Genomic DNA, 280910 nt, shown 5'->3' with positions numbered 1-280910 from the left:
GCCTTTCTGAATGAAATCTGACCAATCTCAGCCTTCAGAAGGAAATCTGACCGATCTCACAGCCTTCAGAAGGAAATCTGACCAATCCCACAGTTTTCTGAATGAAATCTGACCCATTCCACAGCCTTCTGAAGGAAATCTGACCAATCTCACAGCCATCAGAAGGAAATTTGACTAATCTCTCAGCCTTCTGAAGGAATCTGACCAATCCCACAGCCTTTCTGAATGAAATCTGACCAATCCCACAGCCTCCTGAAGAAAATATGACCAATCCCACAGTTTTCAGAATGAAATCTGACCCATCCCACAGCCTTCTGTTGTTTATTCATTTAAATTTATCAGCCACAATTTCCAATTAAAATGGGAACATTTCAGGAAAAACAAGACTAGTTAGTCCTTAGTAACTAGCTACTTTCTATTTACTACCTAAAGTGTAGTTAGTGTGTAGTTTAGTTATTTTTTTTTTTCCTACCATGAGCAGCTTTCCAAATAACACTTAAGCCATCACACCAGTAATAGATGAAAAGCAACGGCATTATTCATTGAAAGCTGAGAGACGCTGACTTTGCTGGCGCTGTAGCACATGCTCATACTTGTGGGAGAGGGAGAAAAGAAAAAAAGAAAAAAGTTTGTGCCCCCTCCCCCTTTCTTTGTTGTGGTGCGAGGAATTTCACTGAGCCTTTGCCAAAGCGGCCGGCTCCGGTTTGAAGCCGTGCCATGGCGCTTCGGCTCTGCCGGCGACTTCAAACACGCTTATCCCTCCATCTCGAAACGAGTAGGAGGAAGAAAGATTTGTCCAAATTGGCCCGAAAGGCGGTTTGTCTTTCTCTGTAATGAGCCTATGTTGTGCCGCAAAAAAAAACAAAAAACAGGAGGTGTGAGGGCTCAGATATTTTTCCTCAGCTCTCTAGCAGCTCCCCTCTTTCCCCTTAAACACACACACACACACACACACACAAGCTGAAACACACCGGAGTCATATATCAGTGGATCAAAGGGGAGCGAGGGGAAGGGAGATAAGGGAGATGGCAGTAGATTTTAGACATGGCTCTTGAGAGAGAGAGAGAGAGAGAGAGAGGGAGAGAGAGGGAGGAAATACGACAAGAGAACTCCGTGACCTCCACTCCTACACACACACACACACTTTGCTGGAGGCTACACACTGCACCTGTGTGAGACAGAGAAGCCCACATTAATGAAGACAGGGTCACAACCTGGTGTTTGAGCTGAGACTGTAAAACTGACTAAATAGGGGGAAAAAAACAACAGAGACTTATTTAATATGTTGAGAAAAACAAGAACGGCCATTCATCTGCCGCTGACTTTGAACTGAAGGAAATGAGATCAGCACGTTCCAGCCAATCAGAATTGAGAATGGGTCATGGGGGGGTGTCGGCGAATGAGCCAACTGGGTTTATGGACATATGGAAAGGAAAAATAGTGGATATAGAGAAGTACACTCGAAGACGTCTGCGTCGAAATGATTACATAAAAATGAAATTTAGCGTTCTAAATAAGCGGAGTTTAAAGTCGGGAACAATTGTGGTGCAATTTAGTGTAGAAATTATTTAGAGTGTTCAGTATATTAGCTAACTTTTGATTCAGTGGTGGTGTAACAGCACACACACACACACACACACAGTCTGCTTTCACAAGAACAAGAGGACTGTTGCCTGGCAACCGCAGAGGCTCCTGGCTTTGAGAGGTACTTGTCCACAAACACACACACACACACACACACACACTTGCATATGTGCAGGTGTTCACTGGTAGCTGGAACAGGAAGATGAAAGCCAAACATCAACAGATGAAAGAGATCACCTTTGAGGTAAAAATCCAATAAGGCCGACTCAAAGCTCGTCTCTAAGCAGGTTAGCACTAAGTGAACTGTCTCTTACACACACACACACAAACTCTGGGTGCTATCCTGTGCAGGACACGGGATCGACAGCTCGACGTTACATGAATAAATGATGTCATGTGATGTAAATAAATGATGTCACAGCAGTAGGACCCAAAGAGCTGTTTAAAAGTCCTCATGAGTCCTCATATATACAACTGGAGATGGAATGAGGTGTGAGGAATAAAAACAAAAACAGGCATGCTGGTATCTATCTATCTATCTGTCTGTCTGTCTGTCTGTCTGTCTGTCTGTCTGTCTGTCTATCCATCCATCCATCCATCCATCCTTCCTACAAGAAACAAATCAATGAAGTAAAGCAAAGCGCCTAGAAACCCTCCTCTTATACCTCAGCACTTTGTAAACAATTCCAACATCTTTTTATTACTTCACCGAATACTTTGTACCATTTACAGATACACCGACCAGGCATAACATTATGACCACATGCCTAATTTTGAGTTGGTCCCCCTTTTGCTGCCAAAACAGCCCTGACCCGTCCTGCACTGTGTATTCTGACCCCTTTCTATCAGAACCAGCATTAACTTCTTCAGCATTTTAAGCAACAGCAGATAGATAGATAGATACTTTTTTCATCCCAAAGGGACATTTACAGCTTCCAGCAGTATCCACAAGTACAGGTAATAAATTAAATAACAAGGAATATAACAAAAAAATACTAAATACCCGAATTTAAGGGTACAAAAATATAACACAAATATAACAAAAACCTATAATAAAATAAATATAACAAAAATACTAAACACAGAGAGTTAAACAAATATAGCAAAAAATACTAAATACAGAGATTTAAGGAATATAAGATAAGTAATGTGCAAAAAAACAAGAGTTTAAAGGTACAGACATAGTGAGGCGACATGCAAAAACCCAGGATGTGCAAAAACTGCGTGTTTATGAGTAGCTCCTCTGTTGGATCAAACAACAAGCTTTCGCTCCCCACGTGCATCAATGAGCCTTGACCGCCCATGACCCTGTCTCCGGTTCACCACTGTTCCTTCATTGGACCACTTTTGATAGATACCGACCACTGCAGACTGGGAACACCCCACAAGAGCTGTAGTTTTGGAGATGCTCTGATCCAGTGGTCTAGCCATCACAATCTGGCCCTTCGTCAAACTCGCTCAAATGAGGAGGAGATCATCAGATGAGGAGATCATCAGTCTTATTCACTTCACCTGTTAATGTTATACCTGATCAGTGTATATTTATAACTCCGTTACAGAAAGTGGCACTGGAGACTCCTTCCAGGATTGTAAAGTAATAATAAATAAAAATTTCTTGAAAATTGACTAATGTAAATCAGACATTGTTTTTGAATTGATTGTGGTTAAACAGAAGCATTAAAAAAAAACTAATGAAACTAGCCTGGACAGAAATGATGGTACTCTCAATTTATTTTATTGAACAAACTTTTGAGGCAATCAGATCAATCAAGCGACTTCTGTAACTCTCAATGGTCAGTGCAGTACAGTGCTCTCTTCTTTCTTCCTGTCTCAAAAACCAAGCTACAAAGCTTCTAGGAGAATGTCGTTTGAGTTAAAACCCTTCTGACCAATCAGAATCAAGAATTCACACATTGGCGTAATACAAGCTTCAGCTCTCAAGTTGCTACTAGAAATAGTACGTAGTATAAATGACACAAATATCACACTTTGGAACAATTTCATCATTCTGATTGAAGATCTAATAATGTTAAGTCACAGATTATAAGACAACCCGGCGAATGTGATCCACTCCACTCCCAAGCGACATTAAGGGATCCAGGATCTGCCAATCACGCGTCGACCTGGGCCATTGTTCCATCTCATTGCCAGAGGCGGATTGAACTGTAGCTCCTCCCCCATGACCTAAAACCTCTCTCTCTCTCAGTGACCTCGTGACCCGGTGACCTCAGAAACCTCTTGTCAGTCTGTTCAGGAGATTTCCTGGCATGTGTACGAGAGAGAGATTATTGTGATTGACATCTCACAGTTGAATATAATCCTTATACTTCGGTAAAGATTAGATGGAGACACGCATGCTTTATTTTGTGTCTGTGGTTGATAACGATGCTCTGTTTAATTTTTGGCGTGCTAACGATGATAATTATGATGTAGTCAATACAGGTGGCATAGATGTAGTGTTCTAGCTTCTGGGAGGAAAAATAAATATTATGTGAGATGTGTGTGTGTGTGTGTGTGTGTGTGCCCTGTGATGGTTTGGTGCCTCGTCCAGGGTGCCCCCTGTGGCTTGCACCCTAAGTCTACTGGGATAGACTCCAGGTTCTCAGCAACCTTGTGCAGAATAAATGGTGCAGAAAACTGATGGATGGATGGATGGATATCATATTAAACCTTATTGAAAACTGAATTTAAGCTACACAAACTTCTGCACAGAGGACTGGACCAAGAGTCTCGGATGGAGAGAGAGGCTCAGCGCCGTTATCCTCACAAGGGAGTGCTTCAGCAAATATTATAAAGCTAGTTGAGGAAAACATTTTTTGGGGGCAAAAAAATGTAAATTAAACCACATGGTCCAGTAAACTTAAGCTCATCTCTCTCAGTGATTCATTTTATACATTCATTTCTGCTCGTTTTTACTGACTGAACACACACCCACACACCCACACACCCACACACACACACACACACACACACACCCACACACATACAGAGTCTGGGTTACTCCTTCAGCGCTACCACCTTAAATATTCATGTTTGGCCACAGCAAGGCCCAATAGGGGGATAATGAGGACCGCTGGGACACCTCCTGGATTCCCTGGAGTCTTTAATCTGTCCCTTTTCTCGTTCACACACACACACACACACACACACATTGGACAGTCAATAATAATGAACGTTAGGAGGACTGGGACCATGTGCACACACACACACACACACACACACACTAACACACACACACTAACACACCTTATCGACTTGAAGCAGGGTCAAAGTGCATTGCAGTCTGTAAGTAATTGGACAGAGACTCGTTTCTCGTTATTTTGATGCAACCCTAATTTAAGATTGTTAATATTTATATTTACTGACCCACATCCATTTTTATTACTTCGTCCATACATTTCACTGGAAAACATAAAACTACATAACTCTCCAGTTACTTACCGGACGCTCCGGAGTTTTTTCCGTGTTGGGGAAAAAAAAACGTGGGCGTAAACATGAAACGTAAAAACAACAAGTTCCACTAGTGTTCCAGTCTACACGCTGAATAGAAATGGACTTATAGGATATTTGCAATCAGTATAAACAAATGAATTGTTTTATCATCCGATATAAAACGAGTCTGTCGGCTTTCACTGTGTTTTTCCCCTCTGTTGGAGAACCTTACACAGAACGTTACTGCTTGAAGAGCAAATTTAAGCTGCTTTTTAGATGAACAAGCACTTGGAGCATCTCAGAGAGCAGAAATGGGTTTAATATCACCATTTACTTCCGAAGATACAAACTTTTGTGTGGAAAAAAAACGAACGGTGGAACTTTTCTATGAATATATTAACCCCCAAAACAGAAATACTTGAAAATGAAACAATACAAATTCTTATCTTGAGTAGTCTACTGACTACTCGTGTAGTCTTGAGTGTTTACTTTCATATGAGCTTCGTATTAACATCCACTGTGGAGTGAGACGTGACAAAAACATTCAATCATCAACATGGACACAACAAAAACAGGAAGAAACTCCAGGTTTTGGTCAGTGGGAAAAAGATGATGATCGTCATTAAATGATTCAAATATGAAAAGCTTTTTCAAACCATTTGGATTAAAGTCAGTGTTTCCTAAAGGTTTTCCGGTATACATGGACACACACACACCTTTTAGCAAATAACTACACCTCTGAAAAATTTCTCAAGAGCGCTTTTTGCCCTCTAACAGAAAAATAAACAAATACAAAATGAACTTTCCAGTAAAAGTAAGTTTGGAATTTAGTTTTTCTCCTACAGTAAAAATGTGACCTGTTCCTCATGGGCCCTTGGTTGCTGTTGTAGAAAGGACATTATTTAGTGTCCAGTGTCACCCAAATGAGGATGACGTTCCCTTCTGAGCCTGGTTCCTCTCAAGGTTCCTTCCTCATATCATCACAGGGAGTTTTTCCTCACCACCGTCGCCACAGGCTTGCTCATTAGGGATAAAATAGGTTTAAATTTAATAATTTTCTCTGTTTATCTTCTTTTGTAAAGCTGCTTTGAGACCATATCCATTGTAAAAGCCGCTAAACAAGTAAATTAAACTGACTTGAAATTATCGTCCATGGAACAACTCGAGACATCATTGTCGATGGCGTTGATCTGATATCAGATGCTGACACCCTGATACCCTGATACCGGATTGTGTAACCAATAGCAACTGAAATATTTTAAATATTTTTTTCGGGAACTTGGAAAATGTTTACATTAAAAAGAGACATGACGTTTTTTCTCGTGTTATGATTGACACGAGTTTTCGAGGTTTCAGGAACAAATCATTATCAGAAAAAATCTGAACATTTATGAGTGAGGACCAAATTTATGGCCACATTTGTCTGGTCCTCACATAGGATCGTTTGGTTAAACAAATCCTGCAGCTCATATTTTAATTTTATTTCATTTTGGCTACTGAGGTCAAGATTAGGGTTCGATCGAGGGGTAGCGTAGAATTAATTCGCTGCATTAATAATGGTGTTGATGGAAGGTCCTCACAAGGATAGTATACAAGGACTCTGTATGTGTGTGTGTGTGTGTGTGTTTCTCTCATTTTACTGTCAGTGAACGAAGGTCATCGATAAACAGAATGAACGAAGCGAGCGATGACACGGCTGAACACACACACACACACACGTTTAAATCTGGCCTGCTTGAGATTTACACACTCAGATTAAATATGGATTAAACTCATTTGCATATAAATCGCTTTGTGGAATATTCGCCAGGAGTAACGATGCAGCGTTGGGGAGGCGCAGGGGTGTTGTGATGACTCTACAGAAAAAAAACATAATCTACAGATGTCCATCGATCGGCGAGAAGGGGGGGGGTAAGTGTGCGAAAGTTTGCGCACCCTTCAGAGAAAATGATGGAGTTTTGTGTAACAGTTTGTGTCACACCAAGATATACAATAAATGAAAAGTGAAATTTTAAACAATTTGAATAACAGCAGACGGTGTGATATGTCTAGAAATCATTAAATTATACTTTATATATGTTGCTCCACAAATCTGTTTAATCCATAAGCACCAACAAACTGCCACCCCATCACCACCTGGAGTTATGAAACCAGCTCTTTTATTCCCACTACAGGATCTAAGATGTCTGATTAGCCAGGACAGGTGTACTTGATAAGGGTTCGACCCAAACCCACATCTTCGTCGCCCACATCGCAATCGGACCACGTCAGTCAGTCAGTCAGTCCTTTGTCATGGTGTGTTGTTTGGGCATGAGATTGACAGATCTGTCTTTTATCTCACCGACGATGTGTACATGTGCCTAAAAGTAGTGAGATAGTAGCGTGCTTGAAGGAAAGGGCTTTTATTTGAAAAAAAAGAGGAGGAGGAGGAAGAGGAGGAGGAGGAGGAGGTGTGTGTGATCAGTCTGGACATGTTGTCTCTTTCTTTGTCTCTCGCTCTCTTTGACAGCACACTCATTCAGTCTCTAAATCACTTCTTTTTTCCCCCTCCCTTCCTTTTTAAAGCAGCACAGGTGGGATAAAGACCTGCAGGGACCTGAGTCTCTTTTATGTCAGGCGACACCCCCGCTTTCCCCTCCACACACACACACACACACACACACAAATATACCATGACTGTCAGATAAGTCGAGGAACATTCTTGTCAGTAAATCATAATGGTTTTAGAAATCAATTATACACAGTAAAGCACCAACACTGGTCTTAAAATATAATAATATAATAGATATCATATAAGAAATAACACTTTATATGAAAATATCAAATCAACCAGATCAGGTTAGATCAGGTTTATCATAAAGTGTACCTCTGATATCACAACAATTCGCAAATTTATTAAAAGAGCCTCATCTATTTTTAGTCAACATCCTCGAACATCTGTACAGCAAGTTTGTTCCTGTTTCCGCTGAGTGGACGCTTTACCACCGTCACGTTAATTGTTTCTCTTGGTTCTCTTGCCCATGTTACAAAATGCTGAGAGACTCCTTCCATCCTCTTCTAGACATTCAACATATCAACAATCGCAATGTTTTCAATCTTCAATTTATCGATCTTTGATTATGAAGCTTGTCCATCATCCAAGTCCCTGTTTAAGGTTGTTACTATAGAAACGCTAACATTAGAGCAAGTGCACTAATGTAAAGTTATAGTTTGAATTACAGCACGGTCTGACCAATCTACGGTGGCTGAGAAGTGCAAAACAAAATAACAAATCCAAAAAACACAATAACAAATAATAATAATAATAATAATAATAATAATAATAATAATAATAATAATAATAAAAAACAATAACAAATCCGGAGAAAAAGCTAATCAGAAAACAAAATAAAAAATAAAAAAAACACAATAACAAATCCAAAAAACACAATAACAAATAATAATAATAATAATAATAATAATAATAATAATAATAATAATAATAATAATAATAATAATAATAAAAAACAATAACAAATCCGGAGAAAAAGCTAATCAGAAAACAAAAAAAAAAAAAAAAAACACAATAACAAATAATAATAATAATAATAATAATAATAAAAAACAATAACAAATCCGGATAAAAAGCTAATCAGAAAACAAAATAAAAAATAAAAAAAACACAATAACAAATCCGGATAAAAAGCTAATCAGAAAACAAAATAAAAAATAAAAAAAACACAATAACAAATCCAGAAAAAAAAATCAGAAAACAAAATAACAAATAAAAAAAAACACAATAACATATCCAGAAAAAAAAAATCAGAAAACAAAATAACAAATATAAAAAACCCCCACCATAACAAATCCAGAAAAAAAATCAGAAAACAAAATAAAAAATAATAAAAAAAACACAATAACAAATCCAGAAAAAAAATCAGAAAACAAAATAACAAATAAAAAAAACCCACAATAACAAATCTAGAAAAAAATCAGAAAACAAAATAACAAATAAAAAAAACACCATAACAAATCCAGAAAAAAAAATCAGAAAACAAAATAACAAATAAAAAAAAAACACAATAACAAATCCAGAAAAAAAAAATCAGAAAACAAAATAACAAATATAAAAAAACCCCACCATAACAAATCCAGAAAAAAAATCAGAAAACAAAATAAAAAGATAATTAAAAAAAACACAATAACAAATCCAGAAAAAAAATCAGAAAACAAAATAAAAAATAATAAAAAAACACAATAACAAATCCAGAAAAAAAAATCAGAAAACAAAATAAAAAATAATAAAAAAAAACACCATAACAAATCCAGAAAAAAAAAATCAGAAAACAAAATAAAAAATAATAAAAAAAACACAATAACAAATCCAGAAAAAAAAATCAGAAAACAAAATAACAAATAAAAAAACCACAATAACAAATCTAGAAAAAAAATCAGAAAACAAAATAACAAATAAAAAAAAACCCACAATAACAAATCCAGAAAAAAAAATCAGAAAACAAAATAACAAATAAAAAAAACCCCACAATACCAAATCCGGAAAAAAAGCAAATCAGAAAGATATACAAGAAGTAGGAAATTGTGTATCTAATTTTATTTCTTGTACATGTGTAGAGTTCTGCCTTCACTTTAGTGTAACTTGAAATCTTTTAAAGAAAACAACAAACATATATATTTATATTCATAAGAAAATGGAATTCATTCAGCTCTACTGTGAAGAAGGATGTTCACATGGCATGATGTTGGATATACTGATAGCGTATCATGGAGTAAAGATTAGTTTGCGATTTCTAAAAACACACCTGAAGAAGGCAGTTATTACAGGAAGACTAAACTATTCCAGATTAAAGCATGTAAGGAGCGCTATAAGAGCAGAGCTGTGTTCATACACACACCAATCCACTTTCTACTGCTGCAGATACTGCTGGACTTCCTGTAGATCCTGAGTGGCCGATGTCTTGTCCAATCAGAGGTCAGAATTCCATTCGCAAACTATACCTACCTTTTTGGGTTTGTCTAAATTGTTATTTTGTTTTTAGATTTGTTATTGATTTGATTCGATTTGAAAGATACTTTATTGATCCCGAAGGAAATTCCAGATATCCAGCAGCAATAGAGACAGTAACACAAAAACAGGTTGTAGATTGCACACTGTATATCTTACATATGGTCAATATACACAGGGTAATGTGATAACTGACCAGAAGTTACTAGTGCAATGCTAAGAACAAAAACTACAAGATAAATAAGAAACATAAAAATATTTTACATATATTGTGGTTTCTGATTTTTTTTATTTTGTTTTGCACTTCTTGGCCACTTTACAGATCAGAAAATAAGTACTAAGAACTAGAGAATAATGTACTTAGTACATTATGGTTTACTAGAGTCTATTAAGTCTATAAACTGGACACAAGTTTCCAAATACGCAGATCGCGTGCGGTCGCGCTTCAATCCAATTCCACCCAATTAGGGCTGCCCTCATTAATCACCCTTGAGGTTTCTGATGAAAGCCGCAAATAATGAGGAATACTGGGATCTCCTTTATTGTGAAGTCTAATGGTTTCGATTTAAACAGTGGCAACGTTATCATACAACGGAGTGTAAGTGGATTAGTAGGATGATTGTAATTGGCTGATTAGGGACCAATCAGTGACCTGGGATTTTTCAAACTATGAAAACCATGTTTTTATTGAGGAAAAAAAACATCTGATGTTTATTCCAATGAAAGGAAGAAGAGATAGTTAAGCGCTTGTAGATAGATAGATAGATAGATAGATAGATAGATAGATAGATAGATAGATAGATAGATAGATAGATAGATAGATAGATAGATAGATCTTTCTAATAGTAAACGTTCAGGGTCCAGGTGATTCAGGTACTGCTGAAAAGGATGGTCGCCAGATACATATGAATCAGGCTCTGCGTGCGAAGAGGAGAGTGATGTCATCATCGGATCCCTGAAGTCATCACGAATCCCAATAAACCACACAGTGCTGTGAATGAGATCACAGTTCAATTTTTTTCTGGATCTGGTGTGTGTGAGAGAACTTCAAGCTGACTTTCATTTTGCCAAGAAAGGCAAAGACGACAAAAAAAAAAAAAAAATCAATCCAAACTCGGAGCTGAGATCCCAATTTCAGCGTACAACTCAATCATGTAAAATCTAGCCCAGTTTTAACCGGTTGATAACAATATTTTTTGCCTCATTGTTCAATAGAGAAAGTGTGAAAAGTGTAAAAATGCAGCATTGATGCAAAAAGCAGCAAGAGATCCATATATTGATGCGGCATCTTCATAATAATCGGGTTGCATGTTGTGAATATTGTGCTGAAAGTATTTATGGTGTTATAGCACGTACAATTAAAAGCACCTCAAAAGCAAGTTTATCTTATTGGTTTGTTTATTTATTTATTTGGAATATAAAAATCTGTCCACATGCAATTACACTTATGCTAATGATATTGAATCTGAACTTCAACTCCGAACAAAATTGTGACTAGACTTGTGTGTGAAGATTTGGGCATGTAGTCGTCAAACCGATCGTTTATTATCTTTATATTATATTGTCTTAATGATTATTTATATTTACCACAGATTTGAGTGATGAAACCATGATTGACAGTTTTCCCAGATACCTGGTATCATATAATCATATGATTCCTCAGATAAGAGCAAATCCAATTCCAAACCCAAATGCTCTGTGGAAAATCTCCAGAGCCCATAATGTACTGCAATAGATTAGAGTTCTAATGGGGATACAATTACCCATAATGCATTGTACCGAGCAGCAGTGTCGACGCAAGGGAGTTTTCTATGCACTGCTGCCATCTGGTGACTGTTTAGCACACGAGAACATCTTGTACCATCTTTATTCATCATCATCATCATCATCATCATCATCCAAACGGAATTCATCTGAGAAATAGAGCTGTATATGGATCCAAGTGAATGGACAGATGTGTTAGATGCATTGTGCAGCTTCATACTGTAAGCATTTGGAACTCAGGTCAAAAAAAATTTAACCACTAAATAACTGCAGTAGAATGGCCTGATTTGGTCTATATCTAAAATACCCTTTCATTAAGGTTGAGTTTTGTCTGTTCTGGCAACCAAATCCAGATGTGTACAGCCATTGCTCAACAGCTGTATGTGGGTCAGGTGAATATTCTGGGCTACAAAGTCACTTATGTGCCATCTGGGTCTGGAGACACTCACTAAGCTACAACTGCAATTCTTCGTTGGAAACATTCTTTTGAGATTCTGGTCCATGCTGACATGATTACAGGATCTAATTCCTGCAGATTTTTTTTTTTTTCCAGATGCTGAGAATCTCCTTTTCTACCACATCCCATAGCTGCCATAGAAGTAGCTATTAGAAGTAAACTATGGTCATGATGAATGGTCAGCAATAGTATTTAGTCAGGCTGTGGTATTCCAGAGATGAGTGATTATGATTAACAGGCCAAAAGTGTGCCAAGAAAACATTCCCCACACCAAAACATCACCTCCACCAGCCTGGATAGCTGACACAAGGGCATGCTGGTACTGAATTCTCAGCAGAAGTCAGTTACAGTTACTACAGGCTGCGCTTTCTGTTACTGGCTGACAGAAGTGGGGCCATAAAAATAAAAGGAAAAGATGAAATAAAACAAATATCATTTTAGAAATGAAAACAATACGTCTGCTGCAGTATGACAGTCTAGAGTGACGTCGAGCGTGACGTCACGCCCGGTGCAGCTGTTGTGGATGATGCACCGTCCTTCATCGTAGAAAGGAGGAGAAAGGAATAAAGATAGAGAGGGAAAGAGGGATGGATGATAAGAAGGTGAAGCGTGGAGGACGGGACAAGACGAGAGTGTAAAGTGGTCTGGGAACGGAATACCGGAAATGTCGCCATCTCTTTGTCTCGGAATTGTTCAGTGAACTCCACGCGCTCAACATCAGCAACCTTCATCATCCGTGACCTGATCATCTGTCCATCAAGGACTGAGGACATTTTATCTGTTTTTTTTTTTTTATCTCGCACCATAAATACTGAATACTTAAATATAAAGACTTTGTTTCTAAAAAAAAAGGAAGCTATACATCACTGGGCGTCAGAGCTGCGCGTTGTCGTAAGTGACAAAAACGATCTAACCGGAAATGCAGATTTAATATATATTTGAATATATCTATTTTACATTTTTATAATCGCTTTTATTTACCGATTTGTGCTTTTGAATGTGCGCGTTTTCTCTCACGCAATCGGTTTGTTTACGCAAGGTGAGCCGCAGCATCCTCGCGACGACGTCATGACGTTCCAGACAAACCCCGACGTGATGACGTTGCACTCCGATCGGAAGTGAACGTTCTGATACAGGTGCATCTCAAAAAATGAGAATATCATGGATTATTTATTTTTTAAAGTTACTTCCGAAAATGAAAAGCATATATCTTCTAGATTTATTACATGGAAACTTATAATTTTGATAATTGTGGCCTACAGCTCAAAAACCTTGAAAAAATCTCAAAACATTAGAATATTTCATTTCCACTTTGAGCAAATCACTTTTTATGAAGTGGAAATATCAGGAATCTCCCAGTCAGGTTCAGTACACACTGCCACAATCATGGGGAAGACTGCTGACTTGACGGTTGTCCAGAAAACACTCATTGACCCCCCTCCATATGGATGTTAGGCCACAGAAGATCATTGCTGATTACAGAGTGCTGTAGAAGTTATTAATTATTAAATGGAAAGGGCAAAGTGTGGTAGGAAAAGGTGCACAAGCAACAGGGATGACCGTAGCCTTGAGAAGATGGTTCAGATTCAAGAACGTAGGTGAGCTTCACAAGGAGTGGACTGAGGCTGGGGTCAGTGCATGGAGAGCCACCACACACAGACATGTCCAGTCCTAGTGTCAAGCCAATCCTGAACCAGTGATGTCAGAAGCATCTTCCCTGGACTAAGGAGAAGAACTAGAGGGCCTTTATTATCGCCATATATACATTACAGCACAGGGGAATTCTTTTCTTCGCGTATCCCAGCTGAGGAAGTTGGGGTCAGAGCGCAGTGGCAGCTATGATACAGCGCCCCTGGAGCAGGGAGGCTCAATTGCCCAACAGTGGCGCTTGGTGGTGCTGAGGCTTGAACCCCGATTCGCTGATCAACAACCCAGAGCCTTAACCACTTTAGCCACCACTGCCCCAGAAGACCTGGAGCATTACTCAGTGATCAGAAATACTTTTTTTCAGATGGAAGTAAAATTTGCATTTCATTTCATTGGAAATCAAGGTCCCAGAGTCTGGAGAAAGAGAGGAGAGGGAACAGAATCCATAAATCCAGAATCCATCCAGAAGCCATATCATCTGCTGGCGTTGGTCCACTGTGTTTTATTAAGTCCAAAGTCAATGCAGACATCTACCAAGAGATTTTTGGAGTACTTCATGCTTTCATCTGCTGACAAGCTTTATGGAGATGCTGATTTCCTTTTCCAGCAGGACTTGACCCACAGCGAGTACCAAAACTACTTGGAACTGGTTTGCTGACCGTAGGTATTACTGTGCTTGACTAGCCGGCCAACTCACCTGACCTGGACCCTGTAGAGAATCTATGAAGTATTGTCAAGAGGAAGATGAGAGACACCAGACCCCGCAATACAGTTGAGATGAAAGTCACTATCAAAGCAATCTGGGCTTCTGTTACACCTCAGCAGGGCCACAGGCTGATGGGCTCCATGCCACGTCGCACTGATGCAGTAATTTGCGCAAAAGGAGGTCCTTTATCAATCAATATTTTAATCAATATTTTTAATTAATATTTTAAGATACTGGATTTTGGTGAGCCATAATTATCTAAATAAAAAAATAAGGCTTCAAATATTTCAGTTCATGCGTAATAAATCTAAAATACATGAAGGTTTGAATTAAATTGTTAAATAATCCTTGATATTCTAATTTTTTTAGAGGCACCTGTATTTGAGTATTTATTGTGATATGCATAATTTATTACACAAACCTTTTGAATAAGATTTCTAGTCACTATGGCAACTGGTTGGAGTTCATTCCAGTATTTAATACTACACCCACTCTACAGGTGGCATTAGCATGGCTAATCTGTTCAAACTAGTCAAATGAGGCTATTATGTTATTACATGTTTATAAGGATTGATATACCTAGGGATTTAAACATTTAATAACCTTGGTTTAGTACAGACAGAAAACCTGATGAGCTTGATAAAACAGTAGTATAAGGTTTTCCTGAAATGTTATTGTAAAGAGAAACATGCCAATGTTGCCAAATACACACTTTTCACGAAAACAAAAAACCCCTGCTAAAGTTGGCTTATGGTGGAGTGTTTCTCAGTCCTGCTGGCCCAAAGGACAAATTGACATTGGACCAAACCTGGCACACAATATTGTCCCAATTTCAGTGTTCTACTTCAGTATGATGTCAGTGTAACACCCTATTATTTTATAATGATGGTTTTTCATTGTTAAAACTCAGTGCATTGATGCTGCCATGATTGGCTAATGGTATGGTGCATATAACGTGGTTATAACTTGGTTAAATGGTAGGGTTAGCTTTAGATCAAATCCATTGAAGTGGCTAGACAGTTAGCACAAGTAAAATAACTCCTATTATGTTGCAAGGCTTTATACTTTAACTGTACAATCATTGCAATATCACAGGAGTCCACAGTTTATTACCACAAAGTTGCCACTAGACACCAGAATCCCACTGGACATCCACTAAACATCTCCGTTTCATCGTGTCTCCAATACACAATACCTTTCTTTTTGTTTTAAATCACAGGTGCTGTAGGAGATGACTTTGCCATTCTATTCAGCATGGTTGCCACCACTAACCGAGCAATTTGTTTATCAATGAACATTCAAATTCTTGCTTAACATCAAGTAAAATATCTCCCTGTGTCAGGAGGTCCGGTGTCCCATGGCAGACGTTTTTGGTCCTCGGTGAGAAGTTGCCAAGCTGGACGAGTTGGGCTCTGACCGCTCGAGAACAGGCTCTGATACTCCGCTCCCTCTTGGGGCCATCCAGGAGGAGCAATATGTAGGCGACGGAACCAATGAACCTGCACCTCTGCCAACGCACACTGCCTATCGGGACGCAGAGACCATCACCGGTCAGTGTCGTTTAACTTCCAAGTGCCTGAGTGCACATGCTTTTAATAAAACTTCGAATTTAGAGTCACTTTATGTCTAGGCATGTATTATATAACATCACTGCGGTTCCTGTAAAGTGCTTTTAACCATCAATAATAACACGGCATGTTAAGTCCGATCTGGCAGCACAATTGCATTGAGCTCAATCCAACAGAGCTCCTGTGCCATGTCAGCTATTTCAGCTTCGCTGTGTGAACTAGAGTAATGCATTTTAATCATTTGGAAGATGTTTTTATCCATATTGAGTTATGAAAGATCTACGACCTCAGAGACTGAGCCAGTGAGGATTATGAGGCATATGGTTTGAGAGCTGTGATTAAATTTTGTACATTCTCTCTCTCTCACACACACACACACACACACACACACAATATGGTGAAGCTTTAGGGAACAGCTTGGCCTAACAACTCGTACCATATCATCACCCTCTACAAAGGTGTGACAAAGGGGCTGTGTCTAAGGCTAAGCATCCTGCCTGGAAGATTCAGGCAAGCCAGGTGATTGAGCCTGGGGCATTCTGGGTAACAGACGCTCTGTCTGTGCGCGTTGCTGCCAGCAGTGTTGCGTGTCCTTTTACTGTTTGGGCTAGTTTGATCTTTTTGTGCCTTTTGTTTAGATGTTAGTATAGTTCTTTCATTTACCTTTCTGAATAGTAAAATTCTAAATCATGTTTCAGTTGATTTTTATTTGTTTCCACTGTACAAATTGTATTCATTTTAACATTAATGCTGTAGGCTTACATCATGTTTTACAACAAGAAATACTGATGAATATCTTATAAGCAGCTTGGTATACATGATGTATAAGGCTCTTCAATATATTTAAGAAATAGGTATGGTCTTAGAGATGGACAAAATTCCGTCAAATAAATGATGTACTGTATATTTGCAGCGCTGTTATTCCGGTGTAATTCACTGTGAATTCCGCTGTAATTCACTGGCCACTAGGTGGTGCTCAATGTCAGCTTTAAATAGCGCATTTACTTCAAGAAGGAATAGTTTGTTTGATATTCTGCATTTTTTTCTTACGTATCTGCGTGCAGATGTGTGTAACAGCACCGAGCTCCCTGAGGTGGAGATCATCAGCCTGTTGGAGGAGAAGCTCCCGGTGTACAAGCTAAGGGCTGACAGCGTGTACGGCTATGAGCACGACGACTGGATACACACTCCTCTCATCTCTCCGGACACACACATCGACCTGACCGCCGAGCAGATCGAGGAGACCCTCAAATACTTCTGTAAGTATTTTCTGTAACTTCTAGTTAGCTATCTTCTTCATGAAGATCGTGATGGCTTTGACGTTACACAGATGTTAGCATCCTTAGCATCTTTTCGAGCAAAGTTTACAAACCAAATTGCCTTTTTTTTAGGCAGAAATGAAGTGAGGGGCTTTTTCTTGCTGTAATAATGTAATGGTGTGAAGCCGAAAATGAGAGCATGTTGATATTTTTGGTGCGTAATCGGGGCAGAGGATGCGAAGTACAGATATAGTGAGACGGATAGAGGAAAGAGGACGGCCGAGGGTGCTATAAATAGGGAGAAAAGTTGTTCATGTCTAAGGCAGAGGAGTAATTATCACTCCTCTCTCTCCCTCTCTCTCTCTCTCTCTCTCTTGCCCACTTGCAGCATTACACGCATCACATGTGACTGTGTTGCCTGAGGAGCTTTAGCTAGCTTCTGTGTTGTGGAATAGAAACCGAGCATATATTTATTTCAACAGAGAGAGAGAGAGAGAGAGAGAGAGAGAGAGGAGTGTGGGAGGATGTACAGGAGCGTTAGGGATGAGTGCACAGAGCTGGAGAGCTTCAGCAAGGACTGCACCATTGGTAAAGTGTGTGTGTGTGTGTGTGTGTTGTGTGTGTGTACGTGTGTGTGTGTGTTGTGTGTTTGGCATGAAAAAGGCTCAGGGTTTCTTTCTCTACCGCGCTGCAGTGTCTCTTTCTTTCTTGTACTCTTTTCCATTTCCTTCCATCCTCTTGCTGTAGTCTCTCTCACTCTCACTCTCTCTCTCTCTCTCTCTCTCCATGTTGCTATACCATTCTCTTTCTCTTTTCCTTTCTGTCTTGCATATCATCTACTTCTTTTCATGTCATTACTCTCTCTTTCTCTCTCTCTCTCTCTCTCTGAATTTTAATGTTAGATATAACACACCAACATCTGAAGGGCAGGTATTTAATTAAACTTAAGTATACTTTTCTCACTTGTTATTATGCTAAAGTTTTTCAAAATTGGAAATAATATAATAATATATTCTAATATAAAAACTCTATAATATAAAAAGAATGTTTATTAACAGTCTAATATAAATAATGGCAAAGTAATATGAAGTTTTTCCCCCCAAAACATCACCTTTTGGGTTAAGTTTGTAAATCTAATTTATTTCAGTGAATTTCCTAAGGTTTTAGGCACATGTGAAGGAGGTGAAGTGTGTGTGTGTGCGTGTGCGTGTGTAACTTAAACAGCAGAATGATCTGAGTTGATGCGGTTGCCGGGTACTGTCGGCATGGCAGCGGTTGCCGGGGAGATCATGCTGCGACGTCGGCGTAGCAAGGATCACTTCAGGACACACAGGAAATAACTTGCATGTGCTCACAGCCAGGCGCAGATCTGATCATAACACTGGAAGTTCACCGTGACTGTCATTAACAACTGCTGTAGATTCATCTCATGGATCAGTCTGCTTTCTGTGATGGTCTGTCTGTGTTACCCATAGTGCTATGTGCTGAACGAGTGGGCCAGATGACTAAGACCTACAATGACATCGACGCTGTCACCAGACTTCTGGAGGAGGTGAGTTTCACAAATCTGATGCTTTTACATCGGGGCTTAATCAAGGGATAAGCCGTGAAATAAAAAAAATCCGAGCAGGACATGTTTGGATTAAATTAATATTAGTTTTATGTACTATTTATATACACATAACATAACATTATGAGCAGTGAGAGGTGAAGTGAATAAGACTGATTATCTCCTCATCATGGCACCTGTTAGTGGGTGGGATATATTAGGCAGCAAGTCAACATTTTGTCCTCAAAGTCGATGTGTTAGAAGCAGGAAAAATGGACAAGCGTAAGGATTTGAATGAGTTTGACGAAGGGCCAAATAGTGATAGATCAGAGCATCTCCAAAACTGCAGCTCTTGTGGGGTGTTCCCGGTCTGCAGAGGTCAGTATCTATCAAAAGTGGTCAAAGGAAGGAACAGTGGTGAACCGGCGACAGGGTCATGGACGGCCAAGGCTCTTTTATGAACATGGGGAGTGAAAGCTGGTCCGTGTGATCCGATCCAACAGACGAGCTACTGTTGCTCAAATTGCTGAAGATGTTAATGCTGGTTCTGATAGAAAGGGGTCAGAATACACAGTGCAGGACGGGTCAGCGCTGTTTTGGCAGCAAAAGTAGGAACCAACACAGGTGGTATTAGGCATAATGTTATGCCTGGTCGGTGTGTATTTCCGTAGAGAGAAGAAACAGCACAGATGCAGTGCTTCAAAATTGCTTTTAAAATTGAAGCTTAAAATGACACGAGTGAGTGTAACATCTGTCTGGATGTACAGAAAGAACGGGACCTGGAACTGGCCGCTAGGATTGGCCAGTCCCTGCTGAAGAAGAACCGGAGTTTATCCGAGCAGAACGAGTATCTAGAGGAACAAGTGGGGAACATCAGGGAGGAGGTGAGACTGGCTGAAGCTCATAGATTAATCGAAATGTAATACAATATATACAATATAATGTAATACTTCTTCATTCTGTGAAACATACTAAATATCTTTATAATAATATCTAATATCTAATATCTCTCTCTCTCTCTCTCTGTGTCTGTCTCTCTCTCTTTGTCACTCTCTCTCTCTGTCTCTCTCTCTCTCTCTCTCTCTGTCTCTCTCTCTCTGTCACTCTCTCTCTCTCTCTCTCTCTCTCTCTCTGTCTATATCTCTGTCTGTCCCTCTGTCTCTCTCTCTCTGTCTGTCTCTCTCTCTTTGTCACTCTCTCTCTCTGTCTATCTCTCTCTCTCTCTCTCTCTCTCTCTCTCTCTCTCTCTGTGTCTCTGTCTCTCTCTCTCTGTCACTCTCTCTCTCTCTCTCTCTCTCTGTCTATATCTCTGTCTATCTCTCTCTCTCTCTCTCTCTCTCTCTCTCTCTCTCTCTCTCTCTCTGTCTATATCTCTGTCTATCTCTCTCTCTCTCTCTCTCTCTCTCTCTCTCTCTCTCTCTCTCTCTCTCTCTCTCTCTCTCTCTCTCTGTCTATATCTCTGTCTATCTCTCTCTCTCTCTCTCTCTCTCTGTGTCTCTGTCTCTCTCTCTCTCTCTCTGTCTGTCTCTCTGTCTCTCTCTCTCTCTCTCTCTCTCTCTCTCTCACTCTTTGTCTCACTCTCTTTTTTTTCTACAGGTGGCCCAGCTCCATCATGAGCTCAATCTCAAAGATGAGCTTTTGCAGTTCTACACCAACGCAGCCGAGGAAAGTGAGGAGGACGCCACGTCTCCCGCGTTAGTCTGTTTAGAATAAATAAATACATATATGAGTAAATATATGTTCTCTTGTGTTCTAGTGAACATTCTCAGTGCTTAAGTACACACCTGCCTTACTTGTGTGCCATGGTAACAAGCTGTGTTGTGTGTATTGTGTTTGCGGGGTCAGAGGTCGGAATGGCGGGACGTCTCTGCCTTTTCAGGGCGGCCCCCACGTGGACGTGCTTCAGAGGAAACTCCGAGACCTGGAGGTGGAGAACCTGTCTCTTAGATCAGAGGTATGTGCAGTACCACAGTTGCGTCATCACAAATTATCTATCGGTGCTACACGATTATCTATGTCTTGTAAACAGTTTACGTGGAGCATCCTTGTGTAACTCGTTACTATAGAAACAACATTGTATTAATTCCCGTCAAGCGACTTGTACTGTCATAACGACTGCTAGAGAAAATTAATCAACACCTTCCGACCAATCGGAATCCAGGATTCAACATATATGATGTATTTTTAAATGTAACAGTACAACACACTTAAATGGGAAATGATTTGTGAGTGTGTGTGTGTGTGTGTGTGTGTGTGTTTCTCTGTTTAGGCGAGCCATTTGAAGTCTGAGACAGAGACGTTTGAGGAGAAAGAGCAGCAGTTGGTGAACGACTGTGTGAAGGAACTCAGTAAGTTGAATCCAAGGCACTTAACTCAATTTTCTAGGAACTCATTTCATGTTATGTAAAGACCTGTGGGTGGTTCATGATTCCACTAGCTGACAGATTTTTTTTAATTATTATTTATTTATATTTAATAAAAATGTCTGAGACAGAATTTTTCACTCAAGCCTAGATCACCCCTTTTAAATGCAAACCTGGAAAAAAAAAACAGGGATATAAAATGCGGACTGCAGGAAGACAAGAGCGTCTTTTCCTTTGCTGTTAAATGTAATGCAGTGTTCCTCTCCTTAGACTGTAGTTCAGATTGTTTTATATCTTGGTGTTAAATCCTCACTCCATGTGTGTAAATTAAATCTCCAGGACAATCCAGTCTTCAGATCTCCACCATAGCAGAAGAGCTGACCAGGAAGACGGAGGATGCGGCTCGCCAGCAGGAGGAAATCACCCACTTGCTCTCGCAGGTTGTCGACTTGCAGAAAAAGGCCAAAACGGTCAGCATTCGCCCTCGCACAGAAAGCACTCTGACTAAAGAGGAAAAACTACGTTCACTGACCTGTGTTTGTGTGTGTTGTGTGTTGACAGTATGCTCTGGAGAACGAGGAGCTCTCTCAGCATCTGGTGGCAGCTAAAGACGCTCAGAGGCAACTCACAGCCGAGGTACGGAAGATCTGTGATGTCACACAATCTTTGATTATTTTATTGTAGCTTTTAGATTTGTCATAAGTGATACAATCGTTTCCTAACACACAGCTTCAAGAACTGGGCGAAAAGTATTTGGAGTGTATTGAGATGCTGCATGAGGCTCAGGAAGAGCTGAAGTTCCTGCGGAACAGGAGCATTTCTGCTGGAACACCGCGGCGTTACCATCCTTTTGGACTGTTCCCTATGGTACACACACACTCACACACAGACACACACACCTCCAATACTCCTTAATATAACAATATCTTTAAATGTACATTCATTCACTCATTCATGTTCAGGAAAACACTTTATCCTGGTTTGTGTAACGGGGTCCGGCGACGCTCCCGGGAATCCTGGGAATACACTTTTTTTTATGAAATTACATAACTATAATTATATACATCTAGCGATTTGATTACTTCTCTCAGCCAATCAAATCAAACCAAATGATTATGATTGGCAAAGCCGTTGTGTACGTACATGTTTTATATCTTAGTGGAAACTAAAAGGATTTCTTCCCACAAGGATTGGAATATCTGACAGTTTTGATCGTGTCGTGACCGTATTCAGTTGTCCAAATAAGGAAGACTGAAAAAACAAGTTTTCCTTAAGGTTATTAAAGATGATAATAGGTGTTGAAATTATCCTTACACTTCGTGTTTGTGTTTGTCTGTGTGTGTGTGTGTCTGTGTGTTTCAGGACTCTCTGGCTGCTGAAATTGAGGGCACTATGAGGACGGAGTTGAGTCACGAGCACCCTGAACACGAGGAGCAAAAGTATGAAGCTTTTATTTTTCCATATTTTTTGTTAACCATGGGTTGGATTATAATATTACTTTTACCACCTTCATTTTTTTCTGTTCCGTTCACTTATTGGATCACATGTCGTCTTTAATTGAGAGATTCGGGAGCAGAATTTACCCAGAATGCATTGTGACCTTAACAAATATGGAGATGACTGCTCCAGCTGTTCATGACAGATGTTTGCTGGATTAGAACTTCACAATATGTGATGACATAGACCTAAAAAAGACTACATAAAGATCTTGCATTGTTGTTTAGAGGAGCTGGAACTCCCTTATGCTAGCTATTTATCAAACAACCTGATTAGCCTGCAAGTTACCAGGCTGATGACTGACCCTTACCGTTCCATGGCAATTATTTGGTCTGACATCACTTCCTGCTACACACACCTCCTCTTGTGTTGCAAGTGGCTTTGTCACATGCGAACAACTCTTTTGTTGCACTGATTGTTTGTGAATGTCTGTGTTTGCAGGGTGCGTCATAAGCGTGTGTTTGAGACGGTTAAAAACGTAAACCAGTCCGTCAGGCAGCGCTCGCCGGCTCCGTCTTCTGCTAATATCCCTGGGTCCAATCAGACACACTCGTCCCTAAGTTCCACCCTCTCTGACATCAACACTGACAACATGGCTGCCCTTGATAATCGTGAACAGAGCATGCTCCTGGAGGCAGAGTCGACAGATGCCAAGTGGGTGTGGCTTAAGTGTTAATTATAATGTGAACAAATATAAAAAAACAAACAGTAATGTTTGGTACCCAGATCCTCTTTAGGTTTGCACCATGAGACCTTCAATATGACTATCAATTAGCATCATAAGATAAACAATTCTGTGCTTTCAAGCAAATTGTAGGTAATAGAAATGCTGCATATTCTGTCTTTTCCTGTGTGCCTGTGGCAATTTTCCCCTCGGCGTCCAGTTCTGACAGCCCTGAAAAGCGTCCCAGCTCGGAAGACTTAAAGCTGGCGCTACGCCGACTCTCACTGCGCCGACAGAACTGCCTGAGCGAGCGTCGTTTCTTTGAGGAGGCACGTGAGAGGAGGCATCATGATGCTCCATTTCATGGCATTGTGTCTGGTGAAAGCATCATGTCGCTGGGCATGTGGCCGAGCCGGCCGTACCTCCCCGACAAACTGCAGATCGTCAAACCGTTGGAAGGTAAGAAACACCAGGCTTTGTGGAGAACCATTAACCAAACCAGGTCAAAAAATCAAAAGGTTTAAAATAAAAAATGTTAACTCAACATTCAAATGATATTTTTCTCCTTTCTTGCTCTCTCAGGTTCCGCAACCTTGCAGCACTGGCAGCAGTTAGCCCAGCCTAACCTAGGCGGGATTCTGGACGCCCGTCCTGGTGTCGTCCCCAAGGGTTTCCGTCCCCTGGAACTTGACCTAGAGGAGGTCTATCACTACAGCGACTTCGAGGAGGACGAGCCGGGAGAGCAGTACTTCCAGAACCTTCCCACCACCACCACTACAGGCAATCCTGGTCTTGGCCATGCCCCCTCGGCCTCTCCGTCACCCTGCCTTAGCACTGGCCACGCCTCTGCAGAGTTCTCAGGTGGGATCGCTGTAGCTTATGAACACATACAGTAGCATCTCAATAGCATACAATAGCATCTTTTTGGTATTTTATTCTAATGGTAAAGACATTCATGTGTGTCAGTAATAATACATAACTGTTAATTTCTGCATTATTTGTATTTATTGCTTTTATTGTTTTACAGTACACTACCCGGGTAAGTGCATGGCCCACACTAGTTCCACCTACACGTTCACTACCTGCAGGATCCTCCACCCATCGGATGAGATCACCAGAGTAACCCCCAGGTCAGACAGTCTGCTCTTTCACTTTTTAGTGTAAATAAATAAAACAGTTAGAACTCAAAACTTTTATAACATGCTGCCAGTACTCATATTCATATTTTCATTTTCCTCTCTGCAGTCTAAACCCTGCCCCCACCTCTTCATGTGCGATGTCGTCCAGCCTTCGCTCCACCCCCGCTGCCACGCCTTGCACTCCTCGCCGCTTAAGCCTCTCCCAGTCCCAGTCCTTCACCAACTTACGTGACTCTACGAAGACCTTCAGCACCTCATTGGGGTTGGTGCGCCTCCTACAGGAGCGCGGGATCTCTGCCGCTGTCTATCAGCCACGTAGCTGGGACAGAGCCACTGGGGGTGTCCATTTATCCACCTCCGTCCTCCCCCCTTCATCCCCTCCGGACTCTCAGAAACCTTCTACTCCACCAAACTCCCCTACCCGACACACTCCAAGCCCCCACACTATTGATCAGGACAACCCTGCAGACTTTTCATTCAAAAGCCCATCCTATGAGAACTTCCTAGCCTCTAAGCCGGCACGGTCCATTCTAAAAGAGGTGGCAGGGGGGGCCCAGGCGAAGGATTGTGAAAGCCAGACGGATGTCAGCGTGTATAACCTGAACCTTGTAGATAAGCTAAAGAGGCTGGGACTGGCCAGTCCAGGTGCCAGTGGGATCTCAGGGCCACGTCCTCTACTGGGCCCTCTAGGTGGCTTGAGGAGGACGGGCTCTCCATTTACACCACTAAACGAAGGGTTAAGGCGCAATCGGAGCTACCCAGCTGTGGTTGGAGCAAGCATGGCTATGAAGGGCCCTGGACCCCAAAAAGATGAGCTGATCCTAGGTCCCAAGCTTCCCAAGCAGACTAGTCTTAAATAGATGACGCATAAACACTCAAACTACTGTAACATATGAATTTAAGTTATGCCATCCAAAAAAAGCAAAATTCAGCCTATTTGCACTAGAGCTCTCTGAGTTGAAATAAGCATATATCCCTGTAAAACACAAAATAGAGCTTCAACACCTTTCCTCACTGACGTTTAGGTAAAAAATACTATAAAGAAAGAACCCTCAAGGATTAAACAAAAAAAAAATCCTTTGGTGTATATACAGCAATCTCACCAGTAATGAAGCAATTACACTTACACTATATGGGCAAACGAATGTGGACACCTGATCACCACACCCTTATACAGAATACTTGTTGAACATCTTCCAAAAGCATGGGCATTAACACGAAGCTCCACACGTATTTCTAGGCTTTCCACAAGAGCACTGATATCAGGCAAGAAGAAGCGGGGTTGATTTTACGGGGGCATTGAAATGTTGGAACAGGTTTGGACTTCTTAGTTTCACCGAAGGAAAATCTTAATGCTATGGCATTTATAGACAATTATATGCTTCCATATTTGTGGCAGCAGTTTGGGAAATGCCCATATATGACAGCTGTCCACAAACTTTTGTCCATGTAGTGTATCTAAGGGGTGAGCTATATAGCAATATTTGAAGAGATTTTCATGACATGCAGGGATGGATTAAAGACAAGGCCTGGTCACATATCCATTTAAACTGAATAATTAGACTGACTGGTTATTACACGAAGCCACACACAACACCCACCAACATCCGCAAGTTAAGACAACATGAGCCAATGAATGTAAAAGCCATGGATTCTGAAATAAATTTGGAAATGTTCTTGCTGTGTGGGTCTGAATTTCAAGGCAGTGAATAGTCACGTAGGTCATAACTGTTCGAATCTGGAGCTAGATAAATATCTAATAATGCTGCAATGATACCATAGAGACGCCACAATGATGTATCAGTGACTGCACAACAATAATGCAGTCAAATAATAATGATTTTACAGTGATATCATAACACAAGGAATTTGAAATTAATGGCTGTTTAGTGATTATAAAGAGTGTGCTTTTTCAGTCTGCATTTCCCACGTTGGCCAGTAGAGGGAAACATTTGAATGCATAAGAATACATCTTTGAATTCTAGGGAGCATGTGCAGGGGTCACTGTTGCCTCACAGCAAGAAGGTCCTGGGTTCGTAGCCCAGGTTTGAACAGGCAGGGGCCTTGTGTGGAGTTTGCATGTTCTCCCTGTGCCTGCGTGGGTTTACTCCGGGTACTCCGGTCTCCTCCCACAGTCCAAAAACATGTACATTCATTCATTGTCTATACCTGCTTATTCCTAATTAGGGTCACGGGGGTCTGCTGGAGCCTATCCCAGCGCACATAGGGCAAAAGGCAGGGGTACACCCTGGACAGGTTGCCAGTCCATTGCAGGGCCACATATAGACAGACAACCACACTCACACCTATAGGCAATTTAGAATTACCAATCAACCTGATGTACATGTTTTTGGACTGTGGGAGGAAACCCACGCAGGCATGGGGAGAACATGCAAACTCCACACAGAAAGGCCCCTGCCTGTTCGAACCCGGGACCTTCTTGCTGTGAGGCAACACCACTAAGCCACCGTGCTGCCCATTAGGTACATTAGGTTGACTGGTAATTCTAAATTGCCCATAGGTGTGAGTGTGTGTGGTTGTCTGTCTATATGTGGCCCTGTGATGGACTGGTGACCTGTCCAAGGTGTACCCCTGCCTTTTGCCCAATGTGTGCTGGGATAGACTCCAGCAGATCCCTGTGGGAATAATTAGGAATAAAGCGGGTATAGACGATGGATGGATGGATGCACAGGGGTGCACAAACTTTTTGTCACCATTGACTCGTTTAACTTATTATTAGGTTATTGAGGTTGCCAGGTTTGGATGAAAAATGTATTCAGGCTAGTAATCATCAAATCTAAAGATTAGCGTAAAAAAGCTTAGAAATGATCGTATAAAATAAAAAATAATCCTTAAAAAAGCCTTATAACAGGAAATAATTGATAAGTATGTCTATACTGAAAATAGTTTCGCTTCAAGCACGTTTTATTGTTACTGGCATTAACATTTTAAACATGTTAAATGGTTAAACATTTAAAGAATAGATGACAAAAAATGATAAAGTTAAAAGGTTTAATGATAAACAGTGGAAGAGAAACCATTTTGTGTTTTTTAAGTTTGAAAATGTTACTTAAATCATGTTAGTTATGCTAGTTATGCTAGGTAGAGGCTACAATATTGGTTGCAAGTTGGTCGCTATGGTGTTAAAATATAACTCCTGATATCTGTAAAGGATATCTTAAACAAATGAAATCTTACAGTTTGATGTCAACAGCTCTGAAGAAAATGGAAGATAACGGAAAAGGGTTATACTTCAGAGATTCCACAAGCTACATGATTCTGTATTTATTATTAGCATTTGCAGCGTTAGACGGAGATCCTAAATTATGTGCTCTTACTTTATTTCCAATCAAATACAAATAAAGTTCCAATAAAATTTGAAAAATCAGATAAAATCTTACAGGTTAAGCTGTCTTACAAAGTAAGCGAACAAACCCTCTGACCCTTATGTGAATTGTGAAAAAGTGAAAATTTTTGGTTATAAGACCCGTTCTTATACATGCACTCAGGTGCATGTTGACGAGTGTCCACAAGAGGGCGTGAGTGTATCGGATACCGAGTAACGCAAGTCTAGTTGATTTTTTAGTGTTGTAAAAGTCTGTGATTTTCTCCTGCTGTGGGAAATTCAATCACACCCAAATCAAAAGTTTTGTCCTGCTGCAAAATGCAGAAGTTCCAGGTTTCTTGTTTGACTTTCTGCATTTGGAGCCCATCCACCTCCGGGTTTGATGTATTTTGGTTTTGATATGCTTTTCTGTTCATCATTGTTGTAAGTAGTAGTTATTAAATTCACTTCCTGCCAGTTATCTGAGTGTACTTCCTGTCAACTCATGTGAGTCTACCAATTCTCCTCCCTCCCTCCTTCAAATCTGCTGCTCACTGGATGTTTTTTGCTTTTTTCCCAACATTCTGTTTAAACTCTTTCATGAAAGCAGTTTCTGAAATACGCAAATCCACCATAACAAACATGGCACAGTTAAAAATCCCCACACTGATGAACATTATCTGACACTTTTGACTAGTAAGTGTGTATACCGTACACTCCTGCACCGGGCTAGCTGATGTGAGCTTCTACTTTTGTGTATTATGACATGCTTTTCTGCTCACCATGGCAGAACAGAGTGGTTATATTTGTATTTAATGCAAGTGTTAGATGTACGTATCTTTGTGTAGTGATATTTGTTGTCATTAGTCGTTCAGCAGTTCAGCACTGGATGTATGTTTTGTGTGAGTTAATTCGGTGTCGGAAACTAAATCCACAAAAACATTGGCATAAACATTAATGAAACATTTTTAACCAGCACTTTAGAACGTTCCAGTTCTTTCAATCCACTTCAGGACATGATTCATGTCAAAACACGGCAGAATTCAGAAGCCAAATTCTTCATTACTTCTTCATTTTCTGGACAGAATCTCATATGCTGGCAAGCCATTTGCGTCATTGAGACGGATATTAAATACCAGAAGTAATTGCTTGTCGAGGCCATCATGTTTTCGGACAGGACTTTGTGTGTAGTGGCATGTACCTCATGAGACGTTGTCCTCCAATACTAGATTGATTTGTTCAACTAAACCCGAAGCCCAAAGGCGTAGTACGTATAGCAACAGTTTGTGGAGGTCTGATGTATCCAGTAAACTTGTTTTCAAGAGCAGAAAGTACCCAGAAGGCATTACAATGGGAAGCAATTTCCGTTTCACTGAACAAAATAATACAGTTACTAAGCAAGTGTAATATAATATTTGCTAGGTTGATTTGCTGTTTACTTAAATTTGCTTAAATTTTATACTACAACATTGTTAACCGCTTGCTTCTAATCAGTCAGAAGGTTGATTAAATTTCTATAACAACACAGTTTCATCTACAAGCAAATCACAGGTTTATTTTAATGCATCGGTTCTAATACATTATCTTTTCTACTGTCACAGAGACACATGTGACCAACTCTCATGACCAAAATTTAACCTTTCAGCCAAATAATTCCTAGATAATTAAGATAATTGAAATAATAAATCTTTCAGCAGATGTTTAGTATACTGCTGGCACCTCCCACTTGTCAGTCCACGGCCTCCAAATGCCAGAAACGATGACTCTTTGTCAACATAATGACTCTCTCAGACTGGGCTTCCCTCTCCAGTTGCTTTTGCTATTGACCCTCCAGGGCTTGAGGCTCCTGAATTAGTAATTAGGGCACAAGGTTTTCTAATCACCAGCATCCTGACTCGCCTGATCTCCTGGTGCTCCAACCGACACTCAAAAATGCAAACATCAGTAGACTAAATTCCAGACTCTTGATTTACCTGATTTACTTTCTCAGTTCACCAGTGCCTGAGGCTCCTGACTCGCCCGACTTGCAGGCACTTTTAGTCCATAATTTCCTCTGCGCTCAAGACTCCCGACTCAGCACTTTTTAAGCTCCAGATCTGCCAAGACCTGGCACTTTATTTGACCAAAACTTGAATATACTTGCTTGTTACCTTCTGACTCCTTTGCTCCATTCCTTGGTTGTGTTTTTACGTTATAATTTGATGGGCTTTGTTTACTGTTGTGACAAAAGAGTTTCTCTTCAAGATCAATGAAATTTTCCATCCATCCATCCATCCATCCATCCATCCAACCATACTCTCCATTCATCCATCAATTCACCAAGTTACCCTTTTATCTGTTTATCCATTTGTCCATTACAGATAGCTAGTTACCCCTCCATCCATCCATCCATTCATCCATCCATCCATTCATCGAATTCAGCAAGTTATCCTTTTATCTGTCTATCCATCTGTCCATTACAGATAGCTAGTTACCCATCCATCCATCTATCCATCCATCCAACTCATCCCATCCCATCCTATCTATCCATCCATCCATCCATCCATCCATTCATTCATCCATCCATCCATCCATCCATCCATCCATCCATCCATCCATCCCATCCCAGAAATCTAATGTGATAAATATAACCAAGAGCTTACATATTTAATAGATTATTTATCGGTTACTTCATGTCTAAACACAGCAAAACCATATTCTTCCTTTCCTGCTTGTCTGTTGAAAACCTTGGATGTTTTTCTTATGTTACAGAGCAAAAGTGCTGGAGTTCTAACAATTTCTCCCATGTCAGGACCTTCTGTTCTACACCTTGCTATTGTGGTTCTCATGGCAACTTGAGCCATGTATCTGTATTGCATGTTGAGACATTAACTGACTGATTCCTGCATTCCATTTGTGTCTATAATAAATGGAGAGTACGTGTTCACACCGCAAAGCCTGGATCTTAGATCAAGTTCATTACCAAGCCCTTTCCTTCTGAACTTTATTAAACTCTGTTAGTGTTTTGTGCTTGTAGACTTTTCCAAGCAAATCTCAACCTCACGATGGCACTACCTCACGTCTCTAACGAGTGCTTTTCTCTAATTCACACCTAGCGTGGCCAATCCACCTACTGGAATTGTTTTTTTCGGGAGGTGGGAGGAAACCGGAGAATCTGGAAGAAGCCCACGCAGATGCATGGAAAATATATCTGTCTTCAATGCAGACAGTAATCTAAGCTCAGGCTCGAACCCTAGAGCTCAGAGGCACCAGTTCCACCCACTGTAACACATACAGTATATGCTTATATGTATATTAGCTGGCATGAGCTGGCTAATGCATTTTAAACTTCATTGCTGTTACATGCTCAATTCTGATTGGTCAGTACTTCCAGCTGCAAGGTTTATTATACAGTATGTTAACATGCTTATTCGAATACATTACTGTTTCTGTGGTAACAACTCACATAGGGATTTATATGGATTCAAACCATGCTCCATACAGACTGCCTATGACTTCTAATGCCTACCTAGTGGACTTGAAAAAATGCCTTATAGTCTTTACATATTGTGTGGTCTAAAAGCCTCGGCACCCTACTGCTTCTATTTTGCGTTCTTTTCAGATTTAATACAATTGTCATTACAAATTATAGACTCCCTGGACTCCACAAAGTTGGGAAAAACCTTATGATCCATTTTAGATCAAAACCATTGGCATGTTGTTATGTTATGTTGATATGTGCTTCAATAGATGAGATTATAGAAATGAGAAGAGGAAAATCTGACCTTTTGTACAAAACAATTTTATTTGTATAGTGCTTTTAACAGATGACATTATCACAGCTGTCTTTTATATTCATACATTTCAAGAATATCACACCTAGAAATAGTGCCTTCAGACTCCTGAGTATTTCTCTTCTTTGTTTAAAGTATTTCAAACGTTCTAAACCTTCTGCTTATTTCAAATTTCCATGCAGTGTCATAATTTTAGACCTTGCTAAAGGAAATAAAGCCTTTTATACCTTAAACAATGGATATTTAGTAACATTTCCTGTCCTTAGATAATGCCTAATGTTTAAGTCCCTAATTAACAGGTATGAACCAGGTCCTAATAGTGTTCTTCCATGTCTGTCTTTTTTAATTCTTCTTTCAAAAATCCCACAGCTAAAACGCATTAAACCTGCTTTAACCAAATCCACTTTGAAGTGATATTATCTTACTAAGAACCACATTCCTATAAACGATTCACTACCTGTGGGCGATGCGCAATAGCAGGTAATTACGGTGCCAATCATACGTCAAGCTAACCTCGATCTAATAAGAAGGTCATTTGGTGCAATACATTGTCATGGTTTTGTATAACACATGGGCCGATCCGTTAACGGGGACAGTGATGAGATTAACATTTGTTCATATTGCATTACGGCTTTGTATGATCTTCCTTTTATTAAAGGTCGACAGGGGTTAGAGGTAATACAGTTCCATTTTTGTAAATACCTTCAATATTGCTTGAATAGAGCTGTGTGTGTGTGTGTGTGTGTGTAGTTGGGGGGTGGGGGTCAGCTATAGAAAAGAGCTGTGAATGTGACCCATGTGATTCATAGCTATAATAATTGCCCCAATAGCACAGAATCTCACTATTTCTTACTTTCCGAGATTGAACCCACTCCTTTGGGTAGTCATTTTCGCCAGTTGATCGGCTCAATGATATATTTTTCCCTCCACGCGCTCTATCTTTCTCTTCTCTTTCCATGGTGTACGTTTTTCAGCGTAACACATTGGGATAAGTCTGACACTTGTACAGGTTGTGATTTGTGTGAGCTCACTGCCGAGGTCAGATACACTGTGTTCTCTCTTTGAAGATGATTTAAGAGGCGCAGTGAAATTTAAGGGGTTGCATTGCAATCATCAGTAACGTTTGTACAATTTCAAGTGTTATGCTGCTGTTGTTGTTGAACCCGGTCGCTCATAGGGTGTTAGGTATTCTTTAATAACAGCAGCCGTGACAGTAGGATTGTTGCTTGTAATTCAACCTGTACAACATGTCAGACAGTCCATACAAAGTAGTTAAAAATATGACAAGTTTTTGATTTTCTGTGAGATTTTGCATTTGGAAGGAGTCTCCAGTGTCAGAGACAGTTAAAAACTAACAGTAACTTAAAGTTTCCAGACATGGAATGGTCATCAGTATTGCGTCTTTGTCATTTTTTTCTATCTTAATCAAGAGATTTGATAAGAAATTAAAGCCAAGTCCATATTTTTGTAAAGGTACTTTGTGGAAGGCTATTAAACACACTATGTGGTTAAAACTGAATTGAATTGTTAAGGAAATTTGTGTGCTATAGTATAACACAAATGATAACGTTTTTGTGTACGTTTTACTGATGTTTAATGGAACTATTAGCTATTAGTGCTTTTGGGGTTTCCTCCTGGTACTCTGGTTTCCTCCACCAGTACTAAGACATGTTCTGTAGGCTGACAGGCATCTAAATTGCACATAGTGTGTGCATGGGTGTGTGGTGTAATAATAAGTCATTTTCTGGTTGTGTAGTAAAAAAAAGTGTTGTCTTGAGTGTTGCATTTAATGCGGTGAACTTAATTTCCACTTCCATTATCCATTTTTAACCACGAAGCACTTATCGCCTCTAAGCACCGTTCCCCAGACCCTACTGCACACGCCTTTTTTGTGGTCACCTGCCCCCATTAGCACTAGCACATGTGGATAATGTAGTGTCATGAGCAATGATTTTGAAGGACAGAGCCTGCACGGTTTGAGGCCAAAGCCGAATCCTGACCCGGTTTATTGGAAACACATGAACAGCACTGTGTCACCCAGACCAGCTTTCATCTTCCCAGTCACTCACAAGACCACAAAAGCGAAAACAACACCAACAAAATACAACCCCTTAGACGTTTCTGAAAATATTTGGCATAAGTGTATATTGCATCATCAATTTACAAACATGTACATCAAATACATCATCGGCATCATTATAAGAAGAAGGGGAATAATAATAAATATATTCTTTATTTAGGAAAGTAAGGAATGAGGCGTGGTCCCTCATGAGGAGTAATCGTATTCCTCGGCACTCCGGCGACCGAAATCCATCCATCCCAGGTAGTCCCGGTCTTTTATCCGGTGGTTAGCGCTCAAAGCATTCGCCTTGTTCGAGTTCCGACGAACAGAACCTGAGAGAGAGAGAGACCAGAGTGAGAACAAAATGAAGTTTAAGTTAGCTGTAATTTCACTGAAGACATCATATAATTGAGATGTTGTCGTGCATATGTGGTAAAATAATCTGCATTAGACTTCAGATTTAAACTCAAAGTGGGCGTGGCCTAAACCAGAACCAGTTTTTTGTTTCATTCCATTGATATAAAAATATGCATAGGACTGTTTTTCCTAATCCTCTTCAACACAATACCAATAATCTGTATTTCAATGCTGTACTACTCTCTGTAACTCAAAGTGGGCATGGCCTAAATAGAAATGTACTGAAATGTGCTCAGGACTTTTCTCTTAATCCTGTTCACACAATTAGTGTTATTATTATTATTATTATTATTATTATTATTATTATTATTATTATTATTTAATAGAAAATTAATATAAAATATAAACATAAAATATTTAAATATTTTTTTTATATTAAATTAATGGAATAATTTAAACCACCGCATCCCAAGCAGTTACTAAGGATGAATGAATGAATGCTGTTAATGCATCATTCACAAAAAAAATTAATTCATTCATTTAAAAAAATCATTAGATTGTCCCTGCAAGTTTATGTCCTCATTAAAAATAAAAAACTTTGACTTGCACACCAATCTGTTCATTCCATATAATAATAAACTCGAAGTATGATTCTCTACTAGAACTTAACCGAAATTCTTGACGAAAATGTAAAAATACCCCAGATTTTGAAACCATTTTTGAATTACCGGATTTATTCCTTCATTAGTACGTGGTCAAGTAGTCAAGAAGTAGTCAAGAGCTTAATTGTACAAAAATTGTCTGTGAAATTCTTGAATAATTTGCTGGCGCAGTTTTCTCACGAATTAAACTAAACTAAACCTCTTCCCCAAAATGTAAGCAAATTTTATTAATAACCCTGAACAGGATAACGCTTTCAGGATCCCGATCTGGATAAACACCTCTAAATCATTTACTATTACATTATTTACATTATTTTTGAGATTTTGGTATTAAATCATCCAGATGTCAGTGTAGTTCCTCCTTCAATGATTTATGTTTAATTGGTAACTTCTTCAAGTTAATTTTTTGTTCTATATAAATATAAAAAGTATCAGTAGAGACAAATTTTCATCCACGGATTGTTGTGAAAACTTTTTCGCTCAACTCTATTAACAAGAGGTAGAGAAAAAGTCGTAAAACTTCGTGAGTCGTAAACGAGACTTTGCCAGACGGAGAGACAGACATGGAGAGAGCACGAAGCGTAGGCTTCCGTCTTTTTTCGGAATTGGTATGACAGATGCACATCTGCTCCAGATGTTCTCTCTCTGATTCATTTCACCCACGTCTAAGAGCTTCTTTTGCATCTCTGGCTTTGTTCCATGCTCGAATACGTCTCAGGGGGTACCGCAAACTTTCAAATTTGGAAGAAAAATGTGCATATATTTCCTTATTTTATCCTACATACTGAATATACAGTCTCCAGATATTCTGTACGTCAACATGAATATAAAACAAGTAACTAAACATCTTCTTTTTTTTTTTATTAAAGTCTTAAAAATCTATTCAAACAAACTTTATTTGTATATAAATGGATAATTTAGCTCCAGCTAGTAATTCCTATGAGTATAAAATGAGATAGATAGATAGATAGATAGATAAATAAATAAATAAATAAATAAATAAATAAATAAATAAATAAATAAATAAATAAACAAATGCTTATTAAAGAGTATAAAGGAATATTTATGAATGTCTCAGTATCAACTATTTCATAACACAAATGCTCACATTGCTCAAAATGGCGGAATCCAGCTGGGTTCACTGCTACTACTAATACACCGTAATTTTAGTTAAACCAAGCCTTTTCTAAGTAATATTACAACATATCTGAGAGAAATGTTGGTATTCCAGACACTTTTGACATGTTTTCAGTGTCACTGCACCTTTAGATTGCGCATAAACAAGACTTAAAAGCCCTCAGTCATTAGCTAGCTTCTGCTAGGTTTGTTCTCACAGGAATATTAGTGCAGTATGTTAAAGAATCATTTCTCCGTTTCACGTCATAGATTTCAAGCAGTTTTCTAAGACATAGGTAGAGGTTTTTTAACCTGTTTGTAAGTAAAAACAAGCAAACGTCTGACTGATCAGCCTTAATTGAAGCCTAATTAAACCAAACAGTTGAAAGAGGACTTATTTCACCTCACGCTTAATATCACCGCTGGTTGCGAGGATGGCGGCACCTGCAAAGCTTACCTCTCTCAGCTCTTTAATTGATTCTCACTCGTAGGTTCGGAGGGAAAAAAGAAAGTATTTGCCTGATCCGTGTGTCTTATAATAAACATGGAAATGTGAAATGTTGGTTCATCTGATGACAGATGTTTGAATACCGTAAAAGTAATTAGTTTGGGCTTCAAGCTTCACTAGCTAGAGCTAGTGGGTTAAAGTTAGCTTTAATGGAATTAAATAAAAGTTAGCATTAAATCTTGAGTTTTCCCGTTCGAGATGTATTTAATATTTTCTCAAATTAGAAGGAAGAGGAAATAGTACAGGAAGCTGCCTCATCTTTAATTAATTAATTCATATTTTTGGAAACAATCTGGTATAAAACTACAAATAAAATTGTTTGGGGTAAAATTGTCTAGTGATATAATCTATATAATAATTTTTTTCTATGCCATCAACTCCCCCTCCTCTCAAAAAAAAAAAAAAAAAAAAAAAAAAAAAAATATATATATATATATATATATATATATATATATATATATATAATTTTTTATAGAACCGTATCATATTTCTATAATTTTGAGCAAAATGTCCAGGATGATGGTGCAGACTACTTTTTCTACTTTTCAGTAGAAAGAGACAAAAACTTGGTTCGGTATTGTGGCATGGCGTGTGTGTGTGTGTGTGTTGCTGAAAATGCTTTTGGGTGTGATACTAATGCAACAGATGGGAGACTTTATACCACGTGCAACACACACATATCTAGTCCGTTTCAGTGCAAATTATAGATGTGTGTGAAATTCACACTTCCCACACTTGCACAGTAATTCACACAGACACACACAGAGACGTGTGTGTGTGTGTTGTTGGGCCTATTAGGAGATTAATGCTAACCAGTTTCTTTTAAATCTTGCCTAGCTGTTGTGTTCCAGCCCCCGCTTCACATCTAAGTGCATTGCACCCACATGCACATAACCGCTGCATGCTCTACTCATTGTAGTGCGACTCCTCATAACCTCAGCGCTAAGCAGCGTGAAGCCCTGGGCCACGCCGGGGCATGTGATGCAACTCAATGTTTACTGTTGTTGACCGTTGCGATGGCATTTCTGTGAAGCGCCATGGAGTTCGTGCTGAGCCGCGATTATGCTAGCACGCTCAAAAGAGAAGGAACAAAGAGAAGAACGCCCTGGGAGGATTCGCAATTAGACGGCACCGAAGCCGTAAGCTAATATCCCGCTCTCAGGCGCGCACCCAGCTGTTTCAGGCTCCTGTTCGGACCTGTTGGTGTTACCGTGTTTTCGGAAACAGCCGGAAGGCTTAACACGTGACGCTGGAATGTTGTAACAGCTTTCAATTACTCGGGAGTTCAGCAAACTATTAGTCGAGGTAATGAAAGGCTTCAGAATCCTCCGCTGACAAAAAACAAATAAAATGATTTAATAAAATTGATGTGGCATGTGATTAAACATCTAGTAATTTGCCAGGACACAGACAGATAACTGAGATCCATGCAGAGATAGACAGAGTGTCACTACGCTGGGCTGCATTTTAGTAACAAAAAAAACATAAGTGGATTTATTTTCACATTTTGTGTGTGTGTGTGTGTGTCTTAGTTTGTTTGTATGTGTTGTTATGAGTCTTTGTGTGTGTGTGTGTGTCGGTGTGATATCTTGTCTTAATGTGTGCATTAATGTGTTTATGCGTCTGTCTTTGTGTGTGTGAGTGCGATATCTTCTTTTAGTGTGTGTGTGTCTTTGTGTGTGTGTGTGATATTTTGTCTTAGTGTGTGTGTCTTTGTGTTTGTGTGTGTGTGAGTGTGATACCTGTGTTTGAATGTGTTTGTGTATGTGTGTGTTTGCATGTGTGTGTGTTTGTGTGTGTTAATCTGTGTGTGTGTATTAATGTGTTTGTTTGTGTGTGTGTGTCTTTTCTTAGTGTGCATGTCTTAGTGTGCATGTCTTAGTGTGTGATATCTTGTCTTAGTGTGTTTGTATGTGTTTGTGTGTCTTAGTGTGTTTTTATGTGTCTTTGCGTGTGTGTGTGTGACATCTTGTCTTACTGTGTGTGTCTTAGAGTATGTGTGTGTGTGTCTTTGTGTGTGAGTTTGATATCTTGATGTCTTAGTGTGTGTTGTGTGTGTCTTTGTGTGTGTGTACGCTTGTGTGTTGTGAGTGTCTTAGTGTGTTTTTCATGTGCTTGTGTGTGTTTGTGTGTGTGATATCTTGTATAAGTGTGTATGTATTTGTGAGTATGTGCATGTGTGTGTCTTTGTGTGTGTGTGTGTCTTTGTGTGTGTGTGATGTCTTAGTGTGTGTCTTTGTGTGTGAGTGTGTCTTTGTGTGTGAGTGTGATGTCTTAGTGTGTGTCTTTGTGTGTGTGTGTGTCTTTGTGTGTGTGTGATGTCTTAGTGTGTGTCTTTGTGTGTGAGTGTGTCTTTGTGTGTGAGTGTGATGTCTTAGTGTGTGTCTTTGTGTGTGTGTGTGTCTTTGTGTGTGTGTGATGTCTTAGTGTGTGTCTTTGTGTGTGAGTGTGTCTTTGTGTGAGTGTGATGTCTTAGTGTGTGTCTTTGTGTGTGAGTGTGTCTTTGTGTGTGTGTGATGTCTTAGTGTGTGTCTTTGTGTGTGAGTGTGTCTTTGTGTGTGTGTGATGTCTTAGTGTGTGTCTTTGTGTGTGTGTGTGTGTCTTTGTGTGTGTGTGATGTCTTAGTGTGTGTCTTTGTGTGTGAGTGTGTCTTTGTGTGTGAGTGTGATGTCTTAGTGTGTGTCTTTGTGTGTGTGTGTGTCTTAGTGTGTGTTGTGTGTGTCTGTGTGTGTGTCTTAGTGTGTCTTTGTGTGTGTCTTAGTGTGTGTTGTGTGTGTGTCTTTGTGTGTGTGTGATGTCTTAGTGTGTGTCTTTGTGTGTGTGTGTGTCTTAGTGTGTGTTGTGTGTGTCTGTGTGTGTGTGTCTTAGTGTGTGTTGTGTGTGTCTTAGTGTGTTTAAGTGATCTAGACAATACTGATTTCTCAATTTCTCATCTGATGCTACTCAACTTTATCACAAAGAGCAGCAACACTGTCTCTCTTCCTCGTCTTGCAGCTAAAACGCAGGTGTAAATGTGTGTGTGTGTGTGTGTGTGCATGTACGTGTGTGTGTGTGTGTGTGCTGCAGGTTGTTATGTATACTATAGCCAGTTCACAGTAAAAAAAATAAATGCAAACTCGTCATTCAGCATCTTTAGCAGTCATTAGGAGCTGGACATTTTTACTGTCCTGCGTTAAACTGAATTGTGGCGTTGCCCCGGGATACGCCTGGACTGGACTTTACAAATAAAATAAATGAACTGAGGAACTTTATCACACACAGTAAAGATAAAAAACACTGCACTAATTCTGCGTCTTTAAAGCTTCTTTATGAAAGCATTAAACCATCTTGTGCATTTATCGATTTATCGTCTCTCTCTTTCTCTCTCACCCCCCTGTTTCTTTCTCTTTCTCTCTCTTGCCTCTCTCTCTCTCTCTCTCTCTCACTCTCTCTCACTCTCTCTACTTTCTCTCTCTCTCTCTCACTCTCTCTCTCTCTCTCTCTCTCTCTCTCACTCTCTCTCCTTTCTCTCTCTCTCTCTCTCTCTCTCTCTCTCTCTCTCTGTCTGTCTCTCTGCTATACCTCTCTCTGTCTGTTTGTGTCTTTCTCTTGGATTCTTTGTGCCGTCTTCCACTCTTCCACTCACTCTCTCTCTCTCTCTCTCTCTCTCTCTCCCTCCCTCCCTCCCTCCCTCCCTCCCTCTCCCTCTCTCGCCCTCCCTCCCTCTCCTGTTCTTTTGATTAGATTCAAACCCTCTTTTTTCTGTAGACAACCAAATAAATGAAATTTGCAAATAATATGAGGAGAATAAAAAAGAAAGAAGAAGGTAAAAAAAATAGAACAATTTCAAACATATTATTAAAATTCAGATAAAATAAAGTATAAAAATTGTAGAAAAAAACAGGAAAAAAAGTAAAATAAGTATAAAAATGGAAATAAAATGGAAATAATAGCTGTTTCTCTCTCTGTCTCTGTGCTCTACCTCTCTTTGTCTCTTTCTGTTTTTCTCTTGGATTCTTTGTCCTCTTTTTCCATCTTCTCTCTCTCTCTCTCTCTCTCTCTCTCTCTCTCCCCACACTCTCAATCTCTGTCTCTCTGATCACTCTCTCTTCCCCTCATTCTGTCTTTATCTCTCTCTTTAAACAAATCTAATTACAGGCAGTAGTACCTACTTGTTAATGTGTGTGTGTGTGTGGTGTGTGTGTGTGTGTGTGTGCGTTTCTCACCTTTCCTGGAGATAAGTCTGGCCAGCAGCTCGTTGAGGTTGGCGCGGGGGTTGGCGTCGTGTCCTGCGTTCATGCTGGAGTCCATCTGCGAGGGCAGAGCGTCATTCTCATCCTGCGCTGGAGAGGAGCGGGTGCGAGCCGCAAAGGTGACCGAGAGGGCGGCCAGAAGCACGCACACACACACACCACAGTTCATCCTATGTGTATACGTGTGTGTATGCGTGTGTGTGTGTGTGTTTATGTGTATGTGTTGGGGCAGGTGGAATTAGGGAGACAAAGAAAACAGAACACTTGTAAGTACAAGTTCTGCATGTTTTCTCCTATTAGAGTATTCTAGTATTAAGTAATCTAGCAAAGTTGAAATTAGATAGATAGATAGATAGATAGATAGATAGATAGATAGATAGATAGATAGATAGATAGATAGATAGATAGATAGATAGATAGATAGATAGATAGATAGATAGATAGATGCATGAGAACAATTTATTGCATGATCAGTCAAAAAAGAAGAAACGTCTAAAATAAAACTAAATAAAGAATTTTATGAAATAAATCTTTTAAATAATTTAAAATAATCACATAATAAAAATATGTAAACTTATATAATATAAACTTAAATATAAAATATAAGGTATAATAATAATAATAATAATAATAATAATAATAATAAACATTTTTATAAAAAGTATTATAAGAAGTATTATTAGAAACACAACAGTGTAGTGTATACAACATCTGCAAAATAAAAAGTAAAAAAGAAAGTCATTGTAATGGAAAAAAAAAAAAAAAAATAAACCTATCCTCTATTTAATTTGCTTGCTCAGTGTCATTATATTGTTGAAGGATATTTGCGTAACATCAATTTCAGACAAATTTATGACTTTTAAGTAACAGTATGAATATGAAATATATGAAATAATATCAACCATATAGTATTTGTAGAATTATCCATAATACAGAGAGAGAGAGAGAGAGAGAGACAGAGAGAGAGAGAGAGAGACAGAGAGAGAGAGAAAGAGAGAGTGAGAGAGACGTGCAGACAGTTAAAGGGCTTTACCTTGTCTTGTTGAGGAGCGCGTGCTACTCGTATGAGAGTGAAAGCACTTGTTCTCATGAAGAAAAGCGGGACACATTTATAAAGCCTACCCAGCTGTGACGTAACCACACACACACACACACACACACACACACTCACAAAATCTGTGTTGCTGCCCTCCGTCTGTACGTCAGCACACGTAAATAACTGAGTGAATTTAAAAAAAAATTGTTTGACCCAGGAAAATGCCAAACTGTGTAATCACTGATATGCTTTACAAGCGCAGTATAACGGAGCAAGACGGCCAGCGCATGCGTTACGGTCACTGAGTAAATCAAACCACATTTAGATCTCCCTTAAGGACTAGTTCTTTCCAGAATTTCAGAATGTGCCTTACGTTCGCAGACGAAAAGGTGTTGTGAAGCGGGAGCAGATCGAAGAAGTTGAAATAAGTAAGTTACGGTGAAAAGTGGACAAAGAAACTGATCTTTTCTGTAACAGCAGCTCTGTCAGGTTGCTCTTTTACATATTCTTACTATTGCTGCATATATAATATATCATGGTTTCTATGGTAACGTCTTTCATAGGGTCTTGTAAATGGGTTAACAGCCCACGTGATGTTCTTTGTGATGTTTATTTAAAATTTACGGAAGGAGTCTCCAGTGTCAGTGCTAAGGTGACGCTGTAAAAAGTTTTGTATTTTGTTTACCTTATGAACTTCAAAAGATGGAAAAGAAACAGGGAACAGTGACGTTCATAGCTGTTAGCTGTTAATGTAAGTGATAACTAGTTCCGCAATATTATTACAATGTTTAATATATGAGTAAATACATTACTGCACAGTGAAATTCTTTCTTTGTATATCCCATACTTGGACCATGATACAGCACCCCTGGAGCAGGGTGGGTTAGGGGCCTTGCTCACAGGCCCAATGGTGGCAGTTTGGCAGTGCTGGGGATTGAACCCCAATCTTCTGGTCAATAACCCAGAGTCTTAACCACTTGAGCTGCCCAGTCTTTATTCGCATCTCTCTTTCAAGTAATTTTAAAATGGTCACCATTCGACAGCTGACGGTTGATTTCTTGTCCAATCGTGGAGCATCTTGCTTACTATGTCATCTCAAAGTGAATGTTTAGGTCTATAGAGTTCTTTAGAGCGCCATGGAATATCGTGGTCAAAAATGGAACTGTAACAAGTGCTAACAGGTTAATTTGGGGCAGGAATCACGCTGCCTCATGCATGGGGGAGCTAGTTTAAAAATTCTCCACAAGTGCCAGAATTTTGTTTTATAGCAAGTAACCAGAATTGAATCGTACAGATTGTTAGAGTATGTAGGATGTAAAGAACCATTTTTAGTTTACAATACTGTATTAAAAAGATTGCAATGATCCATTTCTGTATGAAATGGATATTTATTATTTAATACACAATTGCTTTTGATCTTGTTCTTTCTAAAGCTGACTCTATCAGGCGTCTTCATTATTATTATCCTTTAAAAATTCACGTCACATCGAACTTGTTCATTAGCCGGCACCAAATCCGTTAAGAAAATGCCTTTAAACGTACGTCCTTGGGGCAACCATTTGACAGGAAATGAGGACAAATTCCTCCTCCTGCTCCCCTAGCAACACTTCCTGTTTGGAAATAAAGGACCAACCAATCGATGGCTAATTTTCCTTTTGGGGATGCTTTTATATGTGTTTCCATTGGACTGAGTAATAAGGTCATTAGGCGTGACCATGACATTTACCTCAGTGCGATAAAGTCTAAAAGTTTGTTTGGATTACCAGCTGAAATTTTATTTTTACATTTATTAATTATTACTTTTTGTATTTATATTATCATTAGTACCACTTTACATGAAGGTATTTAACATTATTTATCATGAACTTTAGCATTAATAAACCATCTCTTACAGCAAATAACACTTTGTATTGTAAAATATAAATAAATAAATAAATAAATAAATAAATAAATAAATAAATAAATAAATAAATAAATAAATAAATAAATGATCAAAGTAATGTTTATGTTGTTGTTATGACGTTGTAATGTCTATATTATTAATTACTAGATTAAATGATATTAGTAAAGGTACCTTAAGTTATGACATTTTTAATTGATTTTGTGAAGAATAATGAAATCTTGCTTTAACAGAATTGCATTAGTTTTTCGTAATCAAGACTATTTGGAGTGGAAAGACATTTTTAGATCTTAAAGTGAAGATCTATCTGAATATCTAGTGTTGTAGTTCACACTCTATTACGTTCTCTAACACAGAAATATATGGAAGGAGTCTCCAGTTCCACGCTTCCACGAAACCGTCAGAGAAAATTATGTTCTTTTAAAGTTTTTTCCGACCTTAAGTCTAAAATATGTAGATGCAAAAGTTGCATTTTTGTCTGAACAAAACAGGAACTTGTTTCATGGTAACTCCAAATGGATAGAAAATAAATGATCTATAGTGTTTTATTCAATGAAAAAAAAATGTAATCATCGCTGCAGTATAAGAGGAATAAACTCTTCAGGATGTGTTGTTATAGGTAAATGATCAATTTCCAGTAACACGGCTTCACATAGAGCTGCCTCTCGCCACGCCCTTGCTGATTATATAATTATAAAAGCACAACTCATCATGTTTTATTGCTTATATAAGCATTAGTCAGCATTAGTTATTTAAACAAATGTCAATTAAAGCAACTTATTTTTATTTTTTAAAGATTTACTTATAGTTCATTGATGATACCTAACTACGAGAATAATGTTAGTTAAGGGAACCTTCAAGTGTTATTATTTCCAATGTATTAGAAAAAAACTGTTACTCATAATTCAGAAATTTGTGAAAAATAATATAATAATTATTATGATGTATATATTATACTGTCTATAAGTATTGATAGAGGAATCAGATGATTGGAAAGTTCCAGAAGTCATTTGAAAATGGAAAGAAATAGAAAATCCTCTCTCTTGCAGACTCTCTTGGTTATCAGGGGGTAGCATTTGCTTGGCCAGTGTGAGAACACTTGCGTGGGAGGTGCAGTGGGGCGTGAGAATTGATTGGCTGGCGCGTGGGAGGTGTTGGTGTGATTGCGCTCCTTTTTTTTTTCTCCAGGTACATGTTAGAACCTCCTGTTGCATGTTTTCGGCCTGCCTTACCAGGCCAAGTTCAGAAACCTTGCCTCTGAGTTGGCTCACGGGTCACAGCGCTGATGCTGGAATGTCACATACGCGTGATTGACGTCCTTGATCTTACAGAGCTAAGCCGGTTTACACAGCTGTGGCAGCTGGACAAGGTTTTTCTAAAGACTCGGGTTCTATTAAGCTGATTTGGTTCCATTGGACGCCGGAGTTGGTTTGAGAGCAATCTCGCCAATGTTTTACACCTGAAAAGACATGAAAAGCTGTGAATAATGAGTTATGGGTCGCTCAGCTTAGTGTCAGCTTAGTGAATCGTGATAAGATAGGAATGATAGCATGCACTACAATTTTCCCTTTGGCTGCTAATTTCCTTGCGTGCCTGCTTTTCCTGAGGTTACAAGCTTGAGCTGGAGAAATGTCTCATCTCGGTGGTGGATAGAAGCCACAGGTGCTGCTGTATAGTAAACATGAAGATCTAATAAGATTTAGGAGTAATAGAAGAACACATACATACACAGGCACAGAGGCAGAGATTGCTGGGTCTGAAGAGCTCAAAATCTGAGTTTCATTCCAGTTTAGATTCCTGTACTGTTGACTTCTCAGTTCTGATTGGTCTGAATGTATCAGTTCATTTTCCGCATGTTTATGCACACCTTACTGTTTCTATAGTGACAACTAATTTACATCGGCTTTCTCGACAGACGCTTCGGATAAACTAAAACGAAAGATAAAGGTTATCTAAAAAGGAAAACATACTGTTAAGTTTCATCTAATGTGGTGTTTGTTTAATGTTTAAGAAAGCAGTCTTACTTTGTAATACTTTCTTTAAATGTGACAAATAGAGACATGTCTGAGCCTTGTTTACATTTCTTCTTGAGCCCTGCCTGTTTATTTTCAAACTGTCTGTCTCCGTTTCGAAACACCTGCCATAGACGCTGGCGATGGACTCACCACGTGGCTGCTAGGACAGGAGATCTAGGAAGTAAAGGAGCTTGGAAGTAAAGTTTAAAGTTTTGGAAGTAAAAAGGAGTACTGCATATATAAACCTTTGCAGGTGAATGTCCGTGGGTCTTGAGATACAGTGTGTGGGAGTTTCTTTCCTCTTTTTGACTTTGTTGTGTAATGTGAACGTAGCCCAATACGAATAAATTATTCCATATCAACAGATATTGTGTTCCGAACAGATAGAAAAAGAGGATGGGTGCTTGCCAGAAAGTTTCAGATACAGTTCAGCAGAGCTGGGATCCCATGACACACACAGACACACACACACACACACAAAGTTACATGAGTGGGAGGTTTCTACATTCATGCGGGCGAGCAGTCAGATATGAAGCCCACGGGTGTGCACGAGCTTGCCAGGAAGATTTACTAAGCATTGAGTAGAGACTAGAGGTGTACATCAGCCCTGGGTGATTTTTAATTTCATCCTGGTGCAAGCAAACTGTCAGGATTCACATGACAGCTTCCATGAACATTCATTTACCTAAACTGTTTCTGCATGTACACCATTCATTCATTCATCCATCCTTAGGAACTGCCTGGTTAAGGTTTATAATCAGTTTGTTGCTTGTTTATGTTTCAGGGAAAATAAGTTGAAACCAATTCGGGGTGATGTAGCTGAGGCTGAGGAATTGTCAGAGGCAGAATGCATGCATAATGCCACCATTTCCTGATAGAATCAGATAATCGGTTGCCGGGAAAGTTCCACAAAGCATCCAGTTGAGACACTGTGAATGAGGTCGCTGACCACGCCCACTTCCTGGTTAAAGAAGAGAGAATGAAAAAGATACAGATAGCTGTGACATGAACAGGATGCACTCAGTATGATCATTTTCAGTGAAAACCTTTATTACAGACTGAAATATTATATATATATATATATATATATATATATATATATATATATATATATATATATAATATATAATATATATATATATATATATATATATATATATATATATATATATATATATATATATATTGCAAAAGAAACACCATGACATGCAAAAGCGACTCCTCTAATGCATTCGACCCATATATATTAATCAGCAGACATGACAACCTAAATTTATATCTTATACTATTAGTCATCGGTAACATTTAGATGCTTTTAACAAAGCCTGTCATTCTCAGTCACTATCTGTCTGTCTTTCTTGAAAATAAAACGGTCAGACAGGTTGAGTGGGTTCATGCTACGGACAATTACTGCATCTGAATCATTATGCACAGTAATTGTCTATATAGGTGAGGTGTAATTCTTCTGCGAGTGCATTACCTGCTGCTTACTGTCTCTCATTTGAAAAATGAGTTTTCTTCAGCTAGATGCAACGACTGAGACAAGTTTCGAAGGAGTGTCACAGGTCAAAGGTAACAGCCTGTACCTTCTCGGAAGAAAAGATGAAACGTGCCATTAACTGAAATCGTATTAAAAGTAATTGCGAGTGAACTCTGGCGAGATCATTCGCAAAGACGGAATGGAAGACTCGCTAAATTTTGCCTCACGCTAACGTTTAATGAACGGCTAACGCAAATCCCTGTCTGTGTAATTAGAGGTACGTGAACTTAGTGAATATGACGGTTAATTATCACATTTCAGCCCACGGAAGTCAAATAGCACCCACGATCCACTGAAACCCGAATCTCACTCACAGATAAAAAAGGGTCTATGTCTGAGCAGGCTGTTCGGCAAGTGATAAATTGTTCAGTCTAAAGAGAAGAAAAAGAAAATGAAAGAAGTAAACCACTGAGTGAAAATGACGAGGGACAATGCCAACCGTATTGCCTCAGGTGTTATACTGACAGGCCATACACCCTGACTTCGGTAAACAACGTAAATAATTCAGAGCGGTATTAATGTGTGTGACGCTGCTATACAAGGGAAATGAATCGCATCGCTCTCTTGTGTGTTTGTAAAACCGAGGTGACTCAAAGCAGGATTTCTTACTACCTGCATGAGTTGAAGCGTAAATGGCGTGTAACCGTACACTATATACACCAATTAGGGATGCAACCAAATACAAACAGATATGAATAGGATAGTTTTTTTTAAATAGAAAGGTTCATGAGGCTGTTTGAGCCTTGTGCATCATGACAGGGATCCTGGGGGAGGTAGCAAAACATCTCCTCAGCTTGAGGTGTATACTATAATAAGAAAAGGGATGCGAAGCTCAGATAAAAACAATGTGTTTAACACAATGCTTATACTTTCATGTTCATCCTTAGTAACTGCCTGGTCAGGGTCACCGTGGTTGCTGCTAGATTTGTCTACATTTTATTGGGAAATAGAACCAAATCAATTCGACAAAATCGCTAACAGTGTGAGTAAATACCAATAGGAGTTCAGGATATCCTGAATACTTCCTTTTATTTTTATCTGGTGTTACATTTAAAAAATGTTGCCCTGTAAGGCAAAGCTGGAATTTTCAGTAACCGAATGAATTGAAGCGGGAAAAAAGGTTTTCCTTTTGCACTGCAATAGCAATGCAATTATTGATGCAACATTTCTGCCAGTTCTTGATTACAGGGATGTGATTTATAGGCAGGTTTTAGTGACTGCCCTGAAGCCTCTTGATCCAGTTTGTTATCAATCTTCCTGTTGACCAAACTTCTCTGCAAGACTGTGGTCCTGTATTTATGAGGGTGTTTCAATGGACCAGGAGCTTAAATATGGTAGTGGTCAGGTGATATGGTCATGGTCAGGTACACCGTATTCTGCTCTACCATGACATTATTTTAATGATTTTACTATGCCTCATCTAATTCTGCTTATTTTATGGTTTTATGTCAATCGTTTCAAAACCCATTCCTTTCATTTCTGATTGTTTATAAGATTTTTTTTATCAAAGTGCCGTGAAAAATGCTAAATTCTAGTTTTAGTCTTTTATTTATTTTTTTGTAAATCATGGTAACGTGACAATCTGCATTTTTTTGAAAAGATTTTCTGAATCTGCATCCCATCTTGAAAAGAGAAATAAACGTAGGAAGGTGAGGGAATGACTCTTTATATCTGCAATACCATAAGTGCATAAGAACAGGAACTAATTGAAAATCATGTAAACAGTACAATGTTTAATGTCCTTTAGTTAATGATTTTAATAATGACATGAATCTAATACCCAATTATTTTCCTTTGAACTCTATTAATTATCCTCTTGCATCTCATTGGATACCTCACAGCATCATTCTTAAATCCTTTCAATGAAAATAATATTGAATCATGCTAACTGCCCCCTCACGCATCATCAGCGCGTCTACACGAGAGATCCTGATAATCTGAAGTTAACGACCGATCACGACTACACTCTTTTTTTATCCCTTGAGACGTACGAGTTCTGTATTTTCAAGACGGTTGCTCACTGCATGCCTCAAACCCGATGCTGCGCTCTTGTCTCCGATTGCATATTTTTGCGGTCCGAAGAGGACGCCAAAGCAAGGCAGGAAAAAAAAAAAGCTGGTGTAATTATCCCTGTACACGCCGGTGTAGGAGAGGCGGTGGCTCATTGTGCTGCATTTATGAGACGCTGGAGCCAACAGCACTTCACGCAAAATGAATCAGGCCTGGAGAGGCACCTGGGTAAATCTGAAAGAGGCACCTGTCTTCCCTGCACCCCCTCCTCTACCTCGTCCTCGTTTCCATTAGAGAAAATAGAGGGAATTATCTTAGCTGTTCCGCAGCGAAGCTGATCACAGAAAAAGCAGACCCTGGTCGTTAAAATAGAAAATACAGTGTAATTGACTGATCCTTGGCAGTTCCATCGAGTTTGGTGTATATTTACTGTATGTGTAGAATTTTATAGCAGCTGTTGAATGTTTGCAGCTTCTTTCACTGTTTCTCTCTGTCCTCTATGCAGGAATGAATAAATACATTAAAGCGTTAAAGGTGTAGAGTTATTCAGAATGTGGTTGTAAAGTAGGTGTTGCGCCACAGGGCAGAGAAAATCTGCTCTATCTGCCCTCTTCCATATACATGAGCTCATAGACACTATGAGCTAGACTCCAGGTCAAAAGGAGTCAAAAAATCTCATCATCAGGATTTGAACTGATGAAAATGGTTAAATGTCACTCAAAGAGTCACTATTTCAGGATGTACAGCACAGCATGAAAGCTCATGTCTGCTCTCTTTCAGTTGCCTTCATCTGGTCTGAAATATTCTCACCCTAATAAACTACTTAACCTGTGTTTCTTTACCATCTGCTTTGCTGTTTTGTCCAGCGAAAAGATTTTGGTGCATTTAAATATGTTAAATCCATGTTTTTTACTAACTGGAAAAGTTGTAGTTTGACAGATTTCTGGCACTGATTAAATGCAACTTTCTTGGAGTGCATAGATTAGTTTGCATTTGCTTTTCCGTTTCCCCAGTGATTGCATACTTGTTTCTTCTATCCTAATTAAAATGGTTATCCGAGGATCTCTGTTAAGGCCGAGGTCCTTGGAGGTACGTCAATCCATAATATCGATCGGAGCTGGAGGAAGACAAAAGACATGAGACAAGGTGCTTTGCATGGTGCCAGCAGCAGCAGGGTGTGTGTGTGTGTGTGTGTATGAAAGCACAGCTGTGTTATTGTAATTGCTGGAAAAACAGTCAGTGAAACTTTGATTGTGTGAAGTGCCTTCCTTACCTTTTCTTGGCACGGCTTTCTCGACATCAGTTAAATGGATGTTGTCCAAAAACACAATTACTCCATCACCCTGATAAATTAAACCATTTTTCGAACTGGCAGGTCTCACATCGTTGCATTTCTGTGACAAACTAAAAGACAAACCGTTGTTTAATTTCCTCAGTGATGAGGGTTTGAATTAAACCGTTTTCGATGCAGTAACGACGGCCCTTTATAAAGATTTCGGATTCCAAAAGAAAATGCAGAAATACTTTTCTAGAAAGAACGTCATCACGATTAATTCCATGGCAACAAACCCGGTGGAGGTACTAAGTAGAGATCTCAAGACTGATGAGCAAAAGATTCCTGTTAGCAAAGATAATTACCTCTTAGCTCGCTGATAATAGTTTGACTTTGTGTTAAGCAAAATTGTGAAGGTTTTTTTTTTTAATTGGGTTTAGGGAGGTATGGAGTCTGTATGGCAAAAAAAAAAAAAAAAATGCTGTAAAGCAAATATGCCATCGCTATTACAAGGCAGGAAATCCAACATGATGCTTCTGTACAGGCAAACTGTGTACAAATTAAATAATTCCCACTGGTTTTGTTTGTGAATAGATTTTGTTTAATCCACTCAGGTCACATTATAAAAATGCATTATTAACTAACGTATCAGTGCTACACGGTTCTGCTAACATTCATTCATAATTTTTTCTTGCTCGTCTTCAGTTATTGTATTTTGATGGTCCAGACTGGTCCGATGGAACAAGCCTGCTCTCGTTACCACTTTTCAACAAGGTTGAATAAGAGACGTGGACAAATAGTTGGCCTGCAGAGACAGTGGATGAATTGCCACTAGACCCTTTCAGCATCTTGGATATTCATCTGTAGAAGCTTCTCAAATAAAGGAGAGCTCAGTTCCCATAGCACCAGTTTTGTTCAACCTCAGGACACTGTAAATTCCTGGTTATGCCAAACGGTCTTGTCAATACACCCTTTCAAAGAAATGTACTGGGAAATTTTATAATTGACTACACTGATGATCACTTACTTTCTGTTTCTTCTATCTGTTAATAGAGATACAAAAAAGGATTATCTTAAAATACAGATTCTGAATGAATTGTATGATTCAAGAGTATTGTGTATAGTATTAGAAGGACAGGGAAGAGATTTCCTCTACACAGTTCTTCCTAGAAATGTAAAATGTGTCTAACTTCCAATTACATATGTAATGATTTTCTGTCTCTGTGGTGGAAAACGATAGCTGGATTATTGTTTTAGCACAAGGAGCTAGATGAACTTTCCTAATGAGTGAAAGAGAGAAGCAAAGGGAAATGTGATAGTTCATAATCTCTATTTGGTTGCTTTCGGCAGGTATGTTAAATTATTCATTTTGGCCTTTCCAGGTAGCCAATATTTCCTTCATACGCAAAGCACTTGTGTGTTTGTATAGCACACCGGGGTAAGCTTGTACCTGAGGTCATTTAAATGGTTTTCATGAGCACTATGGGCTTTACAAATGAATCTAGTAGGCATATTATGGCTGGTTGGCCAGACTTTCAAATCAATGATGTGCTATGACTGCAGTGAGCTCTCATAAGACTGGTTTGCTTCCTGGTTTGGCAACAAAGCGCATCTTAGCACTGGGTTAAGTCCAAATGAACTGGTTTTTGGCCTCACAGTTCGTAATCCATTAGCTGTGACTAGCGGGACATCTGTTCTGAATAACGTTAAGGATTTTCGTGTCTTAAAAAGCTTGAAACGGCACAAGAACTCTTTAAGTAATATGAAGAAATGGATCTGGTGACTTTTCTTTCTAATGTCAAGATATCATTTTTCTTAATCCTTCAAGTGAACAGCTATTAAAATTCTCATATTCTGGTATAACTACTTATAGAAGTTTGTCATGTCCATTAATATGACTTGGTGCCCGTTAAACTAAAAAGCCTTGAATATTTCAGGCTTCAGCGAGTCGTAAACTGTTCAGCTCCATTAGTCAGCGTTTTGAGAAGCTGCCAGTCACGGTGGCGACTCAACAGGACATTAAACTGTCAACAAACATGTTAATTACAAACAACAGACAGTGTAATGAGCCATTCGGACTCTTTAACACCTTTAGGGCCTGGTTTTTTTTCGTGTCCCGTCCTCTGTGCACTTGCGCCGAAAACGTATTAGTCAGCTAATTCGGAGAAAATGAATGTACAAAGACATAAAAATTGAACGCCAGAATGACTCAGGATCCAAAGTCACTCCTCAGTCCTCGGTGATTGTTATTTGGAACTGTTTTAATTTATTAATTTCTAATCTGATTCTTTATGATTACAAGCTGTTCATACTAAACTGGAAGGTCTAAAGAGATTATTGCCTTCATATCATGTCCTGCAGTATTTGTACTTAGCACCTGGTGTAGTAGCATTAGATCAGTTTAAATCTGAGAGTTAGTGAAACACTTACATGCAGCCTAAGAATTTATTCCAAGTAAAATAAAATGGGCTGGCATCACATCCAGGGTGTATTCTTGTCTCTTGTTCAGATTAGGGTCCAGATTAATCACCATACTGACCAGGATAGAGCCAAAAATGAATAATTGAAGAAACAAGAATAACAAGAATTACATAGTAATCTGGTAGTGTAATTATAAATAACTTCTCAATATTATAAAGGATGCTTAGTATGAGCAGATTGTGACTAAGAATATTTATGATTACAGCAGCAGTTTTTAAGGACAAGCCTCGAAGTGCATTTTATCCCCTGAAGAAAGGGTGAGCCGTCCATATGGGAGCATCCGATAAAAACCACTGATTAGGCATTGAGTTAACTTTGTCCTCAAGGTTGTTTTGTTAACACGAATCATAACAGCTAGCATCTGGCAACGCAGACACAACAGAAAAAAAACAAAAGACTCTGGCTTCAGACACAACTCGTAACAAATGACAAACACGCCCGTTCATTTCGGAGGAAAGTCTGGTAAATCTCCTGAGAAAAGTGAGGCCTTCGTGTGAGCGTTTACGAAGCTTCAAAGCAGATGCATCCATCAAGTGTATCAGGTTTCATTAACAACACTCTTAACACTAGTCTGTAATGCAGACTGACTGATTAAGTTCCTCTGCCCTGGGTTGACACTTAGAAACTCTAATAAGAGGCTTGAGATGCTCCGGAGAGAAAAGAAAGAAAGGTTTCCAGATGCTGTGGGCTAATATGCTAAGCTGTGTGGCAAGAGGTCACACACGCTAATTGGCGTGAAGGTTTTTACAAAGTACAGAGCGAGGGACTGTGTGATAACAGTTTTAGAAACACATTTTTAAAAGAAATTCTGTGTATGTGTGTGTATGAATATTTCATCCCTGGCATGTCTTTGCAGGAGCAGCAGATGGCCCGTCTCTTGCCTTGGTAATGTGCACTTGTACATTTAATTAAGCCGCATCTGGAGTGCCTGAAACTTTTTTTTTTTCCCCATCTCTCTCTGAAAAGTTCTCATTAATCGTCATTTCGGCTTGTGCCCTTTTCTCATCCACGGATTTTTCTTGCCTGGCGAACCAGCTCAGTAATTCTACAATCAGAAAAGCAAATACCATATTTGACTAATCGATAACGCGAAGCTGCCGGACCTTGCTGTGGGGTTATCGGAGTAAACGAGGGACGCTGCTCGAGTCTGACGCAGGGGAGGGAGATTTCCGTCTCGTTTACATCTGTTGCCGTTGAAAGATTGATCTGGGCTTTTATGATATCGCTTCTCGCCGTATAGGCTCGTTCGTATCAGCTAAAGTCAACATGCAGGCTGGGGGGCTGCTAGTAATTACACATCGCGCTGAGTGAATATTGCATTTGCACAGTCATTGCTAAGCACACATTTGAAGCGCAATAACAGGCATGCTGGATGTTTCATCCTGTTTACTACAGTTCTAGTGTGAGCTCAAGGAATTAAAAATATTTCCTGTGGACTTTCCAGAGCAATTCATAGGAAGAGCTTATCACCGCACGGCATATAAGTTTTTATGCTTCTACCACTGCGCTGTTCGATTCTTTATTCTGATTGGTCAGAAGGTGGTTTCTATAGTAATCACTCATTCACAGGGACGTGTATGAGTAGATGCTCCTCCATAGAATGTAAGTCAAATATGCAAATAAAAAAAAAAAAAAGGACTGCTGTTTAAGAGAAAATCATATAGTTATTGATATATTGAGACTTTTTGGAAAGAAGGAGACGTTAAAGGAAGGACTCTCCAGTGTCAGGTCTTTAAAATAGTAGGTTTTGTGCTACAGGAAAGTCTTTAGGACTCACTTAGTAGTTTCTATTGTGTGTTTTTGTGTTATTTATTTCAAGAGAGAGAGAGAGAGAAAAAAAAAAGATATAAACTGTACATCAGGCCACATCACACAACTCGCTGACTCTGATTCTTTTCCTGTAACAACCCCAAATGCTTTATTCCTCACTTATCATATTTTGTTTGTTTATTTATTTATTTATTTTTATTTTTTAATCTCATCGTGTTCTTTCATCATGTATAACCCGCTATATATTCACTCTTATCTCTGGAGATATCAATTAAAATGACATTTTCAATTGCTGGCAATGCAGCAGACTTTATTTATTTATTTATTTATTTATTTTTAATTCTGTATTCTAAAATACAATCAGATTTCCTCTCAACCGGGGAGCTTTCATGTTTAATAGCAACCGAACGCTTTCTCTTCGCTTTGTATCCGCAGGGAAATCATTTGATTCAATTCGAATTAATAAATAAATAAATGGCAGATGTATCCATCAACCTTTCACAAGCATGGCGGTAAATCCTGCTACGAGTAAAGAGAACGATATAAAAGTAAGCAGTAGAATTGATAGAAGATATATGGGTTGAAGCAATATTAAGCAGAAATATTTTGAATTATGTCTTTGAATTAGTATTTATTTAAATAATTATTCATTTATTGCCACTGAATGTATAAGATTACTATATAATTTATTTTTATTTCACATTTTTTTAAGCACTGATATGCAGTCAAGTGCTAAAAATAAACTGTCTACACAGATGTCTGGAAGATGTCATGCAGCTGATAGGGACGCAGGTAAACAGCGGCTTTATTCATAAGCTTGATTACAAAAACGTGATCCAAAAAAAAACAGGCAATAAACATATAACAACTAGACAACTAGAATAGGACCAGAAAACAAACTAGACAATGACATGGGCTGTACAGTGAGTCATTAGATACTGCGTGACTGTGACTGAGAGAATGAGTTCAGGTGTGTGAACATGAATTGGACAGTTTTGTTGTTTAATCTGCAGTGGTCATGTTTGTAGGTCACTTTTGATGAAAAAGCTGGATGATGGATGACGTTTCTCCTAGAAAAGGCTGTAGCACAGCAGTTACAGTATGTTCATACCTAAATAGGAATAACATTCATGTAAAGTATCAGTTAGGATTCAGGCCTCATCATAATTTGTTACTGGCTTCTGATCGGGGTTGTGTCTCCTTACTGGTGTTACTCGAACTTATTGCAGCTTTGGACACCACTGACCACACTATTCTACTTGATAGGCTAGAACATGTTGGTGTTAAAGGAACAGCCCTCTCCTGGCTCAGGTCTTATTTGACTGACCGTTATCAGTTTGTAGATCTAAATGGTGACTTCTCTATGCATACCAAGGTTATATTCGGTGTTCCACAAGGTTCTATCTTAGGCCCACTGCTTTTCTCCTTATATATGCTACCCTTTGGTGCAATTATTCGTAAACATGGTATTAGCTTTCACTCTTATGCCGATGACACACAACTATATGTTTCAGATGAGAGACACCAGCTTATTAAGATTGAAGAATGTTTAAAGGACATTAGACAGTGGATGCTTACTAACTTCCTTCTGCTTAACTCTGACAAGAGAGAGGTCATTTACTAGGACCACATGCAGCTAGAAGTAAGCTTTCCGATTTCAGAGTAACGGTGGATGGTCTTTCTGTTTCATCATGTCCAGCAGTAAAAGATCTTGGTGTGATTATTGACTCTGGTCTTTCGTTTGAAGCTCATGTAGATAATATCACTAGGGTAGCCTTCTTTCATCTCAGAAATATTGCTAAGATGATGTCACTTTATGATGCAGAAAAACAAGTTCATGCTTTTGTTACCTCTAGGTTGGATTATTGTAATGCCTTACTGTCTGGATGTTCCAGTAGGAGCATTAACAAGCTCCAGTTAGTCCAGAACGCAGCAGCTAGAGTCCTAACTAGAACCAGAAGATATGAACACATCACTCCTATCTTAGCCACACTGCACTGGCTTCCAGTCAAATTTCACATTGATTATGAAATACTATTACTGTCCTATAAAGCACTAAATGATCTCGTGCCGCAGTACCTGAGCGATATTTTGGTTATTTATGATCCGCCACGCCTACTCCCATCAAAGGGTGCAGGTTATTTGGTAGCATCTCAAGTAGCAAAGGCTACAGCAGGGGGCAGAGCTTTTTCTTTCAAAGCCCCAGAGTTATGGAACAGCCTTCCAATTAGTGTTGGGGATTTAGACACCATCTCAGTGTTTAAGTCTAGGCTGAAGACGCATTTGTTTAGTCAAGCTTTTAATGTATAGTTTTTCTTAGGTAAATGAGCAGATCTGGAAGGTTCATGAGCATGTGTTTGGTGATGAGTGTTTGGTGTACTGGGATGTTTCGATGCTGTTGCTCAAGTTGCTCAGGTTTGCTGACTGTGAAGTGGTTGGATGCTTTATGTCCCGGGGAGCCTTCATGTCTGTCACCTTCTGGCTCCCCCTTTTAGTTATGCTGTCATAGCTAGTCTTGCCAAAGTTCCTGCCTGCACTTTACACATAATCTACATTGTCACAAGCATTTACAAACATACTAAATATCTTTCTCTCTCTCTCTCTCTCTCGCTCTCTCTCTCTCTGTCTTTCTCTGTTGAGCTATACGTCCCAGTCCCGAGCTCCCAGTGCTCTGTGTTTCCAGTGTGACCACTGGCTCTACCCCTGGTTGGAGTCTTGTCGCTTGGTAGTGCTCACTGATGCTGTGGATGGATCTGTGTGGACAGTCCGTGACCAGGAGACAGCAGTGGACAGAGCCACTTGGACACACCATCACAGATATGCTGTTACATCTTACAGCTTGTGACAGCAAGGAATTTGTGTCTATTATGAACTCAGAAACTGCACTGACCTAATAGTTACTCATGACCCCTTGGTTGCTGGACATTATTTACTTACATTTGCATCAATTAGTCCAGTGTCACCCAAATGAGGATGGGTTCCCATCTGAGCCTGGTTCCTCTCAAGGTTTCTTCCTCATATCATCACAGGGAGTTTTTCTTTGCCCCCGCCACTGCAGGCTTGCTCATTAGGAATAAAATAGGGATAAAATAGTAACTTTAATTTAAGCTTCATAATTTTTGTTTTTCCTTCTCTGTTTCTATACTTTTGCGAAGCTGCTTTGAGACAATGTCCATTGTTGAAAGTGCTGTACAAATAAATTGAATTGAATTGAATTGAATGTTTCTGGCACTGAAAAGAATAAAAGATATTTACTGTTGATCAACCTACTTACTTGTTGGTATACACTATAAACTTTTACATTTACATTTCAAATGAGGACATTCCTCATTATATTTTTATTAGTTAGAATGTAGCATCTGGTTTAGTGTGAGGTTGCTGCAACTTGTGGACTAGAAATTCTCCCCATATGCTTTAGGTTTTTCAAGAGAAAGCATGAAATCACCAATATGCTCGTCTTCTGTTTAGGCTTTGTGTTTGATTTGAAAAAAGTTCTGACATGGAAACTGAATAATTCTACCCAGATAACAAACTCCATTTCCCAGCATGCACCAAGGCCTACAAACACAAAACACACAAACCCTGGACTTGCCCGCATCCGTCAGAACATGTTCTATTCGCCTGCTTGCACTCGCACACAATCAAACCTCTCACACCATTTGATACATACTCATACTGTACACTCAGCTTCAGTGTGGCTGAGAAATTGGAAAGCTGGATTGGATTCAATCACTGAACTGATTCAATTAACAAACAAACAAAGAAAATCCTAACAAATGATGCTTCCTTCAGAACCAGTGCCAGTCAGAAGTTATGATGATCATGATGATGATGATGATGACTCTCCTGAAGTCTACGCTCAAAATAATCCAGCTCCTCTATCTAATTCCTTTCCCTGGGACCATCATTTCTGTATCTCCTTCATCTACTACACTCTCAAAGGGTGGTCTAGCTTTCTAGTGCAAAGCAGAAGCTGGCCATATGTTTGGAGTCCTTGAAGTACTTTTTTTTTTTTTTTTTCACATCCACACCTCAAACCACATCCGCTTTAACCAAAATGCGTAATCCAAACTCATTATAAAACTGAAAGTTAAAAGACAGTAACTTCAAACAGACCCCAACTGCACATGCATGCTCACAAACACACACAACAACTGAGAAAACACATCTGAAACGGCTAGAGGAGAAAACAAACATCCGGTTTACAGTTACATAAGTGTCTGGAATAAGTGTTTACCCCCCTTTTAGTCATTTTTGCACACTACATTGTGTTATAACCAGAAATTGAAATGGATTCAGGTGAAATTGTCTAACATGAAAGTGCAAAAATATATTTATTGTAACACAAAGGTTAATTAAAAAGAATTTTTGATTGGATGGCGACCCTGGGTGAACAGGAGACTTTTCGAGTCTTGCTAGAGATTTTTAACCGGATTCAAACACATTTACTTTACCACTCCAGAGTAGCTTTAATGTTGGAACCTGAACCTTCGCCCAAGTCCCTACTGATGGGACTTGACCTCCATGCTTCACTGTGACAATGGTGTTCTCAGGGGGATGAGCATTTTTGGGGCTCTGCTAAACTTTGTGCCAACATGTTTAAGAATCCAGTGTGAGAATCCAAAAAAGAAAAATCCATTACAGTTGCAGGTTGTAGCAGTAAAAAATATGGAAGGATGAATACCTAGACAAGGCAGTGTATCTTTAGGATATAGTAAAATATTAGAGATGAATATTGGTCAATATATGGAAAGATATGCAAAAGGAATTACAAATCTCAGAGGATTTGGTATGTGCTGCTGAGAAACTGGTCAGAAATGAATATAGCAAAGGAAGCGTGAGGAAGAGGTTCGGTTTCTGATTAAAAAGAGGTGAAGCTAATTATCATGGGCAGATAGAAGGTCTTAAAACTGACAAGGAGCACTCACTGTTCAAGTGGAATAAATAAAAATAATAATTTCTGTGCATAAAATTGTTTTAAATATGTCACTAAGGCAAGGGTTTTGAAAAATATTGAATTATCCATTGCATTTTAAATGTAAATATCTGTCCATGGGTGTTTTATTCCACGTAATAAAAAATATTGCTGGTTAAAAATAAGAAATAAAAGGCAGCTTAGTTATTAACTGATTGATGATTTAATTTCATATGGGATTTTGATGGATGATTTATAAATCAGTGTGTTGCATAAGTCTTATTTTGACCAATGAAAATGTTTTTTGAAATATTCAAAAGTGTTGAAATATACATCATATACATGACATTATAAATAAATAACCACCTAGAAGACACAAAAGGCCTCACTTCACAAAAGCCAAAAAAACTTCAATGGCGTGTTATGGACCGGATGACGTTAGAGGTTTTGATTTGTGGCGGTTCAGTGAGACTCGAGGACTATCCCATGTCTCAGTGTCTTAAATTTGAGCCACTGTACATCCAAAGACAGCACCTTGGTTGTCACCCGTTCCTTAGGAAAGCAATGAATTATTCAGCTTTTTCATAAATTAGGCCTCATGTTTTTGTAGTTCCTATTTATTTATTTATAATTCCATGTATCTGACAAGTAGAGATGGCTTGTGTCTCCTAGGTTTTAATTAGGTTCCTCATTCAGAACTTCAGCAGTACCTCAAGGGAAGGAGGATTTCCATTTCAAATAAAGATACCATTATTTCCGGGCCACTCCTTTTCTTTCAGATAGGGTTATATGGGAAATTCGGATCTGTGTTATTGTTAATGATGGTGAAGGTCATCATTAACATGAAAAGCTTCGGAAATGTGGTTATTTCCACCTATAAAATGTAACGAGAGTGAAACAGTGAAATAATACCCCACGAAAATGGCTTGAGATTCTTGAGGAATCAGTTCGATGAGGATCTTACGTATGAGAAGACAAAATGCACACAATGTTGTGTAAACCTTTACATTTTTAATGTAATGCTTTGTAAATATTTGATGCAGCCGCCTCTAGGTTTTATCTGAGAAATTGTCGCTTCTAGTTAAGCCCAGAGGACCAAATGAATGCAAACACACTAAGCTTAGCTTTCACTAACCTTAAACTATCAAGTAAGATAAACATAAAAACATATTTAGATATAAATAGATATTTAGATATGCACTGTAAATACCAGTTACACTAAATTACATGCTAATATTTGTGTCTTGATGTACTGTATATAGATTGTAAGCATAAGTATTTATGTGATGCTACCACAACCATGCTTCTGTGGTGCAAAAGTGATGCATTTCTTTACAGTAGTCTTCCTAATTATTGTGCATTTTAAAAAAAAATGTTGTTCCACAAAGTAATAGCTGTCCTTTGGTTGCATTAATTGGACCACAAAATGTTTCCAGTGTGATTTTCGAGCTGTAGCGAATCACACCGCAGACACTAAATTAATCCTTAACTTTTTTTTTTCAGGAAACTTTGCTTACTTGAAAAATGCAATCTTCTGTAGACATAATTTGGCTCTGCGTATTAAGCAGCCCGAAATTTCTCAATAATTATATTTGCCAGCCATATTGCGCCGTCTTTTCTTCAACATTAAATTTAGAGCTTAATAAAACAAAAATCTCTGTAGGTCTCTAATGTCCAAAGGCTCATAGTATTTTATGAAGTCTGAAGACTCTGTCATCAAAGCCTGATAAAGAGATGTGTTTCATGGCACACAGGTTGTATCGAGACGGTCGTTTTCTCCGAGAAATCAAACACAGATACCTAAAGGCCGAAGTGGGAGCACAGTCAGTGGCACACAGGCAAAGATGAAAGAAAATGAATCAATTGCCACTTTCCTCCGAGACACAGCTTACCATCGGTGAGAGAAAGAGGTGATACATGAGAGCAGTCGAACATCTGATGAGAGCATGAACGCTTGTCTGAGGGCTTTGAATTATGAGAGTCCACCCCATTACCACCCCCCCTTCCTCCAAGTCGCCACGCATAACCGACGGGTGAAATCCACACTCACGCCTGCAATTATTTCTTCCCCAAGGATGTTTTTCATTGGACTTGAGCCGTGGGGTGCGATCAGCATAAACACTCGTGCTGTTGCTGCCAGAATCAGTTTCCTGCATAGTTAGACTCTGCGGCAGAAAGGTAGCAAAGGTTCTTTTTCTTACGACTTGGATATTCATCTCTCAAGCTGCAGAGACTGGTTTCTCGAATACCTGATGCAATTCCAGTGCAAATCATAGTTGAGCTTCTGACGGCCAAATATAAAGATAGAAATTTAATTTGTTCTTTGTGTCAAAAAGAACTCCAGTGAATATGAAGGTATAGAGCAATAGTGTGATAAGACCATCCAAATTATTTTACATTAATATGTTAATATTAAAATGTTTATGATGTTGCTTAGTTATTTGTTTGGTCCCGTCTTTCCTTTAGCAAGGTATTAATGTCGGTACCAACATGAAAGCTGAAGCTTTTGGTGTTCGACAGATGATGAGATGATTGAGCTGGACACTGGAAAAATAAAGCACCTTCTTTATCTAAGTGAAGGCTAAATTCCACTGATGCCATTAAGTGAAAATTGAAATCATGTAGATGACAAAAAAAAAAAAATCAGCTAGGAATTTACACATCAATATACACAATCAGAATAGACAAAAAAATATATACCCATGTGCAATATGTTCCTTGAAATGTGTTCTTTCTGTGCTAGTAAGGAAAACTAAACTATTTTAACAGTCCACCAAATATATAGTAGATCAGCACTGACGCCAAAAAGTAAACCCTGTGAACCGGCTGCATGTCAAAATCATCACGCACTTCTTTTAAAATGTGTTGAGGTGTTTATCTGTTCTGTATCGCAGAACAGATATAGTGTTTATGTGGTTTATGACACACTGTTAGCTATAAAAAAAAAAATAAAAAAAAAAGTAGCAGCCGTCCTGAAATCATACCACTTCCTCATTCGAGTCTCTTCCTCTTCAGTTTGCTGTCTATCATTTCATTTCAATTTTAATAACAATGGACATTATCACAAAGCAACTTCACCAAAAATATATCAAATCAGAATATAACCTAAAAATCTGAAATTTAGCCCTAAGGAGCAAGCCAGCGGCAGACAGTGTAAAGGAAAATATTCATGAGAAGAAATTTAGGGCTTGGAAAGTTATCCCTAATACAGGAAATAATATATATTCAGTTCTGAGCTATGTCAATAAACCATTTATATATAAATGATAATTTTAAGACAAATAATGGGTTTAATATGCTTTTTCGACAATGCAGTATAAGCTTCTATAATTTGCATTGTAGCTGCTGTACAAACCTAAAGGAGGATCATTTATACACCAGAATTAGCCATTTGGAGAGAAATTAAAGTCGAATTGTGTAAATTCTATTTTTATTTAAATGATAGATTTAAAAAGTGCAGAATATGTTGGATGAAACCCTGTTGATATGCTTGGACTACTCTGTAGGATCAAGGTAAGTAATTCCAACATATAATTCCATTTGTCTCAAATCAAAACAAACCCTGGTAATAAAATGATGCCAGTTTCAGCTCAGCTATATATGACTATATAATCAGTTTTTAGTGGTGGTCTCTTACATGAATAGAGACTCTTGTGTGTCTGTATATTCAAACATCTGCTCTCGATGTGATCATACAGACATCATTCCCGTTTGCTGTTCGAGTCACATCTGACTGTGAGCGCTGACCTGTTCAAGTCCAGCGCGAGCTGACCCGCTATAACACAGCACAAAAGAGACCCAATTTCTCGTCCAGTATTGTGCAGATTAATCCCCACTGTTGTGTACTGCTTGAATGACAAATGTCAGTGAGTCCTGCTTCTACATTATGGGTGTCTGAATGCATGCTACTTTTATGGATTCTAATTTCATGGTAAGACTGTTATCATGTGGGGTGGGCGGCATTTATTTTGCTGCCATGGTTGGGGTTTATTTATCTGCTTTACAGGAAGGGATACAGCAAAGTTTGCTGGAACAAACATTTCTATCCCGATGGGTGTGGTATTGGCATTGTTTCTATAGTAACACCTTCAGTCACAGGGACTTGTATGAAGCTCCTCATAAACAGACTTAATTGGACATGTGCAATCGTCAATATAGTGACGTTTTCTGAAATGTTTCCTGTTTTTTAATTATAAAAAATATTGTAATTGTTGATTTAAAAACATAAACATCAGGGTGGAAACACTTCAGGCTATATTACAGGACCCTCTTATTGATAGTTTTCCTAAAACAGCCCTCCCAGTCATGATGCGTTCCTTGAATAATTGGTACTAATATTGATAGATGAGCAGCACAGAAGTTTGTTTGCACAGAGCTGTCTGTTACATACAGGAACATGTCACAGTCGAAGACATTGTGAGATTATAGTGAATAAAACTATGTTGTTTTTAATTTGAAGATTTAATTTTTATTTTGAATTTTATTTTCTCTAATATGTCTTATATGATTCTTATGAGCCTTGTCTGATTGTTCCAGCAAATTATTTCATTGTTTTTTTGTATTTAAGTTCAAACTATGAGTCATATTTCTATCCATCAGCTATATTTACTAGAAATATTATCACGGGGTCCATGGAATTCTTTGGAGTTTCTAAAATGATTTTAAAAGTTTTGTTTTAGTGGTAGACATCACAACACAACAGTCTCCAAGAGATTATATTAATGTTTTTCCAAGTTATTGGCTGCCTGAACTGGACTATATATATTTAATTCAAAACACAGGAATGTTAAAACATGGATGCTATAGCGTAATATAATAATGATCACAAAAAGTGATTGGAAAGTTCAGCAATGAAAGGTTCTTTGGCCATTTAAATAACGAGCCTAGTATTTGAATAGTTTTGAATGTTTGGATTTTGCTCATGAAATGAATATGTACTGAAGGACTCTATAGAATCATATTATATACATTATCTTGGGCAAACAAGTTCACATTTCTGACATGAAGAAATAGTGACATCATGTGTTACAGAAAAGGAAAAGCAGTATTTCTTACAGGTCCTTATATATACTTAATTCTATTAATTTATGGACTATGTCAGACTTGGAAAAAAATATAGATATTTAATATGTTTCTAAAATACAACATGCATTTAAATATAAATATTATCATTATAATTACATAATAAATATTTCACTGCTCCACAGTGCTGGTTTGTTTATTAAGCCTTTAAACAAGCCATTAAATCGATACCACTCTTTTAACCAATGGCATCACGCGCCATTGCGCATGCGCAAACCTTCCAGACGCCTGATTTACGTCAGGCTTTGAATTCATTTCGGCGAAGGAAAAATGTCTAGCAAATCAATTATTCATCATTCGTGTGGTATAGGAACCTTTCATTTTCTTTACAAGCACAATATTTATTTATCTGAGCAAGTTAGTTTATAGATAACACGTCCCAACTTTATATAAATACAGTGAGACAGCAGGACTAGCTAGCTAAACTAGCATAAAATAGCAAAGCTGTATCGCACGACGCTTTAGCTATGTATATTAATGCTACAGTTTAGCCGAACGTCAGAAGTGTCTGAACACGCTTACTAAAAAGATGATATAGTTATCGAGTTTTTTTAAGGGTCGTAAAAAGCGCTTTTGTGTGATTAAAGTTAGCTTAGCAGGTTAAGTGACGGTTGTTAGTGCGCGAGCACTGTTGTTGTTCAATAAAGAGATGCAGCCATCGAAAGGAGTTCCTCGGGTAAAGTTAAACCGAAATGCGTTCAAGCTTGAGCAAGGCTTGGTGCCGAAAAGACGACGCCTTTCCAGGTCGCCGGAGTGCACCGATCCGGTTGCTGGCGTGCACGCGACACACGATTCAACGGAGTCTGCTGCACGTGCAGGATCTGCGCCACGTGCGGTCTCCCGCGCCACACCGGGACCGCAGGACGCGCATCAACAAGAACCGTCACGCATTAGAGCATACGGCCAAGGGACTCCGGCTTCCGACACGCTCAGGGACTGCAATAATAATAATAATCATCATCATAATACGCTGCGACGCAAACAAATCCGCTGCCATGTTCACCTGGCGCTGCGTTTTTGCGGCAGTGAGAAATCCGTGAAGCACGCCGAGGCCCAACCGAACGTGTCGTGCACCGTGTCTCGTTATGTGACCGGAGACGTGCGAGTCAAGACGTCAAACTCCAGCGGGGACGCGATCGAGCCGAACGCGGGATCTACGGGAAAGTCGGTATCGAACCAGGGTGCGAGTCGGTCTGGGGTTAAAACGGAAGAAATACGACTAGGGGCTCCTGTGAAGAAGGATGGACGAGCAGCTTGTCTTAGATCAAGTAAGAATTGATTGAACAGTTGTTTTTTTCCCCTTTGGGGGCGGGTTAATAGATTAATGGTGGGGGTTTTAATTAGTCTTTCAGTCTAAATAGTGTACTATAAATATACTTTGTTGCTGGAGTGGTACTATCAAGGGGACATGATGTCATGTGTCATGGTGTGTAATTAGATTTTAAAGTCAAGTTACATTGGTATATTGTTGGTACACTGTTTATGAATTTTTACTAAAGATAGTTGCCCAGTGAGAAGGAAAAGTCCACTTAGTGTTGATTATTTGGTTTAAGTATTCACAAATGCACACAGTTAATCGAACAAAGAAAGTAGTGTAGGCCTGAAAATGCAAAAGTAAAACTTGTTTGTTTAACAGCCTTAATTATTATCAGTTAGAAAAAAAAAGATAAACGTGTGCACAGAAACGTAAAAAAAACAATCACCTAAGAACAGATAACATGGATCCGGTGCTAAATAAATGAATAGGTAATTTATACAGTCAGTTAGATATTTTGTTTGTCGCATGTAGCTTTTATTTTCACTTTTTGTTCTGAATATCCAGAACATTTTTTTCTGATTCTTTCCACTGTAAAATGGTTTCTGTGGGGAAAACGGACCAAACAGACTAAACTCTGAATGTGAAAGTGCCCTTAGTAGAGGTAGTGGACTAGTTATGTGGCTTCAGTTATTTTTTGCGTGTATTTTAGGGTGTATGCTCCTTGACTGCCTCAATCCTGCTTGGTTTAGTACCTTTACTACTGAGAGTACATTAAAACAATTTTTTTTTTTAGTTTAAACTGCAAGTACACAAGCAATTTATTGCTCGCTAGTGTGAGTGCAGTCTGAGCCAGGTAGGTATGTTCTGCATAGATTCACCTGTTGTTTCACACAAACATCATGCACAAAAGGTTAGTTATAGTAGGATCTGTTTTATTTATACTGTACGATGTCGTGGAAGTCATCATCACCTGTGACTCATCACCTGTTTCCGCTCGAGTGTAACGAGTGAGTTTGCTACACTATATTGCCAACAGTATTCGCTCACCTGCCTTGACTCGCATATGAATTTAAGTGACATCCCATTCCTAATCCATAGGGTTCAATATAAGGTTGGTCCACCCTTTGCAGCTATAACAGCTTCAACTCTTCTGGGAAGGCTGTCCACAAGGTTTAGGAGTGTGTTTATGGGAATTTTTGACCATTCTTCCAGAAGTGCATTTGTGAGGTCACACACTGATGTTGGACGAGAAGGCCTGGCTCTCAGTCTCTGCTCTAATTCATCCCAAAGGTGTTCTATCGGGTTGAGGTCAAGACTCTGTGCAGGCCAGTCAAGTTCATCCACACCAGACTCTGACATCCATGTCTTTATGGACCTTGCTTTGTGCACTGGTGCACAGTCATGTTGGAAGAGGAAGGGGCCAGCTCCAAACTGTTCCCACAACAGGGAGCGTGGAATTGTCCAAAATGTCTTGGTATGCTGAAGCATTCAGAGTTCCTTTCACTGGAACTAAGGGGCCAAGCCCAGCTCCTGAAAAACAACCCCACACCATAATCCCCCCTCCACCAAACTTTACACTTGGCACAATGCAGTCAGACAAGTACCGTTCTCCTGGCAACCGTCAAACCCAGACTCGTCCATCAGATTGCCAGATGGAGAAGCGCGATTCGTCACTCCAGAGAACGCGTCTCCACTGCTCTAGAGTCCAGTGGCGGCGTGCTTTACACCACTGCATCCGACGCTTTGCATTGCACTTGGTGATGTATGGCTTGGATGCAGCTGCTCGGCCATGGAAACCCATTCCATGAAGCTCTCTGTGCACTGTTCTTGAGCTAATCTGAAGGCCACATGAAGTTTGGAGGTCTGTAGCGATTGACTCTGCAGAAAGTTGGTGACCTCTTCGCACTATGCGCCTCAGCATCCGCTGACCCCGCTCCGTCAGTTTACGTGGCCTACCACTTCGTGGCTGAGTTGCTGTCGTTCCCAAACACTTCCACGTTCTTATAATACAGCTGACAGTTGACTGTGGAATATTTAGGAGCGAGGAAATTTCACGACTGGATTTGTTGCACAGGTGGCATCCTATCACAGTTCCACGCTGGAATTCACTGAGCTCCTGAGAGCGACCCATTCTCTCACAAATGTTTGTAAAAACAGTCTGCATGCCTAGGTGCTTGATTTTATACATCTGTGGCCATGGAAGTGATTGGAACACCTGATTCTGATTATTTGGATGGGTGAGCGAATACTTTTGGCAATATAGTGGATCTACCGTGCCCTCAGGTTTTCTTCCCCCCCAAACACCCCTATCCAAAGCTGGCAGTATACATGAGATGAGGAAAGAGCTACAAAAAAAATTTTGTGTACATTTTGCAAAGGGTGCCCACTGACTCACAAAATCCAAGTGTTGGGAGTTTGCTATTGCCACAGACAAAAAGACATTGTTTTTTAATCCCACCTTTTGCCTGATTTCTTTTTAATATTAATTTAAAATGTTATGGTTCATTCCAATAGCTCCTATTTTAAAGTGACCATGACTGCCTTGGAATATATCTTGGGCAGCAAATTTTGTGTAAACTAAGAAATGATGATGCCCCACTTTCTTGCTATGACATATGTTCTCTTTTATTGGCAAATACTAATATCCCATAAGGCAGGGGTCCCCAACCACCGGTAATGGGCCGTGGATCATTTGGTACCGGGCCACAAAGAAACAACAAACTTATAATTTTATATATGCATAAAATTATACAGGTTTTACAAAATTGCCGACAAATGCCCGAAATCAAAGGAAAATCGGAGCTTGTGCACACGAGTGACAATCACGCAGTACGAATTATCATAGGTGCGAACTGAGCTATTGGGCAACGCGTCACCGACACCCGTGAAATATTTGGCATACTAAATATCTGGACTCAAAATCCTTCAGTGTGAAAGGAGTGCTGACTGAAAAATACATTGGCAGTGACCTACAGCCAATGAGAGAGCGAGATACAGGGCAGCGGACAGTTCAAGGAGGAGTTATAGACCACAATATCAGCAAGTTGGAGTACAATATTATAGTTTAATAGAGTTTAGAAGTTTTTATCAGAAAACGTCTTAAACCCAACAATTTATGTCCGTATCAAACTGGTCAAAAAGGTTGGGAAACCCTGCCATAAGGTACTTTAACACAACTCTAAATCACTGTTAAATTTCTAGAACAACCGTTGTGTTTTATATTCAGGGTTACTTTGAGTTTAGTGGATGATCTAGATTGTAAATGACGACTGACTGTGCATGAAATCTTTATCCATTCCCCGATGACTGTCTGTCTCTTATTTCAGATTTTAATAGGAAAGCTGGGCTGAGGAAACACTTTGGTTCAATCTCAAGACTTGGTTCAGGGAGACAAGTCAAACGATCTGTTAAAAACCCATGCTGTGCCTTGTGTGGTGATGTAAAATATACCCCTCCCGCGCCTAAAAACCTAGCTCTTGCATGTAAAGCTGGATCAAGGTACCCGAGCCAGCCAAGAAAGCTGGAACAGTCCGTGGTTCACCCTGTGGCACCGGCTAAGATGACTCCCAGGCTGGTTATCTGGTTCAGGAGGCACCTGAAGGTGAAACTCTGTGATGTAGCCCATGTGTTTGACGTGACCTCACGTGACTTTTCATGCATTTTGCCAGCAGTGCTGCTTCAAAAGAGGAAGCACAAAAAAGTAAAATGCTTCAGCAAAGAATTCAGGTCACTGATGCGCCTTGAGTCTAAAGGCAGTGGGAACTGTGGGAAGTGGATTGGCAACCAATCCTGGGAGGTGTGTACTCCAACCAATAGTTCTGCTTCTCTCTCATCAGGTAATCAAGATTTGGGATTTTCTGTTGGTGATCGCATTTTGGACGTAGCAGAAGATATTGAGAGGTGGTCTGAGTCTGTGGATAAGAAAGCTTTGAGGATGCCAGACTGTGAGAGAATTAGACTGTCCTCTACTGATAGGACTGCATGTGTACCCTTAAAACCTGGGGAGATTCAGCATTGTGTTGAGTCTACTGATTATGGGGCAGAAGGTTCAAGAGTGGCCTCTGAAGTTCAAGAGGTCGACACTGCCCCAGTACGCCGTGTGCCCTCTTTGTTTCTACGGCGTGTTCATGCTTGCAGCGATATTGCTTCTTCTCAACTCTTTCAACATGCGGATTTAGCTGACAAGTGTGTAGTTAGTGAGGCAGACACAAATGACAATTGTCTAGTGGAGAAGGGATTGAATGCAAGTCCAGAGGGGGTTGTTGACTTCCCTGAGAGTTTCTCCTGCCAGAGAACTACAGCTTGTATAGTGAGGCCCCGCTTGTCCTGTGCCCGCACTTACAGGTCTTGGCCCTTTCCCAGAAATGGACCACCTTGCGAAATGATGTCATTGTACCGTACTGGCCATCGATGGATTGTGAACACAGATGCTTCAGATGCTAACATGCAGATAGGTTTCAGAACAAGTTCTGAATGCAGAGTGGGGAAGAACATGAAAGAAAGCCTTATAGGTTTCGAGCCAAATGATGGGAGTGTTCAGGTTCAAAATAGCCAAGGGCAAGTACAATCCACAATGCAGAATGAGAAGGTGTTGGCCTCTCCAGCTCTTGAGGAGACTTCAGAAGATCAACCAGAAGGCCAAACAAATCCAGGAAAAGCTATGACATTAGTTAATGTGGATATTCGTTCCTCAGAAGTCATGAATAGTAACGAGCCAAAGCTGATTCCTGTTGCGTTGATCAGTACTGTGGACACTAAGTCTGCTGATCTTATTGATTTATCCATAAATAGAGGACAGAGTTCCATGTCAAGGAGGTGTCTTGAGGATAATGACAATGGTACAGAGGCTTCAACTTTCCATTTTCCAGATTCCCTTCCACACCTCCAACAAGGTGCTTTTCAAACTTTTTCGCAAATTGAGCATTCCAGAGAAGAACCAGAGACCCCCACAGTGATGGTACCTTCCAGTGTGGAACCAAAACACCCTTCCTCAGAGGAGCAGAAATGTGATACTGATTTTGAGAATAGATGTCCATGCAGCCTGAATATTTTGCACACCAAAACTAATAACCAAAGCACTTCTTCCACAACCTGCACTAGAGGCAGTACCCAGGACGCACTCTTTGAAACCTCGACAAACAGAGATTTCCTTTCCTCTAGTAATGAAGATTTCAGTAGCATGTCTCCTGCCAAAAGCCCAGAGGAAGATGTTGCAGAAGATGAGGTGTGCGAGACTGGCAAGGCTAACCAAAGTCCTTCACCTCTCCCTGCCCCAGAAGGCTCAGTGGTTACTGGTGGTGACTTGGATGTTATGCGAGCTTACGAAGACGATGCCATTGTGCTTGATGTAATTCAGGATGACCCAGATCTCTTTGGGACCGTTGTTATGAGTATGGCAGAACCACCAGCCTCTAAAGCTAATCCAGCTGCACTTCAGATGGGAAAGAACATGTGCATGCAGACTGACCAGACAAGCTTGGTCAGAAGACCGAAGAGGATAGCCTGGGGCTTAGAGACAAAAAGGTATGTTGGATTTGTGTGTGTTTGTGCATGTCTTGTATTTCGTAAACGTAATATTTAAACTTCAGTCTGTGTTTTGTCATCATATTTTGACATTTCAATTAGTTAAAGTTAGTGATCTACAATTACAGCTCAACAACACTTTAAGGGGGACGCATTAAAACTTGTACTTGGTCTGCAACAATATTTAGATAGGTGGTAAATGTCATAGTAGCATCCACATGAGTTCCAGACCACATAGTTTCCCAGCAGATCATTGCCCAAAGCTTCACATTGCTTTGTCTCCTTGCCTTCTTCCCATAGTGCATCCTCGTCCCATCTCTTCCACAGGTAAGTGGGGGAAAAAAAAATTATCATCGGGTCAGACTTCCTTTGCTGCATGGTCCAATTCTGATGCTCATATACTCATTGTAAGCATCATTGGCAGTGGATAGGGGCTCAGCATGGGCCACCTATGAAGGACAATTGGATGAACTGGTGACAGGTTACCCAAGGTTCCTCAATGCTTCTGGGGATCCAATCCTAACAAAGAGCTTCAGATTGCTGAAACAGTTCATACTGGCTATGACAGAAAGGTGTCAGAACAGATAGCATATCACAGCTTACTGTGTATGGGGGTCTACTGTGTATCCACTACTAAAAGTAGCTCAAATGGTTAAGGCAATGGGTTGTTGATCGAAGGGTTGAGGTTCAAGCACCAGTACCACGTACCTTCCACTGTTGGGACCTTAAGCATTTACATCTCTGGCATTTTGCAGATGCTCTTATCCAGAGCGACTTACAGCTGAGTAAGGGCCTTGCTCAGGGGCCCAGCAGTGGCAGCTTGGTGGACCTGGGATTTGAACTGACAACTTTCGCATCAGTAGTCCACCTTAACCACTAAGTTACTACATAAGACGAACTGACTCAGGCAGTGTAAATCCATGGAAAACGTTCTGCTGGGAAACCCTAGGTCCAGGCATTCATGTGGATGTTAAGGTCTCCTAATTCATGATGGATTTGTGACGGATACCACTGTATACCTTTACATCATAAAGTTTTGCATCATAAGTGTTTCTAAATAAAACAGTAGAATAAATTATCGTTTGATTATGTAAGTAACTTGATTAAATAGTTTTTTGAATATTTCATTAAATTGAATATTTTATATTTTCCAGGAGCAATTTCCAGACTGGTGGTGATGTCCATGTGCAGAGTAATGATGATTTTTTCAAAGGTCTGTGATTCTTAAGGGTTTCTCAGTTTGAGTGAACCAGTTGTGCACTACTCCAGTCTTGGACTGATGGAATCCAGCACACAGCACACCTTAGTGATTTCCCTCCAGGACTGGATTCGTGCATGCCTAGAATAGAAGCATTATGATTTACAAGAGCCAAATATAAAGATGTGTTTAACAGTAGACTGCAGTAGATAAAGCTTGTACTGGATTTTAGAAATTTGAGTGAGAAATGGATTGTGCGTCTTTCCACAATTACACAGGGGAGGTGAATGCATCTGCTAAGGGCTCCAAAAGTCAGCCTACGTTTGGTACAACGTGGCCCCCAGTTACCCCAGTAGTCCAACAAGAACAGGTCTGGTTGATTTGGGTGCTATTGTGCACCATTAACATTGTTCATCCAGTCTTTTGCTTGAGCACGTTACAAATGCTGGTAATGGTGTTTGTACTTATGTGCTTCCCTTTTAGATGGTTCCAGCTTGTAATAATAAACAAACCACTGATCTGTATGTCAATAGAGTGAATCCTGGATGGACAGGGCTGGAGGATGATGCAAACAACAATGGTGGGTCCTCTGAATGCTGTGAATAATCACATCCTGTAGACATGTACTCCTATAATACTTATTTAGAACCATACAAGACTTTGCTTGGCTTACATCATATGCTGTTTCTATATACATTTATACACTGGGAAACAATACCGAATATTTTTATTTTATTTCTTTTATTTATTTATTTACCTTAATAATACCTAGTCCAAACCTCCACAGATATGTAGATGCATAATGAAGTGTTTATCACGCTAAATACAATGCCTTATGTCACTATTTGCGCAGTTCATACTGCTGCAGGGAAAGATGTCAACATTGTGAGACCATTGCCAACTTCCGTGAGTAACCAGTCCACCAAAGAACAAAAAAATTATGCATCCTGTAATATTTGTGTAGGAATCTCTGAATCTGGTGCTCTTTCTGTTTACCAGTATTGCTGGTACTACTTCAGTGAACATCACACATGCTTAAGAAGTGTTTGCTGGTTCCTTCATGTACCCAGGGAAGACGATGAAAAGGTAAGTGTTTAAATGAAAGGGTTAATAACAGTATGAACATATAACTAATTGAGCTCTAAGATAAACTGCTTGTTTCTGGTGCAGTTTTGCATGGATATTGTGCAGAAGTTCTGTTGTGTTGGTACTCCTCCTTTGGTCCAGCGAGCAGGTAAAGAGATAAGCACTGTTAAAGCTATGTGCGCAATGTTTAGAGCTTCACACTCCCACACATGATTACATCTTGGTTTAACATAAGAGACCAATCCCAACCCCCTAATGAACAGATCATCAATCTTTCTCACTCTCTCTTTGTCTCCAGAGGAGATTTTTACTGCTTATTATAGGACAAATTCTCCTGGTGTGACTTTTAGTGAGAACATTGTGAACCAGTTGCTCTCATCTCTGCTCAGATTGGCACTGCTCAAGGACCTGGTGTCAGTCATCAACACACTCCTCACACAAAAGAGAATGGTGAGTATTGATGAGAGCTCTCCAAATTAACAATTAAGAATTTTATTTAATTGACACTTGTCTGGAATGTTATTTAACTGACAGTTGTTCAAATCATTGGCTTGTTTTGAAATGGCGGTATTATGTGCAGTGTCCATTCTTGTCCATTCCATAGTCTTGAAAATGTACTTGAACAGTATGAAAATGTTTGAAATTGGCTACTGATCATGTGTGTTTGTGTGTGTTCAGCCCCCTCCTGAGTTTGTGATAGCACTTTATGAACATGTTCGGGAAAGAGGAATCCTAAACTTTGTCCCTGAGCTCATACATCTCACGTCAAAGGTGATTTACACACGTGTTTCAAGTCATTTTACTGAAAATTTCAACAATTAAATATATAGGCGTACAATGAAGTGTCGCCTTTAACGTTTTAATGGTAAGGAGGTGCTTGTTTTTTTGCTCCCTTATACTTAGACATGTACAAACAATTTGAGCAGCATATTGATGGTCAATATGTCCACCACGAGGAACCATTTCAATGGTTCTTTTATATGTAATGGAAATTTTCAGATTTCACGATTGTGTATTCAGAGAAACATAATTGTACAGCAGTCAAACAGATTTAAAGGAGTGTGGATGATGATGCCATCAATGTCAGCTTGGACTAATAGGTTTAAGCCAAGAGTTGGCTGTAACCAATATAGCAACAAAGCTTTGCACAGAGCGGGAAAACAAATTAAGACAACAGAAATCAAATTCCAGCAGCCCTATTGGAAAAAGCCTGACGGCCTATGATCATCAGTGGAGATACTTGTGTACTGCTGGAGCTCCTGTTTGGATAAGCCAGCTTTTGGAGAAGTGGTGGGACAGAATATTGATGCTGTTCATGTGTCTATGTTTAGATTACAGAGGCGGGGTGTGTGTTCAGTGTTGAGCAGTGTGAGATGATGCAGCTTCATCTCGAGTATTTGCAAGTGTCCAGACGTCTAATGGACATTTTCTGTGCAGTAAAATGCAGGTGGGTCTTTTCCACATTACCACTTGTCGTAAATTAGAAACGTAGTCACAGATGAAATGTAAGTTTGAAGTATTATGTGCTAAAAATTTAAATGCTAAAAGTTCAGATGCATTCATTCTCCCATGCTTACACACCACCCTATGCAAACACCTGCTCTGTGTGTATGTAGGGCGCTGGCCACTAACCCACACACTGCTGAGCCGTCAGAGTTAGGCCAGGCTGTAGTCCGAGTGGAGGTGAGACACACAGTATACACATTTACTCTTGGCTCCTTGGTTTTTTTTTCTCCATATAGTTTGTTAATTAGTTAAAAATATAGTACCATGTCAGTTGTCAATTTTGGAAACAGTGCTCTCTTTATTAACCAAAATCAAATGTTCCCAGAATGGTATGAATTTGTTCACAACAGTAGGTAAACATTTTGTGTTTGCAGGATGATTATCTATCTGTCTGGTTGGTTGTCTTTTTCCAATTATGTTTTTTTTGTGTTGTTGATTATGTCCTTAGTTACTTGATATCGTATTTGCATTTCCTGTTCTCATCTTATCTGGTCTTATTAGAGGATTTAATACTATAAATGAGACTTAGAAATTGTGTTTTACTTTGGAATACATTGTTCTACATCTTGATGATGCATGCTTGAATAATTGAATTAAAACATGTAAATAGTGATTCGAGCTTTTTAATAAAAATGCTGTAAGAATGTGTTGTAATATTTATCAGTAAGAACAAACCATAGCATTTAAATAAACAGGAAATCCTGTTTTGTAGATAAGTTTTTTCCCCATTTTTCCACAGTCTGAAAACAAATGAAGCAAACATTTCATTTTGTTTTTCTCTAGCAGTGTGAGTGCATAAATATAAAGTTACATAGATGAATTCTGCTCTTAAGCTTCAACATTTGTGTGTGTGTAGCTTTGTAAGCAGCAAGAGGACTGGCCTGCTTTAGCACGCGTGTTCTGCTCTGTGTGTGGAGGTCGTCACAGTGCGGGAGAGCTGTCGAGGTTCTGCTGCTGCATCACCACGGCACTGCTGAAAGAGTCTAGAGACAAACTGACTCTGCCTTATGAACCATTTGCTGAGTCAGGTACACTGATCATGTGTTTAGGCTGCTGAAGTCTGGCTTGCTGCATGGCAGTTAAGCAGAGCTTGAACTAGTTTGAATGTGTAGAATTGCATAATCACTGTTGTTCATGTCACTTATCAGTGGTTTTAATGTTATAGCTGATCAATGGAAATGTTAGCTGCATGCACAGGTACTTAGTTTTACATATGGTTTCCCTACAAAGCTTTACGTTTTAGTCTGCAGTAGTACACTCTTATGTCAGTGTCTGGTTGTGTGGTCCTGTCTAGTTTGTCAGGAAGTGCCAGCAGATGAGATGATTAAAAGCTTTCTGGGACGAGTAGGAGTCTCACTGATGTTCAGCTATTACAGAACCCAAGACTGGACCAAGGTGCTTGCAGATTAGTTCTTAGGCTAATCTCTGCTTTTAAAAAGATTCTTATGAGTTGAATAGGTGAAATACAGTTCAAAAGAAAAGATCTGAATTTTTTTCTGGTTTGTTTTTAAAGGTTGCTTGCTTTTGTTTTGTCTGTGTAGGGTTTGAAGCTATTGTGCGTGATGTCTAGATTGCAGATGGAATTCACTATGCTCAAAGGACTCTTTAGTAGTGAAAATGGAGCATCTCGCTGTCAGCTTGTCACCATTGCAACAGAGTTCTTCCTTAATAGTGGTAGCATAGAAGGAGCGCTGAACATGCTCAAAGGTAACCACATGCATTCAGATCAGTACTGTGTACTGGCAGTAAAAACTGGCATTTCAGTTATATTTTCCCACTGTTTAATAATGCATCTATACACCTGACCCAAATATGCCACAGATTGCTGGTGACTGAATGTGTCTGGACCATCTGCTATTTACTGCTGCCACCTAGTGTTCACTATTTTCTGCTATGCATCCCTTTCAATTGCTATAACTGTAGTAATCTGTGCAACATTACGTGGGTGTAAAGGGTATATGGCAAAATCCATTTGTCAAGTTGAGCAATTTTCTAATATCTCTAATCAGGGGGGGACAAGGAATTAAATGTAAAGAAATCTTGGGGCACATGGGTCAAGCAGACAAGTTTGAAAAAAAATGAGACACATGCTCTTTTTTATTTGTTTTATGTGATTTGTAGCTAATGAATGGTTTGTGAGCTCAAGTGCATGGCCATGTGACCAGGCAGACATACAGAACCGCAGGAGAGTACTGACTCTGCTCGCTGAGAAGACATCATACAGAGACACACTGGAAGTCCTTACCAATTTGCCTGGGCTTAAACAGCCAGTGGGTGAGTCATAAGAAACTCATTTCATTCTTTTGGCACTGACCTACAGCATACAAAGATTTTGTGGCAGTAGTTTGGGGAAGGCCCACGTCTGTGTGTAATGGTCAGGTGTATGCTAGAATTTTAAAGTTACTTAAATGTCGTATTAAAATAACACATTTTTTTCGGTTATGGTGTGTACTTTCCAGGGAATTGTTACGTCACGTGTGGTTTACATTTAAATGTGTTGTATGCTTGCTGATTAGATGGTGTTCAGGCGAGTGAGTACAGTACCATGTTTAATGCACACCTTCAAAGGTGTGTGATAAATCATGTGTTGCCGGTTGGTGCAGACACACTAGAATTCATGCTGATTCAGGGAATCCTACCGGACACAACAGAACTTCAACAACTCATTCACAAACTAGGCAAACAGAACAGCTGGAGCCGTGCCAGGACTCTGTTCAGACGTGAGTCACATACTCTTCTCTGATATTCTTATTTCTTTTTGTTTTAAGTGTCATTGTACAGATCTGGCATTTAAAAATGAGCGCTTATTCCCGCGATTCTGCAAGTCGGCGCTTTGGTATTTAAATGCATGTGTTGTACTTCACAGAATTTCCACCAGATGGCACATGGTACAACTCTAGCCAGAGCACTTTATATATTTATATTTATATATATATATATATATATATATATATATATATATATATATATATATATATATATATATATATATATATACATACATATATATATATATATATATATATATATATATATATATATATATATATATATATACATACATATATATACATATATATACATACACACTTTAATACATATTCATTTAAAATGTAAATATTATTATATATGTATAAATTTACCTGAGTGTAAAGCTGCAAAATATTTTTGTGCTTTGTAAATACTTAATTGCGCTGGTGTTGTCCTGCCATCTGCGCATAACTTTTTTTGTTCAACTTTAAAGATGCCTGTGCAAAGATAAAAATTAAAATGGAAAACCTCTTGAGATTAAAGTCATTATAATGCAAAATTTAACTGGTAGTTATTCCAGAAAAAGTCAAACGAAATAAAATTGTGACAAAGTAGTAATATTTCGCGAATAAAGTTAACACTATGAGAATAAAGTAAAAATCACGAGATTCGTAGCAGTACGGGATTAAATTCGTAATATTTTGAGAATAATGTCATTATTTACATTAACATGTTTAGAGTGATGAATAATATGGTTTATTGATCTACCTAAATAAATGATATTTTAAAAATGTCAGAGACCGTCAAACATATTTTTTAATTTTTTAAAATCCACGAGAAAAGCTGATGGTGTGCCTGATCAAAAGATCAACTTTACAGTGAACCTATTTGTTTAAGGCTCAAATAAATTAAGAAATAAAAAAGGCATGATCACAGTAAGGATGCTCTGTAGCACCTTAGCATTTAAGGAATCAAGTCACCACAAAATTTACATGATGTCTACCCTCTGCCTGTCAGGTGCTCATTCTGCTGGTTATTACTCTGGGGTTGTATGTGACAAGGACAGCTTGGCTTTGCCCTGTAGTCTCACAGAGATTGAGATGACTCTGGCTTTTGAGATGTTTATTGCCTGCATCTGTACAAGCCTTCAAAATCTCAGTGACTCTTCGCGGCCACTGCTTATCACACTCAAACGGTAAGTTCTTAATGTGCAAGTTGTTCACATCTTACACGTTTCATGTTGCTGATTGCACCACTAAATGATTACTCTTGCTATTTTAGTTCGTACCTTCCGTGATATCCTATTTATTGGAATTTAAATTTAATCACATGTTCCCACAATAATTGAGGGACAATGAAGCACAAACTTGAGAGATGGAAGTTCCCTTTCGAAGAAACTCAATGCTGCGTCATGACTGATGCTATGGGAATGCTTCATTGAGAGCTCTGTGTGCACACTCCAATTTAAAGGCTCGGATAGGGCACTTGACGAAGGGAATATATGCCGCCAAGTCCGTATAAGGGCATCTACGTCAGATTACTCCAGCTTTGACATCAGAAAGTGCTCTGTATGTCTGTGTCCCTTTCGTAAGCTCTGATCCTGCTTGACTGTATTTTTAGGCCAAGCTTCTGCGTCTCATGGCTTAGATCATGGAGTTCACAGGTTGAGTTGGCAGAAGAAGAGACTGGTCCTTTCCTTTCTCATTTTCCTATTTTAATTTGGCCTGAAGAGGACGTTAGCATCGTTCGTTCAAAGCTTGACGACCACTTCCTCACTTCAGGCTGTGTCCCCCCCCAACGCAGGCAGCTGCCACCGCATGCGTCTTACCTTTCTTATGTGGAAAAGACCCCTGTTCCTGACCTTGGGTCCCACTCTAGGGGAGCATCATTGTCTCAAGACTCTTTCGACGAACAGCTCGCTTTAGGGCTGGGAAGCAGTCTTGGATGACTGCCCCGCCCAGGGTCTCTGGGAGGACCCTCATTTCTCATGGGACCTAAATTGCCTGGAGATGAGGGCTGTGTTTCTAGCATTGAAACACTTGACCCCACCTCAGGGGCTACCATGTGTTGGGACAGCACTACAGTAGTTTCCTATATCGGCCATCAAGGGCTGTCTGCGTTTGTGCCCTCTGTTCAGATTGGCACAGCAGATCCTGCTCTGGGCAGAGACCAGGTTTCCTTTGCTGAGAGCAATTTTCATCACAGGGCACATAAATCAGGATGCAGGCTTCCTGTCGGGGCAGGTGCTGAGCCACAGGTGGTGGAGAACTTCTGGATCTGAAGTGGATCTGTCCAAGGAGTTGATCCACTTTGTACTGTGGTATTGCCTTTCTCACCCAGCCCCTCTGGGCCTGGATGCTCTGGTACAGATGTGACCGACGCTACACCTGTACGTCTTTTCCACAGTAGCTCTGCTCCCAGAAGTCCTAGCCAGAGTGCATCACGATCCACCTTCTTATAGTGGCTCCTTGCTGGCCCGCTCGAGTTTGATTCGCGGACCTAGTCTCTGTGCTCCTTGGGAGATTTCTGTCAGGAAAGATCTTCTCTCTCAGCTGCAGGGGGCAATCCTATACCCCTGCCCCGAGATGTGGAAGCTCTGTGTCTGGCCCCTGAGGGGAACCAGTTTGTAGAGGCAGGCTTCTCATCTGAGGTAGTGGAGAAGCTGTTGAACGCTAGGGCTCTCTCTACTAGAAAGCGGTATCCTCTGAAGTGGAGGCTTTTTCACCTCTGGTGCGGTGAGTGCTGTCAGGACCCAGTTCACTGCCCGGTCAGTACAGTGCTGGAGTTTTTGCAGTCTCGGCTTTCTTGGGGCCTGTCCCGCTCTACTTTTAAAATTGTTCGTGGCCGACATTGCTGCAAACCACAAACTTGTCCTAGGGGTCTTCTTGGGTAAGCACCCTCTGGTCTCTCGTTTTCTGTGCTGTGCCAGGCAGCTGAGTCCATCCTTGGCCAGGGGTGTTTCCCCTCTATGAAATTTGGCTCCGGCAGGCTGGTCTTCTCTGTACACCTTTATCAGATTCTAAAACCTGGACCTGGACCCCACTCCTTCAGGGGTAATTCATTTTCTATTCCCGGTTTGCTCGTGCTCTCTCCCGGCTCCTGGGACAGATATCAATGGGCGTGTGGTGATGTGGGTATTGACCTTCCCATAGCATGAGTCATGATGCAGAGTTGAGTTCCCCCGAAAGGGAACTACACCAAGTTACGAATGTAACCCAGTTCCCTGAGAAGGGAATGAGACGCTGCGACGCTTGCCACACCCCAGGCATCCACTCGCTCTTCCTTCAGACAAGTAGAAGCTGGAGTAATGTGACATAGATGTCTTTTATATGGACTTATTGGAGCATATTCTCTTTGTCACGTGTCCTATCCGAGCCTTTAAATTGGCGTGTGTGCACACAGAGCTTCAGACACAATTTCCTCAGAGAAGCATTCCCATAGCGTCAGCCATGATGAGGCTTCTCGTTCACTTCTCAGAAAACTGGGTTACATATGTAACTTGGTGTAGTTTTACTGTATTTTCATAATTTTTTTTTTAAAAAGAGGTCTGATGTTTCATCTGTTTTCATAATTATAGGTATAACAACAAAGCCAAAAAACTGGCAAAAACTTCTAGCCGTGAAATGTATAAGTATAAACTTAAAAGGTACCCCTTGACTGCATTCTGTATAGGGTGAATGGTTGGATATTAAGTGCAGTTATCAGTGTAACCAGCAGATGGAGTGATTGATCTATGGTTTTGCTGTTACCTTGCGCATGAAAGATTCCAAAATGTCAGATTTTTTTTTCTTCCTATTTAACAGACAGAAATCTACTCAAGGCTTACAGCAAGGTCAAATGTCAGTACTGATGTTAATATATGTACAGTATTTCATGGAATTTTGGTGTGCAGTTTTCCATGTGTGAACTGTCCCACTGACATATTAAACACTTTGGCTAATACAATTAAAACAATGCAAAATGCATATAGCTCCTTTCTCTATGACCTCTAAGGCACCTTGGTAGTGTCTGAAAATGTATTCAAAGGTAAGGTGCAGAAGCAAGGAATTACTTGCAGGTTTTTTTTTTTATAGTGTTTGTGTGTTTTAGGTGCTCTGGCCATGAGGTGGCAGTGGAGAGTGTGTATTTGGCAGCTGGATGCCGCCTGCTTTCAGCAGCACTGATACCAAACCCAAAACTGAGCATTCATTACAACGCTGTCAGTCAGGAGCAGGAGCAGCTTTTTAATCTGGATCGTGGCTCTGCAGCTAAGTGGTTCTTGCACAACCGCAGCTGGGCTCAGGGGTTATGGGCAAACACACACACTCTCACGAAAGCAAAAACAGCCTTTTATTAATTGTGATGCTGATAGTATGAACATTTCAAGTCTCTGAAAGACCTTTTGAAGTAAATTGCCAGAATCTCGAGTGACATAGTATAGTTCTTACAGAATGTTGTTCTTAAGTTAAAAAACTAAGTTCTTAGATATAGGAAAAAGAAATTGGCTTGTTTAAATACAGACTAAGATTTTGTGCTCAGTAATAAAGGGCATCTTTGGATGTGTTCTTTCAGGGTGAGACGCTTTTTGGCTGCTTTTTTTTTTTTTTGGCAATGCAATGTCTCGTCAATGTTTGTAATAGAAAAACATTTAGCAAATGAGCCCCAACACCACACGGTTTATGCTACATAGGAATGTATCAGATTTTGGCACTTATTTTGCATCTGCTTGTAATCAGAATTAACATTATATTATAATCAACATATATTTGTTTATATATTTATTTTAAAAGAATTTTTACTTTTCTTTGTTTTGTGTGCAGTAGTTTGTTTTAGTAAGTCAGTAGGGAAATGCTCATTTTGAAAATGATGAAAGGGCTGTGCTTCATTTTTTCAAAGACTGCAGTTTCAGTTTATTCTGGATTTTGTATTTGTTCTAGATATTTAAAAAATAATTTGAATAATTCATTCTCGTGCACGTCAAAGACAAAGTCAGGACAATTTCAGCTAGTACCCAAGAACCTACAAAGCAGTGATTGATTGAGATAAATATGTAAATTTGTGTTTGTTTATTATTTATTTATTTATTTATTTTTATTTCAGTTTCCAGAACAGGGTTATTTAGACCGATACAGTAGATTCTAAGCAACAGTGATCAGTAATCTTACAACATTTTTGCTTAGACAGACATTGTGCCTGAAGAATAGCTAGTTTTATGACCAATTGTCTACTGTTCAGCTTGCATAACACCACAAGTTGTGTACTGGACATGATGGGGAACGTTCTACAGTTTGACCCTTGAAGCATGTTAAGTCATCCACTAGGTTCTTAGGCTTGAGGCCCTTAATCTTAAGTAGTGAAATTGAATTCTTTAACATGGTCATCCCACAACTGTCTGGTTTTCAGTGTATTTGCAAAGTATGTGTTAAAAATATAATTAAGCACAAAATTTCACGTCTGTAAGAGCTGGAAATTTGCCACGCACTGGTATTCGTCTCATACATACCGAGGATAATGGTGAAACAAGGGAAAAATAGTTTTAAAGTTATGCAGCTGCTTCTTGTGTGGGTTATTTTTTTTTTCTTTTTTTCAGTTTTCTAAAATCAACCGTTAAATAAAAAGCAAAAAGAAACACAATACGAAACGCTTTGTGCCATTAAAGTTCATTTAAAAAGTTTATTTGTTTTGTTTTCGTATTTGCATTTTTTGAATAAAGAAAGCACAAGGTGCTGGGGTTTAGAGAACAGATGCATCCTGTTCCTGTGAGAGTCATTATTCAGTAACCACGCTTTTAAAAAAAGTAAAGATGGTGTGAAATGGAACTCTTCATTTCTTATAATAACCTTACGAACTGATCTACTTGGTTACATATCACACTGTTATATTTAAATTAATAATTTAGACTTGATTCCCATAGTATTTTAATTTTCCTATTTTGTGTGTGAATGATCATATTTTGGCAAAAGGTTTGCATTTTTAGTTTGGATTTTGAGCAGACATGCTTGTTTGAATATAAATATTCTAAATTTGTATTGATTAAATATTTGCATTAATTTTTTAAAAAACATATCGATAATGTTAATATTCTGCTCAAACTGCAAAGCACACTGGACTTATTCTGAACATTTTCTGCATGGTCAACTTGTGGGTGAATTTTCAGCAGTTTAATATAATGACTAGCTTAACCATGATCACAGTGTATAAATAAAGTATAAATAATGTAGAGATGAAAGATAAAGATAATTTTCATATAGGTACTTTGAAATGCAAATTTGTTCTGCGAAAAAAGTCCCAGTTCACGGTTTCAAATCAATTTCTCACCCCAGCTGTGACTATCAGAGCCTGAAGCAACACACAGATAGACACCGAAACACACATGTGAAGACGTGAGAGCTCTCAAGCGATCAGGTGTTCTGCTTTGCTAATCAAATCAGTTCATGGTGTTTAGGTTCAAGCCCCGATGAATTTATGATATTAAACAAAATATTACACACTAATATGCACGGCCAAGAAGTGCTTGCGTCTATGTATGTGCATTAGGGATGCAACAATACAGTTAACCCATGGTTTAATACGTACCGCGTTTTTTTTAACCGCGGTGTTCGGTTCAGATGGCTTGGCAAATTAGTTTTTTTTACCCTTTACTTAGGTGACAGGAACAGTAAGTATGCTAAGAAGAAAAAAAAACTGGTTTTAGTTGCAATTCTCTTTATTTTACTTAAATGCAAAAATCAACTTGTACACATTCATAGTGTACTGAAAATAGTGAGATATAAAAATTAACGCTTGGATGTCTTTATTACAAGAGACGGGTTTGGACAGCGCTCCCCCCCCCCCCCAATCCGCTATGTAATGACCAGTCACGGTGTGATAACTCTGTTACCCGCGAGGTCCAACTACCTGTTATTAGATCAAGGCTTTGTGCTTTAGCCAATTCGTTTTCGATTTTTTTGCGTGTTTTTTTCGTAGAGGTCGGGAAAAAGTCTGTGTCGGTAGTGTGTAACACAGGTTGAGCACTTTTATAAGTTGCCGTAAGCCCACATCACTGATCACCGAAAACGGCTGCTAATCTTTAGCAGTTATTATATTATAATTATTTTTGTGTCTCTCGGAACCAGTTGGGTGCGAATGCTGGAAGGAATCAGCTAGGGACTGTTAGTTTTTGGATGCCTGTGTTACCTGCTCTGCCATCCTGCTTCCAGACAGTGATATCTCTGGGTGATGGAGCTGCAGATGTGTGGTCATGTTGGAAGTGTTTCTATTTGAGTAGGTAACTCGTGTGGAACAGTGATTACACACAGTCATTTTTTGTTTAGCATTTTTGTTTCTTCGGCATCATAGTCAACAAATAATCCGAAATGTTCCCACACCACAGGTTTGAAAATTGTGAAATCTGACATCAGCATCGCAAGCGTGGTTAAGCGGCCCTAACTTTAGCGCTCACTGACTGGATATTTACTCGTGGGGAGGCGTGTCTGTCTCAGCGCCTCGACATGCAGTACAGGCAAACACAAACATGCGGTTCAGAGATTAATAAAACACATGGTTATTATTATTTTAAGGAAAGACCGAAAAAAACCCCCACTGTTCACATGCGCGTACTGAACCGTGGAGGTTGTACCGAACGGCTCAATATTATATTGAGTATTGTGGCATCCCTAATGTGCACCCTTCATTAATCTGTTCATTTGATACTTTTCTATTATTGCTTCAATTATTGTTTAGGTTCTCATAAGGTAAGTTGTGGTGTTTATTTTCTTTTTCAAGACTGGTTAAAATGGTCTAAAGACTGCTCACTTGGAAATAAAGTTAAAAGAAAGAGTTAACTCAAAAATCATAACTGAAAACAAGAATAAATAATGCTTTAAAAAACAGGAAGTGCTTCAAAAGAGTTTCAAACCCACATGTGTATAAGCAGAACGTTAAAAATATGCTCCTCTAATTGCTCAAATAAATGGCATATTTGCAGTTTAAGGGAGTCCATGGATTTTGATTCTGGAAAGGGCTCACCAAATTCAGAGTGTTTAAGGAACTCTCCGTTGGGAAAGAACCACATGCAGATCACCTAAAGTTCAGGCAACAAAACGGTGTAATATTACACTAATGTGAGAGACTGGAAGGTGATGTGAAAGTTGACAATTGAGCTTTGATATTTTGTCAGACTAGTGAGCATGAACTACTAGTATTATTATTTTTATTATTATCATCTTTATTATTATAAAAATAAATGATTACACATTGACACAATGTATGTTTTTTTTCCCCTCTTTTTTTTAAATTTTTTTTTATTTCAGAAGCCTTAACAAACCTTAAATATCTACCTGGTAAATTACACATCTAGCATTAGGAGCAGAAAGAAGGAATCCTAGTTAACATCTTTGTGTGCCTTATACTTGAGGAGTCTGTTGTAGGAGGTACATGGGTATGTTGTGCATATTTTATTAGATTTTGATGAGAAAACTTGTGTCTCTATGTTCAGGTGAAATAGTAAAAAGAAATGTCACTGCTGTTAACAATAGATTGATAAAACATGAATATATATCCTTTATTTGAAAAACAAAATCCATCAATTTTTCATTTAAGCAAATGCAATACAGCAAAAAAAAAAGCATTAGATTAATCTAAACTTTCTAAATAACTGATCAAGCAGCCTTTACTTTGACCAGAGTCATTGAACATCCATAGATGAGAGAGATAATGAAGAGTATGATGAAGGCACAGGCCATGTTCCAGGTTTCCTCAGACTGATCCAGTGATGCAGCTTCAGACTTGTTCTCATCAAAGTATATTGACTCTTCAATAAATTCTTTAAGAAGAAAGGATTTTTGTTATTTTGTCACTTCAACCTGAAGAGAAGTAAAGATTTTGTTCATCTGTGCTTATTGAATAATTTCAGCTTTGTCGTTTAAGTAAAGGTTGAATTAAACACCAAAGATGCTAGCATTCTTTAACAGAATTGTATATTGAACAGGATAAGTCCCTGGAAAACTTTAATAAATTCTATAAAAACAAAATAAATTCACCTGTTTTGGAGATGGAGTGAGTGGTGGTGCCAGTGATGTGCTCAACCTGGCAAGTGTATGTGTCTCCAGGTGCCCATTCTGAGGCCTGGACATAGAGGTGGCTTTGAATGCTGAATTTTCCATCAGACCCTTTGGCAGGGCTGCTGGTTCTGTTCCCATGTGTTAAATTAACACTATTTTGGAGCCAGGTGATGTTAATGGCAGATGGGCTGTAATCATACACCAGACACAACAGCTCATTTTGATTGTTAAGCAGCTTCACAGAGGGTTCCTGTTGCTTTATAGAGGCTGGATGATGGACCCAGAGGGAGGTGAGAAAAACAAAGACAGATTTCAGTGATGTCAACAGTCAGTTATTGCTTATAGTGTAAAAGGTTTAAGTATATGATGGTAGATTATAATGCTGTGAGATATATTTGTTCATTCAAGTATAATTCTGAATATGTAATATAAATGACCATACTTCTTAAATTTGATTGTGCAGATTGTTTTTATTCTCCTCCTTCCTTCTTCTTCCTCTTCTTATTCTTATTGTTATTATTATTATTAATATTATTATTATTATTTTACAGGCTCTGAGAGTAAAAGAATTTTAATTTAAAAATTGTATGACTAAGTAAAAAAAAGTACAAGCATTTATATGCTCTGTTAATAAATGGAACTAAATAGTAATCTAGATTTGATCGTCAGCAATTTCATGAACATTTGTAGTTCAGATGAACACTGATGTAAATTATACATAAACTAAGCAAGCTGTTTTCACCAGTGACAGGATGTGATGTTACTGACCGTATATGTTTTTTATTGTGCCTTTGATTGGCGTGTCAGACGACTCGTGGATAACCACACAAGAAAAAGTGCCATCCTCCATTTTTGATGTTAGCGTCAGTGTGCTATGCATGGAATAACCACCACTCTCGGAGTGCATGCCGACTGGACTGTTGGTGAAGTGAGATGCATCCAGCCGCTTGACATTCAGCTCCCAGTGCACAGAGATTTCAGCAGGTTGAAAGTCCTTGATCAAGCAGAGAAGAGCTCCTTTGCCCTTTCCAGACAGTTCGTCGTCACTAGGACTGAGAATTTGGACGGTGGGTTTTTTAGGCTCTAAACAAATACAAGGTTAGAATTTCAGTAGTTGTTTAACTAGCAATATGCCCATATCATAAGTGACTCTTAATCACAGATACAGCACTATTGGTCAGTTGTTCGGGTTACAGGTTTACATTAATGCACTTCTTCTAGTAACAGCTGATTCATAGGGGCTTGTGTGGTGGATATGTCTAATTCTAATGAAGATATTAAGAAAAAGCACTTTATGGTCAAGATTTCTGTAAGGAGAAATTTATTTTACATTTAAAAGGGACACTGGAGGGAGTCTTCAGTGTACTTTGTAACAATCAGAGCTAAAGCTATACCTTTAAGTTGAAAGATGGATGTTTATATTTCACAGCTTTTCAGGAAACAGATTCATAAAATGGATAATATGGTCATTTTTTCATTATCCAGAGCGACATGCAAAAGTGCTTTGAAGTCTATCAATGAATACATCAATACTGGTTCACTAGGTCATAGACTAAGCCTTAAAAACTCTGTTGGGAGGAATTATAGCACAACATTTTTTTTAAATACTTAACCGGAAAATAAGAGCTAGTTTGAGTGCTTCAGGAAGAGGTAGATCTTCATCTGTTGTTTGGAGGCAGCCAGTGAGTCAGCTGTTTGGACATTGAGGGGAAGTTATTTCCACCACCTTGGTGCCAGAACCGAGAAGAGTCTAGATGCATATTTTGCCTAAACTGAGAGATGGTGGGACCAGTCGAGCAGTGCTCGAGGGGTCTGAGGGAGCATGGTGCAGTGTGAGGAGTGAATAGAGCTTTGAGGTAAAAGGGAGCTGGTCTATTTTGCGCTTTGTAGGCAAGCATCAGTGTTGTGAATCTGATGCGTGCAGCTACCGGAAGCCAGTGGAGGGAATGCAGCAGTGGGTGTTGTGTGTGAGAACTTAGGCAGGTTGAAAACAAGTCACGCAGCTGCATTTTGGATCATTTGCAGAGGACGAATTGCATTTAGAGGTAGACCTGCCAGTAGAGAGTTGCAGAAGTCCAGTCTCAAAATGACAAGAGAATGAACAAGCACCTGAGCAGCCTCTGTGGAACAGAATGCCTTATTCTTCTTATGTTTTTAAAAAATAAACGAACATGAGCGATTACTGTGATATAAGAAGTATAAACACATTGAGACCTGCTATAAGACAATACTCAAATTTAGCTTGGTAGTAAGAGTAACTGCATCTGGTTGTTATTTTTGTAAAAGGGCATATTTACAAGTCTTATTCCTTGTATGTTTATGGAAAAAGATCCATCGAACCCCTTAACATGCTTTGGTATGCCAATGGCAAGTGTGTGAAATACACTAAAATCATATTTATGGCCATTCAAATTCATTAAAATAACAGTAAATTAAGGAACTGAGTCAAGCACATGAAGGCTTTTTTCTTTCTTTTTACAACAAACAAATAAATAAAATTAGTATCCTTTAAGGTCAGGGTATCAATCAGGACTTGCCTCTGATTTTGGAGATGTTGTATTGTTTTGAGTCTTTGGAGCAGAAGTGTTTGACCTCACAAGAAACAGTCTTGTAATTGTTCCATTCTGTAGTCTGAACCTTTAGGACACTTCGGAGACTCTCTGTTCCATTGATGTGGACTCTGGGAGCCTCTCTGGTCACATCCTGAGTGGAAATGGCATTTTCTACTTTCCAAGTAATGGAAAAGGCATTGAGCCTGTGGCCCAGCAGCAGACAGGTGACAGAAACCTTATTATTATTCGCTTTCAAATCACTGATGGATGGTGCCAGAATGTAGACCTGTGCCTTCTGAGCAAAATCTGGAGTCACTGGGGATAAAGAATTGACATTAGTGTAGTGATGTAAAGACACACATGCTTTTTTTTTATTTTTATAAAGATTTTAAACCTTTATGATATGTAGTCTGTTATTAGAATACCTGAGCAAATACTGGTGTTCTTCTTGAAAAATTGGTTGCTAGTAGGATCCTTGACTTGGCAGGTAAATGTATTTCCATTATTCCAGTCTGGCTGTGGAACAGTTATCTCACTGACCACTTTAACACGGCCATCTGCTTCCATTGTTCTGGCGATATGAGCATTATTCCCAGCTGCAGGGTTCCAAGTGATTTTTGGGTTAAGTCCAATTCCAGAGCAAAGAAGTTTTTGAGTCTCTGATCCTTTTGTATCCACACCGGAAACAACTGAAAGTTCCACTGAAGGGTCACCTGGAGAGAAGCTCAAATATTTAGGACCAAAATGTAAATATTGTATTTCAGGCTGATCTTGCTCACTCGTTTCTATTTCGTATTTATAAAAAACAATAATTTTCAGTGCACTTTACATCACACTGGCAAAATAGTGCAGTAAAACCTGATTTTGTTTTACGGCCATCAGGACTAGAACAAAATAAAAAGGAATACGGGAGGTTTTTACTTGCAAGCGAATTTTGAAACAATATGAAGCTTGTGGGACAAAAAGGCTGTATTTATTAACCTCAGTAAAATTTTACAGCGTTATTACATTTATTATATTTCAAAAATAAAACCATTTTAATTATGCTTCAATGCGTTTTGAAAGATACAAGCAAAAAAAAAATTAACTGCACAAAGATTTAAAAAAAAAAAAATTCCATGTACATCTGAAGTGGAGACTAATTACAAATTGAGCAAAAAGCTAAGGTTGAGGACATTTGAAGGCCAGAATTAATACACCATGTTGACTGTGCTGGCATTTCTACCAGTGTCCTTGTGACCTGTAAATATTGGTGAATAATAGATTGGGATGGAAATATTCCTCACCAAAAATGTTTCCTGTAGAATCAGATTTCCACCGTCCAGACTGGCTTTCAATCTGGCAGGTAAACCTTTTATCTGTGGTTGGTTGTTGTATAGGAACAGTGACTTGTCTAGTCAGAGTGTCCAGGCCTTGGGGCAGATCCACGTACTGATCTTGAGATAACTTGATGCCGTTGGCCTGGAAGGTGACCAAGAGCTCACCAGAGGGCAGATCTGTTGCGGCACACTCCAACACTATGGTGTGTTCCTTCTGTATGTCTGCAAGATTCCTCCTGATAACCACTGTAGGAGTTTTCTGAGGTTCTATGAAACATAAGGTAAAGTCTCAATTTAAGACAAACATTTAATATGGTCAAGCCTTCTGTAAAGAGACATTTCTATCACATTCATGGAAGGAGTCTCCAGTGTTTTTGCCCTGTAACAGTCAGAGGTAAATCTGTTGCTTTAGGTTGAAGAATGGATGTACACTGTATTGCTAAATGTTTTGGGACACCCCTCCAAATGATTGAATTCAGGGGTTGGGCTTGGCCCCTGAGTTCCAGTGAAATGAACTCTTAATGCTTCAGCATACCAAGACACGCTCTAATTCATCCTAAAGGTTTTCGATCAGGCTGAGGTCATGACTCTGTGCAGGCCAGTCAAGTTCCTCCACACCAAACTCACTCATCCATGTCTTTATGGACTTTGCTTTGTGCACTGGTGGGCAGTTATGTTGGAACAGGAAGGGGTCATCCGGAAACTGTTCCCACAAAGTTGTGAACATGAAATTATCCAAAATGTCTTGGTGTGCTGAAGCATTAAGAGTTCCTTTCACTGGAATTAAAGGGGCCGAGCCCAACCCCTGAAAAACAACACCTGAATTCAGTGATTTGGAGGGGTGTCCCAAAACCTTTGGCAATATAGTGTGTTTCACAGCTTTTAGGTAAACAGATGTAGATTTGTCTTAATAAAATGGATAATTTGGTCATTCTTTATTGATAATATCATTATTGAAAAATTGTTATATATGAGGAATAAACTATTTGAGACATGATTTTATAGAAAAATCACATTTAGGTTAACAGTAACTGCATCAGCTTTTCTTTTATTATTTTTCTATTAGTGCATATTTCCAGGTGTCTTAATTCTTATTATGCGTTTGGAAAATAACCCTTCGAACCCCTTAACATGCTTTGGTAGGCCAATGGCAGGTGTGTGACATGGAGTAAAATTGTATTTATGGCCATTCAAATTCATTAAAATAACAGTAAATTAAGAAGCTGAGTCACACACACATGGTTTTCCTCTCCTTTTACAACCAACAAAATGAATGAATTAATGAATAAATAAATTAGGATCCTTTAAGGTCAGGGTATCAATCAGGACTTGCCTCTGATTTTGGAGATGTTGTATTGTTTTGAGTCTTTGGAGCAGAAGTGTTTGACCTCACAAGAAACAGTCTTGTAATTGTTCCATTCTGTAGTCTGAACCTTTAGGACACTTTGGAGACTCTCTGTTCCATTGATGTGGACTCTGGGAGCCTCTCTGGTCACATCCTGAGTGGAAATGGCATTTTCTACTTTCCAAGTAATGGAAAAGGCATTGAGCCTGTGGCCCAGCAGCAGACAGGTGACAGAAACCTTATTATTATTATTATTCGCTTTCAAATCACTGATGGATGGTGCTAGAATGTAGACCTGTGCCTTCTGAGCAAAATCTGGAGTCACTGGGGATAAAGAATTGACATTAGTGTAGTGATGTAAAGACATACATGCTTTTTTTTTTTAAGATTTTAAACCTTTATGATATGTAGTCTGTTATTAGAATACCTGAGCAAATACTGGTGCTGTTCTTGAAAAATTGGTTGCTAGTAGGATCCTTGACTTGGCAGGTAAATGTATTTCCATTATTCCAGTCTGGCTGTGGAACAGTTATCTCACTGACCACTTTAACACGGCCATCTGCTTCCATTGTTCTGGCGATATGAGCATTATTCCCAGCTGCAGGGTTCCAAGTGATTTTTGGGTTAAGTCCAATTCCAGAGCAAAGAAGTTTTTGAGTCTCTGATCCTTTTGTATCCACACCGGAAACAACTGAAAGTTCCACTGAAGGGTCACCTGGAGAGAAGCTCAAATATTTAGGACCAAAATGTAAATATTGTATTTCAGGCTGATCTTGCTCACTCGTTTCTATTTCGTATTTATAAAAAACAATAATTTTCAGTGCACTTTACATCACACTGGCAAAATAGTGCAGTAAAACCTGATTTTGTTTTACGGCCATCAGGACTAGAACAAAATAAAAAGGAATACGGGAGGTTTTTACTTGCAAGCGAATTTTGAAACAATATGAAGCTTGTGGGACAAAAAGGCTGTATTTATTAACCTCAGTAAAATTTTACAGCATTATTACATTTATTATATTTCAAAAATAAAACCATTTTAATTATGCTTCAATGCGTTTTGAAAGATACAAGCAAAAAAAAATTAACTGCACAAAGATTTAAAAAAAAAAAAATTCCATGTACATCTGAAGTGGAGACTAATTACAAATTGAGCAAAAAGCTAAGGTTGAAGACATTTGAAGGCCAGAATTAATACACCATGTTGACTGTGCTGGCATTTCTACCAGTGTCCTTGTGACCTGTAAATATTGGTGAATAATAGATTGGGATGGAAATATTCCTCACCAAAAATGTTTCCTGTAGAATCAGATTTCCACCGTCCAGACTGGCTTTCAATCTGGCAGGTAAACCTTTTATCTGTGGTTGGTTGTTGTATAGGAACAGTGACTTGTCTAGTCAGAGAGTCCAGGCCTTGGGGCAGATCCACGTACTGATCTTGAGAGAACTGGATGCCGTTGGCCTGGAAGGTGACCAAGAGCTCACCAGAGGGCAGATCTGTTGCGGCACACTCCAACACTATGGTGTGTTCCTTCTGTATGTCTGCGAGATTCCTCCTGATAACCACTGTAGGAGTTTTCTGAGGTTCTATGAAACATAAGGTAAAGTCTCAATTTAAGACAAACATTTAATATGGTCAAGCCTTCTGTAAAGAGACATTTCTATCACATTCATGGAAGGAGTCTCCAGTGTTTTTGCCCTGTAACAGTCAGAGGTAAATCTGTTGCTTTAGGTTGAAGAATGGATGTACACTGTATTGCTAAATGTTTTGGGACACCCCTCCAAATGATTGAATTCAGGGGTTGGGCTTGGCCCCTGAGTTCCAGTGAAATGAACTCTTAATGCTTCAGCATACCAAGACACGCTCTAATTCATCCTAAAGGTTTTCGATCAGGCTGAGGTCATGACTCTGTGCAGGCCAGTCAAGTTCCTCCACACCAAACTCACTCATCCATGTCTTTATGGACTTTGCTTTGTGCACTGGTGGGCAGTTATGTTGGAACAGGAAGGGGTCATCCGGAAACTGTTCCCACAAAGTTGTGAACATGAAATTATCCAAAATGTCTTGGTGTGCTGAAGCATTAAGAGTTCCTTTCACTGGAATTAAAGGGGCCGAGCCCAACCCCTGAAAAACAACACCTGAATTCAGTGATTTGGAGGGGTGTCCCAAAACCTTTGGCAATATAGTGTGTTTCACAGCTTTTAGGTAAACAGATGTAGATTTGTCTTAATAAAATGGATAATTTGGTCATTCTTTATTGATATCATTATTGAAAAATTGTTATATATGAGGAATAAACTATTTGAGACATGATTTTATAGAAAAATCAAATTTAGGTTAACAGTAACTGCATCAGCTTTTCTTTTATTATTTTTCTATTAGTGCATATTTCCAGGTGTCTTAATTCTTATTATGCATTTGGAAAATGACCCTTCGAACCCCTTAACATGGGTTAATGGCCAATGGCAGGTGTGTGACATGGAGTAAAATTGTATTTATGGCCATTCAAATTCATTAAAATAACAGTAAATTAAGAAGCTGAGTCACACACACATGGTTTTCCTCTCCTTTTACAACCAACAAAATGAATGAATTAATGAATAAATAAATTAGGATCCTTTAAGGTCAGGGTATCAATCAGGACTTGCCTCTGATTTTGGAGATGTTGTATTGTTTTGAGTCTTTGGAGCAGAAGTGTTTGACCTCACAAGAAACAGTCTTGTAATTGTTCCATTCTGTAGTCTGAACCTTTAGGACACTTTGGAGACTCTCTGTTCCATTGATGTGGACTCTGGGAGCCTCTCTGGTCACATCCTGAGTGGAAATGGCATTTTCTACTTTCCAAGTAATGGAAAAGGCATTGAGCCTGTGGCCCAGCAGCAGACAGGTGACAGAAACCTTATTATTATTATTATTATTCGCTTTCAAATCACTGATGGATGGTGCTAGAATGTAGACCTGTGCCTTCTGAGCAAAATCTGGAGTCACTGGGGATAAAGAATTGACATTAGTGTAGTGATGTAAAGACATACATGCTTTTTTTTTTAAGATTTTAAACCTTTATGATATGTAGTCTGTTATTAGAATACCTGAGCAAATACTGGTGTTCTTCTTGAAAAATTGGTTGCTAGTAGGATCCTTGACTTGGCAGGTAAATGTATTTCCATTATTCCAGTCTGGCTGTGGAACAGTTATCTCACTGACCACTTTAACACGGCCATCTGCTTCCATTGTTCTGGCGATATGAGCATTATTCCCAGCTGCAGGGTTCCAAGTGATTTTTGGGTTAAGTCCAATTCCAGAGCAAAGAAGTTTTTGAGTCTCTGATCCTTTTGTATCCACACCGGAAACAACTGAAAGTACCACTGAAGGGTCACCTGGAGAGAAGCTCAAATATTTAGGACCAAAATGTAAATATTGTATTTCAGGCTGATCTTGCTCACTCGTTTCTATTTCGTATTTATAAAAAACAATAATTTTCAGTGCACTTTACATCACACTGGCAAAATAGTGCAGTAAAACCTGATTTTGTTTTACGGCCATCAGGACTAGAACAAAATAAAAAGGAATACGGGAGGTTTTTACTTGCAAGCGAATTTTGAAACAATATGAAGCTTGTGGGACAAAAAGGCTGTATTTATTAACCTCAGTAAAATTTTACAGCATTATTACATTTATTATATTTCAAAAATAAAACCATTTTAATTATGCTTCAATGCGTTTTGAAAGATACAAGCAAAAAAAAATTAACTGCACAAAGATTTAAAAAAAAAAATTCCATGTACATCTGAAGTGGAGACTAATTACAAATTGAGCAAAAAGCTAAGGTTGAGGACATTTGAAGGCCAGAATTAATACACCATGTTGACTGTGCTGGCATTTCTACCAGTGTCCTTGTGACCTGTAAATATTGGTGAATAATAGATTGGGATGGAAATATTCCTCACCAAAAATGTTTCCTGTAGAATCAGATTTCCACCGTCGAGACTGGTTTTCAATCTGGCAGGTAAACCTTTTATCTGTGGTTGGTTGTTGTATAGGAACAGTGACTTGTCTAGTCAGAGAGTCCAGGCCTTGGGGCAGATCCACGTACTGATCTTGAGATAACTTGATGCCGTTGGCCTGGAAGGTGACCAAGAGCTCACCAGAGGGCAGATCTGTTGCGGCACACTCCAACACTATGGTGTGTTCCTTCTGTATGTCTGCAAGATTCCTCCTGATAACCACTGTAGGAGTTTTCTGAGGTTCTATGAAACATAAGGTAAAGTCTCAATTTAAGACAAACATTTAATATGGTCAAGCCTTCTGTAAAGAGACATTTCTATCACATTCATGGAAGGAGTCTCCAGTGTTTTTGCCCTGTAACAGTCAGAGGTAAATCTGTTGCTTTAGGTTGAAGAATGGATGTACTTAATGTCTTAATTCATATATATAAATATATATATATATATATATATATATATATAAGTCTCAAAAGTCACAATTTTGTAATAATTTGAGCAAAATGTTTCAGCATCAGCTTTCAACTAGAATTGAAATTGTGAATTCCCTCTCTCACATGTTGTCATATGACAACATTTAGTTCTTGTCACGTGCCTTTGTTCTAGTTCTAGTCCCTTTCTCCTGTCAGTAGATGTTTGATTTATTGTGTTCATCTGTTGTATGTATACACATACCCTGTTTTGTGTTAGTATCTTGATGATTTGTTTATTGCATCATGCACTTGAAGAGCCTTCTCCTCCTAGGAGAATTTCCTCTCCTACATTTATTCTGCATTTATTATTATTATTATTATCATTATTATTATTATTATTATTATGGCTTATACTTTTTTGCTGCTTTTATACTGCTGTTATTCTAGGATGTTTTGCAAATGAAGCCCATACTATGAATATAAATTTTGTCATGTTCCACTACACAATTGAGAGACAAAGCAAATGTATAAAGTTACCCTAAAATACAAAATACCTGGGTCAGTGGGGAGCAATGTGATACCATTATAGATCAAAGCTGATATACAACTTACCTGTAAAAACGATCTCCTTTTCTATTGCAAAAGGGAAACATGAATGTTCAGCTTTGCACTTTACTGTCAGCAATTGTTTCCATTTGAATGCATTCATGGTCAGATTGCTAACTGTGGTCCCTTGCTCTATCACGGTATTGATTTGCTGGATCATTTTTTGTCCATCTACATGCCATGACACTTCAGGGTTCAAGTCAGTTTCAACAAAACAGGAGACTGCAACAGTTTTTTCTTCCAAAACTGACTTGAGACTGGGTTTCTCCAGACGAATCTGTGGTAGCATTATTAATTTATCTGCAATAAATAAGAGATTGTTTACTTATAGTTAGACTTGAAAGATCTTTTATTCCGCACCGTTTTTTCCTGCTGAACTGACCTTCACATTTGCTGAAAGTTTGATTGTACGCCCCAGACTTGTGTCTGACCTCACAATTGAATTTTGTGCCTTTGTTCCATGTCTGTGCATCAACTGTGATTTGGCTCAGTACAGCAAACTCCTTTTGTCTACCTCTGGAAGTCTCGAAGGTCTGCAGGGGTTTTTCTTCCTTAAGCAGTGACGTATCTTGGTACCACTTAATACCAATTGCTTTAGGATGAAAACCAGTCAACCAACAAAGCAGATTAACACCATTGCTTGTCGTCCTGCTGCTGGTGGTGATGTTGGGCTTAGTCACATCCTCGTCTATAAACAGTGAGATAACAACAATTGAAGTACATATGTATGTTTACTGCTCAGTAGAACATCCTTAAAATTTCAGCTTCGTTTTTGCACTCATTATGTGTGTTTAGCACATATTAGCACAACACTTTGGTAAGGAACCCATATGAACATCATGATGATTTCATTAAAAGTGATCCAAGTGCTTTTCATATGCTACATGCAACCTCCTTCTATTTGACTGTTGGAGTTTTCAAAACCAGAATTCAGTGTAACAACTAATGACAAATAACTAAGAGTGTAATATCAAGCATGGTAATTATCAGTTATTATCCCGTTTGTTTGATATTGTTTTTTGCACGAATAATTTTTAAGAATCATTTTAGTGCTGCACCAAAAACACAAGCTAATCTTACATTAGTGGTTCGATGTGTGTAGACTGTTTTGTTTTTCGCAGTTTGTGGTATTTCGCGCTAAGGCTAGAGGAAGGAGTGCAGGACAGGCTTCAGCAAGCAGCGGCAACAAGCAGACCAAAGGTTAAACGGCTAAATCTTCCGAAAGAAGAAGTGAAATTCATCTGCATCTCTGAGATGGAGTGAAACACACCTGCACAGGAAGAAGCGCTCCATTTGCATCCATTATTAGACCATTTACATGTAGCGTTTTTGCTTGTTATGTAAAGCATTTTTTTTTAATGTTCTTGGTTTGCTCAGTGAACTGATAAAGCCTTTGTAATAATTCACAAAAAATTAGCTAATAAAAGAGAATATTAATATTACAAAATACATTTAGTACATTCCAACACCATGAAGTTAGAGAAACACCATTATTATTGAAAATGTTTATAAAACTTAAGCCTATTGAAATAAACACTATTTCAAGGCTGACAGTAATCCAAATAAAGATGTAGAGACATTCAATTGCATACTTTTGTAAGACATTTATTTGAGTTTTGAGTGAAAGCATGAAAAAAAAGTCTAACATTTAAATTTCCAAACGTATTTACAGATATAAAATAAGTGGAAAGTCGCCTAGTAGGCAAAAGCAGAAAGTATAACTGGGAACAGTATAATGAAGAAACAGAGAGATGACCAAACTCCTTTCCATTTGAAGTTTCTGTACTCATTTCACCTGAAATGACAATTTTAAAGTGATTAGATCAAAAAAACCTAGCCATACATCATGTGGTATAACAATATATTCTTTTTGTTACTTATGTAATGAAATAATATTTGAATACCCTCATTCTCTCTCTATTTTATTTAGGGTGAATACAAATATATTGGGACAGTTTGTTGAAATTCCGTGCCAAGTTTTCCTGCCATCGATTAAACAAAATCCCCATTTTCCCCCACCACGTGTCGATCAGATTCTAAAGATGCTTCAAACTTTTTTAAATTAGAGATTTACAGCTAAAACTGTAATTTAATCGGAGCATAATTATGAAAAACATCAAGTCAACCCTAGCATACTGTATGAACACAGCACTAAGTCAATTCAATTTGACTAGGAAGCTTATAAAGTGGTTTGGATGTTCTGTAATTAACTTCTTACAGTGATAAAGCAGTTAAGGAAATCATCTTTATTGTCCCATTCTCCTAACCTTGAATCTTTTCTATCAAAACATTGATATGAAGAGATTAAGTAAAATCATATTAGAAAATCGCAATTAAAAGTAATAAACTAAGAAAACAAGAAAACCTGAAGTATTTTATTACACTTATAGCACAGCAATTTGCAAACGATTTGTCTAATTGAAGTTCAGCAAGAATGATGGTCAGAGCTGCTGTTAAAAAAACAGAAAACCTTCGGCATTTAGAAATCAGTAGCATTTTATTATTCATTTCTTGCTGTGGCATGTACGTGGGATTTTAAAACTAGTAAATACTACTGCATACTACTTATTTGCCCCAGTATACTTGGATTCACCCTGTTTATGTTTATTGATCAGGTCTTACCTTGATAACGGTTACTCCGATGCTGTAGAAGAGGGAGAAGAGGAAGAGAAATACAAAGGTTAAGGCAGTGTTTGCCATGTTATCTTCATCCACCTCCACCTCATTTTGGAAGAGCTCTGTCAACATCGGGCAATCTGCTCACACATACACACACACACACACACACACACACATTTATATAAGCATGTATATATTTGATAAAAACAGGAACAGAAATTACACAATTAGCAGTTTACGCAGTAAATATGAATGAGGTGCACCACAACTTACCCAATATATACAATATAAATAATTAAATTAGGACTAAATATGACCTACTTTTCCACTGCACCATGTTTTAAAACACTACATAAGCTTTGGCTTTCATTAAATGGAAATTTTTACAATAAGTGTTTTGTTTCAGTCGCTGTTATTTGATTTCATACCACACTCTCATAGGCCAGAATGTGATCTGACAGTAATTCTGGCCACAAGGTGCTTATTCTAATATGATTTAATTAAAGTGATCATTTCCATAGTAAAAACAGACCATCAAAAATGAACAGATCAAACAAATGTTTGTCCATGTTGATATGGTAATGTTTTCTGTAAGAAGACAATTACTTATGACTATATCTATCAACTATATGTTTAATGTTAGTCTTAGCTTTCTTACAGTCACACAGTAATTTGAGAATGTTTTTAAAACTGCTTTGCACTTTGCAGTTTCTTGCTAATCACACGTTTTGTAACTCTACTTCACGTTAGTCTGCGTCACACTATCGTGACGTGGATTAAATCTTTAACAACACATTCTAAAGAGTATTATTGCTCATGGGGCTCCCTGCAAAACATTATGGCAAATATACTGGCAAAATAACTGTCCTGAATAGGCTGAAATCTATAGATTTACAGTCTTAGTAACTTATCTCCTGATTGGATAAAAAAACTACGACGTTCCTTATCAAGCCTGTGTATCTGTTCAAAATTAGCAAAATGCTATAAACAGTTTGTTATTATCTCAAATTTAGCATAATGTATCATTATAGTATGTCAGTGTGTTTTAATTATTAAAAGGTCTGCATGTAGTATGCAGGTTAAACATGAAATCGGTGATCCCCAACATGCCAAGGAAAAGGGTATAAAAGGTTCTCCACATTACATGAGAGGCTGAATATCTTGGCTTGCTGCAGATTTTATCTCTTGTTGCCACTATTTTATTTACGGCCTAATTGAAGATGTATTTACTAATAGTCACTAACACAGAGCAACAAAAAAGCTTGACAAAAATATTACAAAAATGCAAACACACAAACACATATATTGTGAAATTGTTGGTGAAAGCTTTGGGCCTATATTTCATGGATTTGTCCCTTAAATTGAATGAAAAGGCATTTATAATAGACCTTTGAAGCCCATATCATTTTTACACTTATTTTTTAAACTGCATACTTTGGAAGTATTACAGTTTTCGGGACAATGCTAGCAAATATGATCCTTAAGGGACATTAAAGCAGCTGTAACTTAAAATGTCTTAACTGAAAGCTAGTCCAGGTGCAGCCATGGCATTATTTTACACAATCAGTATTTAGGATATAGCAATATAGTGCTGTATAAAGTTGGTAAAATAATAATATAATATTTCTGTACTGCACAGGGTACATGCTGAAGGATTTTTTTTATTGTCATTGTTTCAGTGTAATATTGCATCAGACATATTCCAGAAAACAAGGACACACAAGCATCAGACAGACTTCAAGACAATGACACTGCATTAATTAAAAAAAAGAAAAAGACATAGAAGACGGGGCAAAAAAATAAAAAATAAAACAAGCATTAATAGCAGACAAGACACTGCCTATTACTTCTTGTTGCAGACTGAGGGAACATTCAGACTAAGATTCATTACGGCGGGCGGGTTTGAACTGCTACTGATGCATCTGGATATGAGGCGTACAGAGTCCTCGATGGACTCATGATAAACCCTGCAGGTGAAAACAGCCCCTTTTTTCCAATCTTCAGCTTTGGCAATAAGCTGGCTGTATGCTGAAAACTTGCCGTTTTTGTCAATAACGTTAGTGGTGTATTGCTCATAGCTGCTCAGAGTTTCCACTTTTTTATCGTTAACAAGCCAAGACACAGCCACCTCCTTAGGGTAGAAGTCTTTTACATAGCAAGTCAGGGTCACCCATTCATCTGAATTCTCTGGTGGAGGGAGCAAGTAAACCTCGGGGCAGACCTCGTTGCCTATGAACGTGAAATCACAGTTAACTTCAAAACATGCTCAGTTTCTTATACTTGCATTGTTTCCTTATGTTGGCAAACACTGGTCAGACGTAAAATAACTAATTTGCACAGAATTTCTTATAGTTAGTATCAACTCATAGCTTTATCGTACAAATAAAGAGCAAGAAGTAAAAGTAGTAAAAGTATTTCTTACCATTTTCTTTTTTATAGTCGATCTCTTTAAACGATGTGGGGAATGACTTATGGTGCACCTGACAGGTGAATGTAGAGCCACTGGTCCACTCAGTGTAATTGATTCTGAGACTGGCTTTGATTGTGCTATTGGTTGGTTGGTTTGTTTCCGTTGTTGATGAGAGCACTTTAGTGCCTTGAAGCCATTTAATGTCCGAGAAACCTGGCTCTCCATCACCTTTGCACACAAGATCACCAGCTCTGTTGATCAGCATGTCCCTGGTGGAAGGCGGGATTATGCGTACCTCTGGCTGTTGTACATCACCAGGCACTGTAAAGAAGGTGCAGAAACAAGTTTAAGTGATTCAATTCAAATGACTTTTGAATAAAAAAAAAACATGCAATTTATAGTTTTAATGAACATCAAACCCAAATAATCATGGAACTGAAATTTTCATTCAAACTAGACTCCAAATGGTTACTTTAAACCAAACATACAGTTTCATTTACAACATTTAGCATGTACTTTGTATTGTTTAATAAAAAACATTTTCTCATTACTATGGTTTAACAATAACATTGAGCTGTTAGAGGGGGTTTTAATGAAATGAATGAATAATATAATACATACCGTAAGCCACATCTTTAGACGCAGTCCATTTCTTCTGCTCAAATTCGCACTTAACTGGAGTAGATGAGCCCGTCCATTCATTGCTGGTCATTTCCAAAACACTTACAGCAGTGTAACCACTCGTATCCTGGCTTAGTATGGTGGCTTTGACCTTGCTGTTGAGGTCCTTCTGGTCCTGACTCCACTTAAATTTATGCGTTTTAGGCGAAAATTGTGTAGCTAAGCAGATGAAGGTAGCTGTTCCGTTGTCTATTTCTGTTTGGATTGGAGCTGTTAGAAGCAGAGATGCAGGGAGCTCGACCACATCTGCAAAACAAACATACACAGATACGTATGCAGCAGCAATAGGCACAGCTTGTGTTGCCACAGTATAAAGGGCGGAAATGTGCTATTTTTTTTAAACCACATAATCTATAAACATTTATATCAGATTGCTGTCAAATGATCAATTAATGTTAATAAATTGTCTATATTTTCTATAGTAACAACTTGAACAGGTACTTGTATAGTTGATGCTCCACATAATATAATAATTCTATTAATAAATACACATTTTAAAAAATGTGTTCTGTAAGGAGACATTTTTTTGTTAACTTTATATGGAAGAAGTCTCCAGTTTCAGAGCCAGAGGACTTACTTTTTTAGTAACATAAACTATATGTATATAGCCAGGTTATATCTTATTAACTTAGCAAATTGCCTAATTGTGGTAGAAGTGGAATAAAACACTTCACATTACACAAATTTGCCTACTAACTATTTTTCTTTTGTTTTTCTTATGGTTGCTTTTCCCATCATGCTTTCTTTTGCACAGGTTAAGCAATTATGGGTAAATAAATGACACTTAGATTAGAGTAAAACTAATCAGGAGAAAACTCATTGCATCTATGGATTTGAGTAGAAAACAAACAAACCTTAAATTCTACTTTAATAGTCTGTAACATCTACTTCATCACTTCAACCTGTTTATGCCACAGCAAACTTTTTTTTTTTAAATGTTCTTTGATGATATACTGTGGCAACAAGCATGCGAGGAGTCATAAGCCAAAGTTGAACAAAAGGGAACAGGCTTTGTTGAGCATTGGCAGAGAAAGCGCACACAGTGTACATAAGCTTTGGCATTTAACATGTTTGACTTTGGGCATGAAATATTCCACTGCTGATAGAAACCCAGCAAATCCATAGATAGAAATAATAAACCTTTAGTCAGACACTTTAAATGGCCAAAGCAGACTGTCTCAGTGTGATTAGACATACAATGTCCTCTTTAACATGGACTTGAATTTGAAACGATTGTAGATATTCATTCTTTTTAGAGTCTAATTCCATGTCCTTTGCATCATTTTTCTTAAAGAATAATGCTCACACTGAGACTGTATTTAGATTATACAAGTAGCTAAGAGAAAGTTGCAACCATCTATATGACCGTTGACGCTATTTGGAGGAAGAAAAACTGTTGTAGCTGAATTTTTGTTCTCTCTCTTTTTTTTGATCTTCTATTTAAATGAGTTTTACAGGAACTTCTTTTTAATTAAGTCTGTGTTAAGGAAACATTTTACATGTACTAATTCACATGTAGTAGATGTTAAAGTGATCATAAATGCATAGTTATATATGTCTATTTGTTTTAACGTTTATTACTGTTTGCTTTCTTGCTTGTGTTTTGAACAATTTCACCAAATACCTTATACAGTGTCAGCAACCTACTTACAAACTGTACTTTTTTCTTGTCACTGGAGTGGTACGTTTAATGTTTATATTTGACCACTTGTATCACTAGACCATAAGGTCCAATTATGTACCAAAGGTGCACTATATTCACGTTCCCTTCATGGGTCCATCTACGCAAAACAAAGATAGTTTACTTTATCTTTAGAGTGTTTGTATGGGGCACGTGTAAGTCACCTAATAAAGTAGCTCTGTTTATTGTTGACTTGGAAATGAGGCATAAATGCGTGTGAAATTTTTGTTTTTTTTCCCCTGGATGTTTCTCGCCTACCTGGCTTTCTCAAGGGCGCTTCCTTTTCTCCTTTGCTGTTTTCGACTTTGCACTTGTACTGCTTCTGCTGGTCCCATTCGGCAAACTTGACGCGCACGTGGCTCACAGAGGTATAACCTCCGTTCGCACGCACCGCCGGGTATTGCACGACGTCGGTTATCGCGTTCCCGCTGGGATCTTTCCAACTGAAGGTCAGTCCGTCGGCGGAGGCCAAATCGCGAGTGACACAGCCAAGAGTGATGTAACCGTCCTTGGACGGGTCGCACTGCCAAAGTGGAAACAGGGACTGCGGGGGGCCTTGCACAGCTATAGATAGATAGATAGATAGATAGATAGATAGATAATCAGTGTACCAACCAACTCTGGATCTCTGTGTCTGGAAGCAAAGAATAGACTTGATTTTTATTTTTGGCACTCAGCATTTCCTGTTGGAAAACTAGATTTCCCCCTTTCTAATCTGATACCAAACCTGTATATTATACAATATTATATATTATACACTAAATTTTACTCACCGTGTAAGTAGCCTACCAATTATTAATAATCATATATTTAATAAACATATCATTGTTCAGACTTCACCAATAATAATTATTAATCATTGGTTTCATTCAGAGATATAACAGCAATAATCATACATACATACATACATACACACACACACACACACACACACACACACACATACATACATACACACATACATGCATACATACATACATACATACACACACATATACACACATACATACACACACACATACATACACACATACATACATACATACATACATACATACATACGTGCATACAACGCATATCATTATAAACTCGTTCTCACCTCACGCTCAAACAAACGTGCGCAGTTTTCAACCATTGCATTTCAGACGACTGAGGTTGTGGGGAAAATGGGTACGATCACTAAACCCGCCCATTTCTTACGATTCAATTCGTTCTCGTTAGCTACGAATTGTTCCAAACTTTCAAACACGCGACAGTTACAACCAATAAAATGGAATATTATGGAATAATATACAATGAAATATCTAAACTAATAAAACTTGACGTTTTCTTTTAAGAACGCATTTGTAAAAACAAACAAACAAACAAACAAACAAACACCGATATTATAATAAACACAATTTATTGTCGCAAAACAGATTCGGAAGCATTTACTGAAGGTTAGACCGACTGTTTTTTAATTAAACATTAAAAATGATTGTGTAATGTAAAATTATTACATTGAAATCGGCCAATTTACATATTTATTGTTATTATTATTATTATTATTATTATTATTATTATTATTAATACCACTTCTACTAATGCTGACAGACAAAAGCAGAATATGAACTCATCACTACAGTATATTCAGTATATAATCAGGTTTTCTATGTCGTTAAAGTACTTTAACCGACTCCAAACCCGCACATTTCTTACAGTTCAATTTGTTCTCTTAAGCAAAGAATGGTTCCAAATGTTCAAATATGAGACAATTAAAACTACCTGAAAAATTTAAACTAATAAAACTTGATTTTTTTTCTTCATTTAAAACATATTTGTAAAACCCCGTTATTATTATAAATGCAATTTCTTGTCGCAAAACAAATTTGGATCTATAATAATAATAATAATAATAATAATAATAATAATAATAATAATAATAATAATAATGATAAAAACTGACAGACGTACCAACTCATAAGCACAGTATCATAATCTGCATAATCTAACGGTGCTTTTTGTTATTAAAAAAAAAATCAAGATCATTAAGGTACTTGAACTAACTGATTCATATTGAGCATAAAAACGCAATATAAGTACTATTTTACATTAATAGAAATTAAACGAAACGAGTACGATCACTAAACCCGCCCATTTCATACGATTTAATTCGTTTTCTTAAGATAAGAATTATTCAAAAATTTCAAACGTGAGACAATTAAAACTAACATAAAATTTTTAACCAATAAAACTTATTATTTGAGAACGCATTTGTAATATTATAATAAATACAATTTTTTGTCGTAAAACAAATTCGGAACGATTTGCTGAGGGTATTGATATTTTTTTAAACATAATAATAATAATAATAATAATAATAATAATAATAATAATAATAATAATAATAATAATAATAATAATACTGACAGATGTAAGCAATATACAGTATATTGAATCTTTTAAAATCTAAGATACTTGAACCAACTGACCAATTCTAAGCAGACAAAGAAGTTTAAATTAATAATAATAATGATTTGTAAATTATTACCATAAGAAAAACACTCGAATTACTTTTCAGGATTTTCTTCAGATTATTTTTTTAAGAATAATAATTCACTTACTTTCAATATAACCGTCTCACAAAATATTATGTAATTACCTTTTAACGTCCGTGTTTTTAGATGTACAATTTAGACCATTAAATATCGCATTATTAGCAAAGAAATAAAGATTACGGTAAAAGCGCTGAATTTACTTACCGCTTGTTACGGTGACAAGTGTGCCTTTTCCCCAGTAGTCAAAACCCCAGTTACACAGTGCTCAAGTTTACAGCACACCACAATACACTAATCTATACTACATTAAACTACATCAGTAATATTATAGCGCTTTGGACGCACATCATTAAAATGAATAGATGCAACCAAATAGAGAACTTATAAACATAAAAAATAGACCTAACGCTTATTTAAAAAAAAATAATAATAATTTGATGTTTTTAGCGGAAAAACGCAGTCTTGTAGGATTTTAGCAACATTATTATCTGTACTAAAACTAACTAAAAACCTTCAATTTAAAAATCTTTTAAAGTTTCAAAGGAACTTGAAGCGTTATATTGCGTTAAGCGTTTCTAAGAGTTTTACTGGCTAATGTTAAATTCTGGGAATCAAGTCAGCAATTTATTTCGATTTTCCAAAAAAAATGTCAAAAAGAATTAATGTTCGTGTAACGGCACGAATAAGATGCTTGTCTTACCAGAAGTAACGGTGACCATCGTTCCTTTTCCCCAGTAGTCAAAAGGGTAGTCACAGTGACTTAAATCTATTCTGCCATCGTTCAAAAAGACCTGACTGTCCGATTTATCGAAGTATTACTGATAATGTCTAAACGTCCTTCACAAAAACTTAAAACCTAAAGCATATCGACGCTGTTTTTTTTAAGAACAAGTAATAAAAAAAACATTAAATGAATTAAAGATGATTTTTTTCTATTTTAAATGAAGTGCTGTCGCTGAACCCCCATCTTCGTTTAACGTTTTCTAAACATGTGAATTGATGGATATAAACTGCTACATAGACTCAAACTGTTACAATAAAATTATTACAAATAAGGAGAAAATTCTATAGTGGCTTGGTTTTCATTTCTTACCTGAAGTCACAGTCACCATCGTTCCTTTTCCCCAGTAATCAAAAGCACCGTAGTCACAGTGTTACGGTTTACCGTACTACTCATACAATATACGGACCAGAAGCGGTTCGAGCACACAAATATATTTTCTAAAACTGTGTAAAAAATTTTTAGGTCATATTAAATCTGTGTAATAAATGTAATCGTACCTGAAGTCACAGTCACCATCGTTCCTTTTCCCCAGTAATCAAAAGCATCGTAGTCACAGTGTTACGGTTTACCGTACTACTCATACAATATACGGACCAGAAGCGGTACGAGCACACAAATATATTTTCTAAAACTGTGTAAATTTTTTTTAGGTCATATTAAATCTGTGTAATAAATGTAATCGTACCTGAAGTCACAGTCACCATCGTTCCTTTTCCCCAGTAACTAAAAGCACCGTAGTCACAGTGTTACGGTTTACCGTACTACTCATACAATATACGGACCAGAAGCGGTACGAGCACACAAATATATTTTCTAAAACTGTGTAAAAATTTTTTAGGTCATATTAAATCTGTGTAATAAATGTAATCGTACCTGAAGTCACGATCACTGAAGTTCCTTTTCCCCAGTAGTCAAAGTAACTGTAGCTGTAGTAGTAGCACAGTGAGTAAACTGGCCGATTCTCTATTCGAAATCTCCTCAATGGGCTGTTTCTGCACAGCGGTCACTAATTCTACTCTAACTTTTATGGACTACTTGGGCAGTTTTGCCCCATTTCACAGTTCACGTGCTTCGATGTTTTTCGAATATTTGTGGAGTTTTTTGTGGAATATTTGTTCGGTTTTTGTTTATTAATAAAAAAAAGTCCCCATTCACAATAAACCAACAAAACTCGAGCACTTACCTGAGGTCACAGTCACCATCGTTCCTTTTCCCCAGTAATCAAAAACACCGTAGTAGTCAGTGTTACGGTTTACCGTACTACTCATACAATATACGGACCAGAAGCGGTTCGAGCACACAAATATATTTTCTAAAACTGTAATTTTTAGGTCATATTAAATCTGTGTAATAAATGTAATCTTACCTGAAGTCACGGTCACTGAAGTTCCTTTTCCCCAGTAGTCAAAGTAGTTGTCACAGTGAATAAATTGGCCGATTCTTTGTACAAAATCCCCTCAATGGGCTGTTTCTGCACAGCGGTCACTAATTCTACTCTACCTTTTACGGACTACTTGGGCAGTTTTGCCCCATTTCACAGTTCACGTGCTTCGATGGTTTTCGAATATTTGTGAAGTTCGGTTTTTGTTTATTAATAAAAAAAAGTCCCCATTCTCAACAAAACTAGAGCACTTACCTGAGGTCACAGTCACTTGAGTTCCTTTTCCCCAGTAGTCGAAGTAGACATCACGTTGGTTAATACATCAGAACAATAGTGCAAAAACCAACAACTGTACCTGCAATATGTCCAGTGTGTAATTTTTTCCACCAAACTTTCACTGTACTTCATTTTACTCAATTTATTATATAGCAATGAATTAAAACATAATAATTTATTGTCTATAATATTTAGTGATACATAATTAGTTATTACTAATTGATTAGTTATTTTTGGAATATCCCATTTTTAGTTAAGAACTTTAATTAGAAATGATTCATGAAGTCAAAATTGTTATGACTTGGTTTCTGAAGGCTGAACTGATGAAAGTCAATAAACACATTTGATACATGACTGTGTGGATTGGTGGAAGAACAAGAAAAAAATATGGTAAAAAATATTTTAAAGTCAGTTTACACATTTAAATCAGACATGCACAATCAGCAGTAAGCAATACTATATGCTCAGGCCAAGATGTACAGTCATTCAGTTCATCACAAGCAGGAGAAGAATGTCTGGATATGTTGTATTTAACTGCAGGCTGCCATTTCTCTCATCTAACCAGTACAATGCCCCCCTCAAATTGAAATTCCTACTCATCAACTACCAGGTCATAAAGCAGCACTTCTTACCTTTAAATAATGCTATATATCCAAGCATTTGCTTTAGATCAATCAACATACAAACAAATTTGCTTGTTAGAGTTAAAACAATCACTATCCTGTTCACTATTAGAGAAGGAAAATTTCATTCAAATTAGCTGGCTTAAGGAGATGACCATGGTGCTATCCATGTTTTAGAAGTGAAACGCAGCAATATTCTCAATCAGCAGCAGTGTTGTGTTTAAAGAACTTGTGTTCCGGGATACAGTATGTAGATTGACTTCTAGCACAGTTGTGTCAGTTTCGCAAACTTGTGGGGGTCTAGCTGTGCAACAAAATTGAAAGCAGCTGTTAATAGAAGTAAACTTGCAAAAAAAAAAGAAAGGAAAAAAAGGGAAAAAAAGGAGGAGGGGGCGGACACACACTCAATGCCAGTATGTAAGAAGTCATAGGGTTTTCTTTTTACACTGTTTTGCCATTCATTTAATCATTTAATCATTATGGTCCTCATAAAAAAAGTGTCTCTCTTTCATGGTCTATTTAGCAAGTTTGTCAAAGAGGGTGGACAAAGGTGGTTTTGATGGTTTGGTGGGCGATGTATATCCAATGTTACATCCATTCCAGTTACTGTAAAAATACTTTAATAAAATTGTGGACATTATCTGTAACTGAATAGTACTTACACAGGGCACCATTCACACACAGCCACACCCATTCACAACTTGTGTTGCCAGCATGTTTCTGGACAGGAAGAAAGAATAGAAACTATATATATATAATAGATAATATAGAAGATATATTCTGGAGGACCCTTTTATCTTCTACTGGTGAACTGAACAAACATCAAGGGGTCAGCAGATCCTTGTTCATTTACATACTTCATTCATTTTGTTCATTTTATAGCACAAATATCTCAGTTTGTTCAAATTGTTCACAAAAACTAGCTCATACTGAACCAGATGTCCCAGTTTGTTTATAATCAGTACTGCTTTGAACTCAGACTAAACACAAAGTCTCATTCAGTAAGGGGCATATTCATTCAATAGGTCCAACCACTGACATACTCTTCCACAGCTCACACTCTTCTGCTATCAGGTAAAGGCTGGGCTGGACAGCCAGTCCAAGGAATATGAGTCAGTCCATGGAAGTGAACGAGAATGATTTGTTCAGTTAAAAGACAAAAATCTGTTTTGTTCAAAAACAAAGCACCACTGTTGGTGAGCAGACCCATTGATGTGGTGATGTGCTGTTTCTGTCATCAGCCCCAGGAAGCTACCATGGGCTCAGCTGAGGACTCACAGAGTTATTTGTTTTGTGTTGCATGTTATGTTGTTGGGTCAGCAGGATAGCTGACCATTGGGGAGGGTACCTAGTTCTTTATTATGTCTAGCCATGGCCCTGTTATTCAAACTATTAGCTATTATTCAAATCCGTGTTCCCACTTAATATGTTGTTTCACACGTCTTAATCTCCACAAAGTAAAGTTGGCAATATTTCCAGGGATGTTGAAAATGTTATTCTGGGGTGATGTTAATGTTTGTGTTTTTTCCTTATCCCAGAATTGGATTATATGCATGGCATAATGACCATAAAGTAAGGGTACTAATAATTCTGCCGGCACCCTGTATATAATTTTTGGTCCTTGGTGCTCCAGTTGGTGCTTACAGGCTTCATCAGGAAACACCTGCATCATAAAGAACAGAGTCTTTAGTTTCCGGCATACCCCTTAATATCACATAAATAACCTAGTGAGCTTGCCATCTTAGCACCACATAACATTTTGTTGTTTTAAATGTTTATTGGTCCAGAACATAAGTATGGTGATATTAATATTTTAGGATTTATTTTAGAATGTGTATAACAAGAGTAAATATCAATGATTTTTTAGTAAATGTTTTGAAGGTTGTTAGAAATAATATAAAGGACTAGTGTATATTGAGATATTATTATGAGTATTTTCCTAAGTTTGCTAAAGTTTGAGTTTAATATCTTACACAATCTTTTAGTGTCTTTTATGCACTACAAAAGCAGAAGAGAAGGCTGACTTTCCTATTTTTATCAATGTATGCATAATACTTGTGACAGCGGAGAAAATTATGAAAAATAAATCACTAGTATTTTGGTGTAAGATCATGTTTTTAACATTCCATACAAAATATTTTATAATGAATTGGGTGTTTATAATGATATTCTAGAGTCCACTCTATACTTAATTAGGAACAATTATGTATAGACAATAATTCATAATTTTCAGAGTTAGTATCTAATTAGAGATCTGGAGAAATCCACTCTAGATGCTTATCCATTACAGGGAAACACACCTAGATTCATAAACTCATTCATATCCAAAGGCAATTGTAGTTAGAGTAGCTACCCCGAGTTTGATCTTGAAAATGGGCTGATGTCTCCATTGATCTCCCCATGTCCTTCCCTGATGGATTTATTTCAGGATCTCTGGTTTCCTCTTAAAAACTTACCTGTAGGTAGAATCTTTTAGGAAACTTTGATTGTATTTAAAAAAAGAACAAAAAGTACACAATGTTATTGTATGTTTATTGTGTAAAGCTAAAATCTAATCCAAAATTCAGGCTTCTGTGATAAAAGCCAGATCAAACAAAAACTACATAAACTTATTTTCTCTTGAACTAAATTATTTGTAATTGTAAACTTCCTCAAGACTGCTGTAGGGTTAAATTCTTTTACTATTCAACAATCCTCTCTATTAATTCACTAATGTTTTTGTGATACAGGTTTTTATAAAATATGGGTATACATCATGTGTGAATGCTTTAGAATAGCTTGTGTTCTAAAATATTAAAGATTATCTCAAATGATTTTCTCACATGATTTGTAATATGCACATGACTTCAGTTTCTGCAGCAGGTTTTTGTAATGGCATAAAACACTGTGCCCCAACCATAGCTACTATATACACAGTGATGCACCTCATTACAAAAACAACTCACATATGATAACTGACAACATGTTACACTCACCCACCAGAATTGGCAGCATTCATTGTCAAAAAATAAGTACATCCTTGTCAGCATGCTCGTTGAAATTATGGGTACTTCCGGGTTCGCAACACCACAGCACTCACTTCCGGGTTGGCGGTGATCTTGAACGTTGTGCTTCTGGGTCAGCTGCCATTTTGTGCACTCCGGTGCTATATAAGCACGCCATCAGCAAACTCCCTCACCAGATGGTCTCCCTTGCCTTGTGCTGTTGAGTCATCCTGCCTTTTTCCAGAGTGTTTTATCCCTGCCTGTTTCGACCCTGCCTATTTCTATTTTGCCTCTGCCTCTGCCTGCTCTTTGTTGTGTTGTTTGCTGTTTGTTTGGACTGTTGATCACCTGGCATTTAGATTACCCATTTGGACTTGTTAGCCCTAGACTTTGTGTAAGGGCATTCCATGTTGTTTCTGTGCTACATCTTTGTGACTGATATTGTGCTGGAAACAGGTGGATTTTATTGCTGCACTCTTGTGACTATTCTTCCTTTAAAATGTATTATTTTAAACTCTTATCCTAGCACCTGTTGCGTCTTGCATCATGTGTGAATGCCTTAGAATATCTTGTGATCTAAAATAGTAACGATTCTCTCAAATGTTAAATTCAAACATGCTTTTTAATATGCACATGACTTCAATTTCTGCAACAGGTTTTTGTAATGGGATAAAACACTGTGCCCCAGCTGCTATATACACAGTGATACACTGCATTACAAAAACAACTCACATTTGTTAACTGAGCAAAAACATTACACTCACCCACCAACATTGGCAGCCTTCATTGTCAAAAAATAAATATACCCTTTTCAGCATGCTTGTCCAAATTATGCGTACTTCCGGGTTCGCTACACCACAGTGCTAACTTCCAGGTTTGTGGCACTCACTTCCATCTTGGACGGAGTCAGCCGCCATTTTTGTGCACTCTCTTGCTATATAAGGATGCCGTCGGCCAGGTTTCCTAGCCAGATGGTCTCTCTTGCCTTTTTCCAGAGTGTTTTATCCCTGCCAGTTTCGACCCTGCCTATTTCTATTTTGCCTCTGCCTGCTCTTTGTTGTGTTGTTTGCTATTTGTTTGGACTTTGGACTGTTTATCACATGGCATTTAGATTATCCATTTGGACTTGTTAGCCCTGGACTTTATGTAATGCATTTCATGTTGTTTCTGTGCTACATCTTTGTGACTGATATTGTGCTGGATTCCTACGGGTAGATTTTATTGCTGCACTCTTGTGACTATTCTTCCTTTAAAATGTATTATTTAAAACTCTTATCCTAGCACCTGATGCGTCTTGCATTTGGGTCCTAAATCTGTGGCCTCTGACAGTACCATATGGCCAGTCATGGATCTAGCAGACATGTTCAGCATGCAGAAGCTCCTCCAATTCCTGTCGCAGACCTCTGACACACATGAGCACCGGCTCCAGGACCTCACCACTGCAACCCAAGAGCTGGTTAGAACCACCCTGGTGCACCCTCCTGGTGTTCTAAGGCGTGGGCGACCCCGGGGGCATGGGGCCGGTTTGTGGGGATGAAGATGGTGAAATTCCTCCACCAGAGAGGGGTCCAACATGTCAGCTGCATTGACCCAAGACCGCTCCTCTGGGCCATAACCCTGCCAATCCACCAGATACTGAAATTGATTCCTATGGTGCTGGGGGTCCAGGAGGGTGTGCACTAGGTAGGCTGGGGCCCCATCGATGTCCAGTGGTAGTGATGGTTCACAGTTCCAGTGGTGCAGATGGATCCAATTATCCACCGTGGGCATGTCAGATGGTTCACCAGACTATGGGAATAGGGGTGGTTGATAACCCACGATACATTGAAATGGGGTTAATCCTGTGGATGAGTGTGTGAGTGAGTTCTAGGCATATTCATCCCATGGGAAGATTCACTCCACCGGTGCTATTCGTAGCTACAGTATGACTGGAATTACCAAGCCAATCTCCTGGTTCAGGAGTTCTGTCTGCCCATTGGACTGAGGGTGATAGCTATAGCTGAGACTCATGTTGATGCCGAGGTGGCTGCAGAACACCCTCCAGACACAAGAGGTAAACTGGGTTCCCCCGATCTGCCACAGTAATCTCTGGAATACCATATGTACTGAAAACCTGATGGAACAGAGCTGTGGTGGTTTCCATGGCTGTGGTTAGGCCTTTTAAGGGGATAAGTCTGCAGGCTTTGGAAAATTGGTGGATCACCACCATGATCATGTTGTAGCCATCAGAGTTAGGAAGGTCCGTGATGAAATCCACTGCCAGGGTCGTTGAGGTATGGATAGCAGTTCCAGGACCCTCGTAGGAAGCTGGTGACTTGTCTTGGACTGAGCGCAGATGCTCTGATGTGGTCCTCCACATCATGGGACAATGAGGGCCACCAAAACTTATTCCGGACCAGGGTCATGGCTTGGTGGATGCCGGTGTGGCCCAAGCTAAGAGTGGCGTGCACCCATTGTAAGACTCTGGAATGGAGCGTGGTGGGCACATAGTGTTTGGATGGAGGACATTCTAGAAGTGGAGGGTCGGTTTGCTGTGCCCATTGGATTTCTTCCATGAGTTCCCATCTGATGGGAGCAAGCATGACAGATGGTGGTAAGATGGATTCAGGGTGTGATGGTGAACTTATGGGGTCATGATGGCAAGAGAGAACATCTGCCTTGCCATTTTTCAATCCCGGCTGATAAGTTGAACTGAAAACATTTAAAAAGTAGCACACATCGGGCTTGTTGAAGATACAAGCTATCACTAGAAAAGGATGTGGTGCCCTCTCAAGGCAGTGCTTCAATTCCTCCAGTGCTTCCTTTATGGACAATAGTTCGCGATTACCTACATTGTAATTAGCATTGTAAATGTCAGCTTTCGGGAGAAGTATGCACATGGGTATAATTTCCCAGGGACAAAATGGCTCCTATGCCGCAACTGAAGGCATCAACCTCCACAACAAATGAAAGTCTTGGGTTGGGGTGTTTGAGAACGGGGGCTGTGGAAAAAGTTCCTTTTTAGCTTCACAAAAGAGGCTCTGGCCTGATCAGCCCAGTGCAGATGTTTGGGCTTCCCCCACAGTAGAGAAGTTAGTGGAATGGCTATGATCCTATAGTTCCAAATAAACCTCCTGTAGAAGGCAAATCCCAGGAATCATTGTAGTTCCTTGATTGTGGTGGGTTCAGGCCACTCTGTCACTGCTTGAACCTTACTTGAATCCATTTCTATTCCCCTTTGTGAAATGTTCCCTCTCCTTGATAAGTATCAGGTTATATGCACTGCGTAAGTCCAGTTTTGAGAAGATTCGTGCCTCTCTTAGTTGATCCAGGGCTGCAGGGACTAGCGGATAGAGAAAGCGCACCGTGAGTGCATTCAGATCCTGATAATCAATGCAGTGCCAGAGAACATCATCCTTCTTTTTCACAAAAAAGAACCCCACAAGTGCAGGGGAGGTTGATGGTCTGATGTATACAGTAGCTAGGGCTTCCTCAATGTAATCCTCTATGGCTTTACTCACTGGGAAAGATAGAGGGTAAATCCTGCTTTTAGGTGGCATGGCATTGGGTAGCAGATCTATGGTGCAGTCCCGCAAATTTCCCCCCACCTTAGAAACTGTGTGTTTTTCCTGGCAGATGGAACACCGATGGCCTGAGCATCTGCAGCAGAAACATAGCTGGAGGTGAACATGGCGTTGTTGTTCCTCCGGGGATACTTGACCCAGTTGCATGGGCTCCAGCGTCTCCTCCCTGGGGGTCAGATACTCCTCCAGAAACTGGGGCTCCGCACATGTATGGGCACCTTGGCATTGTTAGTGGTGTCGGTGTCTCAGCACACCATCTTGGCCTGCAGAGCAGGGAGGAGACCCTCATGGAAAACCGCCAGGAGAGCAGCATCATTCCATCTACTTTGCATGGCCAGAGTGTGGAATTTTACAGTGTAGTCAGCTGCTGACTCAGGGCCTTGGTGTAGTTGAAGGAGCTGTACCGAAATATCCCGACCTCCCACCGGGTATTCAAAGACTTCCCTGATAAGTCCGGAGAAATAAGCAAAGGAATCTTTTACCTGAGGGTCACTATACCAGACTGCCAAGGTCCAGTTTAAGGCTCTTCCGGTCAGAAAAGACAGGAGAAATGTGCATTTTGTATTTTCCTCATGGTATACACCTGGTGAGTGAGGAAAGAAGTTGTCACACTGCCTCAAAAAACCCCAACAGTGATCTGCAGAGCCGTCAAACTTTTCAGGAAAAGTACACTTTTCACTGTGTAGGGTGGGAGGGGGCAGGGGGCGGTTGGGTCTGCTGATGATGTTATAACCGCCAGTTGCTTTTGATACGCAGGAATAATCACTCCTTGAACGGCCTGAAGGTGTTTGTTCTCTGCTGGATCCATTTCAGGTGAAGAATTCTGTAATTCAGTGCCTGAGGCAGAGGGTCTTGGATCAATATGCAGATGGAGATCTGATGGGAGCATAGCCAGACAGGATGTTACAGGAGGCTGGACACATCGCTTTATCCTACTCAGCAAAAGGCAGGGCTCTCCATTGAAGGAAGAGCCAGTGATAAGCCAACAATTTCCAGTTCCCTCCAAAACACTGTTTCATTGTCAGTGACCAGAGCCATGAGTTAGCTGTCTTTTTGGGTGGACTCAGAGTTTCTGGATGAGGATCTGGCTCATCAACTGGGGATCAGTTTATTTTGGGTCCAGAAGCACAACACCCACATTGACTCTACCAGCAGGCAAGTCCTGGACCGGTGCATTCATTGCTACCCCCACCTAAGTTCTACCTCTCCGGTTTCTGCTCCTGCCATTGACAAGCCCCTTTCCATCGTCAGCTCCGTTCCCACCGATTACCACAATCTGGGTTTGGTCTTCTCTCTGCCTCCACACTATATGTGCCATATATCCAGACACTTTTCTCCATCCTCTCCTTGTTCCTGGGCAACTGTGGTCTTACATTTCCATGGACTTCGTCACTGGTCTTCCTCCGTCTGCCAGACACGCCGCCCTCCTCTCCATTTTTGACCGCTTTTCCAAAATGGCACTCTTTATTGCTCTGCCCAAGCTGCCATCAGCCAAGGAGTCCGCCTAGCTCATGCTCCAGCATGCCTTTTTCCTGAATAGCCTTCCACGCAACATCATCTTGTACTGAGGCCCCCAGTTTACCTCTAATTTCTGTAAGAAATTCTGTCAGATCCTGGTTGTTACCATCAGTCTATCATCCAGTTTCCACCCACAGTCCACTGGTCAGATTGAATCAAGAACTAGAGACAGGACTTTGCATCCTGTGCACCAAGGAACCAGCGTCCTGGTCATCCAGCCTGGTGTGGGTCGAATAAGCCTGCAATCCCCTACCATCTACCGCTACAGGTCTCTCACCCTTCCAAGCCACCTACGGATACCAGCCACCGCTGTTCTCCACACAAGAACTGGAGGCCTAGGTCCCTTCAACCCTTGCCCTGGTCAAGGGGTGTTGATGTGTCTGGTGAAAAGCTCAGGTCTCTGTGTAATCATTTGACCTTCCACATCACCAGATTCAAGCCTGTCCAAACCTGTTTGATTTCCTGCCTGTTTCTTATTTATGCCTCTGCCTTCTGTTTGTTGTGTTATTTGCTGTTTTTCCCCTTTGGATTTGTTAGCCCTGGACTTTGCACTCTATGTAAGGACATTTCATGCTATTTCTGTGCTACACCTCTGTGACTCATAATGTGCTGGATTCCTACAGGTGGAATTCATTGCTGCACTCTAGTGACTGTTCTTCCTTTGACTTCTTATTAAAGACTCTTATTAAAGCCCCTTGTTGCATCTTGCATTTGAGTCCTAAATGGCCCGTGGCCTGTGACAATCCTTCCTACTTAAATGATGATAAAAAGCTCCACTTTATACCAGTATATTCTTGAGACAAATATGCCTCTGTATACATTTGGCCATATAGTAATTAGTATATTATACTTATTAAGGATACAATATTTAGAATCATATCCATAAAGAAAGAGTGCAGGGCATATTTTCTTAATTATTTATGGTACATTTCAGTTTGTTTTTTATTGTCTTAAAGGCTTCATCACCCTAATATTACATAAATAATATAAAGGTAACTGACTATTTTAGTTTCCTCCTTAGAACTGGGCTATAGGTAGCATATGTTGGAAAAATTAAATAAAGTTCTTGGCAAAACGTAAAATGGAAAAATGAATGTTTTAAAATATTACAGATTCTCTCAAAAAATTCAAACATTATTTTTGATATTCACAGGGCATCAATTTTAGCAGCATGTTTTTGTAAAGGCATAAAGCACTGTGTCTCACCCCACCACCACAGTGATATACTCTGCTACAGAAACAACTCCTGTATATTAACTGACCATTTTAGCAACATGTATCTGACATTAATAAAAATTACATGTGTATGTTTATTAGGTAGAAATTTGAGGACAAAATATAATTCTTTTTAGTCTCCTTGAAACCAGTAGAAATGTTGTAAATGTTGTATAAATGTTACTACAATATTCATTTACTGTATAAATCATTTTAAAAACTAATGTATGATTTAAATGTTTAAAAAGAAGTGATGTTAAAGACTATATGAGGCATGCAGAAGTAAACGGTTTCCCAAGGACCTGATTACAACAATTTCAAAGATTAGCAGCAGAAAATGCTGCAGGCATTTGAATTTATTGTTAGACTGTAAGATAAATACTGACCAAATGTAAGGGTTAATATAAAAATCATCCTGCTGGTTCAGTAAATTCCCACACTGTGAAATGAGACATTGATGAGAAGTTTGTATAAAGGTTTTACTTCCAGAAATTTGTTTACCTTGCAAGTGTATTTATAATTTTTGTTCCCTGTTTTGGGGACATTTTAGAGCAAATGCATTAATTTTTCTTTGATATGAAACTGATGATGATGATGAAACTGTTCCTACACAAAAAGCTTATGGAAAGCACACATTTATCTAAAAAAGTGTTTCAAGCTGAAGAATCTGTGAATAGAAAACAGGGATATCAAGAGAAGGAGAACCAGGACAAATTCTGCTAAAAGAAAAAGTCTTAACTGCTCTTATTTCATTAACAGAATAATTGAAGATAAAGTATTTTTATAGGAAATTTCACACAATAATTGTGAAAAAAGATTTAAAGGAATCCATCAAAAAAAAATATAATAACTGCATTTTGTTGCCTTGTACCCATGTGCGATGACAATAAAGTTTAATTTTATCTAATCTAATCTAATCTAATCTAATCTAATCTAATCTAATCTAATCTAATCTAATCTAATAAGTTATCATTAATGGTGTTGCTAAAAGAAAATTACAGAAGAAGTACATTCTACAGTTCATAATAACATTCAATAATTCTTTATTCCAGTGTATAACATTATAGAGTATAAAAGGCACAAGAGTGTCACAACAAAACAAAACCAATTTTGGAATTTATATATAAAAGTTATTTTAAATATCATTAAAGCTCAAAAACTCTTTCTTCAACAATATGCTTTCCTTATTTTTTATTATGTTTTCCTTGTTGTTCTTTTCCTTATAACATATTACTCAGTATTTCTAATACAATAGTAGAATACAATATTTCAAACGTTATATTTTCTAAGTATTTCTAAAACTACCATACACTATATTGCCAAAAGTTTTGGGGCACCTCTGCAAATCATTGGAATTCGGGTGTTACAATCACTTCAATGGCCACAGGTGTATAAAATCAAAATGCTAGGCATGCAGACAACTTCTACAAACATTTGCTCTCAGGAGCTCAGTGTACGACTGCCAGACACTACTAGATTATGGGAATTGCGCACCAGACAACATGCACGTTGACCTACAGGAAAAGCTTCATGATTTTGGCTTGCTACAGAGACCAGGCCCCAAGCCCTCGGCGTCGCCTGATGCCGGTGGCCGGGAGAAGAGTCGACGGAAGCGGTGCACGAGAAAGCGGAAGCTCGGAAATAGGGCGGGTGTCTGTCCTAGGCTAAAAACAAACCCTAGCCGGCCGGCACTCCCCTCCATACTTCTGTCAAATGTCAGCTCCCTGGATAATAAACTGGACTGTATCCGACTCCAGCAAACTGCACAGCGTGAGTACAGAGACTGCACTGCACCGTGATAGGTTGCCACATGTTTTGACCCTGCCTGTTTCTTGTTTATGCCTCTGATTTCTCTTTGTTGTGTTGTTTCACCCCTTTGGATTTGTTAGCCCTGGACTTTGCACTTTGTGCAAGGACATTTCATGCTGTTTCTGTGCTACACCTTTGTGACTGATATTGTGCTAGATTCCTACAGGTGGATTTTATTGCTGCACTCTTGGGACTGAATTTTTTTTTTTTTTTTAATTCCTGAAAGGCTCAAGACAAATTTTTTGTACACTTAATCAAATGAGATTTTTACTTTACTTTTGGTGAGCAACTGCTTATTATTATTATTACTATTATTATTATTATTATTGCAGTGTCATGATGGGAGTTATTAAGGTATTTATTTGATTTGTGAAGTTTTTGTGAAATTTCAAAACACACTGAACTCTACTGCGTTTCTCTTACAGAAACTTCACGTGTAAATAATCACCAGGTTCATTCCTGATTTCTGGGCACTTCACATTTTGGCGTCTCACACAGTTTCTGTCGCGTGTTTTTATGAAGTTTATGAACACCATTCATTTATTTTCATATGTTTAATTTGCACATGTGCACATTTTATTTTCAATTTTCTTGGGATCTCATCTTATTCACGTTCATTCATGTGTTTATATGACTGATGAACTAATGAAATGAACTTTACCTTGTTTTTCCACATTGACATTACACAATACTCACAAAAAGAAAATCTGCTTAAAACACTGTGCTGCTCCTATACACAGTGATAAACACTCATACAAAAACTGTGACATTAACTTTAACCTAAATATATGTGTGTTATTATTATTATTATTATTATTATTATTATTATTATTATTATTATTATTATTATTGCAGTGTCATGATGGGAGTTGTACTGCATGAGGTTTATATAAAACACTCTCCTAACAAGGATTCTGTAATGGTTATCTCTGCCCACTGCTATATTGCACAATGATTCAAAAACATTAACCCCAAACAAAAACTAAAAAGCTAAAGTTCTCAGAACAGACTAAGATTTTCATATTACATTAAATAATTCTCAGTTTAAATTTATTGCCTTTTGTATTTATTCTGCACAGTTTCTATTGTGATGTGTACAAACAATATTTTACAGTTCATAATAATATCCAGTAATAGTTATTTTATGAATTAAAGACAATATTAAAGCAAAATAACTGTTTTTGGTGCTATTTACCGATTATAAAAGTTGTAAATGTCTTCTTTTCTTTTAAAAATATAGCAAGTAGTTTTCCACAGATCTATAGGTTTTTGTAATGGCATAAAACACTGTGCTCCACCCACTACCCACCACAGTGATGCACTCCAGTACAAAAACAATTTTCAGATGTTAACCGAACAAACTGCTTCAAGGCCAGAAGTTCCCTTCCTTTAATAATAATAATAATAATAATAATAATAATAATAATAATAATAATAATAATAATAATAATAATAATAAATAAAAAACAGAAAATGATTTCATGTGAACTAATTTGTATGTTTTTTAAGTATATATTTACTTTTTTATTTATAAGGTATTTAATTTGTAAGTTAGTAAGTTTCCCATATACATTAAGGCTAGGTAGTCAAATGGTTTCCTCAACTATGCATCTGCACTCTTCTGTTTTCATCAATGAACTCAAGCTCAGACTTGACATTTGACTTCATTGATGGCATCATTGACATTTCCACCACAGGGCAGTTTGGTTGGAATTCTTCTCCACACACACACACACACACACACACACACACTCTACCATCAGATCCATGCAAATTAAATATGGATTTATCTGAAGAAAAGACAGAATCTACTGTCTTTCTGTGCATGTTCTGTGCTGTGTCTGCCTTATTATCTAGATGTTATCTCTGCATTGAGGATTGAGGCATCCTTCTTTTTTATTAGTCTACAGAAGTTCAGTCTCAGCAGCAGGTTTTTGTAATAGCTTAAAACACTGTGCTGCCACCCGGGTACACACTGTTACATCCTCCTACAAAAACATAACAACATTAACTGTGGCTTTTAATTACTTCTTTTAATGTCAGTCGCATAAACCGTGGCCTGATATATTCTTGAATTATTAAAATATCTGTTACTGTCTCTACTGTGATGTGTAAAAACTTTTAGACTGATATTTATTTGATTTGTGAAGTTTTTGTGAAATTTCAAAACACACTGAAACAATTCACCGGTAACTCTACTGCGTTTCTCTTACAGAAACTTCACGTGTAAATAATCACCAGGTTCATTCCTGATTTCTGGGCACTTCACGTTTTGGCGTCTCACACAGTTTCTGTCACGTGTTTTTATGAAGTTTATGAACACCATTCATTTATTTTCATATGTTCAGTTTGCAAATGTGCACATTTTATTTTCAATTTTCTTGGGATCTCATCTTATTCACGTTCATTCATGTGTTTATATGACTGATGAACTGATGAAATGAACTTTACCTTGTTTTTCCACATTGACATTACACAATACTCACAAAAAGAAAATCCTATGATCTGTTGTGAAATGCGATTTTTCTGCTCCCTTTATTAGTGCGCATCATGATCAGATATACGCATTATTTAGAAGCATTTACATATATATGTATATATATATATATATATATATATATATATATATATATATATATATATATATATATATATATATATATATATATATATATATATATGTAAATGCTTCTAAATAATGCATAGTGAGTCATATTGGGGATTTGGGGCCAGCTAGGGGATTAGGGGATTTGGGGAATAGCCTCTGTGATCACCTCGAGGTTAAACTGCTTGTAACTGTAGGTTTCTGTAGTACTGCAAATCACCGTGGCCGTAGTTATCACAACGGTATACTTCAGGACAAAAACCACACCTAAGACTTTAACTTCTGCATGTACGGGATTCAGGCGAGTAAAGGTTTTTTGGGTCTTTTTTTTGCACCACATAAAATACTTAACAATATTTAACACTGGAACATTGCCAATTTATTGAAGTTACAAGATACTGAGCTACTGAGCTACTCTAATTTCGAAAGAATTCAGTAAATTCCCACATTGTGAAATGAGACATTGATGAGAAGTTTATATAAAGGTTTTACTTCCAGAGATTTGTTTACCTTGCAAGTGTATTTATAATTTTTGTTTCCTGTTTTTGGGACATTTTAGAGCAAATGCATTTAATTTTTCTTTGATATTAAACTGATGATGATGATGATGATGATGATGATGAAACTGTTCACACAAAAAGCTTCTCTTCCAACATCCCTGCATGACATCACAAAAACAGAAAATGATTTCATGTGAACTAATTTGTACATTTTTTAAATATACATTTATTTTTTTATTTATTAGGGATTTAATTTGTAAGTTAGTAAGTTTCCCATATACATTAAGGCTAGGTAGTCAAATGGTTTCCTCAACTATGCATCTGCACTCTTCTGTTTTCATCAATGAACTCAAGCTCAGACTTGACATTTGACTTCATTGATGGCATCATTGACATTTCCACCACGGGGCAGTTTGGTTGGAATTCTTCTCCACACACACACACACAAACACACACACACACACACACACACACTCTACCATCAGATCCATGCAAATTAAATATGGATTTATCTGAAGAAAAGACAGAATCTACTGTCTATCTGTGCATGTTCTGTGCTGTGTCTGCATGTACATTATCTAGAGGCATTGAGGATTGAGGCATCCTTCTTTTTTATTAGTCTACAGAAGTTCAGTCTCAGCAGCAGGTTTTTGTAATAGCTTAAAACACTGTGCTGCCACCCCAGGTACACACTGTTACATCCTCCTACAAAAACATAACAACATTAACTGTGGCTTTTAATTACTTCTTTTAATGTCAGTTGCATAAACCGTGGCCTGATATATTCTTGAATTATTAAAATATCTGTTACTGTCTCTAATGTGAAAAACTAAAGACTGATATTTATCTGATTTGTGAAGTTTTTGTGAAATTTCAAAACACACTGAAACAATTCACCGGTAACTCTACTGCGTTTCTCTTACAGAAACTTCACGTGTAAATAATCACCAGGTTCATTCCTGATTTCTGGGCACTTCACGTTTTGGCGTCTCACACAGTTTCTGTCGCGTGTTTTTATGAAGTTTATGAACACCATTCATTTATTTTCATAAGTTGCATAAGTTTCATAAGTGCACATGTGCACATTTTATTTTCAATTTTCTTGTGATCTCATCTTATTCGCGTTCGTTCATGTGTTTATATGACTGATGAACTGATGAAATGAACTTTACCTTGTTTTTCCACATTGACATTATACATTACTCACAAAAAGAAAATCCTATGATCTGTTGTGAAATGCGATTTTTCTGCTCCCTTTAATAGTGCTCGTCATGATCAGATATATATATATATATATATAAAATGCTTCTAAATAATGCGTAGTGAGTGGGCCAGCTAGGGGATTAGGGGATTTGGGGAATAGCCTCTGTGATCACCTCGAGGTTAAACTGCTTCTGACTTTAGGTTTTTGTAGTACTGCAAATCACCGTGGCCGTAGTTATCACAACGGTATACTTCAGGACAAAAACCACACCTAAGTCTTTAACTTCTGCATGTACGGGATTCAGGCGAGTAAAGTTTTTTTGTGTGAAAAAAAAATAATTTTATTTGTCACATACATAAACATACACAGTATGATATGCAGTGAAATGCTTACACGACTATTTGCTTTGACCCTTGAAAAGGAAAAGGAATAAGGACAGAAAAGACAAGGAGAAAATGTAAAATATAAAATATAAAAAAACCAGAATTATAAAATATAAAAAACTACAATTCTCAGTAGGTAAATATAAATATAAATATAAATATAAATATAAATATAAATATAAATATAAATATAAATATAAATATAAATATAAATAAAGTAAGGTAGGGTATATGTGTATACAGAATATGTATAGAAAATATAGAAAATATATAAGAAATTTAAGATATGTAAAATGTAAACAACTGTATTATACAGAACTATATAAAGTGAATAGTGTGCAATAATGTGCAGTGTGCAGACAGCAGCAGTACAAGGTGGTCATGTAGTGAAATAAGGTGATGAGATGATGAGAAGCAGTGGTATTGTCCATCTTAAAGCACAGATGTGCACAAGTCCTCTTTGTGTATAAACGGGACCAGAATGTGCCATATATGTTTATGTTTGATGTATTGTGTGTCACAGTCCTGTAATGCGCAAATGTGCAAGTGTACTGTACAGTTTGGTGTTTTCCAACACGTGTGTAGGAAGCATATCAAGTCCAATCAGTTGAGTCCTATGTGGAGTTCTGGTTGAGAGACTATATAGCCTGCAGGAAGAAGCTTCTCCTCAGTCTCTCTGTGTTGGCCTTCAGTGAGCAGAAGCGCTTCCCTGACCTCAACATGAAGAAAAGTCCATTGTTGGGGTGACTGAGGTCCTTCACGATCTTCCTGGCCTTGGTCCAGCACCGCTTGTTGTAGATTAAGTGCAGGTCAGGGAGCTTGGTACAGATGATGCGCTCAGCTGATCGCACCACCCTCTGAAGAGCTCATCTGTCCTGCATGGTGCTGTTCCCGACCCAGGTTGTGATGTTTCCCGTCAGGATGCCCTCTATGGTGCAGGAGTAAAAGTTACTAAGCACCTTAGCGGGCAGTCTAAAGTCTCTCAAGTGTCTGAGGTGGAAGAGACACTGCCGGGCCTTCTTCACCACGTTGCTGATGTGACAGGACCATGACAGGTCCTGTGTGATGTGAACACCGAGGTATCTGAAGCTGTCCACTCTCTCCACTGGGCTCTCGTTGATCACAGGGATCTGGTAGTTCCTCTCCTGCTTTCTGCTGAAGTCCACTATCAGCTCCTTAGTCTTGCTGACGTTAAGGTGGAGGTTCTTCCTCTGGCACCAGTTCTTCAGAGTCCTTATCTCCTCCAGGTAGGCCGTCTCATTGTTGTCAGAGATCAATCCGACCACAAACTTGATGATGTTGGTGGAGTTGGTAGTGGCCATGCAGTCATACGTGTACAAAGAGTACAGCAGGGGGCTCAGAACACAACCCTGGGGGGCTCCAGTGCTGAGGGTGAGTGAGGATGAGACATGTCTGCCCATCCTTACTGCCTGTGGTCTGCCAGTTAGGAAATTGGAGATCCACTGACAAAGAGATGGGCTCCCAGTCCCAGGTGCTCCAGCGTGGTGGTGAGTGTGGAGGGGATTATAGTGTTAAATGCTGAACTGTAGTCGACAAACAGCATTCTAACATAATTCCCCTTTCTAGTGTCCAGGTGAGTGAGTGATGTGTGAAGGAGGTGGGAGACGGCATCGTCGGTTGAGCGGTTCGGGCGTTAGGCGAACTGTAATGGATCCACTTTGTCTGGTATTCAAGTGGTGATGAAGTCTCTGACCAGCCACTCAAAGCACTTCATCACTACTGAGATCAGGGCTACAGGGCGATAGTCAGTGAGGGAAGCAGGATGGGGTTTCTTCGGGACAGGAACAATGATGGACTCTTTGAAGCATGCGGGGATTGCTGACTGAGTTAAGGAGAGGTTGAATATGTCTGTGAACACTGGTGCTAGCTGGTCAGCGCAGTCTCTGAGGACACGACCTGAGATTCTGTCTGGTCCTGCTGCTTTCCTGGTGTTCACTCTCCTGAAGGCTCTCTTCATGTCATGCTTGGAGATGATGAACACACTTCCGGTGTTGGCATTCTCTTCCTGTCTGCAGCTATTAGCATCAGCCATAGCATTAGCTTTAGCATTAACAGCGTTAGCTGCAGCCTTGAAGCGAGCGTAGAAGGTGTTCAGCTCGTCTGCCAGAGACACTTCCGCATTCATCATACCGGATGTTGGTGCTTTATAGTCCGTTATTGTCCTTAATCCCTGCCACAGGCTCCTAGAGTCACTCTGTTGGAGCTTAGTTAGTTTCCTCCCATAGCGCTGCTTCACCTCCTTCACCACTTTCCACATGTTGTATGATGCAGCCTTGTACGAGTCCATGTCACCCGACGCAAGTCCCACGTTGTAGGCAGCGGTGCGAGATCTCAGAGCGTTGCAGATGGTCTTATCCACCCATGGCTTCTGATTGGGAAACGTTCTGATGGTGGTTTTCTGCACAGTGTCATCTGCTAGTTTCCCGATGAATCCCACAATCACTTCCATAAACACATAGATGTCATCAGAGCTGCACCGGAACATGTCCCAGTCTGCGTCATCCAGAGCAGGCAACCTCCCTCTGAGCCGGGACTTTTGGCATGAGGAAGATGGCGGCGTGGTCGGACTTCCCAAATGGTGGGCGAGATTGTGCCTTGTAGCCGTCTTTAACTGTGCAGTGGTCCAATGTCCTTTTACCCTTGGTGGGTCAGGTGATGTGCTGATAAAAGTTCGGCGCTGTGCGTTTGTGGTTGGCACTGTTAAAGTTGCCCGCCACAATAAGCACAGCGTCCCGGTGTTGTGTCTGGTGCTGAGTGAGAGCTTCATGCAGCTTGCATAAAGCAGTGTCCATGTCAGCCTGAGGTGGAATATAAACAGCGCTGATTATGACCAATGTAAAGTCCCGAGGAAGATAAAAAGGACGACATTGGATGGTCAATAGTTCCAGGTTGGGTGTGCAGAAGCGTGTGAGAGGAACAATGCTCGCGCTGTTGCACCAGCTACTGTTCACCATTAAACACACGCCGCCTCCCCGTGACTTCCGATTCCAGTCTTCTGTCCATCCATGGTGAACCGAGAAGAACTCGGCCGGCTGGATGGCGTGGTCCGGTACAGTCCCGAATGTCTCTCTGGAACTTTACTCTGGGCCTGAGGTCATTGAGCTTGTTCTCCAGCGACTGGATGTTGGTGAGCAGGATGCTAGACAGAGGTATGCAGTGTGCATGGGCTCTCGGCCTGTTCCTTATGCCGGCTTGTTTCGCCCGGGGCCACCGCTTCGGGTTGCGTCCTTTGTTCTCCCTCAGGATCTCACTCGGCCAGCTTGGATCCGGGGTTAAAAATGTTGAACGTTGAATACGTTCAAAACGTTGAATTTGTGCATTTGTGAAATGTGCATTTTGTATTCTCCTCATGGTATACACCCGGTTAGTGAGGAAAGAAGTTGTCACACTGCCTCAAAAAACCCCAACAGTGATCTGCAGAGCCATCAAGCTTTTCAGGAAAAGCCATACGCACTAACTCACTGTGTAGGGCTGGAGCAGCGGCTGTGGGGGGCGGTTAGGTCTGCTGATGTTGTTATAGCCGCCAGTTGCTTTTGATATGCGGGAATAATCGCTCCTTGAACGGCCTAAAGGTGTTTGTTCTCTGCTGGATCCATTTCAGGTGAAGAATTCTGTAATGAAGTGCCTGAGGCAGAGGGTCTTGGATCCATATGCAGATGGAGATCTGATGGGAGCATAGCCAGACAGGATGTTACAGGAGGCTGGACACATCGCTTTATCCTACTCAGCAAAAGGCAGGGCTCTCCATTGAAGGAAGAGCCAGTGATAAGCCAACAATTTCCAGTTCCCTCCAAATCACTGTCAAGGGCCTGTATCATTGTCAGTGACCAGAGCCATGAGTTAGCTGTCTTTTTGGATTCCAGGGTGGACTCAGAGTTTCTGGATGAGGATCTGGCTCATCAACTGGGCATCAGTTTCCTTTGGGTCCAGAAGCACAATACCCACATTGACTCTACCAGCAGGCAGTCCTGGACTGGTGCATTCATTGCTACCCCCACTGCCTCAGTTCTACCTCTCCGGTTTCTGCTCCTGCCATTGACAAACCCCTTCCCATCCTCAGCTCTGTTTCCACCGATTACCACAATCTGGGTTTGGTCTTCTCTCTGCCTCCACACTATATGTGCCATAGATCCAGACACTTTTCTCCATCCTCTCCTTGTTTCTGGGCAACTGTGGTCTTACATTTCCATGGACTTCGTCACTGGTCTTCCTCCGTCCGGTGTAAAGCACGCCGCCACTGGAATTTACGGCGTGTAAAGCACGCCGCCACTGGAAACAATTTCTTGCTCCCAACTTTGTGGGAACAGTTTGGGGATGACCCCTTCCTGTTCCAACATGACTAAGGTCCTGACCTTAACCTGACAGAACACCTCTGAAATGAATTAGAGCAGAGACTGTGAGACAGGCCTTCTCATCCAACATCACTGCATGACATCACAAAGGCTCTTCTAGAGGAATTGTCAAAAATTCCCTTAAACACACTCCTAAACCTTCCCAGAACAGTTGAAGCTGTTATATCTGCAAAGGGCGGGACAACTCCATATTAAACCCTACAGATTAAGAATGGGATGTCATTAAAATTCATATGCGTGTAAAGGCAGACATCCCAAAACTTAAATATAGTTGAAAAGATATATAGTGTAATACTTGAAAAATAATTTAGTTTTTGTTGGTGGCAGTCATGTACCAGTGCTCCAGTATCCCCATTAAAATTTCAGGGTAGTTTTTTTGACTACAGGAAGATATGAATGAATTCATCAACCTTCTGTAACTGCTTAATAAAACAAATGTTAGTGTACTTCTCAAAACATATGTTGTTTACCCATATATCAGTCCACAGACATTTACTATCAGCAACAGGTTTTTGTCATAGCTTAAGACACTGTGCTGCCCCCATACACAGTGATAAACACTCATACAAAAACTGTGACATTAACTTTAACCTAAATCTATGTGTGTGTGTTCAGTTTCGAAAGCAGTTCTTTTCTCCAAACATTTTATTTTTTTTTACATTTTTTAAAGATTGCATTGTTTTTTTTATTTTATTTTATTTTATTTATTTCTGAAAGCCTCAAGACAAATTAGAACAATTTTTTGTACATTTAATCAAATGAAATGTTTACTGTTTTAATCTCTGTATATGGATTTTGGTGAGCACCTGCTTCTTCTTCTTCTTCTTCTTCTTCTTCTTCTTCTTATTATTATTATTGCAGTGTCATGATGGGAGTTGTACTGCATGAGGTTTATATAAAACACTCTCCTAACAAGGATTCTGTAATGGTTATCTCTGCCCACTGCTATATTGCACAATGATTCAAAAACATTAACCCAAAACAAAAACTAAAAAGCTAAAGTTCTCAGAACAGACTAAGATTTTCATATTACATTAAATAATTCTCAGCTTAAATGTATTGCCTTTTGTATTTATTCTGCACAGTTTCTATTGCGATGTGTACAGTTTTACAGTTCACAATAATATCCAGTAATATTTATTTTATGAAACAAGACAATATTAAAGCAAAACTATTTTTGGTGCCATTTACCGATTGTAAAAGATGTAAACGTTTACTATAATAAATGTTGCCATTCTTCTTCAAGACTGTTGTAATGCTCTTTTCCTTTAAAAATATAACAAGTATTTCAGATACTAATAATAAGAAATTCATTAGTTTTCCACATATCTATAGGTTTTTGTAATGGCATAAAACACTGTGCCCCACCCCGTACCCACCACAGTGATGCACTCCAGTACAAAAACAGTTTTCAGATGTTAACCAAACAAACTACTTCAAGGCCAGAAGTTCCCTTTCTTTAATAATAATAATAATAATAATAATAATAATAATAATAATAATAATAATAATAATAATAATAATAATAAACAAAAAACAGAAAATGATTTCATGTGAACTAATTTGTACATTTTTTGAATATACATTTATTTTTTTTATTTATTAGGTATTTAATTTGTAAGTTAGTAAGTTTCCCATATACATTAAGGCTAGGTAGTCAAATGGTTTCCTCAACTATGCATCTGCACTCTTCTGTTTTCATCAGTGAACTCAAGCTCAGACTTGACATTTGACTTCATTGATGGCATCATTGACATTTCCACCACGGGGCAGTTTGGTTGGAATTCTTCTCCACACACACACACACAAACACACACACACACACACACACACTCTACCATCAGATCCATGCAAATTAAATATGGATTTATCTGAAGAAAAGACAGAATCTACTGTCTTTCTGTGCATATTCTGTGCTGTGTCTGCCTTATTATCTAGATGTTATCTCTGCATTGAGGATTGAGGCATCCTTCTTTTTTATTAGTCTACAGAAGTTCAGAAGTATATTGCACAATGATTCAAAAACATTAACCCAAAACAAAAACTCTGCTAAAGTTCTCAGAACAGAGTAAGATTTTCATATTACATTAAATAATTCCCAGCATAAATGTATTGCCTTTTGTATTTATTCTGCACAGTTTCTATTGTGATGTGTACAAACAATATTTTACAGTTTATAATAATATCCAGTAATATTTATTTTATGAAACAAAACAATATTAAAACAAAACTATTTTTGGTGCCATTTACCGATTGTAAAAGATGTAAACGTTTACTATAATAAATGTTGCCATTCTTCTTCAAGACTGTTGTAATGCTCTTTTCCTTTAAAAATATAATAAGTATTTCAGATACTAATAATAAGAAATTCATTAGTTTTCCACATATCTATAGGTTTTTGTAATGGCATAAAACACTGTGCCCCACCCCCCAGCCAGACACAGTGATGCACTCCAGTACAAAAACAATTTTCAGATGTTAACCGAACAAACTACTTCAAGGCCAGAAGTTCCCTTTCTTTAATAATAATAATAATAATAATAATAATAATAATAATAATAATAATAATAATAATAATAATAATTATTATTATTATTATTATTATTATTATTATTATTTTTATTATTATTATTATTATTGTTATTTATATAACAAAAAACAAGAAAACAGAAAATTATTTCATGTGAACTAATATGTACATTTTTTAAATATACATTTATTTTTTTATTTATTAGGTATTTACTTTGTTAGTTTGTAAGTTTCCCATATACATTAAGGCTAGGTAGTCAAATGGTTTCCTCAACTATGCATATGCACTCTTCTGTTTTCATCAATGAACTCAAGCTCAGACTTGACATTTGAGTTCATTAATGCCATCATTGACATTTCCACCACGAGTTTGGTTGGAATTCTTCTTCTCCACAGACACACACACATACACACACACACACTCTACCATCAGATCCACGCAAATTAAATATGGATTCATCTGAAGAAAAGACTATAATAGAATCTACTGTCTATCTGTGCATGTTCTGTGCTGTGTCTGCATGTACATTATCTAGAGGCATTGAGGATTGAGGCATCCTTCTTTTTTATTAGTCTACAGAAGTTCAGTCTCAGCAGCAGGTTTTTGTACTAGCTTAAAACACTGTGCTGCCACCCCAGGTACACACTGTTACATCCTCCTACAAAAACATAACAACATTAACTGTGGCTTTTAATTACTTCTTTTAATGTCAGTTGCATAAACCGTGGCCTGATATATTCTTGAATTATTAAAATATCTGTTACTGTCTCTACTGTGATGTGTAAAAACTTTTAGACTGGTATTTATTTGATTTGTGAAGTTTTTGTGAAATTTCAAAACACACTGAAACAATTCACGTTCATTCATGTGTTTATATGACTGATGAACTGATGAAATGAACTTTACCTTGTTTATCCACATTGACATTACACCTTACTCACAAAAAGAAAATCCTATGATCTGTTGTGAAATGCGATTTTTCTGCTCCCTTTATTAGTGCGCATCATGATCATATATACGCATTATTTAGAATAAATAGAATAAATAGAACATATATATATATATATGTATTATATGTATATATATGTATATATATATATATATATATATATATATATATATATATATATATATATATATATATATATATATATATATATATGTATGTAAATGCTTCTAAATAATGCATAGTGAGTCATATTGGGGATTTGGGGCCAGCTAGGGGATTAGGGGATTTGGGGAATAGCCTCTGTGATCACCTCGAGGTTAAACTGCTTGTAACTGTAGGTTTTTGTAGTACTGCAAATCACCGTGGCCGTAGTTATCACAACGGTATACTTCAGGACAAAAACCACACCTAAGACTTTAACTTCTGCATGTACGGGATTCAGGCGAGTAAAGTTTTTTGGGTTTTTTTTTGCACCACATAAAATACTTAACAATATTTAACACTGGAACATAGCCAATTTATTGAAGTTACAAGATACTGAGCTACTGAGCTACTCTAATTTCGAAAGAATTCAGTAAATTCCCACATTGTGAAATGAGACATTGATGAGAAGTTTATATAAAGGTTTTACTTCCAGAGATTTGTTTACCTTGCAAGTGTATTTATAATTTTTGTTTCCTGTTTTTGGGACATTTTAGAGCAAATGCATTTAATTTTTCTTTGATATTAAACTGATGATGATGATGATGATGATGATGAAACTGTTCACACAAAAAGCTTCTCATCCAACATCCCTGCATGACATCACAAAGGCTCTTCTAGAGGAATGGTCAAAAATTCCCTTAAATACACTCCTAAACCTTGTGGAAAGCCTTTCTAGAACAGTAGAAGCTGTTATATCTGCAAAGGGCGGGACAACTCCATATTAAACCCTACAGATTAAGAATGGGATGTCATTAAAATTCATATGCGTGTAAAGGCAGACATCCCAAAACTTAAATATAGTTGAAAAGATATATAGTGTAATACTTGAAAAATAATTTAGTTTTTGTTGGTGGCAGTCATGTACCAGTGCTCCAGTATCCCCATTAAAATTTCAGGGTAGTTTTTTTGACTACAGGAAGATATGAATGAATTCATCAACCTTCAGTAACTGCTTAATAAAACAAATGTTAGTGTACTTCTCAAAACATACGTTGTTTACCCATATATCAGTCCACAGACATTTACTATCAACAGGTTTTTGTCATAGCTTAAGACACTGTGCTGCCCCAGTACACAGTGATAAACACTCATACAAAAACATCATTCTGTGACATTAACTTTAACCTAAATCTATGTGTGTGTTCAGTTTCGAAAGCAGTTCTTTTCTTTTTACATTTTTTTCATAGATTTTAGATTATAGATTGTTTTAATATATCTGAAAGGTTTTTTTTTCTTTTTTTCTTTTTAATTTCTGAAAGGCTCAAGGCAAGTGTTTTGTACATGTAATCAAATGAAATGTTTACTGTTTTAATCTATGTATATGGATTTTGGTGTGCACCTGCTTATTATTCTTATTATTATTATTATTATTATTATTATTATTATTATTATTATTATTATTATTATTATTATTGCAGTGTCATGATGGGAGTTGTACTGCATGAGGTTTATATAAAACACTCTCCTAACAAGGATTCTGTAATGGTTATCTCTGCCCACTGCTATATTGCACAATGACTCAAAAACATTAACCCTTAACTAACATTAACTTAGTCAGAGCAGGCTAAGATTTTTATATTACATTAAATAATTTTCAGCTTAAATTTTTTGTTTTTTTGTATATATTCTGCACAGTTTCTATTGTGATATAGTAATAATAATTGTGATTATAAAAAATTCTAAATAATGCATAGTTAGTTATATAGGGGATTAGCCTCTGTGGTCACCTCGAGGTTAAACTGCTTGTGATTGTAGGTTTTTGTAGTACTGCAAATCACCGTGGCCGTAGTAGTTATCACAACGGTATACTTCAGGACAAAAACCACACCTAAGACTTTAACTCCTGCATGTACAGGATTCAGGTGAGTAAAGTTTTTTTCTTTTTTTGCACCACATAAAATAGCCAATTTATTGAAGTTACAAGATACTGAGCTACTTGTAAGAATTTCAAAAGAATTAAAATGCACAACTTGTAAATGAAATTGAAAAATGTATGATTGCAAATTCCACCAACCTGGACCATGTATTTTTTTAAATTTTTTATTTATTTATTATATATTAGATCGTGAAAATAGTATATTGGCAGTCTCTGTGTTACAAAGTCAGGGTTTTATTTTATTTCATTTATTTATTTATTTGTTTTTTTTACCTCAACAACACTTTGTACCTTTTCTACCATAATCAGTTACAAAGACAAAATATTTACAGGTTTATATTAATGTGTAGATTAACAGAGTTGTTCTAAAGCATTCTAGCAGTATTATCGAAAAGCAAACATTTAAGCAAGCAAACAGCATTCAAACATATTTAATTATTACTGCTACTACTACTAATGGTTGGTAAAAAATATTTTTGTAGTAATAAAACAAACAAACAAACAAACAAAATAAAATAAAATAAATGAACAAAAACAATTCATTAACAGATAGATAAATAAATAATAAATAAATTCATTAATAAATAAACATGCCAGATGACATATTTGGGGTTCTATTTTCTGCTGATGGAATATTTACAGCAGGCTTTTATTCAGCCTTAATTACCAGCCAGATATAATGAAAAGGAAAAAAGCTGAAAGTTTAGAAGAAAACTATTAATGGAGTTTGAGAAAAGGAGAAATAAAACTGAGAAGTAAAATATTTTATAAATGTCTCTGGGGTGCAGGTCCCTGCTGAGGGAATATTTACAGCTCAAGGATGATGTGGTTGTAAACGTTTCTGAAGTTTTTTGTCAGTGTGGCTGTCGTGGACAGTAATATAACTTTAATTTGCAAAACGCAAATATGCCAAAATTAAGGCTTCTGTGTCAAAGTGATGATTTTTTTTTTGGTAAGCATCCAGCGTGAATATATTTTATGCTTTAAAGCACCACAGATTCTGCTATTCACAGGGTTTCCGTTTCAGCAGCAGGTTTTTGTACTGGCATAAAACACTGTGACCCAGATACCCAGTTATACCACAGTGTTACACTCCGTTACAAAAACATCTCCTATATTAACCGGCTACTTTAGCAACATGTATTTGCCATTACTTTACATATTTATGTTTACTGGGTATAGACAAAATTAAAAAATACTTTTTAAATCTCCCTGACACTAGTCAAAATGTTGTAAATGTTGTAAAGTATACAAGATTACTACAGTGAACTAAAACTAATGAATAAATGAAGTAACAATCTTTTACAACAATTTCAAAAGATTAGCAGCAGAAAATACTGCAAGTTTTGGCATTTACTATTTTAGACTACTGTATAAGATACAGATGGACTGGCGACCCCTGCCTTTCGTCCAACGTGTGCTGGCATAGGCTCCAGGAGATCCCTGTGACCCTAATTAGGAATAAAGCGGGTGTAGGAAATGGATGGATGGAAAGACTATAAGAAACATTTTTAACAAACTTCAAGGTTAATGTAAAAATGGTTCTGCTGATGAACGTCAGTCACCTGGTTCATTCGTGATTTTTGGGCACTGTACGTTTTGCATCTCACACAGTTTCTATCACACGAAGGTGTTTTTATTTTTGTGCATGTGATGAACACCATTCATTTATCTTCAGATGTTTAATTTGCACACGTGCACATTTTATTTATTTATTTCTGCCTTGATTTCATCTTATTCGCATTAATTCAGGTGTGTTTACTTGAGTACTGTTGAAATGAACTTTACATTGTTTTTCACATGACGTTACACGTTACTCAAACGTGAAAAAAACTATGATCTGATTTTTCTGCTCCCTAAATTAGTGCTTGCGTGCATCAGATATTTTACATAATGCACAGTGAGTCATATTGCACAGTTGGAAATTAGTCTCTGTGGTCACCTCGAGGTGAGACTTCTCGTGACTGGAGGTTTTTGTGCTACTGCAAATCACCGTGGTCGTAGTATCACGACGATATACTGCAGGACAAAAACCACACCTAAGATTTTAACTTCTGCCATTCACGATTTAGTTGAGTATATACTTTTAAGACATCGCTTTGCTTTTATTTTATTGTATGAAATGTTAAATGTTAAATTTTGCAAATTGGATAAAAGATATCTCGAAAGAAATGTCTTGAAATTTTTAAATGAACACGGGAACGTAGCCTATTTATTGGGGTTTCAACATACTCAGCTTCAACAAGGCAATTATGTGGAAAAAATGCTACATGCAACTGAAATCCGGAGAGAATTTCCTTTACATTCCAGAGTAGGATTTTCCTTAGCCTCCTAAGACCTGAGCTTGCATTTTAGATTTCTTCTACCTATTTGGGGTTAGGAGGAACCAATAAATATAATAACCAAATATTATCTTTGAACATGAAGCCACTTCTTTTTGTGTACAACAGGTTCCAGTTACAAAGAATTAAGTATTATGATGCACACAACCAAAAATGTGATGTCCTCGTATGTGGATGCCAGGTTGGAAGATCCCAATATATGATACTTATAAGTAAATTTATTTGTTGCTCATGTCTCTGGAAATGCTTAAGTGAGTTTTAGAGAAAGTTGCAGTATTTATCCTTCCACCACTCCATATGATCTCAGTCTACTCATAGCCTTTTTCCAGGAGGATTCCTGCTACTTTAGCTAGTCAGGGCATAGCCAGAAATCTGGCAGGAGACAAACTCAGGGTAATGCCATGCACAACTGTGAAGAGTGGTAAAAAAAGCCCTTAAACATACTTTACTTCATGACACATATAAAACAATGATTAGGGTGTGAAGAGAAGTGTGCACTCACACGGCACCGATTATAACGTATGAATAAGAGACCAGTTTATGATTCGACTAAGAGAAGCTTTGTTGTCATTGCTGTTGTTTTCAGGATGTCTGCATACGTGCAAGGTGTGAAGATTTGCATGCAGTACTGGTTATGCATTACCAGTTATTAAGTGCATTATGAAATATAAGGAGTTCACATTATCAAACATTTGCTAACCATCACTTATGTACAACATATAAGCACAGTACCATGCCTAAATACATGCCAGATAAATCGTTTGATATATTTAGGGTTCCATTTCCGGCTGAGGGAATATTTACAGCTCATGAGGACGTGCTTGTGTAAGTTTTTGTACAGCTCTGGAGTCTGTTGTGTCAGTGTGCCTCTTTTGCACAGTAATAAACTGCCGTGTCTTCAGCTTTCAGACTCTTCAGTTCTAGGTACAGCATGTTTTTATTGGTGTCTTTAGTGATGGAGAACTGGCCCTGCAGTGACTGAGCGTATACAGACTACCTTGACTGTACAGACTACCAAACACAGAGGCTAGACACTGACACTGAGCACAACTTATTGTTTTGGAGTTGTTTCATAATATTACTTTATATAAAGAATAAAAAGTACAAAATGTCTTGTTTTCTTAAAAATGTAATTATTTTCAAAATGCTGTGATAAAGGAGTAAAACACATCAGGACATGCTGTCATTGTTACAGGACAGTTCAGAATATACAGGTAAGATCAAGCTTTAGAGAAGGGTTTGAGTGTTTTTGTTCACTTTTGAAAACTTTCCAGTTGAGTCTTTGTCTTATTTTCTTTCACTTTATCTGGCCATGCCTAAAATCTTTTTCCACTTTATTCCTTCACTTTCTTTCTGCTTTTGTTTTAAATTCCATTTTAAAAAATGCCTAACATACGATACAAGTCAGCCCTGTCCAAAGGCTGCCCTTAATTATCCTTCCTGGCAGGCGCAGGTAATCCAGATTAATAAACCCTGAGAATTCTAGGAAACCCAGTTCTCCCACGCAGCAGCCCTCACTATACACCGCTGCTGCCCTCTGCTGGCCGCAGCGAGTGTAGCGCAACCTCATCAGTTATAGGAAAAAAATCTCAGTGATGAATAACTCAGCGATGCTTCATTGATTAATGTCAGCATAAAAGACTATTTCTTTTATATTTTAAAGAGATCTGCCACCAGGAGTGGTTTTATACTATAACAAAAGTAAGAAATTCCTTAATAATATGTTCTTAATTGACTATGTTAGAAAAAAGCAATGCCTTCATATTATGACAGGGGTTTGTGTACAGCTCTGCAGCCTCATGTGTCACTGTGAGTCTCTGGCACAGTAATAAACTGCAGTGTCTTCTGTCCTCATGCTGTTCATCTGCAGATACACCTGCTTCTTACTGTTGTCTCACTATCATACTCGATAATTGCAACAAATTCCAGTCCTTTTCCAGGCGCCTGTCTGATCCAAGACATGTAATAGCTGCTAAAGTCAAATCCAGAGGCTGTGCAGGTCAGTTTATGAGACTGATCAGGTTTGATGATCACTGGATCAGATTCGATCAGTGTTTGACTGCCGGAATCTGCAAGAACACACAAAGAGGTGTTAAAGTTGAAAAAGGAAGTATGAAATATCCATAAAATCTTTATATGAAATAAATAATACTGACATTGAATAAACAGTATTAGTAAAGTAACACAAAACACTGCCTAGTCCCATCTCAAAGAATTAAAATGATTCCTGCTGCTGTAAATGAACACAAACTGCTGGTATGTTGTTGGGCTGAATGTTTCAGCATAAATGGTTCAAATGCAGGATTTCGTTTGCATGACACGCCCACTAGAGATATAAAAACATTCACAGAGGAACAGCTGAGATGAGAAAAAGCTTCCTGTAAGACTCTGGGTGTGTTTCATGCTGTAAGGTTCATCACTGCTCTTTACTCATTAGATCTCATGTCTTTTTAGTGCATCACTGTGTATCACTGTAACTGAAGCTGAATGTGTATTAATGACCAGCTAAAGATGGTTTCATTCACACAGACTGCCCTCTCAATGCACCAAGAATGAGTAACTTGGTCTTGTTGGGCAGGATGATGGGATACAGTAGTGTTATAAAAGACCACACTGATGACCACACCAGCCACGAACATGCTGTTAATACCTGAATCTTTTTAAATAGGGCATGTCCATGACCACTATAAAGGCAGTAAATCCTAAGACTCAAGCAGAAGATGTATTAATCAATGTACAAATCAAAAATTGTAGGTGTGTATAATATATCGTAGTGTTGCCCTCTAGAGGCTTTACATCTGTTTGAGTTTTGGTGAAAGAGAGGTTTTTTTCCCCATTATAATTTATTGCTCCTCAATTTTTTTTTTCCAACTCTTTTTATTAAACAATTTTAACAAGCAGACATACAGTGTGAAGATAACAAGAGACATATATAGATAAAGGTACAGCTGTATGTCAGCCCATGTCCCGTATTACACCCACCCTTCCTGTCGCAGGCCATACCCCAATGAACAAAGACACGCAGACATACACTCATAGCATAGATGGTCAGGTGAGGTAGTAACTTCCAGAAAGAGGAACTTCCCTACAGAGCTCCTGAGAGAAAATCTAAGCTTCTCAAGTTGTAAGTTGTAGAGAACCTCCTTGACCCAGTGTTTATGTGATGGGGGATGGGCGAGCTTCCAACGGAGCTAAATTAGTTTTCGGGCTAGCAGGGTGGTAAATGCCAGTGCCTGTTTCGCTGCTCTGGGCAGATCTGTATTGAGGGAGATACCAAATATTGCAGATAATGGGTTGGGGAAAATAATGTGTTCATAGGCCCTGTTGAGTGTCAAAAATGTGTGTCCAGAGTCATGTTAATTTAGGGCATGACCAGATCATGTGGACATGATTAGCTGGAGTTAAACGGCACCTGTTACAGGCTTCATTAACAGAGGGAAAGATTCTAACCAGTTTTGCATTGGTGTAGTGGATTTTATAAAGAATCTTACACTGGATCAGGCTGTGATGGGCACATATGGAAGACGAGTGTAAAGATAGCGCTGTCTCCCATTCGTTTTCTTCAAATTTAATGTTAAGACCGTCTTCCCATGCAGCTCTAACCGCAGTGAGAGGTTGTGACGAGGCTGACCACATAAGACCATACAAAACTGAGATGGATCTCTTAGTGGCAGTGCCCACTGTCAGACTTTCTGTTAGATTTTCAGGGGGGCAATTTGGGAAATGGGGAAACTGCTTCTTTACGTAGTCTCTGATCTGAAAGAAACGAAACATGTGGTGACTCGGAAGGTTATATTTGGATGAGAGTTGTGCGAAAGATGAAAAAATACTCTCAGTGTACAGATCGCTTATCTTGGAGATACCGTTGGCCTGCCAGATCTTGAATGCTGGGTCAGATTTGGAGGGTTCAAAACTATTAACTATTAACTAACTGAATCTAAAATAGAGGGACCTGAAAGACCAAAGTTTTTCCTAATCTGACTCCAGATCTTCAGAGAGACAGAGACCACTGGGCAACTACTTAGGTGTGAGACTGGGAGTGGCAGTTGAGAACACAGTACGGAAGAGAGAGAAAATGGGGAAAAGTCTCTTTCCAAACACACCCACATAGGCAGAGGCTCCTGCTCTTCCATCCACCATAGGAGTTTTTGGGCGTTGGCTAACCAATAGTAATGTCTAAAGTTTGGAAGGGCAAGGCCCCCACACTTCTTAGGGGACTGCAGAATTGACCTGTGAATCCTAGCCGGTTTCCCATCCCACAGGAACTTGGAGATCAGATTGTCGAGCCTGTTGAAAAATGATTTGGCTAATAGAATGGGAGTGTGTTGAAACAAGTAAAGGAACTTTGGGAGAACCACCATTTTAAGTAAGTTTATTCGGCCTATCAGAGAAAGTGGCAAAGCCCTCCAGCGGTCAAGGTCCTTCTCTGTTTTCATAACTATCGGTAAAAAGTTATTACAAAATAGGTCCGACGGGGATGTGGAGACATGAATGCCCAGGTAGCGGAAGCCATTAACTGCCCACTTAAATGATGCTATAGAGTGTGGGAGTTCCTTGGCTAATGCATTGATGGGCATGAGCTCACTCTTTTGATAGTTAAGCTTATAGCCAGAGGCTGCTCCATATTGGTCCAGGATATTAAATATTGCAGGAAGAGAATGAGTTGGGTCTGAAACGTATAAAAGCAACTCGTCTGCATATAACAAAACTTTATGGATCGTGTTGTGACGTGCTATGCCTCTGAAGCTTGCCTCTGATTGTAGCCAGAGGGCAAGGGGTTCTATCACAAGGATAAACAACAGTGAGGACAGTGGGCATCCCTGTCTGGTGCCTCTGTGTAGGGAAAAGAAAGGTGAAAGCATGTTGTTTGTTCGCACTGAAGCCTTTGGTGAAGAGTAAAGGAGTCAGAATGCAAAGCCCTCAGAGTGCAAAAAGCCCTCGCCCAGCCCAAACCTTTTCATCACTTTGTGAAGAAAGGGCCATTCGACCCTGTCAAAGGCCTTCTCTGCATCAAGAGATACCACAACCTCTGGAAACAAGGAGTCAGGTGCATAAATGATGTTGAAAAATTGTCTGCTGTTATGTGAAGATTGTCAATCTGACATAAAGCCGGTCTGATCGAGTGCAATAATAGATGGGAGAACCTGTTGTAGACAAAAAGCCAGGATTTTGGAAAGAAGTCTACATTTAAAAACGATATTGGCCTGTAGCTGCTACAAAGCAGGGAATATTTTTCTTTTTTAAGAATAAGAGAAATAGTGGCTTCCGACAAGGTGTTTGGGAGGTGCTGAAGGGCAAATGCTTCATTATACATATCCCTAAGACTAGGAGCAAGGAGGTTAGGAAAGGACTTGTAGTATTCAGCTGTAAAACCATCAGGACCAGGCGACTTACCACTCTGTAATGACATAATGGCATCTTGAACCTCAGCTGTAGCGATAGGTCCGCCCAGGCCCTCCACTAAATCACTTTCTATCTGAGGGAAAGTGATGGCATCTAGCATGTCATCAGGGGATGGAGGGTGGTCGGAGGCATAGAGGTTGGCATAAAAATCAGCAAAAGTTCCATTGATTTCAGTCAGATCAGTAAGGATCTCTCCCATGGTGGATTTAATAGCCAGAATAATCCTTGACGATGCTTCAGCTCTGGCCTGGTGCGCTAGGAGTTTCCCAGCTTTATCACCAGTGCTGTCTGGATTTAAGCAGTAATGCCTTAACCTTGTTGATAGAGGCAAGGTTTAAACTCTGTCTGCAATCTGAGACGCTCTCTGTAGAGAGAGGGGTCCGAACTAGCAGTGTAGCCATCGTCAAAAGCTTTTAGGTCTTTAAGAAGTTTATCAATGTGTGAGGTTTCAGCTTTCTTCATGTGAGAGATAAAAGAGATGAGCTGACCCCTGATAAAGAGTTCCCCTACTCACCTCGGGCAGATGGTTCAGTTCAAAAAATAACACAGTTTGGGAGTGCAAAAACTGCTTGTAGTTGTCTTCTGCCAAAAGGGCTGAATTAAACCTCCATAATTTCAAGGGGCTGGGCCACGTAACTAAATTTATGATCAAGTGAGGTTGGGGCGTGGTCTGATATTGTGATGTTGTGGTAGTCTGCAGTAAGAACTTTGGAAAGCAGTCTCATATCAAGGAGGAAGAAATCTATGTGAGAGTAAGTATGGTGAACGTGAGAGAAGAAGGAATAAGCTTTGGTTGTAGGAAACCTATGTCTCCATCAGTCTGTGAGGCCGCATTGGTGGGCCATAGTGTGTAAGGTCTTAGCTGAGTTGGACAAGGGGACTGGCTTATTAGATGACCTATCCAATAGTGGTGTTACGGCCCAAAGTTGTGTCTGTGTTTTTGCTCTCTTTCTATCTCTTCCCGCTCTCACTGCCTCGTAGGTTCCCCGCCCCTGGAATCCCATTAGTCAGGGGAGACGTCCATCCTAGTTAACCTGTGTGACGTCGCCGCCTTCGCCTGCCAATCCCAGAGATCCGCACCAGTTTTAAAAGGGACGTCTGTGTGGACGCTGTCTCTTGCTTTTTGCTCTCTCCCTTGCTTTGATCTGCCTCCGGGGAAAAGAGGACAGTTTAGCTACTTGAGACTCATTGTGCTACACGTAGAGAAGTGGCTGTGTATAAACACACTAGGATAGGAGCGAGCGCCACTCTCTGTATGTTTTCTTTCTGGTTAGGGAGAATAGTTTAGATAGGGCGTGAAAGCGCCGAAGGCTTTTTTTCCTTTTATTTTCTAGATAGATTAGAAGATTGTGCCTAGTTAGTTTGGTTTTGTTATATTTCTTTCTTTTATTTGGCGCCGCTGTTAATCCTCTCTTTCCGGTATTGATTATTATTGTGTATATATATATATATATATATATATATATATATATATATATGTCTATATTTCTTCTTTTCCGATTCCGTCGTGGACCAATAAACCCTATACTTAATTTTGCTATAAGGCCGCCCTGTTGTCAATTACTACCAACCTTCGCTTAAATGAGTCACAACGTAAATGTTACTTCTGGTACCCTTAGACCTACCATCATGAAGTCGTAACAAGTGGGTCCTGAACAAAATTAAAGTCACCTCCCATAATTATGAAATGGTTCATATGAAATGCTTCGAGAGGCTCGTCATGAGGCACATCAAGTCACAGCTACCACCCTCGCTGGACCCCTTGCAGTTTGCGTATTGTTCTAACCGTCCCACGGATGACGCCATCACCACAACCCTCCATCTGGCCCTCACACACCTGGACTGTAAAGACTCCTACGTTCGAATGCTGTTCATAGATTTCAGTTCAGCATTCAACACAATCATCCCTCAGCAGCTGATTAAGAAGCTGAGTCTCCTGGGCCTGAACACCTCTCTCTGCAACTGGATCCTGGATTTCCTGACTGGGAGACCTCAGTCAGTCCGGATCGGGAGCAGTATCTCCAGCACCACCACACTGAACACTGGAGCTCCTCAGGGCTGTGTGCTCAGTCCACTGCTGTTCACTCTGCTGACTCACGACTGTGCAGCAATGCACAGCTCCAACCACATCGTCAAGTTCGCTGACGACACAACCGTGGTGGGTCTCATCAGTAAGAACGACGAGTCAGCATACAGAGAGGAGGTGCAACATCTAACAGCCTGGTGCAGAGCCAACAACCTCTCCCTGAACGTCGACAAGACCAAAGAGATGGTTGACTTCAGGAGAGCACAGTGTGACCATTCTCTGCTGTCCATCGACGGCTCCTCTGTGGAGATCGTCAAGAGCATCAAATTCCTTGGTGTCCATCTGGCGGAGAACTTCACCTGGTCACTCAACACCAGCTCCATCACCAAGAAAGCCCAGCAGCGCCTCTACTTCCTGAGGAGGCTGAGGAAAGCCCATCTCCCTTCCCCCATCCTGACTGTGTTCTACAGAGGGACCATCGAGAGCGTCCTGAGCAGCTGCATCACTGCCTGGTTTGGGAACTGCACCGTCTCGGATCGCAAGACCCTTCAGCGGATAGTGAGGACAGCTGAGAAGATCATCGGAGTCTCTCTCCCCTCTATCACAGACATTTACACCGCACGCTGCATCCGCAAAGCCAACAGCATTGTGGCTGACCCCACACACCCCTCACACACACTCTTCACCCTCCTGCCATCTGGAAAGAGGTACCGGAGCATTCGGGCCCTCACAACCAGACTGTGTAACAGTTTCTTTCCTCAAGCCATCAGGCTTCTCAACACCCGGGACTGAACTGTTCTACACTCTCTCACACACACACACACACACACACACTCTCATTCAGGACTGAACTGTTCTACACTCTCTCACACACACACACTCTCACTCAGGACTGAACTGTTCTACACTCTCTCTCACACACACACACACTCTCACTCAGGACTGAACTGTATATTAACTCTCTGTCTCTCTCACACACAGATACACACACTCTCTCTTGACTGTGTGGACGCACACACACACACACACATAATTTATACTGTTCATTACTTACTGCACTACCTCTACCTGTCATCTGCTGCTATAGTTATATTTATGTTTATTCTATTTGCACTACCTCAACCGCTGCTGTGTATTTTTGTACAATACTTTTTTTTATTTTTTACATCATTTCACTTTATCTATTTTATTTCACTTACATTCCAGTACACATGTTCTTTTCTTTCTTTTTCAGCGCTAAGTGTCCTGTGTTCTTTTGTGTTGTCTTTATTGTATTTATTGTCTTTTTGCACTGTCTTGTCTATGGTCTGTTTGCACCTAGCTGCACACTGTGCACTTTACGTGGCTAAGACAAACTTCTGTCCTAGCTCTGTGGTGTTGTTTGTTGTTTTGTGTTGAACTTGTTGTTGTATGTTTATGTAGCACCAGGTCCTGGAGAAATGTTGTTTCATTTCACTATGTACTGCGCCAGCTATATGTGGTTGAAATGACAATAAAGCTTCTTGAATGTTGAATCTTGAATCTTGAATCTTTAAATTTGGAAAAGATGTGAATAGCGTGGTCACAAATAGGCCATTATCCCAATTGGGGCCATAAACACAGATCAGTAAAATGGGAATGTTTTTAAGTGTCCCAGAAACCATTACATATTGTCCATCCAGATCAGAGCTGCACTTGTTTACTATAAAGGGGAGGTTTTTATGAATTAAAATGGCAGCACCTCTAGCTTACTGTTAAATTTGGAGTGGAAAATCTGTCCAACCCAGCCTATTTTAAGCCCTGGTATCTCTCTATTACAAAGATGAGTTTCTTGAATGAAGTACATATCTCCCTTAAGATGTTGCAAATGGGCCATAATCCTTCCCCTTTTCATGGGCCCATCCCCTTAACGTTCCATGAAATTACCCTAACTGCATGGTTTGTACTAGACATACCTTAATATATTTAGTGAGTTGTAGGAGATAAGGCACCTGGTTGGGAAGGAGAGGGAAGGGAGTGGGAAAAAAAAGAAGAAAGAAAGAAAAAAACATGCACACGCAGAACCACAGACATATACACACACAGATAGAAACAGGCCTGAACTTCCCATAAACAATAACAAACATTAAGTGACTGATGCACAACGGTGCTTGAAAGCACTGATAGAAATTCCTGAGTTTCTAATAATTCCCTGTCCCGAAAGAGTAATTGCTAGACGAATTGGTCATAAGGATATCTAAAGCAATTTACCCAGCAGATTATGGTAAAACACACAAAGTGCTGTGGAACCAGGAACAAAAAGAGAAAATGAAACAGAGAACAAGGCCATAACTTTTACAAGGTATCTGATATGTTCATAATGTAATGGCCGTAATATGACGTCTGAAAATTACAATAAGGCACAATCATTATGTTATGGTGAAACAAGGTGACTGATGATCTTACCCAGCGTGGATAACTTGGAATAAAAGGGGCCGCGCTACCCAGTGCAACTACACAAACCAGTCTTACTCCAGTCAACTGTTAGTGGCTGTCAAGGAGAAAGTTATGCAGTGGCAATATTAACAGTGATCGGTTTCAGTTCCCGGGGGTGTCCGGGTGGCGATAAGTGGTGATAAGGTTTTTAGCATCCCCCACAGAAGACAGGTATTTTCTGGAGCCGTCCTTCATTACAATGGATAGCTTAGCCGGGTAGTGCAGGGAGGGTTTCAGGCCGAGGCTATACATTTCTTTCATAAGATCCCGGTACTGAGCATGTTGCTTCGAAATCTCAGGGCAGTAGTCCTCAAAAATGAGAACTGGGGAGTCTTTGTACTTCATTTTACCCTGCAATTTCCGGGCCTCGCGCAACACCAGTTCTCGGATTTGTGAGCGGTGGAAGCATATCACCATGGGTCTGCGTTTCTCTGAAGGTCCCGGTTTAGCAGCTAGTGTGCGATGAGCATGGTCTAGCTCTGGTGGCGAAGTCAAAACACTGTCACCAAGCACTTAGAATAACATTTGGGAGAAAAACACTGTTGGTTTAGGGCCTTCGATGTTTTCAGGAATGCTTATTACCCGTATATTATTACGGTGGCTTCTGCCTTCAAGGTCAATTAGCTTAGCTTTTAGCTTAGCATTCTCTGCAGCCATTGCAGTTAGTTTTGCCTCGGCATCCTGCCAGCCCGAGTCGGCCGAGTTTGCAAACTGTTCAAGTTTTGAGATACATTGCTGGTGGTCTGTAATGGTACCCTGGAAACTGTCCATCTTGGCTTCAAGCCTTGAATATGAGGTTCTTATCTCCGCTAGGACCACTGTTCTATGCTTCTCAAACATCGGGGCCAGCAAGGCTGCGATGGTGTTAGCCAACAAGTATTCCTGTTCCTGTTCCTCCTTCCTTGTTTTTTTAGACATTTTCTTTCCAGCATAAAAAAGTGGACTAGTATACTATAACCATAAAGCTGTGGGGTGTCGGCCTTAAAGCTGTTCAATGACCATGTGGAAACTAAAAAGTCCGGGAGCTCGGGTCAGGGTGACTACTCCGTCTCACAGTGTAACCAGAAGTCCTATGCTCCTCAATTTGATCATCCTTGCATTTTTATTGATGTTGATGTTTTTGTACACCCCTAGCACTGAGCTGTACAGCTGTGGCTGTCTTTGCACAGTAATAAACAGCCGTGTCCTCTGACACCAGTACCAGTTTACTATCTAAGTAAAGCACATTGTTGCTTGTGTCTCTGGAGAGGCTGAAACAAGTTTTACAGGAAGCTCCATAGTCTATGCTTCCACCACCCCATATGATCCCAATCCACTGTAAGCCTTTTCCTGGAGCTTGCTTGATCCAGCCTGTTCCATAGTCAGTGAGGGCATAGCCAGAAATCTGACAGGACAACTTCATGGAGGCTCCAGGAGGTTTAACCTCATCAGGAGACGAGGTCAGACTGATGCAACACACATCTGAAAAGAGGAGAGTCGACTCAACACAGACTGTAATATTTAGTATATAAAAAGCTGAGTACGATGTGAGAGATGTGTTTACTCACAAGGCACAAAGGATATCAGAAGAAGAAGGAAAGACTAGCTCATGATTCCTCTGCTTTATGCAACCAAACACAGAGGCTGCCATGTACATGCAGTATATTTTTATCTGCCTGTGAACTGGGAAATTTGCATGCAGAATGGGTTATGTATTTTTTCCTAGTTATTATGGCAGTCTTCTTATTGTACATAATTTCTTTCATTTCATCAAATTGTGTAAACAAATGAACAAATAAATGATTTGACAAATGTAACCAGAATATATTTTGAACCCACTTGCAAAGGAAAAAGCTTACTGTCATGTCATTAACTTCTATTCTTGTAGTATTTGCTAGCATGCCCTAACACTCCTGCTGCTTGTATTGCACATAAATACATGATTCCTGATCCTAATCATTTTTCAATGCCAGTTATTTAAATCCTCTATAAAACCACAAAAATTAAGTATAATTGTAGAATTCATAAAATATAGAGGACATTGCATTAAATATGGATGATTTTTGTAGAATCCCCCCAAAAAGACTCTTCACTACTAGGTACATCATGTTTTTATTGGTGTCCTTAGTGATGGAGAACTGGCCCTGCAGTGATTGAGCGAATGTAGTGTCAGTGCCACCATCAATGTATCCGATCCACTCCAGTCCTTGTCCTGGTTTCTGACGGATCCAGTGCATCCAGTAGCTGCTCATTGAGAATCCAGAGACAGTACAGGACAGAGTGACCGACTCTCCAGGTCTCTTCACCACAGAAGCTGAGGAGGTCAGGGACTGTCCATAAGAATCTGGAAGAGAAGAGTAAAACTAGGTAATGTTATTTTCTAATCATATGCTATTAATCACCACAGAAAAAACATAATCTTACATGAAATGAGTACCAGTAAAATACACTGTCCTAAAATCATGCTTCTCTGAGTTCTGCTTCACCCAGATTTAAAGTGTATGGGAGTGTTATCTATCACAGAGCTCACTGGAAACTAGAGCAGTCAAGAACATGCTGTTTATACACGACTCTATTTGAATAGGGAGTGTCCATGACCACTATGGAGGTGTTCAATCCACAACCACATGCTGCTCACTGTATAGATGTGTGGATGATTATAAGGTTCTGTGTAGAAAAGCAACAACTAAATGTTTCACTCTCATTTTTAGAATCGGAGAAGCCTGTAATTATCCACTTTACTTTAGATCATTTTTAATAATACTTTCTCTAAATGAAAGAAAAAACTAAAGTATGCAGAGAAATTCACATTTCATATAAAGGTTTAATCAGGCATTTATTTATATAAAATCGAATTTATTGATCAACACAGGGTACTAAGACACTTTATGTAATGATTGTGTGGTTGAGTTTGTACAGACTGCCCTCTAGAGGCATAAAATTCCTATTTTCAAATGATCAATAACTAGAATACGTTATTCATGAGACAAAGATTATAATCTTCTGGCTGTCAATAAAAAGCATCTCACTTGAAGCAGCAAAAAACATAAAGTAGGAATTCACAAGTGGAGCATTTTTATCAGTACAGTTTAAAAAAGACAAAGCACTCAGATACAGTATCAGTGGTAAAACTAGTAAATCTACTGGTTTAACTAATCAATCAATTTGGAAATCAATATTAATTAAGATATATTAAGGGAATATTTAGAACAATCCAGTAAAAATCAGCAAGTGGTAAGTCAGAGAGAATCAAAATATTTTGTTTCTTTGACCTCCATGAATCCACAGCTTCTGAAAATATCGGGTTGTTATGTGACTATAGCAAGTATGTGTTTTGTACTGATGTCTAAGGGGAAGTATCACTGTGTGTCACGGGCGCAGTAATAAACTGCAGTGTCTTCTGTCCTCATGCTGTTCATCTGCAGATACACCTGCTTCTTACTGTTGTCTCTGGAGATGGTGAAGCGGCCCTGAACTGCACTGGAGTAATATATGCCACTGCTGTAGATAGTTGCAACAAATTCCAGCCCTTTTCCAGGCACCTGTCTGATCCAAGCCATGTAATAGCTACTAAAGTCAAATCCGGAGGCTGTGCAGGTCAGTTTATGAGACTGATCAGGTTTGATGATCACTGGATCAGACTCGATCAGTGTCTGACTGCAGGAATCTGCAAGAACACACAAAGATATGTGTTAACGTTTAAAAAAGTATAAAAATCCATAAAATGTTTCTCAATATTAAAATAATAATACTAACTTTGAATAAACATTGCTAGAGTAAAGTAACTCAAAACACTGCCTAGTCCCATCTCAAAGAATTAAAATGATTCCTGCTGCTGTAAATGAACACAAACTGCTGGTATGTTGTTGGGCTGAATGTTTCAGCATAAATGGTTCAAATGCAGGATTTCATTTGCATGACACGCCCACTAGAGATATAAAAACATTCACAGAGGAACAGCTGAGATGAGAAAAAGCTTCCTGTAAGACTCTGGGTGTGTTTCATGCTGTCAGGTTCATCACTGCTCTTTACTCATTAGATCTCATGACTTTTTAGTCCATCACTGTGTATCACTGTAACACCCAGAAGAACATTCTGGTCTGTTCAGAAACTGTTGTTTTTTCTTCTGTGTGTCTAATAGAAATTGAAATTAATTAAATAAATAATTCAGGTCACAAATGATCACTGTTTCATTTAGTCAGGAGCTCATGCCAACAACGTTTCTGTTATTAAATCTTTGTGAATGATGGAATAATTAAAAGCATCTGCTTCTCTTTTTTTACTTATCCGTTTTGAATAAACCACATGGAACAAACCCATTTTGGGTTTCAGATAAGACTACTTTCTGTTTTCTCTCCAAAAACTCTCAGTTTCGTTTAACGCATCACCTTACCTCTGTTTGTGCTATATAAATAAAGAAAACTGTACTTGTTCCTTCTTGACCTTCGTCCTTGGTGTTTTGTGATAATATGGTAATATTTAACAAATTATGATAAATGAGATGTTTGATAATGAGTGAATGAGTCTCGTACAAAAAATTTGTGGATTCACCTTTTTTTTTTATTAATTGAGCTCTGCTGACTTTCAGTTGTTTCAATTATTGCACCTCACACTGTGAGAATAGATTGTGTGTTAAACACAACACACTGCTGGAAACATGCTGTATTATTCCTGAATCCACTCATTAAACACCAATTCTAACTGTTGGTTAAAATCCTGTAAAATGACAGGATTAATAATAGTTTAAAATGAACAAATAATGTTTTTATAATAATAATCTTTCAGTAATGTTTTCTTTTTTATTTAAAAATGACTTTGTGTGACTTGTGTGTTTTAAAATTCTGCAAAAGATTCTGACTATTCCAGTGAAAGAAAGTGAAAGTATGACTGAGATGATTTATTAGTTGCATTGAGAGGATGTGTGTAACATGTCTCATAAGGTTTTTGTAAGAGGAATCCACTATTCTGTCTCACTGTAGTAACGTAACTAACGTAAAGTAGTGAGTAACGAGCGCAGTAATACACAGCTGTGTCTTCAGTCTGCATGTTCTGTCCTCCAATTGTTATTGTGTTAGTAGAAGTGTCTCTGGAGATGCTGAACTTATTTTTCAGTTTGTCACTGTAACCTGTATTCCCACCACTACTGATGTATCCAATCCACTCCAGAGCTTTTCCTGCAGGTTGTCGGATCCAAGCTGTATGATTGCTCGTAACTGAATATGAAACCTTGCAGTGGATGGAGAGACTCTGGCCTGGCTGGACTGTCATGGAAGCAGGCTGAGTCAGTTCCTCACCATGTACATCTGTGGAGGAAAACACATGGTGATATCTCACACAATATCTGCTGCACCTTTATTCTTCATCTAATAAATGAATGGATTTGATAAAGCACTCACAAGAAGCAGCTGCCAGCAGGAGCAGTAGAGATGTAGAGAACATGGTGTGTGTTGTTTGTACTGGAGTCTTCTCTGTTCTCCAAAGTTTAACAGACACCATCACATCATATAAATAGAGTGAGATCCAGCTCTGACGTTTGAATTTGCTTATCTCCTGATGATGGGAGGAGAATGTATCTGAACTGGATTAAAATCATGAGAAGGAGCTTTATCTGATGGAGGATATGTGGGTTTATAGTAGGGGAGAAAAACTCGTCTTTAAGAAAAATCTTTTTTAAAAACGCTTTTTTAGAAACCTAACCTACTACAAGAATTATATTTGTATAATTCTCTTTGATGTTATAATCATGCCTCCCCACAATATTCATGCAAAATTTCTGGAGTTTGTCTTCTGTTAACCAATGAATATGCTTCAGTATGTGTATTTATGAATGATATGTAGTTCATGCTAATAGACATGTTATGCAAGGAATAAAACACTCGTGGGTGTGATCTAAATCAGTTATATGAAAAAGAAAGTAAACACTCTTGAATTCTATGATAATTCAAATTCTTTGAATTTGCCTTATAACTGTTCCTAGGCTGATGGTCAAACAGATTTGCTTTTCTAAAATCATTGCTGATGTTTTTCCTTTTTGTTAACACATACCTGAATACTCCAGAAAAGCAAACTGCAAAACTTCTACTTCTACAGAGATGGTCACACTTGCTAATGGTCAGTTAGTCAAGGGCATTTGATTAGCAGCACCTGTCTGCTTCTTACCATCATAATCCCTATGGAAGCAGTGAGGGCATACTTAGTTTTTCACACATGGCTTCTCCATATAAGCTTTATTTTTTGTTAAATTAACAATGACATGGCATAATATGCCATATGTTCTTGTTCATCAGTGGTTGTATTTACTGAATTTTAAAACCTTCTAAAGAGCAGATGATTTTTTTGGTTATATCTTAATATGTAAAGCCATAGAATTCAAGAGGGTGTATGTTCTTTTTCCACGACTGAAAATATGGCATATTTGTCACGGATCTGCGGGGCTCAGTGACGTCACCATGCCCCAGTCACCTGAGCGCTGCCGGTGCACCTGCTGGCAATTAGTCAAAAGACTATTTAAAGGCCATACTCGTCAGAGACAGTGGCGAGTATTAGAGATTGTTTTGAGTTTGTGAGTATTAGAGATTGTCGTTTAGCCTACCCGTCTTAGTTTCTCATGCGGCAACAGTTTTCTGAGTTTCGGCGTTTTTTGTGTTTAAATCAGTTCTTTAATAAAGCCACACCTGTTGTGTGCCACCCTAATTCTCCTAGTTCTTCCCTCTGCAAACTGAAACAGAATACTCGCCCTTAGGATGAGAAAGTAGTCGGCCTTACCAGGAGTATGTCAGCCCCGCACGCCGGCGCACCTTCTCCACCGGGTCCGCAGCAACCCCCAGCCGGACCACCTCCTGCTCCCAATCCGATCACGGAACTGGCAGCCTCGCTACGGGAAACTATACTAACTGCTGCGACTCCTCCTGTCTGTCCTGTGGTCAAACCAGCGTTATACTTGGGTGAGGTATCGGAATGTGCTGGATTCTTGATGCAGTGTCAACTTTATTTTGAGGTTGTCCCTCAGCAGTTCCCCAACGACAGCGCGAAGGTTTCTTTCATGCTATCCTTGCTGTCCAGGGAGGCTTGATGCTGGGCGGAGGCATTGTGGACATCCGAGAGCCCCACCCTCGCCTCCCTGGATAGCTTTAAGGAGCATTTCAAGGCAGTTTTTGGCGCGAACGCTTCCGCCCTCACAGTCCACGACGAGCTGTTTGCCCTGCGGCAAGGAAGGAAAACAATCCGTGAGTGCATGCTACTATTCCGCGTGCTCGCGGCCTCTAGTGGTTGGAATGATGCGGCGCTGCTCGCGGCTTATCGATGAGGCTTACGGCCCGAGATCTGAAGGCAAATGGCTATTTATGATGACTCTGCCAGCCTTGAAGCCTTCATGATGAAGGTGCAGAGCGTGTCACAACATCTCACCGCAGTTACTGTTGAGGGAAACTACATCTCCGATACCTCACCCAAAGAGGATGTCTCCGCATCAGAGCCCATGCAGATGGATGAATACCATCTCTCCACAGGCAAACGTCAATGCCGCCTTCAGCATGGACTCTGCTTATACTGAGGGGAAGCAGGTCACGCCATCACTATTTGTCCTGTCTGGCCCCAACGCCCAGCGGTGAGTATGCTCCATTTGCATTCGTTAATGTTCAACCCTCGTTACCATGAGGCTACTCTGATTGTTGACTCTCGCTCTTATACAGTACAAGTGCTGTTTGACTCCGGGGCATCTGGGAACTTCATCTCCTCCCATGTTCTGTCCACCTGTCACATTCCCCGACGGCCGAGCCCAAAGCACTTTCAGATCACCACTATACAGGGAAAACCGCTGGGCCAGGGGCTGGTGAAGTGGATCTCTCCCGAGCTCATCCTCTGTATCGGGGTGTTTCATGAGGAGACCTTGTCGTTCCTGGTGCTGGAGGATGCTCGTGTGGATATTGTGCTGGGACGTCCCTGGCTGGCTCTCCACCAACCCAACATTCGGTGGCGTGATGGGAGTATTGACTCCAGTCCTGTCTGCGTGGCCTTCCAGTCGTTACTCCTGTGGAACTAGCTTTGGGATCAACCACTATAGAGAGCCCCCAGAATTCTACCTCAGTGGACATTCCGGATGAATACTGTCACTTCCATGATATCTTCTGCAAGACCGCCGCCACCAAACTGCCTCCGCACCGGTCATGGGACTGCGCGATAGAACTTCTTCCCGATGCCAAGATGCCTAAGGGACGGATCTATCCTCTGTCTGTCCCGGAACGTAAAGCGATGGAGGAGTATATTCAGGAAGCATTATGCCAAGGGTTTATACGTCCATCCACCTCTCCGGCGGCGTCCAGTTTTTTCTTTGTGGTGAAGAAGGATGGGGCTGTGACCCTGTATCGATTACAGAAACTTAAATGCACAAATGGTAAAGTTCGCTTACCCCCTGCCTCTGGTCCCTGCGGCACTCAAAGAACTTCGAGGGGCCCGCATTTTTACCAAGCTTGATCTATGGAGCGCATATAACCTAATCCGAATATCGTGTCATGCCCTACGGTCTCACCAACGCACCCTCGATTTTCCAGAATTTCATGAACGAAATTCTCCAGGACATGCTTCATCGGTTCGTGGTGCTGTACATTGATGATATATTAATTTACTCTCCCAACCAAACCAATCATGTCCATCATGTTAGGCAGGTGCTAGCTCGACTTCGCCATCACGACCTTTATCTGAAGCTAGAGAAATGCGAGTCCCATCAGCCCTTGATACACTTCTTGGGATATGTCATCTCTGCCAAAGGCATTCGGATGGATCAAGCCAAGGTAAAAGCAGTGACGGAATGGTCACAGCTGCAAACAATCAAGGAACTAGAACGCTTCCTGGGGTTCGCGAACTTTTACCGTCACTTTATGGCAGGATACAGCCAACACACAGCCCCTCTTACCTCCCTTCTGCAAAACAATCCCAAAAGACTTAGCTGAACCACCAAAGCCGGTGAAGCCTTCCAAAAACTAAAAGCTGCCTTCTGCTCCACACCAACCCTACTACACCCCGATCCAAACTGCCCATTTATAGTAGAGGTAGACGCCTCCTCCGTGGGGGTCGGAGCAGTGCTATCGCAGCGGGGAGGTGAGCCTTCTGTTCTCCATCCATGCGCTTTCTTTTCGAAGAAATTATCCCCGGCGGAGCAAAATTACGATATAGGCCACCGTGAATTACTGGCAATCAAGTTGGCCCTGGAGGAATGGCGGCACTGGCTGGAGGGAGCTAGACATCCTCGGTAATTAAGGATCATAGAAATCTCCAATACCTCCGGGAAGCCAAGCGGTTAAACCCTCGCCAGGCACGTTGGGCTCTGTTCTTCATGAGATTTCAGTTCACGGTCACCTATCGTCCGCACAAAAATATCAAAGCCGATGCCCTGTCACGTGCCCATGCTCCGGAGCAGAGGTCAGAAGAACTAGAGCCCATATTACCACCAGAGCTCTTCGTCTGCCCCATTCTTTGGTCCTTCGACGAAGAGATCTGTGCCACCACCTCGAAAGAACCCGCTCCGCCGGGAGGCCTGGAGGGGAAGATTTACGTGCCCACCTCCCATCGTTTACTTCTGTTGGATTCGCTGCACTCCTCTCCGGGCTTGGGACATCTGGGCAGACAGAGAACCCTCTCGCAGGAGGTTGCGCAATTCGTGAAAGGATGCTCGGTCTGCACTGTCATTTCCACGCCTTGCCAGCTACCTGGGGGTAAGCTCGTTCCACTTCCGATCCCCCAGTGGCCCTGGTCACATCTGGGGGTCGATTTTGTCACCGACTTGCCCTCCTCCGAGGGTTACACCACCATTTTCATCATGGTAGACCGGTTCTCGAAGGCGTGTAAACTCATCCCGCTCCGAGGTTTACCTACCGCCTTGGAAATGGCGGAAGCCCTCTTCCACCAAGTCTTCCAGAACTATGGCATCCCTGAAGACATCGTATCAGACAGAGGACCCCAATTCATCTCCAAGGTATGGCGGGGCTTCTTTAAGAAATTAAATGTCTCGATAAGTCTCTCTTCCGATTATCATTCCCAGACTACCGAGATCACCAGAATGACTGGAGCCAATACCTGCCCTGGGCCGAGTACACGCAGAATTCACTTCGCCAGGAAAGCACAGGGCTCACTTCATTTCAGTGCGTGCTCGGTTACCAGCCACCTCTGTTCCCGTGGTCTGGAGAACCCACTGAAATCCCTGTGGTGGACTACTGGTTCAGAGAGAGTGAGAGGGTCTGGGAATCAGCACACATGCACCTGCACCGTAGCGTGCGCCGGCACAAACACCAAGCTGATACCTGCAGGCGGGAGACACCGCTATACCAGGCAGGCAACAAGGTCTGGCTCTCTACAGGGGATCTGTGGCTCAAGCTTCCCTGCAGAAAGTTAAGTCCCCGATACATCGGACCCTTCACTATCCGACGGGCCATAAAAGTGACTTATGAGCTCGACCTATGAGCTTGATCAGATTGCGCCCTCTTTTCACGCTTCGCTCTTAAAACCATACATTAACCCCATTCTCCCTTCTTCCACAGAGACGGCAGAGTTGCAGCAGCCCGAGGTGGACGCAGACGACACAGTCTACCAGGTCTGGGAGATCCTCAACTCACGCCTACGGGGCAGCCGAATCCAGCAGTCGACTGGGAAGGCTACAGCCCAGAAGAGAGGTCGTGGGTAAATCGTGAGGACATCCTCGACCCCACACTCATTTCCGAGTTCCATCAACGTCGACCGGACCGGCCCGCTCCCAGAGGCTGCGGTCAGCCCCGTCGTCGGTCCCGGACGTCTGGAGACGCCTGTGTGTACTGTCACGGATTGTTTTGAGTTTGTGAGTATTCTTGATTGTCGTTTAGCCTGCCCGTCTTAGTTTCTCATGCGGCAGCAGTTTTCTGAGTTTCGGCGTTTTTTGTGTTTAAATCAGTTCTTTAATAAAGCCACGCCTGTTGTGTGCCACCCTGATTCTCCTGGTTCTTCCCTCTGCAAACTGAAACAATATTTTATGAAGTGAATTAATAATCTTTCATATTCATATTTATAAATCTTCTGATAATGTTCACAACAATCCACATATAGTAAAAGTCAGCAAGTAGTAATATGTAAGTCAGAGACAATCGAAATATTTTCATTGTCAAAGGCTCAAAGCAAATAGTCGTGTAAGCATTTCACTGCATATCATACTGTGTACGATTATGTACGTGACAAATAAAATTTGAATTTGTGACCTCCATGAATCCACAGCTTCTGAAAATGTGGGTTTGTCATGTGACTGTAGCAAGTATGTGTTTCTGTACTGATGTCTAAGGGGAAGTATCACTGTGTGTCGGGCGCAGTAATAAACTGCAGTGTCTTCTGTCCTCATGCTGTTCATCTGCAGATACACCTGCATCTTACTTTTGTCTCCGGAGATGGTGAAGCGGCCCTGTACAGCGCTGGATTAATATATGCCACTGCTGTAGATACTTGCAACAAATTCCAGTCCTTTTCCAGGTGCCTGTCTGATCCAAGCCATCCAGTAGCTACCAAAATTAAATCCTGAGGCTGTGCAGGTCAGTTTATGAGACTGATCAGGTTTGATGATCACTGGATCAGACTTGATCAGTGTCTGCAGGAATCTAAAATAGAAGAATACAAAATAATATGTAATAAAATAATAATAAATTAAGATATTTTTGATAAAAGTATGCAACAAATAATAAAACATAAATAATAAAACTATAATTGAATAAACATTGCTAAAATAAACTCGAAACATTGCCTATTCCCATCTCATAGAATTAAAATGATTCCTGCTGCTGTAAATGAACACAAACTGCTGGTATGTTGTTGGGCTGAATGTTTCAGCATAAATGGTTCAAATACAGGATTTCATTTGCATGACACGCCCACTAGAGATATAAAAACATTCACAGAGGAACAGCTGAGATAATAAAAAGCTTCCTGTAAGACATTTGTGTTTCTTGTATTTCTATCAGGTTCATCACTGCTCTTTACTCATTAGATCTCATGTCTTCTTAGTCACTTCTTATCACTGTAACACCCAGAAGATCATTGTGGTCTGGTCCTGGTTCTGGTCATTTTTCATCTGTGAGTCTAATAGAAACTGAATAATTCAGGTCACAAATCATCACTGACTCATTCAGTCAGGAGCTCATGCCAACAACTTGTCTGTTGTTAAATCTTTGTGAATGATGGAATAATTTAAAGCATCTGCTTCTCTTTTTTTGAAGTTACCAGAAGGAGCAAAGCGCTTCACCCAGAAGACTTTGAGAAGATTTCTCTTACATGTCTTAGCCTTCATTGTCTCACAAACACATAAATATAAACTGTAAACATTTTACTGTATCAATTAATCAACTGAGGGTTAAAGGAGGATAGAATGTATTTTTTTCTGTTTTTTATTAAATGCTACAAATCCTGTGTAAATCTCAGGTAATACATAACAAATAATTCTGAATTATAATATGAAAAATTAATCAGATATTTGTCTGATGATGAACAATAATTAAGGAGTCTCATACAGAATACAGTTTGTGGATTCAGTTTTTCCCCACTTTATTTGTTGAGCTCTGCTGCCTCCTTCAGTTTTTTCAATTATTGTACCTCACACTGTGAGAAGAGATGTTTGTTAAACTGTAACAACACGCCAGTGGCAGATTGTGTAGGATCCATATGCAGTTTATTAAACATATAATCTACAATGATAAACAAAACTCGGTTCATAGGTTATACTGATCATATATATATATATATATGATCATATATATAATGATCACACATATATATGATCATAGGTTATAAGCACTACATAGGTTGAGTTTCGTGAAGACCCGGGCCTCCCTGAGTTTTTCTAATGCTGCTGGCACTAGTGGTAGTCCTTTTTTTCCCACAAAGAAGAAGCTTGCGGCTGCTGGACATTGATGGCCTAATGTAGCCTGCGGCTAGAGCTTCTTTCACATAATCCTCCATGACTTGGGTTTTGGGATGAGAGAGGGTAAACTTTGTTCTTAGGAGGCATGGCGTTATGTAGCAGATCAATAGAACAGTCCCTATGACAGTGAAGAGGTAGCTGCATAGCGTTTTTCTTACTGAACACTTCTTGTAAATCCTCGTATTCATGTGGTATACAAGTATCTACTGGAGTGTCTGGACTCTCCACGGAGGTTCAAACACATGGCATTGACCGGATTTTGCGTAGGCAGTGGCTGTGGCAATGGGACGACCAACTGACAAGTTCCCCCTCCTTCCAGGACACGATGGGGTTGTGAAGCTGCAGCCAGGGGAAGCCCAGGATGATAGGGTTCGAGGGTGTAGGGACTACATAGATGGTGATCTCCTCACAGTGCAGTAGTCCAATCTGGATAGTAATCGGATGGGTCCAATGGGTGATGAGGCCTCCCCCAATGGGGCAGTTATCAATAGCAGTTATTTGCATAGGAGGTTGACATGGTAGCATGGGGAGGTTAAGGTCCTCTACAAGCTGTTTGTCTATGATATTGACAGCTGATCCTCAGTCCACTAGTGCTGACAGCACCATGGATCCGTGGAGATAATGCAGGATTACTTTTAACGTTAGACAGGAATGCCACAGTTCGTCCTTCACCTTGAAATTTGCTACCTTCTCTGGACTGTTCATGATTCAGTGGCCTGTGCCCCCACAGTAGAAACAGAGACTTTGGCAGATTCGACGCTGGTGTTCTTCCCAAGGCACTCTGGTACTGCCCATTTGCATCGGTGCAGCACTTTCCTCACACGACCTGTGAGAATTCTCATGACGACGTGAACTGTGATTATGCTGACAGATCAGGTTGTCCAGACATATGGCTGTTAATATATACTGATAGGGTGATGTCGGGTGATGTCGACAATATTCCCAACAATCTTCATACAGTAAAAATCAGCAAGTGGCAACAGGTAAGTCACAGACAGTTGAAATATTTTGGCACCAAACAACATTAATGGTTGGTCCAGTCCCACAAGTCTTGTGAGCTATAACAGAAAGAGAGCACCAAAAGCTTATATACACGTATCGCAGGAAATCCGCTACTAGTGCTGTGCTGATGGCCTGGTCCAGTCGGACATCCACACCAGTCAGTCTTGTGCTGTCCTGATCATCATTTATGAAAGAGAAGATAAGTCACTTTCATGCAGAGTTAAGGCCTGGTCACACTACAAGACTTTAACGAGGCAGATCGCTTTGCTGTTCAGACTACATGACTTCACTGTATGTCTTTTTGTCCTTGTGGTGTTCACACTACGCGACACTTCGTAAATGATCCACAAGAGGGGGTCGCACACCACACGATCTGACAACAATTCTTGTCACTCAATGCCGTCCCCAAACCACGTTTTGTCACGAAAACACACGTGACAGGTGGATCTGGAAATGACGCGAGACTTTTGGTAGAGGTTTGTTTTGAAAATGGACGTCGGCAGGAGTCTCACTCTAAATAAATGTTAATTTATTAAAATAAATGTTGTGTCCACACTATTTTTGAAGCCATGTTGCTGCTGCTGCTTTTCTTCCGGTGACCTCAACTCTGTTGACTTGCTCTCTCATTGGCTGGAGGTCGTAGCTACAATTGACACCACGTGACGTGTCGTCCCAGATATTTAACAGATATCTGGATTTTGTCTGTGAGGTGTCAGTGATGTGTCAGCTTGCCTCTTTGATGTGTCGTTGAGTAGTTCACGCATAAAGATTGCTGAGCGCTGATCACCCGCTGATTTTCCCACGATCACAGAGCGATCTGACGGTGAGCTTGTTAATTTGCAAATCGGGCTTAAATCGGGGTTAAAATCCTGTAGTGTGAACTAAACTTTAGTGTGTGATCAGAAAGCTTACTTCTGGCTGCATGTGGTTCTAGTACAAGCATTTCTGTTAGTAAGTGTCAACTGTCTAATGTCTTTTATACATTCTTCAATCTTAATAAGCTGTTTACTCTCATTTGGTTTGCTGAAACAGCGGAAGTTAATTCAGTGTTTATAAATAATTGAACAAAGAGATAGCATGTATAAGGAGAAAAGCAGTGAGCCTAAAACAGAACCTTGTGGAACACAGATCAGAACAATAGTATGCACAGAGAAGTCATTATTTAGTGAGGCCAGTAGTAGGTCATTTCCACATTAAACAGCACTATCTTTGTGCTATTATGAGGCCCAAATCCTGACTGAAACACTTCATGAATGATATTTCTATGTAGGTAGAAGCATAACTGCTATGATACTACCTTATGATAGAAAGTTTAGAGACTCTGCCTTCCGAATAGGGGACAAGATGGCCTTAAGAACAGCAAGAACCAAACTGTCCTGAGCCAACAGAGAGGCAAAGCATGCACACTTTTAGAAAATCCACAGCCACTTCCAGGGGAGAGGAGACCCCCAGCTCATGTGGCAGGCCATCCAGGTGATCACGAACTACAAGAAAACAGTCTGCATGTTCTGTCCTCCAATTGTTATTGTGTTAGTAGAAGTGTCTCTGGAGATGCTGAACTTATTTTTCAGTTTGTCACTGTAATCTGTACTCCCATTAGCATAGATGTGTCCAATCCACTCCAGAGCTTTTCCTGCAGGTTGTCGGATCCAAGCTGTGTGACTGCCCGTAACTGAATATGAAACCTTGCAGTGGATGGAGAGACTCTGGCCTGGCTGGACTGTCATGGAAGCAGGCTGAGTCAATTCCTCACCATGCACATCTGTGGAGGAAAACACATGGTGATATTTTACACAATATATGCTGCACCTTTATTCTTCATCTAGTAAATGAATGAATTTGATAAAGCACTCACAAGAAGCAGCTGCCAGCAGGAGCAGTAGAGATGTAGAGAACATGGTGTGTGTTGTTTGTACTGGAGTCTTCTCTGTTCTCCAAAGTTTAAGACTCCATCACATCATATAAATAGAATGAGATCCAGCTCTGATGCTTGGATTTGCTTTGATGGGTGGAGTATTTGAAGTGTATTTAAATCATGAGGAGGAGATTCATCTGATGGAGGATATATAAAACGCTTTTTATTAGAAAAAAAAGTTTTCATAAACTTTATAACCCTAACTAGCAACATGATTTTATATGGAACATTCCCTTCTTCCCACAGTGTTCATGATATAATTCACCTGAAACTGTGATTTTTCTTCTGCACCACAATCAGAACAAAATCTTAAAATCCTAAAATGCGGTGCGGGTGCGGCTGAGGTGTATGTGCCTGTGACAGGTAGATGTTGTGTGAATAAAGAAAGAGTGACCATCACAGGCCTTAAAGCTTAAAGAAAAGTATAATGTTTAAACATTTCTAATATGTGTGCAGATTAAATATACAGTATACAGTTCAAGACCAAAGGTTGAGTAAACTTTTCAATTGGACTGTCAGTAAAAATGCAACATAATTTGCACAACTGTTCAAATGTTTAGAATTTTTTAAGCATTTTTCCTTTGATTTTTGTCTGTAATCATTTATTATTTAATTATGGAATATGTTAAACGTGATGGAAAATGAAAATGAATGTGTCAGTTTCTGGGAAAACTCATCAGATGCAGGTGAAGGAGAATTCTGGAGGTGAAAAAAACACTTTAGTGTTAAGAAACCATACATGGAAATGTTTATATTGACTGTGTAATCTCAGTTTAGATATCTTCCTGTAAAAATGTGTGCAAGGAATGAGTTTAACAAAGTCAGTCTGCCTGAAGTTTTGTAAAACCTTGCTTTATGTGTGATTTCCTCACAGAGTGAATGTCAGATATTGATAGCTGTGCATCAGAGTGAAATGAACATGAGCCTAATCAATGCAGTTTGTAATTAGATAACGACTGTCAAATTGCCCACAATGCTCTTGTGCTGCAATCATAATTGTTATTGTTTATCTTTTAATGAAGGAGGACTGTACTTGTAGTTTTTGTACAGGGATGTTGTTTATTTGTCTCACTGTGTGTAACGAGCACAGTAATACACAGCTGTGTCTTCAGTCTGCATGTTCTGCCCTGTTAATGTCACTGTGCTGCTGGACGTGTCTCTGGAAACCTGAAACCTGCTTTTCAGTTTCTCACTGTAGCCAGTGCCACCAGTGTAACATATATGTCCAATCCACTCCAGAGTTTTTCCTGCAGGTTGTCGTATCCAGCTTGTACAGTAGCTGCTATCAGTTAATGAATATCCAGACACTTTACAGGTCAGAGTCAATGACTGACCAGGAGTTAATACTGTGGATCCGGTCTGGATCAGCTCAACACAGTGAACACCTGTTAAAGAAAATTTATTTTTAATGTTGTAAAAGCAAAAAGCTTTAAGGAATCGAAACTGTATTACATGTCAAATGTAAAAACACTTACAGTGTACGGCTGCCAGCAGCAGCAGCAGTAGGGATGTAGAGATCATGGTGTGTGTTGAAGCAGAAGAAGTAAAAGCTCTTGGTCTTTGCTGCTTAAATATATTACAAGGGGAGACATTTGCATAGAGATGCGCCTTATCTTAAAGTCAGAATGGGATGTGTTCATCTACATGTGAAATCCTCCTCATCTCATGAACATCGCTAATCTGTGATTTATAAATCTCTAATATTTGAAACATTAAGACACATTGTTAGGTGAATTTATTTGAAGAGAACTCACTCTTCATATCAGCATATTCAGTAAGGAGTAGAACACTTCGGGGTGTGTTGTTTTAGGAAAATAATTAAGATGCAGGTGTTGTCAGGAATTGTAAAAGGTGGTGGATGTAGGTGCCAATAATTTATTGTGTGAAGTAAAAAAAAAAAAAAAAAAAAAAAAAAAAGCTCTAGTTCTACACACTTTGGCTCAACTGGGTGATGGAGTTACTGCTACAACACTGAAGATAATTATTTTCCAATAAGCAATGCCACTGATTATAATCATTAGTCCTCTTATACAGCAGTAGTCTGTTACCGTTACAATTCTTTTATTAATTAAAGAAGAATATGGTGAACTCTGTGTTCTGTGGTTAACAGTTAATATTGTGGAAATCTTGTGAAATGTTTGTATCACTGAAAAAATGTCTGTAAATGTTATTTTTTACCCTCTTTGTATCTCTGTAGGAATTTGACTTTAAGAGACAGTCTCAGTTTTCATTGTCTCACAGAAAGACATAGAAATTGTGTAGTATCTAGCCGTGACTATGAATATAAGAATATGTTGTACTTATGACAACTTTAAAGAAACCTACAATGTTACAGTATATTTGTTAAGCTGTAGTGCCACCTGCAGATCTTGTAAAAATGCCCTGTATATTGAATGCACTTTTCTCTTTTACCACATCTGTGGGAGGATTTTGGACGGCTGATTAAGATGTTTGTACCACTGTGGTTTCCAGCACAGTAATACACAGCAGAGTCCTGTGTACTCAAACCAGTCAGCTGCAGATACACCATGTTTTTGGAATCATCTCTGGTAATGTGTTTGGCATATATAATTTTACTGTCATCAAACCAGATAACCCCAATCCATTCCAGAGCTTTTCCAGCTTGTTGTCTGATCCAGTGCATGCCAGAGTTACCAAAGTCAAACCCAGATCCTTTAGATTCAAGATTCAAGAAGCCTTTATTGTCATTTCAACCACATACAGCTGAGGCAGTACATAGTGAAATGAAACCATGTTTCTCCAGGACCTAGGTGCAACATAAACATATAACAAATTTCAAACAACAAAAAACAACACAGAGCTAGGACAGAAGTTTGTCCAAGCTACATAAAGTGCAAAGTGTGCAACTAGGTGCAAACAGAGCAAAGACAAGACAGTGCAAAAACAATAAGTAGAAAAAAACAACACAGAAACAGGACACATAGTGCCGAAAAACAACATGTGCAATGAAATGAAAATGAATATATAATGAAATGATGAGAACATTGAGAACTTTGTAAAAAAACAAGCAGGTAACTAATAACATATATTTATATGTATATATAGCGGCCTGACAACACAAAAATGCAGTAGCAGCGGTTAAGGTAGTGCAATAAGTAATGAACAATATAAGTTTGTTCACACAAGTAAGAGCGAGTGTATGTGTGTGTGTGTGAGAGACAGAGAGTTTTGTATAGTTCAGTCCTGGGTGTGTGTGTGTGAGAGAGAGAGAGAGAGAGAAAGAGAGAGAGAGAGACAGACAGAGAGAGAGAGATTTATGCAGTTCAGTCCTGGCTGTTAAGGAGCCTGATGGCTTGAGGGAAGAAACTGTTAGAGAGACTCCAATGCTCTTTTCAGCTGTCCTCACTATCCGTTGAAGGGTCTTGAGATCCGAGACGGTGCAGTTCGCAAACCAGGCAGTGATGCAGCTGCTCAGGATTCTCTTGATGGTCCCTCTGTACAACACAGTCAGGATGGGGGGAGGGAGATGGGCTTTCCTCAGCCTCTTCAGAAAGTAGAGGTGCTGCTGGGCTTTCTTGGTGATGGAGCTGGTGTTGAGTGACCAGGTGAAGATCTTTGCCAGATGAACACCAAGGAATTTGGTGCTCTTGACTTCTTCGACTGGTTCGAGGCACAGAACAACATAAGAGCAAGAAAGACCATCCCTCCTCTTAACGACCAGCTGGTCTGTCTTTCCACAGCTGACATGAAGAGAACTCTATGCAAAGTTAAGGCGCAGAACATTGTTTAATTTCACTATGTACTGTGTCAGCTATATGTGGTTAAAATGACAATAAAAGCTTCTTGAGTCTTGAATCTTGAAGAAGAGCAGTGGAGAGAGGACACACCCCTGGGGGTTTACCAGTGCTGATGGTACAGCTGTTTGATGTGGATTTCCCCAGTTTCAATAGCTGTTGCCTGTCAGAAAGCTGGTGATCCACTGACAGATAGAGCTAGGAACAGAGAGCTGGGTCAGTTTGGTCTGGAGGAGTGTTGGGATGATAGTGTTGAAGGCTGACCTGAAGTCCATGAACAGGATCCTCACATAAGTCCCTGATTTATCCAGATGCTGTAGGATGAAGTGCAATCCCATGTTGACTGCATCATTCATCGACCTGCTCGATAAGCAAACTGCAGGGGATCCAGTAAGGGTCTAGTGATATTAAAGCAACAGGTCTGTAGTCATTAAGTCCTGTTATCTTCGGTTTCTTTGGGACGGGTATGATCGTGGAATGTTTGAAGCAGCCAGGGACTTCACACAGCTCCAGTGATCTGTGAAAAGATGAAGGCCACCTGATCGCACAGGTTCTCAGACAGGCTGGTGTGACACCGTCTGGACCTGGTGCTTTTCTTCTCTCCTGCTTCAGGAAGACCCGATGCACATCATCTTCACTGATCTGAAGTGCAGGAGGAAGGATGCTGGAGGTGTTAATGGCTTTGTAGAATGTTCAGGTCGGGCGATTGTTGATTGGCTTCAGTGCTGGGGGATGGTGTCTTGAAGTTTGTTATGTCTTTCAGGCCTTTCCACACTGAAGCAGGGTCATTGGAAGAGAACTGGTTTTCCAGCTTTTTAGCATAGCTCCTCTTAGCCACCCTAATCTCCTTATTCAGTATGTTCCTGACTTGATTGTACAAGACTTTGTCCCCATTCCTGTAGGCATCCTCTTTGGCCTGATGAAGATGTCTGAGTTTTTCTGTGGCTTATCATTGCTGAATGTTAGATAAGTCCTGGTAGGAATGCGCATGTCTTCACAGAAACTGATATATGATGTTATGGTCTCTGTGAGCTCATCCAGATCAGTAGTACCAGCTTTAAAAATACTCCAATCAGTGCAGTCAAAACAGGCTTGTAAGTCCTGCTCTGTTTCTCTGGTCCATCTCTTTACAGTCCTACTACAGGTGTAGCAGATTTAAGTTTTGGCCTGTATGTTGGGAGAACCAGGCAGTGGTCAGAGGGTCCTAAAGATTCTCTGGAGACAGAGAATCTCTCAATGTGTTTGGCATATATTGTTTTACTGGCATCAAACCAGATAACCCCAATCCATTCCAGAGCTTTTCCAGTTTGTTGTCTGATCCAGAGCTTGTATCAACAGTGTATGATACAGGACCAGTCCTTGCTGCAACAACACCCGTTGTCCACTTCTTTTCCCTACAATAATCTAGTACAGATTACTAGTACCCTGTCACCTACTGCAAGTGTCTTTAGAATGCACTGAACATCACTGACACAGTTTGGTTTGTTTTTTCTCAACCACAGAAGTAACATTAGTTTTCAACAGGTCAAGACGAGACCGCCACCTGTGCTGCATAAATATCATGGCGGTTGATTCTTTGGTTGTGGCCTAAGTGTTGTTTTGGTATGTGAGTAGGAATGTTTCCAGCCTTAGTTGAATTGAATTTGTCTCCTTTGAACAATGTAGCACCCACTTAAACATCTGAACCATGCGTTCGACTAAGCCATTAGTAGGGTGAAAAGGCACAGAACATGTATGTGCTACTTCATTAGCCTTGAGAAAAGTCAGTAACTCAACTGAGGGGAACTGAGACCTGCTGTCATAAACCAGCATTTCAAGGAGCGACTAAACAATCCTCTCAGCACAAGAATGGTCATGACAGAGGTATTTGAGTCCATCATACATGCTTCAGGCCATTTGGAGTGAGCATCCACTACTACTACATCCACTAATACTCTACATGTACTAAGTACATGTGTCCTTCAAATGGATTTTACATGTATGCATTGCCAAGGTGACATGCCATTTCCAAGCATGTAGTGGTGTGGCAGGAGAAATTCTGTATGGAGCAATCACATTGTTTGTTTCTGAGATTTGTGGAAAACATCTAGTTGCCACCATCTCCATTACTTGTGACAAGGTAGGGTCTACCCTTGTTTCCTTACAGACATCTGAACACAATAATTGCAGGGCATCAAGATGTTTCACTTGGAGTAACTCCACCATATCCCACCTAACCTGAGGCACGTCAGGCAGGGGTAGACGTGATAAACCATCTGCATTTCTATAGCATGCACCGTTTCTATACTGTAGGCTGCCAACATTAAAGCCCAAGGCTGTATCTGAACCACAGCCATGGATGGAATGGCTTTAGTTGGACTAAAAATTGTTGTCAATGGACGATGGTCTGTAAGCAATGTAAACTTTCGCCCATAAAGGTATTGGTAAAACTTTTGTACTCTGAACACAATTCCAAGTGTCTCTCTTTCAATTTGAGCATAGTTCTCCCCTCCTTGCTCAACATTCTTGAGGCTATTGGCTTTTTCTGTCCGTCCGGGAAGGCGTGCAAGATGACGTCGCCAACACCATATGGCGATGCATTAAAGGACAGTCTGATTGGGAACTATGGATTGTAATGTGTCAAAACACTATGTGAGAGCAACAATTCTTTCACCTTGATAAACTCATCCTCACACTCCTAAGGCCAGTGCTTCCCTTTGCACAGAAGGGCATTGTGGGGTGCTAAAAACAGATGCAAGATTAGGAATAAATCAACTATAATAGTTTTTGAGTCCTAGGGAAGAATGAAGTTGACTAACATCCTTTGGTGCTGGTGTATTGCCATGGCATTTTCTGGTGACACTGAGCATCTATGATGTGCCCCAAATACTCCAGTGAATCTTTAAAGAATTTACACTTCTTATGTTAGACAACTGAGGACTGCATCTACATTCTTGATGTGTTGCTTATCATCTGACCCAGTCACTAATATGTCATCTAGATACCAGTGAACATTGGGAAGGCCTTGTAAGATCTGATCTATGGTTTTCTGAATAATTGCAGGAGCCGAAGCAATACCAAATGCTAATCAATTGTAATAGAACAGTACATTTGATGTGGTGATAGTTAGACATTTGTGTGAACTTTCTGCCAAGAGCTCTTGTAAATATGCATTTGTGAAGTCCAGTTGGTAAAGTGTTGGCCCCCTGCCAGTGATGCGAATAAGTCCTCTTTTCATTGTATTGGGTAGCATTTAAAATAAAGATACGGATTCACTGCAAATCCTCACATCCCATTGAAATATTTCCTCACATCACAGTGAAATATTGCAGTGTTTTCTGAACAGCATGAACTACATTTAACATTATAATCAAACCATGCAATAGAACATGAAGCTCATTCTGGTATAGTCTGCCCTCTAGAGGCTTTAACTGATGAATCTAGTGAGAAATAGCTGAGAAGATAGATCAGGGAGCAAGCTGCCCAGGGGAAAAGTCTACCCTCTCTTGATCCTAGAGCACCAAGCCATGGACGAGTACATTAGTGAGGCTCTAAAACAAGGATTCATTCGGCCATCCACCTCTCCAGCGGCTTCCAGCTTCTTTTGTGTGGCTAAAAAGGACGGAGGACTTCGGCCATGCATTGATTACAGTGTCCTCAACACTCAAACTGTGAAGTTTGCATACCCCCTACCGCTGGTGCCCTCAGCCCTGGAAGAATTACGGGGAGCTCACATCTTCTTGAAGCTGGATCTCCAGAGCGCCTACAATCTAATCCGCATACGGCGCAGAGATGAGTGGAAGACCGCCTTCATTACACCATCGGGGCACTAGGAGTACCTGCTCATGCCGTACAGACTCACCAACACCCCCTCTATCTTCCAGAATTTCGTTAATGAGATCTCCAGAGACATGATCCACAAGTTTGTCATTGTTTACATTGATGACATACTGATCTACTCCCCGAACCTCTCTGAACATGTGGATCATGTCAAACAGGTACTGACCCGACTCTGTCAATACCACCTGTTCCTTAAGCAAGAGAACTGTGAGTTCCACCGGCCCACTATCCAATTCCTCGGATGTCATCTCACCTAAGGGCATCCGAATGGACTTAGCCAAGGTGGAGGCCGTCAAACGCTGGCCACAACCATCCTCCATTAAGGACCTCCAGCGTTTCCTGGGGTTCACTTCTACCGCCGTTTCATCTCCGGCTATAGCAGACTCACAGCCCTGCTCACGTCCCTGCTGCGCCAGAAGCCCAAGAAACTAACCTGGACACCCAAAGCCGATGCAGCCTTCCAGAAGCTGAAAGCACAGCCTCTACACTCGTCCACCCGGACACAACTCGACCCTTCATGGTTGAAGTGGACGCCTCCTCCCTTGGGCCGTTCTATCACAAAGGAGAGGTGAGCCTCCAGTACTCCACCCGTGTGCCTAGTTTTCTAAGAAACTGTCCCCAGTGGAGTAGAATTATGACATCGGGAACAGGGAACTGTTGGCCATTAAGCTGGCTCTGGAAGAGTGGTGGCACTGGCTGGAGGGAGCCAACCACCCATTTGAGGTCATCAAGGACCATAAGAACCTGCAGTACCTCTGAGAGGCTAAACGACTAAATCCACAGCAGGCTCGGTGGGCCCTCTTCTTCACCCGATTCCACTTCTCACTTAGCTATCACCCTGGAACCAAGAACACCAAAGCCAACGCTCTCTCTCGCCTCCATTCTCCTAACCCGACACCTGAAGAGCCAGAGCCCATTCTCCCTCCAGCCCTGTTTGTCTGCCACATCACATGATCCCTAGAGGAGAATATTTGTGCCACCACCAGAGAGGAACCTGCTCTGCCGGGAGGTCCAGAAGGTAAGACATACATACCAACCCCTCTACGCCTCTCCCTTTTGGACTCAGTGTACACTTCTCTGGGATCGGGTCACCCAGGGAGCCAGCGAACCCTCTCACTCATCAAAGAGCGGTATTGGTGGCCCAACATGGCCCAGGATATGACACGTTACATCAAGGGATGCTCTGTCTGTGCCATGGTCTCCACCCCACAACGGCTACCAGAAGGCAAGCTCAAACCACACCCTATTCCGCGTTGTCCCTGGTCACACCTAGGCGTCGACTTTGCCACTGACCTGCCCAGTTCGAGTGGTTTCACTACAATCCTCATCGTCGTTGGCCACTTCTCCAAAGCTTGCAAGCTCGTCCTGCTCAAGGGACTTCGGTCGGCCCTGGAGACAGCAGAGGCCCTTTTCCACGTCTTCCGGCACTATGGCCTTCCAGAGGACATCATGTCGGACCGGGTGCCCCAGTTCATCTCCCAGGTGTGGCGGGGTTTCTTCAAGCTACTCACTATATCAGTGAGCCTATCTTCAAGCTACCACCCTCAGACCAATGAACAGACAGAGCGAAAAATCCAAGAGATCGGACGTTATCTCAGGGCCTACTGTCACGACTGCCAGCACACATGGAGTCAGTACCTCCCCTGGGTCGAGTACGCCCAAAATTCTTAAACAAGAGTTAATTAATCCTGTAAAATTACAGGATTAATAATAGTTTAAAATGAACAAATAATGTTTTTATAATAATCTTTCAATAATGTTTTCTTTTTTATTTAAAAATGACTTTGTGTGACTGTGTTTTAAAATTCTGCAAAAGATTCTGACTTTATTCCAGTGAAAGAAAGTGAAAGTGTGACTGAGATGATTTATTTAGAGGAATCCACTATTCTGTCTCACTGTGTGTAACGAGCGCAGTAATACACAGCTGTGTCTTCAGTCTGCATGTTCTGTCCTCCAGTTGTTACTGTGTTAGTAGAAGTGTCTCTGGAGAATTTGCTTATCTGCTGATGATGGGAGGAGAATGTATCTGAAATGTATTTAAATCATGAGAAGGAGCTTCATCTGATGGAGGATATTTGGGATTATAATGGGGAGAAAAACTCTTGTTTAAGAAAAGTCTTTTTATAAATGCTTTTTTAGAAACCCAATCTACTACTAGAATTATATTTGTATAATTCTTTTTGGAGATATAATCATGCCTTCCCACAATATTCATGCAAAATTTGTTCTGAAATTTTTGTTAACCAATGAATATGCTACAGTATGTGTATTTATGAATGATATGTAGTTCATGCTAATAGACATGTTATGCAAGGAATAAAACACTTGTGGGTGTGATCTAATACAGTCATATGAAAAAGAAAGTAAACCCTTTTGAATTGTATGGTAATTCAAATTCTTTGAATTGGCCTTATAACCCTTCCTAGACTGTTGGTCAACAATCGTTGCTTTTCTAAGATCATTGCTGATGTCTTTCCTTTTTGTTAACACACACCTGAATACTCCAGAAAAGCAAACTGACAAAACTTCTACTTCTACAGAGATGGTCACACTTGCTAATGATCAGTTAGTCAAGGGCATTTGATTAGCAGCACCTGTCTGCTTCTTACCATCATAATCCCCATGGAAGCAGTGAGGGCATACTTAGTTTTCACACATGGATTCTCCATATATGCTTTATTTTTGTTAAATAAACAATGACATGGCATAATATGCCACATGGTCTTGTTCATCAGAGGTTGTATTTACCTAATTTTAAGATCCTCTAAAGATCAGATGAATTTTGGGTATATCTTAATATGTATAACCATAGAATTCAAGAGGGTGTAGTTTCTTTTTCACATAAATGAAAATACGGCATATTTTGAGAAGTGAATTAATAATCATTAATTCACTTCTCATCACTTCTCTGACATTTCATCAGTATGAATGTCCTGAAAATGTTCACAACAATCCACATGTAGTAAAAGTCAGCAAGTTGTAACATGCAAGTCAGAGACAATCAAAATATTTTGGTTGTTTGACCTCCATCCCAGCCAACATTGCAAGGTGGGGCCCATGTGGGCACCATATGGGCTTGAAAAGGGCTTGCAAAGCTAACAGCATTGTGGCTGACCCCACACACCCCTCACACACACTCTTCACCCTCCTGCCATCTGGAAAGAGGTACCGGAGCATTCGGGCCCTCACAACCAGACTATATAACAGTTTCTTTCCTCAAGCCATCAGGCTTCTCAACACCCAGGACTGAACTGTTCTACACTCTCTCTCTCTCTCTCTCTCTCTCTCTCTCTCTCTCACACACACACACACATTCACTCAGGACTGAACTGTATACAACTCTCTGTCTCTCTCACACACTCTCTCTCTCTCTTGACTGTGTGGACGCACACACACACACATAATTTATATTGTTCGTTACTTATTGCACTACCTCAACCTGTCATCTGCTGCTATAGTTATATTTATGTTTATTTCTATTTGCACTACCTCAACCACTGCTGTTGTATTCTTGCACAATATTTTTTTACATCATTTCATTTTATCTTATTTTATTTCACTTACATTCCATTACACATGTTCTTTTCTTTCTTTTTCAGCGCTAAGTGTCCTGTGTTTTTTGTGTTGTCTTTCTTGTATTTATTGTCTTTTGCACTGTCTTGTCTATGCTCTGTTTGCACCTAGCTGCACACTGTGCACTTTACGTGGCTAAGACAAACTGTCCTAGCTCTGTGGTGTTTTTTTGTGTTGTACTCTTTGTTGTTGTATGTTTATGTAGCACCAGGTCCTGGAGAAATGTTGTTTCATTTCACTATGTACTGCATCGGGTATATGTGGTTGAAATGACAATAAAGCTTCTTGAATCTTGAATCTTGAATCTAAACATTCAAATTCTGAAACATGGGCCCTAGATGGGTTTGTCCATGGGTTCCACGTGGGCCCCATCTAAATTAGCCCAGTTCAGTTGTAACATAACATAACAATAGTATGCACTGAGAAGTCATTATTTAGATCTACAAACTTATAACAATCAGTCAAATAAGACCTAAGCAAGAAAAGGGCTGTCCCCTAAACACCAACAACATGTATTGTAGCCTATCAAGTAGAATTGTATGATCAGTGGTGTCAAAAGCTGCACTAGGTTAAGTAAAACCAGGAAGGAAACACAACCCTGATCAGAGGCCAGTAGTAGGTAATTTACCACTTTAACCAGTGCTATCTTTTTGCCATTATGAGGCCTCAGTCCTGACTGAAACACTTCATGAATGATATTTCTATGTAGGTAGAAGCATAACTGCTATGAAACTACCTTATGATACAAGTTTAGAGACTCTGCCTTCAGAATAGGGGACAAGATGGCCTTAAGAACAGCAAGAACCAAACTGTCCTGAGCCATCAGAGAAGCAAAGCTTTTAGAAAATCCACAGCCACTTCCAGGGGAGAGGAGACCCCCAGCTCATGTGGCAGGGCATCTAGGTGATGATGAACTACAAGAAAACTTTGTTTGCCTGTGACAGTGACGCCTTCCACCCAGATGCACTGAATGAGTTCTGTCCTTGGTTTGAGGTGCAGAACAATGATCACTGGAGTCTCTCTCCCCTCTATCATGGACATTTAAACCACATGCTGCATTTGCAAAGCCATCAGCATTGTAGATGAAATCACACACCCCTCACATTCACTTTTCACCCTCCTGTTTGCACTGTCTTTTGTCTTGCACTATTTGCACTAGGTTGCACACGATGCACTTCATGTGGCTAGGACAAGTTACTTTAGGTCCTTAGCTCTGCCGTGTCCCAAGTTGCTCTATGCTGTTTTATGTAGCACCATGGAGAAATGTTGTTTCATTTCACTGTGTAATGCGTCAGATATATATGGTTGAAATGACAGTAAAAGCTTCTTGACATAAATTGAAGTGAACTTTTGTATTATTTTTTGATAAATGCCAGTCTGGGTGTATATGGAATGGGTGCATTAGTTACTCAGTAAAATGTAGTTATTAATTAATTAAAGAAGTGAATAGTGATGAGGTTTTTTTGCAGCACTGCAGCTTACTGTGTCACGGTGTGGATCACGAGCGCAGTAATACACAGCTGTGTCTTCAGTCTGCATGTTCTGTCCTCCAATTGTTATTGTGTTAGTAGAAGTGTCTCTGGAGATGCTGAACTTATTTTTCAGTTTGTCACTGTAACCTGCATTCCCATTAGAATAGATGAGTCCAATCCACTCCAGAGCTTTTCCTGCAGGTTGTCGGATCCAAGCTGTGTGACTGCCCGTAACTGAATATGAAACCTTGCAGTGGATGGAGAGACTCTGGCCTGGCTGGACTGTCATGGAAGCAGGCTGAGTCAGTTCCTCACCATGTACATCTGTGGAGGAAAACACATGGTGATATCTCACACAATATCTGCTGCACCTTTATTCTTTATCTAGTAAATGAATGAATTTGATAAAGCACTCACAAGAAGCAGCTGCCAGCAGGAACAGTAGAGATGTAATGAAAAGTGAAAAATACTACAAGAAAGGAATGTGTAATTTTCAGATTTTTTTTTTAACTAGACAATGTCAAAATGTGACCAGATGAAGATCATAATGTAAAAATAAATAAAGTATAAACTTAAATTTGTTTGGATTTTTGTAAGTTAAGTAGTATGTCATGAAGATATCACTTGTTTAGGACTGGTAGTGTTTGTTGCTTGAATATACAGAACTTCAACACAGCACGACTCTGGATTTTGTACAGCTGCAGCAGTAATCTGAATGACTGTGTCTTTCGTGCGCAGTAATACACAGCTGTGTCCTCTGTCTGAAAGTTTTCCCCATGTAAAGTCACAGTGTTGCTGGAGGCATCAGCTGAGAAACGGATCTTGTTCTTTAGTGAATCTCGGCTACCAGTATCACTTGAGCTGCAGTACCAGCCGATCCATTCCAGAGCTTGTCCTGATAAATGTCGTATCCAGTTAGTACAGGAACTAGTGGCTGAGTATCCAGTGATCTTACAGGGGACTGAAAATGATTCTCCAGGCTTAACCAGCATGACTGCAGGCTGAACGAGTTCAATACATTTAATACCTGTGAACAACAATCATGCAATTATTCAGGTGCATTTAATCAACAGGAAAAATGTACACAATGATCTGCATCTCTCCAAAATTCTCCACACACTTACCAGATGTAGCTGTTAACAGCAGGAGTAGAAGTGTAAAGAACATGGTTTGAGCAGAACCTGAACCCAGAACCTCACTTCTCCTGAGAACACCTCTAATCATTTATAAAGGGGTTTGATTTGCATGACAGTGTTTAGGCTTTCAGAAGACATGAGGCATTTCCTGCACATGTAAAAACATACACTTTCACAATATATTAGTTAGTAACTATTTATTTAATATGTAATTGATCAAGCTGTGTGGATGAAGCAGCCTGGTTTAATGAGACACTGATATAATGGAGCTGTAATGTCTTAGCTTCATAACAATGCTGTAGTTAGAGTTTATGACTTTGATGTAAATCCCAGGAGAACATGTTCTCATATTTATGACACACCCTCAGTCCTTTAAACCTCAAACTGTTAGTTAGATGTTGTGTGAATAAAGAAAGAGCGACCAACACAGGCCTTAAAGCTTAAAGAAAAGTATAATGTTCAGACATTTCTAATGTGTGTGCAGGTTAAATATACAATATACAGTTCAAGACCAAAGGTTGAGTAAACTTTTTCAGGTGGATTGTCAGTAAAAATGGAACATAATTTGCACAACTGTTCAAATGTTTAGAATTTTTAAACATTTGTCTCTCCATTTTTGTCTGTAATCATTTATTATTTTATTTTGAATTTTGGAGGTGAAAAAACACCTATGCATGGAGATGTTTGTATTTACTGTGTAATCTCAGTTTCGATATGTTCATGTAAAAATCTTGTGGATGGAGTGAATTCAACAAACAAACAGTGAATGTCAGATATTGATATCTGTTCATCAGAGTGAAATGAACATGAGCCTAATCAATTCAGTTTGTAATCAGATACTGACTGTTAAATTGCCCATGATGCTCTGGTGCTGCAATCAGAATTGTTATCATTATTATTTATTTTTTAATGAAGGAGGATGTTGGGAGCTAGCACTGTTTCAGTGTACTTGGAGTTTTTGTACAGGGATGTTGTTTATTTGTCTCACTGTGGTTCACGAGCGCAGTAATACACAGCTGTGTCTTCAGTCTGCATGTTCTGCCCGGTTAATGTCACTGTGCTGCTGGACGTGTCTCTGGAAATCTGAAACCTGCTTTTCAGTTTCTCACTGTAGACAGTGCCACCGCTACCACATATACGTCCGATCCACTCCAGAGTTTTTCCTGCAGGTTGTCGTATCCAGTGTGTACAGTAGCTGCTATCAGTTAATGAATATCCAGACACTTTACAGGTCAGAGTCAGTGACTGACCAGGAGTTAATACTGTGGATCCGGTCTGGATCAGCTCAACACAGTGAACACCTGTTAAAGAAAAGTTATTTTAATGATGTAAACGTGAAAAGCTTTAAGGAACCAAAATTGTATTAAAAGTCAAATGTAAAAACACTTACAGTGTACGGCTGCCAGCAGCAGCAGCAGTAGGGATGTAGAGATCATGGTGTGTGTTGAAGCAGAAGAAGTAAAAGCTCTTGGTCTTTGTTGCTTAAATATATAACAGGGAAGGACATTTGCATAGAGACACTCCTTATGGGTCAGAATGGGATGGATTCCTCTACACATGAAAATCTCCCCTTCTCATGAACGTCTCTAATCTGTGATTATAAATCTATAAAATTTGGAACATTAAGAGACTTTCTTAGGTCTCTGAATTTATGTGAAGAGAACACACTCTTAATATGAACATATTCACAGAGCTGGATTCACTGCAAATCCTCGTTCCTCTTAACCACTGGCATGACAGGCATGGCCCATTCACTGCATAACACTGGGGGGATGACCCCCAGCTCCAAGAGTTGATTCATAATACATGAAAATAATAATAATTAGATAGACAATTCTTTATATCATTATCAGTCATATGTATGCTGCAATGTAGAGAATTACATTAACACAGAAATTATTCTCATGTCTACAAATTTCCTGGTTTCTCTGTTAAAATAACAATGTGAATAACTGCTTCCATATTTGACTCTGACTTGGTGAAATACTGCAGTGTTTTCTGAACAGTATGAACTATATTTAACATTATAATCAAACCGTTCAATAGAACATGATGTTCATTCTGGTATAGTCTGCCCTCTAGAGGCTTTAACTGATGAATCCAAAGAGAAATAGCTGAGAAGATTCTAGATCGGGTGTTTTTAAATTCTGAAGAAGAATTGTAATCTCTAGTGAACAGAAGACAAAGCTGAAATCTAATATCTATCAACAACTCAACAGTGAAACTATTCTCTATACTTCTTCTTCTTTATTATTCAAAAGTTTAAATTGATCTTCTTTGAGAAATTGAATCAGCAGCAGTGTTAGGTAAGTTACTTCAAAAACAGTTATTAATTACTAATTACACCATCAATGCTGTATTTAAAATGCGTTTCTAATTACTCTGTTTGAAAAGTAATTTCATTATTCAATAAGTAATTTAACTCATTATTAATTACTTCCTAAAATTCCTATAAACCTTGACTGGAAGCCTGCAATCATTTTTTTTTAGCTCACCTTTGGACATTTTCTACACTCCTGATGTAAAATCAAGTTTTGCCTGCTTAACATTTGTACTGTCGATGAACATGGATCACTCAAAAGTGTTTGTCGATGCTGCCTTGTCAAGTGCTTCAGTAAATTACTCGTGGTATTGGCAGGGGCCGATTGTTTTTTTTCACCAGGACATACACTATATTGCCAAAAGTATTTGCTCACCCATCCAAATAATCAGAATCAGGTGTTCCAGTCACTTCCATGGCCACAGGTGTATAAAATCAAGCACCTAGGCATGCAGACTGTTTTTACAAACATTTGTGAAAGAATGGGTCGCTCTCAGGAGCTCAGTGAATTCCAGTGTGGAACTGTGATAGGATGCCACCTGTGCAACAAATCCAGTCGTGAAATTTCCTCGCTCCTAAATATTCCACAGTCAACTGTCAGCTGTATTATAAGAACGTGGAAGTGTTTGGGAACGACAGCAACTCAGCCACGAAGTGGTAGGCCACGTAAACTGACGGAGCGGGGTCAGCGGATGCTGAGGCGCATAGTGCGAAGAGGTCGCCAACTTTCTGCAGAGTCAATCGCTACAGACCTCCAAACTTCATGTGGCCTTCAGATTAGCTGAAGAACAGTGCGTAGAGAGCTTCATGGAATAGGTTTCCATGGCCGAGCAGCTGCATCCAAGCCATACATCACCAAGTGCAATGCAAAGCGTCGGATGCAGTGGTGTAAAGCACGCCGCCACTGGACTCTAGAGCAGTGGAGACGCGTTCTCTGGAGTGACGAATCGCGCTTCTCCATCTGGCAATCTGATGGACGAGTCTGGGTTTGGCGGTTGCCAGGAGAACGGTACTTGTCTGACTGCACTGTGCCAAGTGTAAAGTTTGGTGGAGGGGGGATTATGGTGTGGGGTTGTTTTTCAGGAGCTGGGCTTGGCCCCTTAGTTCCAGTGAAAGGAACTCTGAATGCTTCAGCATACCAAGACATTTTGGACAATTTCATGCTCCCAACTTTGTGGGAACAGTTTGGAGCTGGCCCCTTCCTCTTCCAACATGACTGTGCACCAGTGCACAAAGCAAGGTCCATAAAGACATGGATGACAGAGTCTGGTGTGGATGAACTTGACTGGCCTGCACAGAGTCCTGACCTCAACCCGATAGAACACCTTTGGGATGAATTAGAGAGGAGACCGAGAGCCAGGCCTTCTCGTCCAACATCAGTGTGTGACCTCACAAATGCGTTTCTGGAAGAATGGTCAAAAATTCCCATGAACACACTCCTAAACCTTGTGGACAGCCTTCCCAGAAGAGTTGAAGCTGTTATAGCTGCAAAGGGTGGACCGACGTCATATTGAACCCTATGAATTAGGAATGGGATGTCACTTAAGTTCATATGCGAGTCAAGGCAGGTGAGCGAATACTTTTGGCAATATAGTGTGTATGTATATATATATATATATAAACTTAATGCCTGAAATTGGAGGCAAATCGGCGCTTGTGCACACGAGTGACAATCGCGCATGTGAATTACCAAAGAGAGAATCTCTGATTTCCGTAAAATATTTGGCATGCTAAATATCTGGACCTGTCTTTGAAAATCGTGCAGTGTGAACTCGGCATAAGTCCGCAAGCTGACCCACGCTAAAATGACCCCAAAACAAATGTCACTAGAGAGCACCTTCTATGAATACGATATGTACCTGTTCTCTGCAGCATCTCTACTACAAACTCCTGGAATTAAAAATCATCTGTAGGGGGCAGCAGCACACTTGTTTTCAATAAGGATTCATGAAACTGTGAAATTTAACAGCTGAAGGATGTTTTTGTAAATTCATCCTGTTATATAAAAATCAGCCTCTTGTTCACCAAAAGTTTGTTTCACACGACTGAATCAAAGAGCTTGATGATGGGGCTGAGGGTCACTCACTACTACATCTTTGTTATAATGTTAACCAAAGGTACCTGAGACTTCTTTACTGTATATTTCTACCCTCAGAATATCTTGACTGTGTTGATGATGACCTTTGATTGTTATGTTTTATCTGCTAGGTGTCAGCAGTCATGAGATCAGACTGGACCAGTCTCCTGCTGTGGTAAAGAGACCTGGAGAAACTGTGAAGATCTCTTGTAAGATAAGTGGATATTCAATGACAAGCAACTACATACACTGGATATGACAGAATCCAGGGAAAGCTCTGGAATGGCTTGGCCAGATGGATACAGGCAATAATCAAGCAATATATGCAGAGTCTGTGAAGAACCAGCTCACCTTAACAGAAGACGTCTCAGCAAGTACACAGTACTTAGAGGCCAAGAGTCTGAGGACAGAGGACACTGCGGTTTATTACTGCACCCGAAGAGCCACAGTGACTGGAGCTGAGGAAGCAGCTGTACTAAATGGAAAATTCAATCAGGGAGCCAGGCAGAATAATGAGCAGAAACAGGCAAACAAAATTACAAACCTAAGAAACTCTCCGAAGCGGGACGCGAACCAAGGAGGTTTAACGCCACACTGGACCTCCCAACGCGCTACGCTATCGGGCCATATAAGCTAACCGGGGATTGGTGTAATAAAGGTGGGTTGGGAAGGCGTCAGACAGTGCACACACACACACGCCACAAGGCGAGGGGGAGAGCCTGCTCGTCACGGCAAGCTTTGGCCGTTTAAGCAGTTCCCTCACCGAGTAGGGGTCTGGCTTGATAAATAGGAAGTGGCAGTGGGCTGATTCTCAGCCTGCCACACCAGTAAATAACTTTCTATATGTTCTTTAGATTATTAAATATCGCTAGCAACGACTTTAGAAGGGTGTAACTCTAATTACCAAATTACCTCTCGGCGCCTACTGCCTCCGATACCTGACAGATTCTGTGTCCGCACGCCGAGTGAGTGACCACCTGAGGCTTATATAACAGCGTGCACAGGTGCCGTGCATCAGCCCTAATTGCCTGTGCTGGGCTGAGCACTATAAAGAGGCACGCCAGCAACCGTAGATTTGCCTAAGCAGGCACTCGCGATGTTACAGTATTACTTGTTAATTTGATCAGCCTCGCATTTTTTTTAAATATTGATATTGATATTGATATTGATATTGATATTGATGTTGATGTTTTTGTACACCTCTAGCACTGAGCTGTACAGCTGTGTCTGTCTTTGCACAGTAGTAAACAGCCGTGTCCTCTGACACCAGGCTGCTGATATCTAAGTAAAGCACATTGTTGCTCGTGTCTCTGGAGATGCTGAAACGAGTTTTAAAGGAAGTTCCATAGTCTATGCTTCCACCACCCCATATGATCCCGATCCACTCGAAGCCTTTTCCTGGAGTTTGCTTGATCCAGACTGTTCCATAGCTAGTGAGGGCATAGCCAGACAGGACAAGCTCATGATTTCTCTGCGGAACACAACCAAACACAGAGGATTCCATGTACAGTACTTCAGTGTATTTAGATCTGCCTGTGAATTGGGAAATTTGCATGCAGAATGGGTTATGTATTTTTTCCTATATTTTTTCCTGTAATAATGGCAGTCTTCCTATTATACATCATTTCTTTAAACATTTTTAATCAAATTGTGTAAACAGGTTCTTAAAAAAATAAAAATAAACAATTTCACAAATGTAACTAGAATATATTTTTAGCTCACCTGCAAAGGAAAGAACAAAAAAGTCTTCAGCCTAAATCACTAGTCAGAGATAATTATAAGAAAAGGTTTGAGAATTTTTGAATGACAACTATTGAGACTTAGTTAAGTTTGAGAAAAGATGAGAAAAATTGAGAATTAAAATATCTAATAAATATCACTGGGGTGCAGGTCCCTGCTGAGGGAATATTTACAGTTCAGGAGGATGTGACTGTATACGTTTCTGAAGTCTTTTTTGTGTCAGTGGCCCTGCAGTGACTGAGCGAATGCAGTGCCCGTGCCACCATCAATGTATCCGACCCACTCCAGTCCTTGTCCTGGTTTCTGACAGATCCAGTTCATGTAGTAGCTTCCCATTGAGAATCCAGAGACAGTACAGGACAGAGTGACCAACTCTCCAGGTCTCTTCACCACAGAAGCTGAGGAGGTCAGGGACTGTCCATAAGAATCTGGAAGAAATAAATAGAACTATGTAATGTTTGTTATAATGATTTTAATGCTAGTAATCATCACATTAAAAACATAAACTTACATGAAATGAGTATCAGTAAAATACACTGTCCTAAATCATCCTTCTCTGAGTTCTGCTTCACCCAGATTTAAAGTGTATGGGAGTGTTATCTATCACAGAGCTCACTGGAAACTAGAGCAGCCAAGAACATGCTGTTTATACACGACTCTATTTGAATAGGGAGTGTCCATGACCACTATGGAGGTGTTCAATCCACAACCACATGCTGCTCACTGTATAGATGAGTGGATGATTATAAGGTTCTGTGTAGAAAAGCAACATCTAATGTTTCACTCTCACTATTTATTAGAATCGGAGAAGCCTGTAATTATCCACTGTACTTTAGATCATTTTTAATAATACTTTCTCTAAATGAAAATAAAGGACTAAAGTTCAATTCAATTCAATTTATTTTGTATAGCGCCTTTTACAGTGAACATTGTCTCAAAGCAGCTTTACAAAAGAAGAAAAACAGAGAAAGGGCAGGGGTAAAATGAAAATAAAAAATAACTAAATAACTCTAAATAAGAATAAAATCATTAAATTTAATTATTAAACTATTTTATCCCTATTTTATACCTAATGAGCAAGCCTGTGGCGATGGTGGCAAGGAAAAACTCCCTGGGATGGAATAAGGAAGAAACCTTGAGAGGAACCAGGCTCAGAAGGGAACCCATCCTCATTTTGGTGACACTAAACAGTAAATAATGTAACTGTAACTGATTAATGTCCTTTCTACAACAGCAATAAATGGCCCATGAGGAACTATTAGGTCATTGTAGTTTCTAAGGTCATTATAGACACTATTTCTTTGCTGTCACAAGCTGACAGATGAAATGGCAGATCTGTGATGGTGTGATAGTCCCCAAGTGTCTCTGTCCATGTAGATTTTTCTTCTATGTGAGCTACAGTACCTAGGGTGGATTATCTAGAGATCATTTCAACCAGTTCAACAAGATAATATATATTTTATATATTACTTTTTAACTATGCCTTAAGTAAACTTTTATACTATTTTTTTGCTAAATGCCAATCTAGGTGTCAATGCTGAAGTGTTTGTAATGTGGGGAGTAGTTACTCAGTAAAATGTAGTTTGTCTGCTGATTCTCAGTGGACTCGTGGAGCCGGGTCATAGACTGATTCAGCTGATTCTCAGTGGACTCTCAGAGCCGGGTCATAGACTGATTCAGCTGATTCTCAGTGGACTCTCAGAGCCGGGTCATAGACTGATTCAGCTGATTCTCAGTGGACTCATGGAGCCGGGTCATAGACTGATTCAGCTGATTCTCAGTGGACTCGTGGAGCCGGGTCATAGACTGATTCAGCTGATTCTCAGTGGACTCACAGAGCCGGGTCATAGACTGATTCAGCTGATTCTCAGTGGACTCGCAGAGCCGGGTCATATAGAGAATCTTACGTTTAGTCTCAGCACCTCCAAAGTGCGTGAGCTGACCTTCTTAAATGCTAATTTATAGGCAAAGCACTTTATGTATATAGTTATACTTTTTGCATTTTTATTCAGTTTGGTTGTTTTATTTATTATTTAAGATACTCATTTTTATTCCATTTGAATACTTTTACATTTAACATTTTTGGATAACATAACTGATTTGCACATTTTTCTGATTTGCTGATTTTCATTTTTATATTTGTGTGTGTGTGTGTGTATTTGTGTGTGTTTGTGTGTGTGTTTGTGTGTGTTTGTGGATTTTTGTTGCACTGGTGTGGTAAGTCTTGATTCTTGTTAATTTACACAGGGACATGTTTATTGCCCCTGTTAGTGGGGGAACAAGAACACATCGCACCCTGGGGCAAACATGAACGTTCGGTTGGTTACCCATCATGCAATAGTCAAAGATTTTCTAAAAACTTGCATTTACTATTACATACACACCATAACACAACAGTACATAACTATACTCATTAAATTATTATAGCGTATAATCACCTGCATTAATCCCACCATTCAATTACTATAGGGTGAAAAAATCCACCACTATTTCCCAACATGATTAGAGTTTGTACAGGAAACGAGGGCTATAACAGAATCACTGACTCGCTGACTCAAAAGGAATCACTGACTCGATTCATTTCAGTGAGTGACTCGACGAAACCAGAGTCTTTAAAAAGAATCGTTTTTACCATCACTGGCTTAAACGCAGTCACAAACCCCGGAAGTGTTCCTCATGGGTGGTGTCAAAACTGGGTCGAGGGCTCCCTCTGGCGGACAGATGCCGGTAGTGACGCTACACGTTTTCACAGCCACACGAGGAGGAACCGCTAAAAAACATTGCGGATAAACCATCAACAAAATTATAAAGTTGGGTGCAGAAGGGGACAAGAAAATTCCTACCTTATGACCCAAAAGCTTTACACCTTAGCCTCAACATTTGAACGTTTGAACAGCCCCAAACCATACCTGCTACAAAGGCCTTAGTGATTTGATTATAATAATGCTTATAATTTACAGCAATGTTAGAGCAATGTAAATATTTTTAAAAATGTATTTAATTAAACTCTTTGTTGTCATTTGTGTAATTTGTTTTTCTTCTTCTTCTTCTTTTTATTATTATTATTATTATTATTATTATTATTATTATTATTATTATTATTATTGAGAATTGTGGACATTCTGTTATAATGAACACTGGATGAGGAGTTTTTGTACAGGGATGTTGTTGATTTGTCTCACTGTGGTTCCCGAGCGCAGTAATACACAGCTGTGTCTTCAGTCTGCATGTTCTGTCCTGTTAATGTCACTGTGTTGCTGGACGTGTCTCTGGAAACCTGAAACCTGCTTTTCAATTTCTCACTGTAGTAAGTGTTTCCATCATAACGCATAAGTGAGACCCACTCCAGAGCTTTTCCTGCAGGTTGTCGGATCCAAGCTGTATAATAGCTTGTAACTGAATATGAAACCTTGCAGTGGATGGAGAGACTCTGGCCTGGCTGGACTGTCATGGAAGCAGGCTGAGTCAGTTCCTCACCATGTACATCTGTGGAGGAAAACACATGGTGATATCTCACATAATATCTGCTGCACCTTTATTCTTCATCTAGTAAATGAATGAATTTGATAAAGCACTCACAAGAAGCAGCTGCCAGCAGGAGCAGTAGAGATGTAGAGAACATGGTGTGTGTTGTTTGTACTGGAGTCTTCTCTGTTCTCCAAAGTTTAACAGACACCATCACATCATATAAATAGAGTGAGATCCAGCTCTGACGCTTGGATTTGTTTATCTGCTGATGATGGGAGGAGAATGTATCTGAAATGTATTTAAATCATGAGGAGGAGATTCATCTGATGGAGGTTGTGTTGGTTTATAGTGGGGAGAAAAATTCTTCATAAACCTACCTCAAAACAAGATTTTATATTTGGAACATTTTCTTCTTCCCACAATGTTCATGCTTTTTTTTTTTTTATCCATCCATCCATTATTTGCTCTCAAACTGTATATAATGTGATAGGATGGGATCGATTTCTACAAAGTACAGTATAAACTATAAAGATTTAAATTAGAATATCTATCACACTTATGTCTATGGCTAAACTCTTATATGGTACAATATAGTTATATAATTATAGTGAAATGGACATCATCCTAATCAGTTCAGCATGTAATCTGATATTGGATGATAAAATGCCTGTGATGCTTCTGCACCACAATCAGAAAAACTTGAAATGCTAGAATTTTACTCAAGGTTGATGGACATGCAAAAGAGAAACATACTTCATTAAAGAGAAGTATGTAGTCTCAGATTTATTTATACTAGACAATGTAGAACACTTGAAGTATTTTCCAAGGCTAGTATACATTTAATGTAACAATAAATAAACTGTTTTTTTTTAATGTCATGAGGGATGCAGGATTTCCTATTATTCTAATATGATTGTTACACTTATTGCATACACACACACACACACACACACACACATATATATATAATTTATTAGTACTACTGGAGTATTTCAGAGCTTGTCCTGATGATTGTCGTATCCAGTTAGGACAGTAACTAGTGGCTGAATATCCAGTGATCTTACAGGGGACTGAAAATGATTCTCCAGGCTTAACCAGCATGAAGAACAAGGTTTGAGCAGAACCTGAACCCAGAACCTCACTTCTCCTGAGAACACCTCTAATCATTTATAAAGGGGTTTGATTTGCATGTAAGTGTTTAGGCTTTCAGAAGACATGAGGCATTTCCTGCAAATGTAAATACATACACGTTCACAATGTTAGTTAGTAACTATTTATTTACTATGTAATTGATCAAACTGTGTGGATGAAGCAGCCTGGTTTAATGAGACACTGATATAATGGAGCTGTAATGTCTTAGCTTCATAACAATGCTGTAGTTAGAGTTTATGACTTTGATGTAAATCCCAGGAGAACATGTTCTCATATTTATGACACACCTTCAGTCCTTTAAACCTCAAAATGTTGGGTAGATGTTGTGTGAATAAAGAAAAAACAACCATCACAGGCCTTAAATCTTAACAAAAAGTATAATGTTCAAATATTTCTAAAGTGTGTGCAGGTTAATTATACAGTATACAGTTCAAGACCAAAGGTTGAGTAAACTTTTTCAGGTGGATTGTCAGAAAAAATGGAACATAATTTGCACAACTGTTCAAATGTTAAGAATTTTTAAACATTTGTCTCTCCATTTTTGTCTGTAATCATTTATTATTTTATTTTGAATTTTGGAGGTGAAAAAACACCTATGCATGGAGATGTTTGTATTTACTGTGTAATCTCAGTTTTGATATGTTCATGTAAAAATCTTGTGGATGGAGTGAATTCAACAAACAGTGAATGTCAGATATTGATAGCTGTTCATCAGAGTGAAATGAACATGAGCCTAATCAATTCAGTTTGTAATCAGATACTGACTGTTAAATTGTTCATGAGGCTCCGGTGCTGCAGTCAGAACTATCATTATTATATATTTTTTAATGAAGGAGAATGTTGGGAGCTAGCAGTGTTTCAATGTACTTGGGAGTTTTTGTACAGGGACGTTGTTTATTTGTCTCACTGTGATATTCACGAGCGCAGTAATACACAGCTGTGTCTTCAGTCTGCATGTTCTGTCCTGTTAATGTCACTGTGCTGCTGGACGTGTCTCTTGAAGACTGAAACCTGCTTTTCAGTTTCTCACTGTAGTAAGTGTTACCGCTACCACATATACCTCCAATCCACTCCAGAGGTTTTCCTGCAGGTTGTCGTATCCAGTGTGTACAGTAGCTGCTATCAGTTAATGAATATCCAGACACTTTACAGGTCAGAGTCAGTGACTGACCAGGAGTTAATACTGTGGATCCGGTCTGGATCAGCTCAACACAGTGAACACCTGTTAAAGAAAAGTTATTTTAATGATGTAAAAGCAAAAAGCTTTAAGGAACCAAAATTGTATTACATGTCAAATGTAAAAACACTTACAGTGTACGGCTGCCAGCAGCAGCAGCAGTAGGGATGTAGAGATCATGGTGTGTGTTGAAGCAGAAGAAGTAAAAGCTCTTGGTCTTCGTTGCTTAAATATATAACAGGGAAGGAAATTTGCATAGAGACTCTCCTTATCGGTCAGAATGAGATGGATTCCTCTACACATGAAAATCTCCCCTTCTCATGAACGTCTCTAATCTGTGATTATAAATCTATAAAATTTGGAACATTAAGAGACTTTCTTAGGTCTCTGAATTTATGTGAAGAGAACACACTCTTCATATGAGCATATTCACAGAGCCGGATTCACTGAAAATCCTCACATCCCCGTTCCTCTTAACCACTGGCATGACAGGCATGGCCCATTCACTGCATAACACTGGGGGGATGACCCACAGCTCCAAGAGTTCATTCATAATACATGAAAATAATAATAATTAGATAGACAATTCTTTTTATCTTTATCAGTCATATGTATGCTGCAATGTAGAGAATTGCATTAACACAGAAATTATTATCATGTCTACAAATGTCCTGGTTTCTGTGTTAAAATAACAGTGAATAACTCCTTCCATATTTGACTCTGACATGGTGAAATACTGCAGTGTTTTCTGAACAGTATGAACTACATTTAACATTATAATCAAACCGTTCAATAGAACATGATGTTCATTCTGGTATAGTCTGCCCTCTAGAGGCTTTAACTGATGAATCCAGAGAGAAATAGCTGAGAAGATTCTAGATCAGGTGTTTTTAAATTCTGAAGAAGAATTGTAATCTCTAGTGAACAGAAGGCAAAGCTGAAATCTAATATCTATCAACAACTCAACAGTGAAACTATTCTCTATACTTCATCTACTTTATTATTCAAAAGTTTAAATTGATCTTCTTTGAGAAATTGAATCAGCAGCAGTGTTGGATAAGTTACTACAAAAAAGTTATTAATTACTAATTACACCATCAGTGTTGTATATAAAATGCTTTTCTAATTAGTCTGTCTGAAAAGTAATTTAATTTCTCAATAAGTAATTTAACTTTAATTATTAATTACTTCCTAAAATCCCTATAAACCTTGACTGGTAGCCTGCAATCATTTTTTTTAGCTCACCTTTGGACATTTTCTACACTCCCGATGTAAAATAAAGTTTTGCCTGCTTAACATTTGTACTGTCGATGAACATGGATCACTCAAAAGTGTTTGTCGATGCTGCCTTGTCAAGTGCTTCAGTAAATTACTCGTGGTATTGACAGGGGCCGATAGTTTTTTTCACCAGGACATAGCTTACATTTCACGTTAATGTTCTTGTCTACCTGGGCCAAAAAAGAGAAGTAATTGGAATAGTTCCATTTGGAATAGTTCCAAAACAGCCACTTGCTCCTGCTACTAAGTAATGCATTACACCCAACAGTGATCAAGATCAGTGATCTTCATTAAAATTGCCCCTAGGTGTGAATGAGTGTGTGAATTTGTAACATGTCCAGATTGTACGCTCAGTGTTCCTGGGATGGACTCTGGATCCAAATAAAACTTCCTAAAGATGAACAAGTGACTGAATACATTTCACATATTGTCTTGTGATATTAAATGATTATATTTTTATTCCTAACAAATAGACCTCAGTCTGTAAGGTTGGGTAATCACATATCCTCAACCCTCATCCTGAACACCGGCATCCCACAAGGCTGCATGCTGAGCCCACTGCTCTACTCCCTGTTTACCCATGACTGTGTTCCATGGCATATCTCCAACATCATCAGATATGCAGATGATACCACAGTTATTGGCCGAATCGGCAACATTGAGCAATTGGCCTACAGGCCAGTAAATATTCCACAGTCAACTGTCAGCTGTATTATAAGAACGTGGAAGTGTTTGGGAACGACAGCAACTCAGCCACGAAGTGGTAGGCCACGTAAACTGACGGAGCAGGGTCAGCGGATGCTGAGGCGCATAGTGCGAAGAGGTCGCCAATTTTCTGCAGAGTCAATCGCTACAGACCTCCAAACTTCATGTGGCCTTCAGATTAGCTCAAGAACAGTGCGCAGAGAGCTTCATGGAATGGGTTTCCATGGCCGAACAGCTGCATCCAAGCCATACATCACCAAGTGCAATGCAAAGCGTCGGATGCAGTGGTGTAAAGCACGCCGCCACTGGACTCTAGAGCAGTGGAGACGCGTTCTCTGAAGTGACGAATCGCGCTTCTCCATCTGGCAATCTGATGGACGAGTCTGGGTTTGGCGGTTGCCAGGAGAACGGTACTTGTCTGACTGCATTGTGCCAAGTGTAAAGTTTGGTGGAGGGGGGATTATGGTGTGGGGTTGTTTTTCAGGAGCTGGGCTTGGCCCCTTAGTTCCAGTGAAAGGAACTCTGAATGCTTCAGCATACCAAGACATTTTGGACAATTCCATGCTCCCAACTTTGTGGGAACAGTTTGGAGCTGGCCCCTTCCTCTTCCAACATGACTGTGCACCCGTGCACAAAGCAAGGTCCATAAAGACATGGATGACAGAGTTTGGTGTGGATGAACTTGACTGGCCTGCACAGAGTCCTGACCTCAACCCGATAGAACACCTTTGGGATGAATTAGAGCGGAGACTGAGAGCCAGGCCTTCTCGTCCAACATCAGTGTGTGACCTCACAAATGCGCTTCTGGAAGAATGGTCAAAAATTCCCATGAACACACTCCTAAACCTTGTGGACAGCCTTCCCAGAAGAGTTGAAGCTGTTATAGCTGCAAAGGGTGGACCGACGTCATATTGAACCCTATGGATTAGGAATGGGATGTCACTTAAGTTCATATGCGAGTCAAGGCAGGTGAGCGAATACTTTTGGCAATATAGTGTATATATCATTATGTGCAAAGATATATACATATATATATATATATATATATATATATATATATATATATATATATATATATATATATATATATATATATATATATATATATATATATATATATATATATATATCTTTGCACATATTGACATAGTCTTATTTATTGATGTACATATTTACATATTAATCTGCAGTTGTTCATTTGCACAGTTTCTACTATTTGCACTTCTGGTAGAGGCTAAACGGTATTTCGTTGCTATGTACCTGTATTTTGCACTGACAGCAAAATCCATCTATCCATCTATCCATCCCATCCCATCCCATCCATCCAATCCAGCTGCAGTTTATTCCCAGAGTCATTTAATACACCGGAACCAGAATATGAACATTGTTGAAGTTGTTAAAATGCTGAAACGAGATTTAAACGAAGCCCCATAGTCTATGCTTCCACCACCCCATATGATCCCGATCCACTCGAAGCCTTTTCCTGGAGTTTGCTTGATCCAGACTGTTCCATAGCTAGTGAGGGCATAGCCAGACAGGACAAGCTCATGATTTCTCTGCGGAACACAACCAAACACAGAGGATTCCATGTACAGTACTTCAGTGTATTTAGATCTGCCTGTGAATTGGGAAATTTGCATGCAGAATGGGTTATGTATTTTTTCCTATATTTTTTCCTGTAATAATGGCAGTCTTCCTATTGTACATCATTTCTTTAAACATTTTTAATCAAATTGTGTAAACAGGTTCTTAAAAAAATAAAAATAAATAAACAATTTAACAAATGTAACTAGAATATATTTTGAGCTCACCTGCAAAGGAAAGAACAAAAAAGTCTTCAGCCTAAATCACTAGTCAGAGATAATTATAAGAAAAGGTTTGAGAATTTTTGAATGACAACTATTGAGACTAAAATATCTAATAAATATCACTGGGGTGCAGGTCCCTGCTGAGGGAATATTTACAGTTCAGGAGGATGTGACTGTATACGTTTCTGAAGTCTTTTTTGTGTCAGTGGCCCTGCAGTGATTGAGCGAATATAGTGCCAGTGCCACCATCAATGTATCCGACCCACTCCAGTCCTTGTCCTGGTTTCTGACAGATCCAGTTCATGTAGTAGCTTCCCATTGAGAATCCAGAGACAGTACAGGACAGAGTGACCGACTCTCCAGGTCTCTTCACCACAGAAGCTGAGGAGGTCAGGGACTGTCCATAAGAATCTGGAAGAAATAAATAGAACTATGTAATGTTTGTTATAATGATTATAATGCTAGTAATCTCACATTAAAAACATAAACTTACATGAAATGAGTATCAGTAAAATACACTGTCCTAAAATCATCCTTCTCTGAGTTCTGCTTCACCCAGATTTAAAGTGTATGGGAGTGTTATCTATCACAGAGCTCACTGGAAACTAGAGCAGCCAAGAACATGCTGTTTATACACGACTCTATTTGAATAGGGAGTGTCCATGACCACTATGGAGGTGTTCAATCCACAACCACATGCTGCTCACTGTATAGATGAGTGGATGATTATCAGGTTCTGTGTAGAAAAGCAACAACTAAATGTTTCACTCTCGTTATTTATTAGAATCGGAGAAGCCGTAATTATCCACTTTACTTTAGATCATTTTTAATAATACTTTCTCTAAATGAAAATAAAGGACTAAAGTTCAATTCAATTTATTTTGTATAGCGCCTTTTACAGTGAACATTGTCTCAAAGCAGCTTTACAAAAGAAGAAAAACAGAGAAAGGGCAGGGGTAAAATGAAAATAAAAAAATAACTAAATAACTCTAAATAAGAATAAAATCATTAAATTTAATTATTAAACTATTTTATCCCTATTTTATACCTAATGAGCAAGCCTGTGGCGATGGTGGCAAGGAAAAACTCCCTGGGATGGAATAAGGAAGAAACCTTGAGAGGAACCAGGCTCAGAAGGGAACCCATCCTCGTTTTGGTGACACTAAACAGTAAATAATGTAACTGTAACTGATTAATGTCCTTTCTACAACAGCAATAAATGGCCCATGAGGAACTATTAGGTCATTGTAGTTTCTAAGGTCATTATAGACACTATTTCTTTGCTGTCACAAGCTGACAGATGAAATGGCAGATCTGTGATGGTGTGATAGTCCCCAAGTGTCTCTGTCCATGTAGATTTTTCTTCTATGTGAGCTACAGTACCTAGGGTGGATTATCTAGAGATCATTTCAACCAGTTCAACAAGATAATATATATTTTATATATTACTTTTTAACTATGCCTTAAGTAAACTTTTATACTATTTTTTTGCTAAATGCCAATCTAGGTGTCAATGCTGAAGTGTTTGTAATGTGGGGAGTAGTTACTCAGTAAAATGTAGTTTGTCTGCTGATTCTCAGTGGACTCGTGGAGCCGGGTCATAGACTGATTCAGCTGATTCTCAGTGGACTCTCAGAGCCGGGTCATAGACTGATTCAGCTGATTCTCAGTGGACTCTCAGAGCCGGGTCATAGACTGATTCAGCTGATTCTCAGTGGACTCATGGAGCCGGGTCATAGACTGATTCAGCTGATTCTCAGTGGACTCGTGGAGCCGGGTCATAGACTGATTCAGCTGATTCTCAGTGGACTCACAGAGCCGGGTCATAGACTGATTCAGCTGATTCTCAGTGGACTCGCAGAGCCGGGTCATATAGAGAATCTTACGTTTAGTCTCAGCACCTCCAAAGTGCGTGAGCTGACCTTCTTAAATGCTAATTTATAGGCAAAGCACTTTATGTATATAGTTATACTTTTTGCATTTTTATTCAGTTTGGTTGTTTTATTTATTATTTAAGATACTCATTTTTATTCCATTTGAATACTTTTACATTTAACATTTTTGGATAACATAACTGATTTGCACATTTTTCTGATTTGCTGATTTTCATTTTTATATTTGTGTGTGTGTGTGTGTATTTGTGTGTGTTTGTGTGTGTGTTTGTGTGTGTTTGTGGATTTTTGTTGCACTGGTGTGGTAAGTCTTGATTCTTGTTAATTTACACAGGGACATGTTTATTGCCCCTGTCAGTGGGGGAACAAGAACACATCGCACCCTGGGGCAAACATGAACGTTCGGTTGGTTACCCATCATGCAATAGTCAAAGATTTTCTAAAAACTTGCATTTACTATTACATACACACCATAACACAACAGTACATAACTATACTCATTAAATTATTATAGCGTATAATCACCTGCATTAATCCCACCATTCAATTACTATAGGGTGAAAAAATCCACCACTATTTCCCAACATGATTAGAGTTTGTACAGGAAACGAGGGCTATAACAGAATCACTGACTCGCTGACTCAAAAGGAATCACTGACTCGATTCATTTCAGTGAGTGACTCGACGAAACCAGAGTCTTTAAAAAGAATCGTTTTTACCATCACTGGCTTAAACGCAGTCACAAACCCCGGAAGTGTTCCTCATGGGTGGTGTCAAAACTGGGTCGAGGGCTCCCTCTGGCGGACAGATGCCGGTAGTGACGCTACACGTTTTCACAGCCACACGAGGAGGAACCGCTAAAAAACATTGCGGATAAACCATCAACAAAATTATAAAGTTGGGTGCAGAAGGGGACAAGAAAATTCCTACCTTATGACCCAAAAGCTTTACACCTTAGCCTCAACATTTGAACGTTTGAACAGCCCCAAACCATACCTGCTACAAAGGCCTTAGTGATTTGATTATAATAATGCTTATAATTTACAGCAATGTTAGAGCAATGTAAATATTTTTAAAAATGTATTTAATTAAACTCTTTGTTGTCATTTGTGTAATTTGTTTTTCTTCTTCTTCTTCTTTTTATTATTATTATTATTATTATTATTATTATTATTATTATTATTATTATTATTATTATTATTGAGAATTGTGGACATTCTGTTATAATGAACACTGGATGAGGAGTTTTTGTACAGGGATGTTGTTGATTTGTCTCACTGTGGTTCCCGAGCGCAGTAATACACAGCTGTGTCTTCAGTCTGCATGTTCTGTCCTGTTAATGTCACTGTGTTGCTGGACGTGTCTCTGGAAACCTGAAACCTGCTTTTCAATTTCTCACTGTAGTAAGTGTTTCCATCATAACGCATAAGTGAGACCCACTCCAGAGCTTTTCCTGCAGGTTGTCGGATCCAAGCTGTATAATAGCTTGTAACTGAATATGAAACCTTGCAGTGGATGGAGAGACTCTGGCCTGGCTGGACTGTCATGGAAGCAGGCTGAGTCAGTTCCTCACCATGTACATCTGTGGAGGAAAACACATGGTGATATCTCACATAATATCTGCTGCACCTTTATTCTTCATCTAGTAAATGAATGAATTTGATAAAGCACTCACAAGAAGCAGCTGCCAGCAGGAGCAGTAGAGATGTAGAGAACATGGTGTGTGTTGTTTGTACTGGAGTCTTCTCTGTTCTCCAAAGTTTAACAGACACCATCACATCATATAAATAGAGTGAGATCCAGCTCTGACGCTTGGATTTGTTTATCTGCTGATGATGGGAGGAGAATGTATCTGAAATGTATTTAAATCATGAGGAGGAGATTCATCTGATGGAGGTTGTGTTGGTTTATAGTGGGGAGAAAAATTCTTCATAAACCTACCTCAAAACAAGATTTTATATTTGGAACATTTTCTTCTTCCCACAATGTTCATGCTTTTTTTTTTTTTATCCATCCATCCATTATTTGCTCTCAAACTGTATATAATGTGATAGGATGGGATCGATTTCTACAAAGTACAGTATAAACTATAAAGATTTAAATTAGAATATCTATCACACTTATGTCTATGGCTAAACTCTTATATGGTACAATATAGTTATATAATTATAGTGAAATGGACATCATCCTAATCAGTTCAGCATGTAATCTGATATTGGATGATAAAATGCCTGTGATGCTTCTGCACCACAATCAGAAAAACTTGAAATGCTAGAATTTTACTCAAGGTTGATGGACATGCAAAAGAGAAACATACTTCATTAAAGAGAAGTATGTAGTCTCAGATTTATTTATACTAGACAATGTAGAACACTTGAAGTATTTTCCAAGGCTAGTATACATTTAATGTAACAATAAATAAACTGTTTTTTTTTAATGTCATGAGGGATGCAGGATTTCCTATTATTCTAATATGATTGTTACACTTATTGCATACACACACACACACACACACACACACATATATATATAATTTATTAGTACTACTGGAGTATTTCAGAGCTTGTCCTGATGATTGTCGTATCCAGTTAGGACAGTAACTAGTGGCTGAATATCCAGTGATCTTACAGGGGACTGAAAATGATTCTCCAGGCTTAACCAGCATGAAGAACAAGGTTTGAGCAGAACCTGAACCCAGAACCTCACTTCTCCTGAGAACACCTCTAATCATTTATAAAGGGGTTTGATTTGCATGTAAGTGTTTAGGCTTTCAGAAGACATGAGGCATTTCCTGCAAATGTAAATACATACACGTTCACAATGTTAGTTAGTAACTATTTATTTACTATGTAATTGATCAAACTGTGTGGATGAAGCAGCCTGGTTTAATGAGACACTGATATAATGGAGCTGTAATGTCTTAGCTTCATAACAATGCTGTAGTTAGAGTTTATGACTTTGATGTAAATCCCAGGAGAACATGTTCTCATATTTATGACACACCTTCAGTCCTTTAAACCTCAAAATGTTGGGTAGATGTTGTGTGAATAAAGAAAAAACAACCATCACAGGCCTTAAATCTTAACAAAAAGTATAATGTTCAAATATTTCTAAAGTGTGTGCAGGTTAATTATACAGTATACAGTTCAAGACCAAAGGTTGAGTAAACTTTTTCAGGTGGATTGTCAGAAAAAATGGAACATAATTTGCACAACTGTTCAAATGTTAAGAATTTTTAAACATTTGTCTCTCCATTTTTGTCTGTAATCATTTATTATTTTATTTTGAATTTTGGAGGTGAAAAAACACCTATGCATGGAGATGTTTGTATTTACTGTGTAATCTCAGTTTTGATATGTTCATGTAAAAATCTTGTGGATGGAGTGAATTCAACAAACAGTGAATGTCAGATATTGATAGCTGTTCATCAGAGTGAAATGAACATGAGCCTAATCAATTCAGTTTGTAATCAGATACTGACTGTTAAATTGTTCATGAGGCTCCGGTGCTGCAGTCAGAACTATCATTATTATATATTTTTTAATGAAGGAGAATGTTGGGAGCTAGCAGTGTTTCAATGTACTTGGGAGTTTTTGTACAGGGACGTTGTTTATTTGTCTCACTGTGATATTCACGAGCGCAGTAATACACAGCTGTGTCTTCAGTCTGCATGTTCTGTCCTGTTAATGTCACTGTGCTGCTGGACGTGTCTCTTGAAGACTGAAACCTGCTTTTCAGTTTCTCACTGTAGTAAGTGTTACCGCTACCACATATACCTCCAATCCACTCCAGAGGTTTTCCTGCAGGTTGTCGTATCCAGTGTGTACAGTAGCTGCTATCAGTTAATGAATATCCAGACACTTTACAGGTCAGAGTCAGTGACTGACCAGGAGTTAATACTGTGGATCCGGTCTGGATCAGCTCAACACAGTGAACACCTGTTAAAGAAAAGTTATTTTAATGATGTAAAAGCAAAAAGCTTTAAGGAACCAAAATTGTATTACATGTCAAATGTAAAAACACTTACAGTGTACGGCTGCCAGCAGCAGCAGCAGTAGGGATGTAGAGATCATGGTGTGTGTTGAAGCAGAAGAAGTAAAAGCTCTTGGTCTTCGTTGCTTAAATATATAACAGGGAAGGAAATTTGCATAGAGACTCTCCTTATCGGTCAGAATGAGATGGATTCCTCTACACATGAAAATCTCCCCTTCTCATGAACGTCTCTAATCTGTGATTATAAATCTATAAAATTTGGAACATTAAGAGACTTTCTTAGGTCTCTGAATTTATGTGAAGAGAACACACTCTTCATATGAGCATATTCACAGAGCCGGATTCACTGAAAATCCTCACATCCCCGTTCCTCTTAACCACTGGCATGACAGGCATGGCCCATTCACTGCATAACACTGGGGGGATGACCCACAGCTCCAAGAGTTCATTCATAATACATGAAAATAATAATAATTAGATAGACAATTCTTTTTATCTTTATCAGTCATATGTATGCTGCAATGTAGAGAATTGCATTAACACAGAAATTATTATCATGTCTACAAATGTCCTGGTTTCTGTGTTAAAATAACAGTGAATAACTCCTTCCATATTTGACTCTGACATGGTGAAATATTGCAGTGTTTTCTGAACAGTATGAACTACATTTAACATTATAATCAAACCGTTCAATAGAACATGATGTTCATTCTGGTATAGTCTGCCCTCTAGAGGCTTTAACTGATGAATCCAGAGAGAAATAGCTGAGAAGATTCTAGATCAGGTGTTTTTAAATTCTGAAGAAGAATTGTAATCTCTAGTGAACAGAAGGCAAAGCTGAAATCTAATATCTATCAACAACTCAACAGTGAAACTATTCTCTATACTTCATCTACTTTATTATTCAAAAGTTTAAATTGATCTTCTTTGAGAAATTGAATCAGCAGCAGTGTTGGATAAGTTACTACAAAAAAGTTATTAATTACTAATTACACCATCAGTGTTGTATATAAAATGCTTTTCTAATTAGTCTGTCTGAAAAGTAATTTAATTTCTCAATAAGTAATTTAACTTTAATTATTAATTACTTCCTAAAATCCCTATAAACCTTGACTGGTAGCCTGCAATCATTTTTTTAGCTCACCTTTGGACATTTTCTACACTCCTGATGTAAAATCAAGTTTTGCCTGCTTAACATTTGTACTGTCGATGAACATGGATCACTCAAAAGTGTTTGTCGATGCTGCCTTGTCAAGTGCTTCAGTAAATTACTCGTGGTATTGACAGGGGCCGATAGTTTTTTTCACCAGGACATAGCTTACATTTCACGTTAATGTTCTTGTCTACCTGGGCCAAAAAAGAGAAGTAATTGGAATAGTTCCATTTGGAATAGTTCCAAAACAGCCACTTGCTCCTGCTACTAAGTAATGCATTACACCCAACAGTGATCAAGATCAGTGATCTTCATTAAAATTGCCCCTAGGTGTGAATGAGTGTGTGAATTTGTAACATGTCCAGGTTGTACGCTCAGTGTTCCTGGGATGGACTCTGGATCCAAATAAAACTTCCTAAAGATGAACAAGTGACTGAATACATTTCACATATTGTCTTGTGATATTAAATGATTATATTTTTATTCCTAACAAATAGACCTCAGTCTGTAAGGTTGGGTAATCACATATCCTCAACCCTCATCCTGAACACCGGCATCCCACAAGGCTGCATGCTGAGCCCACTGCTCTACTCCCTGTTTACCCATGACTGTGTTCCATGGCATATCTCCAACATCATCAGATATGCAGATGATACCACAGTTATTGGCCAAATCAGCAACATTGAGCAATTGGCCTACAGGCCAGTAAATATTCCACAGTCAACTGTCAGCTGTATTATAAGAACGTGGAAGTGTTTGGGAACGACAGCAACTCAGCCACGAAGTGGTAGGCCACGTAAACTGACGGAGCAGGGTCAGCGGATGCTGAGGCGCATAGTGCGAAGAGGTCGCCAATTTTCTGCAGAGTCAATCGCTACAGACCTCCAAACTTCATGTGGCCTTCAGATTAGCTCAAGAACAGTGCGCAGAGAGCTTCATGGAATGGGTTTCCATGGCCGAACAGCTGCATCCAAGCCATACATCACCAAGTGCAATGCAAAGCGTCGGATGCAGTGGTGTAAAGCACGCCGCCACTGGACTCTAGAGCAGTGGAGACGCGTTCTCTGAAGTGACGAATCGCGCTTCTCCATCTGGCAATCTGATGGACGAGTCTGGGTTTGGCGGTTGCCAGGAGAACGGTACTTGTCTGACTGCATTGTGCCAAGTGTAAAGTTTGGTGGAGGGGGGATTATGGTGTGGGGTTGTTTTTCAGGAGCTGGGCTTGGCCCCTTAGTTCCAGTGAAAGGAACTCTGAATGCTTCAGCATACCAAGACATTTTGGACAATTCCATGCTCCCAACTTTGTGGGAACAGTTTGGAGCTGGCCCCTTCCTCTTCCAACATGACTGTGCACCCGTGCACAAAGCAAGGTCCATAAAGACATGGATGACAGAGTTTGGTGTGGATGAACTTGACTGGCCTGCACAGAGTCCTGACCTCAACCCGATAGAACACCTTTGGGATGAATTAGAGCGGAGACTGAGAGCCAGGCCTTCTCGTCCAACATCAGTGTGTGACCTCACAAATGCGCTTCTGGAAGAATGGTCAAAAATTCCCATGAACACACTCCTAAACCTTGTGGACAGCCTTCCCAGAAGAGTTGAAGCTGTTATAGCTGCAAAGGGTGGACCGACGTCATATTGAACCCTATGGATTAGGAATGGGATGTCACTTAAGTTCATATGCGAGTCAAGGCAGGTGAGCGAATACTTTTGGCAATATAGTGTATATATCATTATGTGCAAAGATATATACATATATATATATATATATATATATATATATATATATATATACATATATATATATATATATATATATATATATATATATATATATATATTTATGTATATATAAATATATGACATATTGACATAGTCTTATTTATTGATGTACATATTTACATATTAATCTGCAGTTGTTCATTTGCACAGTTTCTACTATTTGCACTTCTGGTAGAGGCTAAACGGTATTTCGTTGCTATGTACCTGTATTTTGCACTGACAGCAAAATCCATCTATCCATCTATCCATCCCATCCCATCCCATCCATCCAATCCAGCTGCAGTTTATTCCCAGAGTCATTTAATACACCGGAACCAGAATATGAACATTGTTGAAGTTGTTAAAATGCTGAAACGAGATTTAAACGAAGCCCCATAGTCTATGCTTCCACCACCCCATATGATCCCGATCCACTCTAAGCCTTTTCCTGGAGTTTGCTTGATCCAGACTGTTCCATAGCTAGTGAGGGCATAGCCTGACAGGACAAGCTCATGATTTCTCTGCGGAACACAACCAAACACAGAGGATTCCATGTACAGTACTTCAGTGTATTTAGATCTGCCTGTGAATTGGGAAATTTGCATGCAGAATGGGTTATGTATTTTTTCCTATATTTTTTCCTGTAATAATGGCAGTCTTCCTATTGTACATCATTTCTTTAAACATTTTTAATCAAATTGTGTAAACAGGTTCTTAAAAAAATAAAAATAAATAAACAATTTAACAAATGTAACTAGAATATATTTTGAGCTCACCTGCAAAGGAAAGAACAAAAAAGTCTTCAGCCTAAATCACTAGTCAGAGATAATTATAAGAAAAGGTTTGAGAATTTTTGAATGACAACTATTGAGACTAAAATATCTAATAAATATCACTGGGGTGCAGGTCCCTGCTGAGGGAATATTTACAGTTCAGGAGGATGTGACTGTATACGTTTCTGAAGTCTTTTTTGTGTCAGTGGCCCTGCAGTGATTGAGCGAATATAGTGCCAGTGCCACCATCAATGTATCCGACCCACTCCAGTCCTTGTCCTGGTTTCTGACAGATCCAGTTCATGTAGTAGCTTCCCATTGAGAATCCAGAGACAGTACAGGACAGAGTGACCGACTCTCCAGGTCTCTTCACCACAGAAGCTGAGGAGGTCAGGGACTGTCCATAAGAATCTGGAAGAAATAAATAGAACTATGTAATGTTTGTTATAATGATTATAATGCTAGTAATTATAAACTTACATGAAATGAGTAGTAATAAAATACACAGTCCTAAAATCATCCTTCTCTGAGTTCTGCTTCACCCAGATTTAAAGTGTATGGGAGTGTTATCTATCACAGAGCTCACTGGAAACTAGAGCAGCCAAGAACATGCTGTTTATACACGACTCTATTTGAATAGGGAGTGTCCATGACCACTATGGAGGTGTTCAATCCACAACCACATGCTGCTCACTGTATAGATGAGTGGATGATTATCAGGTTCTGTGTAGAAAAGCAACAACTAAATGTTTCACTCTCGTTATTTATTAGAATCGGAGAAGCCGTAATTATCCACTTTACTTTAGATCATTTTTAATAATACTTTCTCTAAATGAAAATAAAGGACTAAAGTTCAATTCAATTTATTTTGTATAGCGCCTTTTACAGTGAACATTGTCTCAAAGCAGCTTTACAAAAGAAGAAAAACAGAGAAAGGGCAGGGGTAAAATGAAAATAAAAAAATAACTAAATAACTCTAAATAAGAATAAAATCATTAAATTTAATTATTAAACTATTTTATCCCTATTTTATACCTAATGAGCAAGCCTGTGGCGATGGTGGCAAGGAAAAACTCCCTGGGATGGAATAAGGAAGAAACCTTGAGAGGAACCAGGCTCAGAAGGGAACCCATCCTCATTTTGGTGACACTAAACAGTAAATAATGTAACTGTAACTGATTAATGTCCTTTCTACAACAGCAATAAATGGCCCATGAGGAACTATTAGGTCATTGTAGTTTCTAAGGTCATTATAGACACTATTTCTTTGCTGTCACAAGCTGACAGATGAAATGGCAGATCTGTGATGGTGTGATAGTCCCCAAGTGTCTCTGTCCATGTAGATTTTTCTTCTATGTGAGCTACAGTACCTAGGGTGGATTATCTAGAGATCATTTCAACCAGTTCAACAAGATAATATATATTTTATATATTACTTTTTAACTATGCCTTAAGTAAACTTTTATACTATTTTTTTGCTAAATGCCAATCTAGGTGTCAATGCTGAAGTGTTTGTAATGTGGGGAGTAGTTACTCAGTAAAATGTAGTTTGTCTGCTGATTCTCAGTGGACTCGTGGAGCCGGGTCATAGACTGATTCAGCTGATTCTCAGTGGACTCTCAGAGCCGGGTCATAGACTGATTCAGCTGATTCTCAGTGGACTCTCAGAGCCGGGTCATAGACTGATTCAGCTGATTCTCAGTGGACTCATGGAGCCGGGTCATAGACTGATTCAGCTGATTCTCAGTGGACTCGTGGAGCCGGGTCATATTCTGATTCAGCTGATTCTCAGTGGACTCGTGGAGCCGGGTCATAGACTGATTCAGCTGATTCTCAGTGGACTCACAGAGCCGGGTCATAGACTGATTCAGCTGATTCTCAGTGGACTCGCAGAGCCGGGTCATATAGAGAATCTTACGTTTAGTCTCAGCACCTCCAAAGTGCGTGAGCTGACCTTCTTAAATGCTAATTTATAGGCAAAGCACTTTATGTATATAGTTATACTTTTTGCATTTTTATTCAGTTTGGTTGTTTTATTTATTATTTAAGATACTCATTTTTATTCCATTTGAATACTTTTACATTTAACATTTTTGGATAACATAACTGATTTGCACATTTTTCTGATTTGCTGATTTTCATTTTTATATTTGTGTGTGTGTGTGTGTGTGTGTGTGTATTTGTGTGTGTTTGTGTGTGTGTTTGTGTGTGTTTGTGGATTTTTGTTGCACTGGTGTGGTAAGTCTTGATTCTTGTTAATTTACACAGGGACATGTTTATTGCCCCTGTCAGTGGGGGAACAAGAACACATCGCACCCTGGGGCAAACATGAACGTTCGGTTGGTTACCCATCATGCAATAGTCAAAGATTTTCTAAAAACTTGCATTTACTATTACATACACGCCATAACACAACAGTACATAACTATACTCATTAAATTATTATAGCGTATAATCACCTGCATTAATCCCACCATTCAATTACTATAGGGTGAAAAAATCCACCACTATTTCCCAACATGATTAGAGTTTGTACAGGAAACGAGGGCTATAAAAGAATCACTGACTCGCTGACTCAAAAGGAATCACTGAATCGATTAATTTCAGTGAGTGACTCAACGAAACCTGACTCTTTAAAAAGAATCGTTTTTACCATCACTGGCTTAAACGCAGTCACAAACCCCGGAAGTGTTCCTCATGGGTGGTGTCAAAACTGGGTCGAGGGCTCCCTCTGGCGGACAGATGCCGGTAGTGACGCTACACGTTTTCACAGCCACACGAGGAGGAACCGCTAAAAAACATTGCGGATAAACCATCAACAAAATTATAAAGTTGGGTGCAGAAGGGGACAAGAAAATTCCTACCTTATGACCCAAAAGCTTTACACCTTAGCCTCAACATTTGAACGTTTGAACAGCCCCAAACCATACCTGCTACAAAGGCCTTAGTGATTTGATTATAATAATGCTTATAATTTACAGCAATGTTAGAGCAATGTAAATATTTTTAAAAATGTATTTAATTAAACTCATTTGTGTAATTTGTTTTTCTTCTACTATTTCTTCTCCTTCTTCTTCTTCTTCTTCTTCTTCTTCTTCTTCTTCTTCTTATTATTATTATTATTGAGACTTGTGGACATTCTGTTATAATGAACACTGGATGAGGAGTTTTTGTACAGGGATGTTGTTTATTTGTCTCACTGTGGTTCACGAGCGCAGTAATACACAGCTGTGTCTTCAGTCTGCATGTTCTGTCCTGTTAATGTCACTGTGTTGCTGGACGTGTCTCTGGAAACCTGAAACCTGCTTTTCAGTTTCTCACTGTAGTAAGTGTTACCGCTACCACACATATGTCCAATCCACTCCAGAGTTTTTCCTGCAGGTTGTCGTATCCAATGTGTATTATAGCTTGTAACTGAATATGAAACCTTGCAGTGGATGGAGAGACTCTGGCCTGGCTGGACTGTCATGGAAGCAGGCTGAGTCAGTTCCTCACCATGTACATCTGTGGAGGAAAACACATGGTGATATCTCACACAATATCTGCTGCACCTTTATTCTTCATCTAGTAAATGAATGAATTTGATAAAGCACTCACAAGAAGCAGCTGCCAGCAGGAGCAGTAGAGATGTAGAGAACATGGTGTGTGTTGTTTGTACTGGAGTCTTCTCTGTTCTCCAAAGTTTAACAGACACCATCACATCATATAAATAGAGTGAGATCCAGCTCTGACGCTTGGATTTGCTTATCTGCTGATGATGGGAGGAGAATGTATCTGAAATGTATTTAAATCTTGAGGAGGAGATTCATCTGATGGAGGATATGTGGGTTTATAGTGGGGAAAAAAATTCTTATAAAGAAGACAGAAGTCATGTATATAATGTGATTAGGATGGGATCGATTTCTATGAAGTACAGTATAATCTGTAAAGTTTTAAATTAGAATATCTATCACACGTATGATATGGCTAAACTCTTACAGTGAGGGAAAAAATTATTTGATCCCCTGCTGATGTTGTACGTTTGCCCACTGAAAGAAATGATCAGTCTGTAATTTCAATGGTAGGTGTATTTGAACAGTGAGATGCAGAATAACAACAAAAAAAATCCAGAAAAACGCATTTCAGAAAAGTTCTACATTGATTTGCATTTTAATGAGTGAAATAAGTATTTGATCCCCTATCAATCAGAAAGATTTCTGGCTCCCAGGTGTCTTTTATACAGGTAACGAGCTGAGATTACAGTAGGAGCACTCTCAGGGAGTGCTCTTAATCTCAGCTTGTTTACTGTATGAAAGACACCTGTCCACAGAAGGAAGCAATCAATCTGATTCCAAACTCTCCATCATGGCCAAGACCAAAGAGCTGTCCATAGATGTCAGGGACAAGATTGTAGACCTACACAAGGCTGGAATGAGCTACAAGGCCATCGCCAAGCAGCTTGGTGAGAAGGTGACAACAGTTGGTGTGATTGTTCCCAAATGGAAGAAACACAAAAGGACTGTCAATCTTCCTCGGTCTGGGGCTCCATGCAAGATCTCACCTCATTTTAGTTTCAATGATCATGAGAACGGCGAGGAATCAGCCCAGAATTACTCTGGAGGATTTTGTCAATGATCTCAGGGCAGCTGGGACCATAGTCACCAAGAAAACAATTGGTAACACACTACACCGTGAAAGACTGAAATCCTGTAGTGCCCGCAAGGCCCCCCTGCTAAAGAAAGCACATGTACAGGACCATCTGAGGTTTGCCACTGAACAGCTGAATGATTCAGAGGTCATGTGGTCAAATGAGACCAAAATCCAACTCTTTGGCATCAACTCAACTCACTGTGTTTGGAGGAGGAGGAATGCTGCCTATGACCCCAAGAAGACCATCCCCACCGTCAAACATGGGGGTGGAAACATTATGCTTTGGGGGTGTTTTTCTGCTAAGGGGACAAGACAACCGCACCGCATCAAAGGGACGATGGATGGAGCCATGTACCGTCACATCTTGAGTGAGAACCTCCTTCCCTCAGCCAGGGCATTGAAAATGGGTCGTGGATGCAAAGAGGAGTGGGCCCAAATTCCTTGAGATGTGAGATGTGTGCAACCTGGTGGCCAACTACAAGAAATGTCTGACGACTGTGATTGCCAACAAGGGTTTGCCACCAAGAACTAAGTCATGTTTTGCAAAGGGATCAAATACTTATTTCACTCAATAAAATGCAAATCAATGTATAACTTTTTTGAAATGTGTTTTTCTGGATTTTTTTGTTGTTATTCTGTCTCTCACTGTTCAGATAAACCTACCATTAAAATTACAGATCATTTCTTTGTCAATGGGCAAACGTACAAAATCAGCAGGGGATCAAATAATTTTTCCCTCACTGTATATGGTACAACATAGTTATATAGTCAGAGTGAAATGGACATCATCCTAATCAGTCGATCACTGATATTGGAAGTCAAAATGCCTGTGATGCTTCTGCACCACAATCAGAATGAACACTTGAAATGCTAGAATTTTACTCAAGGTTGAGGGACATGCAAAAGAGAGTAACATAAAAATGGAACATAATTTGCACAACTGTTCAAATGTTTAGAATTTTTAAACATTTTTCCTTCCATTTTTGTATGTAATCATTTATTATTTCATTATGGAAGTTATTAAATGTAATGGAAAATAAAATGGATGTGTGTGCTGGTCTGGGAAAACTCAGATGCAGGTGAAGGAGAATTTTGGAGGTAAAAAACACCACAGTGTGAAGAAACCATGCATGAAAATGTGTGTAAGGAGCGAATTCAACAAACAGTCAGTCTGTCTGAAGATTTGTAAAACCTTGCTATAAGTGTGATTTCCTCACACAGTGTATGTCAGATATTGATAGCTGTGCATCAGAGTGAAATGAACATGAGCTTAATGAATTCAGTTCATAATCAGAAACTGACTGTCAAATTGTTCATGAGGCTCCGGTGCTGTAGTCAGAACTGCTGTCATTATTATATATTTTTTAATGAAGGAGAATGTTGGGAGCTAGCACTGTTTCAGTATACTCTGCATTTTTGTACAGGGAAATTGTTTATTTGTCTCACTGTGTGTAACGAGCGCAGTAATACACAGCTGTGTCTTCAGTCTGCATGTTCTGCCCTGTTAATGTCACTGTGCTGCTGGACGTGTCTCTGGAAACCTGAAACCTGCTTTTCAGTTTCTCACTGTAGTAAGTGTTACCATCACCACATATACCTCCGACCCACTCCAGAGGTTTTCCTGCAGGTTGTCGTATCCAGCCTGTACAGTAGCTGCTATCAGTTAATGAATATCCAGACACTTTACAGGTCAGAGTCAGTGACTGACCAGGAGTTAATACTGTGGATCCGGTCTGGATCAGCTCAACACAGTGAACACCTGTTAAAGAAAAGTTATTTTAATGATGGAAAACTGAAAAGCTTCAAGGAACCAAAACTGTATTAAAAGTCAAATGTAAAAACACTTACAGTGTACGGCTGCCATCAGCAGCAGCAGTAGGGATGTAGAGATCATGGTGTGTGTTGAAGAAGAAGAAGTAAAAGCTCTTGGTCTTCATTGCTTAAATATATAACAGGGAAGGACATTTGCATAGAGACACTCCTTATCTTAGGGACAAAATGGGATGGATTCCACTACACGTGAAAATCTCCCCGTCTCATGAACGTCTCTAATCTGTGATTATAAATCTATAACATTTGGAACATTAAGAGACTTTCTTAGGTCTCTGAATTTATTTAAGTCTGCACTCTAGAGGCTTTAACTGATGAATCCAGAGAGAAATAGCTGAGAAGATTCTAGATCAGGTGTTTTTAAATTCTGAAGAAGAATTGTAATCTCTAGTGAGCAGAAGGCAAAGCTGAAATCTAATATCTATCAACAACTCAACAGTGAAACTATTCTCTATACTTCATCTTCTTTATTATTCAAAAGTTTAAATTGATCTTCTTTGAGAAATTGAATCAGCAGCAGTGTTGGATAAGTTACAAAAAAAGTTATTAATTAGTAATTACACCATCAGTGTTGTATTTAAAATGCTTTACTAATTACTCTGTCTGAAAAGTAATTTAATTACTCAATAAGTAATTTAACTCATTATTAATTACTTCCTAAAATCCCTATAAACCTTGACTGGTAGCCTGCAATCATTTTTTTAGCTCACCTTTGGACATTTTCTACACTCCTGATGTAAAATCAAGTTTTGCCTGCTTAACATTTGTACTGTCGATGAACATGGATCACTCAAAAGTGTTTGTCGATGCTGCCTTGTCAAGTGCTTCAGTAAATTACTCGTGGTATTGACAGGGGCCGATAGTTTTTTTCACCAGGACATAGCTTACATTTCACGTTAATGTTCTTGTCTACCTGGGCCAAAAAAGAGAAGTAATTGGAATAGTTCCATTTGGAGTAGTTACAAAACAGCCACTTGCTCCTGCTACTAAGTAATGCATTACACCCAACAGTGATCAAGATCAGTGATCTTCATTAAAATTGCCCCTAGGTGTGAATGAGTGTGTGAATTTGTAACATGTCCAGGTTGTACGCTCAGTGTTCCTGGGATGGACTCTGGATCCAGCACTCTGACCCGAATAAAACACTTCCTAAAGATGAACAAGTGACTGAATACATTATAGTGATTATTGTCTTGTGATATTAAATGATTATATTTTTATTCCTAACAATTAGACCTCAGTCTGTAAGGTTGGGTAATCACATATCCTCAACCCTCATCCTGAACACCGGCATCCCACAAGGCTGCGTGCTGAGCCCACTGCTCTACTCCCTGTTTATCCGTGACTATGTTCCATGGCATAACTCCAACATGTTCATCAAATATGCAGATGATACCACAGTTATTGGGCAAATCAGCAACATTGAGGAATTGGCCTACAGAGAGGAGATCCAAAGCTTGTCAGCATGGTGTTCCATGAACAACCTCACCCTCAATGCCAAGAAGTCATTGTGGACTTCTGGACATCTAACAGAAGCAGACACTCATCTATCTACATCAACGGGTCTGAAGTCTCCAGCTTTCAGTTCCTGGGCGTCCACATCTCTGAAGATCTGTCTTGGCATTTGAACACTTCAACTCTGGATAGGAAGGCGCAACAATGTCCTTACTTCCTGAGAAGATTAAAAAAAGTTCACCTATTCCCCAAGATCCTGACCAATTTTTACCGCTGGATTATTGAGAGCATCTTGACAAGCTCCATCACAGTGTGGTATGGCAGCTCCACAGTGTATGAAAAGAAATCACTGCAAAGGGTTGTGAAAACCGCCCAATGCATCATCGACACCCAACTACCACTGAGTCTCTTCACCACAGTAGATGTCTGCACAGAGCACACAAAATCATCAAAGACTCCTCCCACTCTAGTCACAAACTGTTCAACCTACTCCTGTCCAGGAGGAGATGCAGGACCATCCGCACCAGAACCAGCAGGTCCAGATTTTTCCCCACAACCATAAATCTTCTGAACTCTACACTACACTGCTAGGACACTCATGTCTCACTACACTTCACCACGTTACAGTTCTGCTTCATGCTGTACATTTACATTTTCTCTGTATAATATAATTAAAATGTGGATATTGTTAATTCATAGATTACACCTAGTTTATCTATCTATCTATCTATCTATCTATCTATCTATCTATCTATCTATCTATCTATCTATCTATCTATCTATCTATCTATCTATCTATCTATCTATCTATCCACTGTTTATTATCTCTGTTGCTGTTGTACATACAATGTACATAATGCAGACTTTTGCACAAATATTTAATTACTCTTTTCTTAACACTTTATCTGCTGTAAATACAATTTGCACATACTTCTCTTTGCACATACTGACATCGAATTATTTACTGATGTACACTACCAGTCAAAAGTTTGGACACACCTTTTAATTCAATGTTTTTTGTTTAGTGACTTATTTTCTACATTCTAGAACAATACTGGAGATTTCAAAACTATGAAATGACTGGACTTAAGTAATCCATATGTAATGACAACAAAAAACAGTCAGTTGTTATTTTAAGACACGAAGGTCAGGTGTTCTGGAATAGTTCTTGCAAGAACAGTATTGTCAAGTGCATTTGCAAAACCCATCAAGCACCATGATGAAACTGGCTCACATGAAGACCATCCCAGTAAAGCAAGACCAAAACTGACCTCTGCTGCAGAGGAGAAGTTCATTTAGAGTTACCAGCCTCAGAAATCACCAATTAACAGCACCTCATATTAGAGCCATTATGAAGGCTTTACAGAGCATCAGTAGCAGACATATCTCAATATCAGCTCTTCAAAGGACATTATTGTGGATTCCGGCCGCCTTCAGCATTGCTGCTGAGGGAATATTTACAGCTCATGAGGACGTGCTTGTGTAAGTTTTTGTACAGCTCTGGAGTCTGTTGTGTCAGTGTGACTCTCGTGCACAGTAATAAACTGCCGTGTCTTCAGCTTTCAGACTCTTCACTTCTAGGTACAGCATGTTTTTACTGGTGTCTTTAGTGATGGAGAACTGGCCCTGCAGTGACTGAGCGAATCCAGTGCTAGTGCCACCTTCAATACGCCCGATCCACTCCAGTCCTTGTCCTGGTTTCTGACGGATCCAGTTCATGTAGTAGCTGCTCATTGAGAATCCAGAGACAGTACAGGACAGAGTGACCGACTCTCCAGGTCTCTTCACCACAGAAGCTGAGGAGGTCAGGGACTGTCCATAAGAATCTGGAAGAGAAGAGTAGAACTAGGTAATGTTATTTTATAATGATATAATGCTATTAGTCACAACAGAAAAAAACATAAACTTACATGAAATGAGTACCAATAAAATACACTGTCCTAGAATCATCCTTCTCTGAGTTCTGCTTCACCCAGATTTAAAGTGTATGGGAGTGTTATCTATCACAGAGCTCACTGGAAACTAGAGCAGCCAAGAACATGCTGTTTATACACGACTCTATTTGAATAGGGAGTGTCCATGACCACTATGGAGGTGTTCAATCCACAACCACATGCTGCTCACTATATAGATGAGTGGATGATTATAAGGTTCTGTGTAGAAAAGCAACAACTAAATGTTTCACTCTTGCTATTTATTAGAATCGGAGAAGCCACTGTATTTAAATGTAATTTAAATCATTTTTAATAATACTTTCTCTAAATGAAAGAAAAGACTAAAGTATGTGTTTATACACCTTAACATCATACAAATTCACATTTTGAAACAGGCATTAATGTAATATTCAGGCATTTAAAATACAATTAGACAACAGAATTTATTGATCAACACAGGGTACTAAGACACTTTATGTAATGATTGTGTGGTTGAGTTTGTACAGACTGCCCTCTAGAGGCATAAAATTCCTCTTTTCAAATGATCAATAACTAGAATACGTTATTCATGAGAAAAAGATTATAATCACTATAAATGTCAATAAAAATCATCTCACTTGGAACAGAAAAAAAAATATTAGGAATTCAGAAGTGGAGCATTTTTATCAGTACAGTTTAAAAAAGAGAGAAAGCACTCAGATACAGTATCAGTGGTAAAAATAGTAACTCTATTGGTTTAACTAATCAATCAATTTGGAAATCAATATTAGTTACGATATATTAAGGAAAAGTCAGAGATAATCAAAATATTTTGGTTCTTTGACCTCCATGAATCCACAGCTTCTGAAAATGTGGGTTTGTCATGTGACTATAGCAAGTGTTTTGTACTGATGTCTAAGGGGAAGTATCACTGTGTGTCACGGGCGCAGTAATAAACTGCAGTGTCTTCTGTCCTCATGCTGTTCATCTGCAGATACACCTGCTTCTTACTGTCGTCTCTGGAGATGGTGAAGCGGCCCTGATCTGCACTGGACTAAAACTTCCTGTTACTATTACTCTCAATAATTGCAACAAATTCAAGTCCTTTTCCAGGCGCCTGTCTGATCCAAGCCATCCAGTAGCCACTGAAGTCAAATCCAGAGGCTGTGCAGGTCAGTTTATGAGACTGATCAGGTTTGATGATCACTGGATCAGACTGGATCAGTGTCTGACTGCAGGAATCTGCAAGAACACACAAAGATAATTGTTGAAGTTAAAAAAGAAAGTATGAAAAATCCGTAAAATGTTTCTCAATATAAAATAAATAATAATACTAACAGTGAATGAACAATGCTAGAGTAAAGTAACTCAAAACAGACTCTGGGTTTGTTTCATGCTGTCAGGTTCATCACTGCTCTTTACTCATTAGATCTCATGACTTTTTATTCCATCACTGTGTGTCACTGTAACACCCAGAAGAACATTCTGGTCTGTTCAGAAACTATCATTTTTCATCTGTTTGTCTAATAGAAACTGAATTTTATTAAATATATAATTCAGGTCACAAATCATCACTGACTCATTCAGTCAGGAGCTCATGTCAACAACTTGTCTGTTGTTAAATCTTTGTGGATGATGGAATAATTTAAAGCATCTGCTATCTGTTTTCTCCTGTCTTTTTTATGAAACTGATTCCAACTGCTGGTTAAAAATCCTGTAAATGAAGGGATTAATAATAGTTCAGAATGAACACTCTTTCAATAATGTTTTCTTTTTTTATTTGAAAATTACTTTGTGTGACTGTGTTTTAAAACACTACAAATCATTATGACTTTATTACAGTGAAAGAAAGTGAAAGTGTGACTGAGATGATTTATTAGTTGCATTGAGAGGATGTGTGTAACATGTCTCATAAGGTTTTTGTAAGAGGAATCCACTATTCTGTCTCACTGTGGTTCACGAGCGCAGTAATACACAGCTGTGTCTTCAGTCTGCATGTTCTGTCCTCCAATTGTTATTGTGTTAGTAGAAGTGTCTCTGGAGATGCTGAACTTATTTTTCAGTTTCTCACTGTAAGCTGTATCCCCATCACTATCGATGTATCCAATCCACTCCAGAGCTTTTCCTGCAGGTTGTCGGATCCAAGCTGTATCATAGCTTTCAACTGAATATGAAACCTTGCAGTGGATGGAGAGACTCTGGCCTGGCTGGACTGTCATGGAAGCAGGCTGAGTCAGTTCCACACCATGTACATCTGGGGAGGAAAACACATGGTGATATCTCACACAATATCTGCTGCACCTTTATTCTTCATCTAGTAAATGAATGAATTTGATAAAGCACTCACAAGAAGCAGCTGCCAGCAGGAGCAGTAGAGATGTAGAGAACATGGTGTGTGTTGTTTGTACTGGAGTCTTCTCTGTTCTCCAAAGTTTAACAGACACCATCACATCATATAAATAGAGTGAGATCCAGCTCTGATGCTTGGATTTGCTTATCTGCTGATGATGGGAGGAGAATGTATCTGAAATGTATTTAAATCATGAGGAGGAGATTCATCTGATGGAGGATATGTGGGTTTATAATGGGGAGAAAAACTCTTTTGTTTGAGAAAAGACACTTTTATAAATTTTATAAACCCCATTATAAAAAGATTTTATATTTGGAACATTCTTTTTTTCAAACAAAGTTCATGATATAATTTACCTAAAACTGTCCATTTTTTTTGTTTATCCATTATATGCTCTCAAACTGTCTGTAATGTGATTAGGACAGATGAATTTATACAAAATACAGTATACCTATAAAATTGGAATAAATATTACACACATGTTTAGTGGTCTAAACTCTTATATGGTACAACGTGTCAGACAATGTCATTTCTTTCCACCGTGATGGCACACTGTGATCAAGTCTGTGATGCTTCTGCACCATAATCAGAATGATATCTTGAAAAGCTGGAACTTTGAGGTTGAGAGACATGCAAAAGAGAAATTAAAGCTTTCAGATTTATTTATACTAGACAATGTTGAACACATGAAGTCTTTTCCAGGTCAACACATTTATTTTTAATGTAATAATGAATAAACTGCAAAACTTAAATTTAGTAGAATGACTGTGAGTTAAGTAACATTTAACTCTGAATTTAACTCTTTATTGCGGCCAGCCTAAGGCATACCTGTGCAATAATCATGCTGTCTAATCAGCGTCTTGATATGCCACACCTGTGAGGTGGATGGATTATCTCAGCAAAGGACAAGTGCTCACTAACACACATTTAGACAGATTTGTGAACAATATTTGAGAGAAATAGGCCTTTTGTGTACATAGAAAAAGTCTTTGAGTTCAGCTCATGAAAAATGGGGGCAAAAACAAAAGTGTTGCTGCAGCAGCAGCAGTAGGGATGTAGAGATCATGGTGTGTGTTGAAGCAGAAGAAGTAAAAGCTCTTGGTCTTTGTTGCTTAAATATATAACAGGGACATTTGCATAGAGACACTTCTTATCTTAGGGACAAAATGGGATGGATTCCTCTACACATGAAAATCTTCTCATCTAATGAACCTCTGTAATCTGTGAATATAAATCTATAAAATATGGAACATTAAGAGACTTTATCAGGTCTCTGAATTTTTTGAACAAGATCTCTTTATTTATAATTTTACAAGATACAAACAAAAAACAGAAGAAATACAACATAGCCCAACCCAACCCTCTACCCATCAGACATAAAGCATCAATTACATTGTACAAAGAAGACATAACAACAACAAAAAAAAACAATAAAAAAATTAATTAATTAATTAATTAATTAATTAAATAAATAAAATAAAATAAACAAATAAATAACAGTAAATGAATAACTTTAAAAAAAGCCTCTTCTTGGGGCTGTGTTCCCTACTTGTGCTTTTCAACAAATGACAAAAAAGGTTGCCAGTTTGCATAGAATTTTTGGGAAGATCCTTGCAGAGAGTATCTTATTTTTTCCAGTTTAAGATATTTCATGGTCTCTTTAATCTAGTGAGGGAAAGTAGGGGGGTGGGGGTCTAGCAAGGAGTGTGCAAAAGGCCAATATTTCACAATTATAGCTACGTCTGCACAGGTTTTGTGTTACAACACCAAATACCGCTATAAAAGGAGATGGGTCTATTGGCAAAACTATTATTTCTGAGAATGCACCAAAAATCAATTTCCAGAAGTTATACAAACACAGGCATGTCCAAAACATATATAGAAGGCTTGCAGGAGCTTGCCTACATCTGTCACAAATAGGGTCTAGCTCTGGCCAGAATTTAGATAGCCTCACCTTTGACCAGTGGAGTCGGTGTACCACCTTAAATTTCACAATCATATGTCGTTGACATATAGATGACAAACAGATCTGTTTAATAATATTCTGCCAAGTTATCTCTGAAATTTGTTCATTCAGATCCTCTTCCATGGCTTTTTTAAGCAATCTAAATACGCCAGGTTATGCTGATTGAGGAGGTTATAAATTTTGCCAATGATTAGATTGGAATCTTTTCCTACCTTAAAAATAGAGTCTAATAGGGATGCAGAAAGTTATGAAGGAAAACAATCAATATGTGAAACCAGAAAGTTTCGTACTTGCAGATATCTAAAGAAATGGGACCAGGGAATCTTAAATCTGTTAACTAATTCATCAAAAGACGCAAAAGTATTATTTATATAAAGATCTTGTAATGTATATATCCCACTCTTCAAATATCAAAAACCCAAATATCAAAGGCATTGTCCATTATTGAAGGAGTGAACATATGGTTTTTACTTAAGGGGGCATGTAAGGAGAGACTATGAAGGGCAAATGATTTTCTAAATTGATTCCAAATCTTTAGGATTTATAAGATTAGAGGAATAGCGAGAGACAGGTTCAGGCATTGGAAGTTCAGAGCACATTAAAGAGGATAGGGAGACAGGTTCGCAGGAATTCCTCAGGTCTGTTAAGAGAACTCACTCTTCATATACACATATTCAGTAAGGAGTAAAACACTTGGGGAGGTGTTTTTATAGGACAATAATCAAGGAGCAGGTGGTGTGATGTCAGGAATTGTAGAGGTGGTAGTTGTATGTGCCAATAATTAATTGTGTAAAGTACAAAGAAAACAACAAAAAACATTGTGTAGTTCTGCATACTTTGGCTGAACTGTGTCAGGGAGTTACTGCTACAAACCTGAAGATAATTATTTTCCAATATTCAGTGTGACTAATTATTATAATCACAATTCCTCTTATACAGCAGCAGTCTGTGAACGGTTACAATTTATTTATCAATTAATTAAAGAAGAATACGGTATAAACTCTTTGTTTATAGTTAACAGTTAATGTTGTGGAACCTTTGTGAAATGTATGTATTTAATACTCACTGATTAAAAGTTGGCATTTTTTCTGTAAATGTTATTATTTCCCTTTTTGGTCCTCTTTGGAAATTTGATTTTAAGAGACAGTCTCAGTGTTCAGTGTCTCAAAGACATAAAAATGATGGAGTATCTAACTCCGACTGAGGATATGAGAATATGTTGTACTTATGACCACTTTAAGGAAACATAAAATGGTACAGTATATTTGTTAAGCTCTAGCGCCACCTGCAGATCTTGTGAAAATGCCCTGTATATTGAATGCACTTTTCTCTTTCACCACATCTGTGGGAGGATTTTGGACGGCTGATTAAGATGTTTATACCACTGTGGTGTCTAGCACAGTAATACACAGCAGAGTCCTGTGTACTCAAACCAGTCAGCTGCAGATACACCATGTTTTTGGAGTTGTCTCTGGTAATTTCCAAATGTCCCTCAACGTGTTTGGCATATATAGTTTTACTGGCATCATACCAGATAGCCCCAATCCATTCCAGAGCTTTTCCAGCTTGTTGTCTGATCCAGTTCATGCCATAGCCACCAAAGTTAAACCCAGATCCTTTACAGGAAAGACTCAGAGTTTCTCCAGGTTTTTTTATTACTGAACCAGTGGGAATAGACTCAAGACTTTGACACTGAATACCTGCAACATAAACAAGAAAATATTAGTGTATAATAAACAATGAAAAAGATATCTGAGATTCAGCATGAAAACTCATCAATGAGGCTGATAAGTAGCAGGAATGAGGAGAGTGGGATCTTCATGGTGAGTGCTGATGAGACTCGATCGCTCCACTCAGCTCAGCTGCACATAAATACTGCATGGACACACAGCAATCTGGATTTGCATCATGATGTCATGATAGAAAACATGAGGGAGTCATGATGATGTAACAGAGAGGAACAGGAACTAAACCTTCAACCTTCTCACACAAATTCTAATCTGTTAAGGTGATTATTTTCAGCCAAAGATACTGCATTATAATGAGTTCTTGTTAGTGATATGATTATTATAGTGTTTATCATGTGCAGTAATGTTAGAGATATAGTATTATGGTTTAAAATCTACACTACAACTATTTCAAAAATAAACTTACTTGAAACACTTTTGTCATTTGTGGGATTATTTATTTATTTATTTATTTATTTATTTATTTATTTATTTATTTATTTATTCATTTATTTATTTATTTATTTATTTATTCATTTATTCATTTATTTACTTATTTATTTATTTATTTATTTATTTATTTATTTACTTGCTTTTGTCAGTGTTGTATTGTCAGGAGTTATTGAGACAGTTCCTTGGCAGACCCCTAGGGGGTCGTGGCAAGTGATTTATTTATTATTGTGTTATCCCTGTGTGGGCGGTGCCACACCCTTTCCTAATGTGTTTTCCTGCTTTCTCATGTGTCCCTTGCTTTCCCTTGATGTGCTGCTTTATATATCTTTTTCCTTCTGTCTTGGTCGGTGTCAGTCATTATGCTTATATAACAGAGTATGTGTGCCATAAGGCCAGACACTGTGTTATTTAGGTTTTTATGACTTATTTCTGTTACGTTTAATGTAGTTGTGTTTTGTTTAGTTTTCACTGGTCAACAGATTTTATGGAAAACGTTGTTTCCTCTACAGTTTTTGGTGAAGCCAATAGATTTTTATATGCTGAACACAAATGTGTATTGGTAATTTCATGTAGGGTTTTTAAGAAAACTGCATTAACACATTAACACTGTAATGTCTTCAGTATTGCATAGGTCTACGCTATGATATTGCTAGAGAGAAACATGAGAGACAACTAGAAATGTTTTGCCGCAGATTTTCACTTATGGTCACTGTCTGAAGCTTCACATATCAGTATCCAACAATAGTCTCCCAGCATTGATGGACTCCACTTTCCCTGGTAGCGTTTCTCCATTGTGGCAATGTCTTGGTGAAACCTCTCACCATGTTCATCACTGACGGCGCCGAGATTGGCTGGGAAGAAGTCCCATGAATGAAGAAAATGTATCTTCAGTGACATGTTGCAGTTCAATGACTTGTATGCCTGAAGCAGAGTTTCAACCAGTTCAACGTAGTTTTGTGCCTTATAGTTGCCCAAAAAGTTTGACACAACATTCTTGAAGGCAGTCCATGCAACACGTTCGGCACCCTGCAGAAAGTCATCAAAGTGACTATCTATCATCACCTCTCGGATTTATGGGCCAATGAAAACGCCTTCATTTGTCGTAAGTATGCAAACGCTTCACTTTGTTTATTCATTGCCTTCACAAAATTTTTCATTAGTCCAAGTTTGATGTGCAGTGGCGGAAGAATTATGTTCTTCGGATCAACCAGTGGGTCATGTACAACATTCTTCTGCCCTGGCAACAATTTCCTGCGAGGTAGCCAGTCTCTGACCACGTAATGTGAAGTTCATGCTTGGCTGTCCTACTTGCAAAGAAAACAACAATACTTGGTGTATCCTAACTGTAGACTGTGAAAGTAAAATTGCAACCACCTTCAGATCCCCGCATATAATTCAGTTGTATCTCGAGTACTGAATGTGATTCAGCAACAACTGCATGTTACGAAAATTTCCTAATTTTTATTACAAAATTGGCTGTTTCTCAAAAATCTTGCGTGATGGTAAAAATTTAAAGTTATTTATGTGAACAGCATCTCAAAATCTATCTGGCACACTAAAAATTATGAAGAAAACAAAAACCTTGTAAACCAGTGTTTTTTAAAAAAAATAAAAATAAAGCAGTGCACATGCTGGATCCCTGCGTTTGGGTCTGATCTGCTACTGTGGGTGATAGAGTTTATGCTGGAGATCTGGGTTTGATCCCCACCATCGGCGGCATCTGTACCCGTTCGTTGCATGGATCTTGTGGGCATTCTGTTATAATGAACACTGGATAAGGAGTTTTTGTACAAGGATGTTGTTTACTTCTCTCACTGTGTGTAACCAGCGCAGTAATACACAGCTGTGTCTTCAGTCTGCATGTTCTGTCCTCCAATTGTTATTGTGTTAGTAGAAGTGTCTCTGGAGATGCTGAACTTATTTTTCAGTTTGTCACTGTAATCTGTACCCCCACCAGTATAGATTATTCCAATCCACTCCAGAGCTTTTCCTGCAGGTTGTCGGATCCAAACTGTATCATCGCTCGTAACTGAATATGAAACCTTGCAGTGGATAGAAAGACTCTGGCCTGGCTGGACTGTCATGGAAGCAGGCTGAGTCAGTTCCTTTATTTATTTGTCACATATACATTACAGCACAGTGAAATTCTTTCTTCGCATATCCCATCCTTGGAGGTTGGGGTCAGAGCGCAGGGTCAGCCATGATATGGCACCCCTGGAGCAGAGAGGGTTAAGGGCCTTGCTCAAGGGCCCAACAGTGGCAACTTGGCGGTGCTGGAACCCCTGATCTTCCGGTCAACGACCCAGAGCCTTAACCACTTGAGCCACCACTGGCCATGTACATCTGTGGAGGAAAACACATGGTGATATCTCACACAATATCTGCTGCACCTTTATTCTTCATCTAGTAAATGAATGAATTTGATAAAGCACTCACAAGAAGCAGCTGCCAGCAGGAGCAGTAGAGATGTAGAGAACATGGTGTGTGTTGTTTGTACTGGAGTCTTCTCTGTTCTCCAAAGTTTAACAGACACCATCACATCATATAAATAGAGTGAGATCCAGCTCTGATGCTTGGATTTGCTTATCTGCTGATGATGGGAGGAGAATGTATCTGAAATGTATTTAAATCATGAGGAGGAGATTCATCTGATGGAGGATGTGTGGGTTTATAATGGAGCAGAAGCCTCTTCATCAAATGCTCTTATCTTTTTCCAAAGCAAATGTTAAAGTCTCAGTGAAGCCAAAAAGTAATAAATATTAGATTTAGCATAATAATTATGTACACTTGCAGATCTTGGGATTATGATGTGTGTAAGCTCTGAATTCAATCAGGTGATTATTTGTATAAAACTTGACAACTGATCTTGCTCATTAAACTCCCTAAGAATTTTCTGTGGAATCAGGTTTTCCAAAAAAAAAAACACAACACAGGTTGCTTTATGTAATTCAGTTTAATCTGAGTGTCATGATGCTGGATGCATTCAGAGCAGGATGTGAAAAGAGAGAATGCCTAAATGTACAGATAGAAACAGACTGAGATGTTTGAGTTTGTACACACTGCCCTCTAGTGGCAGAAAAGACATGTTTTAAATGATCCAGATCTAGAAAGTCATAGAGGAGAAAAAAAAGATGCTGTCAATAAAAAAGATCTCATGTAAAGCAGCAATAAAAATGAATGAAAAAGGAATTCAGAATTGCAGCATTTCTCTCAGCATGGTTTAAAAGATACAGTATCAGAGGTAGAATACTAAATCAATTAGTTTAACCAATCAGTTAATTGGGAAATCAATATTAGTCTCAATGAGCTCAATTCTCTAGATTTGTGAACACTGCTTCCACAGTTCTCAGTCTGTCACATCATGCATATATGCAAAATATATTACATATATTCAGGGAATTAAATAAATATTACATCAGGATAAATGTCCAGAAAATGTGGGTTTGTCATGTGACTATAGCAAGTATGTGTAAGGGGAAGTATCAGTGTGTGTCACGGGTGCAGTAATAAACTGCAGTGTCTTCTGTCCTCATGCTGTTCATCTGCAGATACACCTGCATCTTACTGTAAGACTCTGGGTGTGTTTCATGCTGTCAGGTTCATCTCTGCTCTTTACTCATTAGATCTCATGTCTTTTTAGTTTTTTATCTGTGTGTCTAATAGAAACTGAATTTAATTAAAGAAATACTTCAGGTCACAAATCACTAATATATTTAGTCAGGAGCTCAGGCTAACAACTTGTCTGTTGTTAAATCTTGTGAATGATGGAATAAAAATCTGCTTCTCTTTTTTACGTATCCTTTTTGAATAAACCAAAAGGAGCAAAACCCTTAATCCAGTAGACTTTGAGAGGATTTCTCTAATATGTTTTAGCCTTCAGTATTTCACATAAACCTATTATATGAAATGTAAATATTTCACACCTGCTAAAGAAATTAAAGCATTCCCTTAATTAATTAATCTGTAAAACTCAAACCTACCAGAGGTTTCACATCATCATGATAATGACTGAGGGATAATGGAGGATAGAATGTATTTTTTATTCTGTTTTCATATCATACTACATATCAAGTGTAAATTTGGTAATATTCAACACAAATAACACACTGCTGGAAACATGCTGTATTATTCCTGAATCCACTCAGTAAACACTGATTCCAACTGTTGTTAAAATCCTGTAAAATGAAGGGATTAATAATAGTTTAGAATAAACTGATGTTTTATTTTTTATTTAATAAAGATTTTGTGTGACTGTGTTTTAAAACACTGCAAACTATTACGACTTTATTCCAGTGAAAGAAAGTGAAAGTGTGACTGAGATGATTTATTAGTTGCATTGAGAGGATGTGTGTAACATGTCTCATAAGGTTTTTGTAAGAGGAATCCACTATTCTGTCTCACTGTGGTGACGAGCGCAGTAATACACAGCTGTGTCTTCAGTCTGCATGTTCTGTCCTCCAATTGTTATTGTGTTAGTAGAAGTGTCTCTGGAGATGCTGAACTTATTTTTCAGTTTGTCACTGTAATAAGTACTCCCACCACTACTGATGTATCCAATCCACTCCAGAGCTTTTCCTGCAGGTTGTCGGATCCAAGCTGTACCATCGCTTGTAACTGAATATGAAACCTTGCAGTGGATGGAGAGACTCTGGCCTGGCTGGACTGTCATGGAAGCAGGCTGAGTCAGTTCCTCACCATGTACATCTGTGGAGGAAAACACATGGTGATATCTCACACAATATCTGCTGCACCCTTATTCTTCATCTCGTAAATGAATGAATTTGATAAAGCACTCACAAGAAGCAGCTGCCAGCAGGAGCAGTAGAGATGTAGAGAACATGGTGTGTGTTGTTTGTACTGGAGTCTTCTCTGTTCTCCAAAGTTTAACAGACACCATCACATCATATAAATAGAGTGAGATCCAGCTCTGATGCTTGGATTTGCTTATCTGCTGATGATGGGAGGAGAATGTATCTGAAATGTATTCAAATGTTGTCAAGTTGTCGAATCCAAGCTGTTCCATAGTGGAAAAGAATTTGGTTGTTTGTTATTATTATTAATGATATGGATGTTTTGTGATGTAATTAACAGTTCCTCTGATGGTCAGATTGAAAACTAATCTATTTCCAGTACACTTAAATTAATCTGAATTATTACATAAAATTAATAATAATTATATAAACAATCCTTTATGTCGTTATCAGTCATGTGTAAGCTGCACTCTAGAGAATTACATTAACACAGAAATGATGCTCATGTCATATTTGACTCTGACTTGGTGAAATATTGCAGTGTTTTCTGAACAGCATGAACTACATTTAACATTATAATCAAACCGTTCAATAGAACATGATGTTCATTCTGGTATAGTCTGCCCTCTAGAGTCTTTAACTGATGAATCCAGAGAGAAATAGCTGAGAAGATTCTAGATCAGGTGTTTTTAAATTCTGAAGAAGAATTGTAATCTCTAGTGAGCAGAAGGCAAAGCTGAAATCTAATATCTATCAACAACTCAGTGAAACTATTCTCTATACTTCATCTTCTTTATTATTCAAAAGTTTAAAATGAAGAAACTTTTCAAGAAATTAAATCAGGAATCAAACAGGTGACTTGTCTTCTCTAAATTGCCACTAGGTGTGATAGATAGATAGATAGATAGATAGATAGATAGATAGATAGATAGATAGATAGATAGATAGATAGAGCTAAGAACAAAAACTACAGCTATATAAGAAACATAAATGAAGCATATAAATCACAGTTTAAAAGGGCATGTGTAACATGTCCAGGCTGTACACTCAGTGTTCCTGAAATGGACTCTGGATCTAGCACTCTGACCCGAATAACACACTTCCTAAAAGATGAACAAGTGACTGAATACATTATCATGATTATTGTCTCATGATACTAAGCAATTACATTTTTATTTACAGTATATATATATATATATCCTTACACCTCTAATTCCAGTAGTTTTGGTTCTCTATTTACTTGTGGACTCCTGACCACATAAAACCTGCAGATGCAGACAGAGAAATTTAGCTGCAATTTATTTAGAGTCATTTAGAGAACCAGAATATGAACATTGTTGAAGCCAAACTTACAGTATAAAAGTACAGATATAATGGGTGATCAGAAATGGCATCACTTAGGTCTTTAGAGAGTCTGAATGCTGCAGAACAAAAACACATCCTTTGCACATCCTTTTAACCAATAGACTCAGGTCTGTATTTTGGACATCCACAGGCTGGTTTTGGAGGAGCTGAGGATGAAAACGCTGTCACATTTTTACAGTTCATCAGTTCAGCTTAGTGGCTGTGTTTAATAACTGGAGTACATGCAAGCAAGAGTTGAGAGTTCTTGTAACTTAGTCATTTGCGTCACTTCACAAACAGAAATGTTCCAGTACAAAGGCTTGGATTAGTAATGACTTGGGTGTCTATTAGGAATTATTCATTATTATGTTAACAGAAACAATTCAATTGACACATAATTCTACACATAACTTCTGTGCAAAATCTCAGAAGTGAAGGAAGTTGCGACATTAATACAGTGCACACACACACACACACACACACACACGTTAGAAATGAACAGCTAATATATTTTAAATTTGTTGTATATAGTATTTTACCTGTACTACTTTTTACTGACCGAGAATTGCTTTATATTTGGATTTACAAGCATGGACAGTGACAAGGCCACACAAAAACAAAAGGTCGGGAAACATTTCACTGAAAAATGTCTGAAATATAAAATTACCAGAATGACAGCCGACATCTGAGGGTCAAGGCTGGTGCTCCGGAGCTGGATATTTATCTCAGTGACCTGAATAAAGCACAAAGATTAAAATTTGCTGTTTCAACCAAAAGCATCTAAAGAATACACTAAAAATAACAGAAATATAAAATTACCAGGGCATCAGCTGACATCTGAGGGTCGTGTTCAGAGCAAAGGAGCTGGACGCTTGGATCAGTGACCTTAATACACACACACACACACCAGTTAAAAATGAAAAACTAATACATTTGATATTGTAGTATATAATATATTAATCCTAGTCCTTTTTTCCTGACACATACCTCGGTGGTCTCGGCTTCCTCCACATCATCAACAACAGATCCTGGAAAACATTTGACACATTTAACCACATCAGTATGTCACGGAGATGACAAATTTCATCAGTGGAAACTGACATTCATGTAGGAAAGAAAATATTTCAAGAAGACACTCTCTCATCCCCTTCATGTCTTTAATCAGAGTGTTATATTAGTGATCAGTAAGGAGAAACGAGTCTTATTGAAGAGGAAGGGAAATAAAAAGGCGAGTTGGTGAGGGACTGACTCTTTACAGCTGCTACAATGATGCGCTAACAGGAACTCACTCATTACCACAACATTCACTCTAACTATTAACACATCAGAAGAAACAATGCCGAGACCAAGAAGAGAAATAAAACACTTCAACGAGAATAATAATAATAATAATAATAATAATAATAATAATAATAATAATAATAATAATCCCGGTGCTAACAGTAACTCCGCTTCATGTCAGGCTTCGTGACTCCGCCCTGTACTTGATTATTTTCATAAAACTTCAAGACTATTTCTAAAAGTCTAAAAGTCATGATGTTGTGCCTCGAAATGTTTTAATCCACACAATAATCACTTTTATACTTTAAAATGCTCTTGATATGAGCCATGTAGCATCGCCGGCTAATGTTAGCTCAGTCACGCGCCTTAGCTTTCGGCTAGCTCTGTTAGCTAAAGTACACAGGAGATTTGATCCTGTTTGTCCTCTGTACCGATTAAAGTCATTCATTTTCCACACACACTCTCTCTGTAAGTTCTAAAGCGATTAGAAACACACAGACTGAGTAAAAAGTGAGCTTTTCTCACCGTGAGCAGCTTGAAGTTCAGCAGCTTGAAGATCGCTGCTCCTCTTCAGCCAGCGATACGCGCAGTATCCCGCGGAGGTGAGCGCGAGCATCCCGGCGGCGCAGGCCAGGCCCCGGCCTGTCCATCTACCTAGGAAGGGAAGATACTTACCTAAATCCATCATTTCTCTCCAAGAAAATCTGCAGTTTATCCTTGAAATATCTCCAGGTAATCCGCAGTGTCGCTGTCTCCGTCGTTTTCTTTTGAAATCTCTTTTAAAAGCCTTCTAGATGACGCAAGCACGCGCTCTGGACTTTTAAATGAAAACCACAAAAAGGGGCGGGACTTTCAAAAAACAACAACATGGCGCGTTATATTCTTAATATTTTATTTAAGCATTAATTAAGGTTATAATGCATGATGATTATGTTTCAATAAAATCTGATAATAAATGGTTAATAAATACACTTTCCTGTTATAACATCTTGTCATATTCACTTATATCAGGAGGCAGTAGAGGGCACCGCTTTGATTTGTATACAGACACGTCAATTCCTCCGCCATATTGGAAAGGTCGATGTTCTCTTGGAAACCAGCGGAGGTTTTATATGCAGTATATGGTCGACCCTCATGAAATCATGCTGTAACTCGCTCTGTTTTTAGATTAGTTTTTCTCTTAACAGCTTGCTTTCAATTACAGCAGGATTTATCTGCTTAGTTATTTTAGCTGTCAGACTTCTCAGAGTCCTGAGCCCAACCACTAAGAACAACACCTAAACTCAATCATTTGAAGTCAATCACTCACCCAGCGGGCACGTTGATATCAATTTGACATCAAATATTAGTCAAGACTTGATCAAGATGCTGTATAACATTATTTTAAATTCAGTTTGGAAGGCAATTTCTTTCAGTGGTAATTGGTTTAAAATAGGAAGTTAATCCTATACTGAAATTGATTTTTTATATATGTAGGCCAAAATGTTTGACGTTCAATTAACATCAAATCGATGCCATGTTTTAGACATGAAATTGATGTCATATTGACATCACATTGACATCAGTAATTCAGCTGTTTAAATAGCACGTATTTTCTAGCACTCATCTATTACTGGTGACTTTTCTCTTTAATCTCAGTAATTTAAATGTTAATGCTGTGTAATTTTTGTAATGTTTTGCCAGTTAATTAATTTATAGTAGTCCTAATTGTTCACAGTGAAAAAACATTTCCTGTCTGAATAACAATAACAGGCACCCCTACAAATTTGAAATTAATCTAATATTTATTTATTTTTTTTATTTCCTGAAATTATTCCTTTTCGCATTGACAAACGCTTTCTCTGCTGTTTACCGCCACACCTGTAGATGGCGCTTTGCAATAGGGGAGGGGTGACGAGATCCAATCGAAGACTCCAGAATCAGTCCTAACAAACCCTTCACATTACCGTGAGCTTGTGTCATGGCTGCAGGCTCGTAGTCTCGCGCTGTGTTTTTTATCAGCTGAGTAAATGTGTTGACAATTCATAAAAATGTAGTACAAATTATGTTGGGCAACTTTTAACACTCAGAAGAAAACGTTTTAATGAAATATGACTCTGTGCAAGGACGATTGGTACTTTTTGTGTATGCTATTTTCCCGCCATTTTTATATCCTGTTAGTTTAAGCTGGCTGTGGGATGTGAATAGAGGAATTTTCCTTGTTAAGCTGATTTTGTAATGTCGAAGGGGTCATGTTAATTTTGGTGTAATTTTAATTTTATCTTTTGTGTTCGGACTAAGCATGTGTTGGCTGAAAAAATGTTTTCAGGTGTCTCGTTTGGTCAAGTTTGGGGGTGCAAACCTTGAGGACTGTGAAAAATGTGATGAAAAGGTAAATGAAATTACCTTTGGGGAATTTACGTTGTGATCTGAAAAATGCCCCAAAGCAAATGAGAGAAACTTAATTTCTGTTGTTAATTCAGCTAAACAAATATTGGTTACTGATTTCACTTGGTTGTCTTTTTCCTGTCGGCAGAGTTCTTACAAACAGGTTGATGGCCATGATGAACATGGATGGGACTGGGCCAAAGAAAGCCTTTGGCAAAACACAGCTCTGCCAAGTTAAAATAGGTATTTATGTAGTACTTGATCACTTTTCTAATATGATTACAGGATGTATTGTCCAACAGCAGTCATTCTGCACAGTTTGCAGAATGTCAGCTCTGTTAGTTTACTGTTACCCATTTTTATTATTGGAATGGCAGTGGCTAATTGCATTGCATATTGTACTAGGCAGTTATGTGTGTTTTTGTGTGTAATCGTTTTTTCTTGCGGCTCACCTGTTGACTTTATTTTGCTGGTGCAGCTCACTTGAAAAAATAGTGAGGAACACTCATCTAAGTGGTTTTTAGAGAGTTTTGATTGCTTTGTGGATTGCTAGTACGAGTGACGGTTGCTAAAAATGTTATAATTTATGCTATGTCTTAAAACAAGTGATACAAGTTGCTCTTTCTTTGTTTAGGTGCTGTACAGCAGTCAGACCCAGCATCATCAGAGGCTGATATAAAAAAAAAACATCAAGAACTATCTCCGATCTGCTCCTGACAGATATGGGGGTATGGGATGCCAAAAGGGCCGAACAGCAATTTATTTGTGTTCAGATTCAGAATCTTAATTTATCCATAATTATCTATCATTCATATGTCCAAAGTATGTAGTAGTATAGCAACATAGTACAGTATAGAAACCTTCAGGGGATACAAAATCCAGATTATATTTGTATTGTATTTTGAATTGAAGCCTATTAAATAAAATATTTTTTATTTTACTTTTGTGTCATTATTTTGGTGTTCAAAATAAAACCTGAATATGTGGATGTCAAATTGACGTCAAGTTTTTGACGTCAATTTGATTTGCGTTTTTGACCTGTTTTTTGACACGATATTTTGGCGTCAATTTGATGTCGTTCTGACATCAAATTGCCCGCTGGGTCAATCATCAACTTTTGGCAATATTGTGTATTTCAAACAACAAGAGTGAGCTCAGCTTCCCAAAAAGAAAGCTGTATGTTTAATGTAACTTAATTCCACAATACATTTTTTTAAATCTTCATTTAAATAGTTTAAAGTAGCTCCCAGAAGAGCTGGTAAACAATAGTCAAATGCCATTGCACAATCATATTTCATATGCGACTGCACCTTTCATTTTCATTTTTGGCCTAGGATGATTTTTCTGTCGTTTTTGTATTCATGTCTGGCAACCGTTCAATCCAGCAAATGAGTAATAGCCAGAAATGAACTTGATCTTGTATTATAGGTTAAAAAATATGGATATTTTAAATGTCCAACCCACAGGAGAGAATATACATCTATAGTATACATTTATCTCAAATTTGAACATATTTCATTTTATCTTAAATAATGAGCAACGTGTTAAAGTCAAATACAATATATAAATAATAATAAACCTACAAATCTTGTTAAGTATGTTTACAAAACATCTTAAGAATCAGTGGGATAAGGTGGACTGGGGAATTTAGAGCATTACTAATTAATTCTTTTTTTTTTTTTTTTACAAAACCCTTTTAGGATTTGCTTGAGAAAATCCTCATGATGTGAACTAGCACTTTTAAAATAAATATTTCTGCTGTTATAAATAAAACTAACTTGGCAGTATCAAGTAAAATGTACTTACCACTAAACATAACATTCATGAAGATATCAAGTAATACTTAATTATATTTAAGTCATAAATTCTGTTTAATTAAACTAATTAAGTGGTCAATTTTTTACAGACAGAAACATCACTTTCATCAAAATATGAAGTAAATTATATGCCTTATTATTATTGTTCCTAATATAATCATTTTCTCTCTGAACTTAATATACTTTTATGACAAATCACACACACATACACACTACAATTAAACTGTTTATTTTGTTAACATTAAACAGTAATTATTCACTAGTTGCTACAAGATGAGACATGATTTGGAGTGTTCCAGTAGCGGAGAGTGTACTTTCAATGGTGAAAGCATTTAAGACAGCAACTTGAAAGCTTTGGGGACAGCTTAATCCCATCCATTTGGGCATAATTTAGGGCATAAATCAGCCACATAAGCAGCGTGCAAGCTTTAGCAGTACAGCCGCTTCCTGGAAACATCTCCTTACCTTCAAGAAGGATGAATACATCCACAGAATCCTCTCTGTCTGCACCATGGATCACCAGGATCTTGAGGATGTTCAGCTGTGATCCTGCACATGAATTTAAAAACAATTTGTATGCAGATTAAAGTAATAATTATAAAAATAATAATTAAAAATAGAGCTGCTGGACTCATTTGAAGTGATTTCAAACACAAAGTATGTGCTAAAAACAACCATCATTAATTACGATTATTATTAAACCGAGTCAAAGATGGTCTAGATGGATGGCTGGACCCCACAAATTGTGATTTTATTCACAATAGAACATAGAAAACAACACATTTTTGGAAAAATAAGGAAAAAATAAGGTACATTTGAATTTGATGGCTTTAACAAATCTCAAAAAAGTTGCGATAGAGCAACAAAAGGCAGGAAAAGTAAGTGTTACTATAGAAACATCTGGAGCATCTTTTTGCGGATGATTAGGTTAATTGCCAACGGGTCAGTAACATGATTGGGTATAAAAAGTGTATCTTAAAGAGACAAAGTCTCTCAGAAGTAAAGATGGGCAGGGTTTCACCAATCTGCAAAAAATCTGTGTCTGTAAATTGTGGAACAATGTCAGAATAACACTCCTCAGTGTAAAAGTGTGAAGACTTATATATATCATAGATATCATCAAAAGATTTGCAAAGGGACAAGGGTGAAACATTGGTATGGATTTAAAGGGTTAAGCCTATAATATGTTTCATTACATGATTAATATGTATTAGTTGGCAACAAGTTATTTATCCCTAACAGAGATTGCTGAAACTGCTAAATTGTGTTAAGAACTGTCGTAGTGAGTGATTGGATGGGTGAGGATGTCAGTTTTCAGGAACAGTAAAGTTGATGAAGAAAATAGAGTTTTCTTCTTTCTAATTGGACAGAGAGGTATGCATTCATTTTGCCCAAATCCAGCACAAAACCGTTCTGTTTTATTTGTAATGAGACAGTTGGAGTTGTGAAGAGTGGAAATGTCACACGCCACTACGAAACAAAACACAGACATTATGAAGGGCAATATCCACAAAATACAGAAGTAAGGACAGCAAAACTACGACAGCTAAAGTCTTCATATTAATCAACTAATAAGTTGCTTGTGAGAGCTTTGACACAGCAAGAGAGAGCTACAGAAGCATCTTTTTGAGTGGCCTGGGTACTTGGCAAAAATAAGATGCCATTCTCTGATGCAGAGATAGTTAAGGAGTGTTTAGTGGAGACAGCAGAGGCTTTGTTTGAGGGAAAGGAGAGAGAGGAGATGTCAGAGAATTGAAAGAAAATTCCACTATCCAATGACACTTCAACCAGGAGGACAGAGAAAGAATGTTTAGATGTCATGGCAACTATTATGAAGCTTGTGAACTGCCTGAGAGCATCATCTGCCCTTCAGCACCATCTTCTGTGGGCATTCCTGACTGAGGTGAGAACTAATTTAACTTTTTACTTATATTGTGTTTTTGTGTGAGTGGGTCAGTCGGGGATTATTATGTGGTGACCACACACAGACTGCACACATAAAAATTTCATTTATAGCTGAAGCACAATTTTACTCAATAGGAGAATAAGGCGTAAATTAATGCTCATTCAGGGAAATGCTGTATATGTCCCCACTGTAAACACCTGATTGATGATAGGTCACCCCTTATTTCACAAATGTCACAAACTAAGGAGTGTTGAGTGGACACATCAGAGGCTTTGTTTGAGGGAAAGGAGAGAGAGGAGATGTCAGAGAAATTATAGAAAATTCCACTATCCAAATCCAGAGGCTGTGCAGGTCAGTTTATGAGACTGATCTGGTTTGATGATCACTGGATCAGACTCGATCAGTGTCTGACTGCAGGAATCTGAAATAGAAGAATATAAAAAAATAGGTGTTAAGTTATATAAAAAATAATAATAAAAGAAGATATTTTTGATAAAAGTATGCAACAAATAATGAAATGTAAATAATAAAACTAACACTGAATGAAGATTGCTAGAGTAAAGTAACTGAATACTCTGCCTAGTCCCATCTCAAAGCAAGGAAAAAAAAGCTTCTGCTGTAAATGAACACAAACTGCTGGTATGATGTTGGGCTGAATGTTTCAGCATAAATGGTTCAAATGCAGGATTTTGTTTGCATGACACGCCCACTAGAGATTGTGAAAAAGGTTTCACACCAAAATAGCCATACAGAGAAAAAGCTTACTGTCATGTCATTAACTTCCATTTTTGTAGTATTTGCTAGCATGCCCTAACACTCCTGCTACGTGAACCTTCCTGATCCTACTTATTTTTCATTGCCAGATATTTAAATCCTCTACAAAACCACAAAAAGTGAATATAAATATAAAACATGTTTAAAACATATAAAAAAAGTGAGTATAATTGTAGAATTTAAATTAAATTCAATGAGTTAAATGAAACTGGAGAATGATTAGAGCTTTTTTAGAGAAAGGAAAAAGTGAATATGATAAAATAAACTATGAAAGGTTTCTTTACAAAGACTTTTTTGTTGAGATCTTTCAGTGAAATTTGATTACTGTGTTTATAAATATATATATATATATATATATATATATATATATATATATATATATATATATATATATATATATATATATATATATATATATATATATATATATATATATATATTTATATATATATACACACACTATATTTATATATATATATACACACTATATTGCCAAAAGTATTCGCTCACCTGCCTTGACTCGCATATGAACTTAAGTGACATCCCATTCCTAATCCATAGGGTTCAATATGACGTCGGTCCACCCTTTGCAGCTAAAACAGCTTCAACTCTTCTGGGAAGGCTGTCCACAAGGTTTAGGAGTGTGTTTATGGGAATTTTTGACCATTCTTCCAGAAGCACATTTGTGAGGTCACACACTGATGTTGGACGAGAAGGCCTGGTTCTCAGTCTCCGCTCTAATTCATCCCAAAGGTGTTCTATCGGGTTGAGGTCAGGACTCTGTGCAGGCCAGTCAAGTTCATCCACACCAGACTCTGTCATCCATGTCTTTATGGACCTTGTTTTGTGCACTGGTGCACAGTCATGTTGGAAGAGGAAGGGGCCAGCTCCAAACTGTTCCCACAAAGTTGGGAGCATGGAATTGTCCAAAATGTCTTGGTATGCTGAAGCATTCAGAGTTCCTTTCACTGGAACTAAGGGGCCAAGCCCAGCTCCTGAAAAACAACCCCACACCATAATCCCCCCTCCACCAAACTTTACACTTGGAACAATGCAGTCAGACAAGTACCGTTCTCCTGGCAACCGCCAAACCCAGACTCGTCCATCAGATTGCCAGATGGAGAAGCGCGATTCGTCACTCCAGAGAATGCGTCTCCACTGCTCTAGAGTCCAGTGGCGGCGTGCTTTACACCACTGCATCCGACGCTTTGCATTGCACTTGGTGATGTATGGCTTGGATGCAGCTGCTCGGCCATGGAAACCCATTCCATGAAGCTCTCTGTGCACTGTTCTTGAGCTAATCTGAAGGCCACATGAAGTTTGGAGGTCTGTAGCGATTGACTTTGCAGAAAGTTGGCGACCTCTTCGCACTATGCGATTCAGCATCCGCTGACCCCGCTCCGTCAGTTTACGTGGCCTACCACTTCGTGGCTGAGTTGCTGTTGTTCCCAAACACTTCCACGTTCTTATAATACAGCTGACAGTTGACTGTGGAATATTTAGGAGCGAGGAAATTTCACGACTGGATTTGTTGCACAGGTTGCATCCTATCACAGTTCCACGCTGGAATTCACTGAGCTCCTGAGAGCGACCCATTCTTTCACAAATGTTTGTAAAAACAGTCTGCATGCCTAGGTGCTTGATTTTATACACCTGTGGCCATGGAAGTGATTGGAACACCTGATTCTGATTATTTGGATGGGTGAGCGAATACTTTTGGCAATATAGTATATATATATATATATATATATATATATATATATATATATATATATATATATATATATATATATATACACACACACGTCATTTATTTATTTATTTTTTTAAGTGTTTGGATATAGCTTAACTAATAGCAGCTATTGCCACTAGGGTGCAGCTTCCTGCTGAGGGAATATTTACAGCTCATGAGGACGTGCTTGTGTAAGTTTTTGTACAGCTCTGGAGTCTGTTGTGTCAGTGTGAGTCTCGTGCACAGTAATAAACTGCCGTGTCTTCAGCTTTCAGACTCTTCACTTCTAGGTACAGCATGTTTTTACTGGTGTCTTTGGTGATGGAGAACTGGCCCTGCAGTGACTGAGTAAATCCAGTGCTAGTGCCACCATCAATGTATCCGATCCACTCCAGTCCTTGTCCTGGTTTCTGACGGATCCAGTACATCCAGTAGCTGCTCATTGAGAATCCAGAGACAGTACAGGACAGAGTGACCGACTCTCCAGGTCTTTTCACCACAGAAGCAGAGGAGGTCAGGGACTGTCCATAAGAATCTGGAAGAGAAGAGTAGAACTAGGTAATGTTATTTTATAATGATATAATGCTATTAGTCACAACAGAAAAAAACATAAACTTATATGAAATGAGTATCAGTAAAATACACTGTCCTAAATCATCCTTCTCTGAGTTCTGCTTCACCCAGATTTAAAGTGTATGGGAGTGTTATCTATCACAGAGCTCACTGGAAACTAGAGCAGCCAAGAACATGCTGTTTATACACGACTCTATTAGAAGCTTCATCATCAAATACTTTACTTTTCTTCTCAAAAAGTCAAAGTATCAGTGAAATAGGCAACAAGGAATAAATATTAAATACATCAAAATAATTGTTATGTATTCTTGAGGATCCTGGGATTATGAAAAGTGATATGTGTAAGATATAAATTAATCAAAAGTTTAATGAGGTGTTTATTTGTATAAAATTAGATAATCGATTGTCTCACTTGTTTGACTTCATATGAATTTTCCACAGAAATCAGTGTTTCTATAACTAAGAACCTTATTTACTGATCAATACAAAACAAGTCAGTAAAACACTTTATGTAATTGAGTTTAATCTGAGTGTCATGATGCTGGAGTCATAACAGAATGTGAAAAGAGAGATTGCCTAAATGTACAGATGGAAACACACTGAGATGGTTGAGTTTGTACAGACTGCCCTCTAGAGGCACAAAAGACCTCTTTCTAAATGATCCAGATCTAGAAAGAGTCATTTAGGAGAAAAAGATTATCATTTTCTTGCTGTCAATAAAAAAGGTCTCACATGGAGCAACAATTAAAATGATTAAAGATGGTATAAAAGAGAGAAAGCACTCAGATACAGTATCAGTGAAAATACTAAATCTAATGGTTTAACCAATCAGTTAATTGAGAAAACAATATTAATCTCAATTATTGAGACTGAGCTCAATTTCCTAGCTTTGTGAACAAGAGCTTTCATAATCATTGAGATTAATATTGTTTTCTCTGTGATAATGTGAATTTATGCATTATATTTTACATATATTCAGGGAATCAAAAAATTTTACATCAGGATTAATGTCCAGACAATGTGAGCTTCTCATGTGACTACAGCAAGTATGTGTTTTTGTACTGATGTCTAAGGGGAAGTATCACTGTGTGTCGGGCGCAGTAATAAACTGCAGTGTCTTCTGTCCTCATGCTGTTCATCTGCAGATACACCTGCTTCTTACTGTTGTCTCTGGAGATGGTGAAGCGGCCCTGAACTGCACTGGAGTAATATTTGCTAGCACTATCATACTCGATAGTTGCAACAAATTCCAGTCCTTTTCCAGGCGCCTGTCTGATCCAAGCCATCCAGTAGCTACTAATATCTAATCCAGAGGCTGTGCAGGTCAGTTTATGAGACTGATCAGGTTTGATGATCACTGGATCAGACTCGATCAGTGTCTGACTGCAGGAATCTGTAAGAACATACAAAGTAAAAATAAAAGTATGAAAAATATATCAATATTTTTGTCTATATGAAATAAATAATACTAACATTGAATGAAGATTGCTAGAGTAAAGTAACTCAGAACACTGCCTAGTCCCATCTTAAAGAATTAAAATGATTCCTGCTGCTGTAAATGAACACAAACTGCTGGTATGTTGTTGGGCTGAATGTTTCAGCATAAATGGTTCAAATGCAGGATTTCATTTGCATGACACGCCCACTAGAGATATAAAAACATTCACAGAGGAACAGCTGAGATGAGAAAAAGCTTCCTGTAAGACTCTGGGTGTGTTTCATGCTGTCAGGTTCATCACTGCTCTTTACTCATTAGATCTCATGTCTTTTTATTCCATCACTGTGTATCACTGTAACTGAAGCTGAGTGTGTAATAATGAGCAGTTAAAGATGGTTTCATTCACACAGACTGCCCTCTCAATGCAACAAACATTAGAAACTAGGTCCTTTATCTAAAATACAACAGAATCAGAAGAGCTCAGTGACAGATTGAGTCAGGAATAAAACACATGGAGGCATGATATAGGAAACTAATCAATGACAGGGTGATGGGATACAGTAGCATGTGTGGATGTGTTTTGTTCCTCTAATACCTCTCTCTGTGTCGTGTATTGAATCAAACTTTTTGGAGGAATTATTATGAGTATCATTTGAACTCAGTTATCTGAAGTAAAAACTGCTTTCAAAAATGTAAAACAGATGGAATGTTAACTGGATATTCAGATGCTTTTCATTTCAAACAGCAACATTTTCATAATAATTATGAACTGAGCAAACATTTATAATAGTTTTTGTTAAATAATTATCTATACATTTAGGCTGAAGTGTTTGTAATTGGGGGATTAGTTAATCAGTAAAATGTAGTTGTTATTTAATTAGAAAAGTGAATTGTGATGAGGCTTTTGTGCAGCACTACAGCTTGTTGTGAGGATGTGTGTAACATGTCTCATAAGGTTTTTATAAGAGGAATCCACTATTCTGTCTCACTGTGAGTCACGAGCGCAGTAATACACAGCTGTGTCTTCAGTCTGCATGTTCTGTCCCCGTAAGGTCACAGTGTTACTGGAAGTGTCTCGAGAGATGACAAACTTGTCTTTAAGTGAATCTTTCTTAGAAATATCCCCATTATAATAAATTATATTGATCCATTCTAAAGCTTTTCCTGCAGGTTGTCGAATCCAAGCTGTTCCATAGTGGCTGCTGCTATCAGTGATAGAAGCTCCAGACACTTTACAGGTGATGGTTAAAGTCTCTCCTGGCTTTATAAGCAGTGAGTCTGGCTGGATGAGCTCAGTAGCACAGAACACATCTGTGAAAAGAGAAAAAGAAAAGGTTGACATGTCGAACTGAAAGGATCAGATGAAATAATAAAGCTTCAATCCAAACACTCACAGGGGGCGAGAGCCAGCAGCAGCAGTGGAGCTGAAGCTAACATGTTTGTGTTGAAGGAAGACTAATGAGAAGTGTTTCCTCTCTAGATCAGCACGCTGCTAATATTACAAGAGGAGATGCAGATTTGCATAAACATTCCAGAGAGGCTGTGTTGAGTGCAGCTCTGCAGCTGTTAATCACACACACACTGTTTTAATCAATATCAATTTAATGTGGAAAATAATTCACCTGTTGAATACTGCTCCATTTCCAGTTCCCTCAAATTCATCTGAATCTCTGCCATAATACATGAAAATAATAATAATTAGATAAACAATATTTTATATCATTATCAGTCATGTGTAGGCTGCACTCTAGAGAATTACATTAACAAAGAAATTATTCTCATGTCCACAAATTTCCTTGTTTCTGTTTCTGAGAAGTTGTTAAAATAACAATGTGAGTAACTGCTTCTATATTTGACTCTGACGTGGTGAAATACTGCAGTGTTTTCTGAACAGTATGAACTACATTTAACATTATAATCAAATCGTTCAATAGAACATGATGTTCATTCTGGTATAGTCTGCCCTCTAGAGGCTTTAACTGATGAATCCAGAGAGAAATAGCTGAGAAGATTCTAGATCAGGTGTTTTTAAATTCTGAAGTAAAATTGTAATTTCTAGTGAACAGAAGACAAAGCTGAAATCTAATATCTATCAACAACTCAAAAGTGATACTATTCTCTATACTTCATCTTCTTTCTCATTCAAAAGTCTGAAATAATGTGCTTCAAGAAGTTGAATCAGGAGTGAAGCAGGTGACTCGTCTTTTCTAAATGTGAAGGAGTGTGTGAATGTGTAACATGTCCAGGCTGTACACTCAGTGTTCCTGGGATGGACTCTGGAGCCGGCACTCGAATACAAAATTAAAAAGATTATTGTAATATAATCAATTGCAAATAAAATATAATTTTTCTTTTTAATAACCATAGAACATAATAGATAAATGATAACAGTACATGTGACTTGTTTAAAATAAACACAGTGTAAAAATGTTTGTCTGGTTTTAGTACAGCTGCTTCCTCAGCTCCAGTCACTGTGGCTCTTCGGGTGCAGTAATAAACTGCAGTGTCCTCTGTCCTCAGACTCTTGGTCTCTAAGTACTGTGTGCTTGCTGAGACGTCTTCTGTTAAGGTGAGCTGGTTCTTCACAGACTCTGCATGTGTTCTTCGATTATTGCCTGTATTCATCCAGCCAAGCCATTCCAGAGCTTTCCCTGGTTTCTGTCGTATCCAGTGCATGTAGTAGCTTGTCATTGAATATCCACTTATCTTACAAGAGATCTTCACAGTTTCTCCAGGTCTCTTTACCACAGCAGGAGACTGGTCCAGTCTGATCTCATGACTGCTGACACCTAGCAGATAAAACATAACAATCAAAGATCATCATCAACACACTCAAGATATTCTGAGGGAAGAAATATACAGTAAAGAAGTCTCAGGTACCTTTGGTTAACATTATAACAAAGATGTAGTAGTGAGTGACCCTCAGCCCCATCATCAAGATCTTTGATTCAGTCGTGTAACACAAACTTCTGGTGAGCAAGAGATTGATTTTTTTTTATATAAATGGATGAATTTGCATAAACATCCTTCAGCTGTTAGATTTCATAGTTCATGAATCCTTCTTGAAAACAAGTGTGCTGCTGCCCCCTACAGATGATTTATATATTTAAGAGTTTGTAGTAATGATGCTGCAGAAAACATGTACATATCAGGCAGTGGAGGGCCGTGCATTTCCTGAATTATTCCACCTCTATAGCATTATTATGACGCCACGGCAATAAATACTAATCAACCGTTAAACAGCAAAGTAAAAAAGAAATTAGGCTACAATATTTCACATATTGTATTTGTAAGGATATCTGCGACCAAACAGATTTCTTCTCCTCTGTCAGCCATTGTGAGTTAAAATATATATATATGTATATTTTATTTAGTTTGTGTGGTTTGCTGCCTCTGACTACTCCAACTATCCAATCAAAAGACGTGAAATTCCTGACGTAATCATATGCCTGCTAGATGGCCCCAGTGATGCCAACTCGAAATCTGATTGGTTAATGGAACAGTTTCATTGCCACTTATTTTAAGGTACAGGTGCCTGCATTATTAATTCTGAAGGCCTTAAGGCCAGGCAACACATGATGTCAGCCACTGGCTGAAATATGATTGGATAAATACTCTTATCATAAATATACACTACTGGAAGCAGCGCAACCGAGAGAAAAGCTATGAAATGTAGAGAATAGACTATTGGGAATAATTTAATACACATTCATGGAAAAATATATTAAATATATTAACATGCAAGTCAGTGATTCAGATCACAGCAGAGAAGGCCTTGCTGACCCTGATGGCCCACCACTGATATCACGTGATCTCTCGTCAGATTCTGTGCTGCTGAACAGACTCTGTGTTTATGAATTCAGGAAATGAACCATTCACCTGTAGTGTTCCTGCAGCTGGTATCACAAACAGGAGAAATAAAAGCATGAATAGTACAGTATATAGTCACAACTAGTCATCAGAATCATTGTCCTAGAGCTGATTTGACTTGAGTCAAATAATTAAAGACATCATAATGTAAATGTGATACATAACATGGGGATTATTAATATTAATAACATTGCTGAGAGAAACAGTATTGAGAAAATATTTAAATTTCCTAGTGAGGATCATGTGAAACGTACATGATATTAGTGCAAATAAAATACAGTATCCTAAAATCATTCTCACAGTTCGCATACACACAATTTTAAAATGTATAAGTGTTATCAAAGAGCACACTGATGACCAGACCATCCACGAACATGCTGTTTATACCTGAATCTATTTGAATAGGGCGTGTCCATGACCAGTATAGGGGCAATAAATCCTGAGACTCAAGCTAAAGATGCACTAATCAGTGTAATTACTGAGGGAAATGTGTCAAGTGGTGTGTGACTCTCTTAATTTTATAAAAAATTTAATTGTATATTTTTATTCATTAGGTTTTGGAGTGGATGAAAACTGACATGACGTGTTGCTTAGTTTAGTTAATCTTGCCAATGTAATAATTCATGAGACACCAAATATTATTTACATACATCTTTATATTAAGCACAAAATAAAACACAAAAAAAATGTTAGGTGTTTATAATACATTGCAGTGTTGACTTCTAGAGGCTTTACATCTGTTTGACTGAGTTTTGGTGAAAGAGAGGGTTTTTCCCCATTATAATGTATTACTTGTTAATTTGATCATCCTTGCATTTTTACTGATGTTGATGTTTTTGTACACCTCTAGCACTGAGCTGTACAGCTGTGTCTGTCTTTGCACAGTAGTAAACAGCCGTGTCCTCTGACACCAGGCTGCTGATATCTAAGTAAAGCACATTGTTGCTCGTGTCTCTGGAGATGCTGAAACGAGTTTTAAAGGAAGCTCCATAGTCTATGCTTCCACCACCCCATATGATCCCGATCCACTCAAAGGCTTTTCCTGGAGCTTGCTTGATCCAGACTGTTCCATAGTCAGTGAGGGCATAGCCAGAAATCTGACAGGACAACTTCATGGAGGCTCCGGGAGATTTAACCTCATCAGGAGACGAGGTCAGACTGATGCAACACACATCTGAAAAGAGGAGAGTGGACTCAACACAGACTGAAATATTTATCATATAAAAAGCTGAGTATGATGTTAGAGACATGTTTACTCACAAGGAACAAAAGATATCAGAAGAAGAAGAAAAGACCAGCTCATGATTCCTCTGCTGTACGCAACTAAACACAGAGGCTGCCATGTACATGCAGTGTATTTATATCTGCCTGGGAACTGGGAAATTTGCATGAATTTTATGTTTTTTTTCCTAGTTATTATGGCAGTCTTCCTATAGTACATAATTTCTTTAAACATTTTTCATCAAATTGTGTAAACAAATGAACAAATAAATGATTTAACAAATGTAACCAGAATATATTGAGCCCACTTGCAAAGGAAAGAAAATTTTATCACCATTTATTATCATTTTGCTTTCATTTTTGTCTTCAGCCTTAATCACCAGCCAGAGATAATTATAAGAAAATGGATGAGAATTTTTGAATGAGAACTATTGAGAGTTAGTTAAGTTTGAGAAAAGATGAAAAGAAACTGAGAACTAAAATATCTAATAAATGTCTCTGGGGTGCAGGTCCCTGCTGAGGGAATATTTACAGCTCAGGAGGATGTGCTTGTATACGTTTCTGAAGTCTTTTGTGTCAGTGTGGCTGTCGTGGACAGTTATATCTGTCCATCACTGAACATAAACAGGTTAAAATTTGGGTTGTTGTGTCACAGTAACTCGTCTTGGAGCACATGGCCCGCTAAAGCCCCTTCCTGAAACAGACACTGACACTGAGCACAACTGATAAAAGAAACCAATTTGTTTTGTGGTTGTTTCATAATATTACTTTAATATTAAAAGTACAAAATGTTGTATTGAATTCGTAAAAATGTCATTATTTTCAAAATGCTGTGATAAAGGAGTAAAACACATCGGGACATGCTGTCATTGTTACAGGACAGTTCAGAATATACAGGTAAGATCAAGCTTTAGAGAAGGGTTTGAGTGTTTTTGTGTAATTTTGAAAACTTTCCAATTAATTCTTTGTCTTGTTTTCTTTCTCTTTTCCTGGCCATGCCTAAAATCTTCTTCCCCCTTCATTCCTTCACTTTCTTTCAGCTTTTGTTTTCAGTTCCAGTTTTAAACAAATGCATATCAACATACGATACAAGTCACCCCTGTACAAGGGGATGTGACAAGGGGCTGCCTTTAATTATCCTTCCTGGCAGGTGCAGGCAATCCAAATTAATGAGCCCGGAGAATTCTGGGTAACCGAGTTCACACGGCTGCACTCACTATACACATAAATATAAACTGTAAACATTTCACACATGCAAAAAAAATGCTACAGAGTAGGTGTAAATCTCAGGTAATATGAAATAATCCTAATTTGTGAAAAATAATCAGATATTTGTCTGATAATGAGTGATAGTGAATGAGTCTCATACAGAATACAGTTTGTGGATTCACTTTTTTCACTTTATTTGTTAAACTCTGCTGCCTCCTTCAGTTGTTTCAATTATTGCACCTCACATTGTGAGAACAGACTGTGTGTTAAACACAACACACTGCTGGAAACATGCTGTATTATTCCTGAATCTACTCAGTAAACACTGATTCCAACTGTTGGTTAAAAATCCTGTAATATGAAAACTCTTTCAATAATGTTTTCTTTTTTATGCAACTTTGTATGACTGTTTTAAAATGCTGAAAATTATTACAATTTTATTCCAGTGAAAGAAAGTGAAAGTGTGACTGAGATGATTTATTAGTTGCATTGAGAGGATGTGTGTAACATGTCTCATAAGGTTTTTGTAAGAGGAATCCACTATTCTGTCTCACTGTGGTTCACGAGCGCAGTAATACACAGCTGTGTCTTCAGTCTGCATGTTCTGTCCTCCAATTGTTATTGTGTTAGTAGAAGTGTCTCTGGAGATGCTGAACTTATTTTTCAGTTTGTCACTGTAAGCTGTACTCCCACCACTATAGATGATTCCAATCCACTCCAGAGCTTTTCCTGCAGGTTGTCGGATCCAAGCTGTTTCATCGCTTGTAACTGAATATGAAACCTTGCAGTGGATGGAGAGACTCTGGCCTGGCTGGACTGTCATGGAAGCAGGCTGAGTCAGTTCCACACCATGTACATCTGTGGAGGAAAACACATGGTGATATCTCACACAATATCTGCTGCACCTTTATTCTTCATCTAATAAATGAATGAATTTGATAAAGCACTCACAAGAAGCAGCTGCCAGCAGGAGCAGTAGAGATGTAGAGAACATGGTGTGTGTTGTTTGTACTGGAGTCTTCTCTGTTCTCCAAAGTTTAACAGACACCATCACATCATATAAATAGAGTGAGATCCAGCTCTGACGCTTGGATTTGCTTATCTGCTGATGATGGGAGGAGAATGTATCTGAAATGTATTTAAATCATGAGGAGGAGATTCATCTGATGAAGTACTGTATGTGTGGGTTTAGAATTGGGAGAAAAACTCTTATAAAGATGACAAGTCTTCCTTATAAACTTTATAAACCTAACTAAGAACAATATTTTGTATATGGAACATTCTCTTCTTCCCACAATGTTCATGCTTTTTTTGTTTACCCATCCATTATATGCTCTCAAACTGTATATAATGTGATTAGGATGGAATAGATTTCTACAAAATACAGCATATACTGTAAAGTTTTAAATTAGAATATTTATCACATGTATGTGTAGTGATCTGGATAAACTCTTATATGGTACAACCTAGTTACATAGTCATAGCGAAATGGACATCAGCCTAATCAGATCAGTATGTAATCTGATACTGGATGTCAAATGTCTGCGATTATCTGCGATTGTCTTCTGCACCATAAACAGAATAAAACCTTGAAAATCTAAAACTTTAATTGAAGTTGAGAGACATGCAAAAGAGAAATATACTTCAGGAAAGAAAAATCTGTAGTTTTCATATTTATTTATACCAGAAATAAGAATATAGAATCTATTACAGGCCATTTATTATAAATAAACTACAAACTTAAATTTAGTAGAATGACTGTGAGTTAAGTAGAATGTTATTATCACTTGTGCAGGATCTATACTGTATGTGTTCGGATATACAGAAATTCATCAATTTTATTTTATTTCCTGTTACATTAAGCAACCACACAAAGGTCTAAAATACAATATTCAATATTCAGTCAGGTCTTTGTCCAATGTTATTTGTAGGATATGTCTAAATGCAGACTAAAGGGAGCTCCACACAGTATGACCCTGGTTTTTGTACAGCTGCACCAGTACTCTGAATGACTGTGGCTCTCGTGTGCAGTAATACACAGCTGTGTCCTCCGTCTGAAAGTTTTGTCCCTTTAAAAACACTGTGCTGCTGGAGACGTCTGCAGAGAAACTGATTTTGTTCTTGAGTGAGTCCTTTACATTCGAGCTGCTGCTACACACATATCCAATATGTTCCAAAGTCTTGGATGGTGTTTGGCGAATCCAGCGTGGACAGTAGCTGGATATTGAAAACCCAGAGAATTTACAGGAGATTGTAAACACCTCTCCAGGTCGTACCACTATATTATCTGACTGAGTAAATTCAACTGAATCCACACCTGTAAAGAGCAACACAAGATCAAATGCTGTATTATATAATACAGTCAATACTTTTTCATATCTGTAAGAGATGCAGAATGAAACAGAAAAGTCATTTCAGTGAGTGAGAACTGCACTTACAGGACACAGCTGTCAGAAACAGCAGGAGACAGATGGAGCTCATGGTGATTGGATTTCCACCAGCTACGGCTACTGATCTTGGATCTCCACAGTTCACAGAGCTTTTTATTATGTCTCAGTTCTTCAGACTTGATGTGAAAAAGGGAGGAGACTCAGAGTAACATGCAAATTTCTCACATTATGTTTTAATCATAAGCGTCATACTCTTTTATTCACATGCACAGAAGAGGACTTGTTGTCTCTGCTCACTTTATTCAGCAGTTTGGAGTTTTCCCTACTCTATACACACCTGATCGAACCAAAGCATATATAGAGTCTCCAGATTCACAGATTTGAAATCAATATTTTTTTTTCTGCTATAATACTCTTTAGGACGCAGTGTTTTCTATTAATCCTTTTAATACTTATATAATTATAAAAATTAATAGTATAATAATTATTATATAATTATGACACGTATTGCACACATTTACATGAAACTACCACAACTGCATGAAGTGAATAGTTTCTATAAAACACTTATAACTTTGCAGTCCAGTTAACTGCTTTGATTTGCATGTAAGTGTTTAGGCTTTAGGAAGACATGAGGCATTTCCCGAATATGTAAAAACATACACATTCACAAATTATTAGTTACTTACTATTTATTTACTATGTAATTGATCAAGCTGTGTGGATGAAGCAGCCTGGTTTAATGAGACACTGATGAGACACTAATGAGACACTGGAAGTATCACTTGATCTGATAGGGGACTGAAAATGATTCTCCAGGCTTAACCAGCATGACTGCAGACTTTACCAGTTCAATACATTTAATACCTGTGAACAACAATCATGCAATTATTCAGGTGAAATCTATCAACAGGAAAAATGTACACGATGATCTGCATCTCTCCAAAATTCTCAACACACTTACCAGATGTAGCTGTTAACAGCAGGAGTAGAAGTGTAAAGAACATGGTTTGAGCAGAACCTGAACCCAGAACCTCACTTCTCCTGAGAACACCTCTAATCATTTATAAAGGGGTTTGATTTGCATGTAAGTGTTTAGGCTTTCAGAAGACATGAGGCATTGCCTGCAAATGTAAAAACATACACATTCACAAAATATTAGTTACTTACTATTTATTTAATGTAGTTGATCAACCAGTGTGGATGAAGCAGCCTGGTTTAATGAGACACTGATATAATGGAGCTGTAATGTCTTAGCTTCATAACAATGCTGTAGTTAGAGTTTATGACTTTGATGTAAATCCCAGGAGAACATGTTCTCATATTTATGACACACCTTCAGTCCTTTAAACCTCAAAATGTTGGGTAGATGTTGTGTGAATAAAGAAAGAGCGACCAACACAGGCCTTAAAGCTTAAAGAAAAGTATAATGTTTAAACATTTCTAATGTGTGTGCAGGTTAAATATACAATATACAGTTCAAGACCAAAGGTTGAGTAAACTTTTTCAGTTTGACTGTCAGGAAAAATGGAACATAATTTGCACAACTGTTCAAATGAATTTTTAAACATTTTTGCAGAAACATCAGTGACGGTGCAGTTAACATCAGTGTTAAGAAACCATGCATGAAACTGTTTATAATGAATGTGTAATACAGGTTCAGTTATGTTCCTGTAAAAATCTTGGGTAAGGAGTGAATTCAACAAACAGTCAGTCTGTCTGAAGATTTGTAAAACCTTGCTATAAGTGTGATTTCCTCTCACAGTGAATGTCAGATATTGATAGCTGTGCGTTAAAGTGAAATGAACATGAGCCTAATCAATTCAGTTTGTAATCAGATACTGACTGTTAAATTGTCCATGATGCTCCTGTGCTGCAGACAGGATTGTCATCAATATTATTTATTGTTTTTATTGTATTGATTGTAGTAAGTATGTGTTTTTGCATTAATGTTCAAGCGGAAGTATCATTGTGGTGTGTAGCAGTGTTTTCTGTCCTCATGCTGGTCATCTGCAGATACACCTGCTCTTTATTGTTGTCTCTAATATTACAAGAGGAGATGCAGATTTGCATAAACATTCCAGAGAGGCTGTGTTGAGTGCAGCTCTGCAGCTGTTAATCACACTCACACACTGTTTTGTCTCAATATCAATTTAATGTGGAAAATAATTCATTAACACAGAAATGATGCTCATGTTATATTTGACCCTCACATGGTGAAATACTGCAGTGTTTTCTGAACAGCATGAACTACATTTAACATTATAATCAAACCGTTCAATAGAACATGATGTTCATTCTGGTATAGTCTGCCCTCTAGAGGCTTTAACTGATGAATCCAGAGAGAAATAGCTGAGAAGATTCTAGATCAGGTGTTTTTAAAATCTGAAGAAGAATTGTATTTTTAATTGAAAAATTGTATTTTAATTTAATTGAAACAGGAGTGTGTACTTGCTGAGACATCTTCTGTAAAGGTGAGCTGGTTCTTCACAGACTCTGCATATATTGCTTGATTATTGCCTGTACTCATCCAGCCAAGCCATTCCAGAGTTTTCCCTGGTTTCTGTCGTATCCAGTTTATGCTGTGGCTTGTCATTGAATATCCACTTATCTTACAAGAGATCCAGGTCTCTTTACCACAGCAGGAGACTGTTGATTTGATTATAAAAATGCTTATTATTTACAGCAATGTTCAGGGGCAATTCTAGGATTTCCATTTTAGGGGGGCTCAGCCCCCAATGATAGTATAATAGTAAAAAATAAAAAATAAATAAAAAAGTAAAATAAAATAAAGGTTTGACTAACAGAGTAGAATGGTAAACTAATTGCAGTATTCCACTGTATTGCATAGATGTGTTTTTGAGTATTAAGTATCAACTTTGAGTATTGAACAAGCCAAATATGAGTCTTCCTGATCTCTCTCTCTCTCTCTCTCTCTCACACACACACACACACACACTTGTCCTCTGATCCTCACTCTGTGATGCCGCAGTCTGCGGATTGAAGAACGTGCTGAAAGACGGGGAGGAGCCCAAGACTGCCGGAGTTTCCATATGAAATTTAAAGGGGACTGAGAAGATCACCAATTTGTCTACAGTTTATGGAGAATTGCAGAATTTTTAGGGGAGCTGAGTGGAAATGTTAAAGGAATATAAATATTTTTAAAAATGTATTAATTTAAAACTCTTTGATCTCATCTGTGTGATTTCTTTTTCTTCTACTTATTATTATTATTATTATTATTATTATTATTATTTGTGAGAATTGGATAGATCAGTATTGTGGACATTCTATTGTAATGAACACTGGATGAGGAGTTTTTGTACAGGGATGTTGTTTATCTGTCTCACTGTGGTTCCCGAGCGCAGTAATACACAGCTGTGTCTTCAGTCTGCATGTTCTGCCCTGTTAATGTCACTGTGTTGCTGGACGTGTCTCTGGAAACCTGAAACCTGCTTTTCAGTTTCTCACTGTAGTAAGTGTTACCACTATAATGCATAAGTGAGACCCACTCCAGAGCTTTTCCTGCAGGTTGTCGGATCCAAGCTGTATGATAGCCCGTAACTGAATATGAAACCTTGCAGTGGATGGAGAGACTCTGGCCTGGCTGGACTGTCATGGAAGCAGGCTGAGTCAGTTCCTCACCATGTACATCTGTGGAGGAAAACACATGGTGATATCTCACACAATATCTGCTGCACCTTTATTCTTCATCTAGTAAATGAATGAATTTGATAAAGCACTCACAAGAAGCAGCTGCCAGCAGGAGCAGTAGAGATGTAGAGAACATGGTGTGTGTTGTTTGTACTGGAGTCTTCTCTGTTCTCCAAAGTTTAACAGACACCATCACATCATATAAATAGAGTGAGATCCAGCTCTGACGCTTGGATTTGCTGATGATGGGAGGAGAATGTATCTGAAATGTATTTAAATCATGAGGAGGAGATTCATCTGATGGAGGATATGTGGGAATCGAATTATAATGGAATCGAAGCTTCATCAAATACTTTAATTTCCTCTCAAAGTCTCAGTGAAATAGGCAACAAGGAATAAATATTAAATATATCATAAGAATTATTATGTACTGTATGCTTGAGGATCCTGGGATTATGAAAATTGACATGTGTAAGCTATAAATTAATTAAAAGTTTAATGAGGTGTTTATTTGTATAAAATTAGACAATCGATTGTCTCGCTTGTTTGACTTCATATGAATTTTCCACAGAAATCAGTGTTTCTATAACTAAGAACCTTATTTACTGATCAATACAAAACAAGTCAGTAAGAGACTTTATGTAAGTGAGTTTAATCTGAGTGTCATGATGCTGGAGTCATAACAGAATGTGAAAAGAGAGATTGCCCAAATGTACAGATGGAAACACATTGAGATGGTTGAGTTTGTACAGACTGCCCTCTAGAGGCACAAAAGACCTGTTTGCAAAATAAGAACAAGAAATTTTTATTTTTATTCATTAATAGTTATGTTTAATGTGGAAACTTGTGTTATAACAGCATTATGAAACACATCTTGTCATGTTACTGAGAAACCTCACAACCAAAGGATGATGTAGTCACATAAATGATAGTGTTTTCATTTGTCCAACCTGTGTTTAACAACCCAGATCATAAATTATGCAAACAGATATTTGTGTGATAATGAGTGATACTGAATACAGAATGCAGTTTGTGGATTCACCTTTTTTCTACTTAATTTGTTGAGCTCTGCTGCCTCCTTCAGATATTTCCCAATACACTCATTAAACACTGATTTCAAATATTGGTTATGATGGGATTAATAATGGTTCAAAATGAACACTTTTTAAATAATGTTTTCTGTTTTTATTTAAAAATGACTTTGTGTGAGTGTGTTTTAAAATGCTGCAAATTATTCCAATAGACTTAGATGAAAGTTTGAATGAGATGTCCAGACAGTATTCATAATAATCCACATGCAGTAAAAGTCAACATGTGGTCACACGTAAGTCCGAGACAATTTTATTTTTATTTGGTTTGTTTTACCTCCATGAATCCAGTGCTTCTGAGAATAAACTGCAGTGTCTTCTGTCCTCATGCTGTTCATCTGCAGATACACCTGCTTCTTACTGTTGTCTCTGCAGATGGTGAACCCTGAACTGCACTGGAGTAATATATGCTACTGCCGTGGATAGTTGCAACAAATTTGAAAGTTGCCTAATCACAGACCAGTGGCACTTTTTGAAAATAAACTTTGCTTTTCTTTCTTTCTGGCTTGCAAATTTCTCAATGACCTTCTGGTTAAAAGTCAGTCATCTCAATCACTAGTCTCTTTTCCATTGACAGTGTGTAAGCTCGACCGTGAACATCTGACTGCTGCTGAATTTACAAATTGAGTCGATGTGGTCCAACCTGCGTGATTCTTTTCTTTTCTTCATCCGAGAGTCTTGTGTAAAGATATAACCGAATTTTTTTCTCGCCTGCTTCCACGTTACTCAGTACCTGCCTCGTTAGTACTGTCAGTATCTGTTGAGCGGTAATGAGACTCGTTGAGAATGGTCCAATCACATGAGGCCAAATATATAAAAACAATATTGATTCGCTAACAACAAAAGTGGGCGGGGACAATATGAAACATGACAATCAGCCTTTTCAAAAGTTTGAAACCTACTTACACACTCGTGTGTCCGGTGCCGTGCGCGTGCGCACACACACACACACACACACACGAACGAAATACAGTTTGATTTTTTTATTTTAAATTATTAATAATATGACTAACAGTGGAATAGTACGACTAACTGATTTTATTTCGTTATTAAAATATATAATTATTGTTATTGTGTTAAAGCAGCATTCTTCTCTGGCTAACTTTAAGGGGGCGGTGCCCCAGCGCCCCCTATTGACCAGCCGCCTCTGGTTTTTAAGTCCAAACTCATATGACGGTGCAGTGAAAAATATCACTGAAACAGCGTTTCTTTACCGTTTAAAGTTAAAAACGTTGGATGTAAATACTAAAACGACTTGAAGCCAAACATTTTTGATACTTAGTCACTGGTTAGACATGGATTAGCTCATGAAAGGTATATATTTGAAAGGTGGATATTTTAGATAGTTTCCTTTAAGCAAATCAAGTCTTTAATTGTTAGTTATATATATATATATATATATATATATATATATATATATATATATATATATATATATATATATATATATTTATTTATTCTTAAAAAAAAACTTTAACAGACATTTCTTTGTCATTGTCTGCTCCCATGTACATGTTTGGTCTGTAAAGGTTCATGTATCATTTAAAATATCGGGGCATGAACTTGAAAAATGATCTAAGCTTTTAAATGCATGGATTTTTAACTATATTTTTGTAATAATTTTAATTAATATAAGGTTGTGATTTAACAATATTAGATTAACTGATTATTTTCTATTTTGCAGAATGATCTAAAGACTTAATGCAGTGTAAAAACTGCAAATTCAGCACTTCAAGCGAAGATGTTCTTCTGAAGCACTATCAGCTGCATCTTTCCAACTGGCCTTGCCTTTATACAGAGTGTGTTTGTGCCTTTAATACTGCAGGTTCTTTAAGATCCCACTTAGAGTTTCTAAATCACACCACAACACTGACACCGAGAGAATGTGAATTCCGAAAGATTTGTACTGAGAAAAGGTTTTTCATTCACCTTAAAAATCATCTGTAATGTAGAGAAACTAACTTTTCCCTTAGAAGAAAAGAAATGGTCCAAGAGCAGCCAATAGTTGTAGAGGTTCAGGAGAGGTAGCCTGCACTCTTCTTCCAAGAACAGGTAATGAGATAAGATCACAGTATGTAATATATACTCAGTATTAATTACAGAAAATTTAATTACTGTTAATATGATTGAATTGTTTGTTATAAACAGATCTGTGAGGAATATTTCCGCATCACCAACAAAGACCTTCTGGGAGTCTTCATGGCAGCCATTGACAAGTACACACCAAACCTTCTGAAACTATACAGAAAAGGAGCCAGAAAAGGAGCTTTTGGACATGAAATAGGAGAGTTACTGGAAAGACTGGATGAAAGGGCAAGTTAAGTTTCAGTATTTAAATGTTGTTTTTACAGTTTGATTTATGTTAATTTGGCTGGTGATAACTCAGTTTTCATACTTTGACTATTTTGTTGTTTCCTTTGTATGTTTTTGAAGACGACAGAAATTGTTCATCACAGAAGGATGGCTGCTTTGGAGGGCCTGCCTTTGTTTTTCGAGAGAACTCGAGCAAGCTGTTCAAGAAATGTGAAGTATTTATCAAAGACTTTAAGTGGTTTAAAGCAGGGATGTCCAAACCTGCTCCTGCATGGCCAGTGTCCTGCAGAGTTTAGCTCCAACCTGTCTGGAAGATTCTTGTGATCATGAAGACCTTGATTAGCTGGTTAAAATGTTTAATTTGATTATGTTGTAAAACTTCAAAATTGTGTTTTTATTTTTGTTGTTTATTTATTTGCAGTGCTTTTTCATCTGAAAACATTTACACACTTTTGTGTATTGTCAGGGTGTCCACGCGTCCTTAAAAAGTCTTAAATTCCATAATATGGATGCAATGTGGATGAAAGCTTTGGAGACCCACATGCAGTGTGAAAAACACAAAGCGGCTGCAGAAACCTGTCGGAAAACACCTGGTATTTCTCAGTTCTGCTCCGTCACGCCCACATCATTAAACCTTCCACAGAGCAGAGCGCTGCTGCATCCCAAACACCGGCGTCTGCATCAGCTTTCAGTTCAAACACCGCGACTTCTGCTCCAGCAGAACTCTTATAAACAGAGCTATATAAAATATTTTTAACTTTGGTTGTTTTATTAACATGATCTATTCTATTTTTAATTTAAAAAAAAAAAAAAGTTTTATTTGATGTCTGAGAAATGTAAATCATTTTGGGGAAAAAATACTATTAGCACATTCTTCACATACACATAAATGTAAGGTTTTTTTTTTTTAAAAAAAAGTGCATTGCAGTTGGACATGAAAAAGCTTCTCTCTGTTTCTATGGATGGACCAAATTTCAATTGGAGGTTTTTAGAACTCCTGCAACTGGAGCATCATGAGCAGTTTGGCACACAGCTAATTGTGTGTTAATTGCTAATTGTGTGCTAATTGTAAACACACTGAGGAAGAGATATAAAGAAAAAACAAGTGAATTACAGCAAATTGAGACAGAGTTGGAGACAAAGGGCAAAGACCTGAGATCAATGCAGTAAAAACCAAATGTTCAGGTTAATGACGTTCAGTGTACATGCCTCATGTTACTGCTGTGCAGTGTTTGTTTAAAATCTTTATAGGCTCAGGCAGTCAATGATTAGTCAGTATAAAGGCAATGTTTTGCAATTTATTTTTGTTTTACTCTTTCTGTATATCAATAAACTGTGTGTTAAGGTAATTGGCTTTATTGTGTGATGTTTTATTTTATTTCTACAAAATTCGTCTTAAATTTCATACTGCACGGTATTAAAAAGGTCTTAAAATGTCTTAAATCTAACTCTTAGAAACCTGCAGATACCCTGATTGTGTACTCGTTGCATGATAAAAAAAAAGGTTGTTTATTTGTTGCTTCCAACTGAAATAAGTAATAAGTTCATGTTTGTCATTTGTAAGTAGGCTTAAAAAAATTTTTAAAAGGATAATATGCCGACTAGTAATACCTTATTTTTTTGAAAAAATTTCATCCAGTAAACAGCGAAATAAATAAATTGACTCAAGAACAGTAATTGTTGTTTCAGTCGCTGCGACAAAAATGTCTTTATTAGCAAAATAAGACGATCAACATTGCATGAGAAAAGAAATTTAGGTTGGCTAAACAAAGTATTGTTACTCCGTAGAACTATAAAATAGTTGTTAAGACAACTCAAAGGTCTTACTGCAGCAAGTTGCCTTGTTTTTTAATTTTTTCTCAACATTTTATTTTTTACAGTGAGTAAACTTTTGTATTAGTTATTGGTTAAATAAGCATTTAAGCATTAGGCTTTGTAATGTGGGGATTAGTTACTAGGTAAAATGTAGTTTTTATTTAATTAAAGAAGTGAATTGTGATGAGGTTTTTGTGCAGCACTGCAGCTTGTCGTGTCTCTGTGTGTAACGAGTGCAGTAATACACAGCTGTGTCTTCAGTCTGCATGTTCTGTCCCCGTAAGGTCACAGTGTCTCGAGAGATGACAAACTTGTCTTTAAATGAATGATTCTGATAAATATCCCCATCACAATAAATGACACTGAACCATTCTAAAACACAGAAAAAGAGAAGGTTGACACAACGACCTGAAAGGATCTTTAACTGGTGCATCCAGAGAGAAGTAGCTGAGAAGGTTCTAGGTCATGTGTTTTGAATTCTAAAGAAAAGAACGTTTTAGTTCAGTAGAAGTGAGAAAAAAATTCTACATTAAGCCACACCCATTTTAGGGTTATATCCAGATACATCTATGGATAATTAGAGCAGGAAATAGATGCAGACTGTTTTCATCAGTGTATGAATTACAAACAAACTTCAGTTAGATCAGTTACAATGTGAGTCTGGTTTTAGTACAGCTGCTTCCTCAGCTCCAGTCACTGTGGCTCTTCGGGCGCAGTAATAAACTGCAGTGTCCTCTGTCCTCAGACTCTTGGCCTCTAAGTACTGTGTGCTTGCTGAGACGTCTTCTGTTAAGGTGAGCTGGTTCTTCACAGATTCTGCATATATTGCTTGATTATTACCAGCATTCATCTGGCCAAGCCATTCCAGAGCTTTCCCTGGTTTCTGTCGTATCCAGTGCATGTAGTAGCTTGTCATATCAAAGCCATGTATCTTACAAGAGATCTTCACAGTTTCTCCAGGTCTCTTTACCACAGCAGGAGACTGGTCCAGTCTGATCTCATCACTGCTGACACCTAGCAGATAAAACATAACAATCAAAGATCATCATCAACACAGTCAAGATATTCTGAGGGAAGAAATATACAGTAAAGAAGTCTCAGGTACCTTTGGTTAACATTATAACAAAGATGTAGTACTGAGTGACCCTCAGCTCCATCATCAAGCTCTTTGATTCAGTCGTGTGACACAAACGTCTGGTGAGCAAGAGGCTGATTTTTTATATAGCAGGGTAAATTTGCATAAACATCCTTCAGCTGTTAGATTTCATAGTTTCATAAATCCTTCTTGAAAACAAATGTGCTGCTGCCCCCTACAGATGACTTTTATATTTAGGAGTTTGTAGTAATGATGCTGCAGAAAACATGTACATTCCGTTTAATCTCTCGTCAGATTCTGTGCTGCTAAACAGACTCTGTGTTTCTAAATTCAGGAATTAACCATTTACATGTAGTGTTCCTGCAGCTGGCATCACAAATAAGTAAGTAAGAGTAAAAGCATGAATAGTACAGTATATAGTCACAACTAGTCATCAGAATCATTGTCCTAGAGCTGATTTGCCTCGAGTCAAATAAGTAAAGACATCATAATGTAAATGTGATACATAACATGGGCATTATTAATATTAATAACTGCTAAAAAAGATTGGAATAAAGAGGAAGATCTGAGTGCTGAGTGTGAATGGATGATGTTCTTTATAATAAATGTCTCTGGGGTGCAGCTTCCTGCTGAGGGAATATTTACAGCTCATGAGGACGTGCTTGTGTAAGTTTTTGTACAGCTCTGGAGTCTGTTGTGTCAGTGTGACTCTCCTGCACAGTAATAAACTGCCGTGTCTTCAGCTTTCAGACTCTTCACTTCTAGGTACAGCATGTTTTTACTGGTGTCTTTAGTGATGGAGAACTGGCCCTGCAGTGACTGAGCGAATGTAGTGCCAGTGCCAGTGCCACTGTCAATGTACCCGATCCATTCCAGTCCTTGTCCTGGTTTCTGTCAGATCCAGTGCAGCCAGCTAAGGGAGAGTCCAGACATGGTGCAGGACAGAGTGACCGATTCTCCTGGTTTCTTCACCACAGAAGCAGATGAGGTCAGGGACTGTCCATAAGAATCTGAAAAGAAGGGAGTTATGAATTAAATGTTATATTGCTGAGAGAAACAGTACTGAGAAATATTTAAATTTCCTAGTGAGGATCATGTGAAACGTACATGATATTAGCGCAAATAAAATACAGTATCCTAAAATCATTCTGACAGTTCACATACACACGATTTTAAAATGTATAAGTGTTATCAAAGAGCACACTGATGACCAGACCATCCACGAACATGCTGTTTATACCTGAATCTATTTGAATAGGGCGTGTCCATGACCAGTATAGAGGCAATAAATCCTGAGACTCAAGATAAAGATGCACTAATCAGTGTAATTACTGAGGGAAATGTGTCAAGTGGTGTGTGACTCTCTTAATTTTATAAAAATGTATTTGTATTTTTTTATTTATTAGGTTTTGGAGTGGATGAAAACTGACATGACGTGTTGCTTAGTTTAGTTAATCTTCCCAGTGTAATAATTCATGAGACACCAAATATTATTTACATACATCTTTATATTAAGCACAAAATAAAATAAAATAAAGAAAAAATGTTAGGTGTGTATAATATATTGCAGTGTTGCCTTCTAGGGGCTTTACATCTGTTTGACTGAGTTTTGATGAAAGAGATTTTTTTTTCCCCATTATAATGTATTACTTGTTAATTTGATCATCCTTGCATTTTTATTGATGATGTTTTTGTACACCTCTAGCACTGAGCTGTACAGCTGTGTCTGTCTTTGCACAGTAGTAAACAGCCGTGTCCTCTGACACCAGGCTGCTGATATCTAAGTAAAGCACATTGTTGCTTGTGTCTCTGGAGATGCTGAAACGAGTTTTAAAGGAAGCTCCATAGTTTATGCTTCCATCACCCCATATGATCCCGATCCACTCGAAGGCTTTTCCTGGAGCTTGCTTGATCCAGACTGTTCCATAGTCAGTGAGGGCATAGCCAGAAATCTGACAGGACAACTTCACGGAGGCTCCGGGAGATTTAACCTCATCAGGAGACGAGGTCAGACTGATGCAACACACATCTGAAAAGAGGAGAGTGGCCTCAACACAGACTGAAATATTTATCATATCTATATTTATATTTAATATCTATATTTATCTGAGTACGATGTGAGAGACATGTTTACTCACAAGGAACAAAGGATATCAAAAGAAGAAGAAAAGACCAGCTCATGATTCCTCTGCTGTACGCAACTAAACACAGAGGCTGCCATGTACATGCAGTGTATTTATATCTGCCTGGGAACTGGGAAATTTGCATGCAGAATGGGTTATGTATTTTTTCCTAGTTATTATGGTAACAAGTAAATGATTTAACAAATGTAACCAGAATATATTTTGAGCCCACTTGCAAAGGAAAGAAAATTTTATCACCATTTAATTATCATTTTGCTTTCATTTCAATAATCCTAATTTGTGAAAAATAATCAGATGTTTGTCTGATAATGAATGATAGTGAATGAGTCTCATACAGAATACAGTTTGTGGAGTCACTTTTTTCACTTTATTTGTTAAACTCTGCTGCCTCCTTCAGTTGTTTCAATTATTGCACCTCACACTGTGAGAACAGACTGTGTGTTAAACACAACACACTGCTGGAAACATGCTGTATTATTCCTGAATCCACTCAGTAAATGCTGATTCAACTGTTGGTTAAAAATCCTGTAAATGAAGGGATTAATAATAGTTCAGAATGAACACTCTTTCAATAATGTTTTGTTTTATATTCAAAAATGACTTTGTGTGACTGTGTTTTAAAACACTGCAAACTATTATGACTTTATTACAATAGAAGAAAGTGAAAGTGTGACTGAGATGATTTATTAGTTGCATTGAGAGGATGTGTGTAACATGTCTCATAAGGTTTTTGTAAGAGGAATCCACTATTCTGTCTCACTGTGGTTCACGAGCGCAGTAATACACAGCTGTGTCTTCAGTCTGCATGTTCTGTCCTCCAATTGTTATTGTGTTAGTAGAAGTGTCTCTGGAGATGCTGAACTTATTTTTCAGTTTGTCACTGTAAGCTGTACTCCCACCACTATAGATGATTCCAATCCACTCCAGAGCTTTTCCTGCAGGTTGTCGGATCCAAGCTGTAGCATAGCTCGTAACTGAATATGAAACCTTACAGTGGATGGAGAGACTCTGGCCTGGCTGGACTGTCATGGAAGCAGGCTGAGTCAGTTCCTCACCATGTACATCTGTGGAGGAAAACACATGGTGATATCTCACACAATATCTGCTGCACCTTTATTCTTCATCTAGTAAATGAATGAATTTGATAAAGCACTCACAAGAAGCAGCTGCCAGCAGGAGCAGTAGAGATGTAGAGAACATGGTGTGTGTTGTTTGTACTGGAGTCTTCTCTGTTCTCCAAAGTTTAACAGACACCATCACATCATATAAATAGAGTGAGATCCAGCTCTGATGCTTGGATTTGCTTATCTGCTGATGATGGGAGGAGAATGTATCTGCAATGTATTTAAATCATGAGGAGGAGATTCATCTGATGGAGGATAAGTGGATCATATGTAGAAACAGACATCACGGATTTGACAACTTTGACAACTATTTTCTATGATTGATGATACTGGGATCATGGTAATAGAAAAAAATCTACCTCTCTGAAGTCATGAAAAAATGCCCTCACACTTCTCACATTTTTAATTTAAACAATATTTGAGAAAGTGTGAGAGCATTACACATGATCACACATTCTAATTTGTCAAGGTGATTAATTGTGTGAAGTAGAAAGAAAAAATGACATTGTGTAGTTCTGCATACTTTGGCTGAACTGTGTCAGGGAGTTACTGCTACAAACATGAAGACAATTATTTTCCAATATTCAATACCATTAATTATTATAATCACAATTTCTCTTATAAAGCAGCAGTCTGTGAACGGTTACGATTTATTTATTAATTAAAGAAGAATACAGTGAACATTTTGTTTGTTTATAGTTAACAGTTAATGTTGTGGAACTTCTGTGAAATGTATGTATTTAATAATCACTGATTAGAAGTTGACAATTTTTCTGTGAATGTTATTATTTCCCTTTTTGGTCCTCTTTGGGAATTAGACTATAAGAGTCTCAGTTTTCATTGTCTGACAGAACACTTTAAAAAACACCTACAACCTACTTATGACCACTTTAAAAAAACCTACAATGTAACAGTATATTTGTTAAGCTCTAGCGCCACCTGCAGATCTTGTGAAAATGTAAAATCTAATATCTATCAACAACTCAACAGTGAAACTATTCTCTGTACTTCTTCTTCTTTCTTATTCAAAAGTTTAAAATGATCTTCTTCAAGAAATTGAATCAGGAATCAAACAGGTGACTAAATTGCCCCTAGGTGTGATAGATAGATAGATAGATAGATAGATAGATAGATAGATAGATAGATAGATAGATAGATAGATAGATAGATAGATAGATAGATATTCAGCAGCAATAGAGACAGTAACATAAAGACAGGTTGTAGACTGCACACTGTATATCTTACATATAGTCAGTATACACAGGGTAATGTGATAACTGACCAGAAGTTACTAGTGCAATGCTAAGAACAAAAACTACAGCTATATAAGAAACATATAAATAAAGCATATAAATCACAGTTTAAAAGGGCATGTGTAACATGTCCAGGCTGTACACTCAGTGTTCCTGAAATGGACTCTGGATCCAGCGCTCTGACCCGAATAACACACTTCCTAAAAGATGAACGAGTGACTGAATACATTATCATGATTATTGTCTCATGATATTAAGCAATTATATTTAAGCAATGGATTAAGTGGATTAAGCAATATTTTTATTTACAGTATATATATATATATATATATCCTTACACCTCTAATTCCAGTAGTTTTGGTTCTCTATTGATGAGAGCACAGACATTTGTTCTCTTGTGGACTCCTGAACACATAAAACCTGCAGATGGAGAAATTTAGCTGCAATTTATTTAGTCATTTAGAGAACCAGAAAATGAACATTGTTGAAGCCAAACTTACAGTATAAAAGTACAGATATAATGGGTGATCAGAAATGGTATCACTTGGTCTTTAGAGAGTCTGAATGCTGCAGAACAAAAAGACATCCTTTGCACATCCTTTTAACCAATAGACTCAGGTCTGTATTTTGGACATCCACAGGCTGGTTTTGGAGGAGCTGAGGATGAAAACGCTGTCACATTTTTACAGTTCATCAGTTCAGCTTAGTGGCTGTGTTTAATAACTGGTGTACATGCAAGCAAGAGTTGAGAGTTCTTGTAACTTAGTCATTTGCGTCACTTTAATAATGGATATTAATTATTAATAAGCACAAAGTATTTTATTTAATAAATGAATGAATGAATAACCTCAGAATGTTTTGTTGAATACGTTTTCATTCCACATGGGAATGCTTAATATAAAAGATCCAATTTGCTCAGATTTTTTAAGGCACCTTCTGCAGGCACTGTTTTTCTAAACACAAATGATTTTTCTGTACCTTAACTAGAAAGCATACTAATTTTTTCCCCCCAAAGGCCCCTACATTACATTTTTTCACTTTTATTAAAGAGAACATACAGCATTGTCACCAGGGAAATTTTACTAAACTAAACTGTGTTCTTGTAATTACGTCTCATTTAATTCATTCTATTGATTGTAATGTTACAGATGACGATACTAATCAATTCAATTCAAGAGCTTTATTGTCATATGTACTGGTACAATGAAATTCTTACTTTGTGGTGATAAAGTGTCCGTGTAAAGTCTAGTGTTTAAATTGTCCATGATTATCCGTTATGAGTGCATGATGGTTCAGCAGGTAAAGTGCAGAGTGCCACTGAACAGACTGAACTGACCCTGATGATACAGGTGGAAGTGGCAGTGGGTTTGGACTATTTATCAATCTAATGGTCTGGTGATATAAACTGTTCTGGAGTCTGGATGTTCTGGCCGCAGTGCTCCGGTACCGCTTGCTAGACTTCATTAAGGTGAGGAAATTGTGGATGGGATGGGTGGTGTCCTTGATGATGTTTCAAGCCCATTTCCTTTTATTGTAGATGTCATGCAGTGAGGGGAGATCTGTCCCTGGGATTTTCCGGATCAGCTTGATCACCCTCTGTAATGCCTTTCTGTCGTGTCAGATTCGTAGCATCTGAAATGGATTTAGTAAGGAATATAATTCTGTAAATCAGAGACTCATGTAAATAACGCAGTATCATGAATCTAAGCAGTGTTTCTGCCACTACTGTTTACTAGTTAGCCCTGGACTGGAGTGAATTCTTCTAAACTACTGGATCAGACATGATACAATACGAAGGGTTGAACTGGTAATGATTCAGATATCGATTATGGATGATAGGGAATACAATCTAAATGTGAACTCTAATTTGAAGGTAAATTGTTTAGGATTATTTTAGTAGGACTGAGTAAATGGACACATCATTTGATCTATCAGGTGGTTGTTATTTGGACCCTATGTCTTCTCTGCAGAATCTCAGAAGTAGAAGTTTACTTACAATGGTGATGAATCTATCGTCTGGAGTTTTCCCCACATATTTGAGTGCAACCTGTTCAGATATAAAACACATGAACATTCTTATTGTAAAACATGAACAGAGCATATACAATTCATAATTCGTACACAGTTATGATCAGAAATAAAATGAAACTATTTCATTGGGGAATAAGGCTTCAGACTTGCTTAGCCTCATACTCCCATTCTGGGAAAAATTAGACCAATTTTCAGCATTTGGTGAAGATTAAACATTAAAATAAATCACAGTGATATCAATTACATTGTTCAGTTACTAAACAGTTCCCTGCAAAAACTATGTTTTTTCATTCTGCTGTTCTGACATAGCGTTTTCCTTTGCCCCAAATAATCAGGCAAGTGTTATTGCTTAACCCTGTGATTGTACCTCAGGGACATTGACCATTTTTAATGCTTTACAATTCCTGCATTTTGTTACTAAGTGTAAATGAACTGTAGATGTCGTGTGCAGTCATATGACCTGCTTGCCATCAGCATTACAGACTCCTGCACAGACTGTCCCGAAGCCTCCCGAAACAATTCAAATGACACATAATTCTACACATAACTTCTGTGCAAAATCTCAGAAGTGAAGGAAGTTGTGACATTAATACAGTGCACACACACACACACACACCTGTTAGAAATGAACAGCTAATATATTTTAAATTGTTGTATATAATATTTTATCTGTACTACTTTTTACTGACACATACCTCTGTGACTACTGTAACTTCACGAATAAAAAAGTGATACAAGCTGATTAAATGGTTCATATCATGAGATATGAGTTCATAGAGTTCACTGCATGTGAGAGTTAAATGTAAATTACTGTAAACTAACTCAAACATTCTGAGTGGCTACAAGCGTCGTCTTTAAAAGAAATTCCCAAGAGGAGGATTATCCAGCGAGAATTACTTCATATTTGGATTTACAAGCATGGACAGTGACAAGGCCAAACAAAAACAAAAACAAAAGGTTGAGAAACATTTCACTGAAAAATGTCTGAAATATAAAATTACCAGAATGACAGCCGACTTCTGAGGGTCAAGGCTGGTGCTCCGGAGCTGGATATTTATCTCAGTGACCTGAATAAAGCACAAAAATTAAAATTTGCTGTTTCAACCAAAAGCACCTAAAGAATACACTAAAAATAACAGAAATATAAAATTACCAGGGCATCAGCTGACATCTGAGGGTCGTGTTCAGAGCAAAGGAGCTGGACGCTTGGATCAGTGACCTTAATACACACACACACACCAGTTAAAAATGAAAAACTAATACATTTGATATTGTAGTATATAATATATTAATCCTAGTCCTTTTTTCCTGACACATACCTCGGTGGTCTCGGCTTCCTCCACATCAACAACAGATCCTGGAAAACATTTGACACATTTAACCACATCAGTATGTCACGGAGATGACAAATTTCATCAGTGGAAACTGACATTCATGTAGGAAAGAAAATATTTCAAGAAGACACTCTCTCATCCCCTTCATGTCTTTAATCAGAGTGTTATATTAGTGATCAGTAAGGAGAAACGAGTCTTATTGAAGAGGAAGGGAAATAAAAAGGCGAGTTGGTGAGGGACTGACTCTTTACAGCTGCTACAATGATGCGCTAACAGGAACTCACTCATTACCACAACATTCACTCTAACTATTAACACATCAGAAGAAACAATGCCGAGACCAAGAAGAGAAATAAAACACTTCAACGAGAATAATAATAATAATAATAATAATAATCCCGGTGCTAACAGTAACTCCGCTTCATGTCAGGCTTCGTGACTCCGCCCTGTACTTGATTATTTTCCTAAAACTTCAAGACTATTTCTAAAAGTCATGATGTTGTGCCTCGAAATGTTTTAATCCACACAATAATCACTTTTATACTTTAAAATGCTCTTGATATGAGCCATGTAGCATCGCCGGCTAATGTTAGCGCCTTAGCTTTCGGCTAGCTCTGTTAGCTAAACTACACAGGAGATTTGATCCTGTTTGTCCTCTGTACCGATTAAAGTCATACATTTTCCACACACACTCTCTCTGTAAGTTCTAGAGCGATTAGAAACACACAGACTAAGTAAAAAGTGAGCTTTTCTCACCGTGAGCAGCTTGAAGTTCAGCAGCTTGAAGATCGCTGCTCCTCTTCAGCCAGCGATACGCGCAGTATCCCGAGGAGGTGAGCGCGAGCATCCCGGCGGCGCAGGCCAGGCCCCGGCCTGTCCATCTACCTAGGAAGGGAAGATACTTACCTAAATCCATCATTTCTCTCCAAGAAAATCTGCTGTTTATCCTTGAAATATCTCCAGGTAATCCGCAGTGTCGCTGTCTCCGTCGTTTTCTTTTGAAATCTCTTATAGAAGCCTTTTAGATGACGCAAGCACGCGCTCTGGACTTTTAAATGAAAACCACAAAAAGGGGCGGGACTTTCAAAAAACCTCAACATGGCGCGTTATATTCTTAATATTTTATTTAAGCATTAATTAAGGTTATAATGCATGATGATTGTTTAAATTAAATCTGATAATAAATGGTTAATAAACACACTTCCTGTCATAACAGCTTGTCCTATTCACTTATATCAGGAGGCAGTAGAGGGCGCCGCTGTGATTTGTATACAGACACGTCAATTCCTCCGCCATGTTGGAAAGGTCGACGTTCTGTTGGAAACCAGCGGAGGTTTTATATGCAGTATATGGTCGACCCTCATGAAATCATGCTGTAACTCGCGCTGTTTTTAGTTTTTATAGTTGTAGTTAAGATAGCTGCACGTTTAATGTAACTCAATTCCACATAGAAGAGCTGGTAAACAATAGTCAAATCCCATTGCACAATCATATTTCATATGCGGCTGCACCTTTCATTTTCATTTTTGGCCTAGGATGATTTTTCTGTCGTTTTTGTATTCATGTGTGGCAACCATTCAATCCAGCAAATGAGTAATAGCCAGAAATGAACTTGATCTTGTATTATAGGTTAAAAAATATGGATATTTTAAATGTCCAACCCACAGGAGAGAATATACATCTATAGTATACATTTATCTCAAATTTGAACATATTTCATATTGTCTTCAATAATGAGCAAAAGTGTTAAAGTCGAATACAATATATAAATAATAATAAACCTACAAATCATGTTAAGTATGTTTATAAAACATCTTAAGAATCAGTGGGATAAGGTAGACTGGGGAATTTAGAGCATTACTAATTACTAATTACTAATCACAGTACCCTGTTCATACACTTAACAAAAACCTTTTAGGGTTTACTTGAAAAAATCCTCATAGCGATGTGCACTAGCACTTTTTAAGTAAATATTTCTGCTGGAATAACAAGTACAACTCACTTAGGAGTATCAAGTAAAATGTACTTACCACTAAACATAACCTTCATGAAGATATCAAGTATTGTAGATATGTAGATCTCTATAAATGGAGAAAATTGTCACAGAGTTTAATTATCTTGGTTTAACGTTGGATTCAAAGCTTAGTTTCAAAAAGCATGTAAAGAAAATGGTGAGGACTATAAAATGTAACTTGATAAATTTCAGACAAATTAGACAATGTCTTCCCACTGACGTAGCTACGACTCTCATGCATGCTACAATTTTTTCTCATTTGTCATATTGTGCGACATGTTGGGGTCAAGCCGGAGAAACAGTTATTAAACCTTTAAGATCTCTTTATAAACAGACTTTAAAAACTTTGGACAAAAAGCCTAACCAGTATCACCACTGTAGGGTTTTGGAGAAATATAATTTTTTGAGTTTCGATAATTTTAGACTTTTTACAAATTTGTGTATGGTATATAAAATTCTAAATGGTTTGGCCCCTCCCATACTTCGTGTTTTTGTGCACCTCCGCTCTGCAGATTTTTTAAGATCTACTAGATCTTTTCGGATGAAAATTAGCCTTTTGGCTAAATTCGGTGCATTAAATGGACACATTTATGTTTATAATTGTACATGGTCCCTTTTCAAATAAACCTCAATAAAAAAATAAAAAATAAAAAAAATAAAAACTTAATTATATTTAAGTCATAAGTTCTATTTAATTAAACTAATTAAGTAGTCAAGTTTTTACAGACAGAAACATCACTTTCATCCACATATGAAGTAAATCTTAAATGTCTGTAGAATTTCCTGTTGTGAATTAAATAAGTAGATTTTATTATATTGTTCTCTGTTGGATATTTTTAAGTATTAATTTTCTTTTGATAAATGTCCAAATAAATATAATTATTCTTTTTTCTCTGAAATTAAACACACACACACACTACAATTAAACTGTTTATTTTGTAAACATTAAACAGTAATAATTCATTAGTTTCTACATAGCTACCATCATCTGGTACAGTATTTAAGGTGTGTTCAATACCAGCTGATCATTATAAACTACAAAAATCTTGGGTGGGGCAAATGTACAGAGATCCAGAGGGACTGTGATTCTTATAAGAGAAAACACACCATTCTGTGTAAGTAATGTTCAAAAGATAGGGGGGGTGGGGAGGGGGGGGTAGATTTGTAATAGCAACAGGTTCATTATATAATGTTCCCCTGATATTAGACAATATTTATGTCCCTAATAGGGACTATGTATTATTTTAAAAAAATTTCTTAACTAGTTTTTCCAATTTGACTTCACCTAAACTAATCCCAGGAGGGGATTTTAACTGTGTGCTCCACCCCACTATGGATCGGTCTTCAAAAACACCCTACATCACTTCTCAAAGTCTGGACTCTGGTGAATAAAAGTGTGGATTTCCTACTTTGATAAACGCATGTCAGACTTGTAAATCATCTGTTTAGTTTTTTAATGTCTTTTTAATATGTTCCAAAGTGAAAGCGAAGGCAAGATATTAAAAGTTTTGTTTTTGACATTGTTGTCATGACATCTAGTGTGTGTATGACGTTTGACGTAATCGGGTGACACTTCACCACAGTGAGTGATTGGATGGGTGAGGATATCAGTTTCCAGGAAAAGAAAAGTTGGTGAAGAAAATAGAGTTTTCAAAGGTAATTGGACAGAGAGGTATGCATTCATTTTGCACAAATCCAACACAAAACCGTTCTGTTTGATTTGTAATGAGACAGTTGGAGTTGTGAAGAGTGGAAATGTCACACGCCACTACGAAACAAAACACAGACATTATGAATTTTTATGCATATAATCATTTTCAATTGTCAATAAAATGTAGGAGAAAATGTTATTATATGCATTTGGAAGTATTAACAATTGTCATCAAAATCTACTTTCAACAGACTTAAACCATTTACATTTACAGCATTTACAAGGTGTTTGTGTTCACTTTATGAATATTTCTGCAACACAAACGATCTCGTATTTATTTCTTTGTTTGTTTGTTTGTTTATTTATTTATTTATTTATTTATTTATTTATTTATTTTTTCTCTTACCAGGTAAATGCTGCTTATGATGACTTACTCCTCCATAACAATGTCAGGTGGCTGAGTAAGGGAAGAGTCTTGGAGAGGTTAGGGTCATCAGGAAAGATTTGGACATGGATTTGTCAAAGCCAGCCTTTACTTGGATTTTCTGAGGAATGATGATAGCATAGAGCTTGTGGCCTTTTTAGTGGACATAACATCTCAGCTAAATGAACTGAATCAGAGGCTCCAGGGCAAAGGCAACACAGTGTGTGATCTGATGGCAGCAGGACTCTCCTCTGAAAGGCGGCTGGAGATCTTTAAGAGTAACATCACATGGCCACATATCCACTTTCCAACTCTTCTCCAGCAGACTAATGGCAATCACCATCATCACCATCTTTCCTTTTTGGAGAAGCCTAGCTAAAAATTTCAAGGAGCGCTTTGAGGGCTTCAGTGTAGGCAGACTAGTGCTGCTCTGCATTCCATCTCCATTCCTGGACAAGAATGTTGAGGAGTTGTCAAAAGAAACGAGAGCATCTTCCCATGGGCAAGCATGGCATCTCTGCAGACTGAACTCTGGGTCGACCTATCAGTGCGAGTCTTCTCAGTAATGAATGTTGTGAAGAACTCATACTGCAGCAGCTTGACTAATTAACATTTAGGCCAGTGTCCCCGTCTAGCAACCACTCCTTTTGTGCCATGGTTTAGGCAGCTGATGGAAGACAGACAGAGCCTTTTCTCACATTAGACTGCTCTCTATTATGTTATTTTTAGCCTGCCTCTTGAACACTTTAAATTATTTGTTTTGCCATTTGTTATTAATGTATTTTGAATGCAAAAGTCACTTTTTTCAATAATAGTATTGATTTGTTATGCATGCTTGCTTTTTAAAACCAAGTTTTATGATAACCAGTTGTTAAAAGCTGAGTCTCCTGGGCCTGAACACCTCTCTCTGCAACTGGATCCTGGATTTCCTGACTGGGAGACCTCAGTCAGTCCGGATCGGGAGCAGTATCTCCAGCACCACCACACTGAACACTGGAGCTCCTCAGAGCTGTGTGCTCAGTCCATTGCTGTTCACTCTGCTGACTCACGACTGTGCAGCAATGCACAGCTCCAACCACATCGTCAAGTTCGCTGATGACACGACCGTGGTGGGTCTCATCAGCAAGAACGACAAGTCAGCATACAGAGAGGAGGTGCAACATCTAACAGCCTGGTGCAGAACCAACAACCTCTCCCTGAACGTCGACAAGACCAAAGAGATGGTTGTTGACTTCAGGAGAGCACAGAGTGACCATTCTCCGCTGTCCATCGACGGATCCTCTGTGAAGATCATCAAGAGCATCAAATTCCTTGGTGTCCATCTGGCGTAGAACTTCACCTGGTCACTCAACACCAGCTCCATCACCAAGAAAGCCCAGCAGCGCCTCTACTTCCTGAGGAGGCTGAGGAAAGCCCATCTCCCTTCCCCCATCCCGACTTTGTTCTACAGACGGACCATCGAGAGCGTCCTGAGCAGCTGCGTCACTGCCTGGTTTGGGAACTGCACCGTCTCGGATCGCAAGACCCTTCAGCGGATAGTGAGGACAGCTGAGAATATCATCGGAGTCTCTCTCCCCTCTATCACGGACATTTACACCGCACGCTGCATCCACAAAGCCAACAGCATCATGAATGACCCCACACACCCCTCACACACACTCTTACACACCCCACACACCCCTCACACACACTCTTACACACCCCACACACCCCTCACACACACCCCACACACCCCTCTCACACACCCCACACACCCCTCACACACACTCTTACACACCCCACACACCCCTCACACACACTCTTACACACCCCACACACCCCTCACACACACTCTTACACACCCCACACACCCCTCACACACACTCTTACACACCCCACACACCCCTCACACACACCCCACACACCCCTCACACACACTCTTACACACCCCACACACCCCTCACACACACTCTTACACACCCCACACACCCCTCACACACACTCTTACACACCCCACACACCCCTCACACACACTCTTACACACCCCACACACCCCTCACACACACTCTTACACACCCCACACACTCTTCACCCTCCTGCCATCTGGAAAGAGGTACCGGAGCATTCGGGCCCTCACAACCAGACTGTGCAACAGTTTCTTTCCTCAAGCCATCAGGCTCCTCAACACCCTGGACTGAACTGTTCTACACTCTCTCACACACACACACACACACACACACTCTCACTCAGGACCGAACTGTATATCAACTCTCTGTCTCTCTCACACACAGATACACACATACTCTCTCTTGACTGTGTGGACGCACACACACGCACACACACAATTTATATTGTTCACACTTATTGCACTACCTCAACCTGTCATCCGCTGCTATAGTTATATTTATGTTTATTTCTATTTGCACTACCTCAACCGCTGCTGTGTATTTTTGCACAATTATTTTTGTACAATACTTTTTTTTTTTTTTTACATCATTTCACTTCATCTTATCTTATTTCACTTACATTCCAGTACACGTTCTTTTCTTTCTTTTCGGCGCTAAGTGTCCTGTGTTCTTTTGTGTTGTCTTTCTTGTATTTATTGTCTTTTGCACTGTCTTGTCTATGCTCTGTTTGCACCTAGCTGCACACTGTGGACTTTACGTGGCTAATGACAATCTTGTGTCCTAGCTCTGTGGTGTTGTTTTTATGTTGAACTTTGTTGTTGTATGTTTATGTAGCACCAGGTCCTGGAGAAACGTTGTTTCATTTCACTATGTACTGCGTCAGCTATATGTGGTTGAAATGACAATAAAGCTTCTTGAATCTTGAATCTTCCAGAACTTGGACATTGATGAAAATTCATATTTGGACCTTCGAATGTCCCTGCCCTACAAAATAACTAAATCCGCCATGTCTATTAATACTTTTTTGAGACATATACATTTCCTGATCTCTGACGTTTCTTATATCCAAGCCATAAGCAGTTCTCTTTTTTTCCCCAGTGCATCGTTCATATACACTTTGGGAGTCTTTAAAAGGCTATATTATGGGGGAAATAATCTCATTTTCATCGAGGGAGAGGGGAAAAAAAGAAACCATCAACTAAATGATCTTTTAATCAAATTAAACAATTAGACTTGAAATGTGGAATTAAGCCCTCACCTGACATTTTTAAGGAAAGAACAAAGCTACAGACAGAGAGTGATCTAATAACATCTGAACAGACAGAAAGACTTTTGCTCCAATCTCGCTCTAAATTATAGAAACTTTCGGACAAATGTGGGAAAATTCTTGCTCAACAAATAAGACAGTACTTAACTACAAATACTATAACATCTATTCGTAGGGATGATGGCAGGATCACCAAGGATGAGTTGGAAATCATTTTGGTCTTTGAACAATTCTATACAGCCCTGTATTCGTCTGAAATTGATTATAACTGTTCTGAACTTGATTCTTTTTTTAATACCATTAAAATGCCCCAAATTCCCTCTGAGGATAATGCAGAATTGGAGAGAATTCTTAACCCTTTCATGCACAACATTGATATAAACAGTGGCGGGCCGTGCATTTCAGACCTAGGCCTTCACTGGTGTCCTAACTGAATTAATCCACCTTCATAGCATCACTATAGATACTAATCAACTATTAAATAACGAAGTAAAAAAGAAATTAGTCTACAGTATTTCACACCTCACAAGGAATAGTCAATTTTATTAGGGTTACTTTTCTCAAAAAAGTCATTCTTGATGCCGTATGCAGCAAACTGCAATCTCCGGAGGACGCAGCATCTGAAATGAGACACAGTGAATATAGAAACACTGTATAACAGTGCGCTGTGTCACAGGCTCTTGTAGAGAACATGAATAAAATTACATTACATATAGCAAAAAAAACACATTAACACAATTCAGTCTCACAAGTTTCCTTTCACTGCAGCAAAAAAAAACAAAACCACAGTCCACCCCGGGGATCTGGAATGAAGGCAAACTGAAAACCCAGAAAAAAAGAAAACCCAAAAGCATAAATGGTTCCTGAAAAAGCTTACCAACTATTTTGAAGAATCAAAAGGATTTTCTTAAAATGTCCGCCTTGAAAATGCATTTGTAAGGATGTCCGTGACCAAATTGATTTCTTCTCCTCTGTCAGCCATTGTGAGATAAAATATATATATTTTATTTAGTTTATGTGGTTCGCCGCCTCTGACTACTCCAATTATCCAATCACAAGATATGAAATTGCTGACGTAATTGTATGCCTGCTAGATGACCCCGTGACGCCAACTCGAAATCTGATTGGTTAATGGAGCAGTTTCATTGCCACTCATTTTAATCTACGGGCGCCTGCACTATTGATTCTGAAGGCCTTAGAGCTGGGCAACACATGATGTCAGCCACTGGCTGAAATATGATTGGATAAATACTCTTATTATAAATATACACTACTGGAAGCAGCGCAACCAAGAGAAAAGCTATGAAATGTAGAGAATAGACTATTGGGAATAATTTAATACACATTCATGGAAAAATATATTAAATATATTAACATACAAGTCAGTGATTCAGATCACTGCTGTTTGCTGGCCCTGACAGTCCGCCACTGGTACTGAGTGACCCTCAGCTCCCTCGGCTGATTTTTTTATATAATAGGGTGAATTTGCATAAACATCCTTCAGCTGTTAGATTTCATAGTTTCAGGAGTCCTTCTTGAAAACAAGTGTGCTGCTGCCCCCTACAGATGATTTTTATATTTAGGAGTTTGTAGTAATGATGCTGCAGAAAACATGTACATTTCATGTGATCTCTTGTCAGGTTCTGTGCTGCTGAACAGACTCTGTGTTTCTAAATTCAGGAAATTAACCACTGACCTGTAGTGTTCCTGCAGCTGGTATCACAAATAGGAGGAATAAAAGCATGAATAGTACAGTATATAGTCACAACTAGTCATCAGAATCATTGTCCTAGAGCATTGTCCATGTAAATGTGATAGATTACAATGGGGATTATTATTATTAATATTAATAACTACTAAAAAAAAACAAGATTGGAATAGAGAGAAAGATCTGAGTGCTGAGTGTGAATGGATGTTGTTCTGCATAATAAATGTCTCTGGGGTGCAGCTTCCTGCTGAGGGAATATTTACAGCTCATGAGGACGTGCTTGTGTAAGTTTTTGTACAGCTCTGGAGTCTGTTGTGTCAGTGTGAGTCTCGTGCACAGTAATAAACTGCCGTGTCTTCAGCTTTCAGACTCTTCACTTCTAGGTTCAGCATGTTTTTACTGGTGTATTTAGTGATGGAGAACTGGCCCTGCAGTGACTGAGCGAATCCAGTGCTAGTGCCACTGTCAATGTATCCGATCCACTCCAGTCCTTGTCCTGGTTTCTGACGGATCCAGTTCATGTAGTAGCTCATTGAGAATCCAGAGACAGTACAGGACAGAGTGACCGACTCTCCAGGTCTCTTCACCACAGAAGCAGAGGAAGTCAGGGACTGTCCATAAGAATCTGGAAGAGAGTAGAACTAGGTAATGTTATTTTATAATGATATAATGCTATTAGCCCACAGTGACCGTGGCTGATATTTCTCTATATGTAGCTGTAAGGGGAACATTTTGCATATTCATTTACATATTGTTATGATGGTGTTCTACATGTTTTAATAATCACAGTGAAAAATTTTCTTTGTTGCTTATGTTACTTTATATTTATTTAAAACTGGATAAGTAAAGTTAAATTTAGTATGTAAATGACTTTTAAACTCTAAACTGTTTACATAGTTCTCACTCTGTCATATTGTGAAATATTTCTGTGTTTTAAACAGCATGTAGGGAAAATATTTATACTGACTGGATCTCATTACACAGACTCCTGAAGGATGCAGGAAAGCTACACTGTTGTGTGTGTTGCTTATATTTTAATTGCATGAATTCTGAATTGAAGTATGGAACTTTGCATCAGTGTAAATGTCCCGACAATGTTCACAACAATCCAGTAATCCAGTACACTGACTCATTTAGATTAAACATTTAGATTGTTTGACCTCCATGAAAATGAAAATGTGGCTTTGTCATGTGACTATAGCAAGTATGTGTTTTTGTAGTGATGTCTAAGGGGAAGTATCACTGTGTGTCACGAGCGCAGTAATAAACTGCAGTGTCTTCTGTCCTCATGCTGTTCATCTGCAGATACCCCTGCTTCTTACTGTCGTCTCTGGAGATGGTGAAGCGGCCCTGAACAGTGCTGGAGTAAGTTATGTAACTACTACTACTGTAGATGCTTGCAACCCATTCCAGTCCTTTTCCAGGCGCCTGTCTGATCCAAGCCAGGTAATAGCCACTAATGTCTAATCCAGAGGCTGTGCAGGTCAGTTTATGAGACTGATCAGGTTTGATGATCACTGGATCAGACTCGATCAGTGTCTGACTGCAGGAATCTGCAAGAACATACAAACATTTATGTTCATGTTAAAAAAGCAAATATGAAAAATCCTTAAAATGATTCTCTATATGAAATAAATAATAATACTAACATTGAATAAACATTGCTAGAGTAAAGTAACTCAAAACACTGCCTAGTCCCATCTCAAAGAATTAAAATGATTCCTGCTGCTGTAAATGAACACAAACTGCTGGTATGTTGTTGGGCTGAATGTTTCAGCATAAATGGTTCAAATGCAGGATTTCATTTGCATGACACGCCCACTAGAGATATAAAAACATTCACAGAGGAACAGCCGAGACGAAGCTTACTGTATGTTTCACATTTTCAGGTCATTAACTGTTATTCTTGTGGTATTTTCTAGTGTGCCCTAACACTCCTGCTGCTTGTATTGAAGTATTATTGCACTGTGCTAAGCATAAATACACAAACTTTCCTGATCCTGCTCATTTATCATTTATTTTCTAAATATTTTATAAAACCCCAAAAAGTGAGTATAACTGTAGAATTTATAAAATAAACTGAATATTGTTGTTAAATATAGATCACTTTTGCAGAGTCCCAAAAAAGCAATTATCTGTTATTTGAGTTAAATGAAGCTGGAGAATGATTAGAGTGTTTAAAGAGAGAGATGCTGAATGTGTTAAAATATACTGAGAAGGGCTTCTCTACAAAGACTGACATCTAGAGGCATAAAAACAAACAAGTAGAGAATTATAATTTAATAATAGTTTATACTGTATCCTGGAATGAGGGTTTCGTTGAAAAAAAAAATGTAAATCTGATTTTACAGACATTGTATAATTTTAACAGAAATACAACACACCTGCTTAGCTAACAATAACTAAAAATGCTCTATGAAAAGAATTTATAACTAATTACAAACTTTGACAACAAATTATGATGAACATAAGATCATTGGCATTTTGGCTTCTCGATAAATGCAAACGAAATGCTACCAGATATCTAAATGTTATATTTTGATGTTAAATAAATTCCTGATTCTAATTATTGTATAATACACATGATGTTTAAGGTAAAAAAAAAACAGTCTACCTATTACATTAGGAAATATCACAGCTATATCCAGCAGCCCCTTCAACCTGTACACCAAAACAGGAAAAGAGCCATTTTGCGTGCGCTAACATTATATAAACTCTGTCCCTGACTACACCTCAATAAAGCCTGATGACCAAAGAGCAGATCCCACCAGTACAGCCTCAAGAGCAAACATGCTGCTTGTTTATTTCCTGGTGCTGTGCATATCTGCATCTTGTAAGTTCACACATTTGTTTAAAGCATCTATCGTTGTACTTTGTGTAATTGTTCTTGAGATTTTTTAGAGAAATTTGATTAATATGTACTTTTTACATTTTTTATTGCAGTTGATTTTGGCACAATCAATTTTGCTCAGCCAGGTCATGTGAATGTCCAGCCTGGACAGGCTTTGACCATTGTCATGCTACTGGGAAAAATATACAGTGGATTGGAGTCATTTGTAGCAGTGGAAGCACAGGGTACACAGAGTCACTGAAAGACAGGTTCAGCATCACACAGGACACCTCCAGTAACACGGTGACTCTACATGGTCAGAATCTGCAGATGGAAGACACAGCTGTGTATTATTGTGTGCGCTACCATAACACAATGATACAGAAAACTGCAGTGCCTGTACAAAAACCTCCTCAGATCAGCCTGGTGCCTTTTATTATTGTCACAATGTTTACCTTCTGACCTCAACATTTATCTTCTTATTAAATGTCTTAGTCAGATCAATATACTGTAATTGCATAAGAGAGAGTGTTTTTTTACATATACTTTTTATTAGTCTCCATATAATAAAAAAAATCAGGAAATATTGCTTGTTTCAGATGATCTTCTAAACACAGAGGCGAGTCATAGAGAAGTCTCATTGATAATGACATTGAGCTCTCTTTCTTAGTTTTGTGAACAACTACTTGCATAGGTCTCACACTTCAAAACAGTATGAAAGGAGAACTTCAATACTGACAGAAGCTCATTACAGACTTAAAGAATTTAATATCAATGTCAATTTCAAACCCATGTGTATTATGGTGCTGTGGTATTGTGTATATTCAGACATGAATTAAATAATCTTACAAAAGTATTGTATCACAGTCCAGACAATGTTCACAGCAGTCCAGTAAAAGTCAGCATGTAAGTCAAAGACACTGTAAACATTTGGCTTGTTGACTTCCATGAATCCACTGCTTTTGAAAATGTGGGTTTGTCATGTGACTAAAGCAAGTATGTGTTTTTGTCCTGATGTCTAAGGGCAAGTATCACTGTGGTACATGGTTACAAAAATAAACTGCAGTGTTTTCTGTCCTCTTGCTGTTTATCCTGAGATACACCTGCTTCTTACTGTTGTCTCTGGAGATGGTGAAGCATCCCAAAACTGGAATCCATTTTGCAATCAATTCCAGTCCTTTTCCAGGTGCCTGTCTGATCCAAGACATCTAAGAGGCACCAAAGTCAAATCCAGAGGCTGTGGATTTGAGCCTTTAAACCTCAAAATGTTGGGTGGATGTGTGTGAGTAAAGAGAGAGCAACCATCACAGGCCTTAAAGCTATATTTAATTCATAAGGAAGAGATTCATCTGATGGAGGACATGTTGATCGTATGTGGAAAGTGGAAATAGTATTTATTATTTATATATTATTATTTTTATTAAATACTAAATTTATCTTTGAGGATTATTATCATAATGGAAGAATTGTACATCTCAAAAGTCATGTCAAAATGCTTTTACACATGATCACACTAATTCTAATTTGTTTAGGTGATTATTGTTAGCCAAAGACACTACAGTATATAGAGTTCAGGATAGTGATATAATTATATTAGTGTTTATGATGTGCAGCAATATTAGAGATAATATTGGTTTTAAATCAACATTACTGACAACATTACTAACTCTTTGATCTCATTTGTGGGATTATTGTTTTTATATTAAGACTTCTATAGATCAGTGTTGTGTCTTGTGGACATTCTGTTATAATGAACACTGGATGAGGAGTTTTTGTACAGGGATGTTGTTTATTTGTCTCACTGTGGATCACGAGCGCAGTAATACACAGCTGTGTCTTCAGTCTGCATGTTCTGTCCTGTTAATGTCACTGTGCTGCTGGACGTGTCTCTGGAAACCTGAAACCTGCTTTTCAGTTTCTCACTGTAGCCAGTGCCACCGCTACCACATATACGTCCGATCCACTCCAGAGTTTTTCCTGCAGGTTGTCGTATCCAGCCTGTACAGTAGCTGCTATCAGTTAATGAATATCCAGACACTTTACAGGTCAGAGTCAGTGACTGACCAGGAGTTAATACTGTGGATCCGGTCTGGATCAGCTCAACACAGTGAACACCTGTTAAAGAAAAGTTATTTTAATGATGTAAAAGTGAAAAGCTTTAAGGAATCAAAACTGTATTACATGTCAAATGTAAAAACACTTACAGTGTACGGCTGCCAGCAGCAGCAGCAGTAGGGATGTAGAGATCATGGTGTGTGTTGAAGCAGAAGAAGTAAAAGCTGTTGGTCTTCGTTGCTTAAATATATAACAGGGAAGGACATTTGCATAGAGACACTCCTTATCTTAGGCTAAAAAGATTTTGAATTCTTTTATAGGAGAAAAGCTTTTCTTAAACATTTCTAATCTTTCTTATTTTAAATACCTAAAAGTATGGAAACCACATAATATAGTATAAATAAGATAACAGAAAGAAGGGATAAAAAAAGTTTGGTGTGTGCTGTTACAAGAAAATGATCAGTGACAGTGCCGTGATGTCAGAGCTCACACCTTGAAGTTATTATTTTTTTTCCCAATACAACCTAAATCAGCGTTTTTACTTTAATTATAATATCCCAGTTGTATTAAGTGCTGAACAATATGTTGTACATTTATTTTGTTCATAATTATATTCTATTTTATTGTGAAATGTCTGTAAAACATTTAATTTCCCATTATCACTTATGTTATAGCAGCTATATACAGTTGCTTCTTCACTAGACTCTCTCTTTTCTCTTTCTTGAAGTTAATAAGACAATTTGTTATTGAGAATCCACAAATAGCAAAGCTCTCCACTTTGTTGTGCTTGAAAACTTGACTGATGTTTTTTTTTTATTTGATTACTGATTTGCAGTGGCGGGCCGTGCATCTCGCACCTAGGCCTTCACTGGTGTCCTTCCTGAATTAATCCACCTCTATACCATCATTATGACGCCACCATGGACAGCGCTAGCCCATTTTAGGGGAGCTTTAGTCCCCCTAACATTTCTACTCAGCCCTCCTAAAATTCAGCGATTCTCCATAAACTGTACACAAATTCTTGATTGCCTCAGTCCCCTTTAAACTTCATATGAAACGGCGGCAGACCCGTCTTTCAGCTCGTTCCATTCGCAGACCGCGGCGTCGCAGAGCGAGGATCAGAGGACAAGTGTGTGTGTGTATGTGTGTGTGAGTGTGTGTGTGTATGTGTGTGTGTGTGTGTGTGTGATCAGGCTTATTCAGTACTCAAATGTGATACACATCTATGCAATACAATGGAATGCTGTATACTGGAATACTATTATACCCTACAGCCCCCCTTAAATGAAAATTCTAGAATCGCTCCTGGATGCCACAGCAATAGATACTAATGAACTGTTAAATAGCAAAGTAAAAAAGAAATTAGTCTACAGTATTTCACACCTCACAAGGAATAGTCAATTTTATTATGGTTACTTTTCTCAAAAAAGACATTCTTGATGCCTTAAGCAGCAAACTGCAATCTCCGGAGGACGCAGCATCCGAAATGAGACACAGTGAATATAGAAACAATGTATATGGGCGGGTCGCTGCCTCTGACTACTCCAATTATCCAATCAAAGGACGGGAAATTGCTGACGTAAACGTATGCCTGCTAGATGGCCCCAGTGACGCCAACTCAAAATCTGATTGGTTAATGGAACAATTTCATTGCCACTTATTTTAAGCTCCAGGCGCCTGCACTATTAATTCTGAAGGCCTTAAGGCAGATTTTCATTCTGGGAACACATGATGTCAGCCACTGGCTGAAATATGATTGGATAAATATTCTTATCATAAATATACACTACTGGAAGCAGCGCAACCAAGAGAAAAGCTCTGAAATGTAGAGAATAGACTATTGGGAATAATTTAATACACATTCGTGGAAAAATATATTAAATATATTAAAATGCAAGTCAGTGATTCAGATCACTGCTGTTTAGGCCAGCAGAGAAGGACTTGCTGACCCTGACGGCCCACCACTGCTGATTTGTTTTCAGTAGTGTTGGATATGTTCAGTAATCAGTGACTGAAACTATTTATTTATCGTATTTTTTTTTCCATTTGTTGGTCCTCTATGAGAATTTGGCTATAAGAGATTCAGTGTTTGATGATATTTATTAAATTGAAGTGTGTGATGCTTCAGGAGAGACAACACACAAGAGTGCTGCTTACTGTTTGATAGTTTGAATAGAGTTTTTCAATGTTAATATTGAAATTGTTTAAATTAAAGACACAATGAAAATTTTCTAAGGAAACTTGCAATGGAGAAGTAATTGCATCACTGCCTTGAAACCCACAAATGTGTGTGTGAGAGATATCTGATATCCCCAGATCAAGCCACATATCAAACCCCATAGTTTCATTATTGAGCTATTTGTAGAAATTCAGTTCTCTTCAGGTTTTAGTGGAAGACAAAAGTACAAAATGCATTTGATGTTAATGAAAGACTACTAAATGTTTGCATTCTGTCATAATTACTAAAAGTAATAAGAAATAAATGAATAATCTAAACATTTATCATCTAATTTTTAATGATCATTTTTATTATCCTTCCATGAAAAAGCATTTATGCAACATTTATTATCTATATGAAATAAATGAGGAAATCATAAACCCTTATTTAAACAATGCTGCTCTGGAGATTCATTATTTAAATAGAAGAGATGGTTTGGTCTCTGAAACCTTTTGGCCAGATGAAATGAATCAGCAGCAATGCTAGTGTTTTTGTACAGTGTTTCCTCACATTTCTGCTACAGTGCTCTTCGGGCACAGTAATACACAGCTGAGTCTTCTGCTGTCACCCCAGAGAGTTTCAGATACACCATGCTGTTGGAATTATCTCTGGTGATTTCTGTTCTCCCTTCAAAAGATGTACTATATCCAGTTTTACTGCCATCAGTATAGATGTACCCCATCCACACCAGTGGTTTGTTTGCCTGCTGTCTGATCCAGTGCATTTGGTAGCTGCTAAAAGTGAATCCAGATCCTCTGCAGGAGAGACTCAGCCTGTCGCCAGGTTTCTTCTGCACTGTTGTTTGTAATGACTCAAGACTTTGACATTTCACACCTAGTAGAGTAAATAAAATATTAGATTAATCAATATTTAATACAAATACCTGCAAATAAACAACTTAATCAAAGGTTAATTAAGAAACTCACCAATGAGGCTG

The 280910-nt window shown here is 38.6% G+C and overlaps 4 protein-coding genes, 2 long non-coding RNA genes and 10 gene segments (V, D, J or C); 3 read left to right on the top strand and 13 right to left on the bottom strand.

Moving 5' to 3' along the window:
- The first annotated feature begins 15976 nt into the window (after window positions 1-15976).
- Window positions 15977-26307, top strand: trak1b (trafficking protein, kinesin binding 1b). 2 transcript variants are annotated; one of them, XM_058403571.1, is made up of 16 exons: window positions 15977-16142; window positions 17225-17419; window positions 18895-18971; window positions 19736-19852; window positions 20565-20662; window positions 20814-20922; window positions 21238-21316; window positions 21671-21801; window positions 21893-21967; window positions 22061-22198; window positions 22694-22770; window positions 23270-23482; window positions 23713-23951; window positions 24075-24353; window positions 24520-24622; window positions 24738-26307. In XM_058403571.1, exons 3-16 carry the CDS (start codon window positions 18921-18923, stop codon window positions 25489-25491), a joined length of 2463 nt encoding a protein of 820 aa, XP_058259554.1. In that variant the 5' UTR covers window positions 15977-16142; window positions 17225-17419; window positions 18895-18920; the 3' UTR covers window positions 25492-26307. The 2 variants fall into 2 exon arrangements, with proteins under 2 accessions (XP_058259554.1, XP_058259546.1); XM_058403563.1 differs by lacking the exons at window positions 15977-16142; window positions 17225-17419 and adding an exon at window positions 17490-18007.
- A 7392-nt stretch (window positions 26308-33699) lies between these two features.
- On the bottom strand, window positions 33700-41813 carry cckb (cholecystokinin b). Its single transcript, XM_058404208.1, has 3 exons — window positions 41700-41813; window positions 40640-40836; window positions 33700-34123 (listed from the first exon to the last, which is right to left on the bottom strand). The coding sequence occupies exons 2-3, from the start codon at window positions 40833-40835 to the stop codon at window positions 33996-33998; spliced, it is 324 nt and encodes a 107-aa protein (XP_058260191.1). The 5' UTR covers window position 40836; window positions 41700-41813; the 3' UTR covers window positions 33700-33995.
- Window positions 41814-72942: 31129 nt separating this feature from the next.
- Window positions 72943-73564, top strand: LOC131366552 (uncharacterized). Its single transcript, XR_009206839.1, has 3 exons — window positions 72943-73037; window positions 73151-73247; window positions 73521-73564. It is a non-coding gene; the product is annotated as an uncharacterized LOC131366552 (long non-coding RNA).
- Window positions 73565-73607: 43 nt separating this feature from the next.
- topaz1 (testis and ovary specific TOPAZ 1) lies at window positions 73608-83642 on the top strand. Its single transcript, XM_058407755.1, has 14 exons — window positions 73608-73616; window positions 73667-73753; window positions 73838-73901; window positions 74052-74203; window positions 74432-74524; window positions 75085-75200; window positions 75370-75436; window positions 76116-76287; window positions 76554-76654; window positions 76801-76966; window positions 77381-77533; window positions 77776-77979; window positions 79028-79205; window positions 82100-83642. The coding sequence occupies exons 1-14, from the start codon at window positions 73608-73610 to the stop codon at window positions 82344-82346; spliced, it is 1809 nt and encodes a 602-aa protein (XP_058263738.1). The 3' UTR covers window positions 82347-83642.
- A 2864-nt stretch (window positions 83643-86506) lies between these two features.
- Window positions 86507-240310, bottom strand: LOC131365118 (hemicentin-1-like). Of its 5 annotated transcripts, XM_058408743.1 has the most exons (18): window positions 240259-240310; window positions 239859-240167; window positions 108289-108345; window positions 104917-105222; window positions 97650-97955; window positions 97274-97567; window positions 96195-96494; window positions 95337-95624; window positions 94896-95234; window positions 93534-93833; window positions 92674-92961; window positions 92235-92570; window positions 90869-91168; window positions 90008-90295; window positions 89568-89897; window positions 87799-88113; window positions 87010-87297; window positions 86507-86792 (listed from the first exon to the last, which is right to left on the bottom strand). In XM_058408743.1, exons 1-18 carry the CDS (start codon window positions 240308-240310, stop codon window positions 86629-86631), a joined length of 4860 nt encoding a protein of 1619 aa, XP_058264726.1. In that variant the 3' UTR covers window positions 86507-86628. The 5 variants fall into 5 exon arrangements, with proteins under 5 accessions (XP_058264726.1, XP_058264733.1, XP_058264748.1 ...); XM_058408750.1 differs by lacking the exons at window positions 108289-108345; window positions 239859-240167; window positions 240259-240310 and adding an exon at window positions 109163-109331; XM_058408765.1 differs by lacking the exons at window positions 108289-108345; window positions 239859-240167; window positions 240259-240310 and adding an exon at window positions 108665-108846.
- On the bottom strand, window positions 187089-187561 carry LOC131365152 (Ig heavy chain V region 5A-like). The segment is given in 2 exon segments: window positions 187089-187396; window positions 187490-187561. Coding segments are annotated over 2 exon segments (351 nt in total).
- On the bottom strand, window positions 196665-197137 carry LOC131365160 (Ig heavy chain V region 5A-like). The segment is given in 2 exon segments: window positions 196665-196972; window positions 197066-197137. Coding segments are annotated over 2 exon segments (351 nt in total).
- On the bottom strand, window positions 209144-209595 carry LOC131365167 (Ig heavy chain V region 914-like). The segment is given in 2 exon segments: window positions 209144-209460; window positions 209550-209595. Coding segments are annotated over 2 exon segments (363 nt in total).
- On the bottom strand, window positions 223512-224486 carry LOC131365145 (Ig heavy chain V region 914-like). The segment is given in 2 exon segments: window positions 223512-224099; window positions 224193-224486. Coding segments are annotated over 2 exon segments (543 nt in total).
- A 9119-nt stretch (window positions 240311-249429) lies between the features above and the next one.
- On the bottom strand, window positions 249430-249887 carry LOC131363525 (Ig heavy chain V region 5A-like; the record flags this gene model as incomplete). The annotated part of the segment is given in 2 exon segments: window positions 249430-249722; window positions 249816-249887. Coding segments are annotated over 2 exon segments (336 nt in total), but the record flags the coding sequence as incomplete, so codon positions are not given.
- Window positions 249888-254819: 4932 nt separating this feature from the next.
- On the bottom strand, window positions 254820-256095 carry LOC131342291 (immunoglobulin heavy variable 1-3-like). The segment is given in 2 exon segments: window positions 254820-255952; window positions 256044-256095. Coding segments are annotated over 2 exon segments (423 nt in total).
- Window positions 256096-256928: 833 nt separating this feature from the next.
- LOC131364536 (Ig heavy chain V region PJ14-like) lies at window positions 256929-258162 on the bottom strand. The segment is given in 3 exon segments: window positions 256929-257044; window positions 257734-258047; window positions 258149-258162. Coding segments are annotated over 3 exon segments (444 nt in total).
- Window positions 258163-258862: 700 nt separating this feature from the next.
- Window positions 258863-259407, bottom strand: LOC131370816 (Ig heavy chain V region 914-like). The segment is given in 2 exon segments: window positions 258863-259242; window positions 259336-259407. Coding segments are annotated over 2 exon segments (351 nt in total).
- Window positions 259408-261738: 2331 nt separating this feature from the next.
- Window positions 261739-263654, bottom strand: LOC131344505 (uncharacterized). Its single transcript, XR_009203328.1, has 3 exons — window positions 263588-263654; window positions 262552-262602; window positions 261739-262187 (listed from the first exon to the last, which is right to left on the bottom strand). It is a non-coding gene; the product is annotated as an uncharacterized LOC131344505 (long non-coding RNA).
- Window positions 263655-277510: 13856 nt separating this feature from the next.
- On the bottom strand, window positions 277511-277950 carry LOC131370383 (Ig heavy chain V region 914-like; the record flags this gene model as incomplete). The annotated part of the segment is given in 2 exon segments: window positions 277511-277815; window positions 277905-277950. Coding segments are annotated over 2 exon segments (351 nt in total), but the record flags the coding sequence as incomplete, so codon positions are not given.
- Window positions 277951-280304: 2354 nt separating this feature from the next.
- Window positions 280305-280910, bottom strand: part of LOC131370376 (immunoglobulin heavy variable 3-74-like) — a 697-nt gene continuing 91 nt past the window's right edge. The window contains 2 exon segments of the V gene segment in view: window positions 280305-280807; window positions 280900-280910. The exon segment at window positions 280900-280910 is cut by the window's right edge and continues 91 nt beyond it. Of these exon segments, the coding sequence occupies window positions 280491-280807; window positions 280900-280910 (328 nt within the window).

This window comes from Hemibagrus wyckioides, linkage group LG02 (genome assembly GCF_019097595.1).
Source record: "Hemibagrus wyckioides isolate EC202008001 linkage group LG02, SWU_Hwy_1.0, whole genome shotgun sequence".
Lineage (NCBI taxonomy): Eukaryota > Metazoa > Chordata > Actinopteri > Siluriformes > Bagridae > Hemibagrus > Hemibagrus wyckioides.
The sequence above is the reverse complement of the archived record's forward strand: the minus strand, read 5'-3'. Positions and strand labels throughout refer to the sequence as shown.

What these genes read in the sequence shown, in the direction of transcription:
- trak1b (XM_058403563.1), top strand. Translation starts at nt 17,944, where the DNA reads ATGTACAGGAGCGTTAGGGATGAGTGCACAGAGCTGGAGAGCTTCAGC. An exon ending in CAGCAAGGACTGCACCATTG is followed by an intron (nt 18,008 to 18,894) that starts GTAAAGTGTGTG and finishes TGTTACCCATAG; the next exon opens with TGCTATGTGCTGAACGAGTG. An exon ending in ACCTGTCTCTTAGATCAGAG is followed by an intron (nt 20,923 to 21,237) that starts GTATGTGCAGTA and finishes TTCTCTGTTTAG; the next exon opens with GCGAGCCATTTGAAGTCTGA.
- cckb (XM_058404208.1), bottom strand. Translation starts at nt 40,835, where the DNA reads ATGAACTGTGGTGTGTGTGTGTGCGTGCTTCTGGCCGCCCTCTCGGTC. An exon ending in CAGACTTATCTCCAGGAAAG is followed by an intron (nt 34,124 to 40,639) that starts GTGAGAAACGCA and finishes TCTCTCTCTCAG; the next exon opens with GTTCTGTTCGTCGGAACTCG.
- topaz1 (XM_058407755.1), top strand. An exon ending in TGCCAGGACTCTGTTCAGAC is followed by an intron (nt 77,980 to 79,027) that starts GTGAGTCACATA and finishes TCTGCCTGTCAG; the next exon opens with GTGCTCATTCTGCTGGTTAT. An exon ending in CTGCTTATCACACTCAAACG is followed by an intron (nt 79,206 to 82,099) that starts GTAAGTTCTTAA and finishes TGTGTGTTTTAG; the next exon opens with GTGCTCTGGCCATGAGGTGG.
- LOC131365118 (XM_058408743.1), bottom strand. Translation starts at nt 240,310, where the DNA reads ATGGGGCTGAGGGTCACTCACTACTACATCTTTGTTATAATGTTAACC. An exon ending in TTCTACAGGAAACATTTTTG is followed by an intron (nt 92,962 to 93,533) that starts GTGAGGAATATT and finishes GCTTCTCTCCAG; the next exon opens with GTGACCCTTCAGTGGAACTT. An exon ending in CAACATCTCCAAAATCAGAG is followed by an intron (nt 91,169 to 92,234) that starts GCAAGTCCTGAT and finishes TATGTTTCATAG; the next exon opens with AACCTCAGAAAACTCCTACA.